The sequence below is a fragment of the Carcharhinus amblyrhynchos genome, chromosome 17 (assembly GCF_965287045.1).
Source record: "Carcharhinus amblyrhynchos chromosome 17, sCarAmb.v2.hapA, whole genome shotgun sequence".
Lineage (NCBI taxonomy): Eukaryota > Metazoa > Chordata > Chondrichthyes > Carcharhiniformes > Carcharhinidae > Carcharhinus > Carcharhinus amblyrhynchos.
In genome coordinates this window covers 55,733,932-56,021,161 of record NC_137340.1, presented here as the reverse complement: position 1 = coordinate 56,021,161, position 287,230 = coordinate 55,733,932, and the positions used below count along the sequence as shown (strand labels likewise).

The 287,230-nt window shown below is 48.4% G+C and overlaps 8 protein-coding genes across 10 annotated transcripts; 5 read left to right on the top strand and 3 right to left on the bottom strand.

Annotated features, from left to right (window-relative positions):
• Positions 1-9,856: 9,856 nt before the first annotated feature.
• Positions 9,857-38,629, top strand: LOC145354259 (gamma-glutamyl hydrolase-like). The gene is made up of 10 exons (XM_080205348.1): positions 9,857-9,968; positions 10,858-10,889; positions 16,197-16,308; positions 19,459-19,509; positions 21,730-21,814; positions 25,395-25,533; positions 27,388-27,494; positions 28,720-28,813; positions 32,190-32,327; positions 38,324-38,629. Exons 1-10 carry the CDS (start codon positions 9,952-9,954, stop codon positions 38,443-38,445), a joined length of 897 nt encoding a protein of 298 aa, XP_080061474.1. The 5' UTR covers positions 9,857-9,951; the 3' UTR covers positions 38,446-38,629.
• Positions 38,630-42,328: 3,699 nt separating this feature from the next.
• LOC145354268 (calcium homeostasis modulator protein 3-like) lies at positions 42,329-46,702 on the top strand. The gene is made up of 2 exons (XM_080205357.1): positions 42,329-42,877; positions 46,097-46,702. Exons 1-2 carry the CDS (start codon positions 42,329-42,331, stop codon positions 46,700-46,702), a joined length of 1,155 nt encoding a protein of 384 aa, XP_080061483.1.
• Positions 46,703-68,842: 22,140 nt separating this feature from the next.
• calhm1b (calcium homeostasis modulator 1b) lies at positions 68,843-71,533 on the top strand. Its single transcript, XM_080205996.1, has 2 exons — positions 68,843-69,385; positions 70,991-71,533. The coding sequence occupies exons 1-2, from the start codon at positions 68,843-68,845 to the stop codon at positions 71,450-71,452; spliced, it is 1,005 nt and encodes a 334-aa protein (XP_080062122.1). The 3' UTR covers positions 71,453-71,533.
• Positions 71,534-76,434: 4,901 nt separating this feature from the next.
• pdcd11 (programmed cell death 11) lies at positions 76,435-158,996 on the bottom strand. 3 transcript variants are annotated; one of them, XM_080205994.1, is made up of 36 exons: positions 158,837-158,996; positions 154,194-154,331; positions 153,536-153,700; positions 148,821-148,982; positions 145,875-145,998; positions 144,868-145,049; positions 141,431-141,538; positions 138,574-138,780; positions 137,224-137,348; positions 134,794-134,854; positions 133,920-134,066; positions 132,234-132,485; positions 130,636-130,776; positions 129,650-129,844; positions 128,950-129,024; positions 124,247-124,342; positions 119,750-119,969; positions 117,344-117,493; positions 114,914-115,029; positions 113,634-114,148; positions 110,508-110,570; positions 104,247-104,349; positions 103,049-103,138; positions 100,384-100,486; positions 99,092-99,269; positions 97,944-98,000; positions 96,562-96,684; positions 95,210-95,332; positions 94,132-94,309; positions 92,899-93,006; positions 91,387-91,536; positions 90,370-90,617; positions 87,153-87,321; positions 84,165-84,318; positions 80,620-80,785; positions 76,435-77,828 (listed from the first exon to the last, which is right to left on the bottom strand). In XM_080205994.1, the coding sequence occupies exons 1-36, from the start codon at positions 158,930-158,932 to the stop codon at positions 77,660-77,662; spliced, it is 5,457 nt and encodes a 1,818-aa protein (XP_080062120.1). In that variant the 5' UTR covers positions 158,933-158,996; the 3' UTR covers positions 76,435-77,659. The 3 variants fall into 3 exon arrangements, with proteins under 3 accessions (XP_080062120.1, XP_080062121.1, XP_080062119.1); XM_080205995.1 differs by having other exon boundaries at positions 91,387-91,533; XM_080205993.1 differs by having other exon boundaries at positions 91,387-91,539; positions 158,837-158,995.
• A 309-nt stretch (positions 158,997-159,305) lies between these two features.
• Positions 159,306-167,722, top strand: atp5md (ATP synthase membrane subunit k). The gene is made up of 4 exons (XM_080205347.1): positions 159,306-159,385; positions 162,225-162,327; positions 166,667-166,769; positions 167,566-167,722. The coding sequence occupies exons 2-3, from the start codon at positions 162,241-162,243 to the stop codon at positions 166,763-166,765; spliced, it is 186 nt and encodes a 61-aa protein (XP_080061473.1). The 5' UTR covers positions 159,306-159,385; positions 162,225-162,240; the 3' UTR covers positions 166,766-166,769; positions 167,566-167,722.
• An 882-nt stretch (positions 167,723-168,604) lies between these two features.
• Positions 168,605-188,462, bottom strand: taf5 (TAF5 RNA polymerase II, TATA box binding protein (TBP)-associated factor). The gene is made up of 10 exons (XM_080205992.1): positions 187,864-188,462; positions 184,730-185,045; positions 182,469-182,632; positions 181,094-181,229; positions 177,719-177,839; positions 174,929-175,058; positions 173,787-173,951; positions 170,203-170,380; positions 169,933-170,110; positions 168,605-169,137 (listed from the first exon to the last, which is right to left on the bottom strand). The coding sequence occupies exons 1-10, from the start codon at positions 188,451-188,453 to the stop codon at positions 168,920-168,922; spliced, it is 2,196 nt and encodes a 731-aa protein (XP_080062118.1). The 5' UTR covers positions 188,454-188,462; the 3' UTR covers positions 168,605-168,919.
• A 2,767-nt stretch (positions 188,463-191,229) lies between these two features.
• LOC145354267 (inactive pancreatic lipase-related protein 1-like) lies at positions 191,230-221,579 on the top strand. Its single transcript, XM_080205356.1, has 14 exons — positions 191,230-191,240; positions 192,356-192,436; positions 193,672-193,724; positions 195,948-196,102; positions 196,662-196,787; positions 199,543-199,677; positions 200,305-200,413; positions 200,983-201,102; positions 205,216-205,335; positions 206,357-206,475; positions 214,716-214,845; positions 218,628-218,739; positions 219,593-219,766; positions 221,283-221,579. Exons 1-14 carry the CDS (start codon positions 191,230-191,232, stop codon positions 221,362-221,364), a joined length of 1,527 nt encoding a protein of 508 aa, XP_080061482.1. The 3' UTR covers positions 221,365-221,579.
• Positions 221,580-233,178: 11,599 nt separating this feature from the next.
• Positions 233,179-247,886, bottom strand: tlx1 (T cell leukemia homeobox 1). Its single transcript, XM_080205346.1, has 3 exons — positions 247,439-247,886; positions 244,967-245,204; positions 233,179-233,401 (listed from the first exon to the last, which is right to left on the bottom strand). The coding sequence occupies exons 1-3, from the start codon at positions 247,884-247,886 to the stop codon at positions 233,179-233,181; spliced, it is 909 nt and encodes a 302-aa protein (XP_080061472.1).
• Positions 247,887-287,230: the final 39,344 nt, after the last annotated feature.

Below are 287,230 nucleotides of genomic sequence, written 5' to 3'. Positions count from 1 at the left end.
GTCAGTACTGAGGGAGTGCTGCACTGTCAGAGGGTCAGTACTGAGGGAGTGCCGCACTGTCAGAGGGTCAGTGCTGAGGGAGTGCCGCACTGTCAGAGGGTCAGTGCTGAGGGAGTGCTGCAATGTTAGATTATTAATGGAATGTGAGTGCAGTGTGTGGGAGAATATTTACCGTTGCTCTATGTTTGTTTAGTGCACTCTGATCTCTGACCTGTTAAATCCGCTATCAGGCCTTGTTCTATAAATGTTTTTTCAGTAACTGCTTTCCGTGACCGTTAACCCAAACATTCACAGCCCCTTCCGGTTTCAGTGCCGCTGCTTCTGCTCAGTTTTTGTTGAGGAATTTAGTTTTTCACAGTTAACTTCAGGTTTCCTTCCGTTGAGAGTTAGTGTGGTGATGGCAGTGGGAAGGTTGCCAAGCCGCAGCCTTGACCTTCTTCCCCATTACCCTGCTGTCAGAGTTCCCCATTTGTGTTCCGGCTCTCTGCCTCTTCAATAAACAACTCGAATGATAGTGTTCACCTTCATTCTTGGGATATTGGTATTTTTGGCATTTGATGCCCAGCCCTAGATTCCCAGAGAAGTAACTGACAGACCCTGATGGTAACCTCCTGATGCAAACCCTCGCTCGGCTGTTCCAGAGGGCAGTTAGGGGTCAACCAGATAGAGTCATAAAAACACAGAAAAACTGCAGCACAATACAGGCCCTTCGGCCCACAAAGTTGTGCTGAACACGTCCCTACCTTAGAGATTACTAGGCTTACCTATAACCCTCTATCTTACTAAGTTCTATGTACTTATCCAAAAGTCTCTTTAAAGACCCTATCGAATCCGCCACTGACGGCAGCTGATTCCATTCACTCACCACCCTCTGAGTGAAAAACTTACCCCTAACATCTCCGCTGTACTTGCTCCCCAGCACCTTAAACCTGTGTCCTCTCGTAGCGACCATTTCAGCCCTGGGAAAAAGCCTCCGAGAATCCACCCTATCTATACCTCTCAACATCTTATAAACCTCTATCAGGTCGCCTCTCAACCTTCGTCTCTCCAGGGAGAAAAGGCCGAGCTCCCTCAACCGATCCTCATAAGGCAGGTCATAGAGGTTTACAGCACAGAAACAGGCCCTTCGGCCCAACTTGTCCATGCCGCCATTTTTTTTTAAACCCCTAAGCTCCTCCCAATTGTCCATATTTGGCCCATATCCCTCTATACCGTCGTGCCCATGTAACTGTCGAAAAGCTTTTTAAAAGAAAAATTTGTACCCGCCTCTACTACTGCCTCTGGCAGCTTGTTCCAGACACTCACCACCCTCTGTGTGGAAAAATTGCCCCTCTGGACACTTTTGTATCTCTCCCCTCTCACCTTAAACCTCTGCCCTCTAGTTTTAGTCTCCCCTACCTTTGGGAAAAGATATTGACTATCTAGCTGATCTGTGCCCCTCATTATTTTATAGACCTCTATAAGATCACCCCTCAGCCTCCTACACTCCAGAGAAAAAAATCCCAATCTGTCCAGCCTCTCCTTATAACTCAATCCATCAAGTCCTGGTAGCATCCTAGTAAATCTTTTCTGCACTCTTTCATAACATAAGAACATAAGAAATAGGAGCAGGAGTAGGCCATCTAGCCCTTCGAGCCTGCCCTGCCATTCAGTAAGATCATGGCTGATCTGCAGTGGCTCAGTTCCACTTTCCCACTTTCTCCCCATAACCCTTAATCCCCTTGTCTATCAGAAACCTATCTACCCATGACTTAAATATATTTTAGTTTTATTTCTAGTTTAATAATATCCTTTCTATAACAGGGTGACCAGAACTGTACACAGTATTCCAAGTGTGGCCTTACCAATGTCTTGTACAACTTCAACAAGACGTCCCAACTCCTGTATTCAATGTTCTGACCGATGAAACCAAGCATGCCGAATGCCTTCTTCACCACTCTGTCCACCTGTGACTCCACTTTCAAGGAGCTATGAACCTGTACCCCTAGATCTCTTTGTTCTGTAACTCTCCCCAACCCCCCAGCATTAACTGAGTAAGTCCTGCCCTGGTTCAATCTACCAAAATGCATCACCTCGAATTTGTCTAAATTAAATTCCATCTGCCATTCATCAGCCCACTGGGCCAATTGATCAAGATCCCCTTGCAATTGGAGATACCTTTCTTCACTGTCCACTATGCCAGCGATCTTAGTGTCATCTGCAAACTTACTAACCATGCCTCCTATATTCTCATCCAAACCATTAATATAAATGACAAATAACAGTGGGCCCTGCACTGATCCTTGAGGGATACCGCTGGTCACAGGCCTCCAGTTTGAAAAACAACTCTCTACAACCACTCTCTGGCTCCTGTCACGAAGCCAATTTTGTATCCATTTAGATACTTCAATCTGGATCCTGTGAGATTTAACTTTATGCAACAACCTACCATTCGGTACCATGTCAAAGACCTTGCTAAAGTCCATGTAGACAACATCAACTGCACTGCCCTCATCTACCTTTTTGGTTACCCCTTCAAAAACTCAATTAAATTTGTGAGATGTGATTTTCCACTCACAAAGCCATGCTGACTGTCCCTAATCAGTCCTTGTGTCTCTAAATGCCTGTAAATCCTGTCTCTCAAAATACCTTCCAACAATTTACCCACCACAGATGTGAGGCTCACTGGCCTGTAGTTCCCAGGCTTTTCCCTGCAGCCCTTTTTAAACAAAGGCACAACATTTGTCACTCTCCAATCTTCAGGCGCCTCACCCGTGACTATCGATGATTCAAATATCTCGGTTAGGGGTCCCGCAATTTCCTCCCTAGCCTCCCACAATGTCCTGGGATAAACTTCATCAGGTCCCAGGGATATATCTACCTTGATGCGCTTTAAGATTTCCAACACCTCCTTCTCTGTAATATGTACACTCCTCAAGATATCACTAATTATTTCCCCACGTTCCCGAACATCCATGCTTTTCTCACATTGTTGTGGCTCTGGAGGTCACATGTAGGCCAGACCGGGTAAGAAGGGCAGGGTTCCTTCTCTAAAGGACATTAATGAACTAAAAACTTAAGAACACATGGACAGGAGCAGGAGGAGGCCACTCGGCCCCTTGGTATGATTCAGTAAGATCATGGCTGGTCTGATGTTGTTTTGAGTTATTGATGGGATATGGGTGTCGCTGGGCAGAGTTTATTCCCCATCCCCAGCTGTCCTTGTGAAGGTGGTGGTGAGCCGCCTTCTTGATTCGCTGCAGTTCCTGTGGGGTCGGTACAGCGCTGTTAGAGAAGGAATCCCAGGATTTTGACCCAGCGACAGTGAAGGAACAGCTATATATATTTCCGAGTCAGGATAGTGAGTGACTCGGAGGGGAACCTGCAGGTGGGGGTGTTCCCAGGTATCTGCTGCCCTTGTCCTTCTAGATGGTATCACAGAATCCCTACAGTGCAGAAGGAGGCCATTCGGCCCATTGAGGCTGCACTGACCACAATCCCACCCAGGCCCCACCCCCATAACCCCACATATTTACCCAACTAATCCCCCTGACACTAAGGGGCAATTTACTATCGCCAATCCACCTAACCGCACGTCTTAGGAGTGCTCCTGTATTTGGAAGGTGCTGCCTAAGGATCTTTGGTGAATTGCTGCCGTGTATCTTGTAGATAGTACAGACTGCTGCAACTGGGCGATGGTGCTGGAGGGAGTGGGTGTTTTGGGTGTGGTGCCAATCAAGCAGAGCTGCTTTGTCCTGGATGGTGTTGAGGTTTTTGAATGATGGCACAGTGGGTTAGCACTGCCGCCTCACAGCACCAGGGAACTGGCTTCGATTCCCGGCTTGGGTCACAGCCTGTGCAGAGGCTGCACATTCTCCCCATGTCTGTGTGGGTTTCCTCTGGGTGCTCCGGTTTCCTCCCACAGTCTGAAAGACGTGCTGGTTAGGGTGCATTGGCCGTGCTCAGTGGGGATGGGAAATGTGGCAAGCGTTAAGTTCAGCGGGAATGGGAATTTCTGTTGTTGGGTGGAGCTGTAAAACTCTGCCCGATGTACACACAGAGACACAGCCCAGAATTCCCAACCGGAATCTCCGGAATGAGATCAATCCGTGCAGTGAGTCATCCAGCCCAGCACAGCTCCTGCTCCTCAGACAGGCAGCTACAGGAGGAGGCCATTCAGCCCCTTGAGACTAGTACACAGGAACAGGAGGAGGCCATTCAGCCCCTTGAGACTAGTGCACAGGAACAGGAGGAGGCCATTCAGCCCCTTGAGACTAGTACACAGGAACAGGAGGAGGCCATTCAGCCCCTTGAGACTACCACATAGGGACAGGAGCCCTTTTCTCATCTTAAACGCCTCTGGTAACTCACCAGTTTATGCGGACGTGGATGGATTGGGGACGGCGGGATTTATCCCGTTTTCCACAGTTTTCTCTCACCACTTTCCCACCTTCCCAGAGCCCTGATCGGATTCTCCTCGTCCTCACTTCCCACCTCACCAACTGCCATACGCAACACATCATTTTCTGCCATTCTCTCCGTGATGTCACCTCCACCAAACATCCCCCACACGCCCACCCACCCCCCCCTCCCCGGTCAGTATCCCGTAGGGACCGTGACATCCTGGGCCCCTCTTCAGTCATCCCCCACACCCCTGCTCCTTCCCATGGCACCTTCCTGTGTAATGGCAGCAGATGGATCAGCTGTCCTTTTACCTCCCCCTGTCCCTCCTGCCTGCCCTCCTCGTGGTGTGACCATCCCTGTGCTCTGTCAGGATGCCCCCACAGGCCTTGAGCTTCCAGTTTCCAGTCATCTTAATTCTCCGCTCCTGTCCCACTCCACCTGCGAGCTCAGACACTGAACCCTGAGGATCAGCAGCTTACCCCTCCCCCCTCCTCATTCTGCTGAATCTGTACCCCGCACTACCCCCAATCCCACCACCAGCAACACCGTCCCCCCCCAACTCCTGCCAGTGGGACAGTGCCCAGAACTCACTCCTCAGCACCCTCCCTCTCTGTCACTGCCTCTCTGGGTGCTGCCTGGGCTCCCACAGGGGAAACAGCAGCCTTGTCCGTGCCTATCTGCTCCCTGGTGTTTCCCTGCTGTGTGCAGTGACCCTGAACCCAGCACAACAACCAAATGGATTGTGAAACTTGCTCAGCTCTCTGCACATTGGCAAGCTGCTTTGCCAGAGTCCTGTGGTTTTACACAGAGCTGCTGTCAGGGAAACACATTCTGGGGCGAATTTCGACACGTTGAGTCACAGCAAAGTGTAAAACCCACAGTGAACATTGACGTCGCTCTCGCTCTGATAGAGCTCGCTGATTGAGTCAGATTATTCAGCTCAGAGGCAGCAGGAAACTGCTTCCAGCTGACACCATCAGCTTGCTGACTCGGGCTTTACCCTGCTCCCGGCTAATCCCCACATCACAAGCTAAAAAAAACAAAGAATTACATTTGTGTAGCACCTTCCATAACCACCAGACATTTCAAAGCTCGTTACAGCCAATGAAATACTGCTAACATGTAGTCACTGCTTTAATGTAAGAAATACTGTAACCACTGCATGCACAGAAAGATCCCAAAAACAGTAATGGGACAAATAGACAATTTATACACAGTGGCATGGTGGGTTAGCACTGCTGCCTCACAGTGCCAGGGACCCGGGTTCAATTCCAGCCTCGGGTAATTGTCTGTGTGAAGGCTGCACATTCTCCCCGTGTCTGCTTGGGTTTTCTCCGGGTGCTCCGGTTTCCTCCCACAGTCCAAAGATGTGTGGGTTAGGTGGATTGGCTGTGCTTAATTGCCCCTTAATGCCAGAGGACTAGGGAGGGTAAATATGTGGGGATCCGGGGATAGAACCTGGGTGGGACTGTGGTCGGTGCAGGCTCGATGGGCTGAATGGTCTCCTTCTGCACTATAGGGATTCAGTGATTCCCACAAGACGTTTAATAAGATTCCACATCATAGATCATTAGTAATAATGAAAATAATCCTGTGACAGGGATTGGTGACGGGGGTGGCGGTGGTGGTGGGGGGGGCAGTAAGAGGGTTGGGGACTGGGAGTGAGGGGGGAGGAACCGGGGGGGAGGGGGTGTGGGTGTGGGTGGATGGGGGGAGCGCTGGTGATGGGGGCAGTGGGGGGGGGTGGGTACTGGGAGTGGGGGGGGAGGGGGTGGATGGGGGGCATTGGTAATGGTGGTGGTAGTGGGGGAGGGGGGGGAGTGGGGGGTGTGGTAGGGTAGTGAGGGGGGTTGGGGACTGGGAGTGAGGGGGGAGGAACCGGGAGGGGTGTGGGCGGCGGGGGGGGAGGGGGGGGTCGCTGGTGATGGTGATGGTGGACAGTGGACAGAGTACCCTTCGTCGTCCAGTACTTCCCCGGAGCGGAGAAGCTACGACATCTTCTCCGGAGTCTTCAACATATCATTGATGAAGACGAACATCTCACCAGGGCTATCCCCACACCCCCACTTCTTGCTTTCAGACAACCACACAACCTCAAACAGACCATTGTTCACAGCAAACTACCCAGCCTTCAGGAGAACAGTGACCACAATACCACACAACCCTGTCACAGCAACCTCTGCAAGACATGCCGGATCATCGACATGGATACCATCATCACACGTGAGAATACCGTCCACCAGGTACATGGTAAATACTCTTGCAACTCGGCCAACATTGTCTACCTGATACGTTGCAAGAAAGGATGTCCCGAAGCATGGTACATTGGGGAGACCATGCAGACGCTACGACAACGGATGAATGAACATCGCTCGACAGTCACCAGGCAAGACTGTTCCCTTCCTGTTGGCGAACACTTCAGTGGTCACGGGCATTCAGCCTCTGACCTTCGGGTAAGCATTCTCCAAGGCGGCCTTCACGACACACGACAGCGCAGAGTCGCTGAGCAGAGACTGATAGCCAAGTTCCGCACACATGAGGACGGTCTCAACAGGGATCTTGGGTTCATGTCGCACTATCTGTAACCCCCGTAACTTGCCTGGGTTTGCAAAACCTCACTTACTGTACTGTCTGGAGACAATACACATCTCTTTAAACTGTGATCAGTGCTCCTTCCACTCACATTATCAGCCACTTCAGGCCTTGAACAGCAGGTTAGGTGTAAGGATTCGCATTCTAATCAGTAATCTCTAAACTGTCTGTGCTTTATATGCTCTGTCTGAGGCCAGAACTCTCCATTCACCTGACGAAGAGGGAAACCTCGAAAGCTTGTGCGTTTACTATCAAATAAATGGGTTGGACTAAAACCTGGTGTTGTCAGACTTTTTACTGTGTTTACGCCAGTCCAACGCCGGCATACCCACATCATGACTACTATCGATGGTGATGGGGGCAGTGGGGGGGTGTGTGGGTGGATGGGGGGCTGGTGATGGTGATGGGGGCAGTGGGGGGGTTGCTGTCGCTGTTGGAAGGAGACAGACGGTGAGGGTAAAGGGTATGGAATCTGATTAGTGCTTCAACAATGTATGTTCCCCAGGGAACCGTTCTGGGCTTTTCACTATTTATTGATTGGATTAAGTGTCTGAGGGACTGTGAACATTATAAAGTTACACAGAGCGACTCAATCAATCAACTGAACTACGGCAAATAGAGGCGAATGGATAAATCCGAGCTCATTCATAAAATTCCACAAAGGACAAATTGGAATGTTATCCGATTCCGATCAATGGGAAAGCAGTTACACAAATCACACTGATACACAGCAGGGTCAAGCACAGCCTTGGTCAGTCCTGTCTCAGGGAGGATGTATCGGTCACCATCGATTCACCAGGATACACAGCCTAGTGCTGATAATATCCACAATCCCAATCCCAGCTCTCCCCGTCATCCCAGCATGGAATTCTTGAGAAAAGGGAGGCCTGGCGTGAATCTCTGTTGTCTCACGTGAGTGAGTGAGAAATGTGTCGTAATCATTTCCATTTCAGTTGATGGTAAATGCCATCGGGATGAGTTATTTTCTTGTTGAGAAGACAGGCCAAGAATAGAACAGTGTTATTTCCAGAAACGTGAACAAACTGAATCAGTGAGTGATTCTCACAGACATCTGACCCAGAAAGCAGAAACTGTCAGCAGAGTGAAAGAACATCTCAGTTTCCACCTCAGAAGCTGCTGTCTGCCCAGCTGTGTTCCCAGCTGTGTGTTCCCCACTGTGTGTTCCCAGCTCTGTGTGTTCCCAGCTCTCTGTGTGTTCCCCACTGTGTGTTCCCAGCTCTGTGTGTTCCCAGCTCTCTGTGTGTTCCCCACTGTGTGTTCCCAGCTCTGTGTGTTCCCCGTTGTGTGTTCCCCACTCTGTGTTCCCAGTTCTGTGTGTTCCCTGCTGTGTGTTCCCTGTTGTGTGTTCCCAGCTGTGTGTTCCCTGTTGTGTGTTCCCAGCTGTGTGTTCCCTCTTGTGTGTTCCCAGCTGTGTGTGTTCCCCGCTCTGTGTTCCCAGCTCTGTGTGTTCCCCGCTGTGTGTTCCCCGCTCTGTGTACCAGTACCATGTGGGGAGGGTCTTCAGGTAGAGGATATCCAAGGGGCTGACTGAAGGGGAGGCACAGAGGGAGGGAGGCCTCTGATATGGCGGCTTCCCCTGAGGGCTGACACTAGGGGACTGGGGGTAGAGAAGAGATGGGCATCTCAGCAGCTGTGATACCACAGTAATAACTGTTGGCACCATCACAAGTTGTACAAGAGCAGCATGGTGGCACAGTGGTTAGCGCTGCTGCCTCACAGCGCCAGAGACCCAGGTTCGATTCCCAGCTCGGGTCACTGTCTGTATGGAGTTTGCACGTTCTCCTCGTGTCTGTGTGGGTTTCCTCCGGGTGCTCCAGTTTCTTCCCACAGTCCAAAGATGTGCGGGTTAGGTGGATTGGTCATGCTAAATTGCCCCTTAGTGTCCCAAGATGGATAGGTTAGAGGGATTAGCCATGATAAATGCATGGAGTTGTGGAAATGGGGGGTGAGGAGGGAGTCGGGGGGGTATTGAACCAGGATAAGATGCTGAGTTGGTGCAGGTTTGATGGACAGAATGGCTGCCTCCTCCAGTGTAGGGGTTCTACAATTCTATGGTTCCATTCCACAATAACATCTGTCTCCAGTAAACATTTAGAAATGTGATCTCTGCAGATCAGATTGTTCAGAGTTTGCAAAATAACAGTCCGGTGGATGTGAGATCTTATCCTGAATGCAGCAAGAATTAGCTTAGGGAAATCTAGAACCAGGGGGTGTAGATGGGGTAAATCTAGAACTGGGGGATTTAGAACTGGGAGAATCTAGAACCAGGAGAGCCCAGACAGGGAAAATCTAGAACTTCACAGAATCTAGAACGCCGGTGAAGCTGGATGGGCAAATCTAAATAGGGGGTCTAGAACCATGACGATCTAGCCGAGTGGATTCTAGAACTGATGGATCTAGAACCAAGAGAATCAAGATAGGAGGAATCTAGAACAGAGGGCACAGCTTATAAATGGTCTCCCATCGGACAGAGTGGAGGAATTTCTGTTGTCAGGGGGTGGTTAGTGTGTGAATTCTCCATGGAAAGCAGTGAGGGTTGAGTCATTGAATGTATTCCAGGCTGTTAGCCAGAGTTTTGATTGACAAGGCAGTCAGAGTTTCTGGGGGCAGGTAGAAGAATGGAGTTAAAGTGACAATCAGACCCTCCATGATCCTAGTCAATGTCTGGAAGGGCCAAATGGCCTCTTGCTCCTATTCCTTGTCACCATGAGCTGTCACTTTGTCCTTGTCTGCTGAGCACTGAACAAATGCTGTTGTTAAACTCGGTAATACCCACCGGCTGATGGAATGTGTTCCAAAATTCCCAGGTGAAGAAAGAGTTAAAAGAATCTCTGTGATTTCCCAGTCTGTGACACAACACGGAACTCCCGGCAATGCTGCTTATATAAAATGTACTTCCCACTTCGACAGGCATTCAACTCCTGAAGAAACAATTCTCAACACCAATCACACAGCATGGACAAAGTGACAACGTGAGAGATTTCCTTCAACGTTACATTATATCTGCGGGAGGAGGGGGGAGGAGGTGGTGGGGGAGGAGAGTAGGGAGGAGGGGATGTGGAGAGGGTGGGGGGGAGGGGAGAGTGGGGAGAAGGGGAGAGTGGGGAGGAGGAGAGGAGGGGAGGAGGGGAGAGGAGAGAGTGGGCTATTTTACCTGGATTGTGGGGGGTTGACTTTGTTAGCTGCAATGATTTAGTTTTGATGGCAGTGCAGGGAGCTGGGAGAGAGTTTAGGCTGGATTGAAAAACTGTAAATAAACTGCTAAACATTCTGAACTTAAAGCTGGAACCTCAACAGGCTGGGAATGGGGATTGAGGGAGCTCAGAATGAGGGAGCTTGGAGTGAGGGGGCTCGGACTGAGGGAGCTCAGAGTGAGGGAACTCGGACTGAGGGAACTCGGAGCGAGGGAACTCAGAGTGAGGGGGCTCAGACTGAGGGGGCTCAGATTGAGGATAGTCAGAATGTCAGGGAGTGAGTTGGGGTCTGAAGTTGGTCACGGGGTTGGGGCTGGCGTTGTGATGTGTATCTGGATGTGGATGCTCTCTGTCTGGGGGATGTGCAGTGTGTGGTGATGTGTCAATAATGTTCTCATTAGTGACTGTGCTTTACTGGGGGGAAGTTGTGTGGATCTGTGACTTGTATCAAAAGTGGATCATTCAGAATGTTCTGAAATAAGATTGAGGTTTATGGAGTTCTGACACCAGGCTGATGGGAGCTAATGATATCAGACAGGGAAGGATTCCTCCTATTTCTACAAGGCGAAGCCAGCAGCTCTTATTCCCGGTAACTGCCGGAAGCTCGGAAAATGATTGATTCAGATTGGACGATGTGAAACTCACTCTTTTCTCTTCAATTTCCCAGGACTGAGGTTCTGAATAACAGACCAGTGATTGGTGAGTGATCGAACATTGGGAAACCCTCCTGAAAGAGCTGAGCACTGAGATAAATTCAAGCAATTCAGGCAAAGTCAGCTTGGTTTTGTGAATGGGAAATAACATTCACCAAATTATTGAGTTGGTTGAGGAAGTAACAGGTTGTGTGGATAAAGGGGAACTGGTGAACCTCCACAGAGCCTGTCCACCATCCACAAGGTACAAGTCAGGAGTGTGATGGAATACTCCCCATTTGCCTGGATGGGAGCAGCTCCAACACTCAAGAAGCTCAACACCATCCAGGACAAAGCAGCCCTGCTTTATTGGCCCCCCATCCACAAACACCCACTCCCCCCAGCACTGACATTCAGGAGCAGCAGTGTGTACCATCTACAAGATTCACTGCAGCAATTCACCAATGTTCCTTAGACAGCACCTTCCAAACCCACCAGCACTTCCATCCAGAAGGACAAGGGCAGCTGATACATGGGAACAGCCTCACCTGGAGGTTCCTCTCCACTCACCATCCTGAATTGGAAATGTCTCGCTGTTCCTTCACTGTCGCTGGATCAAAATCCCAGGATTGCCTCCCTAACAGCACTATGGGTGTACCTACAGCTCAGGGACTGCAGTGGTTTAAGAAGGCAGCTCATCACCACCTTCTCAAGGGAAATCAGGGATGGGCAATAAATGCTGTCCTAATCAGTGATACGCAAATCACATCAATGAATCAAAATATTTTTGGAAGAGTAAGAGAGGATTTGATTGAAACCTTTAAGATCCTGAAGGAATTTGACAGAATGGATGTGGAGAGGATGGTTCCTCTTGTGGGAGAATCCCAAACCATTTTATATATACACAAGGAGCAAGAGGGTAGTTAGGAAAAGGGTGTGTGTCCACTCGAGCTCAAAGGACTGAGTTTATGTGGGAGTTGGAGGAAGTGGGTGAGGTCCTTAATGAATTCACAAAGGAGAAGGGCACACATTGTGGTGGTGAGTGTAGGGAGGGGGGGGCCAATATTCTAGGGCATGTCGATATAAAAAAGGTGAGGGTGTTGTGAGTTTTGAAAAACATTAAGGGCGACATGTCCCCAGGACCTGATGGGATCTATCCCAGAATACTGAGGGAGCCGGGGAAGGAAATTGCTGGGGCCTCGTACGAAATCTTTCTATCCTCTTTAGTCACAGGAGATGTCCCAGAGGGCTGGAGAATAGCCAATGTTGTTCCTTTGTTTAAGAATGGCTACAGGGATAATCTGGGAAATTACAGACCGGTGAGCCTTGTCAGTGGTAGGGAAATTATTGGAGAAGATTCTTAGGGACAGGACTTAATTGTATTTGAGAAACTATGAACATACGAGCAATAGGCAGCATGGATTTGTGAAGGGGAGGATGTGTCTCACTAACTGGATCGTGTTTTTGAGGAAGTGATGAAGATGATTGATGAGGGTAGGGCAGTGGATGTTGTCTGCATGGACTTCAGTAAAGCCTTTGATAAGGTCCCTCATGGCAGACAGGTACAGAAGGTGAAGTCACATGGGATCTAGGGTATCTGTCTGGATGGATGCAGAATTGGCTTGGTTATAGAGGACAGAGGGTAGTGGTGGAAGGGTGTTTTTCAGAATGGGGATCTGTAGCTAGTGGTGTTCCACAAGGATCAGTGCTGGGACCTCTGTTGTTTGTTGTATATATAAATGATCTGGAGAAAATATAGGTGGTCCAATTAGTACGTTTGTGGATAACACAAAGATTAGGGAGTTGCAGATAGTGAGGAGGATTTCCAGAGGGCACTGCAGGATATAAATAGATTGGAGAGCTGGGCGGAAGGATGGCAGATGGAATTTAATCTGGGCAAATATGAGATGCTGCATTTTGGAAGGTGTAGGGAGGACACAGAGGGTGCTGAGTGTGCTGTCAGAGGAGGGGGTAGAAGCAGATACAATAGCAATGTTTAAGAGGTATCTTGACAGATACATGAATAGGCAGTGAATAGAGGGATAAGGGCTGTGTAAAGACAAAAGGGCTTTAGTTTAGAAAGATGTTATGTGTTTGTACAGGCTTGGAGAGCTGAAAGGTCTATTCCTGTGCTGTACTGTTCTGTGTTCCTTCAATAGAAACAATGTGCAGGGGGCAGGCAAAAGGCAGGAGAATGACAATAAGTCATGATGCTTGGTTGGAGAGCCAGTGCACTGTCAGAGTTCTATGAGGAGGCCATTTGGCCCATTAAGTCTGCACTGACTCTCCGACACAGAGCATCCTACCCAGGTCCAACCCCACGCATTTACCCCACTAACCGCACACCCCACCCCACCCCCCTGCCCCCCAACCTACACATCTTTGGACACTAAGGGAGAATTTAGCATGGCCAATCCACTGAACCTGCACATTTTTAGACTGTTGGAGGAAACCGGATCACCCAGAGGAAACCCATGCAGACACGGGGGGAATGTGCAAACAGCACACAGACAGTGACCCAAGGAATCGAACCCGGATCCCTGGCACTGTGAGGCAGCAGTGCTAACCACCGTGCCCCCGGGAATCGAACCCGGATCCCCGGCACTGTGAGGCAGCAGTGCTAACCACTGTGTCACCTCGGTGATATAACAATTCTGTGATTCTGGGAGGCCATTTAAGCTTTTTATTGGCTGGGAACCCATGTGGGTCGGAGAGCACGGGCGGGGGGGTGGGTGAGAGGAAAGTGGGAGTGAGGATGTGGGCAGCAGAGATTGGAAGAGCTCAGGGTGATGGAAGGTGGAACATGGGAGAGCAGCTGGAAGTGTGGTGGAACTGTTGAGTCTGGGGGTGACAAAGGTGTGGATGTGGGTTCCAGCAGAAAATGAGCTGAGACGGGGGAATGTTACAGAGCTGGAAATAGGCAGGGACAGTCTGAAAATACACTCAGTCACTTATCTCAGGGTTAAATGTGACACCAACATTTGGGAGTGACTGGTTCGATCTCAGAACATTAGCAGGGGGCAGGGACGGTGTCAGACACGGAGGATCAGAGTTTATATCAGCGGCAGAAAAGGATGGTTTCATTCTCGATATTTAAGTGGAAGAACTTTCTGTTCATCCAGTAATGGACGCTGGAGAAACTTTCTGATCAACTGGAATAGAGAGTGATGGGGGGATGGAGAGGGATGGAGGGAAGGGGGACGGAGAGCGATGGGGGGATGGGGGGCGATGGAGAGCAATGGGGGGTGGGGGGGATGGGGGGGTGTGTTGGAGAGCAGTGGGGGGTGGGGGGGATGGGGGGGTGTTGGAGAGCAGTGGGGGGTGGGGGGGATGGGGGGGTGTGTTGGAGAGCAGTGGGGGGTGGGGAGGATGGGGGGGGTGTTGGACAGCGAGATATCAGCGTACACATGAAAAGTGACACTGCGCTTTTGGATGATTTCATCACGGAGGCAGCAAAGAAGATGAGAATTCGATCGGATGTCAGAGTGGGGGGGGGTCTTTGGCGGGGAGATTCCAGAGGTAGGAGTGTGGGAGCAGGGAGAGGGGGGAGAGGGGGGACAGGGAGAGGGGGGAGAGGGAGAGGGGGGAGAGGGAGAGGGGGGAGAGGGGGGACAGGGAGAGGAGGGAATGCCGACCCATAGAAAGCAATGAGAGGGACAACACCCGGAGTGAACTGTTTCCAATCGGGGCTAAAGTGAGGGCTCACAGAGGGAGCTGGATCGGGAGGCCAGCGGGAATGGGGCTGAGGAAACAGGAGGGGGATGTGAGGGAGACAGGAGGGAAACTGGAGGAAGGTGGAGGGTGAGAGGAGGGAGGAGATTTGGTCAGGAGGTGAGTGGAAGAGTGGGACAGGGCAGAGACTATTGATTGGATTGGTTAGGAGCTGATTGTAACTGTTGGGATTGACTCTGGCTTTCCGGATGGTTCTGGAATAGTGACTGTTCAGCGCTGGGCCTGGTAATGATTGAAATGTTGCTGAGAGAGTTTAAAGCTGCTATCCAGCACATTGTGAACAGAACATTCCAGTCCTCTCCCAGTCTCTCTCTCTCTCTCCCCCTCTCTCTGTCATAGAATCATACAGTCAGAGAGGTTTACAGCAGGGAAACAGGCCCTTCAGCCCAACCTGTCCATGCTGCCCTTTTGTTTAAACCCCTAAGCTAATCCCAGTTACCTGCATTTGCCCCATATCCTCTACACCCATCGTACCCGTGTAACTGTCTAAATGGTTTTTAAAGACAATTTGTATCCGCCGCTACTGCTACCTCTGGCAGCTTGTTCCAGACACTCACCACCCTCTGGGTGAAGAACTCGCCCCCCTGGACACTTTTGTATCTCTCCCCCTCACCTTAAACCTCTGCCCTCTAGTTTTAGACTCCCCTACAGTTGGGAAAAGATATCGACCATCTCGCTGATCTGTGCCCCTCATTATTTTCTCTGGAACCTCCTCCAGCCCCCTACATCCCCTCCCTATCTCTGTAACCTCCTCCAGCCCCCTACACCCCCTCCCTATCTCTGTAACCTCCTCCAGCCCCCTACACCCCCTCCCTATCTCTGTAACCTCCTCCAGCTCCCTACACCCCCTCCCTATCTCTGTAACCCCCTCCAGCCCCCTACACCCCCTCCCTATCTCTGTAACTGCCTCCAGCCCCCTACACCCCCTCCCTATCTCTGTAACCTCCTCCAGCCCCCTACACCCCCTCCCTATCTCTGTAACCTCCTCCAGCCCCCTACACCCCCTCCCTATCTCTGTAACCTCCTCCAGCCCCTACACCCCCTCCCTATCTCTGTAACCTCCTCCAGCCCCCTACACCCCCTCCCTATCTCTGTAACCTCCTCCAGCCCCGACACCCCCTCCCTATCTCTGTAACCTCCTCCAGTCCCCTACACCCCCTCCCTATCTCTGTAACCTCCTCCAGCCCCGACACCCCCTCCCTATCTCTGTAACCTCCTCCAGTCCCCTACACCCCCTCCCTATCTCTGTAACCTCCTCCAGCCCCGACACCCCCTCCCTATCTCTGTAACCTCCTCCAGCCCCTACACCCCCTCCCTATCTCTGTAACCTCCTCCAGCCCCCTACACACCCTCCCTATCTCTGGAACCTCCATAACCTTCCGGGATATCTGTACTCCTTCTGTCCTGGTCTCCTGAGCATCCCAGTTTGACTGTCTCCAGCGTTAGCTCGATCCTGAGCTCTGGAATTCCTTCCTACCACATTTGCCGATCTCACTTTCCCCTCCTATCTACCCACACCTTTCCCGATCTGTCCCAATGCCTCTTTCTGTAACCCAGTGTCAGCTGCTCCTGTGAATCCCTTTGGAATTTTTTACTATGTTAAAGGCACTAAATAAATGCCAGGTGTTGTTGTTGCCCTCAGGGATCCTGGCCCAGCACACGGTGGAGGAACTGACCGAGGTGGCAAAGACGTATGTGGGCGCCCCCTACGTGAAGTACCTGGAATCGGCTGGCAGCAGGGTGGCAGTGATCAGGTGACACGGGGTCATCGCTCTGTCCACTCACAGCGTGGCCTTAATTCTAATCAAAAACCAGGGTCAGAGGTCAAAGGTTGAAAAACCTGCTGACAATTTGAGATGAACGAGAAAGATTTGCTCAGGAGACACCAACCCCCAGATTTACACGTCTGGGGGTGGGGGGGAGCGGGGGGAGGGTAAAGGGTGGAGGTGGTGGAGTGTGGGGGGGGGGGATGGAGAGGAGGTGGAGGGGTGAGGAGGGATGGGGGGTTGAGTGGGGTGGGGGGTGAGGGGGTGAGGAGGGGTGGGGGGGTGAGTGGGGTGGGGGGTGAGGGGGTGAGGAGGGGTGGGGGGGTGAGTGGGGTGGGGGGTGAGGAGGGGTAGGGGTGAGTGGGGTGGGGGGTGAGGAGGGGTGGGGGTGAGTGGGGTGGGAGGTGAGGGGGTGAGGAGGGGTGGGGGTGAGTGGGGTGGGAGGTGAGGGGGTGAGGAGGGGTGGGGGTGAGTGGGGTGGGGGGTGAGGAGGGGTGGGGGTGAGTGGGGTGGGAGGTGAGGGGGTGAGGAGGGGTGGGGGTGAGTGGGGTGGGGGGTGAGGGGGTGAGGAGGGGTGGGGGGGTGAGTGGGGGTAAGGGGATAAGAGGGTAAGGAGGAGATGGGGCAGTCGGAGGGGTGAGTTATCCCACGGTAATAAAACCCTGAGAAAGAAGGTGATAATTGCATTTCTCTAGAGCCTTTCCCATCCAGCAGACGCCTCCAGTGAAGTCAGTTTGAGTGGAGCCGGTGTGTGATGTGAGGGGTGGAGAAAGGAGGGAACTCGGGGTGAAATAATGGGGCAAAGCACTTAATCCAGTGAAGAGGCAGAACAATGATGAGGGTGACAGGCTGGATAACACCAGGGTCAGGGTCGGGGTCGGGGTCGGTGTGGGGTCAGGGCCAGTGTAAGGGTCAGGGTCGGGGTCAGGGTCAGGGTCGGGGTCGGGGTCAGGGTCAGGGTCAGGGTTGGGGTTGGGGTCAGGGCCAGTGTAAGGGTCAGGGTCAGGGTCAGGGCCAGTGTAAGGGTCAGGGTCAGGGTCAGGGCCAGTGTAAGGGTCAGGGTTGGGGTCGGGGTCAGGGTCGGGGTCGGGGTCAGGGCCAGTGTAAGGGTCAGGGTTGGGGTCGGGGTCAGGGTCGGGGTCGGGGTCAGGGTCGGGGTCGGGGTCAGGGCCAGTGTAAGGGTCAGGGTCGGGGTCGGGGTCAGGGCCAGTGTAAGGGTCAGGGTCGGGGTCAGGGTCAGGGTCGGGGTCAGGGTCAGGGTCGGGGTCGGGGTCAGGGTCAGGGTCGGGGTCAGGGTCGGGGTCGGGGTCGGGGTCGGGGTCAGGGTCGGGGTCGGGGTCGGGGTCAGGGTCGGGGTTGGGGTCAGGGCCAGTGTAAGGGTCAGGGTTGGGGTCGGGGTCAGGGTCGGGGTCAGGGTCAGGGCCAGTGTAAGGGTCAGGGTCAGGGTCGGGGTCAGGGTCGGGGTCGGGGTCAGGGTCGGGGTCGGGGTCAGGGCCAGTGTAAGGGTCAGGGTCGGGGTCGGGGTCAGGGCCAGTGTAAGGGTCAGGGTCGGGGTCAGGGTCAGGGTCGGGGTCAGGGTCAGGGTTGGGGTCGGGGTCAGGGTCAGGGTCGGGGTCAGGGTTGGGGTCGGGGTCGGGGTCGGGGTCGGGGTCAGGGTCAGGGTCGGGGTCGGGGTCGGGGTCAGGGTCGGGGTTGGGGTCAGGGCCAGTGTAAGGGTCAGGGTCGGGGTCAGGGTCAGGGCCAGTGTAAGGGTCAGGGTTGGGGTCGGGGTCAGGGTCGGGGTCAGGGTCGGGGTTGGGGTCAGGGCCAGTGTAAGGGTCAGGGTCGGGGTCAGGGTCGGGGTCGGGGTTGGGGTCAGTGTAAGGGTCAGGGTCGGGGTTGGGGTCAGGGCCAGTGTAAGGGTCAGGGTCGGGGTCGGGGTCAGGGCCAGTGTAAGGGTCAGGGTCGGGGTCAGGGTCGGGGTTGGGGTCAGGGCCAGTGTAAGGGTCAGGGTCGGGGTTGGGGTCAGGGCCAGTGTAAGGGTCAGGGTCGGGGTCAGGGTCAGGGTCGGGGTCAGGGTCAGGGCCAGTTTAAGGGTCGGGGTTGGGGTCAGGGTCGGGGTTGGGTTCAGGGCCAGTGTAAGGGTCAGGGTCAGGGTCGGGGTCGGGGTCGGAGTCAGGGTCAGGGTCGGGGTCGGGGTCGGAGTCAGGGTCAGGGTCGGGGTCGGGGTCGGGGTCGGAGTCAGGGTCAGGGTCGGGGTCGGAGTCAGGGTCAGGGTCGGGGTCGGGGTCGGAGTCAGGGTCAGGGTCGGGGTCGGAGTCAGGGTCAGGGTCAGGGTCAGGGTCGGGGTCGGGGTCGGAGTCAGGGTCGGGGTCAGGGCCAGTGTAAGAGTCAGGGTCAGGGTTGGGGTCAGGGTCGGGGTCGGGGTCAGGGTCAGGGCCAGTGTAAGGGTCAGGGTCAGGGTCAGGGTTGGGGTCGGGGTCGGAGTCAGGGTCGGGGTCAGGGCCAGTGTAAGGGTCAGGGTCAGGGTTGGGGTCAGGGTCAGGGTCGGGGTCAGGGTCAGGGTCGGGGTCGGGGTCAGGGCCAGTGTAAGGGTCAGGGTCAGGGCCAGTGTAAGGGTCAGGGTCGGGGTTGGGGTCGGGGCCAGTGTAAGGGTCAGGGTCGGGGTCGGGGCCAGTGTAAGGGTCAGGGTCAGGAGCAGCTCTATGATGAGGATGGCTAGGTTGGGATTAGGGGTCAAGGTTAACGATTAGGTTTTTGGGGTCAGACAGAGAGAGGACATTGCCCCCATTTCTTCCTGCTTTGCCACTTTGGGTTAGAGTTAGGGTTAAAGGTTAGAGTTAGGGTAAAGGTTGGGATTAGGTTTACGGTTAGGGTTAGGGTTTGGGGATCAGATTAAGGTTAGGGTGAGGGGTTAGGGTTAGGGTCAGGATTAGGGTTAATGTTAGGGTTAGTGTTAGGGTTAGGGTCAGGATTAGGGTTAATGTTAGGGTTAGTGTTAGGGTTAGGGTTAGGATTAGGTTAGGGTTACATTAGGGTTAGGATTAGGGTTAAGGTTTGGGACAAGGTCAGGGTTAGGGTCAAGGTCAGGATTCGGGTTAGGGTTAAGTTTTGGGTTTGTGATTATCAAACTGTGACCTAAGGGTCTTTTATTTGCAGGTTATATCTGAGTGAGAGCGAGTATGTCAAGATTTTTCATTCAATTAATGGGTAAGTGATTAATTCCCTCCTCCTGATTCGACCATTTCATTGAATCTCCAAAAACATCAAGAATTGGAACAAGTCTTTGAGAATTTCTGGTGGCAATGAAACCCCCACCTCCTGATCTTGGGAGGAAAGGCCACTCGCCCATGGGGCACTGATACAGACACCTTCTTCACCAGTTTGAGGACCCGGGGAGACAGCTTCCTACCCGCCAAGAGCTGCCAGCCAATCAGTGCGTGACAGCTAATGTACTCAGCAATGCCATGGCGCTGGTTATTGCCAGAACTGTGCCCCTTGACCCTCCCACCCTGACCCCACTGTAACCCCCACCCCTCACCCACCGCATCTGGGAAGAGTACAGTGGTGGTGGGACGGGGCCCTGTTTATTAATGGGAGGTGGGAATGCTTCAATAATTGGTGCAAACACCAACCCCTCACCTCCTCGGGATCGGCCATCTCTCCCCCTACCTCCTGTGAGGGCAGGAGATTCTAACCAGTGAGTCTACGAATTCTGCTCTTTCACCTTGAGAACAACCTCAGGCCCCCTGGAAAAGGCAATTATTTCACGAGGGCAGTTTGTGTAAAATGGGCCAATGTTCCCAGAGTCCCGGAAATCAAACTCACTGAAATATATCAAATGATGATGGGTTTATTGGGGTAGTTACAGAGAGATTGGTGCCACTGTCTGGGGGACCTCACACGGGTGGGCAGCGTCTCAGGGTCAGAGGGCCAATCATTTAACACGGAAATGAGGAGAAAAGTCTTTGCTAAAACAGTTGTGAATATTTGATATTTTCCTCCGAGGGTTGTGGATTCTCCGTTACTGAATATATTCAACTGGTTTGACAGTTATTGGAAAGTGAGAGGAATATCGGAATAATGAGAAGGGGAGTTCAGGCTGGAGCTCAGTCATGGTCTTAGTGAATTACAGAATGTACTCGAGGGGCAGAGTGTCCACATCTTAAAGGGATGATCCTTTAAAACAGATGAGGAGGAATTTCTTCAGCCAGAGAGTGGTGAATCTGTGGAAACTCTTTGCCACAGAAGGCTGTGGAGTCCAAGTCATTGAGTGTCTTTAAGACAGAGATAGATAGGTTCTTGTTTGATAAGGGAATCAGGGACTGTGGGGAAAAGACAGGAGAATGGGGATCAGAAAAAAATCAGCCATGATTGAATGGCAGAGCAGACTAGATGGGCAGAGTGGCCTCATTCTGCTCCTATGTCTTGTGGTCTTCTGGTTCCTGTCTCTGATGTTGTTATGTAAATGAAACTGATCCATTGACATGCCTATCAACTCTTTGCTTCAGGGGATTTGTTGAGCCAGATTGAGCTCCCTATCTGTCAATCTGTCCTTATCCTGGTCTACAAACAGAACTTCCTCACTGCCTGTCAGCTCCGCCTGCTGTGAGCTCCAACTTACAGCAAATTGTCATTCGATAGATAAGGTGTTGGATGTGAGTCTTGTGTGAGTCTGATTCACTGATCAATACTCAGTGTTTTGGAATTATTGATCTCTGTGTCCCAGGGAACTAAGCCAGCAGCCCATGGAGATGGGAATATTTAAGGTACAGAATGTTCCAAAGCTTGTTGCTGCTGAGTAATGAGGGCCCAGCAACCTGGGTGTATTTTGATAGGTCACCAGATCAGTTCAAAGTTCAGTGAAGAGCAGTTGACAGTAAGGAGGGGCTGCAGTGCAAACTGGGAGAACCCAGGGAGGGGGGATCACAGAAGGTGGAACTGAAACTCTGTGAGGTGAGCTCCTATCAAAAATAACGAGTGGGAGTGATGTTTGGAGAGAATTGTAAGGAGTGGTCTACAAAGATGGAGATTTGATAAATTAGAAAAAGAAAACTTCAGTGAGATTGGTTAACTCACAATGGAACCAAAGTTGGGAGATCTGTTGAGAAATCCATGGACTCTGTCTTGGTTGCATCTGTCATTTATTCCGCAGTGTGATGTGTCTGACCACACTGGTCTGTTAATTCACATGTACCTCACTCTTACCCTCTGTGTTCGAGTTTAAGATAGATATTGTGAACTGTTTTATCTTTCTGATCCTGTACACTGACATTTATTTCTCTTTGTTCAAAGCCAGTGGAACCTTGTGGTTTTATTCACTCAGACAGTGTCTTTAATCTCAAACTTCACCAAATCTCCCCCATGTCCCAATGATCTGATCAAACAGATAAAGTCAGTAAATGTGATCCCAAATTCTTTTGTTACCAGGATCTTGCTGCCGGGAGGAGCTGTGGATTTAGAGACGTCGGAATTTGCCCGAGTTGCTGGCATTTTCTATCGATTGGCATTGAAGGTCAGTAAGTGCCCAAAGCTTCCACACCAGCTCAGTGTGTTTGTGGCTGTGTCTCTGATAGGTGCACTGGGGTAAGGAGAGCACAGAGACACTGGGGCTTTAATCCATGGGAGGGGGTTGGATTCCCATCATCACTGATGAGCAAGTGGGGAACAGAAATCCCACGGCACTCCCTCAGTACTGACCCTCTGACAGTGCAGCACTCCCTCAGCTCTGACCCTCTGACAGTGCGGCACTCCCTCAGCACTGACCCTCTGACAGTGCGGCACTCCCTCAGCACTGACCCTCTGACAGTGCGGCACTCCCTCAGTACTGACCCTCTGACAGTGCGGCACTCCCTCAGTACTGACCCTCTGACAGTGCAACGCTCCCTCAGCACTGACCCTCTGACAGTGCGGCACTCCCTCAGTACTGACCCTCTGACAGTGCGGCACTCCCTCAGCACTGACCCTCTGACAGTGCGGCACTCCCTCAGTACTGACCCTCTGACAGTGCAGCACTCCCTCAGCTCTGACCCTCTGACAGTGCGGCACTCCCTCAGTACTGACCCTCTGACAGTGCAGCACTCCCTCAGCTCTGACCCTCTGACAGTGCGGCACTCCCTCAGCACTGACCCTCTGACAGTGCGGCACTCCCTCGGCACTGACCCTCTGACAGTGCGGCACTCCCTCAGCACTGACCCTCTGACAGTGCGGCACTCCCTCAGTACTGACCCTCTGACAGTGCAGCACTCCCTCAGCTCTGACCCTCTGACAGTGCGGCACTCCCTCAGCACTGACCCTCTGACAGTGCGGCACTCCCTCAGCACTGACCCTCTGACAGTGCGGCACTCCCTCAGCACTGACCCTCTGACAGTGCGGCACTCCCTCAGTACTGACCCTCTGACAGTGCGGCACTCCCTCAGCACTGACCCTCTGACAGTGCGGCACTCCCTCAGCACTGACCCTCTGACAGTGCGGCACTCCCTCAGTACTGACCCTCTGACAGTGCGGCACTCCCTCAGCTCTGCCCCTCTGACAGTGCGGCGCTCCCTCAGCACTGACCCTCTGTCAGTGCAGCACTCCCTCAGCACTGACCCTCTGACAGTGCGGCACTCCCTCAGCACTGCCCCTCTGACAGTGTGGCACTCCCTCAGCACTGACCCTCTGACAGTGCGGCACTCCCTCAGCACTGACCCTCTGACAGTGCGGCACTCCCTCAGCACTGACCCTCTGACAGTGCAGCACTCCCTCAGCACTGACCCTCTGACAGTGCGGCACTCCCTCAGCACTGACCCTCTGACAGTGCGGCAATCCCTCAGCACTGACCCTCTGACAGTGCGGCACTCCCTCAGCACTGACCCTCTGACAGTGCAGCACTCCCTCAGCACTGACCCTCTGACAGTGCAGCACTCCCTCAGCACTGACCCTCTGACAGTGCGGCACTCCCTCGGCACTGACCCTCTGACAGTGCGGCACTCCCTCAGCACTGACCCTCTGACAGTGCGGCACTCCCTCAGCACTGACCCTCTGACAGTGCAGCACTCCCTCGGCACTGACCCTCTGACAGTGCAGCACTCCCTCAGCACTGACCCTCTGACAGTGCGGCACTCCCTCGGCACTGACCCTCTGACAGTGCGGCACTCCCTCAGCACTGACCCTCTGACAGTGCGGCACTCCCTCAGCACTGACCCTCTGACAGTGCGGCGCTCCCTCAGTGCCGACCCCCTGACAGTGCGGCACTCCCTCAGCACTGACCCTCTGACAGTGCGGCACTCCCTCAGCACTGACCCTCTGACAGTGCGGCACTCCCTCAGCACTGACCCTCTGACAGTGCAGCACTCCCTCAGCACTGACCCTCTGACAGTGCAGCACTCCCTCAGCACTGACCCTCTGACAGTGCGGCACTCCCTCGGCACTGACCCTCTGACAGTGCGGCACTCCCTCAGCACTGACCCTCTGACAGTGCGGCACTCCCTCAGCACTGACCCTCTGACAGTGCAGCACTCCCTCAGCACTGACCCTCTGACAGTGCAGCACTCCCTCAGCACTGACCCTCTGACAGTGCGGCACTCCCTCGGCACTGACCCTCTGACAGTGCGGCACTCCCTCAGCACTGACCCTCTGACAGTGCGGCACTCCCTCAGCACTGACCCTCTGACAGTGCGGCGCTCCCTCAGTGCCGACCCCCTGACAGTGCGGCACTCCCTCAGCACTGACCCTCTGACAGTGCGGCACTCCCTCAGCACTGACCCTCTGACAGTGCGGCACTCCCTCAGCACTGACCCTCTGACAGTGCGGCACTCCCTCGGCACTGACCCTCTGACAGTGCGGCACTCCCTCAGCACTGACCCTCTGACAGTGCGGCGCTCCCTCAGCACTGACCCTCTGACAGTGCGGCACTCCCTCAGTACTGACCCTCTGACAGTGCGGCACTCCCTCAGCACTGACCCTCTGACAGTGCGGCGCTCCCTCAGCACTGACCCTCTGACAGTGCAGCACTCCCTCAGCACTGACCCTCTGACAGTGCAGCACTCCCTCAGCACTGACCCTCTGACAGTGCAGCGCTCCCTCAGCACTGACCCTCTGACAGTGCGGCACTCCCTCAGTACTGACCCTCTGACAGTGCGGCACTCCCTCAGTACTGACCCTCTGACAGTGCGGCGCTCCCTCAGCACTGACCCTCTGACAGTGCGGCACTCCCTCAGCACTGACCCTCTGACAGTGCGGCGCTCCCTCAGTGCCGACCCCCTGACAGTGCGGCACTCCCTCAGCACTGACCCTCTGACAGTGCGGCACTCCCTCAGCACTGACCCTCTGACAGTGCGGCACTCCCTCAGCACTGACCCTCTGACAGTGCGGCACTCCCTCAGCACTGACCCTCTGACAGTGCAGCACTCCCTCAGCACTGACCCTCTGACAGTGCAGCACTCCCTCAGCACTGACCCTCTGACAGTGCGGCACTCCCTCGGCACTGACCCTCTGACAGTGCGGCACTCCCTCAGCACTGACCCTCTGACAGTGCGGCACTCCCTCAGCACTGACCCTCTGACAGTGCAGCACTCCCTCAGCACTGACCCTCTGACAGTGCAGCACTCCCTCAGCACTGACCCTCTGACAGTGCGGCACTCCCTCGGCACTGACCCTCTGACAGTGCGGCACTCCCTCAGCACTGACCCTCTGACAGTGCGGCACTCCCTCAGCACTGACCCTCTGACAGTGCGGCGCTCCCTCAGTGCCGACCCCCTGACAGTGCGGCACTCCCTCAGCACTGACCCTCTGACAGTGCGGCACTCCCTCAGCACTGACCCTCTGACAGTGCGGCACTCCCTCAGCACTGACCCTCTGACAGTGCGGCACTCCCTCGGCACTGACCCTCTGACAGTGCGGCACTCCCTCAGCACTGACCCTCTGACAGTGCAGCACTCCCTCAGTACTGACCCTCTGACAGTGCAGCACTCTCTACTATCACAGCATTCACCACAATCTCCCCAAGCCCCCATTTCTCTGGGACACGGTGTTGGGTACAGTGTTGCTCTCTGTGCAGATGGGATTGTGTTTGTGTTGCTTTATATTTCTGTGATTATCTCTGGTTGACACAGGCTTGTGACCAGGGTGACTATTTTCCAATCTGGGGAACATGTCTCGGACATCAGCTACTGACCGCTTTGACAGCTGGAGAGGATCTACTGACACAGACCGATAGCTCTAATGTAGCACTGACACTGGAGCTTACCGAGGGTAAGGGAGAGTCACATCTTCAATCCGCCATCTTTCCTGGTGAGAACGGAGCTCGAATGGAATTATAGAACCTTAGTTCAGTCGCACTTGGAATATAGTGTTCAACTCTGGTTGCCACACTACCAGAAGGATGTGGAGGCTTTGGAGAGGGAACAGAAAAGATTTACCAGGATGTTGCCTGGTACGGAGGGCATTAGATATGAGGAGAGGTTGGAGAAACTTGGTTTGTTCTCACTGGAGTGACGGAGGTTGAGGGGAGACCTGATAGAAGTCTACAAGATTATGAGGGGCACGGACAGAGTGGATAGTCAGAAGCTTCTTCCCAGGGTGGAAGATTCAATTGCTTGGGGGCACAGGTTTAAGGTGCGAGGGGCAAGGTTTAAAGGAGATGTACGAGGCAGGTTTTTTACACAGGGAGTAGTGGGTGCCTGGAACTCGTTGCCAGGGGAAGAAGTGGAGGCGGATACGGTAGTGACTTTTAAGGGGAGTCTTGACAAGTACATGAATAGGATGGGAATAGAGGGATATGGTCCCTGGAAGGGTAGGGGGTTTTAGTTGAGTTGGACAGCATGGTCAGTGCAGGCTTGGTGGGCCGAAGGGCCTGTTCCTGTGCTGGAATTTTCTTTGTTCTTTTTATTGATTTGTGGGAGATGGCTGTCACTGGCTGGGTCAGGATTTATTGCCCATCCCGAGTTACCCTTGAGAAGGTGGGGGTGAGCTGCCTTCTTGAATCGCTGCAGTCCACGTGCTGTGGATTGACCCACAATGCCGTTAGGGAGGGAATTCCAGGATTTTGACGCAGTGACAGTGAAGGAACGGTGATATATTTCCAAGTCAGAACCTGAGTGGCTCGGAGGGGAACTTGCAGGTTGGGGTGTTCCCATGTATCTGCTGCCCTCGTCCTTCTAGATGGAAGTGCTGGTGGGTTTGGAAGGTGCTGTCTCAGGATCTTTGGTGAATTGCTGCAGTGCATCTTGTAGATGGTACACACTGAGCATCGGGGGTGGAGGGAGTGGGTGTTTGTGGATGGGGGGCCAATAAAGCGGGCCTGCTTTGTCCTGGATGGTGTTGAGCTTCTTGAGTGTTGGAGCTGCTCCCATCCAGGCAAATGGGGAGTATTCCATCACACTCCTGACTTGTACCTTGTGGATGGTGGACAGGCTTTGGGGAGTCAGGAGGTGGGTTACTTCCCACAGGATTCCCACCTCTGAGCTGCTCTTGTAGCCGCTGTGTTTATGTAGTGAGTCCAGTTGAGTTTCTGGTCAATGGTAACCTCAAGGATGTTGACAGTATGGGACATTCAGTGATGGTGGCACCATTGAATGTCAAGGGGCGGTGGTTAGAGTGTCTCTTATTGGAGATGATCATTACTGCCACTTGTCAGCCCAGTGAGAATGGGGTGAGAATGGGGTGAGAATGGAGTGAGAATGGGGTGAGAATGGAGTGAGAATGGGGTGAGAATGGGGTGAGAATGGAGTGAGAATGGGGTGAGAATGGAGTGAGAATGGGGTGAGAATGGGGTAAGACTGGAGATCCCTTCCCTCAGTCCTCCTGCTTCTCTGAACCATGAGGAATTTGTATGTCTGCCTCCGGATTGGAAAACTTCTGCCTGCAAGATCTCTTCCTATCCAATCAGGTCCTGCCATGGGGCTGGGTGGGTTGATCAGTAATCTACTTTCTCACTGGATTAACTCAGGTGGAGAAGGCCATTTGGCCCATTTATCTCAACCCTTCTCCTTCACCATCACACTATCAGCCTCATGAGGCTTACCTCACTCTCCCCTCCCCCTCTGCACAGTCTGATCCCATACGCAGAGGATCCACACAGCTGACACACACATGTCTCTCTTTCAGAAGCAAAATCAAGTCAAATGTTTAAAGATTTCCCCCCGGATTTGATGAGAATTTTATCTGAAAAACCACTTACTGGAAATTTCCACAAATTCAGCATCACAGAGCGAGTGAGTGAAGGGACACGGCGTCGAGGGACCAGAGAGGACGATTGAGGGAGATGGAAGAGAATAGGGGAGGATGGGGAGGGGGAGGAGGATGGGGAGGGGGAGGAGGATGGGGGAGGGGGAGAGGGGAGGAGGATGGGGAGGGGGAGGAGGATGGGGGAGGGGGAGGAGGATGGGGAGGGGGAGGAGGATGGGGGAGGGGGGAGGAGGATGAGGGAGGGGGAGGAGGATGAGGAAGGGAGGAGGATGGGGAAGGGGGAGGATGGGGGAGGTGGAGGAGGATGGGGGAGGGGGAGGAGGATGAGGGAGGGGGGAGGAGGATGGGGAGGGGGAGGAGGATGGGGGAGGGGGGAGGAGGATGGGGAGGGGGGAGGAGGATGAGGAAGGGAGGAGGATGGGGAGGGGGGAGGAGGATGGGGGAGGGGGAGGAGGATGGGGAGGGGGGAGGAGGATGGGGGGGAAGGAGGATGGGGAGGGGGTAGGATTGGGAGGGGAGGAGGATGGGGGAGGGGAGAGGGGATGGAGATCAAGGGAGGGAGATGGGATGAAGGAGATAGGGAGAATGATGGAGGAGGGGGAGGGAGAATGTGGGGGATGGGAAGAAGAATGTACAGTAGGGGAATGTGGGGATAGGGAGGTGGATGGAATGAGGGGAGGGTAAACAAGGAGGAGGAACAAGCAGAGATGGAGTGAAGTTAAGGATAAGGGTTCAGTGTGAGAGTCAAGGATGACGGTTCTGAGTGAGGGTTCAGAGTGAGGGTCAAGGGTGATGGTTCAGGACGAGGGTGAGGGTTCAGGGTGAGGGTCGAGGGTGATGGTTCAGGACGAGGGTCGAGGGTGAGGGTTGAGGGTGAGGGTTGAGGGTGAGGGTTGAGGGTGAGGGTTGAGGGTGAGGGTTGAGGGTGAGGGTTGAGGGTGAGGGTGGAGGGTGAGGGTTGAGGGTGAGGGTTGAGGGTGAGGGTTGAGGGTGAGGGTTGAGGGTGAGGGTGAGGGTCGAGGTTGAGGGTGGAGGGTGAGGGTTGAGGGTGAGGGTCGAGGTTGAGGGTGGAGGGTGAGGGTCGAGGGTGAGGGTGGAGGGTGAGGGTTTGTGAAGGAGGGAGGGAATGTGAGAGAGATTGGGTGGGGGGAGTGGGGAAAGGGAGGAATTAGGGAGTTTCTGGAGGGGGTTTGGGGTGGGATTGGATCGGATGTTACTCTGCAAATCTTCACATTCCTGTTTCATTCCCAGACGTTTGTAAACAATCCAACATTGCGATCCTTCTACAGACTGATCTCCACCAGCACCGACCGACAGGGGGTTCGCTTCGTCTCCACGATGGAAGGTCAGGGGGGTGAGGGGACAGTCTGACTCACGGGGAACTCAGCGAGGGACATTCTCCCCCTGCCCACTCCCCCAGTGACTACTGCAGCCTGACAGCTGGACTGAGCTCCGACACGCAGCCTCCCCTAGTCAAATATCTGGGCAGTACTGATCGGGGTACTGGGCAGCGCGGGGAGGGGGGAGCAGTCAGAGCTCATCGACACACAAATAAGGGCAGGAACTCAGGGAGACACGGCCGGAGGGCCCCCCCTCCCTGTCTCTACAGCTGTGACTGTCTACAGGTGCACACTCCCCCACTGACACACCCACTGACACACTCACCCACTGACACACACACCCACTGACACACACACCCACTGACACACTCCCCCACTGACACACCCACTGACACACTCACCCACTGACACACACACCCACTGACACACACACCCACTGACACACTCACCCACTGACACACTCACCCACTGACACACTCACCCACTGACACACACACTCACTGACACACACACCCACTGACACACTCACCCACTGACACACTCACCCACTGACACACACACCCACTGACACACACACCCACTGACACACTCACCCACTGACACACTCACCCACTGACACACACACCCACTGACACACACACCCACTGACACACTCACCCACTGACACACACCACTGACACACTCACCCACTGACACACTCACCCACTGACACACTCACTCACTGACACACTCACTCACTGACACACACACCCACTGACACACTCACTCACTGACACACACACTCACTGACACACACACCCACTGACACACTCACTCACTGACACACACACCCACTGACACACTCACTCACAGACACACTCACCCACTGACACACTCACCCACTGACACACTCCCCCACTGACACACTCCCCCACTGACACACACACCCACTGACACACTCACCCACTGACACACTCACCCACTGACACACTCACTCACTGACACACACACCCACTGACACACACACCCACTGACACACTCCCCCACTGACACACTCACCCACTGACACACTCACCCACTGACACACTCACTCACTGACACACACACCCACTGACACACTCACCCACTGACACACTCACCCACTGACACACTCCCCCACTGACACACTCACCCACTGACACACACACCCACTGACACACACACCCACTGACACACTCACTCACTGACACACACACCCACTGACACACTCCCCCACTGACACACTCCCCCACTGACACACTCACCCACTGACACACTCACCCACTGACACACTCCCCCACTGACACACTCACCCACTGACACACTCACCCACTGACACACTCACTCACTGACACACACACCCACTGACACACTCCCCCACTGACACACTCCCCCACTGACACACTCACCCACTGACACACTCACTCACTGACACACACACCCACTGACACACTCACCCACTGACACACTCCCCCACTGACACACTCACCCACTGACACACTCACCCACTGACACACTCCCCCACTGACACACTCACCCACTGACACACACACCCACTGACACACACACCCACTGACACACTCACCCACTGACACACTCACCCACTGACACACTCACCCACTGACACACTCCCCCACTGACACACTCACTCACTGACATACTCACCCATTGACACACTCACTCACTGACACACTCCCCCACTGACACACTCCCCCACTGACACACTCACTCACTGACATACTCACCCATTGACACACTCCCCCACTGACACACTCCCCCACTGACACACTCCCCCACTGACATACTCACCCATTGACACACTCACCCACTGACACACTCACCCATTGACACACTCACCCACTGACACACGCACCCACTGACACACGCACCCACTGACACACGCACCCACTGATACACTCACCCAGTGACACACTCGCCCAGTGACACACTCGCCCAGTGACACACGCACCCACTGACACACTCACCCACTGACACACGCACCCACTGACACACGCACCCACTGACACACTCCCCCACTGACACACGCACCCACTGACACACTCCCCCACTGACACACTCCCCCACTGACACACTCACCCACTGACACACTCACCCACTGACACACTCACCCACTGACACACACACTCACTGACACACACACTCACTGACACACTCACCCACTGACACACTCATAAGAACATAAGAAATAGGAGCAGGAGTAGGCCATCCAGCCCCTCGAGCCTGCCCCGCCATTCAATAAGATCATGGCTGATCTGTCGTGGCTCAGTTCCACATTCCCGCCCTCTCCCCATAACCCTTAATCCCCTCTCTTATCAAAAACCCATCAACCCGCTTCTTAAAAATATTTAGCGAGGCAGCCTCCACCACTTCAACAGGCAGAGAATTCCAGAGATTCACCACCCTTTGAGTGAAGAAGTTCCTCACTCACTCACTGACACACTCACCCACTGACACACTCACCCACTGTCACACTCACCCAGTGACACACTCACCCAGTGACACACTCACCCAGTGACACACTCACCCAGTGACACACTCACCCACTGACATACTCACCCACTGACACACTCACCCACTGACACACTCACCCACTGACACACTCACCCACTGACACACTGACACACTCACCCACTGACACACTCACCCACTGTCACACTCACCCACTGACACACTCACTCACTGACACACTCACCCACTGACACACTGACACACTCACCCACTGACACACTCACCCACTGACACACTCACCCACTGTCACACTCACCCACTGACACACTCACCCACTGACACACTCACCCACTGTCACACTCACCCACTGTCACACTCACCCACTGACACACTCACCCACTGTCACACTCACCCACTGACACACTCACCCACTGACACACTCACCTAGTGACACACTCCCCCACTGACACACTCACCCACTGACACACTCACCCACTGACACACTCACCCACTGTCACACTCACTCACTGTCACACTCACCCACTGTCACACTCACCCAGTGACACACTCACCCAGTGACACACACTCACTGTCACACTCCCCCGCTGACAACTCACCCACTGACACACTCACCCACTGTCACACTCACTCACTGTCACACTCACCCACTGACACACTCCCCCACTGACACACTCACCCACTGACACACTCACCCACTGACACACTCACCCACTGACACACTCACCCACTGTCACACTCACTCACTGTCACACTCACCCACTGACACACTCACCCAGTGACACACTCACCCAGTGACACACTCACTCACTGTCACACTTACCCATGGTCACAGTCACCCAGTAGTTGAGGTGCTGAGGTTGTTTTTGTGCTGAGGCCTGTTCCTTTCTCCTGTAGCGTTCCGATATCCGTTCTATGGAACTCAGTGGCACCCTGAAGCGAACCGGTTTATCTGGAAGGAGAGTTTAAACGTTCCTCATTGTGCGCTCGGAGTCCGGATATCCGCCCTATTGGCTGAGTTCTTCGTAAATGAAGGTTAGACATACAGATGTTTTAGTTTGTGTGCTTTCATAAGAAGCTAAAAAAAAAAGTGGCCATTCAGCCCCTCGAGCTGCTGCACCATTCTGTACTATCACGGCAGATCACATCTCAGCTTCACCTCCACTTTCCTGCCTGTTCACCTTCACCCTTCATCCCATTACTAATTATAAACCTGTCCACCTCGTCCTTAAATTTACTCCGTGTCCCGGTATCCACCATACTCTGGGGCGGTAAATTCCACAGATTCACCACTCTTTGAGAGGAATAATTTCTCCCCACCGCTGTTTTAAATCTGCTACCCTTTATCCTAAAACTATAACCTCTTTTCTAGATTGCCCTACAAGAGTAAACGTCCTCTTCATGTCCATCCTGTCAATCCCATTTATCATGTCATATCCCTCAATTAGATCTGCTCTCATTCTTCTAAACTCCAGGGAGTATTGGCCTAAACTGTTCAATCTCTCTTCATAAAACAAACCCCCACTCTCTGGGATCAATCTAGTGAACCTTCTCTGAACCGTCCTCCAATGCCACTGCATCCCTCCTCAAGCTGGGGGAGAAAACCTGAGCCCAATACTCCGGGTGCTTTGTCCAGTAGCAGCGACACTTCCCTGCTTTTATATTCTATTCCACTTGCCTTCGTTATTCCCTGCACATGAGCTTTCTGTGATTCATGCACAAGGACACCCAGATCCCTCTGCAACAATGCATCCTGAAGTTTCTCCCCAGTTTGATAATAATTTGCCTTTGTATTTTTCCTACCAAAATGGATAACCTCCCACTGATCCACATTAAACTGAAAGATTTTGCTCCAATCATTTAATCTATCCATATTTGTTTTTATTCATTAATGGCACACGGGCATTGCTGGTTGGCAGAATTTATTATCCATTCCTAGTTGCCCTGGAGAAGGTGGCGGTGAGCTGCCTTCTTGAATCGCTGCAGTCCCTGTGCAGCGTGTAAATCTCTTATTTCATTATCGCAACTTACTGTCCCACCTATTTCACTCTTATTTGTAAATTAGGCTATGGTACCTTCCATCCCCCTGCATCCATGTCATTAACATAAATTATAAATAGTTGGGGCCTGAGGACTGAACCCTGTGGCTTGCCAACAGAAACAGACCCTTTTACCCCAACTCTCTGCTTTCAATTTGTCCTCAATCCTCCACCTGCGCTAATTAATAACCCATCATCCCACGTGATCTAACTTGTGAATTAACCTTTTGTGCGGCACCTTATTAAACACCTTCCATAAGTCCTGGTAAACTACATCGACAGGGTCCCCATTATCCAATACATCTTTGAAGAACGCAAGCAAATCAGTCAAGCACGATTGGCCCTTTATAAAACCATGCTGACTCTGATGGATTGTGTTTTGACTTTCCAAAGGTCCTGTTAAGAATGGATTCCAACAATTTCCCAATGACTGATGTTAAACTAATTGGCTAATAGTTTCCTACATTTTGCCCTCCCCTCCCCACTTTTTGAATAAGTGCATTAAATTAGCAGGTTTCCAATCCAATAAAACCTCTCCTGTGTCCAGGGGAATGTTTGTGAGATTCAGTTTATGTTTTGTTTTCACTAAATCGTGGAAATCGGAAATAGGGAAATAGGGAAGCACTTTGGGTGGGGTTTTCCGATTGTGATTGTGCCAAGGCTGGATGTTCCCGCCTGAGGATAATGGACATTCGTATGGTCCACTCCACCCGCTGCGAGTCCCATTGGGGGCCGGAGAGGAAAATTCCCCTTTTGGTAGCAAATTACCTAACGATGAGGGATGGTGATGATGGGGTCACTTCAGTGACCCTAATATTGGACTGAAAGTGACATTGAAAAGGACCATGAGGTGTGATCATACAGTATCAGAGCACCTCCTAGCTCAGTGAGGAATGAAACTGAGCTGGTCCTCGCCCTGGGGATTGAAATGGGACAGGTTTCAATGGGAGTGCAGTTAGGAAACAGTGATCATAATATCATCAAGCTTAGAAATAAGGAAAAGGATATGAAAAAATTAACAGTGAAAATCCTCAGCAGGAGGAGAGCTTTCTTTAGAAGATGGACCTGCACCAAGTAGATTGGAATCAAAGATTGTCAGTTAATGAGTAGGTTCAGGTACAGAGCAGATTCTGAGCTAAAACTTCCTGGATAAGTGAAATATTCCGATTAAAGTGAAACAGTAAAAGGAGGTTTCTCAGAAATGTTGGATCCTTGACTGAGAAGGAAACCAGATTGAACCTAGAACTTACAGCAGGGTAATAGGAAATAGAACAAAGAAAGTGGGTAAGTGGCTGAGATTCAAGGGAGCACAAAACATTTTAATAAAAACCAGCAACAGGATGGTTAAAGGAAACTTGAAGAAAATCAGAGAGCAGAAAGGTAATTTCTCCTGAAGATAGAAGCTGTGACTGAGATATCAAATTCACACTTTGTATTTCACTGGGAAAGAGAATTCTCCAATACAGCAGCGAGAAAGAGAACTCCAACCGTGTTAAACACAAATCCATTAATGACAGATTGGCAGAGCTGAAATTAGAGCAGGCACCCAGTCTGAGAGTGATCTATCCTGAGGGAATTAACAAGGTGCTGCCTAGAATCATCCAATGAAGCAATGCCCAGTGGACTGGGGATCAAACTCCTGCTCAGAAATAGAGATTAGTGATAACTCTTTGTGTTTGAAATTAGCAGAGCTGTTTATCAGTAATATGATCACTGCTCTTTTGGTATACATTAATGAACAGACTGAACTTTAGTAAACTGGTAACTCAGAAATGTGGCCTGGCACATTCTGTCCTGCCACCGCAATGTAGGATAATCCCAAGCAAAGCAACAATGAGGAGAATAGCAACAGACTATAAACTTCAAACAGAAAGAGTTGGAACAGGGTCAAGGAATGGAAATTCTGAAATCTAAAGGGAAAGGTTCAGTCAATGCAGCTGTAGAGTATCGTGGGTAAAGGCAAGCAGAGTGGGACAGGGAGGAACAGAGAGTTCCACAGTAACAAATAATAATGTGCATGCAAAGAACAGGAGTAAATAAAAAATAAAGTGAAAGGGATTTGTCATTTATATTAATGATTCAGATGAGAATATAGGGGGCATGGTTAGTAAGTTTGCAGATGACACCAAGACTGGTGGCATAGTGGACAGTGAAGAAAGGTATCGCCAATTGCAATGGGATTTTGATCAATTGGGCCAGTGGGCTGACGAATGACAGATGGAGTTTAATTTAGACAAATGCGAGGTGATGCATTTTGGTAGATTGAACCAGGGCAGGACTTACTCAGTTAATGGTGGGGCGTTGGGGAAAGTTACAGAACAACAAGATCTAGGGGCACAGGTTATAGCTCCCTGAAAGTGGAGTCACAGGTGGACAGAGTGGTGAAGAAGGCATTCGGCATGCTTGGTTTCATTGGTCAGAACATTGAATACAGGAGTTGGGACGTCTTGTTGAAGTTGTACAAGACATTGGGAAGGCCACACTTGGAATACTGTGTACAGTTCTGGTCACCCTATTATAGAAAGGATATTATTAAACTAGAAAGAGTGCAGAAAAGATTTACTAGGATGCTACCGAGACTTGATGGATTGAGTTATAAGGAGAGGCTGGATAGACTGGGACTTTTCTCTCTGGAGTGTAGGAGGCTGAGGGGTGAACTTATAGAGGTCTATAAAATAATGAGGGGACAGATCAGCTAGATAGTCAATATCTTTTCCCAAAGGTAGGGGAGTCTAAAACTAGAAGGCATAGGTTTAAGGTGAGAGGGGAGAGATTCAATAGTGTCCAGAGGGGCAATTTTTTCACACAGAGGGTGGTGAGTGTCTGGAACAAGCTGCCAGAGGTAGTAGTAGAGGCGGGTACAATTTTACCTTTTAAATAGGATTTAGATGGTTACATGGATACGATGGATATAGAGGGATATGGGCCAAATGTGGGCAATAGGGATTAGCTTAGAGGTTTCAAAAAAAAGGCAGCAGGGACAAGTTGGGCCAAAGGGTCTGTTTCCATGCTGTAAACCTCTATGACTCAATGACTATGACCTTAACTGAATGTGCAAAACCTTAGTAGAAAGATAAATGAACTAATGACACAAATGGAGATAAATAGTTTAGATCTAATCGCTATTAGGGAGAAATGGTTATAAGGTGACCAAAGCCACGGAATAATTATTCCTGAATATACAAGAATTCAAAAAGACAGAAAGAATGGAAAAGGAGAAGGGGTAGTTCTGAGAGTGGGGGGGAGGTGGGGGGGAACATAAGGACATTTGTGAGAAAGGATCTTGTCTTGGAAAATCTGAACTTTGAAGCATTATGGGAAGCGATTGGGAACGACAAAGGAGCATACTGCCCCAACAGAAGTTATACTGCTGGATTTAACAATAAACAGGAAATGATTGGAGTTTGTAACAAAAGCAATGGCTGTGTGAGGGGACTTTAATCCTCATCCTGACTGGGAAAATCAGATTGGCAGCGGTAGGCTAGAAGAGGAATTTGGGGATCACTTTCGCATTGGCCGTGTAGGTGCGGAAACTGGGGAAGTGATCAGTGGAATATAGAAATGACAAAGACATGAAACATTTTCTAACAGTCTCTAGAGAACAAGACAAAAATTACAGAGCAGACATGGAATATAATCAGGAGGTTAATAGAACTGAGGATATTAAGGGTTTCATTATTCTTTTTTGGGATGTGACCGTCAGTGGCTGGGTCAACATTTATTGCCCATCCCCCTTTGCCCTTGAGAAGGTGGTGGTGAGCTGTCTTCTTGAACCCGCTGCAGTTCATGTGGTGTAGGTACACAACCAGTAACCAGGGAGAGATCCCATCTGGTACCGGGGACTTGTCCACCTTAATGTAATTTAGGATACTCAACACTTCCTTCTTTGATATCGTGACATTCTCTAGAGCATTCACACACCTATCCCCGATCTCAACATCCATCATGTCCTTCTCCTTGGTGAATACTGATACAAAAGGATCTCACCCACTTCTTGTGGCTCCCTCATAACTTCCCTCCACTGTCCTTGAGTGAGCTTAACCCTTTCTTTTGCTACCTTCCTAGTGTACACATAAAAAGCCTTGGGATTCTCTTTGGACCTATTTGCTAAAGATATTTCATGGCCCTTTTTTGCCCTCCTAATTCCATGTTTAAGTTCCTGCTTTGTCCTGAATAGTTTTGAGTTTCACCCATCCAGACAAGTGGGGAATATTCCATCACACTCCTGACTTGTGCCTTGTGGACAGTGGATAGACTGTAAGGAGTCAGGAGGTTAGTTATTCGCCACAGGATTCCCAGCCTCTGAGCTGCTCTTGTAACCACAGTGTTTATATTGCTGGGCTCAGTTCAATTTCTGGTCAATAGGACCCCCCAGGATGTTGATGGTGGGGGATTCAGCAATGGTAATGCCATTGAGTGTGGGTGATGGTTAGAGTTTCTCTTGTTGTGAAAGTGGATAATTATTATCAACTGAGAGAAAGTGTTGGAGAAACCTGAGGGACGAAAATGTAACAAATCCCCAGCACCTGATGACCTCTGTCCTTGGAGTGGCAGAGATAATGGTACACAAATTATAATTCCTGCAATTCTGGAATGGCCCCCGTGGATTGGAAATGAACAAATATAACACTACTTCTCATGAAGAAAGAAGGAGAGAGTAAACAGGGAACTACAGAGCAGTTAGTCTAATATCAGGACCCAGAGAAAGAGCTGAAATCTGAATGAAGGAAATTTTAAGAATGCATTTAGAAAAATTAGTGTATGGTAAATAATGAAAAGAAAATCACATTTTTCAATTGTATTTGGAGTTTTTTGTGGATGTAACTGGCAGGGTAGATAAAGGGGAAGCAGTGGATGTCGTGTACCTGGATACAGAGTGGTTAATTTGATGGACAGCAAGGTAGCAGGTGGGGAACAATGTGGGGCAGTGTGGGATTATTCAAATGTAATGTTTGCTGTCAATGATCTTACCGTTCCGTTCATTCTCGACAGTGCGAAAGAATCTTCATCATTTTCAGACAAAGGAAGAGGAAGAATCTGCCTTGATTAACATTCACACTCCGGTATTCCTGGGTGACAAAAGTTCCTTTCAAACCCTCTACTTCTTTAATTAACCGCATTGACCTTCGCCACAAGTAAAGATAGGAATTCCCATCTCCATCAATCTCCTGGAGTCCTCACTGTGGAGGCGAAGTGGGTACAGCCTGAGGGCACTGAGGGTGATGTGCCCTGTCCAGGGATATTTGTTGCTTCCACATGTCCCTGTGCTTGACCTACTCCAATCCCCCGCTCCCACCCCTGACTTGTTTCCCCCCTCCCACCCCACCTGTCCCTCCCCTTGACCCTTCCCTCGCTCCTACCCACCCATCCCTCTCCCGACCCCCGCCCCCATTCCCACCCCACCTGTTTCTCTCCCTGACCGCTCCCCCATTCCTAGGTGACCATCAGTGGGAGATGTGGATCTGCAGAGATGGAGACTGAGGTTTGCGGTGGCTGTGATTAACCCTGAACTCGGTATGTTTGGTACCAGGGCCTCGGAGTATGAACTCCTGACTAGAGGCTGGTTTGTGTGATACGGAAAAGATGTTAATTCTCATTGTCGGAGGATCCAGACACTGGAGGAATGACTCACTCAGGGAATATTTTCAAATACTCTGCAATTAGCGCCAGATCAATTTGCTTTTTGTGTCAATAAAAGCTGATATAGAGACACGTGTTGTTTCTGGAATGTTTCTCCACATCATTCAGAATGTTCTTCCTGGTGATGATTATGTGGTTCCCCATAAACAGGAACCAGACATCATGGCCTCGCCAGTAGAATGACAGGCCCCCCTGGGAGGTCAGGAGCAGAGGAGGGCCCCTTGGGCAGTGCCAGCCTGGCACCCTGCCACTGCCTACCAGGCACACTGGCACTGCCAGCCTGGCACCTTGCCAATTCCAATAGGGCATCCTGGCACTACTAGCCTGGTCCCTGGGAACAGGGCCTGAAGGGGGCAGGAATAGATGGGGTGGGCTGTTTGGTGGGGGGTGGGGGGGGTGAAATTGCTGCACACTCTGCAACAGTGACTGGGGGGGGGGGGGTGTCATAATCATTCCAGGTGAGGGGGGGTGGTGATCGATCTTGGTGAGGTGGGGGATGTGGCGATTGGCCGGTGGGTGGGAGGTTGGAATAGATCACAAAGACCAGCCTGCCTGTAACTAGCAGAAGCAGTGACAGTGATCTGTGCTTGTGCAATTACACACTTTGCTACAATGCACAGTTCTGGTCGCCTCACTACAGGAAGGATGTGGAAGCTACTGAGAGGGTGCAGAGGAGATTTACAAGGATGTTGCCTGGATTGGGAGGCATGCCTTATGAGGATAGGTTGAGGGAGCTGGGACTCTTCTCCCTGGAGAGACGAAGATTGAGAGGTGACCTGATAGAGGTTTATAAAATGTTGAGAGGAATAGATAGGGTGGATTCTCGGAGGCTATTTCCCAGGGCTGAAATGGTCGCTACGAGAGGACACAGGTTTAAGGTGCTGGGGAGCAGGTACAGAGGAGATGTTAGGGGTAAGTTTTTCACTCAGAGGGTGGTGAGTGAGTGGAATCAGCTGCTGTCGGTGGTGGTGGAGGCGAACTCACTGGGGGCTTTTAAAAGACTTCTGGATGAGTATATGGGATTTAATGGGATTGAGGGTTATAGATAGGCCTGGTAGGTATGGATATGATCGGCACAACTTGTGGGTCGAAGGGCCTGTTTGTGCTGTAGTGTTCTATGTTCTATTTCCATTTGTAATCTCCTAACTTGGTTTTATTAGTCAGAACATTGAATACAGGAGTTGGGACGTCTTGTTGAAGTTGTACAAGACATTGGTAAGGCCACACTTGGAATACTGTGTACAGTTCTGGTCACCCTATTATAGAAAGGATATTATTAAACTAGAAAGAGTGCAGAAAAGATTTACTAGGATGCTACCGGGACTTGATGGTTTGAGTAATAAGGAGAGGCTGGATAGACTGGGACTTTTTTCTCTGGAGCGTAGAAGGCTGAGGGGTGATTTTATAGAGGTCTATAAAATAATGAGGGGCACAGATCAGCTAGATAGTCAATATCTTTTCCCAAGAGGGCAGAGGTTTAAGGTGAGAGGGGAGAGATACAAAAGAGTCCAGGGGTGCAATTTTTTCATACAGAGGGTGGTGAGTGTCTGGAACAAGCTGTTTTTTAAAAAGCATTTAGACAGTTATAGGGTAAGATGGGTATAGAGGGACATGGGCCAAATGCGGGCAATTAGGATTAGCTTAGGGGTTTTTGAAAAAAGGGCAGCATGGACATGTTGGGCGGAATGGCCTGTTTCCCTGCTGTAAACCTCTATGACTCTGTGACTCTAACTATGTGAGGGATTGTGGGTGTTAAACTACAAGAAAAGATGTGATTTGTACACGGAGATTCAGGATAACAATAATGGAATTATTGGAGGAGATGTTGATTGTACAGAATAGAAATGAAACCAGAGCAGCAGCAAATGAAACACCCAAATAACATCAGCATCAAACAGTGTAAGCGGTTCGTAAGCAATTATTCAACTACATAAATTTGTAACATAAGAACGGCAAGCTTCCTTCCCTAGAGTACATCAGTGAACCAGGGGTTTTCACCAACGGCTCATCATTAGACTTTAATTCCAGAGTTTTCTTGAATTCAAGTGTTATCTGCTGCGGTGGGATTTGAACCCAGGTGCTCTGAGTATGACCCTGGCTCTCTGGATGACCAGTCCCGAGCTGATATCACTGCACCAGCACCTTCCAACTCATTGAGGTGTTAAAGAATTTGATTGGGTCATTTCCTGTGGTGGGGGAGGGGTCCAGGAGAATGGGGCAGAACCTGGAGGCAGTCAGTTCAGGACGATGAATCACTCCCCCACACAGGGGCAAGTGGAAATTGGGAATCTTCTCCCCGCAGATAGCTGTGGATAAGGCAGGCCGTGGAGGAGTGGGGTAGGGGCAACTGGTGATAGATCGCTGATGGGATCAAGGATAGAGGCAGATGTTGGCAAACTAGCCAATATATGACTGAATGATAGAACCGGCTGAAGGGCTGAATTGCTACTGCTTGTAGTATGGACAAAGAGGCCAGGTTTGGGTCACAGGACAGGTGTGAGAGGCTAATCCTGTCTGAATCACAGAGACAGGAAATTAAACAGGGCAACTGTCAGAGGGCCAGAGACTGACCAGGAACAGTATTCCAGAGAATGGCCTCACAGAGTTTATCTACTGATTGGATTAAATCTGGAATTAAAAGTCTAATGATGACCATGAAGCCATTGTTGATTGTTAGAAAAACCTATCTGATTTATTAATGTCCTTTAGGGAAGGAAATCTGCCATCCTTAACTATAAGGTTCATGGTGGGAGATATAGGAGGGATGTCCGAGGTAGATTCTTCACTCAGAGAGTGGTTGGGGTGTGGAATGCACTGCCTGCTGTGATAGTGGAGTCGGACACTTTAGGAACTTTCAAGCGGTTATTGGATAGGCACATGGAGCACACCAGAATGATAGGGAGTGGGATAGCCTGATCTTGGGTTTGGACAAAGCTCAGCACAACATTGAGGGGCCGAAGGGCCTGTGCTGTGCTGTACTGTTCTTTGTTCTATATTCCTGATTGCTGCTTCTATTTAGCAGCCTATGTGAAGGGTACTATATACAGGCAGTTTTAGCCGGGTCTCAGTGACAATGTGCTGTGTGTGTTTGTTCTGGGAAATCAAAGCCGGATTTCAAGCGGAAATGACAGGTTTCCTTGACTACAAATAGCCCCACCTGCTGGACAGGTGTGTGCTCGCTCTGTGTCACCCACACCTGCCCATCGGGCAGTCTCACTCCCAATAGGATCACAGATTGAAACCTGAGACTTCAGCAAGGCGAGCGCTGAAGGAAAGAGTTTTCCACAAACCGGGCTCAGCCCAGGGAACGGACAAAGTCTCACTTCTCTCCAACCGACATTCCCAACACCCAGCGCCATGGATCGCTTTGTCAATATCTTCCGCTATTTCCAATCCAACTCGGAGTCAATGATGAATGGGATTTGTGGAATCCTAGCCTTGGCGAGTATCCGGATTTACACCACCTTCCAGTTTATCTGTCCGTGTTTGCCCGTCTACAACACTGTCTATGGGATTGGTGTCATGTTCCTGCCTCCCATAATCCTCTTCCTCTGTGGGATCATTGTGAACAAGCACTCGCTGCTAATGATGGAGGAATGGCAGCGACCAGAGAGTGGGAGACCCAAGGATGCTGCTGTGCTTCGCTACATGTTCCTGGCTGTGGCCCAGAGGGCAGCGCTCGCTCCCACTGTCTGGCTCATTGTTGCTCTGCTGGATGGCAAGTGCGTTGTCTGTGCCTTCAGCACCTCGGTGGATCCCAGTCGCTTTATCAACATGAGCACCTTTCCAGGCGAAGATTTACTGCTCCTTTTGTCCAAGGTGCCCTGTAAGGACCTGACAGCTGAGCACCTGCAGTACCACTTTCCCAGGAAAGCAGTGTACAGGTATCTCCGCTCCGTCTCCCAGGTAAATCACACTGCAGTGTACAGGTATCTCCGCTCCGTCTCCCAGGTAAATCACACTGCAGTGTACAGGTATCTCCGCTCCGTCTCCCAGGTAAATCACACTGCAGTGTACAGGTATCTCCGCTCCGTCTCCCAGGTAAATCACACTGCAGTGTACAGGTATCCCCGTTCCGTCTCCCAGGTAAATCACACTGCAGTGTACAGGTATCCCCGCTCCGTCTCCCAGGTAAATCACACTGCAGTGTACAGGTATCTCCGCTCTGTCTCCCAGGTAAATCACACTGCAGTGTACAGGTATCTCCGCTCCGTCTCCCAGGTAAATCACACTGCAGTGTACAGGTATCTCCGCTCCGTCTCCCAGGTAAATCACACTGCAGTGTACAGGTATCCCCGCTCCGTCTCCCAGGTAAATCACACTGCAGTGTACAGGTATCTCCGCTCTGTCTCCCAGGTAAATCACACTGCAGTGTACAGGTATCTCCGCTCCGTCTCCCAGGTAAATCACACTGCAGTGTACAGGTATCCCCGCTCCGTCTCCCAGGTAAATCACACTGCAGTGTACAGGTATCTCCGCTCTGTCTCCCAGGTAAATCACACTGCAGTGTACAGGTATCTCCGCTCCGTCTCCCAGGTAAATCACACTGCAGTGTACAGGTATCCCCGCTCCGTCTCCCAGGTAAATCACACTGCAGTGTACAGGTATCTCCGCTCTGTCTCCCAGGTAAATCACACTGCAGTGTACAGGTATCTCCGCTCCGTCTCCCAGGTAAATCACACTGCAGTGTACAGGTATCCCCGCTCTGTCTCCCAGGTAAATCACACTGCAGTGTACAGGTATCCCCGCTCCATCTCCCAGGTAAATCACACTGCAGTGTACAGGTATCCCCGCTCCGTCTCCCAGGTAAATCACACTGCAGTGTACAGGTATCTCCGCTCCGTCTCCCAGGTAAATCACACTGCAGTGTACAGGTATCCCCGCTCCATCTCCCAGGTAAATCACACTGCAGTGTACAGGTATCCCCGCTCCGTCTCCCAGGTAAATCACACTGCAGTGTACAGGTATCTCCGCTCCGTCTCCCAGGTAAATCACACTGCAGTGTACAGGTATCCCCGCTCCATCTCCCAGGTAAATCACACTGCAGTGTACAGGTATCTCCGCTCCGTCTCCCAGGTAAATCACACTGCAGTGTACAGGTATCCCCGCTCCATCTCCCAGGTAAATCACACTGCAGTGTACAGGTATCCCCGCTCCATCTCCCAGGTAAATCACACTGCAGTGTACAGGTATCCCCGCTCCGTCTCCCAGGTAAATCACACTGCAGTGTACAGGTATCCCCGCTCCATCTCCCAGGTAAATCACACTGCAGTGTACAGGTATCCCCGCTCCGTCTCCCAGGTAAATCACACTGCAGTGTACAGGTATCTCCGCTCCGTCTCCCAGGTAAATCACACTGCAGTGTACAGGTATCCCCGCTCCGTCTCCCAGGTAAATCACACTGCAGTGTACAGGTATCTCCGCTCCGTCTCCCAGGTAAATCACACTGCAGTGTACAGGTATCCCCGCTCCATCTCCCAGGTAAATCACACTGCAGTGTACAGGTATCTCCGCTCCGTCTCCCAGGTAAATCACACTGCAGTGTACAGGTATCCCCGCTCCATCTCCCAGGTAAATCACACTGCAGTGTACAGGTATCCCCGCTCCGTCTCCCAGGTAAATCACACTGCAGTGTACAGGTATCTCCGCTCTGTCTCCCAGGTAAATCACACTGCAGTGTACAGGTATCCCCGCTCCGTCTCCCAGGTAAATCACACTGCAGTGTACAGGTATCCCCGCTCCATCTCCCAGGTAAATCACACTGCAGTGTACAGGTATCCCCGCTCCGTCTCCCAGGTAAATCACACTGCAGTGTACAGGTATCCCCGCTCCATCTCCCAGGTAAATCACACTGCAGTGTACAGGTATCCCCGCTCCGTCTCCCAGGTAAATCACACTGCAGTGTACAGGTATCTCCGCTCCGTCTCCCAGGTAAATCACACTGCAGTGTACAGGTATCCCCGCTCCGTCTCCCAGGTAAATCACACTGCAGTGTACAGGTATCTCCGCTCCGTCTCCCAGGTAAATCACACTGCAGTGTACAGGTATCCCCGCTCCATCTCCCAGGTAAATCACACTGCAGTGTACAGGTATCTCCGCTCCGTCTCCCAGGTAAATCACACTGCAGTGTACAGGTATCCCCGCTCCATCTCCCAGGTAAATCACACTGCAGTGTACAGGTATCCCCGCTCCGTCTCCCAGGTAAATCACACTGCAGTGTACAGGTATCTCCGCTCTGTCTCCCAGGTAAATCACACTGCAGTGTACAGGTATCCCCGCTCCGTCTCCCAGGTAAATCACACTGCAGTGTACAGGTATCTCCGCTCCGTCTCCCAGGTAAATCACACTGCAGTGTACAGGTATCTCCGCTCCGTCTCCCAGGTAAATCACACTGCAGTGTACAGGTATCTCCGCTCCGTCTCCCAGGTAAATCACACTGCAGTGTACAGGTATCCCCGCTCCGTCTCCCAGGTAAATCACACTGCAGTGTACAGGTATCTCCGCTCCGTCTCCCAGGTAAATCACACTGCAGTGTACAGGTATCTCCGCTCCGTCTCCCAGGTAAATCACACTGCAGTGTACAGGTATCTCCGCTCCGTCTCCCAGGTAAATCACACTGCAGTGTACAGGTATCTCCGCTCCGTCTCCCAGGTAAATCACACTGCAGTGTACAGCGCTATGGAGCTTAGTGTGGTCATTGTATAGAGATAGAGATTAGTCATTATCTAATTAACTTTTGGGATAGGCTGGAGGGACTGAATGGTCTCCTGTTTCTATGACAATACATTTTATTGATTAATGGTAAAAATGACTGGGCAACAATTAAAGCAGGCAGCAAAGAGTCAAGGTTCAAAGGCTAACAATGTGGCAGGGGTCAGGGGTCAGGCAGCAGTGTGAGGTCCCGGGGACAAGGGTCAGAGGGCAGAGGTCAGGGGGCAGGGGGCAGAGGTTGGGGCATCTGGCAGGTGGCAGAGGCCAGGTGCCAGGATCGGTGATGGAAAGATGGAACCGATTCCCAGGAAGTGTTCGGGACACTGGGATCATTGAGTTGATTTGATGTTGAGGGTGGGAGGGTTTCAGTGTCCAGTCAGGTTGGTTTTTCCAGTGGCTGTTCTTTGTCCTCAGGCTCTGGGATGGAGTCTCCTCTTCTTGCTGGTCTTGGTAGGATTCCTGGCTCGCTGCTTCAAGCCGTGTTCCCAACACGTCACCTTCCTACAGAGTAAATACTGGAGCAACTACATTGATACTGAGCAGAGTGCCTTTGAGCAGGCGTGCTGTGACCACGCACGAGACTTTGCTCGCTATTGTGTCATCCAGTTCTTCCAGAACATGCAGATGGAGCGAAAAACACATTGCCCAGAAATGACTGCTCTCTTTAGCAATGAGACGGACCATCTGCACGGCATCAGGAACAAGGAACAGCTCAATAACCTCCTGATGAGATGGTTCATTGCAAAACCACCTCTGGATATCAGTCCCATCAGCCAACAGCGAGGGAATTCCTACCCTCAGACAACCTGGGAGAGCTCCCAGCGACAGCCCACAGCCCGGGATAAACCCCAGCAACACCCCATAGACTTGGAGAGTCCCCAGCAGCAGCCCACTGCCCGGGAGAGGAGCCATGGACAGCCCACAGCCCGGGAGAGGAGCCATGGACAGCCCACCGCCCGGGAGAGGAGCCATGGACAGCCCACATTGCCGCGGGTCACTGTCAAACACACGGTGCTGTAGGAGCTCCTGCATCTCCATCAGGCCCCAACTCCCCCAACAAACTCCAGACACAGAAACAACTATCAGGCAAACAAACATCAATCACCCCCACCCCCCACACTGACCACTAACTGCCCCTCACCCCCCACACTGACCACTAACTGCCCCCCACCCCCCCACACTGACCACTAACTGCCCCCCACCCCCCCACACTGACCACTAACTGCCCCCCACCCCCCCACACTGACCACTAACTGCCCCCCACCCCCCACACTGACCACTAACTGCCCCCCACCCCCCCACACTGACCACTAACTGCCCCTCACCCCCCCACACTGACCACTAACTGCCCCCCACCCCCCACACTGACCACTAACTGCCCCTCACCCCCCACACTGACCACTAACTGCCCCTCAACCCCCCCACACTGACCACTAACTGCCCCTCACCCCCCACACTGACCACTAACTGCCCCTCACCCCCCACACTGACCACTAACTGCCCCCCACCCCCCCACACTGACCACTAACTGCCCCCCACCCCCCCACACTGACCACTAACTGCCCCCCACCCCCCCACACTGACCACTAACTGCCCCCCACCCCCCACACTGACCACTAACTGCCCCCCACCCCCCCACACTGACCACTAACTGCCCCTCACCCCCCCACACTGACCACTAACTGCCCCCCACCCCCCACACTGACCACTAACTGCCCCTCACCCCCCACACTGACCACTAACTGCCCCTCAACCCCCCCACACTGACCACTAACTGCCCCTCACCCCCCACACTGACCACTAACTGCCCCTCACCCCCCACACTGACCACTAACTGCCCCTCACCCCCCACACTGACCACTAACTGCCCCTCACCCCCCCACACTGACCACTAACTGCCCCTCACCCCCCACACTGACCACTAACTGCCCCTCACCCCCCCACACTGACCACTAACTGCCCCTCACCCCCCCACACTGACCACTAACTGCCCCTCACCCCCCACACTGACCACTAACTGCCCCTCACCCCCCCCACACTGACCACTAACTGCCCCTCACCCCCCACACTGACCACTAACTGCCCCTCACCCCCCCACACTGACCACTAACTGCCCCTCACCCCCCCACACTGACCACTAACTGCCCCCCACCCCCCCACACTGACCACTAACTGCCCCCCACCCCCCCACACTGACCACTAACTGCCCCCCACCCCCCCACACTGACCACTAACTGCCCCCCACCCCCCCACACTGACCACTAACTGCCCCTCACCCCCCCACACTGACCACTAACTGCCCCTCACCCCCCACACTGACCACTAACTGCCCCTCACCCCCCACACTGACCACTAACTGCCCCTCATCTCTCCTTGCCAAGAGTTTAGACCACTCTCTCTATAAGTCACTGCCCCCTCCGGGGGGAGACCCGGGGTAATAAATGCTGATGAATTTACACAGAAAGGGGCAAAAAATGAAGTCCAGAGACAGAGTGAGGGCACAAGTGAGGAGGCCGAGGGAGGAGGCCGAGGGAGGAGGCTGAGGGATGGGAGCAGAAACATCTTCTGTCGCTCGCTCTCGATCACTTTCCCAGCACAGCCCAAACCCGCAACCCCGAACCATTCAATACTCAGGAGTTCACAGCACCGAGGGAGTGCCGCACTGTCAGAGGGTCAGTACTGAGGGAGTGCCGCACTGTCAGAGGGTCAGTGCTGAGGGAGTGCCGCACTGTCAGAGGGTCAGTACTGAGGGAGTGCCGCACTGTCAGAGGGTCAGTGCTGAGGGAGTGCCGCACTGTCAGAGGGTCAGTGCTGAGGGAGTGCCGCACTGTCAGAGGGGCAGTGCTGAGGGAGTGCCGCACTGTCAGAGGGTCAGTACTGAGGGAGCGCCGCACTGTCAGAGGGTCAGTACTGAGGGAGTGCCGCACTGTCAGAGGGGCAGTGCTGAGGGAGTGCCGCACTGTCAGAGGGTCAGTACTGAGGGAGCGCCGCACTGTCAGAGGGTCAGTGCTGAGGGAGTGCCGCACTGTCAGAGGGTCAGTACTGAGGGAGTGCCGCACTGTCAGAGGGTCAGTGCTGAGGGAGTGCCGCACTGTCAGAGGGTCAGTGCTGAGGGAGTGCCGCACTGTCAGAGGGTCAGTGCTGAGGGAGTGCCGCACTGTCGGAGGGTCAGTGCTGCAATCCCTCAGTTCTGAGGACGGTCACCTCAGCACCTCACTGTACTGCAAGCCCACAGATAACCTCACAATGCTCCACTTCTCCAGTTTCCACCCTAAACACGTTAAAGAAGCCATCCCCTACAGACAATCTCTCCGTATACACAGGATTTGCTCAGATGAGGAGGATCGTGACAGACACCTCCAGACGCTGAAAGATGCCCTCATAAGAACAGGATATGGTGCTCGACTCATAGATCGACAGTTCCGACGCACCACAGTGAAGATCCTCCTCAGAAGATAAACACGGGACACAGTGGACAGAGTGCCCTTCGTCGTCCAGTACTTCCCCGGAGCGGAGAAGTTACGACATCTTCTCCGGAGTCTTCAACATATCATTGATGAAGACGAACATCTCGCCAGGGCCATCCCCACACCCCCACTTCTTGCTTTCAGACAACCACACAACCTCAAACAGACCATTGTTCACAGCAAACTACCCAGCCTTCAGGAGAACAGTGACCACAATACCACACAACCCTGCCACAGCAACCTCTGCAAGACATGCCGGATCATCGACATGGATACCATCATCTCACGTGAGAATACCATCCACCAGGTACACGGTAAATACTCTTGCAACTCGGCCAACATTGTCTACCTGATACGTTGCAAGAAAGGATGTCCCGAAGCATGGTACATTGGGGAGACCATGCAGACGCTACGACAACAGATGAATGAACATCGCTCGACAGTCACCAGGCAAGACTGTTCCCTTCCTGTTGGCGAACACTTCAGTGGTCACGGGCATTCAGCCTCTGACCTTCGGGTAAGCATTCTCCAAGGCGGCCTTCACGACACACGACAGCGCAGAGTCGCTGAGCAGAGACTGATAGCCAAGTTCCGCACACATGAGGACGGTCTCAACAGGGATCTTGGGTTCATGTCGCACTATCTGTAACCCCCGTGACTTGCCTGGGTTTGCAAAACCTCACTTACTGTACTGTCTGGAGACAATGCACATCTCTTTAAACTGTGCTTAACCCTCTCTCCACTCACATTGTCTGTACCTTTAATACTTGATTAACTGTAAAGATTCACATTCTAATCATTATTCTGTAAATTGAGTTTGTGTCTTTATATGTCCTGTTTGTGAACAGAACTCCCACTCACCGGATGAAGGGGCAGTGCTCCGAAAGCTAGTGGCTTTTGCTACCAAATAAACCTGTTGGACTTTAACCTGGTGTTGTGAGATTTCTTACTGTGTTTACCCCAGTCCAACACCGGCATCTCCACATCATGAATGCCGCACTGTCAGAGGGTCAGTGCTGAGGGAGTGCCGCACTGTCAGAGGGTCAGTACTGAGGGAGTGCCGCACGGTCAGAGGGTCAGTGCTGAGGGAGTGCCGCACTGTCAGAGGGTCAGTACTGAGGGAGTGCCGCACTGTCAGAGGGTCAGCGCTGAGGGAGTGCCGCACTGTCAGAGGGTCAGTACTGAGGGAGTGCCGCACTGTCAGAGGGTCAGTGCTGAGGGAGTGCCGCACTGTCAGAGGGTCAGCGCTGAGGGAGTGCCGCACTGTCAGAGGGTCAGTACTGAGGGAGTGCCGCACTGTCAGAGGGTCAGTACTGAGGGGGCGCCGCACTGTCAGAGGGTCAGTGCTGAGGGAGTGCCGCACTGTCAGAGGGTCAGTGCTGAGGGAGTGCCGCACTGTCAGAGGGTCAGTACTGAGGGAGTGCCGCACTGTCAGAGGGTCAGTGCTGAGGGAGTGCCGCACTGTCAGAGGGTCAGTACTGAGGGAGTGCCGCACTGTCAGAGGGTCAGTACTGAGGGAGTGCCGCACTGTCAGAGGGTCAGTACTGAGGGAGTGCCGCACTGTCAGAGGGTCAGTGCTGAGGGAGTGCCGCACTGTCAGAGGGTCAGTACTGAGGGAGTGCCGCACTGTCAGAGGGTCAGTGCTGAGGGAGTGCCGCACTGTTAGAGGGTCAGTACTGAGGGAGCGCCGCGCTGTCAGAGGGTCAGTGCTGAGGGAGTGCCGCACTGTCAGAGGGTCAGTGCTGAGGGAGTGCTGCACTGTCAGAGGGTCAGTACTGAGGGAGTGCCGCACTGTCAGAGGGTCAGTGCTGAGGGAGTGCCGCACTGTCAGAGGGTCAGCGCTGAGGGAGTGCCGCACTGTCAGAGGGTCAGTACTGAGGGAGTGCCGCACTGTCAGAGGGTCAGTGCTGAGGGAGTGCCGCACTGTCAGAGGGTCAGTGCTGAGGGAGTGCTGCACTGTCAGAGGGTCAGTACCGAGGGAGTGCCACACTGTCAGAGGGTCAGTACTGAGGGAGTGCCACACTGTCAGAGGGTCAGTACTGAGGGAGTGCCGCACTGTCAGAGGGTCAGTGCTGAGGGAGTGCCGCACTGTCAGAGGGTCAGTGCTGAGGGAGTGCCGCACTGTCAGAGGGTCAGTGCTGAGGGAGTGCCGCACTGTCAGAGGGTCAGTGCTGAGGGAGTGCCGCACTGTCAGAGGGTCAGTGCTGAGGGAGTGCCGCACTGTCAGAGGGTCAGTGCTGAGGGAGTGCCGCACTGTCAGAGGGTCAGTACTGAGGGAGTGCCGCACTGTCAGAGGGTCAGTACTGAGGGAGTGCCGCACTGTCAGAGGGTCAGTGCTGAGGGAGTGCCGCACTGTCAGAGGGTCAGTACTGAGGGAGTGCCGCACTGTCAGAGGGTCAGTGCTGAGGGAGTGCCGCACTGTTAGAGGGTCAGTACTGAGGGAGCGCCGCGCTGTCAGAGGGTCAGTGCTGAGGGAGTGCCGCACTGTCAGAGGGTCAGTGCTGAGGGAGTGCTGCACTGTCAGAGGGTCAGTACTGAGGGAGTGCCGCACTGTCAGAGGGTCAGTGCTGAGGGAGTGCCGCACTGTCAGAGGGTCAGCGCTGAGGGAGTGCCGCACTGTCAGAGGGTCAGTACTGAGGGAGTGCCGCACTGTCAGAGGGTCAGTGCTGAGGGAGTGCCGCACTGTCAGAGGGTCAGTGCTGAGGGAGTGCTGCACTGTCAGAGGGTCAGTACCGAGGGAGTGCCACACTGTCAGAGGGTCAGTACTGAGGGAGTGCCACACTGTCAGAGGGTCAGTACTGAGGGAGTGCCGCACTGTCAGAGGGTCAGTGCTGAGGGAGTGCCGCACTGTCAGAGGGTCAGTGCTGAGGGAGTGCCGCACTGTCAGAGGGTCAGTGCTGAGGGAGTGCCGCACTGTCAGAGGGTCAGTGCTGAGGGAGTGCCGCACTGTCAGAGGGTCAGTGCTGAGGGAGTGCCGCACTGTCAGAGGGTCAGTGCTGAGGGAGTGCCGCACTGTCAGAGGGTCAGTACTGAGGGAGTGCCGCACTGTCAGAGGGTCAGTACTGAGGGAGTGCCGCACTGTCAGAGGGTCAGTGCTGAGGGAGTGCCGCACTGTCAGAGGGTCAGTACTGAGGGAGTGCCGCACTGTCAGAGGGTCAGTGCTGAGGGAGTGCCGCACTGTCAGAGGGTCAGTGCTGAGGGAGTGCCGCACTGTCAGAGGGTCAGTGCTGAGGGAGTGCCGCACTGTCAGAGGGTCAGTGCTGAGGGAGTGCCGCACTGTCAGAGGGTCAGTGCTGAGGGAGTGCCGCACTGTCAGAGGGTCAGTGCTGAGGGAGTGCCGCACTGTCAGAGGGTCAGTACTGAGGGAGTGCCGCACTGTCAGAGGGTCAGTACTGAGGGAGTGCCGCACTGTCAGAGGGTCAGTGCTGAGGGAGTGCCGCACTGTCAGAGGGTCAGTGCTGAGGGAGTGCCGCACTGTCAGAGGGTCAGTACTGAGAGAATGTTTTCTATTGAATTGATATTCTTTAATATCCATTCGAGGGTGGGGGCTGATTATTCTCAGCTTTCTCCTCCCCAGAGGTAACATTTGACAGCAGCAGGGAAGAAGTTGTTTCTGAGTGTGTCAGTACGTGATCTCAGGCTTCTGTATCTTTGTCCCGATGGAAGAAGGTGGAAGAGAGAATGTCCGGGGTGGGTGAGCCTCAGTGGAGTCCAGATATTTAATTGGGAAAGGGGGTGAATGGGTTTGAAATGTGTTAGCCATGATCTGACTGAATGCCGGGACGTGCCGGAAGGCCAGAGCGCTGAGTGTGTTGGAGCCTGGGCCTCGCGGCTTCAGCAAGTACAGGTGGCCCTGCTTTGTTTAGCTGTTTTTTGCATATTGTGACTAAACACACTAATTATTGAAGTGGATCAGGATCAACAATTTGTAAACAGCTGAAGGTCAGAACAACTTGTTCCCTGATACATTTGTCTGGTTTCACCCAGACACCAGGCATTTAGACACACAAGGACTGACTAGAGACAGTCAGCATGGCTTTGTGAGTGGAAAATCATGTCTCACAAATTTAATTGAGTTTTTTTGAAAGGGTAACCAAGAAGGTAGATGAGGGCAGTGCAATTGATGTTGTCTACATGGACTTTAGCAAGGCCTTTGACACAATGAATGTATTCAAGAGGAGGCTGGATATAGCAGTTGGGGTGAATGGGATCAAAGATTATGGGGAGAAAAAGCAGGATTAGGCTATTGAGTTGGGTGATCAGCCATGATCGTAATGAATGGCGGAGCAGGCTCGAAGGGCCAGATGGCCTCCTCCTCTTCTTATCTTCTATGTTTCGCATGGTAGGCTGTTGAATGAGGTTAAATCTCACTGGATCCAGGGTGAGGTATCTAAATGGATACAAAATTGGCTTCTTGACAGAAGCCAGAGGGTGGTTGTAGAGAGTTGTTTTTCAAACTGGGGGTCTGTGACCAGCGGTGTGCCTCAGGGATCAGTGCTGGGCCCACTGTTATTTGTCATTTATATTAATGATTTGGATGAGAATACAGGGGGCAAGTTTGCAGATGACACTAAGATTGGTGGCATGGTGGACAGTCAGGAAGGTTATCTCCAATTGCAATGGGATCTTGATCAATTGGGCCAGTGAGCTGACGAGTGGCAGATGGAGTTTAGTTTACAAATGCATTTTGGTAGATTGAACCAGGGCAGGGCTTACTCAGTTAATGGTAAGGCATTGGGGAGAGTCACAGAACAAAGAGATCTAGGGGTACAGGTTCATAGCTCCTTGAAAGTGGAGTCACAGGTGGACAGAGTGGTGAAGAAGGCATTCAGCATGCTTGGTTTCATCATTCAGAACATTGAATACAGGAGTTGGGACGTCTTGTTGAAGTTGTACAAGACATTGGTAAGGCCACACTTGGAATACTGTGTACAGTTCTGGTCACCCTATTATATAAAGGATATTATTAAACTAGAAAGAGTGCCAAAAAGATTTACTAGGATGCTCCCGGGACTGGATGGTTTGAGTTCTAAGGAGAGGCTGAACAGACTGGGACATTTTTCTCTGGAGTGTAGGAGGCTGAGGGGTGATCTTATCCCTCAGCCTTACATTCTTATGTTCTTATCTTATAGAGGTCTATAAAATAATGAGGGGCACAGATCAGCTAGATAGTCAATATCTTTTCCCAAAGGTAGGGGAGTCTAAAACTAGAGGGCACAGGTTTAAGGTGAGAGGGGAGAGTTACAAAAGTATTCAGAGAGGCAATTTTTACACACAGATGGTGGTGAGTGTCTGGAACAAGCTGCCAGAGGCAGTATTAGAGGCGGGTACAATTTTGTCTTTTAAAAAGCATTTAGACAGTTACATGGGTACGATGGGCATAGAGGGATATGGGACAAACGTGGGCAATTGGGGCTAGCTTAGGGTGAGAGATAAAGTGCAGCATGGACAGATTGGGCTGAAGAGCCTGTTTCCATGTTGTAAACCTGTGTGACTCTATAACTCCATTACCAGCGTGTTGTAGCTCATTGATAGCTTCAGCTGACAATGCTGCCTGGATGTAGAGGGTCAGTGCTGAGGGAGTGCCGCACTGTCAGAGGGTCAGTGCTGAGGGAGTGCCGCACTGTCAGAGGGTCAGTACTGAGGGAGTGCCGCACTGTCAGAGGGTCAGTACTGAGGGAGTGCCGCACTGTCAGAGGGTCAGTGCTGAGGGAGCGCCGCACTGTCAGAGGGTCAGTACTGAGGGAGTGCCGCACTGTCAGAGGGTCAGTACTGAGGGAGTGCCGCACTGTCAGAGGGTCAGTACTGAGGGAGTGCCGCACTGTCAGAGGGTCAGTACTGAGGGAGTGCCGCACTGTCAGAGGGTCAGTACTGAGGGAGTGCGTAATGGGGAGCGCTCAGCACAAACATGTAAACTGTGTGATTCACTGTGCATTGTTACTGTGATGTTACCCCAGAGTGGGCGGTGTGATCAGTGTGTGGAGTTCAATTATCCAACCACAAAATACAAGTAATATTCCGATACTGAGCAAAAACAGCAAAGGAAGGAAATAAACACCTAGCTTTTTGAGTTTAACTTTATACACAATTTATCCCTAATTACAGTTGGATTTGGTACAGTGTGTGTATATCACTGTGTATTGAACAAAGAACAAAGAACAAAGAACAACACAGCACGGGAAACAGGCCCTTCGGCCCAACGAGCCCGCGCCGCCGTCCTACTATCTCAGTGACCTATTCATGATTTTAGTCTACGCCTAACGTGCGAGGATCAGGGAGGTCCAATTTAGGGACAATTTTAGTACCCAATCAATCAGCCTAAAAGCACATCTTTGGGGGATGTGGGAGGAAACCGGAGCACCCGGAGGAAACCCACGCAACCACGGGGAGAACGTGCAAACTCCCACAGACACAGGCCCAAATCCATGTGTCCGCACAGCAACAGAGATAGTCTCTGAGCTGTCATGTTGCCCTCGAGATGGTCCAGTTTAAGCACACTAACGACATGAAGCAATAGGCAACTCCCGAAGCAACGTCCAAGAGCAGCCCACTACAACCTGCCGCATGCATGCCCCTTGCTGGACTTAAATGCCTGTGGAGACAAAAAAATTCATTATTAAACAGGCAAAGACTAACATTCCTGAGGCAAAACGTATTCCCAAGCCTACAATGTTCAGTAAGGCCTACTATATCCCCCTATATGTAGCCCGCTCATATGGCTGTCTAAGTGACTCTTAAACAACCCTAGCGTGCCTGCTTCCACCACCTTACTCGGCAGTGCATTCCACACCCCCACTACCCTTTGCGTGAAAAACTGCCCTCTAATATTTGTCTTATACCTAGCCCCCCTCACCCTAAGCCCGTGACCCCTCGTTCTATCCATTTCTTGTAGCGGAAAAAGCTTACCACCATTTACTCTATCTATCCCCTTCATAATCTTATAAACCTCTATTAGATCCCCCCTCAGCCGACGTCTCTCAAGGGAAAACAGCCCAAGTTCATCCAATCTTTCCTCGTAAGACAGCCCTTCCATACCAGGCAACATCCTGGTAAATCTCCTCTGCACTCTCTCCAGGATCTCTACATCCTTCCGGTAGTACGGCGACCAGAACTGGACACAGTACTCCAAGTGAGGCCTAACCAACGTTCTATACAACTGCAACATCAGACTCCTACTCTTATATTCTATACCTCTTCCTATGAAGGCTAACATACCATACGCTTTCCTCATCACATTCTGCACCTGTACCGACACCTTCAGGGACTTATGCACTTGCACCCCCAGGTCTCTCTGCGTATCTATACTCCGGATAGTTCTACCTTTTATCGTATAACTCCCCTCCACATTATTCCGGCCAAAGTGCATCACCTCGCATTTCTCCGGATTAAATTCCATTTGCCATCTATCTGCCCAATCTACCAGCCTGTCTATGTCCTGTTGCATTGCCAGGCACTGCTCCTCAGTACCCGCCAATCCAATCATCTTGGTGTCATCAGCAAATTTGCTGATCACACCACCTACCCCCTCTTCCAAGTCATTAATATATACCACAAATAGAAGAGGTCCAAGTACCGAGCCCTGCGGCACACCACTGGTGACAGGCCTCCAATTGGAAAAGGAGCCTTCCACTACTACTCGCTGTCTCCTCCTCCCAAGCCAGTTCTCCACCCATCTACATACCTGGCCTTGTATCCCATGAGCCTTCACCTTTTCTATCAGCCTACCATGAGGGACCTTGTCAAACGCCTTACTGAAATCCATATAGACAACATCAACGGCTTGTCCTTCGTCAACCGTTTTTGTCACCTCTTCAAAAAATTCCACTAGATTCGTAAGGCACGACCTCCCTGTAACGAAGCCATGCTGCGTATCCCTGATCAGATTGCAGCGCTCCAGATGTTCATACATCCTATCCTTGAGGATCCTCTCCATTAGCTTGCCTATAACTGAAGTCAAGCTCACCGGCCTATAATTCCCTGGGTTATCCCTCTGACCCTTCTTAAACAACGGTACTACATTTGCAATGCGCCAATCCTCTGGGACCTCACCTGTGTCCAAAGAAGAGACAAAGATTTGCGTCAGAGGCCCAGCAATTTCATCCCTCACCTCCCTTAACAGCCTGGGATAGATGCCATCAGGCCCTGGAGATTTATCCGTCTTTATACTGTCTAAGAGTCCCAACACTTCTTCCCTCGTGATGACTATATCCCTCAACGGATCCTCAAACTCCTCAAGCACAGCACCAGACATCCGGCCCCTCTCCTGTGTGAATACTGACGCAAAGTATTCATTCAGGATCCCCCCCATTCCCCCAGGCTCCAAGCATAGTTCCCCTCCTCTGTCCCTGAGAGGGCCAATCTTCCCTCTAACCATCCTTTTATTTCTAACATAGGAGTAAAATGCCTTAGGATTTTCTTTAATCCTACCCGCCAAAGCCATTTCATGGCCCCTTTTTGCCTTTCTGATGCCCCTTTTAAGTTCTCTCCTACATTCTCTGTATTCTTCTAACGCTATCTCTGTCCTCAAATGCCTAGATCTAATGTACGCCTCCCTCTTCCTCCTGACCAGGTCCTCAATATCCCTAGTTACCCACGGCTCTCTAATCCTACCCTTCCCATCCTTCCTCTTGACCGGCACGTGCCTTTCCTGCAAAGATTTTAGTTTTCCCTTGAGAGACTCCCACATACCCAGCGTCGACCTGCCATCAAGCAGCTTACCCCAGTCCGTATCTTTAAGATCCTGCCTAATCCGGTTGTATCTAGCCCTCCCCCAGTTTAACACCCTCCCCTTAGGACAGGCTTCATCTTTATCCATTAATATCTTAAACCAGACAGAGTATTGGTACGGTGTGTGTGCGTAGCACTGTGTATTGGTACTGTGTGTGTGTGTGTGTGTGTGTATCACTGCGTATTGGTACGGTGTGTGTGCGTAGCACTGTGTATTGGTACGGTGTGTGTGTGTGTGTGTGTGTATCACTGCGTATTGGTACGGTGTGTGTGCGTAGCACTGTGTATTGGTACTGTGTGTGTGTGTGTGTGTGTGTGTGTATCACTGCGTATTGGTACGGTGTGTGTGCGTAGCACTGTGTATTGGTACTGTGTGTGTGTGTGTGTGTGTATCACTGCGTATTGGTACGGTGTGTGTGCGTAGCACTGTGTATTGGTACTGTGTGTGTGTGTGTGTGTGTGTATCACTGCGTATTGGTACGGTGTGTGTGCGTAGTACCGTGTATTGGTACGGTGTGTGTGTATGTGTGTGTGTGTCACTGTGTATTTGTATGTGTGTTTATGTGAATCACTACATATTGGTACGGTGTGTGTGTGTCACTATGTATTGGAATGGTGTGTGTGTGTGTGTGTGTGTGTGTGTGTGTGTGTGTGTGTGTGTGTGTGTGTGTGTGTGTGTGTGTGTGTGTGTGTGTGTGTGTGTGTGTGTGTGTGTGTGTGTATCATTGAGTATTCGAAACATAGAAAATAGATGCAACATTGCCACCCAGCTTAGTGTTGTCTGCAAATTTGGAGATATTGCATTCAAATCCTTCCTCCAAATCATTAATGTATACTGTGAGCAGCTGGGGTCCCAGCACTGAACGCTGCCGTACCCCACCAGTCACTGCCTGCCACTCTGAAAAGGACCCGTTTATTCCCACTCTCTGCTTCCTGTCTGCCAGCCAGTTCTCTGTCCACGTCAATACATTACCCCCAATACCACGAGCTTTAATCTTGCTCTCTAATGTATGGGACCTTATCCTTTGGCCTTTTGAAAGTCCAGATACACAACATCCACTGGTTCACCCTTTGTCTACTCCATTAATCACATCCTCAAAACATTCTAGAAAATCTGTCAAACACAATTTCCCTTTAGTGAATCCATGCCGACTCGGACCGATCCTGTCACCGCTTTCCAAATGCTCAGTTATTCCATCCTTAATAATTGACTCCAGTATTTTCCCCATCACCAATGTCAGGCTAACCAGTCTATCATTCCCTGCTTTTTTCTCTCCCTCTTTTTAAATATTGGGGTTACATTCGCTACCCTCCAATCCACTGGAACACTCCCAGAGTCTACAGAATGCTGGAAAATGATCACCAACACATCCATTATTTCCAGAACCACTTCCTTGAGTACCCTGGGATACAGAGCACCAGGCCCTGGGGACTTAGCGGGTTTTAATCCCAGCAATTTCCCCAATACAATTTCCGGACTAAAAAGGATTTCCTTCAGTTCATGCTCGACCCTCTGTCCCCTGGAATTTCTGGAAGGTTATTCGTGTCCTCCTCAGTGAAGACAGATCCAAAGTTCAGCTGGCCTGCCATCTCTTCACTGCCTATTATGAATTCACCTGATTCTAACTGTAAGGGACCCACATTTGTCTTCACCAGTCTTTTTCTCTTCACATATTTATTGAAGCTTTTGTAGTCAGTTTTTATGCTTTCTGCAAGCCTGCTCTCACATTCTATTTTCCCCTTCCGAATTAAACCCTCTGTCCTCATCTGCCAGTTTTGCATTTCTCCCAGTCCTCAGGTTTGCTGTTTTTTTCTGGCCAATTTATAAGCCTCCTCTTTGACTTTAACACTATCCCTGATTTCCCTTGTTAACCACGGATGAGCCACCTTCCCCATTTCACTCTTATGCCAGACAGGGATGTACAGTTGTTGAAGTTCATCAATGTGTTCTTCAATGTGCAATCCACTGTCAATCCCTTAACTATCCTTTGTCAACATAGCCTAGCCAATGCATATCTCATACCATCAAAGCTAGTGTTTAAGTTCAGGACCCTAGCCTCAGGCTTAACTGTGTCATTCTCCATTTTAATGAAGAATTCTACCATATTGTAGTCACTCTTTCCCAAAGGATCTCACACTACACAGTTGCTAATTAATCCTCTCTCTTTACACAATACCCAGTCTAGGATGGCCTACTCTCGAGTTGGTTCCTCGACATATTGGTTGAGAAAACCATCCTTTATACAATCCAGCAAATCCTCCTCCATCGCATTGCTACCAGTTTGGTGAACCAATCAATATGCAGATTGAAGTTACTCGTAACTGCTGTACCGTTACTGCACTCTAATATCCCGCTTGATGCCATTCCCAACCTCATTCCTGTTGTTTGGTGGTCTGTACACAACTCCCATGAATAATATTTTTTTTGTCCTTTGGTGTTTTACAGCTCCGCCCTCACAGATTCCACATTGTTCGGGCTAATGTCCTTTCTTACTATCGCATTAATCTCCTCTTTACCCAGCAATGCTACCCCACTCACCTCTCCTTTCCGTCTATCTTTCGGGAATATTGAATACCCCTGGATGTTGAGTTCCCATCCCTGATCACCCTGGAGCCAGATCTCCGTGATCCCAATCATATCCGTTACTGACTGTCTGCACAGTTAATTCATCCACATTATTCCACGTGCTCCTCACATTGAGACAGAGTCTTCAGCCGTGTTATTTTGGTATTTATTGCCCTCTTAGAATGATGATGTAATGTGGGTTAGGGTTTAGATTTTTGTCCTTGAATTTCTGCCTTTCACATTTACTTTCACTGCCTTTAGTTCCTGCTCCTATTTCACTTCCCTCTGGCTTCCTGCGTCGGTTCCTACCCCCCAGTGTGAGTGTGTGTGAGTGTGTGAGTGGGTGTGTGTGTGTGTGAGTGTGTGTGTGAGAGTGGGTGTGTGTGTGAGTGTGTGTGTGAGAGTGGGTGTGTGTGTGAGAGTGTGTGAGTGGGTGTGTGTGAGAATGGGTGCGTGTGTGAGTGGGTGTGTGTGAGCATGGGTGTGTGTGTGAGTGGGTGTGTGTGAGCATGGGTGTGTGTGTGAGTGGGTGTGTGTGTGAGTGGGTGTGTGTGAGAATGGGTGTGTGTGTGAGTGGGTGTGTGTGTGAGTGGGTGTGTGTGAGCATGGGTGTGTGTGTGAGAATGGGTGTGTGTGTGAGTGGGTGTGTGTGAGCATGGGTGTGTGTGTGAGAATGGGTGTGTGTGTGAGTGGGTGTGTGTGTGAGTAGGTGTGTGTGAGCATGGGTGTGTGTGTGAGTGGGTGTGTGTGTGAGTGGGTGTGTGTGTGAGTGGGTGTGTGTGAGAATGGGTGTGTGTGTGAGTGGGTGTGTGTGAGCATGGGTGTGTGTGTGAGAATGGGTGTGTGTGTGAGTGGGTGTGTGTGAGCATGGGTGTGTGTGTGAGAATGGGTGTGTGTGTGAGTGGGTGTGTGTGAGCATGGGTGTGTGTGTGAGAATGGGTGTGTGTGTGAGTAGGTGTGTGTGAGCATGGGTGTGTGTGTGAGTGGGTGTGTGTGTGAGTGGGTGTGTGTGAGCATGGGTGTGTGTGTGAGTGGGTGTGTGTGTGAGTGGGTGTGTGTGTGAGAGTGTGTATGTGAGAGTGGGTGTGTGTGAGTGGGCGTGTGTGTGAGAATGGGTGTGTGTGTGAGTGGGTGTGTGTATGGTTGGGTGTGTGTGAGAGTGTGTGTGTGTGAGTGTGTGTGTGTGTGAGTGGGTGTGTGTGTTGGTGGGTGTGAGAGTGGGTATGAGAGTGGGTGTGTGTGTGTGCGAGTGGGTGTGTGTGCGAGTGTGTGTGCGAGTGGGTGTGTGTGAATGGGTGTGTGTGTGAGTGGGTGTGTGTGAGAGTGTGTGTGTGAGTTGGTGTGTGTGTGAGTGTGTGTGCGAGTGGGTGTGTGTGAGTGTGTGTGCGAGTGGGTGTGTGTGCGAGTGGGTGTGTGTGTGAGTGTGTGTGCGAGTGGGTGTGTGTGTGAGTGTGTGTGCGAGTGGGTGTGTGTGTGAGTGTGTGTGCGAGTGGGTGTGTGTGTGAGTGTGTGTGCGAGTGGGTGTGTGTGAGTGTGTGTGCGAGTGGGTGTGTGTGTGAGTGTGTGTGCGAGTGGGTGTGTGTGTGAGTGTGTGTGCGAGTGGGTGTGTGTGTGAGTGTGTGTGCGAGTGGGTGTGTGTGTGAGTGTGTGTGCGAGTGGGTGTGTGTGTGTGTGTGCGAGTGGGTGTGTGTGTGAGTGTGTGTGCGAGTGGGTGTGTGTGTGAGTGTGTGTGCGAGTGGGTGTGTGTGTGAGTGTGTGTGCGAGTGGGTGTGTGTGTGAGTGTGTGTGAGTGTGTGTGCGAGTGCGTGTGTGTGTGAGTGTGTGTGCGAGTGGGTGTGTGTGTGAGTGTGTGTGCGAGTGGGTGTGTGTGTGAGAGTGGGTGTGTGTGTGAGTGTGTGTGCGAGTGGGTGTGTGTGTGAGTGTGTGTGCGAGTGGGTGTGTGTGTGAGTGTGTGTGCGAGTGGGTGTGTGTGTGTGTGTGTGCGAGTGGGTGTGTGTGTGAGTGTGTGTGCGAGTGGGTGTGTGTGTGAGTGTGTGTGCGAGTGGGTGTGTGTGTGAGTGTGTGTGAGTGTGTGTGCGAGTGGGTGTGTGTGTGAGTGTGTGTGCGAGTGGGTGTGTGTGTGAGTGTGTGTGAGTGTGTGTGCGAGTGGGTGTGTGTGTGAGTGTGTGTGCGAGTGGGTGTGTGTGTGTGTGTGTGCGAGTGGGTGTGTGTGTGAGTGTGTGTGCGAGTGGGTGTGTGTGTGAGTGTGTGTGCGAGTGGGTGTGTGTGTGAGTGTGTGTGAGTGTGTGTGCGAGTGGGTGTGTGTGTGAGTGTGTGTGCGAGTGGGTGTGTGTGTGAGAGTGGGTGTGTGTGTGAGTGTGTGTGCGAGTGGGTGTGTGTGTGAGTGTGTGTGCGAGTGGGTGTGTGTGTGTGTGTGTGCGAGTGGGTGTGTGTGTGAGTGTGTGTGCGAGTGGGTGTGTGTGTGAGTGTGTGTGCGAGTGGGTGTGTGTGTGAGTGTGTGTGAGTGTGTGTGCGAGTGGGTGTGTGTGTGAGTGTGTGTGAGTGTGTGTGCGAGTGGGTGTGTGTGTGAGTGTGTGTGCGAGTGTGAGTGTGTGTGAGTGTGTGTGCGAGTGGGTGTGTGTGTGAGTGTGTGTGCGAGTGGGTGTGTGTGTGAGTGTGTGTGAGTGTGTGTGAGTGTGCGTGCGAGTGTGAGTGTGTGTGAGTGTGTGTGCGAGTGGGTGTGTGTGTGAGTGTGTGTGCGAGTGGGTGTGTGTGAGTGTGTGTGTGCGAGTGGGTGTGTGTGTGAGTGTGTGTGCGAGTGAGTGTGTGTGCGAGTGGGTATATCACAGAAATTAATCAGAGGCTTTGGGAAAGATAATTTTAAATCATTTGGAAATTTGGAGAAGGAAATTGCTTTCATTATTCAAATACTTTAGTCATGATTCAAACATATTCAAATTTAAACAGGATCCTGTCAACAAGTGAAATAACATCTCATTTCTCTATCACCTTTCCAGGGTCCAATGTGTCTCAAATCACCAGCTTTCTCACTAAGCTTTTTACAGGTAATAATGGGAGCTCTGACAAAGCGTCACCCAATCTCGAAACGCTGTCTCTATTCTCTTCGCACGGATGCTGTTAGAGTTGCTGAGATTTTCCAACATTTTCTGTTTTGGTTGAGGTGGGAATTTGTTCTGGGCAAAGAGCAGAAAACAGGAAAGAGCTGCTGGTAATATAGGGCTAATCATAGAACCTACAGTGCCCTTTGGCCCATCGAGCCAGCACCAACAACAATCCCACCCAGGCCCTATCCCGGTAACTCCACATATTCACCCTCCTAATACCCCTGGCACTAAGGGACAATTTAGCACGGCCAATCCACCTAACCTGCACATCTTTGGACTGTGAGAGGAAACCGGAGCACCCGGAGGAAACCCACACAGACACGGGGAGAATGTGCAGACTCCACACAGACAGTGACCCAAGGCCGGAATTGAACCCGGGTCCCTGGTGCTGTGAGGCAGCAGCGCTAACCACTGTGCCACTGTGCACATGTAATGTAAGAGAACAGGTGACCCACACCTAGGGTCAGAGGAGCGTTGGACAGAGCTGTGTGTTGTGGCCAGCGTGATGTAAATAGTTCTGAGTGTTAACCGATGTACAAAGAATTCCTGAGATATTACAAACTGTAACCAACACCCTACAAAAGTCAAATAGCAAAATACTGCGGATGCTGGAATCTGAAACAAAACCAGATCACAGCAGGTCTGGCAGCATCTGTCGGGGGAGAAAACACGAAACATTCTCAGTCTGTACAACTTTCCTACAGAATGAAAGAGTTCTGGATTCTATACTGTGTCCGAGGGATAGAGAAGCTGGACAGTGATTCAGAGCTCGGAGAGATTACAACAAAGATCACAAGGATGTAACAAAACTTTAGAACAAGGGACAGATGACCCAGAGGGGTGGGGTGTGGGGAGGGAGGGGGGTGGGGAGAGATGGGGAGTGCGGGAGGGAGGGAGGGGGGGCGCAGGAGAAGGAGGCGTGGAGAAGGGGGTTGCAGGGGGGTGGGTGTGAGCTTGGGTGGAGATGGGTGCAGGGAAGGGGAGGGTGCTGGTTTGCACAGGAAGAAAAACTGTTTGGGATACTTTAACAAATGGTGAAGGTGGTGGAAAAATGTGTCGGTGTAACGTAGGTGAACTCAGTGCTGAGTCCTGACAGTTGTAAAGAGCCCAGTCAGAGGATGGAATGCTGCTGTTGGGTTTCACTGGGGCAGGAGAAGGACGGATGTGTGGACATTGGAGCAGAATCGTGTGATAAAACGGCAGCAACAGGAAGATTGATTTAAACCTGGAGAACGAGACAGGAAATAAGTGGAGAACATTCCAAAAAACTCCCTGTCACTCAGTAACCCCTCTCCCCCCAGCACCCTGTGTTACTGACTGTATCTGTACTGATGTTAATCCAGCTCCCTCACACTGTCACTCAGTAACCCCTCTCCCCCCCCCAGTACCCTGTGTTACTGACTGTATCTGTACTGATGTTAATCCAGCTCCCTCACACTGTCACTCAGTAACCCCTCTCTCCCCCCAGCACCCTGTGTTACTGACTGTATCTGTACTGATGTTAATCCAGCTCCCTCACACTGTCACTCAGTAACCCCTCTCCCCCAGCACACTGTGTTACTGACTGTATCTGTACTGATGTTAATCCAGCTCCCTCACACTGTCACTCAGTAACCTCTCTCCCCCCAGCACCCTGTGTTACTGACTGTATCTCTACTGATGTTAGTCCAGCTCCCTCACACTGTCACTCAGTAACCCCTCTCCCCAGCACCCTGTGTTACTGACTGTATCTGTACTGATGTTAATCCAGCTCCCTCACACTGTCACTCAGTAACTCCTCTCCCCCAGCACCCTGTGTTACTGACTGTATCTGTACTGATGTTAATCCAGCTCCCTCACACTGTCACTCAGTAACCCCTCTCCCCCAGCACCCTGTGTTACTGACTGTATCTGTACTGATGTTAATCCAGCTCCCTCACACTGTCACTCAGTAACCCCTCTCTCCCCCCCCAGCACCCTGTGTTACTGACTGTATCTGTACTGATGTTAATCCAGCTCCCTCACACTGTCACTCAGTAACCCCTCTCCCCCAGCACCCTGTGTTACTGACTGTATCTGTACTGATGTTAATCCAGCTCCCTCACACTGTCACTCAGTAACCCCTCTCCCCCCAGCACCCTGTGTCACTGACTGTATCTGTACTGATGTTAGTCCAGCTCCCTCAGACTGTCACTCAGTAACCCCTCTCCCCCCAGCACCCTGTGTTACTGACTGTATCTGTACTGATGTTAGTCCAGCTCCCTCACACTGTCACTCAGTAACCCCTCTCCCCCAGCACCCTGTGTTACTGACTGTATCTGTACTGATGTTAATCCAGCTCCCTCACACTGTCACTCAGTAACCCCTCTCTCCCCCCAGCACCCTGTGTTACTGACTGTATCTGTACTGATGTTAGTCCAGCTCCCTCACACTGTCACTCAGTAACCCCTCTCCCCCCAGCACCCTGTGTTACTGACTGTATCTCTACTGATGTTAATCCAGTTCCCTCACACTGTCACTCAGTAACCCCTCTCCCCCCAGCACCCTGTGTTACTGACTATATCTCTACTGATGTTAATCCAGTTCCCTCACACTGTCACTCAGTAACTCCTCTCCCCCAGCACCCTGTGTTACTGACTGTATCTCTACTGATGTTAATCCAGCTCCCTCACATTGTCACTCAGTAACTCCTCTCCCCCAGCACCCTGTGTTACTGACTGTATCTCTACTGATGTTAGTCCAGCTCCCTCAGACTGTCACTCAGTAACCCCTCTCCCCCCAGCACCCTGTGTTACTGACTGTATCTGTACTGATGTTAATCCAGCTCCCTCACACTGTCACTCAGTAACCCCTCTCTCCCCCAGCACCCTGTGTTACTGACTGTATCTGTACTGATGTTAATCCAGCTCCCTCACACTGTCACTCAGTAACCATTCTCTCCGCAGTGCCCTGGAAGGTGGTGTTTAAGAAGCCTTGGTGAGTTGCTGCAGTGCATCTTATTGATTAGACACACGGCTGCTACTGACCATCCACCTGGGAGGGAGTGAATGTTTAAATTGGTGGATGAAATGCCATTCATTTGGGTTGCTTTGTCCTGGATGGTGTTGAGCTTCTTGTGTTGTTGGAGCCGCACCCATCCTGGCAAATGGGGAGTATTCCATCACACTCCTGACTTGTACCTTGTAGATGGTGGACAGGCTCTGGGAAATCAGGAGGTGAGTTTCTCACCGCAAGATTCCTAGCCTCTGACCTGCTCTGGTAGCCACGGTATTCATTTGGCTAGTCCAATTCAGTTTCTGGTCAACGATAACCCCAGGATATTGACAGTGGGCAATTCAGTGATGGTAATGCCATTGAATGTCAAGGCACAATGGTTAGATCCTCTCTTGTTGGAGGTGGTCACTGCCTGATACTTGTGTGGTGCAAATGTCAGCCCAATGCTGGTCTTGCTGCATTTGGACATGAACTACTTCGATATCTGCATCTGACCTGCTCTCTGTGGTTTATGTAGTGAGTCAGTTGAGTTTCTGGTCAATGGTAACCTCAAGGATGTTGACAGTATGGGACATTCAGTGATGGTGGCACCATTGAATGTCAAGGGCCGGTGGTTAGAGTGTCTCTTATTGGAAATGATCATTGCCTGCCAGCTGTGTGACACAAATGTTACTTGCCAGTTATCAGCTCAAACCTGGATATTGTCCAGATCTTGTTGCATTTGAACATGGACTGCTTCAGTATCTGAGGAGTTGCGAATGGTGCTGAACATTGTGCAATCATTGGGGAACATCCCCACTTCTGACCTTATGATGGAGGGAAGGTCACTGATGAAGCAGCTGAAGATGGTTGGGCCTCAGACACTCCCCTGAGGGACTCCTGCAGAGATGTCCTTGATAGGGTCACCAATCCTCTCAGAATGGCTGATAGGGTTGGGGGGGCCGGGGGGGGAGGAGGTGGGTGGGGAGGGGAGGTTTGGACGCAGGGGGAAAAGGGTTAGTGGAGGGACAGGGGGGGATTGCAGTGCAGTGGTATTGTCAGTGGACAAATAATCCAGAGACTCAGGGCAATGCTCTGGGGACCAGGGTTCGAATCCTGTCACGGCAGCTGGTGACATTAGAATTTAATATAAATCTGGAATTAAAATCTGTTTGGGGAGTGAATGTTGTCCCAGCCAATGAGGCAGCATCTCATGAATAAATAAATAGCTGAATGGAGTTTTGGTGGAGATAGAATTTATCGAGGGACAGAGTGTGAGCAGCGAGTGTCAGTGCAGATGGTTCATTTCATGGTAGACACAGAGAATAAACAGCTCACCTCAGTATCAGCAGCTTTTAATATTCCAGTTTGAAACCAGCTGTTACAGAGTTCAGAAAGCTTTTTTCTCAGGGTTTCAATCTCTATTCACCCTGGCTGCAAATCTGGCTATTTATTGAATTAAAGTCTGTTTGTTTTCTCTCCTGTGCTCTCTGAGAATGATTCCCTCAGCATGCCAACCTTTCCATAATCTCTGCCGCTCTCTCTCAGTTTGTGTCCAGTCAGAGTCCCTGGATTGAGGTTCATCCACTCACTGCCACAATCATCTTCCTTTGTACCGGGAATAACTCCCACCAGCGGAGAGTTTTCCTGATTCCCACTGACTCCAATCTTCCTGGGGCTCCTTGATGCCAGACTCGGCCAAACTCTGCCTTTTGTATTCAGCCATCAGTCGCCCCACACCACCCTAACAGCAGGGGACAGAAACACTCATGTGGTTGGGGTGTGGTTATGGGAGGAGATTGTACGATATTGCAAAGGTAGAGAGAGAGAGAGAGACATACAGACAGAGATAGAGAAAGGGACAGAGAGAGGGACAGGGACAGAGAGAGGCAGAGAGAGAGGGAGAGATAGAGAGACAGAGAGAGAGAGGCAGAGAGAGAGAGGAAGAGATAGAGACGGAGAGAGAGAGACAGAGAGGGAGAGACAGAGAGAGCGGCAGAGAGATAGAGAGAAGGAGAGATAGAGAGACAGACAGACAGAGAGAGAAAGGGAGAGATAGCGAGACGGAGAAATAGAGACACAGAAACAGAGATAGATGGAGAGATAGTGAGACAGAGAGAGATGGAGAAATAGACAGAGAGAAAGACAGAGAGAGAGAGATGGAGAGATAGTGAGACAGAGAGAGAGATGGAGAAATAGACAGAGAAGAGAGAGACAGAGAGAGATAGAGAATTGTAGAGAAATGGTGTGAATTACATAGAGAAAGAGGTGAAGAGAGGAGGGGGTGAGGGAGGGGGTATTCTCAATATTCTGAAGCAGTGGGAATATCAGAAGAATCGGATAAATGGATAAATTCCGGCTGATTTTCCAGTTCCTGCAATCTAACCAGGAATCCTTTCTGAATGGCATGTGTGGGATTCTGGCACTGGCCAGTGCACAGATATATTCAGCTTTTGATTTTAACTGTCCCTGTCTAGTTGGCTATAACCTGCTTTATGGGCTGGGGGTGATGTCAGTGCCCCCTGTGGTTTTATTCCTCCTGGGTTTTGTGATGAATAACAATGTCTCTGTGCTGGCTGAGGAGTGGGAGCGGCCGCAGGGGCTCCGGGGGAAGGATCCCGGGGTCCTCAGATACATGTTCTGTTCCATGGCTCAGAGAGCTCTGATCGCCCCGGTTACCTGGATCAGTGTCACTCTCCTGGATGGGAAATGCTTCATCTGTGCATTCAGTGAGGGTCTGGACCCCCGATTCCTGGGCAGCAACATCTCAGCAACACCCAACCAGCTCCGCAAAATCCTCGCCACCCTGCCCTGTCCCGACATCTTCCAGCAGGAGGCAGCAATGTCTCGGGAGGCAGCAACACGCTACCTGCGCTGTGTGTCCCAGGTAAGTGAATGACAGTTTTACTCTGTATCTAACCCCGTGCTGTACCTGTCCTGGGAGTGTTTGATGGGGACAGTGTAGAGGGAGCTTTACTCTGTATCTAACCCCGTGCTGTACCTGTCCTTGGAGTGTTTGATGGGGACAGTGTAGAGGGAGCTTTACTCTGTATCTAACCCCGTGCTGTACCTGTCCTGGGAGTGTTTGATGGGGACAGTGTAGAGGGAGCTTTACTCTGTATCTAACCCCGTGCTGTACCTGTCCTGGGAGTGTTTGATGGGGACAGTGTAGAGGGAGCTTTACTCTGTATCTAACCCCGTGCTGTACCTGCCCTGGGAGTGTTTGATGGGGACAGTGTAGAGGGAGCTTTACTCTGTATCTAACCCTGTGCTGTACCTGTCCTGGGAGTGTTTGATGGGGGACAGTGTAGAGAGAGCTTTACTCTGTATCTAACCCCATGCTGTACCTGTCCTGGGAGTGTTTGATGGGGGACAGTGTAGAGGGAGCTTTACTCTGTATCTAACCCCGTGCTGTACCTGTCCTGGGAGTGTTTGATGGGGACAGTGTAGAGGGAGCTTTACTCTGTATCTAACCCCGTGCTGTACCTGTCCTGGGAGTGTTTGATGGGGGACAGTGTAGAGGGAGCTTTACTCTGTATCTAACCCCATGCTGTACCTGTCCTGGGAGTGTTTGATGGGGGGACAGTGTAGAGGGAGCTTTACTCTGTATCTAACCCCGTGCTGTACCTGTCCTGGGAGTGTTTGATGGGGGACAGTGTAGAGGGAGCTTTACTCTGTATCTAACCCCGTGCTGTACCTGTCCTGGGAGTGTTTGATGGGGGACAGTGTAGAGGGAGCTTTACTCTGTATCTAACCCCGTGCTGTACCTGTCCTGGGAGTGTTTGATGGGGGGACAGTGTAGAGGGAGCTTTACTCTGTATCTAACCCCATGCTGTACCTGTCCTGGGAGTGTTTGATGGGGGGACAGTGTAGAGGGAGCTTTACTCTGTATCTAACCCCGTGCTGTACCTGTCCTGGGAGTGTTTGATGGGGACAATGTAGAGGGAGCTTTACTCTGTATCTAACCCCGTGCTGTCCCTGTCCTGGGAGTGTTTGATGGGGACAGTGTAGAGGGAGCTTTACTCTGTATCTAACCCCGTGCTGTACCTGTCCTGGGAGTGTTTGATGGGGGACAGTGTAGAGGGAGCTTTACTCTGTATCTAACCCTGTGCTGTACCTGTCCTGGGAGTGTTTGATGGGGGACAGTGTAGAGGGAGCTTTACTCTGTATCTAACCCTGTGCTGTACCTGTCCTGGGAGTGTTTGATGGGGCAGTGTAGAGGGAGCTTTACTCTGTATCTAACTCTGTGCTGTACCTGTCCTGGGAGTGTTTGATGGGGGACAGTGTAGAGGGAGCTTTACTCTGTATCTAACCCCGTGCTGTACCTGTCCTGGGAGTGTTTGATGGGGGGACAGTGTAGAGGGAGCTTTACTCTGTATCTAACCCCGTGCTGTCCCTGTCCTGGGAGTGTTTGATGGGGGACAGTGTAGAGGGATCTTTACTCTGTATCTGATTCGATTGTGTTGAGATTGTTGTTGCTTTCCCCTCACAGGCTCTGGGTTGGAGTTTCATTTTGACAATGACCTTCTTGGCTTTCCTGGTGAGAGCTTTGCGACCTTGCTTTACCCAAGTTGCCTTCCTCAAAACCAAATATTGGTCTCATTACATCGATATAGAACGCAAGCTGTTTGAGGAGACCTGCACCGAACACGCCAAGAGCTTCGCCAAGATCTGTATCCAGCAGTTTTTTGAGGGAATGCAGAATGAGATGGTGATTGGTTACAGTCAGTGCCAGTCACCATTGCTCCCTGATACAGAGATAGAGAAAGAGCAGGACAAGCTCCTGGGTATCACAGACAGCAAGAACATGAATAAACTGCTGAGGAATTGGCACACATGTAAACCTCCACTGAATGTAAACTCTGGTGTGAAGGAGAATGTTCCAAATGGAACATCTTCCAATAAAAGTACTCAGACCCACAGGGAGAATATCGCCTTCTATAGTAAGGTCTGAGTGTCAGAGATGGCGGGGTCTGTGTGCACTGTGATTGAACAATGGTGCCACAGTCTCCTTGACAGGATTTCACAGACAGGACACAGGTTCCCGGTTCAGATCCTTTAGCTGAATGCTCCAATGAGAAATGTTCCCGGAATGTTAAATAAAACACCATAAAGGCACTCTCACTCTGCTGGACTGTTGTTGCTTTAACACTGAGCAGGAGGAACTGACATTGAATGGGAGGCTGCACAGTGGGGGTGGAGGCGGCATGGTGGGGGGGTAGTGCAGTGGGGGGGGTAGCATGGTGGGGGGTGGCACGATCGGGGAGGCAACATGGTGGCACAGTGGTTAACACTGCAGAGTCGCAATTAGAAATCTCACAACAGGTTTATCTGGCAGCACAATCTTTCAGAGAGCTGCCCCTTCACAGCTCCAGGGTCCTCCTGCTTTGGGTCACTGTCTGAGTGGAGTTTGCACATTCTCCCCATGTCTGCGTGGGTTTCCTTCGGGTGCTTCAGTTTCCTCCCACAGTCTGAAAGACATGCTGGTTAGGGTGCATTGGCCATGCTAAATTCTCCCTCAGTGTACACGAACACGCGGCAGAGTGTGGTGACTAGGGGATTTTCACAGTAACTTCATTGCAGTGTTAATATAAGCCTATTCGTGACACAAATAACCTGTACTTTAGGGACTGACATTGAGTGGGACGGGCTGACACTGAGTGGGAGGGGCTTGAGGTACACAGCAGACATGTTATCTCCTTTCCAAACTATCCCATACTCAGTGCTCCAATGGTTCAGATCGAGGTGGCACTGGGAAGCTTCCAGTCTTGTATTGGGCTTACTTTCCTGAGACATTGACCTCACCAATTAGGAGTTAGGCAGTGAGGAATGCCAATGGGAATCATGGGGAATAATCTCTGCTGGTTGGAGTCATACCTGGTACATAGGAAGATGGTTGTGGTTGTGGAAGGTCAGTCATCTTAGCTCCAGGACATCTCTGCAGGAGTCCCTCAGGGGAGTGCCTGAGGCCCAACCATCTTCAGCTGCTTCATCAATGACCTTCTCTCCATCATAAGGTCAGAAGTGGGAGTGTTCGCTGATGATTTTGCAACGTTGAGCACCATTCACAACTCCTCAGATACTGAAGCAGTCCATGTTCAAATGCAGCAAGAAATGGACAAATTTCAACCTTCAGTTGGCAAGTAACATTTGTGCCACACAAGTGCCAGGCAACAACCATCCCCAACAAGAGAGGATCTAACCACCATCTCTTGACATTCAGTGGCATTACCATCACTGAATCCCTCACCAGCACCTTGGGGTTACCATTGACCAGAAACTGAATTGATTAGCCATATAAATACGGTAGCTAGCAGAACAGGATAAAGACTAGAAATCCTGCGGTGAATAACTCACCTCCTGACTCCCCAAAATCTGTCAGTATTATGTATATCATTGAATTTATATATGTATCAGTGTCAGTATTTATCACTGTACTGTAACACTGGTGATATACATTAAAACACATACATCACTGATATACATACATTGAGGTCAGTATATGTCCCATGATATACTTTACAATGAATTTCACATTTGCTTTTCAAATGCAGCCACAGTTATTGGATTTTTGCTACTGTAACTTAGGCCACAATCATTTCCAAACCCAAACCCTGAATATGTCTAACGATGAGAGAGGCACTTCACACATGCCCTGCCAGCCTGCACTGTTTCCTGCAGCCACACCAGAGCGGGGAGGGGGTGCAGTGGGGAACTCAGCCAGGGTCAAGATCGTTCCCAACAGTGTCACCCACAAGCTTCCATTCTCCAGGTCTGAACTTCCAGTTACCTACTGGACCACAGGAGACATCACAGTTGACCTCAGTTCTGTTCTCATGCCGTGTTTACACTGTGCATCTGGAGATAATGGACTGTGATCCACTGTGCTCTTGCCTGATGTCTCGTTAACCCAGACACCATGAGGCCATCTGGAAAGTCTTGCAGACTATCATTTTTGGTATACTTTTTCAATATCAGCATTGATACAGAGCACTGTCTTTATACCTTACGATGACTGCTATTAAGGCCTTTGGGCCTTACGAGCCTAGTTGAGTTCTTTGAAAATATGACTGAACACATTGACGAAGGAAGAGCAGTGGACGTGGTTTACATGAACTTCAGCAAGGCATTTGATAAGGTCCCCCATGCAAGACTTCTTGAAAAGGTGAGGGCATGGGATCCAAGGGGCTGTTGCCTTGTGGATCCAGAACTGGCTTGCCTGCAGAAGGCAGAGAGTGGTTGTGGATGGGTCTTTTTCTGCATGGAGGTCGGTCACCAGTGGAGTGCCCCAGGGATCTGTTCTAGGACCCTTGCTGTTTGTCATTTTCATAAATGACCTGGATGAAGAAGTGGCGGGATGGGTTAGTAAGTTTGCCAATGACACGAAGGTTGGTGGTGTTGTGGATAGTCTGGAGGGACTATCCACAACGCCACCAGAAGTTGCAGCGAGACCTAGATAGGATGCAAGACTGGGCGGAGAAGTGGCAGATGGACTTCAACGTAGGTAAATGCGTAGTGGTCCATTTTGGCAGGTCCAATGGGATGAAGGAGTACAATATCAAGGGTAGGACTCTTAAATCGGCCTCGCAGGTGGAGGATGTGGTCAAGAAGGCATATAGTGTGCTAGCCTTCATTAATCGAGGGATTGAGTTTAGGAGTCAGGAGGCAATGCTGCAACTTTATAAGACCCTGGTCAGACCCCACTTGGAGTACTGTGTGCAGTTCTGGTCGCCTCACTACAAGAAGGATGTGGAAGCTATTGAGAGGGCGCAGAGGAGATTTACAAGGATGTTGCCTGGACTGGGAGGCATGCCTTACGAAGATAGGTTGAGGGAGCTAGATCTCTTCTCCCTGGAGAGACGAAGGTTGAGAGGCAACCTGATAGAGGTTTATAAAATGTTGAGAGGTATAGATAGGGTGGATTCTCGGAGGCTATTTCCCAGGGCTGAAATGGTTGCTACGAGGGGACACAGGTTTAAGGTGCTGGGGAGTAGGTACAGAGGAGATGTCAGGGGTAAGTTTTTCACTCAGAGGGTGGTGAGTGAGTGGAATCGGCTGCTGTTGGTTGTGGTAGAGGCAAACTTGCTGGGGTCTTTTAAGAGACTTCTGGACAAGTACATGGGATTTAGTGGGATTGAGAGTTATAGATAGGCCTGGTAGGTATGGATACGATTGGCACAACTTGTGGGCCGAAGGGCCTGTTTGTGCTGAGTGTTCTATTATTGGCAAAGTCACTTAGAGACAAGGAGTGGAATTAACTTGCTGTGTTCATTAAATTTGGCAAGTGCCAGGGACCTGGGTTCAATTCAGTGACTTGTGGAGTTTGCACATTCTCCCCATGTCTGCATGGGTTTCCCCAGGTGCTCCAGTTTCCTCCCATAGTCCAAAAATGTGCAGCCTGGGTGATTGCCAAATATATGTGCAGGGTTATGGAGATGGGATGGGATGTGGGCCTGGGTAAGATGTTCTGTCAGAGAGTTGATGCAGATATGATGGGGTGAATGGCCTCTTTCTGCATGGCAGGGATTCTATGAATTAAGGGTGCTAATTCCCAGTGCCTGGAACACGTGTGAGATGGTATTAGTTTCAGCGCTGGGGGATTATTCCTAGTGACTGACCCTTTATTGGCACATTCGAGGATCCTGATGCCCATTTTAGGAACTAAACCTGCGAGGATTCCCTGAACCCACTCTGCACCAGCACTGAATTCACTGAGAATCAGAGCTCCACAAAGCAGCCATACTGACCATCAGCAGGAGATTGTGCGAGTCTGGGTTGTGATGGGTGGGGGAGAGGGTGGGGTGCAGTAAGATGGGGGATTGTGGGGCTCAGGAGAAATGTCAGCAATATGATAGAGGGCACAGAGAGAGAGAGAGAGAGACGGGGGGAATTCCACCTAAATCCTGATCAGTGTCAGCACCGATTTCCATAGAATCCCTACGCTGAAGGAGGTTATTCAGCCCATCGAGTCTGCACTGACAGCAATCCCAGGCCATATCTCCACCTATTTACCCTCATTAGTCTCCTACCATCAAGGGGCTACTTAACAAGGCCAATCCACCTCACCCTGGACTGTGGGAGAAAACTGAAGACAACATTCACTCAAAGGGTGGTGAATCTCTGGAATTCTCTGCCCGTTGAAGTGGTGGAGGCTGCCTCGCTAAATATTTTTAAGATGCGGGTTGATGGGTTTTTGATAAGAGAGGGGATTAAGGGTTATGGGGAGAGGGCGGGAAAGTGGAACTGAGCAGCGACAGATCAGCCATGATCTTACTGAATGGCGGGGCAGGCTCGAAGGGCTAGATGGCCTACTCCTACTTCTTATGTTCTTATAAATTCCACACAGACCTGTTCAAATCCACTTTCCCGGTCTGCAGGTCAGATGTCACAGCCCAATCTCAGCCTTAGACATGTTTCCCAAGAATCTCGATACTCTCCACCATCGACAAGTGTGGGAGTTGCTTCATGGTGTTATGAGGCAGCAGTGACAGCCACCAGGGACCCGGGTTCAATTCCAGTCTCAGGTCACCGTGTGGAGTTTGCACGTTGTCCCCGTGTCTGCCTGAGTTTCCTCCGGATGCTCCAGTTTCCTCCCACAATCCAAGGATGTGCAGGTTAGGATTCATTGGCCGTGCTAAATTGACACTACTATAGGGGGATCAGCAGGGTAAATATGTTGGGTTGTGGGGATAGGGTCTGGGTGGGATGGAAATGGGCCAGTTGGGGTTTGAGGATAATCAGGTATCTCCATGGCCACTTTCACTGAAATCAAGTTGTTTTTTAGAAGTTAGCTTTGTAAGATATTATTGTTGGGTTATTAATCCCACACAATCCACTCACTGACATGTAATGATTGACTGTCACTGACTGGTTCCTTACTGTGTAACATCTCACATCTACACAGCACCCTCAGCGTAGTAAAGGGCCCAAGTTGCTTCAACACAGATAATGGGGGAGGAAGGAGAGTGAGAGGGGCTATCACTCAGCTAAACTGATAGATGGACTGATACAAACCTGAGCAACAACTCTGGGATTGCGATAGGCCCTAGATCCAGATCGGAATTCTGGCAGCTTTTGTGAAGTGATGAAAATTTTAGTCACTTATTAAAGTTCAGCTAAGAGTAATTGACACTGTCCTCAAGGGAGATCTGACAGAGCTTTTCAAAATCAGGAGAGGTTTGATGGAGTGAATGAGGAGAAACTGTTCTCAGAGACCAGAGTGTTAATAATCAGAGGATTACAGATTGAAGATGATTGGACCAGAATGGGAGACTTACACCAGAGATGGCACAAGGTCTAGTCAGAGTATCTGTAATCAGACAGCACTCTGGCACCAACAGGACAGGTCAGTCCTGAACAGAAGTGAATACATCAGCACACCCTCCAAACAAGACCTTTATTATACTTCTGAAATATCACAGCTCCATTCCCAGCACCAATCAGCCCAGCCCTCCAGCTGCTCCTCAGACCCCCGTCAACTGGAGCCTCCTTTCAATTGTAACGCTGCACCTGATTGGACTGGGACACGTTCAGACTCTGCTCAGTTCATCCAATGGTCTGCAGTCAAACGCTACAACTTCCCAGACTAGAGACAGAGCTCGTTAGCAATCAAGGGGAGAGGAGGTGGGAGAGGGGAGTGAGAGGGCCAAGGGGGTGGGGAGCTGGGGAGCAGCACAGGGGGGGGGATGGGGCACAGGTGGTAGCAATACTTCACAGCGTTGGTTACTGCATTAGCAAAACAAGCGTTGGTTTTGGAAGAACGGGCATTAATCTGAGTGAACAATGTTCATTACCAGTTGAGCAGACAGAAGCAGAAGTGATCTTGTCTTACCATCAGTCTGAACTAGGTGCCATTCTGTTGTAAGGTCAAGCTGGTATTTGATTGTGAGAAAACCAAAGTACTCTGGGGGTCTGTGCTCATTACATGAGCAAAGTTGGGTGTAGGTACTTAAGTCTGAGATGGGAACAGATAGCAGACTCCATGTCCAGCTGTACACGGATTTGAAAAATAAACTGCTGCTGAAGTTTGGGGGAATTTGGGCATTAATTTATCAGCGGACTGCTGAGAGTTTTTCTCCTTGCACATCGCCAGACACGGGAAGTTCACAGCCCAATGCAGCAACACTGAGCTCCAATGTATAAAGCTCAACCACTGATGTGATTAGCTGCCCAGCGAACTCTTGGACTCGACGTATTTCAGTGCCTTCTCCTTCACAGCCTGGACACTCTCCTCGTTCCCATATCTCTTCTCATACTCCAGGTACCGCTTGAAGAAGAACTTCATCTTCTTTGGGGCTAGTTTCAGGTGGATGACTCTTTCAAAGAGGTGTCTATAGAGGAGAGAGGTTTTTAAACTGTTGTGAACCACGCAATCTACAAATCCACTTTCTGCATCATAGAACATAGAACACTACAGCACAAACAGGCCCTTCAGCCCACAGGTTGCACCGATCATATCCATACCTACCAGGCCTATCTATAACTCTCAATCCCATTAGATCCCATATACTCATCCAGAAGTCTTTTAAAAGACCCCAACGAGTTCGCCTCCACCACCACTGACGGCAGCCGATTCCACTCACTCACCACCCTCTGAGTGAAAAACTTACCCCTGACATCTCCTCTGTACCTACTCCCCAGCACCTTAAACCTGTGTCCTCTCGTAGCGACCATTTCAGCCCTGGGAAATAGCCTCTGAGAATCCACCCTATCTATTCCTCTCAACATTTTATAAACCTCTATCGTTTACTCATTTTCGGTCCTGTTACTCGAGTGACTTGGACACGAGACAAAGAACAAAGAAAAGTACAGCACAGGAACGTTCCAAGCTTGTGCTGATCACAGAACAGTACAGCACAGTACAGGCCCTTCGGCCCTCCATGTTGTGCTGAGCTTTGTCCAAACCCAAGATCAGGCTATCCTATTCCCTATCATTCTGGTGTGCTCCATGTGCCTATCCAATAACTGCTTGAAAGTTCCTAAAGTGTCCGAGTCCACTATCACAGCAGGCAGTGCATTCCACACCCCCAACCACTCTGAGTGAAGAATCAACTTGAACCTTATAGTTATGCCCCCGAGTAACAGCTACATCCACCCAAGGAAATAGTCTCTGCATGTCCACTCTATCTATCCCCCTCATCATCTTATAAACCTCTATTAAGTCACTTCTCATTTTCCTCCGCTCTAAAGAGAAAAGCCCCAGTTCCCTCAACCTTTCCTCCAAACCAGGCAGCATCCTGGTAAATCTCCTCTGCACTCTCTCCAATGCTTCCACATCCTCCTTATAGTGAGGTGACCAGAACTGAACACAATATTCCAAATGTGGTCTCACCAAGGTCCTGTATAGTTGCAGCATAACCCCACGGCTCTTAAACTCTAACACCCTGTTAATAAACGCTAACACACTATAAGCCTTCTTCACGGTTCTATCCACTTGAGTGGCAACCTTCAGAGATCTGTGAATATCAACCCCAAGATCTCTCTGTTCCTCCACATTACTCAGAATCCTGCTGTTCACCCTGTAATCCGCATTCAAGTTTGTCCTACCAAAATGAATCACCTCGCACTTATCAGGGTTAAACTCCATCTGCCACTTTTCGGCCCAGCTCTGCATCCTATCAATGTCTCTTTGCAGCCTGCAAGAGCCCACCACCTCATCCACTACTCCACCAATCTTAGTGTCATCAGCAAATTTACTAACCCACCCTTCAGCCCCCTCTTCCAAGTCTTCCAAATAGCAGAGGACCCAGCACTGATCCCTGTGGTATGCCGCTGGTAACTGGCCTCCAGTCTGAAAGTTTTAGGACCGAGGCAAGGAGGAATTTCTTCACTCAGAGGGTGGTGAATCTTTGGAACTCTGTCCCAGAGGGCTGTGGAAGCTCAGTCATTGAGTTGAGGTTGACAGATTTCTAGATGTCAATGACATTCAGGCATACAGGGAGAGTGCAGGAAGATGGTGTTCAGATAGATTAGCTATAATCAGGTTAAATGGCAGAACCAACTTGAGGGGCTGTATGTTCCTGTAAGAAATGAACCCATAAAGTATCAATGGATTGTGGCCATTCTCAGCTATGTTAGGTTGTAAGGAGGGGACCAGATGTTATTTCTGAACTGCCTTTTGCACAATGTGCATTGAAGAATAGCAGGACATCTCTGCCCTCTAACACGCTCAGGGCTGGAGCCACATTCTCACAGCTCCTACAGGTGACATATCGACAGGTGAACCGAAAAGTTTCCATCGCAGGGACTGATGAAGGAGGAATTCTCCCAGTGTCCAATATTTGGCCTGTCTCTCTCATCCTGCGCTCAGTGACAGCCATTCCTGACTTGGAGCCACGCAGTTCAGGCAGATTCCTGCTCGGAATGCTGGAGAGACACCGAGGGAGGGATTTGTGACCTTCCCCCCTCCCATCCTGTGTGGGAGGTCCTACATTCCAGCCCCTCCCACTTTCCTAACATCCTCACTGCCCTGGCTAAAGACAGTTATGGTTATGAAGCAGAGTGAGTATTGTGACTGTCAGGCTGCGAGCCAGCTTTGAGATCTCTCTCAGAATGAGACACAACACAATAAAAATAAATCAATCACCAGTGATCCTGTGTCAGCCATGTACAGAGCGATAGCTATTTGTACTCCAGAAAGTGGAATACAGACTGCAGGACCGAGGCAGCTCTGCACACTCCAACTTTCAGATTAAATATTAAACGGATCCCACTCTGCACTCTCAGGGTGTGGAAGATCCCAAACGAGTGCAGGAAAGATCGCCCTAGTGTCCTGAGGCCAATGATTACCCTACAATCAGTGCCTCGAAAACCCGAATATCTGGTCATCATCTTTGTATGGGATCTTGCTGTGCACAGGTTGGCCGGTGCTTTTCCGACGTAATAACAAGTGACTACACTTCAGAACCACAACATTTGGTGTGAAGCACTTTGGGAAGTCCTGGACTGTAAGAGGGGGCTATAGAAATGCAGTGATGTTGTTTTACTAAACTGCAAGAGGGGGCTATAGAAATGCAGTGATGTTGTTTTACTAAACTGCAAGAGGGGGCTATAGAAATGCAGTGATGTTGTTTTACTAAACTGCAAGAGGGGGCTATAGAAATGCAGTGATGTTTCACTCACCGGATTTGCTCCTGGCTGCCATGTTTCAGCATCATATCGATATAGATGGACCACAGGTCTATGCGCTTGGGGTAACTGCTCAGCGTGTTCTCAAACATGGCCTTCGCCCGCTCGCTATCCCCAAAGCGGAACTCCAGCTGTGCAAATCTGCCAATGACATCAACATCTGGGAAGAAAACAGTGAATAAAACATGGAGCAAATCGTCATTCCATTAACTTGGAGCAGGGCAACTTCCTCCCTGAGGAGGTGGGGCCCTGAGTGACTTTACCCCTGGGGAGGTGGGGCCCTGAGTTGTTCCATCCCTGGGAAGGCAGGGCTCTGGGCAGCGCCACCCCCAGCGAGGCAGAGCCTTGAGTGGCCCCATCCATGGTGAAGCAGGGCCCTGAGAAACGCCACTTCTGGGGAGGTGGGGCTCTGAGAAGCCCCACCCTCAGGGAGGCACGGCCCTGAGCAGCTCCATCCCTGGGGAGGCAGGCCACACACTGCATTCGAACAGTGACAGGCAGGTCAGTAAAGCAGAGCTAACTAAGTGGCTTTGGAAATGCAGTGGTATGGGGGTGTGGGGGGGGGAGAAATCTTGTATTAATCACTTAAATTAAAGGGACTTCTGCAGTGAACGCATGATCTGGTTCTCTCCATATTTCGGGAGCCTGGGATGAGTTTCTGCTGTCTGATGTTCAATTGAACTCGGTTCCAATCTGGGAGTGCTTGGGTTTGAATCTCACTGGCCAGGTGGACAGATGATGTTTACCCCCAGTTGTCCAGAGAGCACACGAGTGAGCTTTTTGCTTCAGGTCCTGGTTGGATTAAATTGAGGGTCAGTCCAGGGGCAATCTGAATCCAGCTACAGTGCTGTGGGAACGGGCTCATATATAGAGCCAGCCTGGCAGGTTTCCTTCTTCAATGAACCAGCTCTGACGAAGGGCCAACCCGACTCGAAGCACTGCTTCTATTCCCTCTCCACAGATACTGTCAGACTTGCTGAGATTTTCCAGCATTTTCTGTTTTGGCATCAATGAACCAGTTGGCTTTTTAACTACAATCCCCACAGCTTCACAGCAACGTCTATCAAGAACACCTTTTTATTTCCAAATTCTCAAACTGTCCTGGTGGATTTAACCTCACATTCCTGAGATTACTAATCCAGATCTTGAGATTCCTGGTCCAGTAATGACCACAGGACTGTCAGTGTGGGAGGAGAAAAAGAGTCTCTCGAGTTAATGGGGTTTTGAAATCTAATCTGATGAATTTACAACAAAGTTTTAAGTTTATTTATTGGTATCATAATTGAAGTTACTGTGAAAATGCCCTAGTTGCCACATTCCAGTGCCTGTTTGGTTACACTGAGGGGAATTTAGCAAGGCCAATGCACTCTAACCAGTGTGTCTTTCAGACTGTGGGAGGAAACAGGAGCACCTGGAGGAAACCCACACAGGCACAGGGAGAACGTGCAGACTCCACACTGACAGTGACCCAAGTCGAGATCAAACCCGGGTCCCTGGTGCTGTGAAATAGCAGTGCGAACCACTGTGCCACCCAAAAAAAATTGATACGTTTTACACCAGAGGAGAAAGGAGAGACTGTTTCTAATGAAGATTCTGTCTTGATCAGCTTGGTAACAGCACCTAGACTACTGACTACCACCAGCATCATCATCTGGGAGATGGGAAGAACAGAACAAGGCTGATGCTGGGCAAATTCATCTCAGTAAGAAGTCTCGCAACACTAGGTTAAAGTCCAACCAGTTTTTGATAGTAAACCCACAAGCTTTCGGAAACGGTGTTCCTTCGTCAGGTGACTATCAAATAAACTGGTTGCCACATTCCGGTGCCTGTTTGGTTACACTGAGGGAGAATTTAGCACGGCCAATGCACCCTAACCAGCGTGTCCTTCAGACTGTGGGAGGAAACCAGAGCACCCGGAGGAAACCCACGCAGACCCTCATAGCGAGGGGGATTGAATATAAAAAGTAGGGAGGTCTTGCTGCAACTGTACAGGGCACTGGTGAGGCCGCAGCTGGAGTACTGTGTGCAGTTTTGGTCACAGCACTTGCGCAAGGATATTTTGGCCTTGGAGGGAGTGCAGAGGAGGTTCACTAGGCTGATACCGGAGTTGAGGGGGTTGAGCTATGAGAGGCTGAATAGACTGGGCTTGTACTCGTTAAGAGTTCAGGAGGATGAGGGGGGAATCTTATTGAGACGTATAAGATGATGAAAGGGATGGATAGGGTAGAGGTGGAGAGGTTCTTCCCACTCAGAAAGGACAGCAGGACTAGAGGGCACAGCCTCAAGATAAGGGGGGGGGGGGCAGTTTAGAACAGAGTTGAGGAGGAACTTCTTCACTCAAAGGGTGGTGAATCTCTGGAATTCTCTGCCCGCTGAAGTGGTGGAGGCTACCTCGCTAAATATATTTAAGACGTGAGTAGATAGGTTTTTGGTACGCAAGGGGATTAAGGGTTATGGGGAGAAAGTGGGAAAGTGGAACTGAGCCACTTCAGATCAGCCATGATCTTATTGAATGGCGGGGCAGGCTCGAGGGGCTAGATGGCCTATTCCTGCTCCTATTTCTTATGTTCTTAGACACGGAGAGAATATGCAGACTCCGCACAGACAGTGACCCCAAGCCAGGAATCAAACCCAGATCCCTGGCACTGTGAGGCAGCATTGCTAACGAACATCACTAATCCTTTTTCTCTCATGTATTTATCCAGCTTCCCCTTAAATGCATCAACATCAACTGTTTATGGTGGTGAGTTCCACTTTCTAACTCTGGATAAAGGTAGTTCTCTGGACTTTCTATTTCTCCGCAGAATACCTTAAAGGGGAAAATGTCAGCTTGGTTTTAAATTCGCTGCAACACAGAGGTACACAAGACCTTGAACTCAGAAACAGCACCGAGGGTAAGGATATTGCGGGATATAGAACAAGGGCTGGTAAAGAGTCGAGGCACACATGTGGCATGGTCTGATGGAATGGGATAGAATTGTGTCGAAGAGTTGAATAGCTTCCTCCTGTTCCTAATTAGATCATGAAGGGCCTGACTGATGTGCAGTAGAAACAACAATGGACACACACTCCCAGCATCGTCTAACCCTGCAGTTATAACATACACAAAGCAAGGTTGACACAAAGGCAGCTTTTTATCAACCAGATCCAGGATGAATTGAAAGCGATAACTGGGCCCTGATTAAATGGGAACCAATCTCAGTTACACAGAATCATAGAACCCTACAATGCAGAAAGAGGCCCTTCGGCCCATCATGTCTGCACCGACCACAATCCCACCCAGGCCCTACCCCCATTTCCCTACATATTTTACCTGCTAATCCCTCTAACTTACGCATCCCGGGACACTAACGGGCAATTTTAGTATGGCAAATCAACCTAACCTGCACATCTTTGGACTGTGGGAGGAAACTGGAGCACCTGGAGGAAACCCACGCAGACACGAGGAGAATGTGCAAACTCCACACAGACTCTTACACGCCCACTTCTCCCCCTGCCCACGCCCCAGAGGGTGGACTCACAACCCACTTTCTACTTACGCTGTCTCTGAGGCAGGCTCTTGAGGGCTCTCTGCAGTAAGGTGCTGGTAGAGTCGGTTTTCCCCTGTTTCAGGAGGAATGTGGCGTAACTGAGCCAGACAGAGCTGTCGTGGCGAAACCGTCTCAGCATGGTGCCGTACAGACTCTCTGCTTGCTGCAAAGATACACAGAATCCAGCATCACATCACACACTCTATCCAAAACAACTCACATTACATTTACACTTCACCTATATCTGACAGTAACATGTACTCCAAACGTAAACTCTCTTTCTCTGTCCACACACGCTGCCACTACCTGCTGAGTTTACCCAGCATTTTCTGTTTTTGTCTCAGGTATCCAGCATCTGCTGTATTTTGCTTTTATTTACAATATCATCGTTCTGCCTGCAAAATTGGGCAGAGAAATGGCAGATGGAATTTAATCCAGGTGAATGCAAGGTGATGCACGTTGGAAGAAATAATGTAGGGGGGAAAGACGTACAATAAATGGCAGGGCCATCAAGAGTATAGAAACACAGAGGGACCTGGGTGTGCAAGTCCACAGATCCTTGAAGGTGGCAGCACAGGTGGAGGTGGTGAAGAAGGCATATGGTATGCTTGCCTTTATAGGACGGGGTATAGAGTATAAAAGCTGGAGTCTGATGTTATAACTGTATAGAACGCTGGTTTGGCCACATTTGGAGTACTGTGTCCAGTTCTGGTTGCTGCACTACCAGAAGGACATGGAGGCTTTGGAGAGAGTGCAGAGAAGGTTTACCAGGATGTTGCCTGGTATGGAGGGTCTTAGCTACGAGGAGAGATTGGGTAAACTGGGGTTGTTCTCCCTGGAAAGGCAGAGAATGAGGGGAGACCTAATAGAGGTATACAAAATAATGAAGGGTATAGATAGAATGAACAGTGGGAAGCTTTTTCCCCAGGTCGGAGGTGACGATCACAAGGGGTCACAGGCTCAAGGTGAGAAGGGCGAGGTATAACTCCGATATCAGAGGGACGTTTTTTATGCAGAGGGTGGTGGGGGCCTGGAATGCACTGCCAAGTAAGATGGTGGAGGCGGACATGCTGGCACCGTTTAAGAATTACCTGGATAGTTACATGAGCGGCCTGGGAATGGAGGGATACAAACAAATGGTCTAATTGGACCAATGCACTGCACAGGCTTGGAGGGCCTGTGCTGTACTGTTCTTTGTTCTCTTTGTTCTCCAGCCAGAAACTTCCAGAGCCCAGATCTGATGAACAGTCATTGACAGCATTTTCTGTTCTTAACGCCCAGAACTAATACTTCCATATACCCAGATTCAATTCCAGTCTTGTGTCACTGCCTATGTGGAGTTTGCATGTTCTCCCTGTGGGTTTCCTTCCACAGTCCAGGTGTGCAAGTGAGGTGGATTAGCCATACTAAATTGCCCCTTTGCCCAAAGATGTGTTGGTTAGAGGGATTGGCCATGCTAAATGTTCAGAGTTACGAGAGTAGGGGAAGATACCGGCGTTGAGGGGATTGAGCTATGAGGAGAGGCTGAATAAACTAGGCTTGTACTCGTTAGAGTTTAGAAGAATGAGGGGAGATCTCATTGAGACGTATAAGATGATGAATGGGATGGATAGGATAGAGGTGGAGAGACTCTTCCCGCTCAAAAAAGACAGTAGGACTAGGGGGCACAGCCTCAAGATAAAGGGGAGGCGGTTTAGAACCGAGTTGAGGAGGAACTTCTTCACTCAAAGGGTGGTGAATCTCTGGAATTCTCTGCCCGTTGAAGTGGTGGAGGCTGCCTCGCTAAATATTTTTAAGAAGCGGGTTGATGGGTTCTTGATAAGAGAGGGGATTAAGGGTTATGGGGAGAGGGCGGGAAAGTGGAACTGAGCCACGACAGATCAGCCATGATCTTATTGAATGGCGGGGCAGGCTCGAGGGGCTGGATGGCCTACTCCTGCTCCTATTTCTTATGTTCTTAAGATGTTGGGGGAGGAGAAGGATTGGGCCTGGGTTAGACGTTTGATTGGAAACAGCACAGGCTCAATGGGCTGAATGGCCTCTTTCTTAAATATAAAGATCGTATGATCCTAGAACTCTAAATTGTACAAAGTCAAACAGGGTCACAGATGGGACTGAGGGTGACCTCAATGAGACTGTCATACTGACTGCCAGCTTGACTCCAACCTCAGCAATGCTGAAGGTTCAAGTCCCAATTCTAGAGCTTTGGGTCAGCTTTGAAACCAATGTCCCTCTTTCCCCAGCGCTTCATGGAATCCCTTCAGTGCATTAGGAGGCCATTCGGCCCATCAAGCCTGCTGCAGGTCTTACCCCTGTAAGCCCATATTTTTACCCTGCTGGTCCCCCTGACACTAAGACACAATTTAGCATGAATCAACCTAACCTGTACATGTTTAGACTGAGGAAGGAAACCCACGCACACATATGGAGAACATGCAGACCCCACACAGACAGTGACTCAAACTAGGAATCAAACCTGGATCCCCAGCACTGTGAGGCAGCAGTGCTAACCATTGTGCCACCATGCCACCCTCTGCATGAGGGGGATGTGAGAGACGATCTATGGAAACAAGAGCCAAAACCTTTCTGACTGTCCTCAATTGCACCATTGGCAGCTAAAACCCCTGAATGGCTCCTGCCTTCCAGGCACATTGCCTGGGCTCACACACAAAGGTAACTCCGTTAGGACGTGGGTCTAACAGTCAGTATTCTGTGAGGGGCAGAGGGCAAATAATCAAAGCCACATGAGAATGTTAGATCATCTTCCTTGGCAGAAGGTAGAGAGGGGTTACACAAGCTGCTGTACAACTAGCAGCCGAGGCATTGATCTCAATCCAATTTGTGTTGCGATAGGTATCTCGCCCTGACCTGTAGATCACCTGTGATCAGGAATGCAGATTATGTACAGGATCTGAGTGACCTGCGGGACGTCCCACCACAGCCTGGGTTTTGCACTAATGCAGCTGGAATTGGATAGGATGAGGACTGTTTGTTTACCTTGTATTTCTTAGACGTGGCGTAGATATTGGCCAGTTTCTGGAAGACTTTCACTGGCTCGCTGTACTGAACAGCCCGTTCAAACACTTTCATCAGTGACTCTTCCGTCCCATAGAGATTCTCCAAGTTCAGGAACGCAACCCAGATATTCAACTTCTCCTGTTCTTCCCTGCAAACGCAAGATCAATAAAACAAAGATGAGAGAGAGAATGGGTAAGTAGAGGGATGGTGTGACAGGATCAGCAGAAGGAGATAACAGGTGAGGATGAGAGATGGAAAGAACCCACTAAGTTCAGGTACGATGACTGATGACAGACCATAGGTGGGGGAGGTGGGAGGGATTCTCCGATCTCAGCCATTCCCACTCCGCTGCACGCGACTCCAGAGAACTTGGTGTTCCAGCATAAATTCCATTCACTGCAGCAGAGAATCTCAACCGCACAGAACAGGGAATCTGCACTCACTTGTCAGCAAGCTCCTAATGATGATAAAATCAGATTAACTAGTCATTTGTCCTGCTGCTGTTGTGTGAGATTATGCTATGTCACATGGCTGCTGTATTTTCAGGCGGAGATGTGTTAAACATAATGCTGGATCAGTATAAGAACATAAGAAATAGGAGCAGGAGTAGGCCATCTAGCCCTTTGAGCCTGCCATGGCTGATCTGAAGTGGATCAGTTCCACTTTTCCGCTTTCTCCCCATAACCCTTAATTCCCTTGTCTATCAGAAACCTATCTACCCGTGACTTAAATATATTCAGCAAGGTAGCCTCCACCACTTCAACGGGCAGACAATTCCAGGGATTCACCACCCTTTGAGTGAAGGGGTTCCTCCTCAACTCCGATCTGAACTGCTCCCCCCCCTTATTTTGAGGCTGTGCCCTCTAGTCCTGCTGTCCTTTCTAAGCAGAAAGAATCTCTCTACCTCCACCCTATCCATCCCCTTCATCATCTTATACGTCTCTATAAGATCCCCCCTCATCCTTCTAAATTCCAATGAGTACAGACCCACTCTATTCAATCTCTCTTCATAGTCCAACCCCCTCACCTCCGGTATCAGCCTAGTGAACCTTCTCTGCACTCTCTCCAAGGCCAATATATCCTTCCGCAAGTGCAGCGACCAAAACTGCACACAGTACTCTAGCTGCAGCCTCACCAGTGCCCTGTACAGTTGCAGCAAGACCTTCCTGCTTTTATATTCTATCCCCCTCGCTATAAAGGCCAGCATCCCATTCGCCTTCTTGATCACCTGCTGCACCTGCAGACTGGGTTTTTGTGATTCACCCCTCCTTTCTATCTGATAGCCCAGTGGTAGACGCAGGTTGGAAGTTCAAAGTGCAGTGTCTGGGAGGCAGGATGCAGGGCCAGTCCATCTCACTGGACACAGAGTTCAGTGTTCCCCAGCACTGCCATATAGCACCCACATTTCCAACAGGTGACTGAATGGTGCGTAGCATCAGGGCTGAGGTGAGACTCAGTCACTAATTCCAGTGAGGTGGGCTGGGTAACCAATAAAATGTATAAATATTTCAGAACAACACAAACTTTGGGAAGCCCATGGTTATAATGTTCTTGGTTTTAAATTTTAAACCGGTGAACAACTGCATTGGAGAGGGATTAAATCCAACTCCAAAACAGAAAAAATTTACTAGGATGCTACTGGGACTTGATGGATTGAGTTAAAGGAGAGGCTGAATAGACTGGGACTTCTTTCTCTGGAACGTAGGAGGCTGAGGGGTGACCTTATAGAGGTCATAAAATAATGAGGGGGACGGATCAGCGAGATAGTCAATATCATTTCCCAAAGGTAGGGGAGTCTAAAACTAGAGGGCACAGGTTTAAGGTGAGAGGGGAGAGATACAAAAGTGTCCAGACGGGCAATATTTTCACACAGAGGGTGGTGAGTTTCTGGAACGAGCTGTCAGACGTAGTGGTAGAGATGGGTACAATTTTATCTTTTAAAAAGCATTTAGACAGTTACATGGGCATGATGGATAGAGGGATATGGGCCAAATGCAGGCAATTGGGATTAGCTTAATGATTAAAAAGTGGGCTACATGGACAAGTTGGACTGAAGGGCCTGTTTCCATGCTGTAAACCTTGTGACTCTATAACAGAGGAAACTGCAGATCCAGAAGTGTTGTGTTTATTTTACAGACACAGTAATTGGCCCAGAGGCTGAGGATAATAATTCAGGATATGGAAATGCCATCCCCACTGTTTACAAACGTAGATTAACCAGTTTTAAATTGACACGGTTGGTACAAGTAAAAAGTGACCAGGTTGGGATTGTGCAATAACCCACCGATGAGCTTCAGGGAAGGGAGCTTGCTGTCCTCACTCCAGCTGCCTGTGTGACTCCAGTTGCCTTTTATCTGCCCCCCTGCAGTAATCCAGCAAACTGCTTAGTTTGTATTAACCCTCTCTTAACAATAATCACCAGAGCCACCCTCACTCCACAATGAGTGACACGCTCCAGCAACCTGCATGTTCCAATCTTTCCCTGGGAGTGGGGAACAGGACTCTGAGAGAGATACCACAGCCTGTCCCCTGGGAATAATCAAAAACCACCAACAGGACCAAATCCAGGAACGCTGCACACAACTCATAACCGAGAGAGTTCTTCCAGGAGAAAAGTACGGGCTGGGGTGCAGGTATGATGTACACCTTCAGAAAACACTTAATAACACAGGAGAATAATGGAGAAGGTGAAAATTACAGATAGAAGATTAAAGGGGGGGGGGGGAGGGAGAGAGAGGGAGATATTTTAAAAACAGGTGGTAATACGGTGAAATCGCAGAGTTTGCTATTGAACAAAGAACAAAGAAAATTACAGCACAGGAACCGGCCCAACCATGCTGCCTGACTTAAATAAAACCCCCTACCCTTCTGGAGATCATATCCCTCTATTCCCATCCTATTCATGTATTTGTCCAGACACCCTTTAAAAGTCACTACCATATCTGCTTCCACTACCTCCCTGGCAGTGAGTTCCAGGCACCCACTACTTCCTGTGTAAAAAAATTTGCCTCGTACATCTCCTTTAAACCTTGCCCCTCGCACCTTAAACCTGTGCTCTCCTCTTCCACCCTGAGAAAAAGCTTCTGATTATTAGCACAGAGAACACGTTGATATTGAAAGGAGATCAGAGCGATTGGGAAGGGAGAAGGGCTGTCCGACCAGATACTCTCTCTCTCTGGTCCAGTCTCACTCTTACCTGAAGGAGATGGTTTTCAGTGCTCTCTCAGCCACAGCGCGTGCCTTCTCGATCTCAGTGGTATGCAGATGGAATGCCATGTACTGCATCCAGACGATGGAGCTGTTGGGGGAGCTCAGGATCAGACGGTCAAAGTCGTCTGCGGTCTGGGGCTGTCGACTGGGGTCCATCAGCTGCTGCTCTGTCTTCGCCAGCTCCTTCTCCACCTGCTGCTTTACCGCTTCTTTCTCTCTGCGGTTCATCTTGGGCTGAAGGAACAAACACACTGAGATCAAGACAACATGCTTTTTGTTCCCCATTCCCCACCCACTCCCACAACTCTCTGGCTGGGGAGAAAGGCAAGACCACCTCTTGGGTGCCCAGTGGTCATGGTGGGGGGCAGTGGGACGTTGTCCTTGCCTGACTGACTGGCTGGGCAAAATGTATGTTTGTGGTTAAACTTTATTTAATAGTCACAAGTAAGGCTTATATTAACACTGCCATGAAGTTACTGTGAAACTCCCCTGGTCGCCACTGTCCAGCGCCTGTTCGGGTCAATGCACCCTAACCAGGTTACCTGGTGCTACAGTTTACTCCTCCTCAAACAGACAGAACTGGAAAATGCTAAAACATCTTTAACAGCTGAGGGAAGATTGTACGACTCACTCCCCCAAACCATTCGGCTCACCCACTTCTTCCTGACACAGCCTGCTAACGTTGCCCCAACATTTACCGCATTACTGCAAGGCAACGGTTTATTTCCCCACCATCACTCCCCCCCCCCCACCCCCCATACCCTACATCCCCCACTGACCCACCCCCTTCCCTGGTGAGCAAAACAACCCATGCTACCCACCCTCCCCCACTCCTCAGGCACTGATGGTGCAATGTCGAGTACACTTCCTGTTGCTCTCTCGCAGGGTTTCAGTGTGTGTGTGTGTGTGTGTGTGTGTGTGTGTGCGCGCGCGCGCGTGCGTGTGAATCTGTGGTGGCTCAAAGAAATTAATCACTGAAGCACACTAGGCAGAACTCTCCTACCTTGGAGTCTCCAATCTCGTCTTCCTCACTATCTGAGCTCATATCCTCCTGCCTTCCTGTCACAGGAGCGATGGTGTTTAAACTCACGTCCCAGGCAAAGCTGCTGGATATCTGCAGTCTGGGAACATCTGGTTTGGTTGGTCTCTGCTGTTGCTGCGAAAGAAAGAACTGTGAGCTGTCAGCCAGTGGGTAGTTAAGGTTCAAAAGCTTCTCTAAGAAAAACGGCCAAATATATTACAAAGCACGGCTGTCTGATGAGGAAAGGTTGAGGTGGAGCCTGTATTCACTGGGGTTTAGAAGAGCGAGAGGTAATTGTATTGAAATGGGCACGATGCTGAGGGGATTTCACAGGGCAGACGCTGAGAGGGTCTTCCCCCTCAGTGGGGTGGGGGTGGGATTTCGAATGGGGGGCACGGTTTAAAAATAAAGTCTCCGAACACTTCAAATGACGTTGCGGAGGAACTTCCTTTGTCAATAGCATTTTGAATTCTCTTCTGCAAAGAGCCGTGGAGGCTGTGTCACTGTCTAAGATCGAGCTGGACAGATAGACAGATGTGTGATCGACAGTGAAGTCAATGGCTAATAGGGGGATGGGGCTGATGGTGGTGTCAAGGAGACAGGGGGTACAATCAGGCCAGCTACCATCTTACTGAATGACAGAGAAGCCCTGAATGGCCTACTCCTGCTCTTATTTCTTTATTAACATTATTAACAGATTCAGTATCTGATTGGCTGTAATAGATTCAGGCACATTCCACATCCTGTCTGACACACAGCTTCTCCCAGGAATGGATGGAGGGGGTGCTGACGGAGTGCTGCACTGTCACAGGAGCCAGTTTCCAGATGAGGCAATCATTGAGCCGTGTCTGCAGCCTGACTTACACAGAAAAGATCCCACAGCAGCTAAAACAAAGAGCAAGAGGGGTTCTCCTCACCGTCGGACCAACATTTATCTCTCACTCAACATCATTAGAACAAGTTTCCTTCCACAGTCCAAAGATGTGCGACTATGGTGAACTGGCCATGCTAAATTACCCCTTAGTGTCAGGGGGACTAGCTGGAGTAAATGCATGGGATTATGGGGATAGGGTCTGGGTGGGATTGTGGTCAATGATGATTTGATGGGCCAAATGGCCTTTTTCTGCACTGTAGAGATTCTATGAGGTGACCTAGACATGAACTCACCACTGAGTTCATGGGATCTTGCTGTGTGAAAATTAGCTGCCAAAGTTACAACAGTGACTACACTTCAGTAGTATTTAATTGGACAAGGGCACCTAAGGCATTATAATAAATGTCCTTGACTGAAGGATTAGGACTCCCACTGGGACAACGGATCTCAGTGAAAGGAAGCACTGACATGCCTGTGGATGCTGTGGCGATGGAGGAATCAGACCCAGGGCATCGCATGACCAAGAACTAATGGGATAGAATGCTCCGGAACTGAGACTGGGTTCCCGTGAAGTCACACCCCATCAGCCTAGGATGAGGCTTATAAACCCAGTTACTCACCTCAACATTAGTATCACTCTCTACCTCGCGACAGTATACCTCCACTCCACTGTCATTCTCCTCAGAACGTTTCTGTTTCTTCTTTATTTTCAGTTTTTTGGAGGAAAGCTAATGGGAGATAAATCAAATATTGAAAAAATAATTCACCGGGCAGCGTGACTCTCCCCTGCCGGCACAGCAAAAGCATCAAGCGACAGGAAAACAGCAAAACTCCTGGTTAATTCAGGGTTCCTTACTTATTCACTCAGCCTCACTTGTCCCCACCCTCTCCCCCTCCTCGCATGTTAACAGGCGATTTAGACAAGTTGAATGAGAGGGTAGATACATGGTAGATGCAGCATAATCTGGGTAAATGTGGAATTACTGCTTCAGACGGAGAAACAGAATGGCAGGATATTATTGAAATGGTGATGGATTGGGAAATGTTGATATAGAAGGGGTTCTGGATGTCTTTGTACACCTACCATTGAAAGCAAGCATGCTGGTACAGCAAGCAGCTAGGAAGGCAGGTGGAATGTTAGCCTTCATTGCCAGAGGATCTGAATACAGGAGCAAGGATGTCTCACTGCAGCTGTACGGGACCTTGGTGGGACCACATCTGGAGTATTGAGTGCAGTTTCAGTCCCCTCATCCAAGGAAGGATATACTAGCCAGACTGATTCCTGGGATGACTGGATTATTATACGAGGAGAGGTTGGGTCAACTGGACCTGTATTTACCGGAAGTTAGAAGACTGAGAGGGGATCTAATTAGAACGTATAAAATTCTGACTGGGCTGGGCATTCCTGGATGCAGGGATACTGTTTCCTCTGATTGGCAGGGGGGCAGCAAGGTCTAGAAGAAGGTTCATAGTCTCAGAATGTGATGTAGGCTGTGTAGAATGGAGATGAGGAGAGAGTTCTTTACTCAGGGTGGTGAATGTAAGAATTCTTGACCACAGATACATACGCATGCACATCAAGTGACTGGATAGTGGTCAGAAGCAAGGTCTCAGCGTCATTCCCATTGCTTCTTTCAGCTCACTGATGTTGAGACTAACTGTGGACCATCCTCTACAACTATCATCCAGCTCACTCAGCACAGGCTGAGGGAGGTCTCAGCCCCTCCTGGCTGTGTGATGGGGCCACCCTCTCAATTAAAGCATTGTGTATGAGGAGGGTAAAAGGGGAGTCAACATTTCAACTGGGAAAAAAATAAGTAACTCGCCAATGTTCAGCATCAAGCTTTACCTACCTGCTCGCTCTCTGAATCTCTTCGCTTGCGCTTTCTGTTTGCTGTGACCTTTTTCTCTGCATTATTCGCTCTCTTGGGCTGCTTGAGGAGCAAGCCACATGACTGAGTGAACAGATCCGGTTTGCCTGTGTCTTCAGGAAGGAGAGAGAGTTCCACGTGGCCTTCTTCCTTATTCACACTGCAAAGGAATATTGAAAACGTGGAGAACTGGCCACTGTGCAATCAATTAACAATTGAGATCAGCAAACCCTGACTAAACACAGCAAACCTGCTTCATCTAGAAACTCCTTTAGCCTCTGAATGACCCTGGGAAAGGGTGCAGGAAGGATTCACTCGAATATTGCAGGAGTTCAATTATGTGTAGATACCAAAGAGTTTGGGAATGATCTCAGATTGGAGAGGTGAAAGGGAGGTTTGAGGTGTTCAGAATTTTATTTTTCATTATTGTACCAAGAAGGCTTACATTAACACTGCAATGAAGTTTCTGTGAAATTCCCCTAGTCTGAAGGGGCTTGACAGTTTCTCTATGTAATTGGTTTCACTGGCAGGACAGCCAGTTACCAAAGGACATGGGTTGAAGATTACCGGTATGTTGCTGAAAAAGGGAATGCTGTCAAAGTTTTTCACCTTGCACTCATCAGGACAGCTTCCAAGACTACCAATCATAAAGGGAAAAACAATGTACACTGCACAGGAAGACAGTGCAGATTGGTTAGCAAGTGGACTCTGATTGGTAGTGGCATTGCTGTGGGGAATGAACCAGGGAACAGCTGCCCTGGATTTTGTTCGGTTGAAAACAGATGCAATGTGTGGGCATGCTCCTTCTGTCAGTAAAGGACAGAGTCCTGTGTGAGAGTAGATGTGACTTCTAGCACACTAAATGGCCAACAACGCGAGCCCAACTAATAGCCTTAAACGAGTTGTCAGTGTAATTTTAGCACAATCAGAATGACGTTGGCCAATTGTGGAATCATATCTAATGTTGGACACTGTTTTGAGTTTTAGAAATTGATTCATCATCACTCCCGATCCCAGTTAACTTACTGGATCTGCCACTTCCATCCCAATAAATCCCTACCTCAGTACTTTCACTGTCACCAGTTTTCCGTTTGGAATGTTTTTCCAGAAGGTCTTACGATTCTCGACGAAGTAATTTGTGACGTTGTGATAGAGGACACGGCCGGACACTGAGCTGGAGAGGCTGAAGGACAAAGATCACACATTGACAAACTCCCATAACACAGCTCTGGATCAGCACAGCAAGGCAGTGACTGGATCATCACGCTTTTTGAATAAACCCCCAAAACCCTTCCCCTTCGCACAGCAAAGGAATCTTCAACATACGAGCTACCAGAACTAACTGTGATTCCCCTTCCTCACTGAATGGCCCTGTAATAGCTAACACCCCTCAGTCGAGGTCACCGTCTGGTGGTACATTGTGATAGGAATAATGAGGTCACCACGTATTTCTCACAAAGTGTCATAATGGGTTTGGGGTAAATAAAGAGATCTGGAGGTACAGCTACAAAATCAGTGATAGTAATGTTTAGAGTTAATTAAGTCAGAGAATAAAAGCAAATAAAGCACAGGGATTTAGTTCCACTGCGACAGAATTGAAAATTCTAGAGAAAGTACGGAAAGCTTTAAAAGCAAAATATTGCGGACGTTGGAAATCTAAAACAGAAAATGCTGGAAAAACTCAGCAGGTCTGGCAGCATCCAGTGAGAGAAAAACAGGGTTAAAATTTTCATGACTTTTCAGTGGAATGGATAGATAACATTTGGCATACTGTGAACAGGTAGATGGAAGATTTATGGGAAGTGAGGGGGGTGAGACCCATCAGGAACAACCGGGGCCATTTGTGTGGGTGAGGTCTTTAAAATGCAGTGAAATTCCAAGGGAAGGTCAAGAGAAGGCGTTTCCACTTGTGGATAGACCAGAATTAGAGACCAGAAATACAAGATAGTGACTAGTCATCTTACTGCGTGACTGACAGAGAAGAACAGTCTCTCTCCCCCACTCCTGTAGATTCCTTACATTGTTTTATCAGCTCCTCAGACCATCACACTTTGTAGCCTGCTCACCATCCTGTCAGCAAACACTGGGATAGCTGGTAAAACAACTCAACACTGTCCTCCCATCTTCAACTCAATGGGATAAGGAACACAGCTCTTTGCACCATAGTAACTCAACAGGGCGTGTGTCTGTGTGTGTGTGTACGCGCGTGTCTGTGCGCAGAGTGTCCCTGTCTGCATCACGCTGATAGTGATTTGGAACAGACTTATGCTAGGAAACATTCATTCAATTGAGAACCTGGGAAACTTAATCCCCTCACCCACGTGCTCCTTCAGGCACCCGCGTGCTCCCTCAGACACTCGTGTATCTACTAGCATCATGACTAATGTCTCTCGTGAGCAGTGGAAAACTTACCTGACAAAGATTCCAGGCTCTCCAAAGCTCTTTATGTAACCCCTCAGGAGTTGCCCTTTCCGAAGGTCTGTGACAGATGTGATCTCTGGGTCACGCACTTGAGATGTCCTTTCACTGTGCACTCTGGAGAGGAATTGCACAAAGTCATTAAACAGCAGCAGGATGGTGAGTCACAGACAGGTTCCCAACTAAACGCAAGCAAGAAAGTCGTAAAATCACATTAAACCAGGGTGCATCGGGGCTCGTCCCCGTGGGGAGTGGGGGAGAACGCGGGGCTCGTCCCCACGGGGAGTGGGGGAGAATACGAGAGTTATTTCCATGGGGAGTGGGGGATAATGCAGGACTTGTCTTCACGGGGAGTGGGACAGAATGCAAAAGTCACTCCCAAGGAGAGTGGGGAGAATGAGGGACTCGCTCCCATGGACAGTGGGAAGAAAGTGGAAGTTAATCCCACACGAGTGCATTTCTGTAGCCCTTAGAATGAAATAAAAATGTTACATGACATCTCAAGACCATGCAAGTAAATTTGGCAGCAAGTCACATGAGCAATATTTGTAAAGATGGGACGTAAGTTTTCAGGGCAATCTTTAAGGACAGGTGGTGGGGGCTTAGGGAGGAAATCCCAGAGCTCGGGCCCAGGTAACTGAAACCATGGCCACCAGTGGTAGAATGGGTAAAACTGAAGATGTTCAAGGGGCCAGAATGAAGGAACTGCAGAGATGTCGGGAGGATTGGAGGAGCTAACAGGGAAATGGGAGGCTGAACAATGGAGAGATTTGAAAATAAGGATAAAATCAGAATACTGATTCACTGAAAGAATGCCACAGGTTTACCTTCTCTATCGCTCCATGCACATTGGACATCTGTGTTGTCCCACTCATCTCCGAGTCACCTTCCCGAAGATGAATTAAATCAAACTTATTGAACTAATTCTTCGGCGTAGCTCTTCCCAGTAACACTAGGGTCAAAGCTTATGCTCCCCTCTGCAATGCACTAGAATAAGGGGTAAACCATTCAGGACTGAGATGAGGAAGAACTTCTTCACTCAGAGTTGTGAACCTGTGGAATTCTCTACCACAGAAAGCTGATGGGGCCAGTTCATTAGATATGTTCAAGAGGGAGCTGGATGTGGTCCTTGTGGCTAAAGGGATCAAGGGGAATGGAGAGAAAGCGGGAATGGGATACTGAAAGTGCACGGTCATATTGAATGATGGTGCAGGCTCAAAGGATTAAATGACCTCCTCCTCCACCTATTTTCTACATTTCTAGACTGGGCCCCTTGAGTCCTGGGGGAGACATTTGTCTTCGGTATCCTATTGCTGCTGTACAACTTCAGGCTACTCACAAGGTGCAGAGAGAGACAGAGATTGAGAAATACTCACCTTGAGTCCCTGAGGGAAACTGCCAAATGGTCCTCACCCTTGGAAATAATACAGCACCTGTAACAGCAGCAATCTGAGTCAGACAGAGAGGCTGGCTACAGCAGACAAAACACAACCGGCTCTGTGACAAATGACAGAAACACAAACTGAACAGCGAGGGGGGGAGGGGAGTGACGGATCAGAGGGAGCATTCCAAACATTTGTCTTTCATTTTGTCAGAGGCTGGTCTGCCAGCTGTACTTGTACAAGCGTTTCAGTGTCTTTATCTAGATCAGTACGACTGGCTGCTGCCTTACCCAGTCAGAGGTTTCAAACCAATCAGCAAACAGAATGGAGCAGTGACATCAGCTGACCTCACAACATTACAGCAGAATTCATCCCAGTTTGCAGAGAAAATGAACCTGCATTTATATAGTGCCTATCACATCCACCTGGGGCAGCACGGTGTCACAGCAGTTAACACTGCTGCTTCACAGCCCCAGGGACCCGGGTTTGATCCCCAGCTTGGATCACTGTCTGTGCGGAGTCTGCATGTTCTCCCCGTGTCTGTGTGGGTTTCCTCCAGGTGCTCTAGTTTCATCCCAGTCTGGAAGATGTGCGGTTAGGGTGCATTGGCTGTGCTAAATTCTCCTTCAGTGTACCCAAACAGGCACCAGAGTGTGGCGACTAGGGGATTTTCACAGTAACTTCATTGCAGTGTTAATGTAAGCCTACTTGTAACACTAAGAAGTAAACTTTAAACTTAAAAATGGGTGTTCCAAAGTTTTTCAGTCGATGAATTACCCTTGAAGTGAACGTGAACAGCAAACTCCCACAGATAACAGTGAGATTTTGCTTCTAATGAGAATTGAAGGTGAAAACTGCTCAGTGTTTTGGAGATCTGCTCTGCTCCTTTTGGAATATTAGCTGTGGGATTAACAGGGCAGTTACAATGTCTCATGTGCAGCAGTGCAGACTGTGCTCAGGTTTCATGGTGGGACTTTGGCCTCTCAGTCTGAATGTTTTGAGTTAGAGTCTTACCCCTGGAGGCACAGCTGATAAGCTGCACAAGTTTCACACTTCGCTGCGTGCTGTCACAGAAACAGTTAAGAATGAGTAATGCAGGGGCAGCCTTGCAGGAAGGTGTGGTCCACAGCTCTGAAACTAACCTGAGTATACGGCCCAGGGTCAGCTCCTTCAGCGGTGCTTCACGATAGGAATCCGCCACATCACACAGCCCCAGTTGACCAGTCTTTCCCAGAGGGAGCCTAATGGTGACCCCAACATGCGGGGTGATCTTTTCGATAATACCCAGTGTTACTGAGCCTTCATCCAGTGAGCATACACCTAGACAGAGTATTGAGGGAGTAAGTGACACAGCTTAATACAAATATTGTGACAGACTGTAACACAGTTTGGCAAATTAATAGTGAGAGTTTTCAATCTTAGCTGAGAATTACCAGCTCACAGCCGCAGAGACGAAGTCTCGACCACCCAGTGAATCAGAATTCCATCCAAAGCTCAAACTTCATTGCAATGTCTGGTCTCTGCAAACTGATTTAACCATGATCTACCCAAATGAAACTATCTTTACTGCCTTCTATTACCCATTCAAACCACTCCCACGTCCCCTGCGACCCATCTCCAATACCTCTCCCCATCCTACTCACTGTCAGAGATTATTTCCTCGGGTGGATGTAGCTGTTATTAGGGGGCATAACTATAAGGTTCATGGTGGGAGATATAGGAGGGATGTCCGAGGTAGGTTCTTTACTCAGAGAGTGGTTGGGGTGCGGAATGCACTGCCTGCTGTGATAGTGAATTTGGACATTTTAGGAACTTTCAAACGGTTATTAGATAGAAACATGTAGCACATCAGAATGATAGGGAGCGGGATAGCTTGATCTTGGTTTTGGACAAAGCTCGGTACAACATCAAGGGCCGAATGGCCTGTACTGTGCTGTACTGTTCTATGTTTCTACATTCTGTCCCCTGTAACCCATCTCCAACACCCACCCCCCCATCCTACTCACTATTCTGTCCCCTGTAACCCATTGTAGCCCCTCATCCCCCAGTCCTCTGGATATGAATTGGACATTGGTGACTCCTGGTCACACATACAGGCTTCAGAAAACCTCACTTTCTGCCTGGAACCAGCTGTGCCCCGGCCTCTCACCAGAGTCCCAGTTCCAATGCTCTGTCCCCAACCCGTGTATGTTCTGCTCCCTTTGCTCAGAGCCTGTCTGCACACTCTGCTCTCAGCTACTCTCATTCCCCAAACCTCTCCACTCTACCCCCTACCACCCCCTGCCAAACCCCCTACTCCACCTCCCCCTGCAAAATCTCCTCCTGAATCCATTCCTGCTTGACCTCTCATCCCACCCAAATATCCATTCCACCACTGGGACAAGACGTTACTCGCTCCCTGCTCTGCCTCAATGCCCTGTGACCTTGGGCATACCTGTGAGGGAGAGGCTGATGCGGCCGTATGTGCTGCTGAGATCAGTCACTGTCGCTCTCAGGGACTCACCGGGCCGAAACGCTTTCTCAGGATTCTTCAATATCTGAAATGAGTGCAGGAAAGAGGCACTTATCATTAGCACAACACCAACACTGTCAGTCTGTTGAAAGCAGAATGAAAGGTGATAGGTTTGAGTGGCGATCACTGAGAGTGAGATTCACCTGCAGCTAATGGTGAAAGGACTCCGTCACTGGAGAAAGATAAGGGAGGATAAGTATGGCAAGGTTTGAGAACCTTGGATAACGAGAGATATTATGAACTTAGTCAAAGAGAAAAAGGAAGCATTTGTCAAAGCTAGGAGGCTGGGAACACACGAAGCAAGTGTTGAATACAAGGAAAGTGGAAAGAAACTTAAGCAAGGAATAAAGAGGGGTAAAAGGGGTCATGAAAAAGCATTGGCCAGCAGAATTAAGGAAAATCCCAAGATTTTTTATACATATATAAAGAGCATGAGGGTAGGCCAGGGGGAGGTTTGGCGCGCTCAAGGGCAAGGGAGGGAATCTATGTGTGGCACCAGAGGAAATGGGTGAGGTATTAAATGAAAACTTTCCATCAGTATTCACCAAAGAGAAGGACTTGATGGATGATGAGTCTGGGAAAGGAAGTGTAGATAGTTTGGGTCATGTTGAGATCAAAAAGGAGGAAGTATTGGGGTTCTTGAGAAACATTAAGGTAGACAAGTCCCCAGGGTCAGATGGGATATACCCCAGAGTAGTGAGAGGCAAGGGAGCAAAGTGCTGGGGCCTTGAGAGAAATCTTTATATCCGCACTGGCACAGGGGAGGTCCCAGAAGATTGGAAAATAGCCTATTTGTTCCCTTGTTTAAGAAAGGTAGCAAGAATAATTCAGCCAATTACAGGCCGGTGAGACTTACATCAGTGGTAGGGAAATTACTGGAGAGGATTCTTCGAGACAGGATGTATTCCCATTTGGAAATAAGTAGATGTATTAGTGAGAGGCAACATGGCCTTGTGAAGGGGTGGTCGTATCTCACAAACTTGATTGAGTTTTTCGAGGAAGTGATGAAGATGAGGGTAGGGCAGTGGATGTTGTCTACATGGACTTCAGTAAAGCCTTTGACAAGGTCCCTCATGGCACACTGGTGCAGAAGGTGAAGTTGCACGGGATCAGAGGTGAGCTGACAAGGTGGATACAAAATTGGCTCGGTCAAAGAAGACAGAGGGTAGCAGTGTAAGTGAGCATTTCTGAATGGAGGGCTCTGACAAGTGGTGTTCCTTGGGGATCAGTGCTGGAACCTTTGCTGTTCATGACATATATAAATGATTTGGAGGAAAATGAAACTGGATTGATTAGTAAGTTTGCAGACAAACAAAGGTTGTGGATTTGCGGATATCGATGAGAGCCATCAGAGGATACGGCAGGATATAGATCAGTTGGAGACTTGCGCAGAGATATGGCAGATGGAGTTTAATACGGACAAATGTAAGGTGATGTATTTTGGAAGATCTAACACCGATAGGAAATACGCAGTAAAATGGCAGAACCCTTAGGAGTATTTATAAGCAGAGGGATCTGGGTATACAGGTACACAGGTCACTGAAAGTGGCAATGCAAGTGGAAAAGGTAGTCAAGAAGGCATACGGCATGCTTGCCTTCATCGGCTGGGGTATTGAGTTTAAAATTGACAAGTCATGTTGCAGCTTTATAGAACCTCAGTTAGGCTGCACTTCGGTTATAGTTCAATTCTGGTTGCCACACTGCCAGAAGGATGTGGAGGCTTTGGAAAGGGTACAGAAAAGATTTACCAGGAATGTTGCCTGGTATGGAGGCTATTGGTTTGTTCTCACTGGAGCAACAGAGGTTGAGGGGCGACCTGATAGAAGTTACAAGAATATGAGAGGCATGGACAGAGTGGATAGTCAGAAGCTTTTTTCCAGGGTGGAAGGGTCAATTACAAGGAGACACAGGTTTAAGGGGCGAGGGGCGAGGTTTAAAAGAGACGTACGAGGCAGATTTTTTTTACACAGAGTGGTGGGTGCCTGGAATCATTGCCAGAGGAGGTAATGGAAACGGATACGATAGTGACAAGTACATGAATGAGATGCGAATAGAGGGATATGGTCCCTGGAAGGGTAGGGGGTTTTAGTTTAGTCGGGCAACATGGTCGGTGCAGGCTTGAGGGCCAAATGGCCTGTTCCTGTGCTATAATTTTTCTTTGTTCTTTGATTTAATTGATGTATTCAAAATTATGAGGTAGTTTCTCTTGATTTCCTCTGCTACTACTGGCAGGCGCATGAAGAATCAGACAACAGATCAGATTCATTTAATTTGTTAAAAAACTGTTGCCATCCAGAATATGCTAGGAATCACACGGGCCGGATAATTCCGAAGGCTAAAACTTGAGTGTGCAATCTTGATCTCCTGTTTGATCCTGGAAAGAGCTTCAAATTCTGTTCTGGGCCCTTGTCATATACAGTCTGTTGCATTATACTCTAATGTACTCCCTGAGTGTTGACCAGGAGTGTCTGCCTCAGTTATGGGATGTCAAACAGGACCTGTAGCCATGACCCTCTGACTCAGAGACGAGAGTGGGTACCCTGTGAACCAGGCTGAAGATTACAACTTGTGATAGCAGGAAACTCACCCTGATATCGTCAGACAGCAGCAACAGCTCGATCTTCCCACGAATGTCAAAAGTCACGTCTACCTCCAGGTATTTCCTCACGTAGTCGTACTGCAGGCAGAAGAGACAGGAGTTAAAAAATGAGAACAGATTGTAGATAACGATGGGGAAATAGAGTGGGAGGCAGATCCTGAGGGAGAATAGAGAATGCAGTGACTGGAGTTCACAGGGAGGGCTGGTCATACAGAAGGGAGCATTTCACTTGGGAAAGTTCTTGTGTTGAAGTCAAACAGCTCGTTACTAAACCAGAAGATTATTTTAGCACAAGTCTAGGCTCCATCTCTCTACCTGTACTTTTACTGAACAAAATCCAAATGACCCACACTCCACTCTGACCAGATTCATGCCATATCTGCCACTGCCCATATCTCCAGTGACAGAACAGCACACGCAACACACGCTCCTCACCCATCATCCCGGTGCCACCCAGCTCAATGTACTCAGTGTTGGGATGCAACGGGTGGCACAGTGGTTAGCATTGCTGCCTCACAGCACCAGGGACCCAGGTTCAATTCCCAGCTTGGGTCACTGTCTGTGTGGAGTATGCATGTTCTCCCCGTGTCTGCATGGGTTTTCTCTGGGTGCTCTGGTTTCCTCAGTCTGAAAGGCATGCTGGTTAGGGTGCACTGGCTCAAACAGGTGCCAGAGTGTGGTGGCTCAGGGAACTACACAGAAACTTCATTGCAGTGTTAATGTAAGTCATACTTGTGACTAATAAACTTTCAAATCATGCCTGGATTTGAGATTTATATCAAAATGAAATATTAAATAGAACACTAACGGCATCAAGGGGAATGGGGAGAAGGCGGTAGCGTGGGAAAGGGCCGAAGCTCGGGGCCGGCAGCGTGGCGCCGGGAGGGACTGGCAGCATGGTGCAGGGATGGGGGAGGGGCCGGCAGCGCCAGGAGCGGAGAGGGGCTGGCAGTGTGGCGCAGGGAGGGGTGGGCGGGAACACAGCATTGAGACTGATGATCAGTTACAGTCACAATGAATAAGCGAGCTGGCTCGATAGGCCAAATGTTTCTCTGTGAACTTTAAACACCTATCATTTAAATGTCACCCAAAGCACTGTATTAACATGAAAAGGTTCAGAATCATTCCCCAGGCTCTGCCCCCCGTTCCCTCTCCCATCTCCCACACACAGAAACAGCTGCTGTACCTTAAACACAAAGCACGTCAGCTCTTGGCCAAGCTTGAAGGATTTGAGCTTGTCACGCAGCTGCTGGTCCTCGATCAGGGGTGCACATTTCCCCGACAGCCTGCTGTGGAAAGGAAAGGACAAGCACAGGTCTAAGTTTAGATGCAATAGTCATTCCAACAACCAGGTGAATTCAAGTGTTTAAAATTAATAAGGAGGAGGGATTTAACATGGAGTCTGTCGTGAAGCTGCTAAAACACCACGGCTAGATGTGATGCATCCAAACAGAGTGTGGAAACTGGCCACAATTTTCCAATCTCCCTTCATCTCAGGGCTGGTACCCAGGACTGGAAACGAACAAAGAACAAAGAAAATTAAGCACAGGAACAGGCCCTTTGGCCCTCCAAACCGGCACCGACCATGCTGCCCGACTTAACCCCCTACACTTCCAGGGACCGTATCCCTCTATTCCCGTCCTATTCGTGTACTTGTCGAGACGACCCTTGGAAGTCACAATCGTATCCGCTTCCACTACCTCCCCTGGCAACGAGTTCCAGGCTCTTGCTGCGGCTATATAGGGCATTGGTGAGGCCGCAGCTGGAGTACTGTGTGCAGTTTTGGGCGCCGTACTTACGCAAGGATATTTTGGTCTTGGAGGGAGTGCAGAGGAGGTTTACTAGGCTGATGCTGGAGTTGAGGGGGTTGAGCTATGAGGAGAGGCTGAATAAACTAGGCTTGTACTCGTTAGAGTTTAGAAGAATGAGGGGAGATCTCATTGAGACGTATAAGATGATGAATGGGATGGATAGGATAGAGGTGGAGAGACTCTTCCCGCTCAGAAAGGACAGTAGGGCTAGGGGGCACAGCCTCAAGATAAAGGGGGGGCGGTTTAGAACGGAGTTGAGGAGGAACTTCTTCACTCAAAGGGTGGTGAATCTCTGGAATTCTCTGCCCGTTGAAGTGGTGGAGGCTGCCTCGCTAAATATTTTTAAGACGCGGGTTGATGGGTTTTTGATAAGAGAGGGGATTAAGGGTTATGGGGAGAGGGCGGGAAAGTGGAACTGAGACGCGACAGATCAGCCATGATCTTATTGAATGGCGGGGCAAGCTCGAAGGGCTAGATGGCCTACTCCTGCTCCTATTTCTTATGTTCTTATGTTCACCCACCACATTCTGTGTAAAAAAATCTGCCTTGTACATCTCCTTTGAACCTTCCCCCGACACCTTAAACCTGTGCCCCTAGTAATTGACTCTTACACCCTGGGAAAAAGCTTCTGACTATCCACTCTGTCCATGCCTCTCATAATCTTGTAGACTTCTATCAGGTCTCCCCTCAACCTCGTCGCTCTAGTGAGAGCAAACCACATTTCTCCAACCTCTCCTCATATCTAATGCCCTCCATACCAGACAACATCCTGGTAAATCTTTTCTGTACCCTCTCCAAAGCCTCCACATCCTTCTGGCAGTGTGGTGACCAGGATTGAATATACCCAGTGTGGCCTAACTAAGGTTCTATAAAGCTGCAACATGACTTGCCAATTTTTAAACTTAATGCCCCGACTGATGAAGGCAAGCATGCCATATGCCTTCTTGACTACCTTCTCCACCTGCATTGCCACTTCAGTAACCTGTGTACCTATACACCCAGATCCCTTTGCCTATCAATACTCTTCGGGGTTCTGTCATTTACTGTATATTTCCCATCTGTATTAGACCTTCCAAAATGCATTACCTCACACTTGGCAGATAGAGTTTAATCCAGACATCTCTCCAGCCAAGTCTCCAACTGATCTACATCCTGCTGTATCCTTTGATGGTCCTCATCACTATCCGCAAATGCACCAACCTTTGTGTCATCCGCAAACTTACTAATCAATCCAGTTACATTTTCCCCAAATCATTTATATATATTACAAACAGCAAAGGTCCCAGCACTGATCCCTGAGGAACACCACTTGTCACAGCTCTCCATTCAGAAACGCACCCTTCCACTGCTACCCTCTGCCTTCTTTGACCAAGTAAGAAGTCTGACAACATCAGGTTTAAGTCCAACCGATTTATTTGATAGTAAACTCCCTAGCTTTCGGGGTTTGCCCCTTCGTCAGGTGAATGGAGAGTTTTGGCCTCAGACAGAGCATATAACAGCACAGACAGTTTACAGATTACTGATTAGAATGCGAATCTTTACACCTAACCTGCTATTCAAGTCTTAAAGAGGCCGACAATGTGAGCAGAGAGAGCATTAAGCCCAGGTTAAAGAGATGTATACTGTCTCCAGACAGGACAGTAAGTGAGGTTTAGCAAACCCAGGCAAGTCATGGGGGTTACAGATAGTGCGACATGAACACAAGATCCCAGTTGAGGACGTCCTCATGTGTGCAGAACTTGGCTGTCAGTCTCTGTTCAGCGACTCTGCGCTGTCATGTGTCGCGAAGGCCGCCTTGGAGAATGCTTACCGAAAGGTAATGAAACGAGGCGAAAAACTGCAGCAGGCGACGGTGCAGAGGGACCTCGGGGTCCTTGTGCATGAGTCGCAAAAACCCAGCTTGCAGGTGCAGCAGGTGGTCAGGAAGGCGAATGGGATGCTGGCCTTCATAGCGAAGGGGATTGAATATAAAAGTAGGGAGGTCTTGCTGCAGCTGTATAGGGCATTGGTGAGGCCGCAACTGGAGTACTGTGTGCATTTTTGGGCGCCGCACCTGCGCAAAGATATTTTGGCCTTGGAGGGAGTGCAGAGGAGGTTTACTAGGCTGATACCGGAGTTGAAGGGGTTGAGCTATGAGGAGAGGCTGAATAAACTGGGCTTGTACTCGTTAGAGTTTAGAAGAATGAGAGGAGATCTCATTGAGACGTATAAGATGATGAATGGGATGGATACGATAGAGGTGGAGAGACTCTTCCCGCTCAAAAAAGACAGTAGGACTAGGGGGCACAGCCTCAAGATAAAAGGGGGGCGGTTTAGAACGGAGTTGAGGAGGAACTTCTTCACTCAAAGGGTGGTGAATCTCTGGAATTCTCTGCCCGTTGAAGTGGTGGAGGCTGCCTCGCTAAATATTTTTAAGACGCGGGTTGATGGGTTTTTGATAGGAGAGGGGATTAAGGGTTATGGGGAGAGGGCGGGAAAGTGGAACTGAGCAGCGACAGATCAGCCATGATCTTATTGAATGGCGGGGCAGGCTCGAAGGGCTGGATGGCCTACTCCTGCTCCTATTTCTTATGTTCTTATGTTTGCTAAACCTCACTTACTGTACTGTCTGGAGACAGTCCACATCTCTTTAACCTGGGCTTAATGCTCCTTCCACTCACACTGTCGGCCTCTTTAAGACTTGAATAGCAGGTTAGGTGTAAAGATTCGCATTCTAATCAGTAATCTGTAAACTGTCTGTGGTGTTGTATGCTCTGTCTGAGGCCAGAACTCTCCATTCACCTGACGAAGGGGCAAAACCCGAAAGCTAGGGAGTTTACTATCAAATAAAGGACTTAAACCTGGTGTTGTCAGACTTCTTACTGTGTTTACCCCAGTCCAACGCCGGCATCTCCACATCATTCTTTGACCGAGCCAGTTTTGTATCCACCTTGCCAGCAATCCTCTGATCCCATGTGACTTCACCTTCTGCATCAGTCTGCCATGAGGGACCTTGTCAAAGGCTTTACTGAAGTCCATGTAGACAACATCCACTGCCCTACCCTCATCAATCATCTTCATCACTTCCTCGAAAGACTCGATCAAGTTTGTGAGACATGACCTCCCCTTCACAAAACCACACTGCCTCTCATTAATACATCCACTTACTTCCAAGTGGGAATAAATCCTGTCTCGAAGAACCCTCTCCAATAATTTCCCTACCACTGATGTAAGGCTCACCAGCCTGTAATTACCTGGATTATTCTTGCTGGAAAAAAGGAACAACACTGGCTATTCTACAATCCTCTGGGACCTCCCCTGTAGCCAGTTAGGAGACAAAGATTTCTCTCAAGACTCCAGCAATTTTGTTCCTCGTCTCTCTCACTATTCTGGGGTATATCCCATCTGGCCCTGGGGACTTATCTAACGTAATGTTTCTCAAGAACCCCAAAACCTCCTCCTTTTTGATCTCAACATGACTCAAACTATCTACACATCCTTTCCCAGACTCATCATCCACCAAGTCCTTCTCTTTGGTGAATACTGATGCAAAGTTCTCGTTTAATACCTCACCCATTTCCTCTGGCTCCATGCAAAGAGTCGCTCCCTTATCCTTGTGCGGGCCACCCCTCCCCCTGGCCTACCTTCTTGATCTTGAAATATGTATAAAAAGTCGTGGGATTTTCCTTAATCCTGCTGGCCAATGATTTTTCTTGACCCCTTTTAGCTCTCTTTATTCCTTACTTAAGTTTCTTTCTACTTTCCTTGTATTCCACACTTCCTTTATTTGTTCTGCAAAAAATACACAAGTGTACAAAGATAGTCCGGCAGCTGTGGGCAGTCAGTTTAATTTCAATGATGGGGAAGCAGGAGTATGGGTCACACAGTGGTGGCAGCATTGCTTCACAGCACCAGGGACCCGGGTTCAATTCCAGTCTCGGGTCACTGTCTGTATGGAGTTTGCACATTCTTCCCTTTTCTGCGTGGGTTTCCTCCGGGTGCTCCGGTTTCCTCCCAAAGATGTGCGGGTTAGTTGGACTGGCCATGCTAAATTGACCCTTACTGTTGGGAGTATCAGGGTAAGCACGCACGGTTACATGAATAGGTCAGAATGGGATGTCGTTGGTACAGACTCGATGGGCCAAGTGGCCTCCTCTACTGTAGGAATTCTGTGAAGCTTCTGATTATGATAATAAAATTAAATTTCACTTGGGGAAAATGTAGGTTAATTGAGGAAAGCCAGCATTGATTTCAAGGGAAAATCTCTAAGTTGCTGGAGTTATTTGTCGTGGTAACAGACAGGATTGATGAGGGTAATGCTGTGGATGTGGTAAACAAACTTTTAAATGACATTTGATTAAGTACCACACAACAGACTTGTGGGCAAAGTTAGAGCTCAGAGGATGGAAGCGCAGTAACATGGATACAAAACTGGCAGACTGACAGGGCATGGAGAATAGTGATAAATGCATTTTTTTTGGACTGGAGGAAGGTTTATCGTGGAGCTCCCCAGTGATCAGTGTTTGGGCCCCTGCTCCTTAGGGAAAAATTGTTCCCGCTGGTGGAACAGAATGAGAGGACATTTAAGGTGATGGCAAAAGGAGTGAAGGCGGCACGATGAAAAACCTTTCCACACAGCGGGTGGTTAGGAGCTGAACTGCGGTGGAATGAAGTTTAAACAAGCATTTCAAAAGGGAATTGGAATACTTTAAGAGGAAGAATGTGGTGGGCTCAGGGCTGAAGGCAGGGGAATGACTCAAAGTGAATTGCTCATTCACAGAGCCATCACAGATACAACGGGCTGAACAGTCTTCTGAGAATCTGAGTGAACTGGAGCGAGGGATTTCCTCCCAGAGTTTAGGATGAGTCCCTCAGTTCACTCCTTACTGTCTGGCAGAAAACCTGTTGACTAGATGCCCAGGCCTGTCCTGCATCTTGGCTTGCTATCAATTCAAAGGGTAAGTCTCGACAGTGAGTATTGAAAAGCTATTCAACCCGAAGAATCCCCACTCCAGACACACACAGCAATCAGGATTAGGACAGTTTATCTCCTCCCAGAGATCTTCTGTGCTTCATTTCACTGCTGGGACCTCACTGAGCCAATCAGCAGCCCAGTAATTTAAACCGTCACATTGGATTTACAGAAACAGACAAATCTGTCCAGCCAGCCTGTCCTGCTTCATTCAAACCTCCTCTTACCCTGCCCATCACACCTTCATCTCAATGCTTTCTGCCTCAACAACATTGTCTGGTAGTGAGTCCTGCTCTCTGGCTGAAGAGCATTCTCCTGAATTTGAGAGTGAATCGCTATATTAAATTAATAGCATCCAGTTTGCATTTCACCCCGGAGAAAGAACCCTTCTCTACATCCTCACCAGTGAAGCCTTTTCTGATCTTAAAGACGTCCATCAGGTCACTCTGCTCATCGTAAATACTGCCCCAATCTGATCAAGCTGCTGGATAGGTGTAACCTTTCAGTACTTGCTTCACCCTTGTCACTCCTTCTTGAACCTTCTCCAGTGCCTCAATGTAATTTTAAGAGGTTGGAATATTTATGAAGTACATAAACCACCCAAAGCAAAACTGTACACAGCATGTGGCATTTCCTGTGACCTGAGCCACAATATCCCACCACCCTTCACAGAATCTTGTCTCACCTTGGCTGCAGCGATAACTGTGGGATGGTCGTTGCGAAGTTCGGGTGTGTGACTGGCAAAAAGCTGGTAAGAGAAGAATTAAACAACACATTACTCATTGGCAGAGAATGCACAGGCGCGAACGCACAGACGCAGCCTGGAAGGTCTAGTGCAGGACTGAATCTGAAAAAGACTCTGTCTCTGCACTTGGTACTATATTGTGATAATCTTTTATGTTCGGAATGGAATCCTGAGGTTGCTTGTTGAAACTACAGCAGAGCAAGTTACAAATCCAAAATCACTCAATCTGGCCTTTTATGGACACAAGAAAAAAGCTGATTGAGAAACTTGACAAGCTCACTCTCAATGCAGTGCTGAGAGCGTGCCGGTCTGCCGGGGTGGAGGATCAGTGCTGAGGGAGTGCTGGACTGCAGGAGGGGAGGGTCAGTGATGAAGAACGCTGGACCGCTGGAGGGGATGGTCAGTACTGGGGGAGCACTGCAGTCTCAGAGGGGAGGGTCAGTGCTGAGGCAGCGCCAGACTGCCGGAGGGGAGGGTCAGTGCTGAGGCAGCGCCAGACTGCCGGAGGGGAGGGTCAGTGCTGAGGCAGCGCCAGACTGCCGGAGGGGAGGGTCAGTGCTGAGGCAGCGCCAGACTGCCGGAGGGGAGGGTCAGTGCTGAGGCAGCGCCAGACTGCCGGAGGGGAGGGTCAGTGCTGAGGCAGCGCCAGACTGCCGGAGGGGAGGGTCAGTGCTGAGGCAGCGCCAGACTGCCGGAGGGGAGGGTCAGTGCTGAGGCAGCGCCAGACTGCCGGAGGGGAGGGTCAGTGCTGAGGCAGCGCCAGACTGCCGGAGGGGAGGGTCAGTGCTGAGGCAGCGCCAGACTGCCGGAGGGGAGGGTCAGTGCTGAGGCAGCGCCAGACTGCCGGAGGGGAGGGTCAGTGCTGAGGCAGCGCCAGACTGCCGGAGGGGAGGGTCAGTGCTGAGGCAGCGCCAGACTGCCGGAGGGGAGGGTCAGTGCTGAGGCAGCGCCAGACTGCCGGAGGGGAGGGTCAGTGCTGAGGCAGCGCCAGACTGCCGGAGGGGAGGGTCAGTGCTGAGGCAGCGCCAGACTGCCGGAGGGGAGGGTCAGTGCTGAGGCAGCGCCAGACTGCCGGAGGGGAGGGTCAGTGCTGAGGCAGCGCCAGACTGCCGGAGGGGAGGGTCAGTGCTGAGGCAGCGCCAGACTGCCGGAGGGGAGGGTCAGTGCTGAGGCAGCGCCAGACTGCCGGAGGGGAGGGTCAGTGCTGAGGCAGCGCCAGACTGCCGGAGGGGAGGGTCAGTGCTGAGGCAGCGCCAGACTGCCGGAGGGGAGGGTCAGTGCTGAGGCAGCGCCAGACTGCCGGAGGGGAGGGTCAGTGCTGAGGCAGCGCCAGACTGCCGGAGGGGAGGGTCAGTGCTGAGGCAGCGCCAGACTGCCGGAGGGGAGGGTCAGTGCTGAGGCAGCGCCAGACTGCCGGAGGGGAGGGTCAGTGCTGAGGCAGCGCCAGACTGCCGGAGGGGAGGGTCAGTGCTGAGGCAGCGCCAGACTGCCGGAGGGGAGGGTCAGTGCTGAGGCAGCGCCAGACTGCCGGAGGGGAGGGTCAGTGCTGAGGCAGCGCCAGACTGCCGGAGGGGAGGGTCAGTGCTGAGGCAGCGCCAGACTGCCGGAGGGGAGGGTCAGTGCTGAGGCAGCGCCAGACTGCCGGAGGGGAGGGTCAGTGCTGAGGCAGCGCCAGACTGCCGGAGGAGAGGGTCAGTGCTGAGGCAGCGCCAGACTGCCGGAGGGGAGGGTCAGTGCTGAGGCAGCGCCAGACTGCCGGAGGGGAGGGTCAGTGCTGAGGCAGCGCCAGACTGCCGGAGGGGAGGGTCAGTGCTGAGGCAGCGCCAGACTGCCGGAGGGGAGGGTCAGTGCTGAGGCAGCGCCAGACTGCCGGAGGGGAGGGTCAGTGCTGAGGCAGCGCCAGACTGCCGGAGGGGAGGGTCAGTGCTGAGGAACGCTGGACCGCTGGAGGGGACAGTCAATGCTGAGAAGGCACCGCTTTGCCGGCAGGGAGGGTCACTGCTGATGGAACACCAGATTGCCCAGAGGGGCAGCAGCTGAAATCCTGCTACCTCCTCAGATGGTTATAAAAGAATCCATGGCAAATGCTTTGAAGATATCAGTGGAGTTAATGTCTGGCCACTTTGACACCTCAAACATCAGGAAAACTATCTGGAGTTTACATTTTTATTTGTTCATAGGGTGAAGCAGTCGTGGCAAGGTCAGTAATTTACTGTGCATCCTGATACAACTGAGAGTCTCGCTCGGCCATTTCAGAGAGCGGCTGACAGTCAGCCACATTGCAGTGGCCCTGGAGTCACAGGTAGGCCAGACCAGGCAAGGACGGCAGATTTCCTTCTCTAAAGGACATTGGTGGACAAAGGAGAGAAACCCGGACAATGAATAAAGATCTGTGGGAGAAAATAGAAGTCTTTGAAATGTGGATGTTAAGATATTGGTAAAAAATTAACATATGGACAATAAGACAAGTGAAGAGGTGTCTGAAATTGCAACAGCAAAAAGAACTCTGAAAATTGACACCCAAAAAATGTGGTTATTTCAGCACTTTGATCAGAGCAGGGAAGCGAGAGATTCCAAAGGGACAGAGTGGAAGGAGCAGAAAGAGGAGTTAACTAAGATGTGGCTGGATGATGGAAATCACAGCGTGATTGCAGACAGGGTTACAGGGGATGTGTGAGGAAGGAGCTAGACAGATGAGTCTAACTATGACAGCAGGTCCCCAGGTGAGTAGCTATAGGCAGAAGGGATAATATCCCTTCATAATCTGTCTTGCCCACGCCATTGCAGGGACCCACTATGCACTGTGTCTTAACGGCACCAGAGAATGAGGCCTGGGTAAGATATGCTGCTTCACCTGTGCACACATTGGAGTTTAAAACCTGAAGGAACAGCTGACCTGTTCTCAAACCGCTGAGGGAGACAGTGAACCTGTCCCAGAACAGCGAGTGCAGATTCTTCAATATGCCACAGGTCTCGCTGCATTCTGATCAAGCCTCAAACGCAGTGCAGCTCACTGTGTGGTAAAGTCAAACCCAGAAACATTCAGATAACCAGCAGAACACTTACATGTGAGTCCCTGCTTTTTTGCCTCCGATGACTTTTGCTCTCACCACATTGCCGATTTTCTGTTTGGATGTTAGGATGATGCCCTTGGGGACCTTGTCCAAGATGTCAGAAACATGAATGTGCCCAGTCACACCACCTTCCAATGCCACCAGCAGGCAGTTTGGCCGCACTGATATGATAGTCCCATTCACCATATCCCCAACACAAAGTGTATGCCGAGTCCCAACAAACTCTTCCTCCTTTTCTTCCGGCAGCTGCCATTGACGCTTTACCCTACGGACTTTCTTGGGACCCCCACTGGCCACTGGGATTCCATGGCTTTCCATTGTAGTGGTCCGCAGATGAACAGAGATGGTCTGTCCGACACACAGCTTCTCAGAGTCAAAGAGGAAGGTGTCATTTAGATGGAAGATGACTGGAATGAGAAGAAGCTGCGAGGAGCCGGCCAGTGAAACCACACAGATATCCGGGTTAACAAACTGCACCACCACAGAACACCAAGAAACTCCTTCCAACTGTAACACAGACAATTATCAATTCAGCTCCATTCACTGACTCAATTATCCCAACTTGTTAGCATTTTGCAACCCCACAGAGTAACATTAAAACACCTCGATTCTGGATTCCCATCAAACACTCCCAGGACAGGTACAGCACAGGGTTAGATACAGAGTAAAGCTCCCTCTACGCTGTCCCCCATCAAACACTCCCAGGGCAGGTACAGTACACTGAGCCCAGCAGGGTGGCTGGGCCAAGTACACTGAGTATTACTTCTTCTGTGCTAGCAACATTGAAGGAGACAAAAATCAACGACTCCCCGATAGAAAAAAAATTTCTCAGAATCTTTGTTTAAAAGGGAGACGTCCATCTGAAGGGCCTGTACTGTGCTGTACTGTTTGATGTTCTACGAATCAGAACTTTAGAAAATGCTACAAATTCATTGTGTCTTATCAAGAGCCAATGTTGCCCATGGTAAATCTTTAGGCAGGTGGGAGTCAGGGGAAATCCACTGTTTCATGCATCTGGAATTCCAGCCCAGATGTGAAAGCTCCCAATGCAGCACCCTGTATTACATGGTGGACAGTGTAAACTCTGCACATTACTCATTATCCAAGTGTTGGTCTCCTATTCTTCCCCCACAACCTGAGCCACTTTCATTTTAAAAGGTGATACTCGCTCAGTTTAATTAAACAAAATGCCCTATGTGCAGCAGACGTATTCCCCTCTGCCTCAGCTCAAGCCCAAAACGGAACACCTCAGAGATCCTGGTAAACCCATACCTGAATTACTTTGCCAGTTAGCAGTTCTTGACGGAGTGAGACATGAACAATGGATAAAAGGAGATCTACAAACAGCACCACTGCTGTACACTGCATTCCTGGATTCAGTGTCTTCTCTACAAGGAAGGAACAAAGGCACAATGAGCAAATCCTGCACCAGAAATTGATGCTACACGTGAGATCCGGAGCCCGGCACTCCACGCAGCAGATCTCAACTGAGGCTACAAAAGCTTCATGTTGAGGTGTTTCTGTGGTAAATTATTGTTGCACTCAGTTATCCGCATTTCTCTCTCTAGCCAGATCCTGCACGATGCTGAACTGTCACAAAACCATAATCTTTGTACTGAATCTCAATACTTTAAAAATCATCTTTCACTGGTTCTCCATATCCACTTGCTGCTGGGTGGTGTGATCAGAATCAGTGATCCAGACACTCTTAGATCCAGTCAGATTATAGTCAATTACTCTGGGGATGGGAGGAGGCTTGTGTGATAGTGTGAAGGAACTGGATTAACATCAGTACAGATACAGTCAGTGACACAGGGTGCTGGGGAAGAGGGGTTACTGAGTGACAGTGTGAGGGAGCTGGATTAACATCAGTACAGATACAGTCAGTAACACAGGGTGCTGGGGAAGAGGGGTTACTGAGTGACAGTGTGAGGGAGCTGGATTAACAGTAAAGAGCCAACACAACAAATTGTATCTACTGGAGTGCCACAACTATCGGAACAGGGACCTCAACTATTTACAATCCATATGAATGATTCGAATATGGGACAGAGTGTATTGTAGTCACATTCACTGATGCTACAAAGATAGGTGGAAAGTAAATTGCGAGGAGGATGCCAAAGATTATAGCAAGACAAAAAGTTAACAGATGTGCAACGATGGGAAAATCTGAGGTTGTCCACTTTGTCAGGAAGAACAGAGAAACTGCAGAATGATGCAGTACACAGGCATCTGGGCATCCTTATCCATGAATCATAAAAACATTAACAGACAGGAACAGCAAGTGATCAGGAAAGCAGATAGAATGTTGGCCTTTATTGCAAGCTGGATAATATAAAAGTAGGCAAGGCTTGCTACAATTGCACAGGGCATTGGCCAGACCATACCCAGAATGCTCTTTAATTTTTTGATAACCTTCATTAAGGAAGGATATATTTGCATGGGAAGTAGTTCAGAAAAGGTTGACTAGGCTGATACCGAGGATGAAGAGTTTAAGATTGAGTAGGCTGGACCTATACTCATTGGAGTTTAGAACAAGACATGATCTTTATTGTACACTGAAAAGGTTGCATGGTTGCTTCAAGATCTGATCACATGATTCGATGGTGATGTCATTAGGGTGTTGCCACAGGCTGCTGTTTTACTTTCAGTCTGCACTCTGTGCAATGCAGGAGAAATCTCTTTCAATATTGTTATTGTTAGTTTGAATCTCCGTGCGCAGACCACATCTTTTCTTCTTTTAAAGCCCAAAGCCCCTAACATAGTTAGAACATTACAATCTTATTGAAACATATACGACGGGGTTTGACAGGATGTTTCCTCCTGTGGGAGAATCGATAACTAGAGGCACAATTTAAAAATAAGGGATTTCCTATTTAAGTTGGAGATGAGGAGGAACTTCTTCTCACAGGCTTGTTGGTGCTGGAATTCTCTACCTCAGATAATAATGGGGCTCAAACAGTGAATACATTTAGACTGAGTTAGACAGATTTCTGATCGACAAGAAACTTTAGGGTTACAGGGGACAAGCAGAAAGTGGAGTTAAGGCTACAATCAGATGAAGCATGATCTTACTGAAAGGTGGAGTAGGCTTGATGGGCCGAATTACCACCTCCTGCTCCTAATTCTTATCATAGAACATTACAGCACAGTACGGGCCCTTCTGCCCTCGATGTTGCGCCGACCAGTGGAACCAATCTAATGACCCTCTAACCTAAACTATTCCAATGTTATCCATATGCCTATCCACTGACCATTTGAATGCCCTTAAAGTTGGCGAGTCCACAACTGCTGCAGGCAGGGCATTCCACGACCTTACTACCCTCTGAGTAAAGAACCTACCTCTGACATCCGTCCTATAATTACCACCTCTTAATTTAAAGCTATGTCATCTTATTCACAATAAGCCACGTTACCTAGAAGCAGTGAGGGATTGGCAGCTAACTAGTTTTGAGGAATTATGACTATGGAAGGGATATCAGTGAGGACACAACTGCAGTTTGCAACACCATAGGATCCATTAACCCAACAGGCACAGTTTAACATCTTATGTGAAATACAGCACAATGACAGTGCAGCAATCCGCTGAAGGGTCACCTTAGACCATGGACTCAAATCTTACAGCCCAGGACTTTGTGTCAGTGAGAGGGGCAGTCCTGATCAGCCACCCACTAAATGCCAACTGCCCAGATAAGCACTTACCACCTTGGTGATAGCGACTGGCTGAAACAGTCAGCCTGGTAAACTGTGCACCAGTGAAGTACATCGTTCCATCATCCTTCACTCGATTCACAACCAGCTGGAGTCTCTGCCCTATGGTTAGCTGGCTCAGACTGACAACCACAGCAGATTCTGAAACAGCAAACGTTAGTCAAGTTGAAGTTTTCACTCTGTTATTCTGTATACATAGAACATAACAGCGCAGAACAGGCCCTTCGGCCCACGATGTTGCGCCGACCAATTAAAAAAGCAATGACCCTCTAACCTAAACCAATCCCTTTCCATCCATAAACCTATCCACGGATCTCTTAAACGCCCCCAAACTAGGCGCATCTACAACTGCAGCAGGCAGGGCATTCCAATCCCTCACCACCCTCTGGGTAAAGAACCTAACTCTGACATCTGTCCTATAACTACCACCCCTTAATTTAAAGCTATGCCCCCTCGTGCTAGCTTTCTCCATCCGAGGAAAAAGGCTATCACTGTCCACCCTATCTAAACCTCTAATCATCTTATATGTTTCAATAAGGTCCCCTCATAGCTGTCTTCTTTCTAACGAAAACAACCTCAAATCCCTCAGTCTCTCCTCATAGGACCTTCTCTCCATACCAGGAAACATCCTGGTAAACCTCCTCTGCACCCTCTCCAATGCCTCCACATCCTTCCTATAATGTGGGGACCAGAACTGCACACAATACTCCAAGTGCGGCCGCACCAGAGTTTTGTACAGTTGCAACATGACGTTGCGGCTCCTAAATTCAATCCCCCTACCAATAAACGCCAAGACACCGTATGCCTTCCTAACTACCTTATCTACTTGATTCCCAACTTTCAGAAATCTATGTACACATACACCTAGATCCCTCTGTTCATCAACACTATTCAGAGTCCTACCGTTAGCCCTATACTCTACACATCTGTTATTCCCGCCAAAGTGAATTACCTCACACTTTTCCGCATTAAACTCCATCCGCCACCTCTTGGCCCAGCTCTGCAACTTGTCCAAGTCAACCCCGAACCCCCTCGATTAGATTCCAGTATGTAACTCACTCCCGGGTATCTGTTATTCTATATATAAATCACTCCGAACCCCTCGATTAGATTCCAGTCTAACTCACTCCCAGGTATCTATTGTTCTGTATATAAACCACCCCGAACCCCTCGATTTGATTCCAGTCTGTAACTCACTCCCGGGTATCTGTTATTCTATATATAAACCACCCTGAACGCCTTGATTACATTCCAGTCTGTAACTCACTTCGGGTATCTGTTATTCTAGGAACATAGAAACTCCATGGTACAGAAAAAGGCCATTCGGCCCATTAAGTCTGCACTGACTACAATCCCACCCAGGCCCTACCCCCGTATCCCCACATATTTACCACAAATCCCTCTAACCTACACATCTCAGGACACAAAGGGCAATTTTTAGCATGGCTAATCAACCGATCCCACACATCTTTGGACTGCAGGAAGAAACCGGAGCACCCGGAAGAAATCCATGCAGATATGAGGAGAATGTGCGAACTCCACACAGACAGTGACCCAAGCCGGGAATCGAACCCAGGTCCCTGGAGCTGTGAAGCAGCAGCGCTAACTACTGTGCTACCCTGCCACCCAGCATTCTTTATTTGAACCACCCCAAACCCCTCGATTAGATTCCAGTCTGGAACTTACTTCTGGGTATCTGTTATTCTATAGATAAACCAACCCGAACGCCACGATTAGATTCCTGTCTGTAACTCACTCCTGGGTACCTGTTATTCTATATATAAACCACTCCAAGCCCTTCCATAACAGAAGTTTAAAAAGGCAGTTGTCCAATTCTCATGTTGCTGGACTCCCAACATCAGACCACATCTGAAGCCTGGAGGTTTCTGAAATTCCACACATTACCAATTGAGAGGAAGAAAGGGGTGGACTCGGAGCTGGCAGCTCGAGTGTGGGAGGGTGTGATGAGGAGAGGAGAAATCTGTAACTGTGATTTGAGTTGGGTTCGGCTGCGAAAAGTTACAGAATGGAGGCTGGGCACTGGAATTAAGAGACAGATCTTCAAAGATCGAAATGAACCAGGGGACACTGTATCCAGGAGCTTAATGTCCTCCTCCTCCTGTCCCTAAAATCATGATGAAATCTCAACTACGTCTCCTATTGGAAGGCCCGCTCTGTGCGCTAGAGAGTGTAGTAAAGATTCACGAGAATGGATCCAGGGATGAGGAACTTCAGTTATGGAGGCAGATTGGAGAATTTGGGATTGTTTCATTGGAGATGGCAGAAAGGAGATTAGATAGAGGAATTCAAAATCATCAGGGGATTGGACGGAGTAGATAGGGAGAAACCACTCCCTCTCGTTAAAGGATTGAGTACGCAGACAGTTTCAGACATTACCTCTGCTGCTCATTAAGCTCCTGACAAAGTCCAGCTCCCTCAGGTACTGGCTCAGCAGACTGAAGCCTTCAGAATCAGACTCTGCAAATCCACATTCAGACACTTTCAGAGTCAGCAGCATCCGCTTCTTCTCCTCATCCAGGCTGGTAACCTTGGCAATCACCGTCTGGCCCACCACAAAATGATCCTCAGTGTTTGTGACAAACTTATCGGACATAGCCTGGGGAGGAGTAAACATTAACCAGAAGAGTTAGTATAGCGTTTTCCTTTTGCTCTGTTCATGTGGGCGTTACTGGCTAGATCAGCATTTATTTCCCATCCCTAACTGCCGATTGGGTCATCACCACGTTCTCATCGCCCTAAATCGCTGCAGTCCACATGGTGTAGGTACACCCACAGTGCTGTTAGGGAGGGAGTTCCAGGACTTTGACCCAGTGACAATAAAGGAATGGCCAGTACATTTCCAAGTCAGGATGATGAGTGAGTTGGAAGGGAACCAGATGATGGGGTCCCCAAGCATTGACAGCTCTTATCCTTCTCGATGGAAGTGGTCATGGGTTTGGAAGATGATGTCTAAGGAACCTTGGTGAGTTCCTACAGTGATTTTGTAGATAGTACACAGGGCTGCCACTGTGTCAGTCTGCGGCGGAGGGAGTGGATGTTTGTGAATGGGACAGCAATTAAGAGAGCTGCTTTGTCCTCGAGTGTTGCTGGAGCTGTAAATATGAGGTTATCCACTTTGGTAGAAATAATAGTAAGAGGGGTTATTATTTAAAAGGGGAAAGCTGCAGCATGCTACTGTGCAAAGGAACCTGGGTGTCCTTGTGCACAAATCGCAAAAACCCAGTCTGCAGGTGCAGCAGGTGATCAAGAAGGCGAATGGAATGCTGGCCTTTATAGCGAGGGGGATAGAATATAAACACAGTAAAAAGTCTGACAACACCAGGTTTTAGTCCAACCTATTTATTTGATAATATACTCACAAGCTTTCGGGGTTAGCCCCTTCATCAGGTGAATGGAGAGTTCTGGCCTCAGACAGAGCATATAAAGCACAGACAGTTTAGAGATTACTGATTAGAATGCGAATCCTTACACCTAACCTGCTGTTCAAGACCTGAAGTGGCTGATAATGCGAGTGGAAGGAGCACTGATCACAGGTTAAAGAGATGTGTATTGTCTCCAGACAGTACAGTAAGTGAGGTTTTGCAAACCCAGGCAAGTCACGGGGGTTACAGATAGTGCGACATGAACCCAAGATCCCTGTTGAGACCGTCCTCATGTGTGTGGAACTTGGCTATCAGTCTCTGTTCAGCGACTCTGCGCTGTCGTGTGTCATGAAGGCCGCCTTGGAGAATGCTTACCCGAAGGTCAGAGGCTGAATGCCCGTGACCACTGAAGTGTTCGCCAACAGGAAGGGAACAGTCTTGCCTGGTGACTGTCGAGCGATGTTCATTCATCCGTTGTCGTAGCGTCTGCATGGTCTATCCCCACACCCCCACTTCTTGCTTTCAGACAACCACACAACCTCAAACAGACCATTGTTCGCAGTAAACTACCCAGCCTTCAGGAGAACAGTGACCACAATACCACACAACCCTGCCACAGCAACCTCTGCAAGACATGCCGGATCATCGACATGGATACCATCATCACACGTGAGAATACCGTCCACCAGGTACATGGTAAATACTCTTGCAACTCAGCCAACATTGTCTACCTGATACGTTGCAAGAAAGGATGTCCCGAAGCATGGTACACTGGGGAGACCATGCAGACGCTACGACAACGGATGAATGAACATCACTCGACAGTCACCAGGCAAGACTGTTCCCTTCCTGTTGGCGAACACTTCAGTGGTCACGGGCATTCAGCCTCTGACCTTCGGGTAAGCATTCTCCAAGGCGGCCTTCACGACACACGACAGAGACTGATAGCCAAGTTCCGCACACGAGGACAGTCTCAACAGGGATCTTGGGTTCATGTCGCACTATCTGTAACCCCCGTGACTTGCCTGGGTTTGCAAAACCTCACTTACTGTACTGTCTGGAGACAATACACACCTCTTTAACTTGTGATCAGTGCTCCTTCCACTCACATTGTCAGCCACTTCGGGTCTTGAACAGCAGGTTAGGTGTAAGGATTCGCATTCTAATCAGTAATCTCTAAACTGTCTGTGCTTTATATGCTCTGTCTGAGGCCAGAACTCTCCATTCACCTGACGAAGGGGCTAACCCCGAAAGCTTGTGAGTATATTATCAAATAAATGGGTTGGACTAAAACCTGGTGTTGTCAGACTTTTTACTGTGTTTACGCCAGTCCAACGCGAGCGTACCCACATCATGCTAGAATATAAAAGCAGGGAGGTCTTGCTGCAACTGTACAGGGCACTGGTGAGGCTGCAGCTGGAGTACTGAGTGCAGTTTTGGTCCCTGCATTTGAGAAAGGATATATTGCCCTAGAGGGAGTACAGAGAAGGTTCACCAGGCTGATACCAGAGATGAGGGGGTTAGCTTATGAAGAGAGATTGAATAGGCTGGGTCTGTACTCGTTGGAGTTTAGAAGGCTGAGGGGGGGATCTTATAGAAACTTACAAGATAATGAAGGGGCTAGATAGGGTGGAGGTAGAGAGATTCTTCCCGCTTAGAAAGGATAGCAGAACTAGAGGACACAGCCTCAAAATAAGGTGGGGGGGGGGGGGGGGGGGGGGGGGAGGAGTTCAGAACTTCTTCACTCAAAGGCCGGTGAATCTCTGGAATTCTCTGCCCATTGAAGTGGTGGAGGCTACCTTGCTGAATATACTTAAGTCACGGGTAGATAGATTTCTGATAGACAAGGGAATTAAGGGTTATGGGGAGAAAGCGGGAAAGTGGAACTGATCCATTTCAGATCAGCCATGATCTTATTGAATGGTGGGGCAGTCTCAAAGGGCTAGTTGGCCTACTCCTGCTCCTATTTCACATGTTCTTATCCAGGCAAGTATTCCATCATACTCCTGACTTGTGCCTTGTAGATGGTGGACAGGCTTTGGGGAGTTAGGAGGTGAGTTACTCACCGCAGGATTCCTTGCTTCTGACCTGCTCTAGTAGCAATGGGGAATTCAGCAATGGTAATGTCATTCGAAAGTCAAGGGATGGTTAATTTTCTCTTATCTTCATGGGTCTTTGTCTGATTGGTAGGTTGTGATGATTGGAGTCCCGCAGGAGTCTGTGTTGGGACCTCAATCTTTTACAATTTACAACAATGATTTTGATGAGAGGAGTGAAGGCTTGGTTGCTAAATTTGCAGACAAAACAAACAAAGGTAGAAAAGTACATTTTGAAGAGGACATTTAGAGTTTGGTGATGGATATGGAGAGGTTGACTGAGAGGGCTAAAACTTGGCAGATGGAATACGATGTGGGAAAATGTGAAGGACGACAGCAGAATGCTGATATGCAGAGGGATCTGGGTATCCTAGTGCATGACTCACAAAACATTGACATACAGATGTAGTAGGTAATTAAGAAGGCGAAAAGAAAATCATCCTTTATCATGAGAGAAATTGAAAACAAAAATTATGATATGCTTCAGTTATACAGGGCATTGGCGAGGCCACATCTCAAATAGTGTGTGCAGTTTTGTCTCCTTATTGAAGGAAAGATGTAAATACTCTAGAAGCAGTTCAGAGGATGTTTACTAGATTGACATCTGGAAAGTGGACTGTGTTACGAGGACAGATTGAGCTCGTTTCCACTACAACTTAGAAAACACAGGGGTGACTTATTGAGTTATTGGGGGGTAGATGGGAATGTAGAACTCTGCATAAACAGATCAGCCATGATCTTATTGAATGGTGGAGCAGGCTCGAGGGCCAGATGGCCTATTTCTGCTCCTAATTTGTATGTTCTGTTAGAGATAGTCATTACCTGGAACTTGTTTGGTAAGATTGTTATTTGTTAGTTGACAGCCCAAGCCTGGATATTGTTCAGGTCTTGCTGCATTTCGACACTGACTGTATCCATCATTCTACATAGAAATATCCCACCACTCAACCCCTTAATGGGATCCCAGTCTTTAACTCCACTTGATTCCAAGGAGCGAGTTTTTTAAAAAGTCGTTGTTTAGACGTGGGCATCACTGACAAGACTGGAATTTATCGCCTATCCCTAGCTGCCCTGAGTTTGATACAACAGATTGGCTTGCTAGGTCAGTTCAGGGTCAACAGCCACGTGGTAGACGTAGGGTCACAGATAGGGCCAGATGGCACAGCAGCATTCCTTCATTAAAGGACATTAATGAAACAGTTGGGTTTGATGACAACCTGACAGTTCCATGGCAACTTTTACTGAGATTAATATTTAGAATTCAGACACTCAATCTCCCATTCACTGAACTGAGTCCAGGAATCCAAGGACTGCTCCACCATACTGAGCTACAGGATTATGTGAGCAGGGGCTGTGCAAGCGACTGTTATGCTCATTAAAATGAACCTCAAAGCGTAACCAGGTATTGAACTTACAGCTTTGGGAGCCAGGCCAACCAGCCCATGTGGAAATTCGACAAACACTCCGAAATTCACCACACTCTTTACCAATCCTGGCATTTGCATGCCCACCTAGGGAAAGCAGAAACACACAGTGAAGGCACAGCAAGGTGTCCAGAAGCCAAGTCAACAAAGATTCACCAGATTGATTGCTGGGGTGAGAGGACTGTCCTAAAAGAAGACATCAAGTAGAATGAGCCTATATTCTTTCACTTTAAGAAGATTGAGGTGATCTCACAATTCTTCTCTCTTCCAACCTTCCAGCTTCTTTGTCTCAATCACATTGGGTTAGATGATTGGTCCATACTAGCTTCTGATGTGTCTATTTTTCTCATCAGGCGAGTCCGCCCTCACATGGGTGAGGAGGACCTTTCCCGTATCCTTTCCATTTCCAGCAGTTTTGTTGGTCACCTTGCTCACCTCCCTCCCAGAATCACAATCGGGTTTCCCTTGGCCCTCGCCTTGTATCCTATCAGTCCTCCTACTGAATGGATCATCCTCCGATGTCCCTCAGGGTGGCACCACCACCAGTCGCATCATCTCCTGCTCCCCCATTCAGCATTCTGAAAGGACCGTTCCTTCATGACATTCTGGTCCACTCTGTGCTCTCTCTCAACATCCCCTGCCTTTCCAACCGTATCTTTCCACGCAAGGATGTCCCAACGATAAATGGAATAGGGGACACGGGAGAGGTGAGTAGCGTTCCTTCAAATAAGGTCCAGATAAAGGCTGGTATAAAGACACTTTACCTGAATGCACGAAGCATTCGGAACAAAGTGAATGAGCTGATGGCACAAATCAGTACAAATGGATATGATCTAGTGGCCATTACGGAAACGTGGTTGCAGGGTGACAGGGACTGGGAGCTGAATGTCCAGGGGTATCAAGTCTTTAGGAAGGATAGGCGGGAGGGAAAAGAGGGTGGGGTAGCTCTGTTAATTAAGGATAATATCAGGGCGGTAGTAAGGGAAGATATAGGCGAGGAAGACGCTGGTGGGTGTGGTCTATAGGCCCCCAAGTAATAACTTAGAAGTGGAGCAGGCTATAAACAAGCAAATAAATGAAGTGTGCAGAAACGGAACGGCAATAATTATGGGGGATTTCAATCTGCATATTGATTGGATGACCCAAATCGGACGCGGTGGGCTTGAGGAAGAGTTCTTGGAATGCTGTTGGGATAGTTTCCTTGAACAGTAAGTGACAGAACCTACAAGGGAGCGAGCTTAGATCTGGTGTTGCGTAACAAGGCAGGGATGAGTGATCATAGTATGGTTGAATTTTTGATGCAGATGGAGGACGAGAAAGTAGGGTCCCGAACCTGTGTCCTCTGTTTGAACAGAAGGGAGTACGATAGGATGACAGCTGGAATTGGCACATGTAGATTGGGGGCGCAGATTCGTTGGTAGGATGGCTGAGGAACAGTGGAGGATTTTTGAGATCTTTTTCGGTACTCAGCAGAAATATATTCCGATGGTAAAGAAGGAATGAAGGAGAAGGGATAACCAGCCGTGGTTATCAAAGAAAATAAAGGAGAGTATTAAATTAAAAGGTGATGCGTTCAGAGTGGCTGAAAATGGTGGGCGATTAGAAGATTGGGAAAAATTTAAGAATCAACAAAGAATGACTAAGGTGATAAAGGAAGGAAAGATAGACTATGAAGCTAAACTAGCACTAAATATAAAAAAGGACAGTAAAAGTTTTTACAACTATATAAAGAGGAGTTTGGCTAGAGTGAATGTTGGACCCTTAGAGGACGAGAGGGGGGATTTAGCGGTGGGAGATGAGGAAATGGCTGAGGCTTTAAATAAGTTTTTTGCCTTGGTCTTCATGGAGGACACAAATAGCTTGCCGGATATTAAAGATAGAAGGATGGTAGGAGTTGAGGGCCTGAATGCGATTACTGTCACTAGAGGTAGTGCTTGATAGACTAATGGGACTGAAGGTGGACAAGTCCCCTGGACCAGATGGAATGCAGCCCAGGGTTCTGAAAGAAATGGCAGAGGTGATAGTGGGTGCCTTAGTAATTATTTACCAAAATTTGCTGGATTCTGGGGAAGTGCCGGAAGATTGGAAAACGGCTAATGTTACGCCGCTGTTTAAAAAAGATAGCGCACAAAAAGCAGGGAATTATAGACCGGTTAGTTTAACATCTTTAGTTGGAAAAATGTTAGAATCCGTCATCAAAGAAGAAATAGCGAGGCACCTAGAAAAGAATGGTTTGATAGAGCAGACGCAGCACGGATTCATTAAGGGGAAGTCATGCTTGACGAATTTATTGGATTTCTATGAGGATGTGACTAGTGCGGTAGACAGAGGGGAACCGGTGGATGTGGTGTTTTTAGATTTCCAAAAGGCGTTTGATAAGGTGCCTCATACAAGGTTGCTGCAGAAGGTTAGGGTGCATGGAGTTGGGGGTAAAGTGTTAACATGGATAGAGAATTGGCTGTCTAATAGAAAGCAGAGAGTTGGTATCAATGGGTGCTATTCTGATTGGCGGTTGGTGACTAGTGGAGTGCCCCAGGGATCGGTGCTGGGGCCTCAGCTATCTACCATTTATATAGATGATCTGGAGGAGAGGGTGACGAAATTTGCAGATGACATGAAGATGATTGGAAAAGCAAATTGCGTGGAGGGTGTGGAAAGTCTGCAGAGGGATCTGGATAGGCTAAGTGAGTGGGCAAGGACCTGGCAGATAGAGTACAATGTTAGCAAGTGTGAGGTTATCCACTTTGGCAGAAATAACAGTAAGAGCGATTATTATTTAAAAGGTGAAAAGTTGCAGCATGCTACAGTGCAGAGGGACCTGGGGGTCCTTGTGCACGAGTTGCAAAAACCCAGTCTGCAGGTGCAGCAGGTGATCAAGAAGGCAAATGGAATGTTAGCCTTTATAGCGAGGGGGATAGAATACAGAAGTAGGGAGGCGCTGCTGCAACTGTACAGGGTACTGGTGAGGCCGCAGCTGGAGTACTGTGCGCAGTTTTGGTCGCCGCACTTGCGGAAGGATATACTGGCCTTGGAGGGAGTGCAGAGAAGGTTCACTAGGCTGATACCAGAGATGAAGGGGTGGACTATGAAGAGAGACTAAATAGACTGGGTCTGTACTCATTGGAATTTAGAGGGATGAGGGGAGATCTTATAGAGACGTATAAGATAATGAAAGGGATGGATAGGGTAGAGGTAGAGAGATTCTTCCTGCTCAGAAAGGGCAGCAGGACTTGAGGGCACAGCCTCAAGATTGGGGGGGGGGGGGGGGGGGGGGGAAGAGGAGGCTGCAGTTTAGATTGGAGTTGAGGAGGAACTTCTTCACTCAAAGGGTGGTGAATCTCTGGAATTCTCTGCCCGTTGAAGTGGTGGAGGCTACCTCGCTAAATATATTTAAGACACGGGTAGATAGATTTTTGACAGACAAGGGAATTAAGGGTTATGGGGAGAGGGTGGGAAAGTGGAACTGATCCACTTCAGATCAGCCATGATCTTATTGAATGGCGGGGCAGCCTTGAAGGGCTAGATGGCCTACTCCTGCTCCTATTTCTTAATTTCTTATGTTCATGCAACGCCTGTGGGATTGCTCTTTCAGAGAGTTGGTGCAGACTCGATGGGCTGAATGGCCCTCCTTCTGCACTGCAGGCACTCTATTTCAACTCTGCCTCCATTTTGTTTCTCTTTGCTAGTTTTGTTTCTTTGTTAGTACGTGTTCCATTACCATTCTCTCCCGTCATTTAACCTTTTGTCATTTCACCTCCTCTTATCTCCAACTCATCACAAACCAGCCCTTTCATTCTTCTTCCCATCCTCCCCTCTCTCACTTACTCAATACCCACTAATTTTTAAAAATTCATTTATGGGACATGTGCGTCGCTGGCCATTGTTCAGAGGGCAGTTGAAAGCCAGCCACATTGCTGTGGATCTGGGGTCACATGTAGGCCAGGCCAGGTAAGGACTGCAGATTTCCTTCCCTAAAAGGACATTAGTGAACCAGATGGGTTTTTCTGACAATCGACAATGGTTTCATGGTCATCAGTAAATTCTTAATTCCAGATATTTTTTACTGATTTAAATTGCACCAGCTGTCGTGGCAGGATTCGAACCCGGGTCCCCAGAACATTGCTGAGTATCTGAACTTTTCTCAATTGGGTGAAAGGTCACAGACTTGAAATACAACTCCATTTCTCTCTACAGATGTTGCCTGACTTGTCTTTTTCTAGCATTCACAGCGTTGCAATTTTACTTTAAAACCGGATAGGATCGATGCTAAGATGTTTCCCCTAAAAGAAGAACCCAGAACTGGACATCTATCTCAGGGATGGGGAGAAATTCCCCAATTCAGGACGGAGTGAATCTTTGCATTTTGCTGCCAGAGGGTTGTGTTGTCGAAACCACTCGAAATAGACCAATGATTGGACGCAGAGAATCAGGGGATGAGGATTGGGCAGAAAAGTGTGGATGAGCTCAAAGACTGGCCATGAATTTGGCAAACGGCAGAGCAGGTGAAGGGGCCGGATGGCCTTCTCCTGCTCCTATTTCTTACATTGCTCAATTGAATTTTGTCAGGGAGAGAAATCAGTCTGGAACCCAGAAGACTTGAACTCTGCTGCTTGTCTTTGTAGATGTGTCACTTTAAACTCAGCAAACTCTTTAGAATATGACAAAGGGAGTTAAAGAAGCAAATGAAGGCTCACCTGAAGATCCAAAATGTCCTTTGGCAATGGTCCTTGTTCAGCAAAAGCTACCATTGTAGCTTTCCTACAAAGAATCTGAGCAGGGCGGTGTTAAGGACAGGAACAATCTGAGCAAACTGGCAAAGCCACCTGGGTTACGCGGCTTGGGGGGTGGCACAGCACACTCGATATTGCCTCGGACACCATCAGTGTAATAACGTTACAATTCCTCCCAAAACTGCCTGAGCATTCATAGAATTAAAGAATGGTTACAGCACAGGAGGCCATTTAGCCCATTTTGTCAATGCTATCACTCTGCAAGACAGACTCACCTCAGCGCAATCCCCAGCCTTTCCCCATTGTCCTGCTTCATCAGAACCATGTATTCACTGAGCGTGATAACTCGATTCATTGAATAATCCCAAAGCACCGATGGGAAGGTTAAAAGTAAAGGCATTGAAAACGAACTTGTTTCAGTTGAAGAATCTGGGAGCTGGACGCCAGCACGCTGCTGCCACGGGAAGCGTGGGTGTTACAACCCTCCCAAAAAGATCTTTCAATATTAATATAAATAACCCACAAATCCCAGCATTTTATATCACTCTGGAGATGATGGGCCAGTCTCTCCATCTCCGTGACACATTGTGAAATCCTTTCCGTTTTGAACATACTGGAAAAACAAACCCTGGTTTCGGTGAAGGTTTCAATGAGTAAAGGATACGATCTGGCCCTGGGTTTGGCTCAAGCACATGACCTTGGAGAGGATATCGCCTTTCATCAGCCTCTCAGCAAGAAGCTGGCAAATCGACAGGTGGTCCGAAAGATGGGTTTCTGGGAGAAATGCAGGTACATATTTCGGGAGGATGGAGACCTCCAACCCATTGGGCACCTTTGCCAACACTTCCACATCCACTATCTGAAACACAAAGAGAAAACACATCAGCAGCAAGCAGGAGGAGTGAGGAGATGCATTCAAATGGAGGACAATCATTCCACTCCCCCACTGTTCAACTGGATTGTGGATGATCCATACGTATCTCAACTCAACTTTCAACTTTTAACCCCTTTATCCAGCAACATCTATCAGTCTCAGCTCTGAAACTTTCAGTTGGGCTCCAGGCTTTTTTGGGAGGCTGTTCCCCATTCCCACTGGCCTTTGTGTGTGGAAGTGCTTCCTGGCATTGCCTCTGAATGGTCTGGCTCCAAATTTAATGTTCTCTACTCTCCCTCCCCCCTTCCCCTCTCTCCACTCTGGATTGACACTATCAACTTCTTTAATCATAAACACTTTAATTTGATCATCCCTCAACGTGCTCAATACACAGAAATGTGAGCCGTCCTCACATGAACCCTGTTAGCCCTGGTACCATCTGGTGAATCAGTGTCCTGTATCTTCACAAAGCTGTTATATCCTGAAGGCTAATGCCTGAACCTGTGTGTAGTTATTCAGGCTATAGTACAGCTTTATCCAACTGAATCAGCACTTTCTTCCCTCTGTATCACAGTCTCCACCTTGAACATTGCATTAGTCTCTTTGTACTGTGTGCGTCCAGCTCAAGTTCAAGGTCAAGACAGCGCTTTCAAAATCAAACCATTGGTGAACAGCATAACCACTTTTACCCACCTGACCTACACACTGATATTTTCCTCTGGCTTTCTTCCTCAATATTAACCATGTGAAACTTGTTACAGGATAACTACCAATACCTTTCCAGTTGAATACATTGAAGACTCTTTATTTATCTTGATGGCGCCGTCAGCCCTAGTTCCCGCTTCCTCCGTGGCTCTCAGAGACAAGAGCAGCTTCTCCTGGGCTGGGTCACACTTTATCACAGTGGCCTTGACAACCTGGCAAGGGAAGAGGTCTAATGGTGAGCAGAGCAGCACCAGGCAAACTAAAACAGCGCAATACAACACGTCAGGGTGAAGAAGCACTCCTGTTCCACTCTGAACCCAGCCTTTCTTCACCAAGAACCCCCCCCTCTCCCGCGTTGCCACTGAGGGGCCCCAGCTCCCCATCCCACTGAGGGGCCCTGGCTCCCGCCTTTGATGTTGTCTACATGGACTTTAGCAAGGCCTTTGACAAGGTACCGCATGGTAGGTTGTTGCATAAGGTTAAATCTCACCAGATCCAGGGTGAGGTAGCGAAATGGATACAAAATTGGCTGGATGACAGAAGACAGAGGGCGGTTGTAGAAGGTTGTTTTTCAAACTGGAGGCTTGTGACCAGTGACATGCCTCAGGGATTGGTGCTGGGTCCACTGTTATTTGTCATTTATACTAATGATTTGGATGAGAATATAGGAGGCATGCAGACGACACCAAGATTGATGGCATAGGGGTTAGTGAAGAAAATTATCTAGGATTGCAGCAAGGTCTTGATCAATTGGGCCAGTGGGCTGACGAATGGCAGATGGAATCTAATTTAGATAAATGTGAAGTGAGGCATTTTGATAAATTGAACCAGTGCAGGACTTACTCAGTTAATGGTAGGGTGTTGGGCTGAGTTACAGAACAAAGAAATCTGAGGGTACACGTTCATAGCTCCTTGAAAGTGGAGTCACAGGTGGACAGAGTGGTGAAGAAGGTATTCGGCATGCTTGGTTTCATCGGTCAGGACACTGAATACAGGAGTTGGGACATCTTGTTGAAGTTGTACAAGACATTGGTAAGGCCACAATTGGAATCCTGTGTACAGTTCTGGTCACCCTATTATAGAAAGGATATTATTAAACTAGAAAGAGTGCAGAAAAGATTTACTAGGATGCTACCAGGACTTGATGGTTCGAGTTCTAAGGAGGGGCTGGATAGACAGGGATTTTTTTCTCTGGAGCGTAGAAGGCTGAAGGGTGATCTTATAGAGGTCTATAAAATAATGAGGGGTACAGATCAGCTAGATAGTCAACATTTTTTCCCAAAGATAGGGAAGAATAAAACTAGAGGGCATAGGTTTAAGGTGAGAGGGGAGAAATACAAAAATGTCCACAGGAGCAATTTTTTCAGAGGGTGATGAGTGTCTGGAACAAGCTGCCGGAGGTGGGTACAATTTTGTCTTTTAAAAAGCATTTAGACAGTTACATGGGTCAGATGGGTATAGAAGGATATGGACCAAATGCGGGCAACTGGGACTAGCTTAGGGGTTTAAAAAAAAAAAGACGGCATGGACAGGTTGGGCCTTCATAACACTCCACCAAGGCTCCCCCACTCCCGCCTCCCCAGCAAAGGGGTCCCCCACTCCTGCCTCCCCAGCCAGGGGGGTCCCCCGCTCCCAGCCTAGCCTGTCTCCCCACATGCTGATTCCTTACCTGCCCAATGTAGAAGACCTTCTCGGGAAAATGAATTGGCTGGGTGCTCAGCTCCTGAAGTGGGACCAGGCCTCGTACTTCATTGTAGAAGCGAACAATGCAGCCAAAGGGCTTCACACTGACAATGTAACCATGAGCCGAACGCCCGGGCTCAGCATCCTTGTACTGGGTAATAAGTGGAAGCTTTGAAGCAACCAGTGTCTTCTTCCGAGTTAAGAGAAGCTTCTTGCCTTCACTGTTTACTGTCAACACCTGAGAAAGGAGCAAAGTTTAATCCGCGAAGCAACGATACAGCTCAGATATTTAAATTAAAGATAATATTTACTGCTGATTATGAGGACGTTACGAGGCAACCTCAGTGTGGGACTGGAGTCACGTCGAGGCCGGACTGTGGCAGGGAGCAGTCTCTCCAAGATGAACAAGCTGGGCTTTATAACAATCCAACAATTTTTACCAAACTTTCCAATCTCAATTCCATTGAAAGCACTGGATTTTCCAAATCCATTCCTCGATCAGGCATGATGGGATTTGAGCTCTCAATCTCTGAGCCAGTCACAGAAGCAACAAGCTACTGTAACCAGCAACACCTAATCGTAAAATCGCCACAGTGTAGAAGGAGGCTAGCCACCCATCAAGTCTGCACCCACTCTCCAAGGGCATCTTACCCAGGTCATATCCTGTAACATGTGTATTTACCCGGTTAATCCCCCTAACCTTGGGACGCTAAGGGGCAATTCAGCATGGCCAATCCACCTAACCTACACATCTTTGGAGTATGGGAGGAAACTGGAGCACCCGGAGGAAACCCATGCAGACATAGGGAGAAGGTGCAGTGTCCACACAGACAGTGACCCAAGCCAGGAATTGAACTGTGGGGTCTGGCGCTGTGAGGCAGCAGTGTTAATCACTGTGCCACCGTGCTCTGTTTGGACCCCCACACAGTGCGGGTAGAGATGAGTATCTCCCAGTGGAAACATCAGTACAAACAAGCCACAGAGAACATTCACCCAGCATCACACTGAGTCGCAGTCAGATTCACAGAGGTTCCTTATCAACTTCTTCACATTCCTGATTCCTGAAACTTCTCTTTGTGTTTATTCCCAACACAAAGATAGGGATGGAAATGGGAAAATGTGTCAGTTCTGGGACAGCGCGTAGCATTATTATCTTGGAGTTAGAAGGCAGCAGGGTTCAATGTTAACATTAAAGACATATGAAGGGGGAAATTTTCCCAGCGCAGGGCAGGGGGAGTGCTGCACTGTCACAGGCTCCTTTCTCGGATAAGTCTTTAAATCAAGATCTCGTCTGGTATCTCAGGTCAATATTCATCCCTCAATTAATATCACTAAAAATCAGAATGTTTGGTGATTGTAGTGGGATCTTGCTGTGCACATACTATCTGCTAGATTCTTGACATTCTAGCTTAAAAACTCAGCACTGTAAACTATTGAGAAGCGCCCGGAACAGGTTAAAGAAGCATTGGCAGACACATGAGGAGGAACAGCCGACAAATGGCTGCTGCATCGAGTGTTTTCTCTGAGACTCTCACAGCAGACTAGATTAACACGCGACCCTGTATATAAACCGCATTGGCAGCAAACGCACACTGCACCCTCGCCCAGCACGGCACTGCGCGCACACCGCAAACTTACCTAGCACTAGTTAGTGCTCACACTGCACACTCACCCTGCACTTCACATAGTGTCCCACGCTGTAGATTTTTTTGGGGTTCTTTAGTGGAATGTCTGCCAGATGTGTTCGAGGCACCAGCCCCCGAATGTGCTCTGAAAGTTTCACATGCATCCCATACTTCTCCAGAGAGATGATTTTACACTGAAAAGCAGAATATTGGCAAATTTGCTGTGAAGGACTGCAGCTAGATTCCACCTGAGGCCATGGCAGTGACCCATCCCCAAGGACACGCTGATGGGGTGAGTCCTCGCAAATGTCAATTCAACATCCATCCACCTTTAATTGAGGGGCAACAGGAGTCACTGAATCCTCAGCTGGGGTCAGTGGGTATCACTGAGGATGAAGCAGAGGTAGCTGTGGATCAAGGGATGGGTGTATAATATGGACTGGGGTGGGGGTAGGAGAGAAGGTAGGGGTGTGGAACTGACTAAAGCTCACTGGGTAATGATGCAGTAACAAAATCCAGGTTAACTGAATGTTTTGGCCAGATCTGATGGCACAAGCCCCAACTCACACCCAGTTACAGACTCAGTAACTCAGCATAGGCTGAGAAAGCAGCCTGGGGAATCAGAGGTAGCTGGCAGAGTGGAGGCGCAGTCACACTGACCTGGTCTCCATCTTCTGTCTGGATCAGAAATCAGAATGGAGGCACTTGACCAGCGAGTGGCAAGAAGCTGCCTGCAAACTCAGTAATAGAGTGCTGCTTAAAGGCAGGAGAGTTTCTTTAGAGTGGCTGGGCCAGGGGTGGGGGGCAGGCTGGGACAGGCCAGAGGGCAGTCAGACCAGGCCAGGCCTCAACACACTGATTATGCTCTCAGTCTCGTGGGGGATCAGTATTTCATAATATACAGAGGATGTAAAGGCTCACCTCGATCAGCTGTCCCGCCGTGATGTCTTGGTAATTCAGAAATGGGGCATCAATAACGCTCCTGGAAATGAGACACTGACAATGAAGAGCAACTTGTGTGTTTCCCAGAGACAAACATTGTGATCTCAATCTCAGCTAGCTGCATGAATTCACTTCGCGTTGCTGTCTATGAGTGTTTGACGGGGGGACAGTGTAGAGGGAGCTTTACTCTGTATCTAACCCCGTGCTGTACCTGTCCTGGGAGTGTTTGATGGGGGGACAGTGTAGAGGGAGCTTTACTCTGTATCTAACCCCGTGCTGTACCTGTCCTGGGAGTGTTTGATGGGGGACAGTGTAGAGGGAGCTTTACTCTGTATCTAACCCCGTGCTGTACCTGTCCTGGGAGTGTTTGATGGGGGACAGCGTAGAGGGAGCTTTACTCTGTATCTAACCCTGTGCTGTACCTGTCCTGGGAGTGTTTGATGGGGGGACAGTGTAGAGGGAGCTTTACTCTGTATCTAACCCCGTGCTGTACCTGTCCTGGGAGTGTTTGATGGGGGACAGTGTAGAGGGAGCTTTACTCTGTATCTAACCCTGTGCTGTAGCTGTCCTGGGAGTGTTTGATGGGGGACAGTATAGAGGAAGCTTTACTCTGTATCTAACCCCATGCTGTACCTGTCCTGGGAGTGTTTGATGGGGAACACCGTAGAGGGAGCTTTACTCTGTATCTAACCCTGTGCTGTACCTGTCCTGGGAGTGTTTGATGGGGGACAGTGTAAAGTGAGTTTTACAGTCCTGTCTCTAACACACGGTTTTGTAGAATTTGTAGTACTGATTGGTTTCTATGCCACCTGTTATACAATTAACAGATTTAGTATCATAGAGGTTTACAACAGGGAAACAGGCCCTTTGGCCCAACTTGTCCATGCTGCCCCCCTTTTCTTAAAACTCCTAAGCTAATCCCAATTGCTCACATTTGGCCCATATCCCTCTAAGAACAGAAGAAATAGGCCATCTAGCCCTTCGAGCCTGCGCCGCCATTCAATAAGATCATGGCTGATCTGAAGCGGATCAGTTCCACTTTCCCACTTTCTCCCCATAACCCTTAATTCCCTTGTCTGTAAAAAACCTATCTACCTGTGGCTTAAATATATTTAGCGAGGTAGCCTCCACCCACTTCAACGGGCAGAGAATTCCAGAGATTCACCACCCTTTGAGTGAAGAAGTTCCTCCTCAACTCCGATCTAAACTGCGCCCCCCCCCCTTATCTTGAGGCTGTGCCCTCTAGTCCTTCTATCCTTTCTAAGTGGGAAGAATCTCTCTACCTCTACTCTATCTATCCCTTTCATTATCTTATACGTCTCAATGAGATCTCCCCTCATCCTTCGAAACTCTAACGAGTACAAGCCCAGTCTACTCAGCCTCTCCTCATAGCTCAACCCCCTCATCTCCGGTATCAGCCTAGTGAACCTCCTCTACACTCCAAGGCCAAAATATCCTTGCGCAAGTGCGGCGACCAAAACTGCACATTGTACTCCAGCTGCGGCCTCACCAGTACCCCGTACAGTTGCAGCAAGACCTCCCTGCTTTTATATTCTATCCCCCTCGCTATAAAGGCCAGCATAGTAAATCTTTTCTGCACTCTTTCTAGTTTAATAATATCCTTTCTATAATAGGGTGACCAGAACTGTACACAGTATTCCAAGTGTGGCCTTACCAATGTCTTGTACAACTTCAACAAGATGTCCCAACTCCTGTATTCAATGTTCTGACCGATGAAACCAAGAATGCCGAATGCCTTCTTCACCACTCTGTCCACCTGTGGCTCCACTTTCAAGGAGCTATGAACATGTACCCCTAGATCTCTTTGTTCTGTAACTCTCTCCAACGCCCTACCATTAATTAAGTCCATCCTGCCTTGGTTCAATCTACTAAAATGCATCATCTCACATTTATCTAAATTAAACTCCATCTGCCATTCGTCAGCCCACTGGCCCAATTGATCAAGGTTTCATTGCAATCGAGGATTAACTTTCTTCACTGTCCACCATGCCACCAATCTTGGTGTCACCTGCAACCTTACTAACTACGCCCCCTATATTCTCATCCAAATCATTAAATGACAAATAACAGTGGACCCAGCACTGATCCTTGAGGGATACCGCTGGTCACAGGCCTCCAGTTCGAAAAACAACTCTCTACAACCACTCTCTGGCTTCTGTCATGAAGCCAATTTTGTATCCATTTAGATACTTCAATCTGGATCCTGTGAGATTTAACTTTATGCAACAAACTACCATTCGGTACCTTGTCAAAGGCCTTGCTAAAGTCCATGTAGACAACATCACTGCACTCCCTCATCTACCTTCTTGGTTACCCCTTCAAAAAACTCAATTGAATTAAATTTCCTCAGTATTAAACACCAATCAGAGACAAATCGAGCTCACTTACGTTTTCAGTGACAGTAAAGACATCTGTTCCATGGCGCTTTGATCAATGACCCTACCCCTGTGTTTGGTACCTTCCATAAACATGGCAGGGTTAAACAGCAGCTTGGTGTCGGACAGGTGAAATTTCTAAAATGACAGGAGCAAGAGTTACCAATCAATACTTGCGCTCATGTGTTAGTGCGTGTGCGAACCCGTGCATTTGTGCCCATGTGTCAGTGCATGAGCGAACCCGTGCATTTGTGCCCATGTGTCAGTGCATGCGCGAACTGTGCAGCTGGAGTACTGTGTGCAGTTTTGGGCGCCGCACCTGCGCAAGGATATTTGGGCCCTGGAGGGAGTGCAGAGGAGGTTTACTAGGCTGATACCGGAGTTGAGGGGATTGAGCTATGAGGAGAGGCTGAATAAACTAGGCTTGTACTCGTTAGAGTTTAGAAGAATGAGGGGAGATCTCATTGAGACGTATAAGATGATGAATGGGATGGATAGGATAGAGGTGGAGAGACTCTTCCCGCTCAAAAAAGACAGTAGGACTAGGGGGCACAGCCTCAAGATAAAGGGGAGGCGGTTTAGAACAGAGTTGAGGAGGAACTTCTTCACTCAAAGGGTGGTGAATCTCTGGAATTCTCTGCCCGTTGAAGTGGTGGAGGCTGCCTCGCTAAATATTTTTAAGAAGCGGGTTGATGGGTTCTTGATAAGAGAGGGGATTAAGGGTTATGGGGAGAGGGCGGGAAAGTGGAACTGAGCCACAACAGATCAGCCATGATCTTATTGAATGGCGGGGCAGGCTCGAAGGGCTAGATGGCCTACTCCTGCTCCTATTTCTTATGTTCTTATGAACCCGTGCATTTGTGCCCATGTGTCAGTGCATGCGCGAACCCGTGCATTTGTGCCCATGTGTCAGTGCATGCGCGAACCCGTGCATTTGTGCCCATGTGTCAGTGCATGCGCAAACCCGTGCATTTGTGCCCATGTGTCAGTGCATGCGCGAACCCGTGCATTTGTGCCCATGTGTCAGTGCGCGCGCGAACCAGTGTATTTTTGCCCATGTGTCAGTGCGCACATGAACCCGTGTATTTGTGCCCATGCGTCAGTGCGCGTGCGAACCCGTGCATTTGTGCCCTTGTGTCAGTGTGCGTGCAAACCCGTGTGTTTGCACACGCGCAAACCCATGCGTGTTATTGTTTCTTGCGTGCTATACAGGCAAAGCATACTATTTGTAGAGCACGTAGGAGAGAAGGAACAGAGAGGGTGCAGAATGTAGTGTTACAGAGTACAGACAGGGCGAAGCATGCACAGGTACGCGTGCGCACACAGACACGCGAGGGCACATCAGCAGAAGTGAATCACTCACACGTGAGTAGGCAAAGCTCCCATCCTGCAGTTGAAAAGTAACCCCAGCTCCTTTGTGGCGATACAGCACCGTGCAATCCTCCACAACCTCACCGACCACATGTACATTTGGCTGCCGCAGCACAGACCCAGGCTGCAAGAGAAGGGGCTGCAGCGTCAGGTGCGCAGACTTTGTATCCAGCTGCACGTACAGAATGCAGGCTTTCAGCTGGAAGAGAAATATAATGCTGAGTGATTGGGCAGAACAACATCACACACTGAGACAGAGGGAAAGCAGCAAATCACAAATCAAATACACAACGGCTTTTCACGTCTAGGCTCTGTGTGGGGGCTTCTCCCTCTGTGACCTGTCTGTTTACAACAGAATGCGTACCTTCCAGCCCTGCCCACCCACCTGGGGTCATTAGAGAAGTGGGTGATGTGGGGGTGCCCTGGGAGGCCTGCCCCTATGCATAACTGAATGAGACCCATCTTGGTTAGAGATGCTGTGAGGGTGTTCTCTGCGTATAATCCAAACACAACACTGCTGCATGGTCCACTCTCTGGAATGCTACGCTGCAGTGGGTGTGAAAGTAAAGGTCTGTACTTAAGGATAAAACAAAGAACAAAGAACAAAATCAGCCCGGGAAACAGCCCTTCGGCCCAACGAGCCCGCGCCGCCACCTCAACACCACCAGTCCCCCTCTCCACCCACGACCCCTGTCTAATGTTTTATGGCCATCTAGATTGAGGGAATCTGATTTAGGGACAATTTATTCCTGCCAATCAGCCTAACAGCACATCTTTGGGGTGTGGGAGGAAACCGGAGCACCCGGAGAAAACCCACGCAAGCACGGGGAGAATGCGCAAACTCCCACAGACACCGGCCCAAATCCATGTGTCTGCACAGCAATCAGTGATAGTCACTGAGCTGTCGTCTTGCCCAGAGTCTGGTCCAGTTTAGGCACACACTAACGACATGAAGCACTAGGCCAATCTCGAACAACCAAGAGCAGCCCCAGTACGACCCATCGCGTGTATGCCCCTCGTTGGACACGAAGTGGACCGACTTAAAACCTGTGAATGAAAAGAGAAAAAACATTATTATCATACCATATCCATTTACATTACCAGGGACGCCCCAATGCTAATGACCCTTATTTAAAACAATCTCCTATATCCACCCATCTCCAACCCAGTTTTTTTTCATGATGCTTAGTTCTTTTGCCATGTCTCACACATCACAGCCATAAAAATCAAAGGCACAATGTCTCAGTTAAGGGAAATAACTTCCCTGATCTGACCAACACAGGAAGCTTCAGATCACAGCCCCCAGCCCAGAGCCTCTTTACCACGTGCATCTGGTTTTAATCTATAAATTGGCCAAAATTCCCAGCATGCTCAGCTCTCAGACAGAATAGCCATTTGGTAAGAGTTATTGAACAAAGAGATCTAGGGGTACATGTTCATAGCTCCTTGAAAGTGGAGTCACAGGTGGACAGAGCGGTAAAGAAGGCATTCAGCATGCTTGGTTTCATCGGTCAGAACATTGAATACAGGAGTTGGGACGTCTTGTTGAAGTTGTACAAGACATTGGGAAGGCCACAATTGGAATACTGTGTACAGTTCTGGTCACCCTATTATAGAAAGGATATTACTAAACTAGAAAGAGTGCAGAAAAGATTTACTAGGCTGCTACCGGGAACTTGATGGATTGAGTTATAAGGAGAGGCTGGATAGACTGGGACTTGTTTCTCTGGAGCGTAGGAGGCTGAGGGGTGATCTTATAGAGGTCTATAAAATAATGAGGGGCACAGATCAGCTAGATAGTCAATATCTTTTCCCAAAGATAGGGGAGTCTAAAACTAGAACCACTGCTAGGAAAAAAAATCATCCTACCAGTAACTGGGACACCAGCTTTGTCACAACTTTCACATCGTGTGATCTGTGCATGCTGTTTACTGCAACTATCACATCTTCAATAACTTCTGCAAGTGAAGAATCTGTGTCCAGATATTAATTCCCCAGAGTCCCACTGAGAGACAAAGTCAACATAAACTGCTGTGCGATCACCATTATTCCCTGGATTGTCCTGGGGAGACGAATTTGTGATGTGGAGATGCCGTTGTTGGACTGGGGTAAACACACTAAGAAGCCTCACAACACCAGGTTAAAGTTCAACCAGTTTATTTGATAGTTACCTGACGAAGGAACACCGTTTCCGAAAGCTTGTGGGTTTACTATCAAATAAACTGGTTGGACTTTAACCTAGTGTTGCAAGACTTCTTACTGAGATGAATTTGCCCAGCATCAGCCTTGTTCTGTTCTTCCCATCTCCCAGATGATGATGCTGGTGGTAGTCAGTAGTCTAGGTGCTGTTACCAAGTTGATCAAGACAGAATCTTCATTAGAATCAGTCTCTCCTTTCTCCTCTGGTGTAAAATGTATCAAATTTTTTTTGGGCGGCACAGTGGTTCGCACTGCTACTTCACAGCACCAGGGGCCCAGGTTTGATCTCGACTTGGGTCACTGCCTGTGTGGAGTCTGCACGTTCTCCCCGTGCCTGCGTGAGTTTCCTCCAGGTGCTCTGGTTTCCTCCCACAGTCCAAAAGACACGCTGGTTAGGGTGCATTGGCCATGCTAAATTCTCCCTCAGTGTACCCAAACAGGCGCTGGAGTGTGGCAACTAGGGAATTTTCACTGTAACTTCATTGCAGTGTTAATGTAAGCATACTTGTGATAGTAATAAATAAACTTTACAAATATTTCCTGAGGGCGTGATGAGTTTCTTGCCAGCTCCTTGCACCTATTCGTCAGGAACGCTGGGTGGCTTGCTACATTAAAAGGAGGTTTTTTCAAGTTGTTTTTATCAGACTCACCTTTTGACCCTTACGGTAGGTCCCTACTTTCTGTGGGTCCAGATGCATGAAATCGACAGAACCAGACAAGCCAGACAGGAACTGCAGAACAAGGCCATCTACACTCACCTGTAACCAAATCAACACAACAGGCTAGTCACAGATCAATCATCTCAATAGGATATCAAATCAAAGCATTGCAGCCAGTGAGTGAATAGGATACAAACAGACAGACAGTGAGAGTCAGGGAGTTGGAGAGAGAGAGAGAGAGAGAGACACACACAGTAAGACAGAGATAGAGAGTCAGAGAGACACACACACACACACACACACACACACACACACACACACACAGAGAGGGAGAGTCAGAGAGTAAGACAGGGTTAGAGAGCGCGTCAGAGATGCACACACACTCACTCTATGGGTGAAAAGGTTCACTTTAATCACCTGTCAGTGATTGTTTGCATGTAGCCTCTCCACCCCCCCCCCACCCAAGATTTGAGTTGCAAAGGTTTTTGAGAACTCAAAACATTAACTCTGTCTCCCTCTCCACAATGTTGAATGTATGCAATATTTTCTGTTGTTTGAGGAGGTGTGTGAGGCTGCCTGTGGCCACAACCATTATGAAAGGATGGCAGCCATTTCACTGAATCAGACAAATGGCAGTGAAGGACTTTCTGGCCCGCCAGGCTTGACCTATGGGTCGCACTGCTCTGCAGCCTTCACTCCTCCCATTTTAACCCTCCAGCACCAACAGGGAGATACTGCCCTCATTAACTCACTCACCAATAAAAACCCTTCCCCTTTATCTTCAAACCCTCGTTTCATATAGAGTCATAGAGATTTACAGCATGGAAACAGGCCCTTCGGCCCAACTTGTCCATGCTGCCCTTTATATAGATCATCTTTAACCTTCATTGCAGCATTAAACACTAGGCAAGCTGAAGTATTTAATCACGATTCTAAGCTATAATTTCAGTATATTCAGATGCAGTATAATTTGGATAAATGTGAGGTTATACACTTTGGAAGCAAAAACAAGGCGGCAGATTACTACCTGAATGGGTGTAAATTGGGAGAGGGGAGTGTGCAGTGGGACCTGGGTGTCCTTGTGCACCAGTCACTGAAGGTAAGCAGGCAGGTACAGCAGGCGGTAAAGAAGGCAAATGGCATGTTGGCCTTCATTACGAGAGGTTTCGAGTACAGGAGCAGGGATGTGTTGTTGTTATTATAACACAAACATAAGAACATAAGAAATAGGAGCAGGAGTAGGCCATCTAGCCCTTCGAGCCTGCCCCGCCATTCAATAAGATCATGGCTGATCTGTCGTGGCTCAGTTCCACATTCCCGCCCTCTCCCCATAACCCTTAATCCCCTTGCTTATCAAAAACCCATCAACCCGCGTCTTAAAAATATTTAGCGAGGCAGCCTCCACCACTTCAACGGGCAGAGAATTCCAGAGATTCACCACCCTTTGAGTGAAGAAGTTCCTCCTCAACTCCGTTCTAAACCGCCCTCCCTCTATCTTGAGGCTGTGCCCCCTAGTCCTACTGTCCTTTCTGAACAGGAACAGTCTCTCCACCTCTATCCTATCCATCCCATTCATCATCTTATACGTCTCAATGAAATCTCCCCTCATTCTTCTAAACTCTAACGAGTACAAGCCTAGTTTATTCAGCCTCTCCTCATATCTCAACCCCCTCAACTCCGGCATCAGCCTAGTAAACCTCCTCTGCACTCCCTCCAAGGCCAAAATATCCTTGCGTAAGTGCGGCGACCGAAACTGCACACAGTACTCCAGCTGCGGCCTCACCAATGCCCTATACAGCTGCAGCAAGACCTCCCTACTTTTATATTCAATCCCCCTCGCTATGAAGGCCAGCATCCCATTAGCCTTCCTGACCACCTGCTGCACCTGCAGGCTGGGCTTTTGCGACTCATGCACAAGGACCCCGAGGTCCCTCTGCACCGTCGCCTGCTGCAGTTTTTTGCCACGTAAGTAATAGTCCTTCCTACCATTATTCCTACCAAAGTGGACCACCTTGCACTTGCCAACATTAAATTCCATTTGCCAGTTCCTGGCCCATTCGCCCAGCCTATCTAGATCCTTCTGCAGGGTCTTGGTGAGGCCACACCTGGAGTATTGTGTACTGTTTCAGTCTCCTTTTCTGAAGAAGGATGTTTTTGCTCTTGAGGGAGTGCAGAGAAGGTTTACCAGGCTGATTCCGGGGATGGTGGGACTGATGTACGAGGAGAGATTGGCCAGGTTAGGATTGTTTTCACTGGAATTCAGGCGAATGAGGGGGGGGATCTCAGACACTTATAAAATTCTAACAGGACTAGACAGGGTAGATGCAGGGAGGGTGTTCCTGATGGTGGGGGACTCCAGAACCAGGAATCACAGTCTGAGGATTCAGGGTAGACCATTTAGGACGGTGGTGAGGAAACATTTCTTCACCCAGAGAGTGGTGAGCCTGTGGAATTCATTACCACAGGAAGTAGTTGATGCCAAAACATTGAACGTATTCAAGAGGTGGCTGGATATAGCACTTGGGGCTAACGGGATCAAAGGTTATGGGGAGAAAGCAGAACTAGGCTACTGAGTTGGATGATCAGCTTTGATGGTGATGGATAGCCTCCTCCTGCTCCTATCTTCTACGCTTCTATAATACGCCTGATGTTGTCCCACTGGAACAGTGGGTAAGCTTATCCAAGGCTGCAATATCCTGATCAGAATGGCATTTCCAAAGATGCAGCGGTGCCTCAGCTGTGATGGGATAATTATTCCCATTTATCTTTAATGGTCCCTTTATCAAACACAAACTAGAAATCTCACACAATCAAAAAGAGAATGGGTAAATATGAAACCAAAAGCAAAAATTGCTGGGAGAAGAGGTCAGAACCCAGTGTTTACTCTCTGATCAAAGATCACAGGGCTTATCAACTGGATGTGACCTAGAGGAAAGATGAGTTACTATCTGGCCTGAAGAGCTGATGTGAAACTAGAACCCCTTTTTACGATGTTGCTGGAACACCCTCTGGATATATAGAAGTTACAACATACAAAGGGAAGAGGTATTCATCTCAATTCAACAGGCTGATAATCTGCTCAGAAGTGCTTCTGCTAACTCCCCCACTATTCCACAAAGGCTAAAAAAAGCATGGCTGTGAAGATATACTAACAACAACCACTCCGTGTTAGAAAATCCCACATTCTCCCCACTCTCCGGGTAATAAACATCCTCCTGTATTCCCACTGGATTTATTAGTGACTATCTAATATTTGGCTCCATCTGTAAGTGGAAATATCTGCTCTGCATCTATCTTTGTCAAACCTCTACAGAATTTTACAGATCTCCTTTCACTCAGTCCTCAACTTTCTCTTTCCCAGAGAAAGGAGCCCCAGCCAGTTCAGTCCTTGGGGAATGGAAGACAATACAAGATCCCAAACTCTGCACCTTCTGAACCTCTGCCCTTATCACCAGCCCAGGGAGCAGGTTGCACAGGTTCCATTTCTGATCTTCAGTTGCCAAAGCTGATGCAACATCAGCCGGGTGGGCGGACAGCTGGACAATCCGGCCATCATTCTTCACTGACTCCAGGAGGAAGGTTAGATACTGACCAACACGGAGAGGCAATCCTAGATGGAAGCAAACACAACGGGGCTTTGGTTACAAGATTAATATCGAAAATGTCGTAGCAAGACATTCAGCAAGGAAAGAACACTTGGATCTCACCTGCTGCAATACAACCACAGAGAGAAAGGGAAAACTGATGAGGGGCAAGAAAGAGAGGACAGGGAAAGAATGAGAAAGAGAGAGAGACACTCTCACTTATAACCTAAACCCTCAGCATTCCTTAGACAACCCAGCGAGTTGGAAAGCTTCTGGTCAGCATCACAGGAATCAGTAAGTTATGGACAGGTTCTGAGAACACACAAGTTGGCAGTCAGCTGCTCCCAACATCGCAGTCAGCTGGTGACTTAACTAAAGTACAAGATCCTGAATGATAGGATGGACATGGAAAGGATGTTTCCTCTTCTGGGCAAGTCTAGAACTAGGGGAGTTGGGTGGGGGGGGGCACTTTTCAGATAGAGATGAGGAGAAATGATTTCTCTCAGAGAGCTGAGAGGATTTGGAACTGTCTGCCTCAGAATATGGTGCAGGCAGAATCTGAATATTTTTAAGTTGGAGACAGTTACATTCTTATTAGGCAAGGGAATGAAAGGTTATGGGGGGGTAGTGGGAATGTGGAATTTGAAACAGATGAGCCATATCTTAGCAAATGATGGAACAGACTCAAGGGGCTGAATGGCCAACATCAGCTCCTACTGGACATTGTTCACAGTTCAGATATAATTCACCGTTGTGATCAAGGTTCCAATCTCCTCCGTGGCACACTGGCTGGCTGAGTGAGAGGAATGGGCATAACAGTGGGGATGACAGCATTCTCATCTGGGACTTACCTCGATTCCTCTTCTTTATGTATTCCTGGGCTTTCTCCTGTGAGAGGAAAGCTTTGGTAGCTTTGACTCCAATGTCGACCAGATAGCCATGATCCTCAACACTGGACACACAGCCGGACAGCAACTACAGATACAGGGAGAGAGAGAGAGAGAGAGAGAGAGAGAGCAGCAATCAATATGCAATCCCAGCGCCAACCGCGCTCAGTACGCAATCCCAGCACCAAGATTCAGAGAATTAATAATTGGAACAAACCATTAGACAAGCCCAGACAAATTATCAACATCTGTCTCTCTTCCCTTTATCCCCAGTACTGAATGCCATTGGAGTGACAACCAGGTTAACAGGTCATCCCTACACCACCCGCCACGCCCTAACTTCTATAGGGAAAGGAATATTAAATGAGTGAAAGGTTAATTAAAGAGGTTCCTTGTATGAGGAATGGTGGAGGGATTTGGGTCTGTATTTGTTGAAGTTTAGAAGGATGAAGGGGATCTTAATGAAACTTACAGGATACTGCGGGGCCTAGATAGAGTGGACATGGAGAAGATGTTTCCATTAGTAGGAAAAACTTGAACTAGAGGACACAACCTCAGGCTAAAGGGATGATCCTTTAAAACAGAGATGAGGAGGAATTTCTTCAACCAGAGAGTGGTGAATCTGTGGAACTCTTTGCCGCAGAAGGCTGTGGAGGCTGGGTCATTGAGTGTTTTTAAGACATAAATAGATAGGCTCTTGATTAATAGGGGGATCAGTGGTTATGGGGAAAAGGCAGGAGAATGGGGATGAGAAAAATATCAGCGACGATTGAATGACGGAGCCGACTCGATGGGCCGAGTGGCCTAATTCTGCTCCTATATCTTACGGTCTTACATTGACATTTTGACAATTCCTGCGAAATCACGTTCAGAGTCACAGCTGTGAGAAAGAGGTGAATTCCGTACATTTCTTTAAACAAACATCAGCAGGATGTTTGAAGTTTAAATCAATAAATGATTTGCAATTAACATGCACCCACTCCAACCTTATTGTAACTTCACAAATACACCAGTATTTCATTGGAGAAAAAAAAAACTCCCACCTTGATTCCCCACATAACCACTGAACTCACCAGGCCACGTAACACAGCACCATTCAATGAGATTCTGCTGTACACTACTCTCATATACCACTCATCAACCAGCAGTAGCAGGCATTCATAAACCAACTATTACAGTCTATATACATAACAACTCGAGCTTCTTACAACTGCGAGGAGGGTAGTGATATCCTTCAAGTGGAGACAGGTAGGTTGGTAGAACGGACAGGCGCGAAGCAGATAAAATAAGTGTTAATTGATTCGTTTTGGACAAAAAAGTGTAAAGACAACAGGGAGCTGTGAGTATACGTGCAGAAATCACTGCAGGTGGCAGGACAGGTTGAGCAAGCAAATAAAGCATGAGGCTATCTCAACTTTATAAATATGGAATACAAAAGAAAGCAACTTATAGCAAGCCAGTATAGAACACTGATTCAGCAACAACTGGAGGATTGTGCCCAGTTCTGGGCACCACTTCAGGAAGGATGTGAAGGTATTAGAGAGAGTGCAAAAATGAGAATAGCCTGAGGGGTGAAAAACTTCAGTTTTGTGGATAGATTGGAGAAGTTGGGGTGGTTCTTTTTAGGGAAGAGATGGTTGTGAGATTTGATAAAGGTCTCCAAGACTATGACTGACCTGGACAACATAGACAGAGAAAATTGTTCCCACTGGCAAAAAGATCAAGAACCTGGGGACGCAGGTTTAAGGCAATTGAAAGACATGTTGAGAAAAAGACTTCTGCACAGCGAGTGGATAGGATCTGGAATGTACTGGGTGAGTGTGGTGGAGACAGATTCACACAGCGAGTGGTTAGGATCTGGAATGTACTGGGTGAGTGTGGTGGAGACAGATTCACACAGTGAATGGCTAGGATCTGGAATGTACTGTCTGAGAATGGGGTGGAGACAGATTCACACAGCAAGTGGTTAGGATCTGGGATGTACTGTGTGTGTGTGGTGGAGACAGATTCACACAGTGACTGGTTAGGATCTGGAATGTACTGGGTGAGTGTGGTGGGGACAGATTCACACAGTGACTGGTTAGGATCTGGAATGTACTATCTGAGGGTGTAGTGAAGACAGATTTGAATGTGACTTTCTGAAGGAAATTGATCATTATCTGAGTTGAGTAAAGTTGTAGAGCTGTGGGGAATTCAATCAGATGAGCAGCTTTTTCAAAGGTCAGAACAGACACAATGGGTCAAATGGGCCTCTTTCAGAGCTATTTCACTCACTTTGTTGATGGTTATTGGACAGGCAAGTAGTGAGAGAGGCAGCTCATCCATTTCCAGTGGGTCAGAAAAATAACTGGGTGGAGAAAATTCAAAAAACTACAGGAGCACTGACTGTGACAGACTAGCCCGGTAATGCAGGCGCAGAGGGGTTTGAAGTGACGTGCGCAAGTTTTGATTGCAATTATTATATTGGCATACTGCCTATAAACAGTGCAATAACTCACATTTAACTTCATCTAAAACGATGTCAACGCATAGGCACACGTGAAGGATGTAACACTCAGTTCAGATACAAGTCCTGGCAATGTTAAACTAGAGGATGTATTTAACTAGTCAACTGGATCTTAATATTCTACACATTTTCAATACACTCACCCCTACCACAGCGTAGTGCCCTGGGAGACAGAGTCCTATTCACCAGGCCAGTGTGCAGTGCACCAGGATCGATAAGGCAAGGACAGATACATTTTTGAACAGTAAAGGAATTAAGGGTTATGGGGAGCGGGCAGGAAAGTGGAGCTGAGTCCACAAAATGATCAGCCATGATCTTATTGAATGATGGGGCAGGTTCGAGGGGCCAGTTGGCCGACTCCTGCTCCTAGTTCTCATGTACTTATGAGGCAGAGTCCTACTCACCATGCCAGTGCACAGTGCCCCGGGAGACAGTGCCTTGTTAACATCCTTCGGATTAATGGAGAGTTTCAAGCTGCGATGATTGGCTTTTGTCTTTCCGAGATGAGAGACAACGCATCGTACAACCATCCCACTGCTGTACAGGTCCGAGAGAAACGTCAGGTCCTGCAGTTAGTTTGGGATGAAACACAACAAGCCAATGAGCAGAAAGCGGAACAAACACACAAGTCAGAACTTTGGTAACGTTTACAAAATTCAGGCAGAAACCCCCCTTCCTCTCCACAAATCCAGAACTACCTCCACTGACTTGCCGGAGACCTCTCTCTGAGACAGCCGAGGGATACACAGCCCCTACCTTACTCTGTGTCTGTTTATCCTTAATAGCTGCTTGTATCCAGCAGTGGAACTGCAGTTTACAATAGACTGCTGCTTAAACCCTGGTGGTTCATACGGCTAACTGTGTCACAGTTCGCATCACAAGGGACACACCTGCTTCCAACCATCACTTATGTTTTACATCCTTCATTCATTCATTTTCCTAACGCAAACAAGATAATTTCTTCACGTTTAACAAGAATTAACACAAAACGTAGAAAATAGGGGTAGAAGTAGGTCATTTGTCCCTTCAAAGAAGATGACAATACTACTCACTCTCCCGGCGATCACTATAACTTTCCTTTTCAGAAGGGGAAGCGGTTACGAGCGGTGTGCCTCAGGGATCTGTTTTGGGGCCACTGCTGTTTGTAATTTTTATTAATGATCTGGATGAGGGTATAGTTGGGTGGATTAGTAAGTTTGCTGATGACACCAAAGTCGGTGGTGTGGTAGATTGTGAGGAAGGGTGTCATAGTTTGCAGGGTGACTTAGACAGGTTGCAGAGCTGGGCCGCGAGGTGGCAGATGGAGTTTAATGTGGAGAAGTGTGAGGTAATTCATTTCGGTAGGAGTAACAGATGTGTTCAGTATAGGGCTAACGGGAGGACTTTGAATAGTGTGGAGGAGCAGAGGGATCTAGGTGTATGTGTACATAGATCCCTGAAGGTTGGGAATCAAGTAGATAAGGTAGTTAAGAAGGCATACGGTGTCTTGGCGTTTATTGGTAGGGGGATTGAATTTAGGAGTCGCAGCGTCATGTTGCAACTGTACACAACTCTGGTGCGGCCGCACTTGGAGTACTGTGTGCAGTTCTGGTCCCCACATTACAGGAAGGACGTTGAGGCTTTGGAGAGGGTGCAGAGGAGGTTTACCAGGATGTTGCCTGGTATGGAGGGGAGGTCATATGAGGAGAGACTGAGGGATTTGGGGTTGTTTTCGCTGGAAAGAAGGCGGCTAAGAGGGGATCTTATTGAAACATATAAGATGATTAGAGGTTTAGATAGGGTGGATAGTGATAGCCTTTTTCCTCGGATGGAGAATGCTAGCACGAGGGGGCATGGCTTTAAATTAAGGGGTGTAGTTATAGGACGGATGTCAGGGGTAGGTTCTTTACCCAGAGGGTGGTGAGGGATTGGAATGCCCTGCCTGCTGCAGTTGTAAATGCGCCTAGTTTGGGGCGTTTAAGAGATCCGTGGATAGGTTTATGGACGAAAAGGGATTGGTTTAGATTAGTGGGTCAGTGTTTTTTTTAAAAAAACTGGTCGGCGCAACATCGTGGGCCGAAGGGCCTGTTCTGCGCTGTAATGTTCTATGTTCTTTAAATCTATCCTATCAAACCCTTTCAGAATTTTAACTATCTCCAGCAGGTTACCACTCCGCTCTCTGTAACCGAGGAAAGCTAGCCAGTTTATTTCATCTTCCCTGACAGTCTTGGTGGTGGAGCCTACCACAGGCTGTATTCATAAATCACATCAGAACCAATGTCCTCCTCAGTACCCCACAGACAAAGACCCTTCCGACCGTGACACCTTGCTGCTTTCAAGTACCCCTCATCCCAATACCCAGGGCCTGGTACTCAAGCAGCAGCAGGACGGGGACATAAGGAAATGTACAGGTAAAGTAAGAGAAGGATAATAGAACTATAAAAGGTCAGGGTGCAGAAAGAGGCTGTTCAGCCCATCATGTTTGCGCCAGCCAGAAACAAAAAAAAAGTAGCCATTCATTTTAAAGTTTATTTATTAGTGTCACAAGTAGGCTTACATTAACACTATAATGAAGTTACTGTGAAATTCCACTAGTTATCACACTCTGGACCTGTTCGGATACACTGAGGGAGAACTTAACATGATCATTGCACCTAAACAGCAAATCTCTCAAACTGAGGGGGAAAACTGGAGCACCTGGAGGAAACCCACGCATCCACAGGGAGAACATGCAAACTCTGTACAGGGACCCAAGCCGGGAATTGAACCCAGGTCCCTGGCACTGAGGCAGCAGTGCTAACTACCGTGCTGCCCCACTTTAATCCCACTTTCCTGCATCTGTAGTCTTTTGGGTTGCAGCTGTTCAGACAGAGACTCCTGGTGAAATGAGTTCAGCATTTCAGTCTCAACCACCAACTCAGCAGTGAATTCGAGAAACCCTCTCCGCCCCATACAGCTGCAATTTTCAAACCCAACATCTTTACAAATCTCCACAGCAATTATGTGGGGACGAGAACTGCAGACAGAATTCCCATTGTGGCCTAACCAGTGTTTTATGCAGTTCTATCGTTACATCCCTGCTTTCTCCTTTATGCTTCCATCTGGAAGCGTAAAGGAGAACATGCCCCTGTCTACATCAAGGGGGACGAAGTAGAAAGAACATAAGAACATAAGAAATAGGAGCAGGAGTAGGCCATCTAGCCCTTCGAGCCTGCCCCGCCATTCAATAAGATCATGGCTGATCTGTCGTGTCTCAGTTCCACATTCCCGCCCTCTCCCCATAACCCTTAATCCCCTCGCTTATCAAAAACCCATCAACCCGCGCCTTAAAAATATTTAGCGAGGCAGACTCCACCACTTCAATGGGCAGAGAATTCCAGAGATTCACCACCCTTTGAGTGAAGAAGTTCCTCCTCAACTCCGTTCTAAACCGCTCCCCCCTTTATCTTGAGGCTGTGCCCCCTAGTCCTACTGTCCTTTCTGAGCGGGAAGAGTCTCTCCACCTTTATCCTATCCATCCCATTCATCATCTTATATGTCTCAATGAGATCTCCCCTCATTCTTCTAAACTCTAACGAGTACAAGCCTAGTTTATTCAGCCTCTCCTCATATCTCAACCCCCTCAACTCCGGCATCAGCCTAGTAAACCTCCTCTGCACTCCCTCCAAGGTCAAAATATCCTTGCGTAAGTGTGGCGACCAAAACTGCACACAGTACTCCAGCTGCGGCCTCACCAGTGCCCTACACAGCTGCAGCAAGACCTCCCTACTTTTATATTCAATCCCCCTCGCTATGAAGGCCAGCATCCCATTAGCCTTCCTGACCACCTGCTGCACCTGCAAGCTGGGTTTTTGCGACTCATGCACAAGGACCCCGAGGTCCCTCTGCACCGTCGCCTGCTGCAGTTTTTTGCCACGTAAGTAATAGTCCTTCCTACCATTATTCCTACCAAAGTGGACCACTTCGCACTTGCCAACATTAAATTCCATTTGCCAGCTCCTGGCCCATTCACCCAGCCTATCTAGATCCTTCTGCAGACTCTCCACACCCTCCGCGCAATTTGCCGTTCCACCAATCAAGGTAAGAAAAGGTTGAGAGCTTCAAATTTTTAAGTGTCCAGATCACCAACAGCTTGACCTGGGCTGCCCATGCCAACACTATAGTTAAGAAAGTCCACCAACGCCTCTATTTTCTCAGAAGACTAAGGAAATTTGACACGTCAGCCACGACTCTCACCAACTTTTACAGATGCACCTTAGAAAGCATTCTTTCTGATTGTATCACAGCTTGGTATGGGCTCCTGCTCTGCGAAGACCGCGAGGAATTACAAAAGGTCGTGAACGAAGCCCAATCCATCACGCAAACCAGCCTCCCATCCATTGACTCTGTCCACACTTCCTGCTGCCTCGGGAAAAGCAGCCAGCATAATTAAGGACCCCACGCACCCCACACATTCTCTCTTCCACCTTCTTCCGTTGGGAAAGAGATACAAAAGTCTGAGGTCACGTACCGACCGACTCAAGAACAGCTTCTTCCCTGCTGCTGTCAGACTTTGAATGGACTTACCTTGCATTAAGCTGATCTTTCTCTTCCCTCCACAGCTGTGACTGTAACACTACATTCTGCACTTTCATTTCCTTTTCTATGAACAGTATGCTTTTCGGTATAGCACGCAGGAAACAATACTTTTCACTGTATGTTAATACATGTGACAATAATAAATCAAATCAAAATTACATTCAATACCTTGTCCAATAAAGGGAAGCATTCTGTATGTTTTCTTCATCACCTTATCCACCTGTCCTGACACCTTCAGGTACCTGTGAACATACACTTCGGTATCTCATTTCCCTAGCCTGTTTACTGAGCATTCCCTTGCTATGTTTGCATCACTTCATCAGATTGAATTCCATGAGTCACCTTCCCTCCCACTGAACCAAATGGTTGATATCATTCTGGAGTCAACAGCTATCCTCTTCACCGTCACCTCCATGGCCCATTCCTGTGTCATCTAGAAATTTCCCGGACATGCCTTTCGCACATAAGTCTAAATCAACGTGTGCAGCAAACAGCAAAGGGCTCAACACTGAGCCCTGTGGGACACTGTTAGAACTATTTTCCACAATGGGTTCAGACTCACCTCCGACAGCTCCTTGTCAAGTTGTTCCTTCAGGGATTTGGTATACGCATCACAGATGTTGGTGACACTCACGTAACCAGTGAACCCGTGGGGTAACCCAATGACGAGCTCAAAATCAGTCACTTCCTTCACACAGCCAAGAAGCAGTGTCCCAACTCTCAGTTTCTGGTGGAGCAAGCAGGACCGAAACAGTGAATAAAACACAGAACAGATACTGCAGCTCATGACTGTTTACAGGTACAAGAGATTACTATGTCCCACTATCTCCAAGTGACACAGCATTAAATATTGTTTGATAACAGCCCTGTGAAGCACTTTCCAACATCCCACTATGTTGAAGGTGCTACATAAATACAAACTGTAGTTGGGAATGTGTGGCTGGGCGAGATTCAGTTTTCAGGTTTGTGAGGCAGGATGTGATAAGGACTAGCTAAATCCACTGCCTGGTCGGAACCAGCTCTTTGTCACAGATTCCAATCTCCCACAGCCAACAGTGGATAGACTGGGGGTGGTGGGTGCGAGTCTCTCACTGAATTCTGAGCTACAACTCTACTCTCCATTGACTCTTTCAAGCATATTTCACAAGTCAGAGAGGTGGGATAGTTTTATTCCTTTGAATGATGCTCACATACTCCAGGATCCAGCTGCATGCCCTTACCTTGAAAGAGAGGATTTCAGGTGCAGTTGGTCGCTTTAGAAATAGTGCTGTGCTTTTCTCCTTCTTCTGTGTCTTTGTCTTTTCAGGGTTCAATTTCTTCTTTCGTTTTCGTTTTTTACTTTCATCATCATGATGCACCTAGAGGCAGGACAAGTACAGCACGGGGTTAGATACAGAGTAAAGCTCCCTCTACACTGTCCCCATCAAACACTCCCAGGACAGGTACAGCACGGGGTTAGATACAGAGTAAAGCTCCCTCTACACTGTCCCCCATCAAACACTCCCAGGACAGGTACAGCACGGGGTTAGATACAGAGTAAAGCTCCCTCTACACTGTCCCCATCAAACACTCTATACTTCCTGTGGTTAAAATGGGATGATTCGCTCATCTCTGCCGTCTTCTAGCGCATCTGGTCGCTCAGCACAGGCTGCTGTATGTGTACAGCGGGTAAATGTGGAGTAATGATGTCGCCTGTAGTAATGCTGATCTCATTAATTCAGTTCAGTGGGGAGTTCAGGGTCCATTGCGAGTGGGATCGTTTTGATTTAGGATTGCAGTCAGTGACTGCTATGGAAGAGTTTCTGTTTTCCCCTGGTTGTTTAATGGCTTTCTCAGATGTGTGAGTAAAGCAAACATATCCATTGTTTGTGCAGCAACTTCACTTCTCTTCGAGGAAATCCTTCTCCTATACCTGTACACACACTCTCTCTCTATGTAACCACCCTGTCTCTGCATTTTATCAATCCTCAACCTTCTCCTCAATGTTCTCACTTGGCCCTCTTCACCTGCTGAAATCTCAGCCATCATACTCTCCCTGTGCCCCCACTATCAGCGCACATTAACTTCCCTCCTGGAACCCGCACTCGCCTGGTCCATTTTATTGAATGCAAGCCCAACCTACTCAACCTCTCCTCATAAGAAAATCCCTCCATTCCTGTAATCAGCCCAGTGAACTTTCTCTGGACTGCCTCTATTATGCCAGTTATCCTTCCAAAGGTAAAGCAACCAAAACTGTTCACAGTATTCCAGGTGTGGTTTAATTAATGCCTTGTACGGTTTTAGTGAGCCTTCCCTATTTTTATACTCCATTTCCGTTGAAATAAAGGCCAACATTTCACAAGCCTTCCCTATTATCTGCTAAATTCACATGCTAGATTTTTGTGATTTATGCATGAAGATCTCCAATCCCCCTGTGCTACAGCTTTCTGCAGCCTTTCTCCATTTAAATAATATTCAGCTCCTTTATTATTCCTACAAATGTACATTTTCCTACATTTATATTCCATCTGCCAAGTCTTTGCTCACTCACCTAAATGTCTATATCCCTGTGTGTGGAGTTTGCACATTCTCCTCGTGTCTGCGTGGGTTTCCTCCCAGTGCTTCAGTTTCCTCCCACAGTCCAAAGATGCACGGGTTAGGTTGATTGGCTATGCTAAAAATTGCCCTTAGTGTCCTGGGATGCATAGATTAGAGGGATTAGTGGATAAATATGTAGGGATATGGGGGTGGGGGCTGGGTGGGATGGTGGCCTGTGCAAACTCGATGGACTGAATGGCCTGTTTCTATACTGTGGGGTTTCTACGATTTCTATGACTCTTCTTCACCATTTGCCTTCCCATCTATTTTCATTTCATCTGCAAATTTGACAATAGTACATTCACTTCCCTCATCCAATTTTTTTAATTACAAATAATTGTGGCCCCAGCACTGATCCCTGCGGCACTCCACTAGTTACAGGTTACAATTTCAATTCTCTGTCCTCTATCAGTTAGACAATACTCTATCCATGCTAATAGACAGTAAAACTACAGTGTTCGGAAGCATTCTGATTAAGATTGTAATAGAAGAGCATTTAAAAATTCATAATATAATCTAGCAGATTCAGCATAGTTTCATGAAGGGAAATCATGCCTGACAAATTTATTAGAATTCTTTGAGATGGTAACGGGCAGGATAGATAAAGGGGAACTGATAAATACTTGGATTGCAAAAGAAATGTTCAGTAAAGTTCCACACAAAAGACTACTTAATAAGCTTTAAGTGACCTTTTGTATATTACCTTATGCATTTAGGAAATCCAAATATATTACATCCACTGATCCTCTTTTTTCTATCTTACTCATAATCACCTCAAAAGAATTCTAATAAATGTCAAGCATGATTTCCTCTTTCATGAAGTGTAAGAATCTTGCCAAAGCCAGTCTTCCAGCAGCGCCACCCTTTACATACACAGTAGCTACAGTGCACAAGTCGAAGTCCCAAGATCCTCACTACCCGGTCTGGTGCAGACAGCTCATGTTAAACTCCCACTGTTCCTTTCCTACAGGGCGAGTCTCTGCTTGATCAACAGGGGAATTCATGCTCCACAAGGTCCACAGGAAGATTTATTGACAATCCCTTGTAACCTCACGGCCATCAGTTTAAATTGATTTATGTGTGTCACAAATAGACTTACACTAACACTGCAATGAAGTTACTCTGAAAATCCCCAAGGACAGTGCATGAAGCTAGGCTGACTCTGCTTAATTATATGCATTTTTAAATGTTCAGTTATTATAATGCTAGTCAGAATGCTTGCTTAAATTTTTCAGTTTCATTGTTGATTCCCAGACACATATCCAGCAGAAAATCTCTCACTGAATACAAAACGAGGGAGATTATCATTGACTTCAGGAAGCATAAAAGGAGAACATGCCCCTGTTTACATCAACAGGGATGAAGCAGAAATGGTCGAGAGCTTTAAGCTTTTGGGTGTCCAGATTACCAACAACCTGTCCTGGTCCCCCCATGCCGACACTATAATTAAGAAAACCCACCAGTGCCTCTACTTTCTGAGAAGACTAAGGAAATTTAGCATATCAGCTCTGACTCTCACCAACTTTTACAGATGCACTATAGACAGCATTCTTTCTGGTTGTATCACAGCTTGGTCTGGGCTCCTGCTCTGCCCAAGACCGCAAGGAACTACAAAAGGTCCTATGAGGAGAGACTGAGGGATTTAGGGTTGTTTTCGTTGGAAAGAAGGCGGCTAAGAGGGGATCTTATTGAAACATATAAGATGATTAGAGGTTTAGATAGGGTGGATAGTGATAGCCTTTTTCCTCGGATGGAGAAAGCTAGCACGAGGGGGCATGGCTTTAAATTAAGGGGGGGTAGCTACAGGACGGATGTCAGGGGTAGGTTCTTTACCCAGCGGGTGGTGAAGGATTGGAATGCCCTGCCTGCTGCAGTTGTAAATGCGTCTAGTTTGGGGGCGTTTAAGAGATCTCTGGATAGGTTTATGGACGAAAAGGGATTGGTATAGGCTAGTGGGTCATTGTTTTTGTAACTGGTCGGCGCAACATCGTGGGCCGAAGGGCCTGTTCTGCGCTGTAATGTTCTATGTTCTATGTTCTATGAACGTAGCCCAATCCCATCACACAAACCAGCCTCCCATCCATTGACTCCGTCTACACTTCCCGGTGCCTCGGAAAAGCAGCCGGCATAATTAAGGACCCCACACACCCCGGACATTCTCTCTTCCATCTTCTTCCTTCGGGAAAAAGATACAAAAGTCTGAGGTCACGTACGTGGCGAAAAACTGCAGCAGGCGACGGTGCAGAGGGACCTCGGGGTCCTTGTGCATGAGTCGCAAAAACCCAACCTGCAGGTGCAGCAGGTAGTCAGGAAGGCTAATGGGATGCTGGCCTTCATAGCGAGGGGGATTGAATGTAAAAGTAGGGAGGTCTTGCTGCAGCTGTGTAGGGCATTGGTGAGGCCGCAGCTGGAGTACTGTGCGCAGTTTTGGTCGCCGCACTTACGCAAGGATATTTTGGCCTTGGAGGGAGTGCAGAGGAGGTTTACTAGGCTGATACCGGAGTTGAAGGGGTTGAGCTATGAGGAGAGGCTGAATAAACTAGGCTTGTACTCGTTAGAGTTTAGAAGAATGAGGGGAGATCTCATTGAGACATACAAGATGATGAATGGGATGGATAGGAAAGAGGTGGAAAGACTCATACCGCTCAGAAAAGACAGTAGGACTAGAGGGTACAGCCTCAAGATAAAGGGGGGGATGGTTTAGAACGGAGTTGAGGAGGAACTTCTTCACTCAAAGGGTGGTGAATCTCTGGAATTCTCTGCCTGTTGAAGTGGTGGAGGCTACCTCGCTAAATATTTTTAAGATGTGGGTTGATGGGTTTTTGATAAGAGAGGGGATTAAGGGTTATGGGGAGAGGGCGGGGATGTGGAACTGAGCCACGACAGATCAGCCATGATCTTATTGAATGGCGGGGCAGGCTCGAAGGGCTAGATGGCCTACTCCTGCTCCTATTTCTTATGTACCAACTGATTCAAGAACAGCTTTTTCCTGGCTGCCATCAGACTTTTGAATGGACCTTCCTCACATTAAGTTGTTCTCTACACCCTCGCTATGACTGTAACACTACATCCTGCAGTCTCTCATTTCCTTCTCTGTGAACAGTATGCTTTCTCTGCGTAGCACGCAAGAAACAATACTTTTCACTAGATTCCAATAATATGACAATAATAAATCAAATCTAAGTACTCTATGAATGGTATTCTTTGTCTGTATAGCGCAAGAAACAGTACTTTTCACTGTTATACTAATACACGTGACTATAATAAGTCGGGTTTCGGTATTTACTCCAAACAGGGTGTCCTCCTGCGGGCCTCTCCTCTCCGTCCCCGCGCTCAGCTTTTTGTGATTCCCTCCTCGGGGGAAAGCCTTCTCCGCCGCCATCCTCAGAGAGCTGCTGCTGCTGCTACTAGAATTCCCTCAGCCTCTCACATGGACACCATCATGCCACCGACCGCCGGAAAGACTCGCCGCTGCTGGGGCTGTACTTCCGGTGGCCAATCTGCACCAATCAGCATCAGGCTCACAATGATTGACGGCGCTGATGTCCAATCGAAACACAGAATGCTGAGGGATTGGCCAATCGATGACAGGTTGGTGCGCTAATCGGCCAATGGTTGTTGAGAGGCGTCTGCGGCGGGTGTGAGTGACAGGGCGACTGTCCAATGGGATTGGACTATTCGCATCTGATTGACATGCAGCCCGTCCAATGGAGGACGTGAAATTATCGTCACATCCGATAATCCTTTGTTCTGCTGGCCAATAGGAGCGGGCGGTGGGTGGTATTTCCGGTGGAGCTCTGGGCCTGTGAAGGACGCGGAGAGTGGCCGGGTGAAGGTGAGTGGAACTCGGGGCTGCAGTCAGGGCTTTACCCGTGTCTCGGCGGGGCTGCGGCTTGGGCCTTACCCGTGTCTCGGCGGGGCTGCGGCTTGGGCCTTACCCGCGTCTCGGCGGGGCTGCGGCTTGGGCCTTACCCGTTTCTTGGCGTCTTGTTCTTTGCGCCGCGCTTGGCTGGAGCTCCCCGGGCTGGCAGGGGCTCCGGGTGATTGTCCTGGTGGGAATGGGGCGCTGGTTCCGCTAGTCACACCCCGCACCTTGTTCTTGTGATGGGGGAGGGGGGCAGACGCAGGGTCAGCGTGGCTGCGGAAATGTTAATGTAAACCGTCACGTTGCAGTTGTAGCCTCCCGCCTTTGGTGGCGCTATGTTAGGAGGTATCGGTAGCTATTGCCATTAGGAATGCCCTTGGTTGGTTGGTGGTGGGGACGATGTGGATGTTAGCGGAGTTGTGTGAGGATGGTCTACTGATGGCTGTGCTCTTTGTGTTACTCCTGTATGGTGGTACAGTGGTTAGCACTGCTGCCTCACAGTGCTAGGGACCTGGGTTCCACCCTGGCCTCAGATGACTGCCTGTGTGGAATTTGTGTGTTCTCCCTGTGTCTGTATAGGTTTCCTCTGGGTGCTCTGATTTCCACCCGCAGTCCAAAGATGTGTGGGTTAGGTGGATTTGCTATGCTAGCGCTTTTATAAATACATAAAAAGGAAGAGGATGTCTGCGGTGAATGTTGGACCCTTAAAGGATGAGGGGGACTTAGTGGTAGGGGATGGGGAAATGGCTGAGGCCCTGAATAACTTTTTTGTTTCGGTCTTCAGGGAGGAGGATGTGAATAATTTGCCGGGTGTTAGCGATGGAAAGATGGTAGGAGTGGAGGGTCTGAATGACATTATTGTTACTAGAGAGGTGGTGCTCGACAGACTGGAGGGACTGATTGTGGACAAGTCCCCAGGACCGGATGGAATGCATCCAAGGGTTCTGAAAGAAATGGCGGAGGTGATAGTGGATGCCTTGGTGATTATTTTCCAAATGTCGCTGGATTCCGGGGAAGTGCCAGAGGATTGGAAAACGGCTAATGTTACGCCGTTGTTTAAGAAGGGTGGTAGGCAAAAGGCGGGGAATTATAGGCCGGTTAGTTTAACGTCTGTTGTAGGAAAAATGTTAGAATCCGTGATCAAGGAGAAAATTGCGCGGCATCTTGAGAATTGTTTGGTAGAGCAGACGCAGCACGGTTTCGTTAAGGGGAAGTCGTGTCTGACAAATTTATTGGAGTTCTATGAGGACGTGTCTAGGGCCGTGGATAGAAGAGAGCCGGTGGATGTGGTGTTTCTTGATTTTCAGAAGGTGTTTGACAAGGTGCCTCACAAGAGGTTATTACAGAAGGTCAGGGGGCATGGAGTTGGGGGTAGGGTGTTAGGGTGGATAGAGGATTGGCTGTCAAATAGGAGGCAGAGAGTGGGGGTCAATGGGTGCTATTCGGATTGGCGGTTGGTGACTAGTGGAGTGCCCCAGGGGTCGGTGCTGGGGCCTCAGCTATTTACCATTTATATAGATGATCTGGAGGAGGGAACCGAGTGCAGGGTGTCGAAATTTGCTGATGACGCCAAGATTGGTGGAACGGCAAATTGTGCGGATGGTGTGGAGAGTCTGCAGAAGGATCTAGATAGGCTGGGCGAATGGGCCAGGAACTGGCAAATGGAATTTAATGTTGGCAAGTGTGAGGTTGTCCACTTTGGTAGGAATAATGGTAGGAAGGACTATTACTTACGTGGCGAAAAACTGCAGCGTGCGACGGGGCAGAGGGACCTCGGGGTCCTTGTGCGTGAGTCGCAAAAACCCAGCCTGCAGGTACAGCAGGTGGTCAGGAAGGCAAATGGGATGCTGGCCTTCATAGCGAGGGGGATTGAATATAAAAGTAGAGGTCTTGCTGCAGCTGTATAAGGCACTGGTGAGGCCGCAGCTGGAGTACTGTGTGCAGTTTTGGTCGCCGCACTTACGCAAGGATATTTTGGCCTTGGAGGGAGTGCAGAGGAGGTTTACTAGGCTGATTCCGGAGTTGAGGGGACTGAACTATGAGGAGAGGCTGAGTAAACTAGGCTTGTACTCGTTAGAGTTTAGAAGAATGAGGGGAGATCTCATTGAGACATATAAGATGTCGAATGGGATGGATAGGATAGAGGTGGAGAGGCTCTTCCTGCTCAGAAAGGACAGTAGGACTAGAGGGCACAGCCTCAAGATAAAGGGGGGGTGGTTTAGAACGGAGTTGAGGAGGAACTTCTACACTCAAAGGGTGGTGAATCTCTGGAATTCTCTGCCTGTTGAAGTGGTGGAGGCTGCCTTGCTCAATATTTTTAAGACGCGGGTTGATAGGTTTTTGATAGGCAAGGGGATTAAGGGTTATGGGGAGAGGGCGGGAATGTGGAACGGAGCCACGACAGATCAGCCATGATCTTATTGAATGCGGGGGCAGGCTCGAGGGGCTAGATGGCCTACTCCTATTTCTTATGTTCTTATGCTAATTGTCCCCTGAATGTCAAGGGGACTAGCTAGGATAAATGCATAGGGTTATAGGGATAGGACCTTTGAGGGCTTGTGGTCAGTGGAACCTCATTGGGCTGAATGGGCTCCTTCTGTACTGTAAGTAGTCTGGGCATTGACTTTAGCTGCTTTCTGATTCTGGGCATTTTTTTGTCAACTTGCACATAAAATTTGGGGGGGGTGGTTTGAGTCCTTTCTGATTTGCCAGGAAGCCAACTTCTCTGTACATGTTTGTATTGTCTGATTGTGACACCTGATTCTCTCTGTTTCAGGACTTGTTGTAAATTGTTCTTTTCCCTCTGCAGTTTGTGTGAGGTGAGAATGGCGGGGCATGATGCTAGCAGTCAGCACCAGTTCACTGGCTTCCAGAAGTACTTCAATGCCTATACCATCACAGGGAGGAGGAATGTATGTATACCTAACGGAGAAATTGATGCTAAAACTGTGGAATCGATAACAAGAAATATAGAAGCAAAAGGCATAGAATTTTTGGATAGTGTTGAGGAATCTTGATGGGAGTTGTTCAGACCCCCTAGTAGTCAGGATGTGGGGCAGAAAATATTTCAGGAGATAGAAAAGGCAATATTACAGTAATCATGGGGGATTTCAATATGCAGGCAGACTGGGAAAATCAGGTAGGTAGTGGATCCCAACAAAAGGAATTTGTGGAATGTCTAAGAGGTGACTTTTTTTGGAGCAGCTTGTGACAGCCTATTAGGGAACAGATAATTTGGATTTGGTAATGTATAATGAGGCAGACTTGATTGGGGAACTTAAGTTGAAGGAAGCCTTAGGGAGCAGTGATCACAATGTAATAGAATTTACCCTGCAGTTTGAGAAGAAGCTGGAATCAGACTTAACGATATTACAATTAAATAAAAGTAACTAAAAGACATGAGGGAGGAGCTGGCCAGAGTTGACTGGAAAGGAAGCCAAGCAGGAAAAACAGCAGAACAGCAATAGCAGGAGTTCTTGGCAGTTGTTCGGGAGGCACAACAGAAATTCATCCCTAGGAGGACAAAGCATCCATGGCTAATGAGGCAAATCAAGGACAGCATAAAAGAAAAAGCAGACAAAGTCTGAGGATTAGTGGGAAGCCTTTAAAAGTGAGCAGAGAATAACCAAAAAAGCAATAAGGGGGAGATAAAAATAAGTGTAAGCTAGTAATATAAAAGATTGGAGTTTTCAATATAAAAAAGATAAGGCAAAAATAGACATTAGACCACTGGAAAATGAGGCTGGAGAAGTAATAGGGAACAAAGGAATGGCAAAGGAACTGAGTTACTTTCAGTCTTCACAGTGGAAGACACCAGTGAGATGCCAGAGCTCCAAGAGAGTCAGGGGGCACAGGTGAGTGTAGTGGCCATCCCTAAGGAGAAGATTCTGGGGGAACTGAAATGTCTGAAGGTGGATAAATCATCTAGACTAGATGGACTACACCCCAGAGTTCTAAAAGACATAGCTGAGGAAATTGTGGAGGCATTGGTGGTGATCTTTCAGGGATTATTGGAGGCAGGGAGAGTCCCAGAGAACTGGAAAGTAGCTAATGTAACACTCCTGTTTAAGAAGGGAGGGAGGCAGCCAACAGGAAATTATAGGCCGGTTAGCCTGACTTTGGTCATTGGTAAGATTTTAGAGTCCATTATTAAAGATGAGATTGCGGAGTACTGGAAGTGCATGATAAAGTATGGCTGAGTCAGCACGGCTTTGTCAAGGGGAGGTCACGTCTGACAAATCTGTTTGCGTTTATTGAGGTAACAAGGAAGCTAGGAAGGTTCAGTCGCTAGCTATACATGGAGAGGTAGTGAATTGGATTGGACATTGGCTCAATGGAAGAATGATGTGGATGTGCCGGTGTTGGACTGGGGTAAACACAGTAAAAAGTCTGACAACACCAGGTTTTAGTCCAACCCATTTATTTGATAGTAAACGCACAAGCTTTCGAGGTTTCCCTCTTCGTCAGGTGAATGGAGAGTTCTGGCCTCAGACAGAGCGTGTAAAGCACAGACAGTTTAGAGATTACTGATTAGAATGCGAATCTTTACACCTAACCTGCTGTTCGAGCCCTAAAGTGGCTGACAATGGTGAGTGGAAGGAGCACTGATCACAGGTTAAAGAACATAAGAAATAGGAGCAGGAGTAGGCCATCCAGCCCTTCGAGCCTGCCCTGCCATTCAATAAGATCATGGCTGATCTGTCACTGCTCAGTTCCAGGCAAGTCACGGGGGTTACAGATACGACAACGGATGAATGAACATCGCTTGACAATCACCAGGCAAGACTGTTCCCTTCCTGTTGGCGAACACTTCAGTGGTCACGGGCATTCAGCCTCTGACCTTCGGGTAAGCGTTCTCCAAGGCGGCCTTCATGACACACGACAGCGCAGAGTCGCTGAGCAGAGACTGATAGCCAAGTTCCATACACGAGGACGGTCTCAACAGGGATCTTGGGTTCATGTCAGACTATCTGTAACCCCTGTGACTTGCCTGGGTTTGCAAAACCTCACTCACTGTGCTGTCTGGAGACAATACACATCTCTTTAACCTGTGATCAGTGCTCCTTCCACTCACATTGTTGGCCACTTTAGGACTTGAACAGCAAGTTAGGTGTAAAGATTCACATTCTAATCAGTAATCTCTAAACTGTCTGTGCTTTATATGCTCTGTCTGAGGCCAGAACTCTCCATTCACCTGACGAAGAGGGAAACCTCGAAAGCTTGTGCGTTTACTATCAAATAAATGGGTTGGACTAAAACCTGGTGTTGTCAGACTTTTTCAATGGAAGAAGCCAGCGAGTGGTGGTGGAGGATTGCTTGAGTGGAGACCTGTGACTAATTATGTGCCAAAGGGATCAGTGCTGGGTCCATTGTTATTTGTCATTTATATCAATGATCTGGATGATAATGTGGTAGATTGGAAGAGTAGTGGATAGTGAGGAAGGTTTTCAAAGCTTGCAGAGGGATTTGGACTAGCTAGAAAAATGTCAAATGGAATTTAACGCAGACAAGTGTGAGGTATTGCACTTTAGAAGGACAAACCAAAGTAGAACATACAAGGTAAATGGTAGGACACTGAAGAGTGTAGTAGAACAGAGGGATCTGGGAATACAGGTATATAATTCACTAAAAGTGACGTCACAGTTAGGGTCATAAAAAGTGCTTTTGGAACATTGGCCTTTATAAATCAAAGTACTGAGTGTAAGTGTTGGAATGTTATGGTGAGATCATGAGACATTGAGGCTGAATTTAGAGTATTGTGTGCAGTTTTGGTTACCTAATTACAGGAAGGATATTAAGGTTGAAGAAGTGCAGAGAAGGTTTACAAGGACGTTGCCGGGACTTGAGAAACTGAATTACAGAGAAAGGTTGAATAGGTTAGGACTTTATTCCCTGGAGTGTAGATGAGGGGAGATTTGATAGAGGTGTATAAAATTATGATGGGTATAGATAGAGTGAATGCAAGCAGGCTTTTTCCACTGAGGCTAGGGGACAAAAAAAAATTAGAGGACATGGGTTAAGGGTGAAGGGGGAAAAGTTAAAAGGGAATATTGGAGGGGGCTTCTTCAGAGTGGTGGGAGTGTGGAATGAGCTGCCAGATGAAGTGGTGAATGCGGGCTCACGTTTTACATTTAAGAAAAACTTGGAGAGGTACAGGGATGAAAGGGGTGTGGAGGGATATGGTCCAGGTGCAGGTCAGTGGGACTAGGCAGAAAAATGGTTTGGTACAGACAAGGGCCAAAAGGCCTGTTTCTGAGCTGTAGTGTTCTATGGTCTGAAGAGCCCATGGTTTTAAAGGTAATATCCTGGCATAGAGGATTAGCTGACTGGCAGAAGGCAAAGATTGGGGATAATGGGGTGTTTTTCAGGATGGCAGCCCATGACTAGTGGTGTGCCTTGGGTTGGTGCTGGGTCCACAACTTTTCACAATATACATTAACAACTAGAATACAAGAGCAGGAATGTACTTCTGAGCCTGTATAAGGCTTTGGTCAGACCCCATTTGGAGTATTGTGAGCAGTTATTTAGCCCCAAATCTAAGGATGGCTTTGGAAAAAGTCCAGAGGACGTTCACAAGAATGATCCCTGGAATGAAGGGCTTGTATGAGGAACAGCTAAGGAATCTGAGTCTGTACTCATTGGAGTTTAGAAGGATGAGAGGGGGGAATCTTACTGATACATCATTAGGAAAAACTAGAACCAGAGGGCACAACCTCAGACTAAAGTGACAATCCTTTTAGAACAGATGAGGAATTTCTTCAGCCAGAGAGTGATGAATCTGTGGAACTCTTTGCTGCAGAAGACTGTGACCAGGTCACAGAATCTTTAAGACTTGGGTTCTTGATTGATAAGGGGATCAGAGGTTGTGTGGAAAAAGCAGGAGAATGGGGATGAAAAATATCAGCCATGACTAGTGGAGCAGACTTGATGGGCCAGGTGACCTAATTCTGCTCCTATGTCTTATGTAATTCTCTCAAATGTTAATTTAAAATCAGGGATAGGTTTATGTTATTTAGGAATATTAAAGGATTTGAAGTATCAGATTCAAAGTGTTATATGGCCAACTTATGCTCTAATTATTTAAAAAGGTTCTTGGCCTGTACCTGAGGAATCGATTCATCTCAGAATTTCACTTTCCAAAGTGATCACCTGTTTTGCTATTTGATGTGTTCTCTCTGTTCTATCTTTGACTGGTTTGAGTTCTTGCTCTTGAAGCTGCTGATAGTTAACATATACTTTCCTTGTTCACAGTATGTGATAGCTACTTATACGTCCATTGCAGCAATTTGTTTGTTCTTCAAACTGAGATCCAAGAAGAAAGCACCAGCAGCAGTCACAGAAAAGAAATGATGTGGTGAGGAATTCATCGTTTACCCTGTGCTGTATCTGTCCTAGGAGTGTTTGATGGGGCACAGGGTAGAGGGAGCTTTACTCTGTATCTAACCCTGTGCTGTACCTGTCCTGGGAGTGTTTGATGGGGACAGTGTAGAGGGAGCTTTACTCTGTATCTAACCCTGTGCTGTATCTGTCCTGTGAGTGTTTGATGGGGATAGTATAGAGGCCATTTTCTGTATCTGTAACTCTGTTTTTCATAATGACTGTAGGAGGTCCTATGAGGAGAGACTGAGGGATTTGGGGTTGTTTTCGCTGGAAAGAAGGTGGCTAAGAGGGGATCTTATTGAAACATATAAGATGATTAGAGGTTTAGATAGGGTGGACAGTGATAGCCTTTTTCCTCGGATGGAGAAAGCTAGCACGAGGGGGCATGGCTTTAAATTAAGGGGGGGTAGTTATAGGATGGATGTCAGGGGTAGGTTCTTTACCCAGAGGGTGGTGAGGGATTGGAATGCCCTGCCTGCTGCGGTTGTAAATGCGCCTAGTTTGGGGGTGTTTGAGATCCATGGATAGGTTTATGGACGAAAAGGGATTGGTTTAGGTTAGAGGGTCATTGTTTTTTAACTGGTCGGTGCAACATCGTGGGCCGAAGGGCCTGTTCTGTGCTGTAATGTTCTATGTATGAACATTAGGGCATTTTTATTTCCAAAATATGTCCTTTGGTTTTGCAGTTAGGAGTGGGTTGATGCTGGTTTGATTTGCAGTTCCTGAACTATGCTATGAAACATGATTATATTTCTTTGATTTTTTTTCAGGTTCTCCTCCAGTGCAGGGCAAGTGGAATTTAAGGACCAGCACATGGAATCTGTGTGAATGTTTGATACCTCTGCAATCGTGTCACTATAGTGGTATATTATAAGTTATCAGTCTTCACAATAAAACTCATGGGACTCCATGTGCTGTTTGAGTAGAGATGGTTTTGTGTTGGTGTGGCTGTCTAATCAGTGCTCTCATTCAGGATTGGACTGTCGAAGTAGTTCCACTGGCCTGTCAGCATTACTGTGTCTGCACACACCAGCATTCTTTCCACTCACTACCACACATTCTTTAATATCATTAAATCATAGCTATAGTTGTTGAAGTTCATGTTGTGTTGCACTGCCTTTGACTAAATAGAATAATTGAGTCTGAAGATCATAAAGCTGCTTCCAGCCCCTCTAGCTCATTATACTATGCAGTATTTCCAGGCAGACTTGATGTCAATTTTCTGACATCTTGTGACATGGTCATTGCTCCATTTGTGTATTTAGGGGAGCAGGTGAACCCCTGCAGGGTTTCTGATAGGTTACCAATTTAAACCCAGAGCCAATACAGTTCAAGAGCAATGGATGCAGGTAGCAGAATTTTAGATGAGCTGAAGTTGAGTGAACAAGGCATAAGGATAATAAGGAGGGCACTGGAATATATCCCTGCATGTAATCTTTGCCAGCAAGATAGATATCTAACATTAAACCAGCTATAACTTGGTGCCCCTGCTCTATGGCAGCACTCAGCCTGGCTACTGCTTCCTGACAGTAGAAAAGTTAATGCCTGATCATCACTCCAGAGACCAACCTGGTAATGTAACTAAATAACTAGTATCAACAGTTAAGAGTAGACCAGGTCAACTGTAATCAGTCCTATTTCTGAGTGAAAAGATCTTACTACCAAGTTTTTAGCAGCAGTGATTTTTCAATTCCAAGCAGCTGCAGACTGGTGTCTCAGTCTCAGCTGAGTGTGTCTGGTGGAGTAGTGTAAACAAATGGATGCAAAAGAAGTTGTACTGGGCACCTGCAATTTGTGAAGGGAATTTTATTTCCTGCTCCTGCAGAAATTATAGATCACTAACTCATTTCAGGGTTTTATTGTAAACTTAAAACTAACACCATTCACATCAATGTATAATGTCCCCAAGCGACAATATGTCACAAATATGGCTGCAGCTGAGTTACCTCGAGCGACTGGGGCAGGGTCTCAGCTGAGTCACTGACGGAGGGGGTGGGGGTTAAATGAGACTGTCACGGATGCCGTGAGAATATCTGCATCCTCTCCATTTTGCCATCGATAGGGACCGGGGGAATGAGGATGGCAAACAGTTGAATTCATGATCCCAGAGAATGGGGGTGCCTGTCACTGTGGGTTATATGCACCCGCAGCCAGCAGCAGGTTGCGGCGAGTGAAGTGCAAGCCGATGACTGGCGTTGATTTAGTCATGTAGGAGCCTAGTAACAGCTCCTGAGAGTTGTCAGGGAGGTTGATGTGGCCAGTGGCAGTGCTGAAATCATCTGTCTCCAGGTCCTCAAAGGCTTTGACCGTGTCCCACATTTTCACTGTGTGATCCATCGAACCTGAAACACAGCCATTCCGAGCATCAGCAACGTGAGAATGGTTTGACAGACAGTTGGCAATATCCTCGGTTCCCTGGTGTTACTCCACAGCACCTGCAGTGGAACCCTAATACCAGCTTCTAAGGGATTTCCTGACTGACATTGTCTTAACACTATAATGGGGCAGGGCCCAGAGGCTAGAAACAGTGCGTCGATTCCTGCACAGGAAACAACTGAGTTGGGGAAGAGGGAGTCAAACTGCTTTTAGAACTGGATAGCTAAAAGCAGGATAGAGCAGCTGCATTCGTGACCTAGAGTTGCCAGTGTTGGACTGGAGCAAACTCAGTAAATAGTCTCACAACACCGGGTTAAAGTCCAACAGGTTTATTTGGTAGCACAAGCTTTCGGAGTGCCTCAGGCACTCACTTAAAGGAGCAGTGCTCGGAAAGCTCGTGTTACCAGATAATCCTGTTGGACTTTAACCTAGTGTTAAGAGACTACTTACTGTGTATTCATGATCCACATTCTAACCCCATTTTTATTGTAAAAAGCAGGTCTCTGCCCATGAAGCTGTCGGATTGTCTGATTCACCAGGAAAACATGTACTCACATTGGCCCAGACAATGTGTGACTCCAGTCCTACATCAACATGATTAAATCTTAACTGTCCTCTGAAAAAGGCACGTTTGCATCAAAGCGCCGCTAATAGGTAATGAAAGATTCTCAGCAGCTTCTCAAAGTGCTTGAGGGAATGGCCAATCAGAAGCGCTGTCAGCAATGAGCAAGATAAAAACATTTTGCCTTTCACTCACTCACCTGAGGCTAAAATCTCCCCATCTCGGCTGAACTTCAGTGCATAGACTGTGTCAGTGTGACCTTTCAATTCACCTACAAGTAACCCGTGGCCGATATCCCAGAGCAGGATCCGGCCGTCTGTCGCCCCGGAGGCCAGGTACCTGCCGTTCGGAGAGAACACCAGCGAATGAATCGGCCCCTGGGAGGAACACAACAGAGACTTAACAAGATTCCATGGGGATGTGGGACAGTGTTTCTGGGTTCACCAACAGTACCCACAGAGCTGCATACCTTGTGACCAGTAAGGATTCGAACACAGTTGCCATTAAGAACATCCCAGAGTCGAATGGTCCTGTCTGCAGACCCTGTCACCACGTAATTGGAGTTGGGGTGAAATCTTGTGCAGGTGACGTCAGAGAGGTGACCTGAGAATATTCGCAGGGGCTGGTAGTGGTCAGTCACCCAGAGCCTGAGGAAGGAAATGTCCCAAAGGGTTACACAAATACATCTCACTAACAATAACAGAGGAGCAGTTGATGTTGTACACATGGATCTTAGTAAGGCGTTTGATTGGGTTCCCCATGGTAGGCTCATGAAGAAAGTAAGGAGTGGGATAGAAGGAAATTTGGCCGATTGGATAAGTAACTGGCTGTCTCATAGAAGACAGAGGGTGGTGGTGGAGGAGGGAAAATTTTCAGACTGGAGGCCAGTTACCAGCGGTGTACCACCGGGGTCAGTGCTGGGTCCTCTGCTTTTTGTGATATTTATCAATGACTTGGAAGAGGGAGCTAAAGGGTGGGTTAGTAAGTTTGCTGATGACACCAAGATTGGTGGAGTAGTGGATGAGGTAGAGGGCTCTTGTAGGCTGCAAAGAGACATTGATAGGATGCAGAGCTGGGCTGAAAAATGGCAGATGGAGTTTAATCCTGATAAATGCGAAGTGATTCATTTTGGTAAGACAAACTTGAATGCAAATTACAGGGTCAACGGCAGGGTTCTGAGGAATGTGGAGGAACAGAGAGATCTTGAGGTTCATATCCACAGACCTCTGAAGGTTGCCACTCATGTGGATAGAGTCGTGAAGGCGGCTTACAGTGTGTTAGTGTTTATTAACAGGAGATTTAAGTTTAAGAGTCTTGGGGTTATGCTGCAACTATACAGGATCTTGGTGAGACCACATTTGGAATATTGTGTGCAGCTCTGGTCACCTCACTATAAGGAGGATGTGGAAGCATTGGAGAGAGTGCAGAGGACATTTACCAGGATGCTGCCTAGTTTGGAGGGTAGGTCTTATGAGGAAAGGTTGAAGGAACTGGGGCTTTTCTCTTTAGAGCAGAGGAGGATGAGAGGCGACTTAATAGAAGTTTATAAGATGATGAAGAGGATCGATAGAGTGGACATTCAGAGACTATTTCCTCGGGTGGATGTAGCTGTTACTAGGGGACATAACTATAAGGTTCATGGCAGGAGATATAGGAGGGATGTCTGAGGTAGGTTCTTCACTCTCAGTGGTTGGGGGTGTGGAATGCACTGTCTGCTGTGATAGTGGAGTCGGACACTTTAGGAATTTTCAAACGGTTATTGGATAGGCATATGGAGCACTCCAAATTGATAGGGAGTGGGATAGCTTGATCTTGGGTTCAGACATAGCTCGGCACAACATCGAGGGCTGAAGGGCCTGTACTGTGCTGTACTGTTCTATGTTCTAATCCCTGGTTGATGTCACTTCCACTATTGCTGGCCCCAGAGGGTCAGGGCCTCTTCATTTGAGTCTGTTTCACATCCATCACTGACTGCAGACAGTTAACAAAAGCTCAAACATGGCCAGGCAGGCTCAGCTATACAGACAGACTCAAGCACATGGGCCAGTTTTTGCTGCAGAAAAAGCCAAGGGAATACGAGGTCTGTAAATACTGGAAGGTATCTGGAGGATGAAAGGGAAGAAGCTTTTCACTGAGATATGGAGTTCAGGATTTACAGAATATTCACATATCAGGCAGAAATACTAATGAATGAGGAGTATGGAACGACCAGAGACTTGACTCAGGGCCACCTGGCATCTTTAAAAGAAGCTGCATTAATATTTGCTCAGGTAGGGATTGGAGATGAGATACATATAACTTGAGATTTCAGAGGTAGTATGGATACAATGAGATCAATGGTTTCGGATGGGGTAATCACACACAAACTCTATGACTGATGTAAAATAAAAACAAAATACTGCAGATGAACATAAGAACGTAAGAAATAGGAGCAGGAGTAGGCCATCTAGCCCTTCGAGCCTGCCCCGCCATTCAATAAGATCATGGCTGATCTGAAATGGCTCAGTTCCACTTTCCCACTTTCTCCCCATAACCCTTAATCCCCTTGCCTACCAAAAACCTATCTACCCGCGTCTTAAATATATTTAGCGAGGTAGCCTCCACTACTTCAACGGGCAGAGAACTCCAGAGATTCACCACCCTTTGAGTGAAGAAGTTCCTCCTCAACTCCGATCTAAACTTCAACCCCCCTTATCTTGTGCTGTGCCCTCTAGTCCTGCTGTCCTTTCTGAGCGGGAAGAACCCCTCAACCTCTACCCTATCCATCCCATTCATCATCTTACACGTCTCAATAAGATCCCCCCTCATCCTTCTAAACTCCGAGTACAAGCCCAGTCTATTCAGCCTCTCTTCATAGTTCAACCCCCTCAACTCCGGTATCAGCCTAGTGAACCTCTTCTGCATTCCCTCCAATGACAAAAATCTTTGCGCAAGTGCGGCGACCAAAACTGCACACAGTACTCCAGCTGCAGCCTCACCAGTGCCCTGTACAGTTGCAGCAAGACCTCCCTACTTTTATATTCAATCCCCCTCGCTATGAAAGCCAGCATCCCATTTGCCTTCCTGATCACCTGCTGCACCTGTAGGCTGGGTTTTTGCGACTCATGCACAAGGACCCCAGGTCCCTCTGCACCGTAGCATGCTGCAGCTTTTCGCCCTTTAAATAGTAGTCCCTCCTGCTAATATTTCTGCCAAAGTGGATAACTTCACACTTGCCAACGTCGTATTCCATCTGCCAGGTCCTCGCCCACTTGCTTAGCCGATCTAGATCCCTCTGCAGACTTTCTACACCCTCCGCACAATTTGCTTTTCCACTTATCTTTGTGTCATCAGCAAATTTCGACACCCTACACTCAGCTCCCTCCTCCAGATCATCTATATAAATGGTAAATAGCTGAGGCCCCAGCACCGACCCCTGGGGCACTCCACTAGTCACCAACCGCCAATCCGAATAGCACCCATTGACACCTACTCTCTGCCTCCTATTTGACAGCTAATCCCCTATCCACGCTAACACCTTAATGCTGGAATCTGAAACTAAAATAAAATGCTGGAAAATCTCAGCAGCTCTAACAGCATCTGTGGGGAGAGAGTAGAGCCAATATTTTGAGTCAGGATGACTCTGAACTGCAAGGTCATCTAGACTCGAAACATTGACTCTCTCCCAGAGATACTGTCAGACCTGCTGGGATTTTCCAGCATTTTCTGCCTGATTAATGGGTTAATTGAGATTGTCTCATCCCAGACTTTGATCTTATGCTGATCAATAGTGGGCACTGAATGGGTTCATCATTATAAATTTCAGGAAAACTAAGTACATGTGCAGTTCGGAGCTCTGCGCACCGCCCCCAGTTTGCAATGTATTCATTCCCTAGCAGCAAAGTCACATCAATTTAATCACTGAAATCTATTACAAAAAGAATGAATTGCTGAGTCACAATGCCACACTCAGCCTGCCCGCAATCGTGGTCCCACTCACCTTTCCACTGGGTTGTGGCCCTGCGTTTGCACTCATTGTGCTACACAGTTGTGATCCTATGTTTGCACACTCACCGTGCCACACGGTCGTGACCTCCTGAGATGAAGTAGTAACCGTAGGGAGAAAATTGCGTATCCCACACTGGGTAGTTGTGTCCTTTGTAGCCCACGAGACAGGTGAATGTTTGCAGACTCCAGAGTCTGACTGTGCCATCTTCTGAGCTGGACAGCAGATAATTCCTGAGCAGGACAGAGTGCAGAAACATTAATCTCAGATTTCCAAGGTGCAAAGTCAACTCTCTCAGTTACAACCTCTCTTTGGTCTACAATTTGACTGCTGCTGGTGCACAATGCTCACTGTTGCTCTTTTTGGAATACTGTGTACAGTTCTGGTCACTCTATTATAAAAAGGCTATTATTAACTAGAAAGAGCGCAGAAAAAATTTACTACCAGGACTTGATGGTTTGAATTATAAAGGAGGCGCTGGATAGACTGGGACTTTTTCCTCTGGAGCATAGAAGGCTAAAGGGTGACCTTATAAAGGTCAATAAAGTAATGAGGGGCATAGATCAGATAGTCAATATCTTTTTCCAAAGGTAGGAATCTAAAACTAGAGGGCATAGGTTTAAGGTGAGAGGGGAAAGATGTAGAAATGTCCAGAAGGGCAATTTTTCCACACTGAGGGTGGCAAGTGTCTGGAACAATCTGCCAGAGGTAGTAGTAGAGGCGGGTACAATTTTATCTTTTAAAAATGTTTAAACAATTACATGGGTGAGATGGGTATAGAGAGATATGAGTCAAATGCAGGCAATTGGGACTAGCTTTGGGGTTTAAAAAAAGGTGACACGGACAAGTTGGGCCAAAGAGCCTGTTTCCAACCTTTATAACTCTATAACTTCAGTGCAGTGTTAACGTAAGCTTACTTACGACAAATAAATAAATTTAACAGCTCAGCATTCCCAAGTGGATCATACTGCCTGGGCTGCACGCCCATTTCCTTGTATGGTGGTGTGAAAAATCCTAAGGCAGGATTCTGAAAAAGTTCTTCTCTGCTGCACAGACAATATTTATCCCCCAACCAACACTAAATAAAGATTATGCTTTGCGATGTCCTGAGGTATGAAAGGTGCTATGGAAATGCAAGTTCTTTCTTTCTGAGTGGTGCTTGGGTCTGTTCATTTTGTTCTTAAAAAAACGTCTACTGCTTTCCAAGTACCTGTCAGGGCTGAAGCTTGTCCCATATACCGGGCCACCGTGTCCCAGTAACATTTTAAACTCACACGCTGTCTTCTCATCCATTATCCGCTCCAACACATCTTCCGATTCCTTGTCGATTAAACTGAGATCTAAAGGGGAAAGACCATGCAATTAGTGAGACTGCTGCCTTAAATCACGCTGTGACTGACAGCCAACAAATCTCCCGTAACATAAGAAATAGGAGCAGGAGTAGGCCATCTAGCCCTTCGAGCCTGCCCCGCCATTCAATAAGATCATGGCTGATCTGAAGTGGATCAGTTCCACTTTCCCACTTTCTCCCCATAACCCTTAATTCCTTTGTCTATCAGAAACCTATCTACCCGTGACTTAAATATATTCAGTGAGGTAGCCTCCACCACTTCAACGGGCAGAGAATTCCAGAGATTCACCACCCTTTGAGTGAAGAAGTTCCCCCTCAACTCCGATCTAAACTGTCTCCACCCCCCCCCCCCCCCGCCCTTATCTTGAGGCTGTGCCCTCTAGTCATGTTATCCTTTCTAAGCGGGAAGAATCTCTCTACCCTATCCATCCCCTTCATTTACTTATACGTCTCTATAAGATCCCCCCTCATCCTTCTAAACTCCAATGAGTACAGACCCAGTCCATTTAGTCTCTCTTCATAAGCTAACCCCCTCATCTCTGGTATCAGCTTAGTGAACCTTCTCTGCACTCCCCCCAAGGCCAATATATCCTTCCGCAAGTGCGGCGACCAAAACTGCACATAGTGCAGCCACTCTCAGACAAGACCAGAAACTTTATTATGATTATCTAGATGTATAAAAATCAAATCGCAGCATGTCCTGAGAGATGGAAATCTCCTGAGCTGCAGCAGACCGGTCTTTCCTGGAGGTGAGATATACAGGGCTGTACAGACAACCAGCACACAGTTTGTATGAAGCAAAGTGAGTTTGTACTCAGCTGCTCACTCAGGTATGCCCAAGATTCACATTCCCAAAAATGCAGGGGGCTCCCAGGCCCAATGCAGGCTGACAGGAGATGGGATAGTACCTGTGATTTCAAACACGGAACTCCTGATCTCTGTGCTACACTGAGGCCTATAGCATACAAACATATGAATGAGGAGTAGGCCACTCGGCCCCTCCAGCCCTGCTCCCACATTCGATAAGATCACGGCTGATCTGATTGTAATCTCAACTCCGTATACTCCCCTCGACCCCGATAGTCTTTCACCCCCCCCGTTAATCAAGTATCTATCTCACTGTGCCTCAAAAATATTTAAAGACTTTGCTGCCACTGCTTTTGAGGAAGAGTGTCCAGAAACTCAGCACCCTTGGAGAAATGGTTCTCCTCATCTCTGCTTTAAATAAGTAACTCTTATTTTTAAACAGTGACCACTAGTTCTGGATTCAAGAAGAAACTTCTCCACATTCACCCTATCAATAAAACCTTTAAGATCCTGGGGAGTAATCAAATCCTTTCTTCCTCTTCGAAACTCCAGTGAATACAAATCTAACCTCTCCAACTTTTCCTCTTGGATAACGTGTCCATTCCTGGAATTAGTTCATAAATCTTCCCTGAACTCCTTACATCTTTCCTTTAACAAGGGGACCAAGACTCTACACAATAGTCTGCATGTGCTCTCACCAGTGCCCCGTACAACCTCCTTCCTTTTGTAATAAATCCCCTCACAATCAATGAGAGCTTTCTATTAGCTTTCCTAATTCACAGGATCCCTACAGTGCATAAAGGAACTATTTGGCTCATCAAGTCTACACTGATCACAATCCCACCCAGCCCCTAGCCCTATAACCCCCTTTTTATCCTGCTAACCCCCGACACAATTTAACACGATCAATCCACCTAACCTGCACATCTTAGGATACTGAGGGTCAATTTAGCATGGCCAACCCACCTAATCTGCATGTCTTTGGACTGTGGGAGGAAGCCAGAGCATTCAGGAAGAAACCCACGCAGACACGGAGAAAGCATGCAGACTCAGCACAGTTAGTGACCCAAACCGAGAATCAAACTCAGGTCCTGACACTGTCAGGCTGCAGTGCTAACCACTGTGCTGCCCATTATTTGCTGAATAACATTTCAGAACAAGGGGAATAAAACATGACAGGCCCATTAATGGATCCTTTCACTTGCTCCAAGGAAGTGGGATAACTCTCATTTCTAATAACATTCTTTAACCTTTTCTACTCAGAGAGCAGCCCAGAATCCTACAGTGAATCACTACAAGTATGAATTATTCTGAAGGGGGTGGTTCTGATGATCTGGGATGCAGTTCCTGGAAGGAGACTGGAATCAAAACCCACAGGAGTGTACAAAAGATAATTCGACATGCACCAAAACCTAACCTGCAGAGTTCAGGGAATACAGTAGGGTGTGCAAAAGCTCTTTCAGAGGGTCGACACAGCTATGATGGGCTGAATGGCTTCCTTCTTAGCTATAAGGTTCTGTTCTAATGTTGCTGATAGTTCAGATGTTGATTCAGCAATGCCTGCTGAAGGACAAGCGAGGTGTAAAAGTTCCCTTGTGTAAGTGCACTATTCTGCAAGGGGGAAACTGGTTTAACAAAGTGCCCGACTCCTTAACCCTCAGATACTGCCACAACCCCATCACATTTCCACCACTGACATGCGGCGTGGGGGGACCAATTCTGCGGGGAGGTGACAGGGCCAATCCTGGCACGACCAATCCCGGCGAGATGCAGGGGACCAATCTCGGCAGGAACATGTCGGTAAGCAGCTGAGGCTAATGCCCGGTCACTGGCTGGTTTTACCTGTAGCCCCTTTGACGGTGCGCAGCTTCTTTGGTGTGACACTCCACACTCTGACAGTGGAATCAGCAAATCCTCCCGCTATCAGACTAGAATCATCTGTGAAGTCAACTGCAGTGAGACCCTGCACCGGTACAAACAGGAGTAATTACAGATTAGAAAGCAGACATAACAAGACAGTCAGAATTAGTCATCAAAACATTAACTTTGCATACAATATTGCTACAATCATAAAACAATCAGAGCCCATTCTGCCTGAGAGACACTCTGCTACAGCTGCTTGTCCTGCGACACTCCCATTTTGCCTGAGACACTCTGCTAGAGCTGCTTGTCCAGCGACACTCCACTCTTACTGTCACCAAAACAAGGTCTTTTACAGATTCAACAGCTCTATTTACAGATCTAAATCCCATTTCACTCCATCACCACCTTATCTAGCTGTACTCTCGCCTTTTATTTGATTTTGATTTATTATTGTCACATGTATTAGCATGCAGTGAAAAGTATTGTTTCTTGTGTGCTACACAAAGCATACCGTTCATTGGGAAGGAAGTCAGAGAGTGCAGAATGTAGTGTTACAGTCATAGCTGGGGTGTAGAGAAAGATCAACTTAATGCAAGGTAAGTCCATTCAAAAGTCTGACAGCAGCAGGGAAGAAGCTGTTCTTGAATCGGTTGGTACAAGACCTCGGATTCTGTATCTTTTTCCCAAAGGAAGAAGGCAGAAGACAGAATGTCCAGGGTATGTGGGGTCCTTTTGATGAAAGGGATGGATAGGATAGAGGTGGAAAGGCTCTTCCCGCTCAGAAAGGACAGTAGGAGTAGGGGGCACAGCCTCAAGATAAAGGGGGGGAGGCGGTTTAGAACGGAGTTGAGGAGGAACTTCTTCACTCAAAGGGTGGAGAATCTCTGGAATTGTCTGCCCGTTGAGGTGGTGGAGGCTGCCTCGCTAAATATATTTAAGACGAGGGTTGATAGGTTTTTGATAGGCAAGGGGATTAAGGGTTATGGGGAGAGGGCGGGAATGTGGAACTGAGACACGACAGATCAGCCATGATCTTATTGAATGGCAGGGCAGGCTCGAAGGGCTGGATGGCCTATTCCTGTTCCTATTTCTTATGTTCTTAATTATGCTGGCTACTTTGCCAATCTGTAACAATTTGTATACCTGCAGCCTCAGCATCTCCCTGTTCCTTCACAACTATCTCATTTCACTGTTCATCTTTCTACACATTAGCACACATTTCATTTACCATCGATTTACCCCATCTACAAACCTTAGTGTCTCTCCTCTATTTAATTTAATAAGATATGTTCCCCATTTCCTGAATGAAGATAAAAGAACAGAATATTGATTCCTCACCATGACCTTCTCACATCGAGCTGTGTGAGTGGTGCAGTAAAAATCACTGGCTAGCCACAGATGTGGCTACAGTGATAATATTTTAGCCCCATGGACCGACTTTAATAGAAAACTTCTTGCTCTCACACAGATGAAAATCCTGATGAGCACTTGGAGAACAGGGCCTGGTGAGAAAGAGGACTCAGCCACCAGCTCACAGCGTTCAGTCTACTGGGATTGATTTTGGCAAAGTTTCACCAGAATGCTTGTGGATTCTGGTGAATCCACAAGGGACACAGGTGACAGACTGAACCCGAAGATGTGGCAAAGGCATTACTAATGGAACAGGAGGATACTGAGAGGTGTAGAGGAAGTGCAAGATTATGGAGTGAATGGATGCAGATTCTGAAGGCAGTAGAACAGGTCAATAAGCTGGTTAAGAGGGCAAATAGAATCCTTTCATTTATTTCCCCAGACAGAGAATATAAGAGCAGAAAGATTATGCTGGGACTATATAAATATTAACTAGGCTGTAATTTGAGTACTGTGCACGCAGTTCTGGTCACCTCTTTACAGAGAGGATTAAGAGGATAGAGAGGAGATTAACAAGGATGTTGCCAGGACTGGAAGCTATGAGGGAAGATTGGAGAGGCTGGGGTTGATCTCCAGGGGATAGAGGGGGCTGAGGGGAGGTTTGACAGAAATGTACAAAATTGAGAAGGGCCTGGATTGAGTGGATAGAAAAGGCCTGGATACTTTAGCAGAGAGGTCAGTAACTAGGGGGTAGATTTAGAATGATTGGCGGAAAGATCAGAGGAGAGATGAGGAATATCGTTTTCACCCGGAGGGTTATGGAGCTCCTGACGGCTGGCTGTTTTTACCTGTAGCCCCTTTGATGATGCAGTTTCTTTGGCGTGACACTCCACACTGACAGCGGATAAAAACCATCAACTCATTTTTAAATCTGTTTGAACCTGTACCTCAAGTGCTGTAACCTGTGGGCCACAGACCAAATGTGACAAAATGCAATTAGGCTAGGTGACTCATTTTTCAGCCAGCACAGATATGATGGGCCAAATGGTCTCTTCCTGTGCTGTAAACGTCCTCTGATTTTATATGTTGCTGACACACAGTCCAGATCTCACTGCAGTGTAGAGTGCGGTGACAACTGCTCTGTATATTAGCACTCTGGCTGGGAACTCTCCTCAACATTCAGTAACACTGATACAGAGAGGAGAGCTTGCTGCCAATTGTTCAGAATAGGGACAACTTGTCCATCGAGCTGCATCTCATTTTGAATCCCAATGTCTTGATGATGAGGCAGAGCGATGGCGCAGAAGCAGCACATCCTGTTCTCCAGATCCCACTACATTTGGGACATCTTGCCCTTATGTGCTCAAAGCTCTCGTGTTTGAGAGTCAGCCTGTTCAGTCACATGAAGACACATGGCAGAAACTCATGGCTGAGTTATCACCATGCTGGAACTGAGGGGCAGACGGTGATTCCACATGTGCATACTTACTGAAGAAGCATCTCATACCGTTCACTAACCAAGACAGTAAAAGAGCCAGAATAATACAAAACACACCCTCAATCAGCTTACCTATTTAACAAAGTTCTCAGTGTGAATGGGTATCCAGATCACATGTCCAATAAGGGTGCTAATGCTTTATTGTCCATTTACTAAGTAGAAAAACAATTCATCACATCTGGATTTCCAATTAACCACATGCACCTAGGAACAAACGTACTGGACAATAATGACCATAAAAACTTCCACTCTGTCTCCAATCAATCCCATCACCCCAAGCATCCGTCTCTCCCTCACCTAACCTTGAACCAACACACTGATTAGCAATGCATGTCTCCAGAGTTTGCAACATTTCCTAGCACCGCCGGAGTGGCATAACCAACAACTTTCCAATGATAGATGGGTAAACACAGGGGGAGCTGCTTCTATGGAGGGAAAATGGTTCCTCACAGCAAGAGGAAGAACTCTGCAGGCTGCAGAACATTTTGATGCAGTAAACCACTCACCTGGTAGGCATTGAGGAAGGTATAAAAGCAGATAGAGGGCAGGCAGTCAGGCCCAAGCTTCACTCGCTTTGTGGCTTCTTTCATTATCATTATCTTGTCCAGTTTGTCGGAATCTTTCAGCTCAGGAAGTGGAATTCTGAAAGTAGGAAAAAGATATTAAGGAATGATCCTGAATCAGGGAGTCACATTGACAAGGTGGCCATTTGCGCAACCAGATTCACACAGGCTGTGTATGCAGCTATCCACACAGCCCCATTCTCCTGCTCTATCCAGCAGCTGCAAGGTTTACTTCCCAACTTTGGTGGAAAGAGTGCACAGTGGCACCTAACCTGGCAATCTCTGAAGGGACACAAAGAGTCCAGCATCCTTAGCCCATGCTATACCTGTCCAGGGAGTGTTTAATGGGGACAGTGTAGAGGGAACTTTACTCTAAATCTCTGCCTGGGCTACCTGTGGATGTTATAAAAATATGCTCACAACTTGGTTTGCAAATTCAAGCATTACAAACTTTTATTACAAAATACACCCTGATTAAATAAAGGGAAATTTAGAATAAATAATTTGGAAATAGTAAAATTCAAATAGTAAAATACGGAGAATTAGTGCACACATGATGGTCAAATGGCCTCCTTCTGAAAGTTCAAAGATGTGTGGGTTAGGTTGATTGGCCATGCTAAATTGCCCCTTAGTGTCAGGGGACTAGTTGGGTAAATGCAAGGGGTTGTGGGGACAGGGCCTAGGTGGGATTGTTATTAGTGCAGATCCGATGGGCCAAATGGCCTCTTTCTGCACTGTAGGATTCTATGATTCCGTACTTTAGCAGAACTGTGACATGAGGACACACTGTTTAAAACTGGCTAATATTCCTTCAGGTACACGGGGGCAGGGTGATTTGATTGAGGTGCTTAAAATGGTGAATATAGAGAAACCAATTCTTCTGGTAGGGGAATTCAGAACAAAGGAACAACTTCTTAAAATTAGAGGGAGGTTGTTGAGGAATAAAATCAGCAAGTATTTTTTCACATAGTGGCGATCTGGAACTCTCTCCTCACTAAAGGACTGTGGATGCTGCGGCTTAACTAACATTTTCAAAACAGTGCTTGTTAGTAAGGTTATCGAGGGATTTGCAGCAAAGAGGGTAAATACAGTTGGGATACAAATCAACCACAGTCTAAGCGAATGGTCAAACAGATGAAAGGGCTGAATGGTCTGATTCCACACTGTTCCTGAAAAACATTTGATAATTGTCTCTGTAATGAGGGCAGCAAATATAGAGCCAAGTTGTTCAGTGTGGGTGTGATCCAATGATGCAGCATAGCCAGGATTACTGGGGGAAGCTACAGGGAGGCCTGTGAGGTAATGCTGACCCACTCACCTGTTTTGTGGAGGAGCATTGGGGTCCTGCTTCTTGCTTTTTGCACCCAGACTGTCCTTCTTTGGCTTCTTCTTCTTTGGCTTTCCCTCCTCGTTCTCTCCTTCCTCATCCTCATCATCAAGGGGCAGCTCGATCTCCGGCTCCTTCAGCAGCCCAAAGAACACCTGCCAAGATTTCACCAAGTTAACCAGGCCCAGCTTTAGACTTGACCCACCCAGAAAACACAGACAAATACAACCCCTGACAGAGGATGTTCCATTCAGAAGCAACATGTCACAGCAGGACCTGATACATTTCGCCTCCTTCCTCACTGCTTTCCTCTGCAAACTGTCAGCTCCATTCTGGGCTATAGATCTTCCACTGCTTCAGTTGCGAGTGAGAGAGAGATGGCAGGATGAACAATAGAAAGCCCCATGACCCTATGCCCACTAAGTTTGTCTCTCTCTCTCAGGAACGCACACTTTCCAACAGGATTCACAGCTTGTGATCAGGAAAGTCTAGTTCTTCAACCACACCACTGAAACCCCAGAAACAGCCTGACTGAGATCTCCACAGACTGGGAATCAAGCTGGAACCTTTTCCAATCGGCATGGTTTGTTTGTTATTTGTCTGACAAAGAGTCAAATGACTCGAAACGTTAACTCTATTATCTATCCTAGTGGATCCTGTGGGATCTGCTGAGTTATTCCAGCATTCCCTGTTCCTATTATTATTCATGATGTGGATGTGCCGGCGTTGGACTGGGGTAAACACAGTAAGAAGTCTGACAACACCAGGTTCAAATCCAACTGATTTATTTGATAGTAAACTCACAAGCTTTCGGGGTTAAACTCTTCGTCAGGTGAATGGAGAGTTCTGTCCCTATTACTATTCACTGAGAGATACACAGGGAGCAGTGTGGGGTTATTATTCACTGATTCTGTAGAGAATGGGGTCCGGGGGGTGGTCACTGATTCTGTAGAGAATGGGGTCATGGGGGAGGTCACTGATTCTGTAGAGAATGGGGTCCGGGGGGAGGTCACTGATTCTGTAGAGAATGGGGTCATGGGGGAGGTCACTGATTCTGTAGAGAATGGGGTCCGGGGGGTCACTGAATCTGTAGAGAATGGGGTCCGGGGGGAGGTCACTGATTCTGTAGAGAATGGGGTCCGGGGGGAGGTCACTGATTCTGTAGAGAATGGGGTCCGGGGGGAGGTCACTGATTCTGTAGAGAATGGGGTCCGGGGGGAGGTCACTGATTCTGTAGAGAATGGGGTCTGGGGGGAGGTCACTGATTCTGTAGAGAATGGGGTCCGGGGGGAGGTCACTGATTCTGTAGAGAATGGGGTCCGGGGGGAGGTCACTGATTCTGTAGAGAATGGGGTCCGGGGGGAGGTCACTGATTCTGTAGAGAATGGGGTCCGGGGGGAGGTCACTGATTCTGTAGAGAATGGGGTCCGGGGGGAGGTCACTGATTCTGTAGAGAATGGGGTCCGGGGGGAGGTCACTGATTCTGTAGAGAATGGGGTCCGGGGGGAGGTCACTGATTCTGTAGAGAATGGGGTCCGGGGGGAGGTCACTGATTCTGTAGAGAATGGGGTCCGGGGGGAGGTCACTGATTCTGTAGAGAATGGGGTCCGGGGGGAGGTCACTGATTCTGTAGAGAATGGGGTCCGGGGGGAGGTCACTGATTCTGTACAGAATGGGGTCCACGGGAGGTCACTGATTCTGTAGAGAATGGGGTCCACGGGAGGTCACTGATTCTGCAAAGAATGGGGTCCGGGGGGAGGTCACTGATTCTGTAGAGAATGGGGTCCGGGGGGAGGTCACTGATTCTGTAGAGAATGGGGTCCGGGGGGAGGTCACTGATTCTGTAGAGAATGGGGTCCGGGGGGAGGTCACTGATTCTGCAAAGAATGGGGTCATGGGGGTGGTCACAGATTCTGTAGAGAATGGGGTCATGGGGGGTGGTCACTGATTCTGCAGAGAATGGGGTCATGGGGGTGGTCACAGATTCTGTAGAGAATGGGGTCATGGGGGGTGGTCACTGATTCTGTAGAGAATGGGGTCCGGGGGGGTGGTCACTGATTCTATAGAGAATGGGGTCATGGGGGTGGTCACAGATTCTGTAGAGAATGGGGTCATGGGGTGTGGTCACTGATTCTGTAGAGAATGGGGTCATGGGGGGTGGTCACTGATTCTGCAGAGAATGGGGTCTGGCATGGGGTCGGGGCGGGGGGGGGGGGGTTGTCACGGATTTTGTAGAGAATGACTGTCCATACCTTTGTTTTATTTGCTTCTCTCTTAGCTTCTCCAGCCATTCCCCCGGACGTCACCTCAATCTGCTGCTTGCTCCTGGGCATTCCATCAAACACATCAATGAATAAGTGCTCCTGTACAATGTTCCAGATCTGGTTGTTGTGTCTCTCCTGTAGGTGACGCTTCAGGCACTGATATGAGTCCCGCGAGATACGGAGCACAAACTTACTTGTCCGAAAATCCAGCACTGTCTCGTTACCCTGCATGTGTTCCTTTTTAGATAGACCAGCTAGTATGCGCAGGTCATCATGGTAATAACCTTCCTGATCACCGTGATACCTGCAACCAACCAGGAAATGGATTCAGATTGTGATAGGGGACAATGTTACCCTCTCCACTCGGCCAGCTGATTCCCCAACATAGACAGAATTACTGTGCAAGAACTGGACTTCAACTTTGATGTAAAAGACATAAATTTGCAGGAGGCATCATTTACAAAAAGCAATAAGCCCTCAGTCCCAACTGTAGCCCCAAAATGTGTGCATCCAATCAAAACTGCTAATGCTATAAGAGTGAGGTGGTGGAGTGGAGGCACATCCCTTTGAGATTCTGGCCAAGAAGGAAGGGACCTGATTTCACGAGAAGAAATTCCTGTCTGTTTAATAGAGGAGAGTGAAAGAGAGAGAGAGAGAGAGAGAGAGAGAGTGAGTAGCAGGATGCAGGCAGGAACTGTAAACAAAGGGGGAATGTACCTGATCTCGAGGGGGGGTGGAGCGCAAGCCTGTTCCACCATCAAGATTGATCTGCTACCAAGCTCCATGTACCTGCCTTGGCCCTAACACCTTACTACTGTGTGATAACAAAGATCTATTAATCTCAGATTGAAAATGAATTGCTCTAAACTAGCATCAATCTGGTTGTGGAATTGTGATCAATTCCACCCTGTGTGTTTAAAACTGCTTCTTAATTTCACTCCTAAAATGTCTGGTTCTATTTTTTTGGACTTTGCCACTAAGTCCTAAACTGTCCAATTGAGGGAAAAACTTTCTCTCCACCCAAACGACTTTCCATATTCTGTCGAAAACTTCTAAATTCCAGCAAATTTTGTTTGTATAACCTCTCCTTGTAATTTAACCTTGGGAGCCCAGGATATCACCACGGTGAATGTTTCTCTCTCTGGGGACACAGTGGGAACTGTGTACAATGTTCTGTGCTCTAGCCAGGGTTTCACACTGCTCTTTTTCTCTCGTTGTCTGTGTAGCAGACACAGTCTGTCTCTCTGCAGGGAAAAAGTCTGACAACACCAGGTTTTAGTCCAACTGATTTATTCAATAATAGATTCACAAGCTTCCAGGGTTAGTCCCTTCGTCAGGTGAATGGAGAGTTCTGGCCTCAGACGGAGCATATAAAGCACAGACAGTTTAGAGATTACTGATTAGAATGCGAATCCTTACACCTAACCTCCTGTTCAAGAATTGAAGTGGCTGACAATGTGAGTGGAAGGAGCACTGATCACAGGTTAAAGAGATGTGTATTGTCTCCAGACAGTACAGTAAGTGAGGTTTTGCAAACCCAGGCAAGTCACGGGGGTTACAGATAGTGCGACATGAACCCAAGATCCCAAGGTTTGCAAAACCTCACTTACTGTACTGTCTGGAGACAATACACATCTCTTAAACCTGTGATCAGTGCTCCTTCCACTCACATTGTCAGCCACTTCAGTTCTTGAACAGCAGGTTAGGTGTAAGGATTCGCATTCTAATCAGTAATCTCTAAACTGTCTGCGCTTTATATGCTCCGTCTGAGGCCAGAACTCTCCATTCACCTGATGAAGGGACTAACCCCGAAAGCTTGTGAATCTATTATCAAATAAATCGGTTGGACTAAAACCTGGTGTTGTCAGACTTTTTACTGTGTTTACACCATTCCAACGCCGGCATACCCACATCATCTCTGCAGGGATGCAGTTTTACACAGGGATCTCTCTTTTGGAGATGCAGAATACACACGACTGTGTGTCTGAGGAGTAAACACAATAAGAAGTCTGACAACACCAGGTTTGACAACATCAGATTTCTTACTGTGTCTACCCCAGTCCAACATCGGCATCTCCACATCATGTCTGAGGGGTTGCAGTGTGAACTGTGTTGTAGCTGTGCTCTAGCCAGAGTTTTACATAGCTCTCTCTCTGTGTGGGTGCAGTTTCACACAGCTCTCCCTTTATGATATTGGAACATTAGGGGCTCTCATTTTGTGGGGTTACAGCGTGAACTATGTGCAGTGCTCAAGCCCGGGTTTCACAAAGCTCGCTCTCTCTGTGACATTGGGGACATGAGGGGTTCTCGCTCCCTCTCGGTGACATGGGGGTGGGGGGGCCTCTCTCTGTGATATTGGGGCTCCCTCCCCCTCTCTCTGTGATATTGGGGCTCCCTCCCCCTCTCTCTGTGATATTGGGGCTCCCTCCCCCTCTCTCTGTGATATTGGGGCTCCCTCCCCCTCTCTCTGTGATATTGGGGCTCCCTCCCCCTCTCTCTGTGATATTGGGGCTCCCTCCCCCTCTCTCTGTGATATTGGGGCTCCCTCCCCCTCTCTCTGTGATATTGGGGCTCCCTCCCCCTCTCTCTGTGATATTGGGGCTCCCTCCCCCTCTCTCTGTGATATTGGGGCTCCCTCCCCCTCTCTCTGTGATATTGGGGCTCCCTCCCCCTCTCTCTGTGATATTGGGGCTCCCTCCCCCTCTCTCTGTGATATTGGGGCTCCCTCCCCCTCTCTCTGTGATATTGGGGCTCCCTCCCCCTCTCTCTGTGATATTGGGGCTCCCTCCCCCTCTCTCTGTGATATTGGGGCTCCCTCCCCCTCTCTCTGTGATATTGGGGCTCCCTCCCCCTCTCTCTGTGATATTGGGGCTCCCTCCCCCTCTCTCTGTGATATTGGGGCTCCCTCCCCCTCTCTCTGTGATATTGGGGCTCTCTCCCCCTCTCTCTGTGATATTGGGGCTCCCTCCCACTCTCTCTGTGATATTGGGGCTCCCTCCCCCTCTCTCTGTGATATTGGGGCTCTCTCCCCCTCTCTCTGTGATATTGGGGCTCTCTCCCCCTCTCTCTGTGATATTGGGGCTCTCTCCCTCTCTGATATTGGGGACATTAGGGGTTCTCACTTGTGGAAGAAATGCCGGGCTTCCCTCTCATGTTCATTATAAACCAGCTCCAGGTAGAGGTGCACGAAGACGGGGTACAGCAGGGTGGACAGCTCGGCTTTGAAGGCGTCCAGCGCCGACTCGATGAAGCCCTTGAGGCCGGTGTAATATTCCTCGTACAGACTCGGGTCCCCCTCGTTGCTGTAGGCCGAAAGCACCGAGCTGACGTCGGGCTGGTGCACCGAGTCCGAGCCCCTGTGGCCGGCCGCCCGCAGCAGTGACTCATCCAGGCTCTCCTGCAGGTTGGCCTCCTTGCGGAGGATCTCCTCGGCCTCCTTGAAGCGGTTTTTCTTGAGGAACTGCAGCACCGCCAGCAGCGTCTGTTTATCGGGCAGCTCAGGGCCCGGGCCCGGCGCCGCAGCCTTCTCGGCCGGGCCCTCAGCCGGCTCCGCCTTGGGCAGCAGCGTGGGAGAGGGGGTGGGAGAGGGCGAAGGAGCGGGGGAAGGGGCTGGGGCTGCGGCCGGAGCCGGGGCTGGAGCTGAAGCCGGGCCCGCGGCCGGGGCTGGGCCTGGAGCCGGGGCCTCGCTCTGCGCCTCCGGCACCGCCGCCATTTTGACAGCGTCTGGGATTCTTCGCGACAGCGGCTGCCCTTTTTAAAGACAGACGTGTCGGTTTACGGCAGTTTGGGAAAAGGCCTCCCCTGGCTCTTCACGAAACTTTGGGCAAAGTGGAAATGTGCTTTACGGCTTCAGACTCTCTTAAAGAGACAGGCCAGGGATGAGTCGGCACTACTTAAAGGCACAGGCCAGGGCTGAGACAGCACCTCTTAAAGGGACAGGCCAGAGCTGAGACAGCACCTCTTAAAGAGACAGGCCAGAGCTGAGACAGTACCTCTTAAAGGGACAGTCGGGGCTGAGACAGCACCTCTTAAAGGGACAGGCCAGGGCTGAGTCATTGTCATCACAACAAAGGCCAATTCTTAAATTTAATCAATAACTCAACATCTTCAGAACCACAATGCAGCTACACAAATGCAAACAATGATGAAAAGCAAGACAGAGACAAGTATTGTAGATTCTATGATTCTTTGATGTTTCAACAGAATTTTGAGGGCTTTTTACGGAATAGTTGTTCGTTAGCGTTACTTTCTCACAAGTACAAAATTAGTAAAGCTTTTAAAAACTAAGCAAGCCATGTAATGATTATCAAAATGGATTGAAGTTGAGAGCCACACATGAGCTTCATGTGGCCCAGGAGGTACAGACTACAGACTCCTGGGAAGAGTCCTTTTGTTCAGGGTAGGCCAATGATTTGATTTGATTTATTATTCATAGAATCATAGAATCCATACAGTACAGAAGGAGGCCATTCAGCTCATCGAGTCTGTACCAGCAACAACCCCACCCAAGCCCTATCACTGTAATCCCCCCGATACTAAGGGACAATTTTGCATGGCCAATCAACCTAACCAGCACAACTTTGTTACATGGATTCGCATACATCGAACATAAAACATAGAACATTACAGCGCAGAACAGGCCCTATGGCCCTCGATGTTGTGCTGACCTGTGAAAACCAATCTAAAGCCCATCAACCTACACTATTCCAATATCATCCATATGTTTATCCAATGACCATTTAAATGCCCTTAATGTTGGCGAGTCCACTACTGTCGCAGGCAGGGCATTCTTACTATTCTCCGAGAAAAGAACCTACCTCTGACATCTGCCCTATATCTATCACCCCTCAATTTAAAGCTATGTCCCCTCATGCTAACCATCTCCATCCGAGGAAAAAGGCTCTCACTGTCCACCCCATCTAATCCTCTGATCATCTTGTATGCCTCTATTAAGTCATCTCTTAACCTTCTTCTCTCTAACAAAAACAGCTCAAATCCCTCAGCCTTTCCTCATTAGACCTTCCCACCATACCAGACAACATCCTGGTAAACCTCCTCTACACCCTTTCCAATGCTTCTACATCCTTTCTATAATGTGGTGACCAGAACTGTACTCAATACTCCAAGTGCGGCCACACCAGAGCTTTGTACAGCTGCAACATGACCTCATGGCTCCAAAACTCAATCCCTCTACCAATAAAAGCTAACACACCGTACACCTTCTTAACAACCTTATCAACCTGGGTGCCAATTTTCAGGGATCTATGCACATGGAGACTGAGATCCCTCTGTTCATCCACACTACCAAGTAACTCACCATTAGCCCAGTACTCTGTATTCCTGTTACTCCTTCCAAAGTGAATCACCTCACACTTTTCCGCATTAAACTCCATTTGCCACCTCTCAGCCCAGCTCTGCAGCTTATCTATGTCCCTCTGTAACCTGCAACATCCTCCCACACTGTCCACACTCCACCGACTTTAGTGTCATCCGCAAATTTACTAACCCATCCTTCTACACCCTCATCCAGGTCATTTATAAAAATGACAAACAGCAGTGACCCCAAAACAGATCCTTGTGGTACACCACTAGTAACTGAACTCCAGGTTGAACATTTCCCATAACCGCCACCCTCTGTCTTCTTACAGCTAGCCAACTTCTGATCCAAACTGCTAAATCACCCTCAATCCCATGCCTCCAGATCTTCTGAAATAGCCTACCGTGGGGAACCTTATCAAACACTTTACTGAAATACAGTGTTAACTGTCCCAGGGAACTCACAGCGACATAATTCCAGGGATTCAGTCAATCTTTCTCATACAAAACAGCCCTAAGTTATTCATGCTGTGCCATGGAGTTGAGGAGGAACTTCTTCACTCAAAGGGTGGTGAATCTCTGGAATTCTCTGCCCGTTGAAGTGGTGGAGGCTGCCTCGCTAAATATTTTTAAGAAGCGGGTTGATGGGTTTTTGATAAGAGAGGGGATTAAGGGTTATGGGGAGAGGGCGGGAAAGTGGATATGTTCTTATGTTCTTATTAGTTGAGTCTGAGTATGTGTTTGGAGAGCCCAAAATATCACACAGGGACAGAGTTCACACTGTTTAACACTGATTCCAGGTCACGGTCCACTGTAACCCTTATCCCAATCGTGCTAATGCAATGTTGGACTTGTGCTTCATTAAGCTGTTAGCATTGTTGCTCTTCTCCCGATTAGATTAACTTCCCTGGAGACTGTGAGCATCTTCTGACGCCGTTCACTGTCACCCTGGATTTGGTGCAGTTTATAATATGTTAGAGCAGAGCTGGTGTCTTCTGTCAGATTCTTTATTTCTTCCCTCCCTCCCTCCCTCGTTTGATTTTGTAGTTTCTTCAGGAATTGCAGTTTTACAGGAATCACAATGTGTAACCTCCTAGATCTGCACATTCCTGTTTGCCTCATCTGCACTACTGATATTTTTCCCACTGTAGAAGAATAATTAATCAGCTAAGATGTCACTGAGGTTTGTGTTGGAGAAAATAGAAAGTAAATTATAGAAAGTCTGTTTTTTTTCATTTTCGTTATCTCCCAAGGTTACCGGTGGTGCTTTACAGGATAACTAAACAAAAACACATCATGTAGGAAAGAAAAATGTGTTCATTATTGATAGCTGGAAAATATTAATCAATATAATTAACTGGAATTATTAATTAACTCATTCACACATTATGACATCAAATTTCCCCATTAACCATTAACTCAAACCCACTTTCCGACCACTGGCACCACTGCATCAGAAACTTATTTTGCTTGTTTTTGGGATGTAGGCAATGGGCCAAAGGGCCTTTAGCTGTTGACCTCTCTGACTCTCTGGTGAAGCAGCTCCGAGGACAGAGTAGCCGCCCCTGCTCCTTGTTCATACTTCAAGTTCTTATTTTCTGATTTAAGTTCTTCCTCAGCCTTGCTGCAATCCTCCAACCAGACACGGTGCCATCCCAAAGCTCTGATTCCAGCCCTTTGTGCCACTGCCCTGCCTTTGCCTCGCTGCTGGCACCAGGTTTTCAGGCAGTTAGGTAGATTGGATGAGTGCCACGTTGCTGTTATTTAAAGCATCACCCCCCCTGGTGACCTCTGTTCACCCAGCTCTTTCTGGGTGACGGGGCCAGGGGTTAAAATTGGGGCATTGATTAGACTAGACCCCTGACCTTGTGGGAATGAGAGTGAAGGGTCAGAATTATGTGTTTGGCATTCTGCAGAGTTCAGCTGTACAGTTCCCACACTTTAAGGTGATGTTTGTAAGGATTGGGAAATCAAGGGGAGTGTATATATATCCACAGGGAGAGATCAGCAGTGAACACACTGAGCACATCTGTGTCAGTGTCTAGGAGATGGTAAGTGGCTGCATTTAACATTCCAGCTATTACCTGTAATATGTGTCTTTCGACAGTCAGTAGTTTGGAATAGGCAAAAAGTGTGAGGTTGATAGAATAGCAGCAGACGGAGGGTAAGGAAGCAGGAATAGCAGCAGACGGAGGGCCGGGAAGCAGGAATAGCAGTAGATGGAGGGCCAGGAAGCAGGAATAGCAGTAGATGGAGGGCCAGGAAGCAGGGTAGCAGATTTCTGGTCAATAACTAAAGAACCAGAGAGGGAGCAAGGGAAAATGAGAGAGCGAGAGTGATTTGGAACGCACTGTCTGAACGGACGGTGGAAGCAGATTCACCATAGAATTAGATCAAAACTTCAAAGGAAAAGAAACCATTTGTGGGGTTATGAGGGAGGAGCAGGAAATGGGACTGAAGGGGTAGAATGGACATGATGGGCCAAACGATCCCCTAAGCTGCATTATTCTATGATTCTATAACTTGGAAAGAGCATGAGAGACGACAAAACAAACAGAAATAAAGAGCAGAGTGAACAGTGTGAGGTTTCTTGGATTCTATTTGCAACAAAAATAATTTCCAAAGATGTTTCTGAGGTGACAACGTGAAAAATACTGCAAAAGGGAGGTCAGGACCGAGGGAGGGGAGGATTGAGGGAGGTGAGGATTGCGTGAGTTGAGGACTGAGGGAAGTGAGGATTGAGGGGTGTGAGGACCGAGGGAGGCGAGAACTGAGGGAGGTGAGGACCGAGGGAGGTGAGGATTGAGGGAGGTGAGGATTGAGGGAGGTGAGGAGTGAGGGGAGGTGAGGATTGAGGGAGGTGAGGATTGAGGGAGGTGAGGACCGAGGGAGGTGAGGATTGAGGGAGGTGAGGAGTGAGGGGAGGTGAGGACCGAGGGAGGTGAGGACCGAGGGAGGTGAGGATTGAGGGAGGTGAGGACTGAGGGGTGTGAAGACCGAGGGAGGTGAGGATGGGGGTGGTGAGGACTGAGGGAGGTAACACATTAAACAGTTTTGACATGATGGTGATACTCTGTAAACCTGGATTCCAAGACAGCCAGAAATTCGGGGAGACAGGATTGAGGGAGATAGGATTGAGGGTGACAGGATTGAGGGTGACGGGATTGAGGGTGACGGGATTGAGGGAGACGGGATTGAGGGAGACGGGATTGAGGGTGACGGGATTGAGGGAGATAGGATTGAGGGAGACGGGATTGAGGGAGACGGGATTGAGGGAGATAGGATTGAGGGAGACGGGATTGAGGGAGACGGGATTGAGGGAGACGGGATTGAGGGAGACGGGATTGAGGGTGACGGGATTGAGGGAGACAGGATTCTCGCAGCAGGAGGCAGCGTGGTGATAGTCAGAGCGACTCCAGGGGTGTGAGTTAATGAGCAGAGAGGGAGCTTGTCACAGATTTGAAGCTGTTACAGTGAGTGTAATAAATCAGTTACTGTCTGCACATTAACATTGCAAAGTTCAAAACTGATCTGTTTGTAAATGAGGAATATTCCAGGGATGAGAGCTTGTCTCTGATTGGTGTTGTGATGATCCTCGCTCTCACATTCTGCTTTCAGATGGTGAGTCTCTGGCTCCTCGTGGTGACGCTACTCAGCCCAGTCGATGGTGAGTGATCAGGATAGTGTCTGTCTGATGGCAATGCTCAAAGTGCAGCTTATCAGAGGCTGCGAGACTCTCAGCCAAAGACTGGCCACAGGATTGTGATGCTTCTGTTACCGAGTAGCTCATTCTGAGGTGGAAACATCAAATCCCAGTGAGACAAGTTGGGGAAGTGAAGTCAGGAAAGTGATAGTGAAAATTGCCAATCATTATCTAAATTAACAAGTATCCCCCAGCAAGGAATACCCAACCATTCGAATTCTCAATGACTCCAAACTCGCTGCCTCAGGACAGATTTCACACAATCATCCACACTCCAAGAACAAATAGTTTCAATTTAAAATTACCAGGACAGGTACAGCACGGGGTTAGATACAGAGTAAAGCTCCCTCTACACTGTCCCCATCAAACACTCCCAGGACAGGTACAGCACGGGGTTAGATACAGAGTAAAGCTCCCTCTACACTGTCCCCATCAAACACTCCCAGGACAGGTACAGCACAGGGTTAGATACAGAGTAAAGCTCCCTCTACACTGTCCCCATCGAACACTCCCAGGACAGGTACAGCACGGGGTTAGATACAGAGTAAAGCTCCCTCTACACTGTCCCCATCAAACACTCCCAGGACAGGTATAGCACGGGGTTAGATACAGAGTAAAGCTCCCTCTACACTGTCCCCATCAAACACTCCCAGGACAGGTACAGCACGGGGTTAGATACAGAGTAAAGCTCCCTCTACACTGTCCCCATCAAACACTCCCAGGACAGGTACAGCATGGGGTTAGATACAGAGTAAAGCTCCCTCTACACTGTCCCCATCAAACACTCCCAGGACAGGTACAGCATGGGGTTAGATACAGAGTAAAGCTCCCTCTACACTGTCCCCCCATCAAACATTCCCAGGACAGGTACAGCACAGGGTTAGATACAGAGTAAAGCTCCCTTTACACTGTCCCCATCAAACACTCCCAGGACAGGTACAGCACAGGGTTAGATACAGAGTAAAGCTCCCTCTACACTGTCCCCATCAAACGCTCCCAGGACAGGTAAAGCACGGGGTTAGATACAGAGTAAAGCTCCCTCTACACTGTCCCCGTCAAACACTCCCAGGACAGGTACAGCACGGGGTTAGATACAGAGTAAAGCTCCCTCTACACTGTCCCCATCAAACACTTTCTTCGAATGTCGTTAGCAAAAATGCCTAGCACCTTTGTAAAAGTGTGACAGCACACTGGGTGGTATAGGATAACTCAGATTGAGAGTTTCTGATGGGCCACTTCATCCAGAGTTCTTTGATTTTTTGATTTGATTTGATTTATTGTTGTCACATGTATTAACATACAATGAAAAGTATTGTTTCTTGCATGCTATACAGACAAAACATACCGTTCATAGAGAAGGAAAAGAGAGAGTGCGGATTAAAGTGTTACATTCATAGTTAGGGTGTGGAGAAAGATCAACTTAATGCGAGGCAGGTCTGACGGCAGTAGGGAAGAAACCGTTCTTGAGTTGGTTGGTACGCGACCTCAGACTTTTGTATCTTTTTCCAAAGGAAGAAGGTGGAAGAGAGAATGTCCGGGGTGTGTGGGGTCCTAGATTATACTGGCTGCCTTACTGAGGCAGCGGGAAGTGTAGACAGAGTCAGTGGATGGGAGGCTGGTTTGTGTGATGGATTGGGCTACATTCACAACCTTTTGTAGTTCCTTGCGGTCTTGGGCAGAGCAGGAGCCCAGACCAAGCTGTGATACAATCAGAAAGACTGCTTTCTATGGTGCATCTGTAAAAGCTGGAGAGAGTCGGAGCTGACATGCCAAATTTCCTTAGTCTTCGGAGAAATCTATCTCCTTGTGGCCTGGTGTCAAAGTGTTGTTCCGTAACACTCTCGTGAAGAGTTTTGGGATATTTGACTATTTTAAAGCACACATTGTCCTGGTATAACAGTCTGATATATTAACACGACCTGTAATAGTAAACCAGCCAGCAATGGCAGCTGTGTAACGTGGTACTGTACACCGACAGTGATGCTATCCGCTGTGACACTGACTGTAGCTATACTACACCCATTGCCACATAGCTCCCCCCCTCCCCACCCCTCCAGCATGCACCAACTCATCTTGCAGGGGTTTTATTTGGCAGTTGTGAGAGCTACATTTCAGCCTGTGTATTGTGTTGACATTCTCACTGATCCAGAATTTTCCATCTTCTGTCAAATTCCTGTTTTGCTGAAGCGGAGGGAATTTGCTTTGACAGACTCGGCTGCTTCCCAGGGGGATATCCATGGACAGGGACAAAGGAAAGGCCTTCAAGCAATCTGCCCTGGAGCCCGGAAAAGATCAACACTCGCTTCCTCCTGTACACCCGGCAGAACGGAGACAATTACCAGGTAGAGTCACCTTCACCCAGAGTTAGCTCAGAAAGGCAGTCACCAGCCCCAGAGAAATAATTAGCAGCAACTGGACAGTGGAATGCACATCTGTCATGTGACTTAATACTCCCTCAGCACTGACCCTCTGACAGTGCGGCACTCCCTCAGCACTGACCCTCTGACAGTGCGGCACTCCCTCAGTACTGACCCTCTGACAGTGCGGCGCTCCCTCAGCACTGACCCTCTGACAGTGCCGCACTCCCTCAGTACTGACCCTCTGACAGTGCGGCACTCCCTCAATACTGACCCTCTGACAGTGCCGCACTCCCTCAGTACTGACCCTCTGACAGTGCTGCACTCCCTCAGTACTGACCGTCTGACAGTGCGGCACTCCCTCAGCACTGACCCTCTGACATGGGCAGTGTTGTTGGATGAGGGTGTCACCTCTGTTCTGCTGACCAGAGAAATCAGCTGGCTGTAAACTGTTTGCTTGTGAATGTTTCACTCGGGTTCAGGTGTTTCTGTTGGGGAATCATTTCGAATCTGATTCTGAAGGAGTTTCTTGTCTTTTTTTCAGGAAATTAGTGGAATGGCTCCTGAGACGGTGAACGTTTCAAACTTCAACACTCAACACAAATCTGTCTTTATCATCCATGGGTTCCTGGAAAATGGTGATGTTAGCTGGGTTGTCAATCTGTGCAAGGTGTGATTGGGGGATCTGTGTGAGGGGTGATCTGGGATCTGTGCGAGGGGTGATCTGGGATCTGTGCGAGGGGTGATCTGGGATCTGTGCGAGGGGTGATCGGGGATCTGTGTGAGGGGTGATCGGGGATCTGTGTGAGGGGTGATGTGGGATCTGTGTGAGGGGTGATCTGGGATCTGTGCGAGGGGTGATGTGGGATCTGTGTGAGGGGTGATGTGGGATCTGTGCGAGGGGTGACCTGGGATCTGTGCGAGGGGTGATCTGGGATCTGTGCGAGGGGTGATCGGGGATCTGTGCGAGGGGTGATGTGGGATCTGTGTGAGGGGTGATCTGGGATCTGTGCGAGGGGTGATCTGGGATCTGTGCGAGGGGTGATCTGGGGTCTGTGCGAGGGGTGATCTGGGATCTGTGTGAGGGGTGATCTGGGATCTGTGCGAGGGGTGATCTGGGATCTGTGTGAGGGGTGATCTGGGGTCTGTGCGAGGGGTGATCTGGGATCTGTGTGAGGGGTGATCTGGGATCTGTGCGAGGGGTGATCTGGGATCTGTGCGAGGGGTGATCGGGGATCTGTGCGAGGGGTGATCTGGGATCTGTGCGAGGGGTGATCTGGGATCTGTGCGAGGGGTGATCTGGGATCTGTGCGAGGGGTGATCGGGGATCTGTGCGAGGGGTGATCTGGGATCTGTGCGAGGGGTGATCTGGGATCTGTGTGAGGGGTGATGTGGGATCTGTGCGAGGGGTGACCTGGGATCTGTGCGAGGGGTGATCGGGGATCTGTGCGAGGGGTGATCTGGGATCTGTGCGAGGGGTGATCTGATGCAGCAGAAACCAGGAAATATTAGGAGCTTTTAAGAAATATACAGCAGTAATTATGGGTGATTTTAATATGCAAGTAGGCCGGATTAATCAAATTGGTAAGGGTAGCCCCGAGGGGGAGTTCATAAAGTGTATTCAAAATTGGAGAAATATATTGTGGAACCAACCAGGGAGAAGGTTGTTTTGGATTTATATTATGTGATGAGATGGTTTTGCAGTAAAGTACCCTCTAGAGAAGAGTGATCATAGCATGCTTGAAATTCAAATTCAGATGAGGGTAATAAACCTGAGTCCTTGCGAAGGAGGTCGATGCATTACAGCCAATCCCAAGAAGGTTCACTATATTGATTCCAGGGATGAAGGATGTGTTTTATGAAGAGAGACGGAGCAGTTTGGCCATAACTTGCTGGAGTTTAGAAGAAAGCATATCTAATTGAGGTTTATAAAGTGTTAAAAGAAAGTGACAGGATAAACATAGAGCAGATATTTCTCCTTGTTGGACATTCTAGAACGAGAGGCCAAAGTTTTGGGCTAAGGGCTGATAGATTTACAACAGAAATGAGGAGGAATTGTTTCACGTAAAGGGATATGAATCTGTGGCGTTCTCCACCCGAGTGCAGTGGACACTGCAACACAAGGAAATTTGAGGAAGAGATTGATAGGTTTTTAATTAGTGACGGGCTGAAGGGTTATGGGGAGCTGGCAGGAAAGTGGAGATGAGGTGAAAATGAGATCAGTCATGATATTGAACGGTAAAGCTGGTTTAAGGGCTGAATTACCCAGTCCTGCTCCTTAGTTCTTATTCTCATATCTGCATAAAGTGGGATCAGGGGGCAAACTCTCTGCTGGTTGGAGTCAGACCTGGCACAAAGAAAGAAGGTTGTGGTTGTGGGGGGGGTCAGTCATCTCAGCTCCACGACATCTCTGCAGGACCTCATACATGAGGACATCCGGATCCCTCTGTACCAAAGTATTTTGAAGTTTCTCTCCATCTAGATGAAAGTTGCCTTTTTATTCCTCCAACCAAAATGGAAAACTTCACCCTTACTCATGCTAAATTGCATCTGCCGCATTTTGGCCCACTGGGCTAACCTATCAGATCTATTTCTAACTTTCTTATTCATTATCACAGCTTACGATCCTATCTACTTCGGTTCATTTGCAAATTTGGCTACAGAGCCTTCTATCCCTTGTGTCCAAGTCATTAATGTAAATTGTAAACAGTTGGGGTCCGAGTACTGAATCCTGTGTCACTAGTTACATCTTGCCAAACAGAAAAGTATCCATTTACACTGAGTCTGCTTTCAGTTGTTTAGCTAATCCTCTATCCAAGATACTAAAATGCCCCTAATCCCATGTGAACTGACCTTGTGTATGAACCTTTTGTGCGGCACCTTTTAACTGCCTTCTGGACCTCATTATGACCTCAGTTCAAACATGGACAAAAGAGCTGAATCCAGGGGTGAGGAGAGAGTGACAGTCCTGGACATCAAGGCAGCATTCGACCAAGTGTGGCATCAAGGAGCCCCAGTGAAACTGGAATCAATGGGTATCTGTGTGAAGAGTGATCTTGGGATCTATTTATGGTGTGATCTGGGGATCTGTGCGAGGAGTGATCTTGGGATCTGTGTGAGGAGTGATCTTGGGATCTGTGTGAGGAGTGATCTGGGGATCTGTGTGAGGAGTGATCTGGGGATCTGTGTAAGGTATGATCTGAGGGATCTGTTTAAAGAGTGATTGGGTAGATCTGGTTATGGTATGATTTGGTAGATCTGTTTAAGATGTGATCTGAGGATCTGTGTGAGATGTGATCTGGGGGGATCTGTGTAAGATGTGATCTGGGGATCTGGTCATGGTGTGATCTGGGGATCTGCTTAAGGTGTGATCTGGGAGATCTGAGTCACCAAATTAACTTTGGTCTTTGTTTTGTCTCTTTGAGGCGATTCTGCGAGTGGATGATGTGAACTGTATCTGTGTTGATTGGAGAAAGGGTTCCCAATGTTCGTTCAGCCAGGCTGCTCAGAACATCCGTGTGGTGGGAGCAGAAATTTCATCCTTTCTAGATACCTTGAGGGTGAGTACTAAACTGCAACCTTAACCCTACAGAATAGGAGCAGACGCCCTATAGAATGGTGCAAGTTAACTAATCAGACAGAGCAGGAATAACAATCCCATAGACTCAGGGATTATCACCTTATAGAACAGACAGTAGCCATCCTATAGGACAGGAGTAATCAATGTTACAGAAGCAATGATCTGGGACAACAGGGCCAACTGCTTGATAGAGCTGGGGAATGATCCCTATAGAATGTAGGATAAAAGTAATCACCCTCTGGATCACAATGAGAACCTTAGCAAACCAGCTGATTATCTTACTGGATACTAACCCTTGTTGAATCGATTAAATTGAAAACCCATTGAACAGAGCGAATAAAGCTCATGGATTTTAGATGAGAGCTCCTTCGGTTATAACCTGGAATTAGATGGTAAGTGGTTGGATGAGGAGGTGAAGGGACAAGTGGTCAGACGCAATGAGTCATCTGCTCCCTGAATCCAATTCCTTCTTCCACAATATTGTCATGCGCTGGGTGGGGAAACAGAAGGAGAGTTCACACATAGGAATAGGAACCCTCCCCTTAAAACTCGCGAATTCTCTTTGACTATCTGTGGATTAACCTTCCTGCTGCTTTCTCTGCCTCAGAGTCACTACAATTACACCTTGTCTGATGTGTACTTGGTGGGACACAGTTTGGGTGCTCACACTGCAGGCGAAGCTGGAAGACGGAGCCCAGGCATCGCTCGTATTACTGGTAATCCATTCCATCATCGTGTTCTAAACTAGCACAATCTAGCATTCAGCGGCAGCCAAAGAGAAGGAGTTAGACCAATGGAATCCCATATAGTGGGAATCAAAGACAAAGACATTGGTCCATTTACATTTGATATGATGGGAGTGAATTGGATTGGGTTTATTTATTTTGATATCATTCACTGTAAATTAGTTTATTTATGTACTCACGAGGTGTGGGTGTCACTGGCTGGGCCAGCATTTACTGCCCACCCCTTATTGCCCTTCAGAAGTTGGTGGTGAGCTGCCTTTCTGAATCGCTGCAGTCAGTGTGGTGTAGGCACACCCACAGTGCTGTTAGGGAGGGAATTCCAGGACTTTGACCCCAGTGACAGTGAAGGAACGGCCGATATATTTCCAGGCCAGGATGGTGAGTGACTCGGAGGGGAGCGTGTGAGTGAATGGGGATGGAATTCTACTGGGTGGGAGTGAATGAGGTGAAACTGAGTTAGTCACCTGGTATTTGTTGATAACTTTAAATGTTCTAATGATCTTGAAAAACAATTCATGGATCCCAGAATTATTCCATAGGGCTTGATCCCGTGGAGCCGTATTTCCAGAATACTCCACCCGAAGTCCGGCTGGATGCTACTGATGCATTGTTTGTTGATGTGATTCACACGGATGGCTCAAGCAAATTCCCCAGTATTGGTAAGTCCCAAAACCTGGGAGATACGGAATATCAACTCTGGGCTGAAATCAGAGACAGGATAGGCTTTTGTGGAACCACTGGCTCAGGGAAGGAATCACTCTGAGATGTCCTGAAGAGACTGGAGAAAGTCTGGGTCTGGGGAATTAGAGCTCCCGGCAACAGGAGATGAAAAAAGAGTCTTGAGAATAAAAGACAGGGAGACAGAAAGTTGGAGAGAGTGAGCTAGAAAGAGTAAGTGAATGCAAGGGTCAAAGAGTAAAACAGAGAAACAGGGGAATAGGGCAAAGGGTAGAATAAAGTGAGGCCATCAGATCCAGAGAGAGAGAGAGAGAGTAGAATTGGTGGTTGGTGGTGACTGAGAGACCTGTAGATTGAGCTTGTATAAAGACACAAGGCATAGGAGCAGGAATAGGCCACTCAGCCCATCAAACCTGCTACACCATCTAATATGATTATGTCTGATCTCGAGGTTTAATTCCATTTCCCCGTCCCCTCCCACATCCCTTAAATCCCCGAGAAACTAAAACTCAGTCTATCTCAGCCTTGTATGTATTCATCGACAGAGCAGCAACAATTCCAAACATTCTCCCCACCTCAGCCCTAATTTATTGCCCCCTACTCGGAGATTGTGCCCCTGTGTTTTAGATTCCCCACGGGGAGAAACTAACTCTGAGCATCGAGCCTATCAGCTCCTTCGGATTTTGTTGCTTTCAATGAGATCACCTCTGATTTTCCAAATTCCGGAGAATATAGACTTAATGTACTCAGTCCCACATCGTACGGCAAGCCCCTCACCCCAGGCACCAACCTACTGAATCATTGCAATACCACCCCCAGTGCAAAAATATAAACTCCCAAATGTGGAGACCAAAACTGTACACAGTATTCCAGCTGTGGTCTCAACAAAACTCTCTATAACTGGAATAAGATCTTTATTCTTGTGCTCCAACTGCCTCGCAGTAAAGACCGACATGCCATTTGCCATTCAATTCCTTGTTACAGCTGTGTGCCAACTTCCTGCGTTCCTTGTCTGAGCGCAGCTAAATCCCTCTGAATACCAACACTTACAAACTTCACACCCTATAAAAAATATCCAGAGAGAAAGGGGCAATGTGGAGTGAGGGCTGTGCAAGGCGGGGGAGTGGAGAGGGTGAGGGCTCACAATAGCAGGCAAAGAGGCAGGGTGGATGAGGACGGTGAACAATGAATGGAAGGTAGACGAGAGACCGAGAGAAGGAGAACTGGACCCTGACCAGGCTGGACAGAAAGCTCACAAACACAGAGTTTTTTATTTATTCATTCGTGGGACATGGGCGTTGCTGGCAGGTCAGAATTTATTGCCCATCCCTAATTGCCCCTGAGAAGGAGGTGATGAGCTGCCTTCTTGAATCACAGTAAGAAGTCTCACAACACCAGGTTAAAGTCCAACAGGTTTATTTGGTAGCGAAAGCCACAAGCTTTCGGAGCACTGCCCCTTCATCAGGTGAGTGGGAGTTCTGTTCACAAACAGGGCATATACAGACACACACTCAATTTACAAAATAATGATTGGAATGCAAGTCTTCACAGGTAATCAAGTTGTAAAGGTACAATCAATGTGAGTGGAGAGAGGGTTAAGCACAGGTTAAAGAGATGTGATTACAGTGACTCTAAAACTGGAGCACATGGGGACTCGGTCGTGGTGGGAATGTCTGATGAAATTCCTTAGGATCTACTCCAATCGAAAGAAGATCTGACTTTGGACAAAGCCATCCAAATCGTCAGCCAATCAGAAGTCTGCCGGGAAAACTGTTGCATTTTGTATGGTGAAGACGGTGTGTGATACAGAGCAACACCAACATGCCAGCTCCTAAAGAACAAGGACTCTCCAGGGCAAGGAGAGCAATGCCCAAGGGTGACGCTAGATGGTGGTAGAGTGTGTCAGTGCAGTGGTGTCCAAGGAACCCATAGGGCATGAGCAGTTTCCACCAATCGCTGTGCAGTGCTTTCACTGAGACCAGCTGGGACATTTTAGAACAATGGCTAAGTCCAAAACCTCGAAACACGCAGAGGATCCCAGACAAGTCCATGAGAATGTTAAGCTACATTAAAAAACTGCCCAGCAACAATAAAGGAATCCTAGAAGATGGATTTGCAATACTGACACATCTGTAAAGGGTCACCTTGCGAATTTCAGATTAACCACAGGAGTCAGTGTGGCTGTCGGTGCAGGAATCAGAACCAAAAGACCTCTGGTTATAAACACACCACTGTATAGTCCCAGAAGACTCCAATATAGGTGGCATGGTGGCACAGTGGTTAGCGCTGCTGTCTCACAGCACCAGGGACCCGGCTTTGATTCCCGGCTTGGGTCACTGTCTGTGTGGAGTTTGCACATTCTCCCCGTGTCTGTGTGGGTTTCCTCCGGGTGCTCCGGTTTCCTCCCACAATCCAAAAGATGCACTGGTTAGGGTGCATTGACCCAAACAGGTGCCAAAGTGTGGCGACTAGAGGAATTTCACAGTAACTTCATCGCAGTGTTAATGTAAGCCTTACTTGTGACTAAAATAAACAGACCAAAAAAAAACTCCCAGACAAAAACATGACTCGAAAACCACTCCCGGGATCATCCACAATAAACCCTTTTACCTCCTGTGCGTCCTTCAGCATTCCCAAAACGGCAAAAGAATGATGAAATAGCCACTGTCACCAACTACACTGAGTCAGTGACCCCCACGAGATCCAGCTCTGCTGATAGTCCTGACTGGGACTTCAGTTCATTCTTGCTCAATCTCCTTCACAGACAGCAGAAAATATTTGAATTTGATTTGATTTGATTTATTATTGTCACATACATTAGTATACAGTGAAAAGTATTGTTTCTTGCGCGCTTTACAGACAAAACATACTGTTCATAGAGAAGGAAAGGAGAGAGTATAGAATGTGGTGTTACAGTCATAGCTAGCGTTTAGAGAGAGATCAACTTAATCCGAGTTAAGTCCATTCAAAAGTCTGACAGCAGCAGGGAAGAAGCTGTTCTTGAGTCGGTTGGTACGTGACCTCAGATTTCTCATCATTTTCTCGAAGGAAGAAGGTGGAAGAGAGAATGTCTGGGGTACGTGGGGGTGGGGTTTGGGGCGGTCCTTGGTTATGCTGGCTGCTTTTCTGAGGCAGCAGGAAGTGTAGACAGAACCAATGGACTGGCCAAAGCTCCAGATGAGCATCAACAAACTTGAAACAGAAGATGCAGAGGAGACGGAGGAACAACAGAACTTTAGAGTCAAGCAGTTGCTGTGACAGAACTCGGAAAAACTACAGTAACAAAACCGGAATGTTAAACTCACACACGCAACGGGAAATCGATCCTGGACCAGGAAAGAAGTGATCATCAACTCACTAAGAAAAAGCCCAGTGCCCATTAACAAACTGAGAACTGCATTAGCAGCCAAACTGCAGGCTGAGCTCAAGGCAGGGGGAACATACAAATACAGTAAACTTTCAACTTCCAGGAAGATTGTGGTGGACCCCATTGAAATCAAACACCTGAGACCAGTCAACGAATGAACACAGCCAGTGTTCACTCTGCAATGAGAGCGATAAGCCCATGGGATCTGACCGAGGAAGACAGATTATCAACAAAGAAAAATGCACCACTGAGGAGCACCAGAAAGTGAATGAGATATTGAGAGGCGAGTATTTGAAACACCAATTACCGCATCTTAAACTCCAGACTAACATCAGCCCAAGGAAACTGAAACTAACATTCCACCAATCTTCAAAAGAATGAGATCTGGAAGATTGGTAAATCCCCCACACTATCTGCATCTGGGGGTGAGGGGACAGCACACAAAGATCATTGCCAATAATAGGGAGGTGTAGTATTGGGCTGTTTGGGATTGTAAGGGTTAATGAGGGACTGGGGAAATAGAATCGCCCGCATTACGATGTCGAGAGTCCCATGGGATTGGCCGAGTTTAGTAGAGTTTGGTAGAAGTTGGTGTGAGAACTGTATCCTGTATATCTGCTCAGTGTGTCATTCATAAACAGTTATTGGTCAACCAAACCAGCCTCTGAACTGTGTGTGTGATAACCAAACAGCATTGACCAGTCTGGTTACCTGTTTCCTGTTCCAGGTTTCGGGATGATTCAGCCTTGTGGACATGTGGATTTTTACCCAAACGGGGGTGAGAATATGCCAGGCTGCAGCAAGAACATCCTGTCATCCATCCTGGACATTGATGGGATCTGGCAAGGTGAGTTCCATATGGAGTGAGTGTCACTGCTGTGGGAATTCTCCACATTGCCAAGGAAATGGGCACTCAGAAGCAGCCAATCCTGTCAATAAAAATGAAGTGTCATTGCAGAGAGCGAGACATTCCCAGAGTCAGGAATTCACGGCAGCTCCGGCAGAGTCCATTCAGCCCATTGAATTCATGCTGAAATGTGCAATGGGGAATGGTTAAAGTGTTTGTGTCACAATGAGGGATCTCCCCTTCCCTGTCCCCTCGATTCCCAACACTCATCCCAATCTGGAGCAATCCGGTGACTGAAGGAGGAGGTGGTCCTAACTCAGACTCACAGGGTCTGGGTTCAAATCTGACTCCAGCCAGTGATGGAGAGCAGGAATCTGGGTCAATGTGCAGCAAGCTCCTTCTTCCTGCTGGGTGGGTGGTCCTGTCCTCACTGTGTGTGTCCCTGATGGGGGGCTCTGTCCTCACTGTGTGTGTCCCTGCTGGGTGGGGGGCTCTGTCCTCACTGTGTGTGTCCCTGCTGGGTGGGGGGCTCTGTCCTCACTGTGTGTGTCCCTGGTGGTTGGGAGGCTCTGTCCTCACTGTGGGAAATTCAGGTCTGATTCTCTGGGAGGGTGATTTGTTATCCAAGCCTGGTCAGCTTCTCAGATGTGAGTCCAGGTGAACAGTAAGCTGAGGGATCTTCACTGGTTCACTGAAAGGAGTGAGAAAACTACCCCGTTTATCACTGGTCAGTAATCCCCCATCCAGCCAGAGACAGCTACATCCTATCAATGACTATCCATTAACCAGGGACTGTAAAGCTGTGTGTAACCATCCTTCCTCAGAGCGCAGTCTCATCATCTCCAGCAATCAATATAGAACTTTCTGGAAAGTGGGAGCTTCCTTCCTAGTTTATTATTGATTTTAAGCTGGGGAAGGTCCCAGAGCCATACCTTGTTGAGACTGAGCTGGCAGCACCCAGAGCAGGAACCTCTCAGCTACTTGAGTTTAACGATGAGTTGGAGATATTTTCCTTCCTCAGGAACAAAGAACTTTCTCTCCTGCAACCATTTCCGGGCAGTTCGATATTACTCGGAGAGTGTTTCGTCGCCGGGTGGTTTCCTGGCCTTTCCCTGTGGCAATGAGAATGAATTTCGGGCAGTAAGTACTTCACTCTGCAACATCGACTCATCAAATCAAACTCCAGAAATCAAATTGAAATCTTCACCCCAATTCACAGGATCAACATAACGGATTGAAAATCATTCCAACATGGATTTAGAAAGATTTCCTTGTCTGATTGGGTGCAGATGCAATGGGCCGAATGGCCTCCTTCTGCATTCTATCTGTGCGGAGTCTGTATGTGTCTGCGTGGGTTTCCTCTGGATACACTGGTTTCCTCCCACATTCCAGAGATGTGCGGGTTAAGTTGATTGGCCGTGCTAAATTGATCTTACTGTCAACAGGGTAAATATGTGGGGTTAGGGGAAAAGGGCCTGGGTGGGATTATGATCGGTGCAGATTCAATGGGCTGAATGGCCTCCTTCTGCATCGTAGGAATTCTATGATTCTATCTGTGTTGAGCTTGCACATTCTCCCTGTGTCTGTGTGTGTTTCCACCAGATACTCCCAGGACAGGTACAGCACAGGGTTAGATACAGAGTAAAGCTCCCTCTACACTGTCCCCATCAAACACTCCCAGGACAGGTACAGCACGGGGTTAGATACAGGGTAAAGCTCCCTCTACACTGTCCCCATCAAACACTCCCAGGACAGGTACAGCACAGGGTTAGATACAGAGCAAAGCTCCCTCTACACTGTCCCCCATCAAACACTCCCAGGACAGGTACAGCACGGGGTTAGATACAGAGTAAAGCTCCCTCTACACTGTCCCCCATCAAACACTCCCAGGACAGGTACAGCACGGGGTTAGATACAGAGTAAAGCTCCCTCTACACTGTCCCCATCAAACACTCCCAGGACAGGTACAGCACGGGGTTAGATACAGAGTAAAGCTCCCTCTACACTGTCCCCCCATCAAACACTCCCAGGACAGGTACAGCACGGGGTTAGATACAGAGTAAAGCTCCCTCTACACTGTCCCCCCCATCAAACACTCCCAGGACAGGTACAGCACGGGGTTAGATACAGAGTAAAGCTCCCTCTACACTGTCCCCCATCAAACACTCCCAGGACAGGTACAGCACGGGGTTAGATACAGAGTAAAGCTCCGTCTACACTGTCCCCCCATCAAACACTCCCAGGACAGGTACAGCACGGGGTTAGATACAGAGTAAAGCTCCCTCTACACTGTCCCCCCATCAAATACTCCCAGGACAGTTACAGCGGTTAGATACAGAGTAAAGCTCCCTCTACACTGTCCCCCATCAAACACTCCCAGGACAGGTACAGCACGGGGTTAGATACAGAGTAAAGCTCCCTCTACACTGTCCCCATCAAACACTCCCAGGACAGGTACAGCACAGGGTTAGATACAGAGTAAAGCTCCCTCTACACTGTCCCCCCATCAAACACTCCCAGGACAGGTACAGCACGGGGTTAGATACAGAGTAAAGCTCCCTCTACACTGTCCCCATCAAACACTCCCAGGACAGGTACAGCACGGGGTTAGATATAGATTTATATTTTCCTGTTTTTAATGGTTTGTATATTACATGGCTGCAGTGTGACCAGGGATGGGAATTGAACGTCCAGGGGTATTCAGCATTTAGGAAGGACAGGCAAAATGGAAAAGGCAGTGGAGTTACATTACTGGTTAAAGAGGAAGTTAACACAATAGTGAGGAATAACATTAGCTCCGACCATCTGTATGGGTAGAGCTGAGAAACACAAAGGGGCAAAAATAATTACTGGGGATTGTATACAGACCCCCAAACTGTAGTGGTGATGTTGGGGATGGCATTAAAAGGAAATTAGAGATGCATGTAATAAAGGAACTTCTGTAATTATGGGTGACTTTAATCTGCATATAGATTGGGCAAATCAAATTCGTCACAATATCGTAAAGGAGGAATTTCTGGAGTGTGTATGGAAAGGTTTTCTGGATTAATATGTTGAGGAACCAACAAGGCTGCAGTTATATCTTGGTGAGACCACACCTGGAGTATTGTGTGCAGTCTTGGTGTCCTTATAAGAACATAAGAACATAAGAAATAGGAGCAGGAGTAGGCCATCTAGCCCTTCGAGCCTGCCCCGCCATTCAATAAGATCATGGCTGATCTGTCGTGGCTCAGTTCCACCTTCCCGCCCTCTCCCCATAACCCTTAATTCCTTTGTCTGAGGAAGGATGTCCTTGCTATAGAGGGAGTACAGTGAAGGTTTACCAGGCTGATTCCTGGGGTGGCAGGTCTGTCATATGAGGAGAGACTGAGTGGGTTAGGATTATATTCACTGGAGTTTAGAGTGAGAGGGGATCTGATAGAAACTTATAAAATTCTAACAGGGTTAGACAGGGTAGATTCAGAAAGAATGTTCCCGATGGTGGGGGGGTCCAGAACCAGGGTTATAGTTTGAGGATAAGGGGGAAACCTTTTAGAACTGAGGTGAGGAGAAATTTCTTCTCCCAGAGGGTGGTGAATGTGTGGAATTCACTCCCACAGAAAGTAGCTGAGGCCAAAATATTGAATGTTTTCAAGAAGAAATTAGATGTAACTCTTGAGGTTAAAGGGATAAAGGGATGGGGGGGTAGGGGGGAGGGGATCAGGATATTGAATTTGATCCTCAGCCATGATCAAAATGAATGGTGGAGCAGGCTGGGAGGGCCGAATGGCCTCCTCCTGCTCCAAGTTTCCAAGTTTTTATGTAAAATATTTACAAAGACTCTTTTCTGTGTCAAGGTGCACTGTGGGGAAATGGTGTCTCCTACAGTGGATCTTACTGAGCTGCTTGATGCTGTCTGCCATTTTTGGGGGTGACTGTCATTATGGGATATTCCTCACTTTCCACCTGTGGATCCAATGGTGACATTGTACTCATCCTGTCCCGAGAACTGACCACTATCTCCCGGGGAAATCCTGAGCACTGACCACTGTCTCCCGGGGAATCCCAAGCACTGACCACTGTCATAAGAACATAAGAAATAGGAGCAGGAGTAGGCCATCTAGCTCATCGAGCCTGCCCCGCCATTCAATAAGATCATGGCTGATCTGTTGTGGCTCAGTTCCACCTTCCCGCCCTCTCCCCATAACCCTTAATCCCCTCTCTTATCAAAAACCCATCAACCCGCGACTTAAAAATATGTAGCGAGGCAGCCTCCACCACTTCAACGGGCAGAGAATTCCAGAGATTTGTCTCCCGGGGAATCCCGAGAACCGACCACTGTCTCGCAGGGGAATCCTGAACTCTGGCCACTATCTCCCAGGAAAATTCTGAACTCTGGCCACTGTCTCCCAAGGAATCTGAGCACTGACCACTGTCTCCCGGGGAATCCCGAGAACCGACCACTGTCTCCCAGGGGAATCCCGAACTCTGACCACTGTCTCCCAGGGGAATCCCGAACTCTGACCACTGTCTCCCAGGGGAATCCCGAACTCTGACCACTGTCTCCCGGGGAATCCCGAGAACCGACCACTGTCTCCCAGGGGAATCCCGAACTCTGACCACTGTCTCCCAGGGGAATCCCGAACTCTGACCACTGTCTCCCAGGGTTATCCCGAACTCTGACCACTGTCTCCCAGGGGAATCCCGAGAACCGACCACTGTCTCCCGGGGGAATCCCGAACTCTGACCACTGTCTCCCAGGGTTATCCCGAACTCTGACCACTGTCTCCCAGGGGAATCCCGAACGTTGATTTACCAAATACTCAAGCTTGGTGTCCCACTGTGTGAAGCATAAAGACAAGGGCAATAATTGTATATTTCAGGATCGATCAATGAGGATAATCGTTCTTCATATTTAATAACTCAGTGTTGGAGGTTTATTTACTTAGGGAGGCTCAGATCTTCTGAATGATTCTGAAAGGTTTCTTGTTGCCACCAGGTGGTGCCAGTGAGCTGTCGGATACTCCCCTCGAAACTCCAATAGGTTTTCCCGAGGTTTGAGATGTTCTCAATGCCTCTCACACATTCCAGCTACCCTCCGCACTGAGACCACCCTCCAGCTCCTCGTTATCTGGCTTTAGATATTTACTGACTCTACTGGAAGGGGACAGTGACTAACCCAGCCTGGATTTGTCAGGAAACTCACAAAACTGATCCAGAAATGTTGTCTTGCTCAAATTAAAGTTTTAAAGTTCATTTATTATTGTCACATTAACACTGCAATGAAATTACTGTGAAAATTCCCTAGTCACCACACTCCGGTGCCTATTCGGGTAAACTGAGGGAGAATTTAGCATGGCCAGTGCACCCTAACCAGCTCGTCTTTCGCACTGTGGGTGGAAACCAGAGGAAACCCATGCAGACATGGGGAGAATGTGCAGACTCCACACAGACAGTGACCCAAACCAAGAATCGAACCTGGGTCTCTGGTGCTGTGGGCAGCAGTGCTAACCACTGTGCCACCGTGCCAGCTGTAACTGAGGTAACTGCCGGAGAGTTTCTATCTCTGCCTCCACCTGCCAACTATCCCCAGGAATTCCCTGTGTCTATTGGCTGGGCTACTGCACTCTGAGCTCCAGGGCAGGGCTGTATGGAGCCAGGCTGATGGACACATTGCTAGCCTCCGGAGATCCTATTGTGTTTGGTTCCTGGGATTGTTCACAATGCTCAAGGAAAGCGAATGGGGATGTGTGCTGGTGTATGGGACTGTGTGCTGGTGTATGGGACTGTGTGCTGGTGTATGGGACTGTGTGCTGGTGTATGGGACTGTGTGCTGGTGTATGGGACTGTGTGCTGGTGTATGGGGCTGTGTGCTGGTGTATGGGGCTGTGTGCTGGTGTATGGGGCTGTGTGCTGGTGTATGGGGCTGTGTGCTGGTGTATGGGGCTGTGTGCTGGTGCATGGGGCTGTGTGCTGGTGTATGGGACTGTGTGCTGGTGTATGGGTCTGTGTGCTGGTGTATGGGACTGTGTGCTGGTGTATGGGACTCTGCTGGTGTGTGGGGCTGTGTGCTGGTGTATGGGGCTGTGTGCTGGTGCATGGGGCTGTGTGCTGGTGTATGGGACTGTGTGCTGGTGTATGGGACTGTGTGCTGGTGTATGGGGATGTGTGCTGGTGTATGGGGATGTGTGCTGGTGTATGGGACTGTGTGCTGGTGTATGGGACTGTGTGCTGGTGTGTGGGGCTGTGTGCTGGTGTATGGGACTGTGTGCTGGTGTATGGGACTGTGAGCTGGTGTATGGGACTCTGTGCTGGTGTGTGGGGCTGTGTGCTGGTGTATGGGACTGTGTGCTGGTGTATGGGACTGTGTGCTGGTGTATGGGGCTGTGTGCTGGTGTATGGGACTGTGTGCTGGTGTATGGGACTCTGTGCTGGTGTGTGGGGCTGTGTGCTGGTGTATGGGGCTGTGTGCTGGTGCATGGGGCTGTGTGCTGGTGCATGGGACTGTGTGCGGGTGTATGGGACTGTGTGCTGGTGTATGGGGATGTGTGCTGGTGTATGGGACTGTGTGCTGGTGTATGGGACTGTGTGCTGGTGTATGGGGATGTGTGCTGGTGTATGGGACTGTGTGCTGGTGTATGGGACTGTGTGCTGGTGTATGGGGATGTGTGCTGGTGTGTGGGGCTGTGTGCTGGTGTATGGGGCTGTGTGCTGGTGTATGGGGATGTGTGCTGGAGTATGGGACTGTGTGCTGGTGTATGGGACTGTGTGCTGGTGTATGGGGCTGTGTGCTGGTGTGTGGGGCTGTGTGCTGGTGTGTGGGGCTGTGTGCTGGTGCATGGGGCTGTGTGCTGGTGTATGGGACTGTGTGCGGGTGTATGGGACTGTGTGCTGGTGTATGGGGATGTGTGCTGGTGTATGGGGATGTGTGCTGGTGTATGGGACTGTGTGCTGGTGTATGGGACTGTGTGCTGGTGTATGGGGCTGTGTGCTGGTGTATGGGGATGTGTGCTGGTGTGTGGGGCTGTGTGCTGGTGTGTGGGGCTGTGTGCTGGTGCATGGGGCTGTGTGCTGGTGTATGGGGATGTGTGCTGGTGTATGGGACTGTGTGCTGGTGTATGGGGATGTGTGCTGGTGTATGGGACTGTGTGCTGGTGTATGGGGATGTGTGCTGGTGTATGGGACTGTGTGCTGGTGTATGGGGCTGTGTGCTGGTGTATGGGACTGTGTGCTGGTGTATGGGACTGTGTGCTGGTGTATGGGGATGTGTGCTGGTGTATGGGACTGTGTGCTGGTGTATGGGACTGTGTGCTGGTGTATGGGGATGTGTGCTGGTGTATGGGACTGTGTGCTGGTGTATGGGGACTGTGTGCTGTTGTATGGGGCTGTGTGCTGGTGTATGGGGATGTGTGCTGGGGTATGGGGATGTGTGCTGGTGTATGGGGATGTGTGCTGGTGTATGGGACTGTGTGCTGGTGTATGGGGATGTGTGCTGGTGTATGGGGATGTGTGCTGGTGTATGGGACTGTGTGCTGGTGTATGGGGCTGTGTGCTGGTGTATGGGACTGTGTGCTGGTGTATGGGGATGTGTGCTGGTGTATGGAGATGTTTGCTGGTGTATGGGACTGTGTGCTGGTGTATGGGACTGTGTGCTGGTGTATGGGACTGTGTGCTGGTGTGTGGGGCTGTGTGCTGGTGTATGGGGCTGTGTGCTGGTGTATGGGGCTGTGTGCTGGTGTATGGGGATGTGTGCTGGTGTATGGGACTGTGTGCTGGTGTATGGGAGTGTGTGCTGGTGTGTGGGACTGTGTGCTGGTGTATGGGGATGTGTGCTGGTGTATGGGACTGTGTGCTGGTGTATGGGACTGTGTGCTGGTGTATGGGGATGTGTGCTGGTGTATGGGACTGTGTGCTGGTGTATGGGGACTGTGTGCTGTTGTATGGGGCTGTGTGCTGGTGTATGGGGATGTGTGCTGGGGTATGGGGATGTGTGCTGGGGTATGGGGATGTGTGCTGGTGTATGGGGATGTGTGCTGGTGTATGGGACTGTGTGCTGGTGTATGGGGATGTGTGCTGGTGTATGGTGATGTGTGCTGGTGTATGGGGATGTGTGCTGGTGTATGGGACTGTGTGCTGGTGTATGGGGATGTGTGCTGGTGTATGGGGATGTGTGCTGGTGTATGGGACTGTGTGCTGGGGTATGGGGATGTGTGCGGGTGTATGGGGATGTGTGCTGGTGTATGGGACTGTGTGCTGGTGTATGGGGATGTGTGCTGGTGTATGGGGCTGTGTGCTGGTGTATGGGGCTGTGTGCTGGTGTATGGGGATGTGTGCTGGTGTATGGGGATGTGTGCTGGTGTATGGGGCTGTGTGCTGGTGTATGGGGATGTGTGCTGGTGTATGGGACTGTGTGCTGGTGTATGGGACTGTGTGCTGGTGTATGGGGATGTGTGCTGGTGTATGGGACTGTGTGCTGGTGTATGGGGCTGTGTGCTGGTGTATGGGACTGTGTGCTGGTGTATGGGGATGTGTGCTGGTGTATGGGACTGTGTGCTGGTGTATGGGGATGTGTGCTGGTGTATGGGGCTGTGTGTTGGTGTATGGGGCTGTGTGCTGGTGTATGGGGCTGTGTGCTGGTGTGTGGGGCTGTGTGCTGGTGTATGGGGATGTGTGCTGGTGTATGGGACTGTGTGCTGGTGTATGGGGATGTGTGCTGGTGTATGGGGATGTGTGCTGGTGTATGGGACTGTGTGCTGGTGTATGGGGATGTGTGCTGGTGTATGGGACTGTGTGCTGGTGTATGGGACTGTGTGCTGGTGTATGGGGATGTGTGCTGGTGTATGGGACTGTGTGCTGGTGTATGGGGACTGTGTGCTGGTGTATGGGGACTGTGTGCTGGTGTATGGGGCTGTGTGCTGGTGTATGGGGCTGTGTGCTGGTGTATGGGACTGTGTGCTGGTGTATGGGGCTGTGTGCTGGTGTATGGGGCTGTGTGCTGGTGTATGGGGATGTGTGCTGGTGTATGGGACTGTGTGCTGGTGTATGGGGATGTGTGCTGGTGTATGGGACTGTGTGCTGGTGTATGGGACTGTGTGCTGGTGTATGGGGCTGTGTGCTGGTGTATGGGACTGTGTGCTGGTGTATGGGACTGTGTGATGGTGTATGGGACTGTGTGCTGGTGTATGGGGATGTGTGCTGGTGTATGGGGCTGTGTGCTGGTGTATGGGGCTGTGTGCTGGTGTATGGGACTGTGTGCTGGTGTATGGGGCTGTGTGCTGGTGTATGGGACTGTGTGCTGGTGTATGGGGATGTGTGCTGGTGTATTGGGATGTGTGCTGGTGTATGGGACTGTGTTGTGGTGTATGGGGATGTGTAGTAATTACAACTTGTGATCACTTCAGGATAAATGCTTTTCCTGCCCAGCGGAAGGTTGCCCCACCATGGGATACAAAATTGGGGCTTATCGACCTGCCCCTGGCCTCCTGCACCAGAAATTCTACCTTCAGACTGGGGACGCCAGCCCCTTTGGACGTGAGTATGGAACTGTATCGTCACACACTGTCCTACTGCATGTTTGAGTTGGTTTTCACTGCGGAGGATCATAAGGCCATTCAGCCCATCGAGTCTGCACTGAAAACAATCTCACCAAGTCCTTATCCCCATACATTTACCCTGTTAATCCCTCTAACCTACACATCCCAGGACAGTAAGGGACAATTTAGCACGGCCAATGTACCCTAACCAGCATGTCTTTCGGACTGTGGGAGGAAACCGGAGCACCCGGAGGAAACCCACGCAGAGACGGGGAGAACGTGCAGACTCCACACAGACAGTAACTCAAGCTGGGAATTGAACCCAGGTCCCTGGCGCTGTGAGGCAGCAGTGCTGACCCATTGTGCCACCGTGCCAGCTTGATACAAGCAGTATCCCAGAAATAACTGTAAACCAGGAACAGGAAGGGAGAGAGGAACTCAGGAAAATTCCAGTCACTGGGAAGTGATACTGAGCTAGTTGGTGGGTCAGCGGGCTGACAAATCCCCAGGTCCAGATGGACTTTACCCTCGGTGAAAGAAGTGGCGAGTGAGATAGTTGATGTGAGACAAACAGCGAAAATGCTGGATAATCTCAGCAGGTCGATGGAGAGAGAATAGAGGGCCGAAGGGCCTGTTTCCTGTGCTGTGTTGTTCTTTGTTCTTTGTTTCAACTCTAAATGACCCTTTGTCAGAGTGTCTGATGAAGGGCCATCCACAATTGAAACGTTGGCTCTATTCTCTCCCCACAGGTGTTGTCAGACCTGCTGGGATTTTCCAGCATTTTCAGTTTTTGTTTCAGATTCCAGCATCCACAGTATTTTGCTTTTGTTGGGATATGTTGATATAATCCCTGGATTCGGGGAAGGTTACAGTAGAATAGAAGATAGAAAATGTAACTCCTTTATTCAAAGACGGAGGGAGACAGAAAGCTGGAAACTACAGGCCAGTTGGTCTAACATCTGTTGAGGGAAAATGTTAGAAGCTATTATTAAAGATGTCGCAGGGAGCTTGGAAAAATTCAAGGCAATCGGGCAACATGGTTTTGTGAAAGAGAAATCACGTTTCACCAATTTATTGGCGTTCTCTGAAGGCGTCCGTGTGCTGCGGATAAAGGGGAACCAGTGGACGTACTTAAATTTCTAGACAGCATTTGATAAGGTGCCACATCAAAGGTTATTGTGGAAAATAGAAGCTCAGAGTGTAGGGGTAACAAATTGGCATGATTATCAGATTGGCTAACTAACAACAAACCAAAGATAATCATGGATAGGTTATTTTCTGGGTGACAGGGTGTGACAATTGGAGTGCCACAGGGATCAGTGCTGGGGCCGTAACATTTCTATAAATGACTTGGATGATGGAACTGAAGATATGGTTGCTAAATTTGCTGATAACACAGAGATAGGTCAGAAAGTAAATTGTGAAGAGGTCATAAGAGGTTATAAAAAGACAGAGACAGATTAAATGAGAGCAAAAATCCATCAAATGTAGTATAATGTAGATATATGTGAAATTATCCAGAAGAATAAAAAGCTAATTATCTCAATGGTGAGAGATTGAGTAGCTCTAAGATGCAGAGGGATCTGGGTGTCCCAATGCATGAATCACAAAAGGCAAGTGTACCGGGTGCAGCAAGTAATTGGGAAAACTAGCAGAATGTTATCACTTATTGTGAGGGGAATTGAATACAAAGGTAGTGAGGTTATGCTGCAGTTGTACAGGGCATTATTGAGAATCTGGGTGGGAATTTATGGCCTCACTCATCCTGAAACTGTAAAATCCCACCCGTGGTCAGCAGATCTTGTTATGGTTCACCCCTTCCCATTCCGATTCCCGTGGTGGACAGGAATGTAAAATTCTAGCCCATATCTGGAGGATTGTGTACAGTTTTGGTCTCCTTGTTTAAGGAGAGTTGTAAATGTGTTAGAAACAGTTCAGAGAGGGTTTACCAGGTGAATACAGGAATGGGTGGGTTGCCTTTGAGAAAAGGTTGGGTAGGTTAGATTTATATCCACTGGCGTTCAGAAGAGTAAGAGTCAGTGCCCCCTCTCTCTCAGTGCCCTCTCTCTCTCAGCGCCCTCTCTCTCAGTGCCCCCTCTCTCAGTGCCCTCTCTCTCAGTGCCCCCCTCTCTCAGTGCCCCCCTCTCTCAGTGCCCCCCCTCTCTCAGTGCCCCCTCTCTCTCAGTGCCCCCTCTCTCTCAGTGCCCTCTCTCTCAGTGCCCTCTCTCTCAGTGCCCTCTCTCTCAGTGCCCTCTCTCAGTGCCCCCTCTCTCTCAGTGCCCTCTCTCTCTCAGTGCCCTCTCTCTCAGTGCCCCCTCTCTCAGTGCCCTCTCTCTCAGTGCCCCCTCTCTCTCAGTGCCCCCTCTCTCTCAGTGCCCTCTCTCTCAGTGCCCTCTCTCAGTGCCCTCTCTCAGTGCCCCCTCTCTCTCAGTGCCCTCTCTCTCAGTGCCCTCTCTCTCAGTGCCCTCTCTCTCAGTGCCCCCTCTCTCAGTGCCCCCTCTCTCTCAGTGCCCCCTCTCTCTCAGTGCCCCCTCTCTCTCAGTGCCCTCTCTCTCAGTGCCCCCCTCTCTCAGTGCCCTCTCTCTCAGTGCCCCCTCTCTCAGTGCCCTCTCTCTCAGTGCCCTCTCTCTCAGTGCCCCCCTCTCTCAGTGCCCTCTCTCTCAGTGCCCTCTCTCTCAGTGCCCCCTCTCAGTGCCCCCTCTCTCTCAGTGCCCCCCTCTCTCAGTGCCCTCTCTCTCAGTGCCCCCTCTCTCTCAGTGCCCCTCTCTCTCAGTGCCCCCTCTCAGTGCCCCTCTCTCTCAGTGCCCCCTCTCAGTGCCCCCCTCTCTCAATGCCCCCTCTCTCTCAGTGCCCCCCTCTCTCAGTGCCCCCTCTCAGTGCCCCTCTCTCTCAGTGCCCTCTCTCTCAGTGCCCCCCCTCAGTGCCCCCCTCTCTCTCAGTGCCCTCTCTCTCAGTGCCCTCTCTCTCAGTGCCCCCTCTCAGTGCCCCCTCTCTCTCAGTGCCCTCTCTCTCAGTGCCCCCTCTCTCTCAGTGCCCCCTCTCAGTGCCCCCCTCTCTCAGTGCCCCCTCTCTCTCAGTGCCCCCTCTCTCTCAGTGCCCCTCTCTCTCAGTGCCCCCTCTCAGTGCCCCCCTCTCTCAGTGCCCCCTCTCTCTCAGTGCCCCCTCTCTCTCAGTGCCCCCTCTCTCTCAGTGCCCTCTCTCTCAGTGCCCCCTCTCTCTCAGTGCCCCCTCTCTCTCAGTGCCCCCTCTCAGTGCCCCCCTCTCTCAGTGCCCCCTCTCTCTCAGTGCCCCTCTCTCTCAGTGCCCCCTCTCAGTGCCCCCCTCTCTCAGTGCCCCCTCTCTCTCAGTGCCCCTCTCTCTCAGTGCCCCCTCTCAGTGCCCCCCTCTCTCAGTGCCCCCCTCTCTCTCAGTGCCCCTCTCTCTCAGTGCCCTCTCTCTCTCAGTGCCCCCTCTCTCTCAGTGCCCCCTCTCTCTCAGTGCCCTCTCTCTCAGTGCCCCCTCTCTCTCAGTGCCCCCTCTCTCTCAGTGCCCCCTCTCTCTCAGTGCCCCCTCTCTCTCAGTGCCCCCTCTCTCTCAGTGCCCCTCTCTCTCAGTGCCCCCTCTCAGTGCCCCCTCTCTCTCAGCTCTCAGTGCCCCCCTCTCTCAGTGCCCCCTCTCTCTCAGTGCCCCCTCTCTCTCAGTGCCCCCCTCTCTCAGTGCCCCCTCTCTCTCAGTGCCCCCTCTCAGTGCCCCCTCTCTCTCAATGTGACTGAATGCTTTCTCTCCTGTCCTCTCTGCCAGGTTGGCGTTACAATGTGTCTGTGACTCTCTCCGGCAAACACCCAGTGTCCGGAGTTGTGTCTGTCGCTCTGTACGGGACCAAGGGAAACAGCCGCCAACATCCTGTCGTCAAGTAAGTGTTGGTCTGAGCAAGAATCTTTAGTCGACATCATCTCCTTATTACAACCGTTGTGACATCAGCACCGGTCTCCTGTTAATAATTCATTGTCTGGTTATTAAACACTGGAGTAATTCATTTTCATTCTTAATAACTTCATTCAAATATTCCACCCATTCATGGAATGTCTCACCAATATCGGATCTACGATTATTCACCGCCTCGGCTCAGACTGGGATTTCCCACCCATTCTGCTGGGGGCAGTTATCACATTCCATCTCTGAGCTGGAGGCCTCAACTGTCCACTGGATCACTGGATTAGACAGAACTGTTCAACTGATCACTGGATCACCCAGAGAACTGTCTAACTAGATCACACAGTGAGCTGTTCAGTGGATCACACTGTGAGCAGTTTCATCAGTCACTGGATCACTTGATCACACAGTGAACGGTTTCCCTGGTCACTGGATCACTTGATCACACAATGAGCTGTCTAGCTTATCACTTGATCACACAGTGAGCTAATCACTGGATCAGTGAACCACACGGCCAGCCTCCACAGGATCACTGGATCACAAGTGAGCTGTTTAACTTATCACATGGTCACTGGATCACACAATGGGTTGTTTCACTTGTCACTTGATCACTAGATCACACAGTGAACTGTTTAGCTGTTCACTGGATCATACAGTGAGTGGATCACTGGATCACACTGTGGGCTGTCCAGTGGATCACTACATCATAATTGAACCGACAACATGATCATTGGATCATACAGTGAGCTGATGACTGGATCACTGGATCACTCATTGATCTTTCAGCTCCAGTTCTAAGTTTGAATCTTATGTGGGGATTTGACTTTCTCCAGAACGAAACTTCACCCAAAGAGAACGTACTGGGCACTGGTTGATATCGAACTGGACGTGGGTGAAGTTACCAAAGTGAAGTTCCTGTGGAACAATAACCTGATTAGCATATTCCACCCAAAACTGGGAGCAACCAGTATCACATTGGAACGGCCAGGAACCAGGAACCGGGCCAGGTTAGTGACTGCAAATCAGAGACTCGGAGCTTGTGGAAGGGAATGGGTGACACCGGGAGAAGCCACACTCACCAGGGGTTACAGCACCAAGGATCACAACATTAACTCAGATCACCAACCTCCACTCAGAGGATCCTGCACCAAACAACAACCCAGAATCTTCACTGACGCTACACAGTCAGTGATGAGGGAATGCCGCACTGTCAGAGGGGCAGTGCTGAGGGAGTGCCGCACTGTCAGAGGGTCAGTGCTGAGGGAGTGCCGCACTGTCAGAGGGGCAGTGCTGAGGGAGTGCCGCACTGTCAGAGGGTCAGTGCTGAGGGAGTGCCGCACTGTCAGAGGGTCAGTGCTGAGGGAGTGCCGCACTGTCAGAGGGTCAGTACTGAGGGAGTGCCGCACTGTCAAAGGGTCAGTGCTGAGGGAGTGCCGCACTGTCAGAGGGTCAGTACTGAGGGAGTGCCGCACTGTCAGAGGGTCAGTGCTGAGGGAGTGCCGCACTGTCAGAGGGTCAGTGCTGAGGGAGTGCCGCACTGTCAGAGGGTCAGTGCTGAGGGAGTGCCGCACTGTCAGAGGGTCAGTCCTGAGGGAGTGCCGCACTGTCAGAGGGTCAGTGCTGAGGGAGTGCCTCACTGTCAGAGGGTCAGTACCGAGGGAGTGCCACACTGTCAGAGGGTCAGTGCCGAGGGAGTGCCGCACTGTCAGAGGGTCAGTGCCGAGGGAGTGCCGCACTGTCAGCGGGTCAGTGCTGAGGGAGTGCCGCACTGTCAGAGGGTCAGTACCGAGGGAGTGCCACACTGTCAGAGGGTCAGTGCTGAGGGAGTGCCGCACTGTCAGAGGGTCAGTGCTGAGGGAGTGCCGCACTGTCAGAGGGTTAGTGCTGAGGGAGTGCCGCACTGTCAGAGAGTCAGTACTGGGGGAGTGCCGCACTGTCAGAGGGTCAGTACTGAGGGAGTGCCGCACTGTCAGAGGGTCGGTACTGAGGGAGTGCCGCACTGTCAGAGGGTCAGTGCTGAGGGAGTGCCGCACTGTCAGAGGGTCAGTGCTGAGGGAGTGCCGCACTGTCAGAGGGTCAGTGCTGAGGGAGTGCCGCACTGTCAGAGGGTCAGTACTGAGGGAGTGCCGCACTGTCAGAGGGTCAGTGCTGAGGGAGTGCTGCACTGTCAGAGGGTCAGTGCTGAGGGAGTGCCGCACTGTCAGAGGGTCAGCGCTGAGGGAGTGCCACACTGTCAGAGGGTCAGTGCTGAGGGAGTGCCGCACTGTCAGAGGGTCAGTGCTGAGGGAGTGCTGCACTGTCAGAGGGTCAGTGCTGAGGGAGTGCCGCACTGTCAGAGGGTCAGCGCTGAGGGAGTGCCGCACTGTCAGAGGGTCAGCGCTGAGGGAGTGCCGCACTGTCAGAGGGTCAGTGCTGAGGGAGTGCCGCACTGTCAGAGGGTCAATAGGTTTGATGTTGTCTAAGGCTGGAAGTAACAGTTTTGGATGAATTCTGTAATTCTTCTTCCTTTTTTTCTCCTGGTAGTTTCCGTTTTTGTGGGAATGACGTGGTTGCGGAGGAGACCTTACAAACCCTGACACCCTGTGCCGACTCGGAGCTGCTGTGAGCTGTGCCGATCCATCCGGACCCAAATCTCTTAGACAACGAAGCAAAACTCAGGCTCCACCTCTCACCATGACAACCGGAATGTTTCTGCAAATTGTCCTGGGAAATTTGGAATGTAAGGATGGGGGCACAAAAAGCATCAACTTCACGGAGTTTGATCCAATATTTTTGATCCGGGATATGCCAATGTCAGGAAATATGTCCAGCATCACTGTGTAAAAACATCACTGTGTCCGAACCAATGTCCCTCCTTTAGAACCAAGGAGATACCTGGTTACAAATGCAGTCAGCAAGCCTCACTGGCAGATTCACTTTGATCTAAAATTCTGAATTAATCAAATAAAAAAGCTACTCCTTCATTGGCTAATCTCATTATTCAATAGAATTGCAACAGTCAATTTACAGATTACACTGAACAACATGGAATAACGTGGAACAGTCAGGAGGTGACCAATTAATGGGTCATTGGGATGGTGTACAGTAGGAGTGAACGGGAAGGGGTTTAGATACATTGGGATTGTGTACAGTGGGAGTGAATGGGAAGAGGTTTGATCCATTGGGATTGTGGACAGTGGGAGTGAATGGGAATGGGTTTGATCCATTGGGACTGGGGACAGTGGGAGTGAATGGGAAGAGATTTGGTTATATTGGGATTTTGAATAGTGGGAGTGAATGAGAAGGGGTTTGATTCATTGGGGTCGTGTACAGTGGGAGTGAACGGGAAGGGGCTTAGATCCATTGGGATTGTGTACAGTGGGAGTGAACGGGAAGGGGTTTAGATCCATTGGGATTGTGTACAGTGGGAGTGAACGGGAAGGGGTTTAGATCCATTGGGATTGTGTACAGTGGAAGTGAACGGGAAGGGGTTTAGATCCATTGGGATTGTGTACAGTGGGAGTGAACGGGAAGGGGTTTAGATCCATTGGGATTGTGTACAGTGGGAGTGAACGGGAAGGGGTTTAGATCCATTGGGATTGTGCACAGTGGGAGTGAACGGGAAGGGGTTTAGATCCATTGGGATTGTGCACAGTGGAAGTGAACGGGAAGGGGTTTAGATCCATTGGGATTGTGTACAGTGGGAGTGAACAGGAAGGGGTTTAGATCCATTGGGATTGTGTACAGTGGAAGTGAACGGGAAGGCGTTTAGATCCATTGGGATTGTGTACAGTGGGAGTGAACAGGAAGGGGTTTAGATACATTAGGATTTCGGACAGTGGGAGTGAACGGGAACAGGTTTGATCCATTGGGATTGTGGACAGTGGGAGTGAACGGGAACGGGTTTGATCCATTGGGATTGTGGACAGTGGGAATGAACGGGAAGGGGTTTAGATCCATTGGGATTGTGGACAGTGGGAGTGAACGGGAAGGGGTTTAGATCCATTGGGATTGTGTACAGTGGGAGTGAACGGGAAGGGGTTTAGATCCATTGGGATTGTGCACAGTGGGAGTGAACAGGAAGGAGTTTAGATCCATTGGGATTGTGTACAGTGGGAGTGAACAGGAAGGGGTTTAGATACATTAGGATTTTGGACAGTGGGAGTGAACGGGAACAGGTTTGATCCATTGGGATTGTGGACAGTGGGAGTGAACGGGAACGGGTTTGATCCATTGGGATTGTGGACAGTGGGAGTGAACGGGAAGGGGTTTGATCCATTGGGATTGGGGACAGTGGGAGTGAACGGGAACGGGTTTGATCCATTGGGATTGTGGACAGTGGGAATGAACGGGAAGGGGTTTGATCCATTGGGATTGGGGACAGTGGGAGTGAACAGGAAGGGGTTTGATCCATTGGGATTGCGGACAGTGGAGTGAACGGGAATGGGTTTGATCCATTGGGACTGCGGACAGTGGAGTGAATGGGAAGGGGTTTGATCCATTGGGATTGGGGACAGTGGAGTGAATGGGAAGGGGTTTGATCCATTGGGATTGGGGACAGTGGCATGAATGGGAATGGGTTTGATCCATTGGGATTGTGGACAGTGGGAGTGAATGGGAATGGGTTTGATCCATTGGGATTGGGGACAGTGGCGTGAATGGGAATGGGTTTGATCCATTGGGATTGTGGATAGTGGGAGTGAATGGGAATGGGTTTGCATTATCTAGTTTTTATAGCTATGGAGTAGGTTGGAATATTCTATGAAATGGGAGTGAGTGATCCCACCAATGACTAACTGGATTGAAATTCAATTCTGCTTCAATTTAATTTGGGCTTTTCACAGGAATATTAAAGTTTGACGGAAGATCGACAAAGCTTCTGAAAGCTTTCCATGCATTGTAGTGTTCTTACTTTGTACTAAACATTTACTCGACATTATTTGTGAAGCAGACAGCTGCAAATGTGTCAGACTGTGGGATTATATGACTTTTCAGAGAGAGCCACATTGTCCTCAGGTGACTGGCAATGCATCAACTAATATTCATCATGCATAATCTGAGAATAACACATTGGATGGACATGGCTAAGGACTAAAGAAAAATCTCTGCTTGAGTTTTTGACCTGTCAAATAGAGGCAGATTTGTGTTTAAACAGACTTCTCAAACAACATAGGGTTAGATACAGAGTAAAGCTCCCTCTACACTGTCCCCATCAAACACTCCCAGGACAGGGACAGCACAGGGCTAGATACAGAGTAAAGCTCCCTCTACACTGTCCCCCATCAAACACTCCCAGGACAGGTACAGCACGGGGTTAGATACAGAGTAAAGCTCCCCCTACACTCTCCCCATCAAACACTCCCAGGACAGGTACAGCACGGGGTTAGATACAGAGTAAAGCTCCCTCTACACTGTCCCCATCAAACACTCCCAGGACAGGTACAGCACGGGGTTAGATACAGAGTAAAGCTCCCTCTACACTGTCCCCCCATCAAACTCTCCCAGCACAGGGTTAGATACAGAGTAAAGCTCCCTCTACACTGTCCCCCATCAAACACTCCCAGGACAGGTACAGCACGGGGTTAGATACAGAGTAAAGCTCCCTCTACACTGTCCCCCCCATCAAACTCTCCCAGCACAGGTACAGCACGGGGTTAGATACAGAGTAAAGCTCCCTCTACACTGTCCCCCATCAAACACTCCCAGGACAGGTACAGCACGGGGTTAGATACAGAGTAAAGCTCCCTCTACACTGTCCCCCCATCAAACACTCCCAGGACAGGTACAGCACGGGGTTAGATACAGAGTAAAGCTCCCTCTACACTGTCCCCCATCAAACACTCCCAGGACAGGTACGGCACGGGGTTAGATACAGAGTAAAGCTCCCTCTACACTGTCCCCATCAAACACTCCCAGGACAGGTACAGCACGGGGTTAGATACAGAGTAAAGCTCCCTCTACACTGTCCCCCATCAAACACTCCCAGGACAGATACAGCACGGGGCTAGATACAGAGTAAAGCTCACTCTACACTGTCCCCATCAAACACTCCCAGGACAGGTACAGCATGGGGTTAGATACAGAGTAAAGCTCCCTCTACACTGTCCCCATCAAACACTCCCAGGACAGGTACAGCACGGGGTTAGATACAGAGTAAAGCTCCCTCTACACTGTCCCCATCAAACACTCCCAGGACAGGTACAGCACGGGGTTAGATACAGAGTAAAGCTCCCTCTACACTGTCCCCATCAAACACTCCCAGGACAGGTACAGCACGGGGTTAGATACAGAGTAAAGCTCCCTCTACACTGTCCCCATCAAACACTCCCAGGACAGGTACAGCACGGGGTTAGATACCGAGTAAAGCTCCCTCTACACTGTCCCCATCAAACACTCCCAGGACAGGTACAGCACGGGGTTAGATACAGAGTAAAGCTCCCTCTACACTGTCCCCCCTATCAAACACTCCCAGGACAGGTACAGCTTAATCATGTGTAACAGATTGACAGTGAATGGAAATTCGCTGTGTGCGAGACGGAGAAAGTTGAAGTATCAGACTGATTATGCTGTGAGCTTTCTGGCTGTCAGCACGGAGACGGGTTTGAAATGCAGATAAGCTGTTTTTTATTGATTAGTGCATTTTTCAAAGTGACTGATATAAAACTTATTAAATTTCTAACTGATAGTGAGTCACTGACAATCTGTTGTGAGTGGCAGTCATCAGCCTGAGGCAGACAGATCCACAAAAGGGACAGAGAGGGAGCAATATAGAGGGAAAGAGAAATAGAGTGACTGAGGGGGAAGAGAGAAAACAGAGATGTAGACAGAAGAAAGAAACAGTGGGGAAGGTAGAGGGAGATAGAAGGAGAGAAAGACAGATGGAGTGAGAGAGAGGAAATGGTTGAATTCTTCTATTGCAGTTTAAGTCCTGCCAGTGGGTACTGACCACAGTATCTGACACTGCTCTAGCGACATGGGCACCAGTGTGGCAGGAGACCAGCTGGACCCAACTCTCTACCACCCAGACTGTCCTCTCAGTTCAGGAGGGCAGCTGTCCAAAGCCACCTGGCAGCTGAGTAGCAGCAATTGTTAGAGTGGGCACCCCAGAGCTTGGTGTTGTGGTGTTGGGCAGGCCGCTGGGGTCTGCCAGGCAGGTGCTGGTGGGGCGGGGGCAGTCAGGGAGTGCAGGCAGTGTCGTTGCTGTGGGAGTGACAGGCGTGCCCTCCCTGTGTCCCCTCAGAGAGTGCCAGGCAATTGGCAGGTTTCACTGGATGAGCAAGTGGCAGTGAGTCCTAGCATCGATGATAACATAAATGGAGGCAGCAAGCTGGTCTTTTTGGCATCTTACACTGCCCAATGGGACTCCCAGCAGGTGGATGATCTCGAGTCTCCCAGTCACTGACAAACCGATGGCACGGAGGATTCCGGCATCCTCCCAATTCCCAGCCAGGTGGTTCTGTCAACCTTCCAACTTCCAAGCCCATCAACAAGGAGATTATAATTCTGTCCATCGAGGGAAAGAGAGAGAATGCAGCATAGAGAGGAGAGAGAAGCAGATTGACAAAAGGAATGAAACAAAGACAGAACGAGAGAAATGTGGGCAACGTGGGTCATGCATAAATGAGGGCATTGTTTTGCTGCCCATGGGGAGAATGGCAATGTCCGTGTGGAGGTGCTGAATGGGCCTCAGGATCATTGACCATTGCAGCCAGGGTTGGAGCTGGGACTGCGAGCTTGCTGAGTGAGTGGCTGTGCTCTGTGAATGGGGTTACCTGATACAGGGCTTTCTATAAATAACTGGGCCTCAGACTGACTGGCTCCCAGTACAAACTGACCTTTTAAAAGCTTTTGAAGTTACAGATCAGCTCTGAGTAGTATCCTTGAGCAGCTATTTGAAGGTGTGTCGTGAGGAAGGTGAGGACTTAATCTAATCACTTTGCCATTTGAACAAGAATCAATATTTAATAAATGGCCAATTGGCCTCTGAGAGAAAGTGAGAGGTGTGTTACTCTCTGCAGGATTCCCAGCCTCTGAGCTGCTCTTGTAGCCACTGTGTTTATGTGGTGGGTTCAGTTGAGCTTCTGGTCAATGGTAACCCCAAGGATGTTGACAGTAAGGGACATTCAGTGATGGTAACACCACTGAATGTCAAGGGGCAGTGGTTAGAGTGTCTCTTATTGGAGATGATCATTGCCTGGCATTTGTCTGGTGCAAATGTTACTGCCACTTGTCAGCCCAAACCTGGTTATTGTCCAGATCTTGGCGCATTTGAACATGGGCTGCTTCAGTATCTGAGGAGTTGCGAATGTTGTTGAACATCATGCAATCATTGGGGAACATCCCTGCTTCTGACCTTATGATGGAGGGAAAGTCACTGATGAAGCAGCTGAAGATGGTTGGGCCTCAGACACTCCCCTGAGGGACTCCTGCAGAGATGTCCTGGAGCTGAGATGACTGACCCCCCACAACCACAACCATTTCCTATGTACCAGGTCTGACTCCAACCAGCAGAGAGTTTGCCCCCTGATACCCATTGATTCCAGTTTCACTGGGGGTCCTTGATGCCACACTTGGTTAAATGTGGCCTTGATGTCCAGGGCTATCACTCTCACTTCACCCCTGGATTCAGCTCTTTTGTCCATGTGGTGGTGAGATTATGGCAGTGTCTCTAATTAGTCTCCCCTCAATCTGGTTTCCAATGTGGAGTGCCAGAAGTGCAGACAAGGTTCGTGGGTGGAGAAGGGACTCACAATGTTGAAATGGCGGCGTGGGCTCGTTGGGCCGAAGGGCCTGTTTCCCGTGCTGTGTTGTTCTTTGTTTGTTCTTTGAGATTATTCCAGTGGGATTATGGTGGTGAGATTATCTAAAGGTTGTTATTCTGGTGAGATAATTCTGCTGAGATAATGGTGGTGTGATCATTCCAATGAGATTATGATGGTGAGGTTATGATAGTTTGTTTATGGCAATGATCTTAATTTGGTGAGATTGTAATGTTGAGATTATGGTGTGATCTTATTCTGGTGAGATTACGGCAGTGTGATTATAATAGCGATATTATCTATCCTGCTGAGATTACAATGGTAAAATTATGGTGTTGATAATATGGCAGTGAGATTATCAACATAACATTTTGATTATGAGTTTGAGATAATTTTGGTGATAGTGTTTTCTTTATGGCAGTGAGATTATGGTGATGAGATAATTCCTGTGAGATTTAAATGTTGATATTATAGCACTGAGATTATTCTGGTGCAATAACTGTGGTGAGACTATGATGTTAAGATTACGATGGTGACTTTACGATTGATGAGACTATGGCAGTCAAATTTCTCCGGTGAGATTATACTGGTGGTGTGATGATGCTGAGATTATCTATTGAATCATAGAATCCCTCCAATGCAGAAGGAGGCTATTTGGCCCATTGAGTTTGCACCGATGATAAACCCACACAGACCCTGTAATCCCACATAATTACCCCACTAATCCCTCTGACACTGAGGGAGAATTTATCATTTTAAAGTTTATTTATTAGTCACAAGTAGCGCTTTACATTAATACTGCAATGAAGTTACTGTGAAATTCCCCTAGTTTCCACAGTCCAGCACCTGTTTGGGTCAATGCACCCTAACCAGCATGTCTTTCAGACTGTGGGAGGAAACTGGAGCACCCGGAGGAAACCCACACAGATACGGGGAGAACATACAAACTCCACACTATCAGTGACCCAAGCTGGGAATCGAACCCGGGTCCCTGGCACTGTGAAGCAATAATGCTAACCACTGTGCTGTCCAACTGTTGTGATTTTGTTCCCTTTAATTAATACACTTAGTTCCCTTTTTGAAATCATTAATATATAATGTGAACAGCTGCGGTCCCAGCACAGTTCCCTGTTGAACCTCAACAGTCACTATTAAAGACCCATTTATGCCAACTCTTTGCTTCCTGTCTGCTAACCAGCTTTCTATCCATCTCAAGACACTACCTTAGATTATGGTGAGATGATGTTGGTGAGATTATTGCCGTGAAATTTTTCTGAGATTATTGCAGTGAGTTTATTCCAGTGAGATTATGGTAGGGAGTTTATGGGCAGTGAGATTATGGCATGAGTTTCTAGTGGTGAGATTATGAAAGTGAGATTTTGGCAATGAAATTACAGTGATTAAATTATCAAAATAATATTTGTTCAGTGAGATTATGAGATTGAGATTATTCTGGTGACATTATGGTGAAAGGTTGTGGCAGCAAGATTATGGTGTTGATTACTTTGGTCATATTCTGGTGGTGATTTTATGACAGCCAGAAAATGGTGTAAAGATAGTGATGGCGAGTTTATCTCGGTGAGATTTTGGTGGTGGGATTTTGTGGTCGTCTGACAATATGAAAATATGGCAGTGGGATTATTCAGTGATATTGTAGTTGTGGGATTATGGCGATGAGATTATTCCGGTGAGATAATTCTGGTGAGATTATGGCAATGAGACAATGGTGGTGAAACTATGGGAGTGTGATTATTCCGTTGAGATTATGGTGTTGAGATTATCAGTGAGATTATGGCAATGATATAATGACAGTCAGATTATTGCGGTGAGATTATGGTGGTGAGATTAACCTGGTGAGATTATTGCAGTAAGATTTTGCGGTGAGAATTTGGCAGTTGAGATATGGTAGTGAGACTATTATGGTGATATTATGGCAGAGGGATTATGACAGTGAGACAATTACAATGAGATGAAGGTGGTTCAATTATGAAGTTGAGATTATGCATTGAGATTATTCTGGTGATATTATTCCACTGAGATTATGGTGGTGAGGTTTTGTAATGAGTTTATTGCAGCGGTATTATGGTAATGACATTATTCCAGAGTGATTATGATGGTGAGACTATGGCAATGAGATTATTTTGGGGAGATTATGATGGGGAGATTATCCCAGTGAGATGATCCGGTGAGATGATCTGGTGAGATGATCCCGGTGAGATGATCCGGTGAGATTATCCCGGTGAGAGGATCTGGGTGAGATTGTCCCGATGAGACTGTCCTGGTGAGATTGTCCTGGAGAGATTATCCTGGAGAGATTATCCTGATGAGATTATCCCAGTGAAATTATCCCAGTGAGATGATCCCAGTGAGATTATCCTGTTGAAATTATCGTGGTGATATTATCCTGGTGAGATTGTCCCGGTGAGATTATCGTGGTGAGATTATCCTGGTGAGATTGTCCCGGTGAGATTATCGCGGTGAGATTATCCTGGTGAGATTGTCCCGGTGAGATGATCCCAGTGAGATTGTCCCGGTGAGATTGTCCTGGTGAGATTATCCTGGTGAGATTATCCTGGGGAGATTATCCTGGGGAGATTATCCTGGGGAGATTGTCCCGGTGAGATTGTCCTGGTGAGATTGTCCCGGTGAGATTGTCCCGGTGAGATTATCCTGGGGAGATTATCCTGGGGAGATTATGGTGATTCAAAGAATCATCACAAGTTTGATACCAGTTGGAACTCAGTAAGAAAAGACACAAATAAAAACAATTCATTTTTTATTTACATTGTGTAAACACTGATTGATGGAGAAACAGGCTGGAAACTCCAGGGTTTGATAAAAAAATAACAACTCTACAAAACTCAAAGGGCTCTGTAATGAGGAGGATGTTGGCAGTAACTGTGGGGAGGAATATCCGACAAACTAACAGGCAGATTGAAAGATTGTATATGAGGAGTGTCTGAAGCATTTCCACTCAGTGACTGATTGTAAACTGTATCAAGTTTCAATCCATGTCCGTGTGAATTCCCAGACATCCCAAGTTGCTGATATGAACAAATACCAGCGTTCCAATTGAACAGCAATTATCAATGAGACACCGAGAAGAAGCTCTTCCCAAACTCCCAATCCCAACAACCCATCAAGTAGGAGCAACATTGGCCAATAGGATTGAGCTGCTTGATTGTCTGGGTGCTGATTGGTTGGGTGGAGTAAATTGGACATCCCAAATACTGCAAATCAAAGCTGTTCAAGTAACAAAAATCTCATTCCCTGGCGAAGGAGGAAAGTGATTGTGGATAAAATAAACATTTTGGAAAAGCTTGGTGGAAATAATGCCTTGGCTTGTTTCGCCGTGCCAAAGGTTCTATGTAAATGCAAGCTTTAGCTGGTGAAATACAGAGAAGGCCCATCAGCATCTGAGAGACAGAAAGAGAGACCAAGTTTGTACCTCAGCTAAGGTAGCACCAACTGCATCAGTGCATTCGCACTCAAAGCCTTGACATGGAGTCCTCCCCAGTATCAATATTTATTACTCACTGAAAATCAATAAAAACAATTTACCCAGTCACTATCACACTGCTGTCTGTGGGATCTTACTGTGTACAATTTATTGCCTACATTTGACGGCAATTAAAAAAGTATCACATTGATTGTGTAGGACATCCCGAGGCTGTGAAATTGGGTTTGAAAATGTGAGATCTTTATTCCTTTCAGATGCTGACTGAACGCCTGTGCATTTTCACTGCTTTTTACCTTCATTTCTGATTCCCAGCATTGGCAGTTGACATCATTGGGAGTAGTTTCACCGTGACATCTCTTCTCCCAGAGCATTTTTCTCATATAAAAATAAATCAGAGACTCTTCAGTTACAGGGTGTAGTGCTGGCAGAACTAACTTCTGTTTTTTTTTTCATTTTCGTCATAATTTACACAAGAATTGTAGAAAGTTGATTACAGAAAATAGTGATCGTAAGTGCATAACTTATTTTGAAAGCTGGGTCCATTTTTAGAAAGGGGTCTGCATGCTGGAATCATCAGGAATTTCAGCAAGATTCTGAGCAGACACGTTTAATATTAACACTGACCTTCAGAAAACAAAATACTTTCATCACTAATTTTTAACCATTATTTTATATATTTATATATTTATATATATCTATATAGAGGACAGAAAGCTGTCTTTCACATCTCTTTTAAAGTGTACTCACTATTTGTCTTGTAGGATAATGAGTCCCACTGAAGACTAAACATTAGTTTGAATAACAAAAAACATCTTACTGATGAATTGAAGCAATGTTTGTGCACAAACTCACCAATAATTGAGAATGGACATATTTTCCCATTTTAAAAAAGGGGTTGTGTAAACTGTGCAATTCTGTTTTCCCTCTGTACTGATCTGTTCTGTGGACTTGCAAGCTGGTGAAACTGAGAGCCACTATTACTAACATATTGTGAAGAAATTGGGCAACAGAGTGGATTGATTAGATCCACGCACAAAATGCAGCAACTTAATAATCCCATTCCATTTACCATCCTCTTACTGAGGGCTCTCTGTTCTTATATACAGTGCTCTCATGCTCACATTTTGGGCTGGTAATTCGTACAACAGGTACTCCAATCCAACCATAGAAATTTGAGAACTTGAATTCAGCTTTTTTGTAAGAAATTCTACCTGGAATGTGAAACTGCTCTCAGTAAAAGTGAAGCTGTCAGATTCTCCGAGAAACCCAACTTATTCCCTCTTTGTCTGAATGCGCTCAGTCGCATGTCCAATGGGGTTACTGACTGATTAATATTTCACCATTGCCTTTTGGTTCAGAAACGGAAGTTGATATTCCTCAATACTCACAGTAGCTTCTCTGTAACTGACTGCACAGGTCCCAGAACCCAGCCTTCAGGCTGCTGTGAGATTGGACAGAGAGTTAATGTGGGTGCATACACCTGGATACAGGGCCTGGTACTGCATGGACTTCTCACTGTTCTTGTGTCATTTCATTTTACAACAAGCATTGATCCTCCAGTCCACTGCGTGTGTCCAATGTGTCAGCATTTTCTGTAGGTATGTCTGTTTGTATTTGTCTCTAGGTATCTGTCAGTCTATGCCTGTCTCTAGATATCTGTCTGTCTGTGTCTGCCTCTAAGTATCTGTCAGTCTGTCTCTTGGTATCTGTCTGTCTGTGTCTGTCTCTAATATCTGTCTGTCTGTGTCTATTTATCTGTCTCTGTGACTATCTAACTGGAGACTGTTTGTGTCTGTCTGTCTCAGAGTCTGTGACTCTGTCTCCAGCTTTCTGGCTCTGTCTGTGTCTCTATCTGACTCTGTGTCTGTCGGACTCCTGGTGTTCCTGTCACTGAGTTCCTGTTACATTTGAAATCATTTCCTTTCTGTGCCGATTTCGCTGAAGAAGAGATTTAGATATTTCACGACCACCTTGTTTCCTTTCTAATCAATTCTGGGAGCTCAGGACTCCGGCAGTAACCGGATCCCAGTGGGAAAATCCCAGCAGTGTGTTTGAGAGGACCAGGAGGTGTGGAGATGGGAACTGGCCACTGCTGACACCCACAGGCATTCAGTTTGACTGGACACTTTCTGTCTGAGTCTCTCTCTTTGCCACAAGAACAACAAAAAACAGAGAAATCCAGGTGACCTTCTTCTCTAAAACTCCAAATAATCGCAGGATCTTATTCACAGGACGAGGCCACGGAGGTGACAGAGGCGATCTTGGTGCTGTCATCAGACCATGGCTGCAGATTCTGCAGGGCATACAGGGATGAGTTGTGCAGACAGATGGGGTCAGGCTGGATGGGTTGACTGAGGGATTTCTGGAAAGCTTCTTGCTGTAGTTGCATCAGGATGCGGTTCGCTTGTTGCCGTTCTGCCTCTCGCTCCTCCGCTGTCTGCCTCCTTGTTTCAAACAGTCCAGCAGCAAGCAGAAGGATAAAGCAGAGAGAGTCTGTCAGTCACACCATCCCTCTAATCACACCATACCCCAGTCTATCTCACAGAGACCCCTGTGTGGAACTAGCCCCTCTAAAAGGCCAACTCCTTCAGAGGACTTAATCTCTAAATCCAGAATTACTGCCCCCTCTGGAATTCTCTCCTTAACCCTCCCCATTCCTCCATTCAGACACAGCAAAAAATCCACTGTCCGAGCAGTGATTCTGCATCAAACCTTTGATAACATTACTTTGGGCTATTCTGCATGTTAAAGGTGCTATATTAATGCAAATTGTTTTAAAACTTGGCTTTAAAAAACGCTTCATTTGAACTTGTTCCTTGGACATTCTGGGAACACCCAACCCACGGAGTGTCAGTAGGTACAGTGAGGAGTCTCACAACACCAGGTTAAAGTCCAGCAGGTTTATTTGGAATCACGAGCTTTCGGAGTGCTGCTGAAGGACCTGATGAAGGGGCAGTGCTCCGAAAGCTCGTGATTCCAAATAAACCTGTTGGACTTTAACCTGGTGTTGTGAGACTTCTTACTGTGCTTACCCCAGTCCAACGCCGGCATCTCCACATCATATCAGTTGGCCAAGTAACTCTAGCTGCACTTTGGGATTTACCATGGAGCTGGTGACACCTGTTTACTCGCTGTGGATAAAAAAAATCATTTCGCAGATGTTGAAAAAGTGAAATTAAATGATTAAAATACAGTCATTCGAGCCATTGCACCTGTGCTGCCTCTTTGCAAAAGCTGTCCAATTAATCTCATCCCCCACAGCCCTGCAAATGGGTCCTTTTTGAGGATTCCCCCAATTCCCTCTTTGGGAAGTTCTTGTTGAATCTGCTTCCACCGCCCTTTCAGGCAGCGCCTTCTAGATCACAACAACCCACTGTGTTAAAAACTTTATCCCCCCCTCTGGGTTGCTTGTCAATTACCCTAAACCTCCGGCCCTCTGAAAGAGTGCAGAAAAGATTTACTAGGATACTACTGGGACTTGATGGATTGAGTTATAAGGAGAGGCTGAATAGACTGGGACTTTTTTCTTTGGAGCGTAGAAGGCTGAGGGGTGATCTTATAGAGGTCTATAAAATAATGAGGGGCACAGATCAGCGAGATAGTCAATATCTTTTCCCAAAGGTAGGGGAGTCTAAAACTAGAAGGTGAGAGGGGAGAGATACAAAAGTGTCCAGAGGGGCAATTTTTTCACACAGAGGGTGATGAGTGTCTGGAACAAGCTGCCAGAGGCAGTAGTAGAGGCGGGTACAAATTTATCTTTTAAGAAGTGTTTAGACAGTTACATGGATAAGATAAGTATAGAAGGGTTATGGGTGAAATGTAAGCAATTGGGACTAGCTTAGTGGTTAAAAAAAGGGTGACAAGGATAAGTTGGGCCGAAGGGCCTGTTCCCATGCTGTAAACCTCGATGACTATGAATCTAAATATCCAGAATGAACTACTTAGCTGGAGGACAGGAAATAATTAAATAACTGTTGTTCTCCTCGCAGAAAACACAAAACGCCAACAACTTGGATTTATATTGCACCTTTTAAACAGCAAAACATCCCAAAGTGCTTCAAGGAATGTTGTCAAACAAACTACATTCAGCCCTGTAATAGGATATTAGGTCAGGTGACCAAAAACTTGGTCAAAGAGACAACTTTTAAGGAATGTCTGAAAAAGAGAAGTGAGTTGGCCAGATAGTGAAGCGATGGAGTAGTGAGGTAATTAGTGAGGACAGAGAGAGAGAGAGAAAGAGAGACAGGGAGAGGCAGGGAGAGAGGGGGGAGAGAGAGAGAGAGACAGGGAAAGGCAGAGAGAGAGGGGGGAGAGAGACAGGGAAAGGCAGAGAGAGAGGGGGGAGAGAGACAGGGAAAGGCAGAGAGAGAGGGGGAGAGAGAGAGAGACAGGGAAAGGCAGAGGGAGAGAGGGGGGAGAGAGAGAGAGAGAGACAGGGAAAGACAGAGAGAGAGGGGGGGAGAGAGAGAGAGACAGGGAAAGGCAGAGAGAGAGAGGGGGGAGAGAGAGAGAGACAGGGAAAGGCAGAGGGAGAGAGGGGGGAGAGAGAGAGAGACAGGGAAAGGCAGAGAGAGAGGGGGGAGAGAGACAGGGAAAGACAGAGAGAGAGGGGGGGAGAGAGAGAGAGACAGGGAAAGGCAGAGAGAGAGAGGGGGGAGAGAGAGAGAGAGACAGGGAAAGGCAGAGAGAGAGGGGGGGAGAGAGAGAGAGACAGGGAAAGGCAGAGAGAGAGAGGGGGGAGAGAGAGAGAGACAGGGAAAGGCAGAGGGAGAGAGGGGGGAGAGAGAGAGAGAGAGACAGGGAAAGACAGAGAGAGAGAGGGGGGAGAGAGAGAGAGAGACAGGGAAAGGCAGAGAGAGAGACAGGTCAGGTCTGAAGTTAAGAATATAGGTCAACAGAATCACAGAATGAGAACGCACAGAAAGAGCCATTTGGCCCATTTTTAATCCCACTCTTTTCCCAGAGCTCTACAAATTGTTTCCCTTTGTATATTCATCAATTTCCCTCCTGAAAGTAACTACTAAATTCTCTGCCCTTCTCTGTGTAAAAATGTTTCCGTGTGACTCCCTATTTCTGAGACTGGGAGATTGTGAAGTAGACGGTGAGGTTTGACTTAGTGTTTAGGTTCATTGGAATAGTGCAGATGCTCACAGGCGAGGGTTGGGTGGGGGTGGGGGGGTCTGGAATAAGAACAGGTAACAAAATAGAGTTTTCCACCAAATCAATTTTCAACCTCTCATTGGACAGAGCAAGTGCAACAGTCCCCAGGAACTGCCCAATTATACAACCATAGAAACATAGAAAAACTACAGCACAATACAGGCCCTTCGGCCCACAAAGTTGTGCCGAACATGTCCTGAACATGAACCATTTCTCATCTTCATTATCACCTCCTTTATTCAATAATGTTTATCAGGAATGTAATCCCCCGTCCCAGAAACAAACCATTACATTATTAATGTGTTTGATACACTGTCTCACAGAGTTGCTGGACCCAGTGAAAATACACTCAAAAATCATTCAGAAGAACCAAGCACAAAACACTCCACATAAAAGACAGCGATCCTCACATAAGAGGAACAGTGAGTCTCAAAACAAAGAGACAGAGAAATTATAGACTGACAGAGACAGACAGACAGACAGACACACACACACACACACACACACACACACACACACACACACACACACACACACACACACACACACACACACATGACTGAGATCTTCACACATGCAGAGAATCGCACATACCCACTCACCCACACACATGGACCTGCTCACGCGCACACACACAAACACACTCTCACACACACATGGGTAGAAGCACAAGGACAAGTGTCTTTATCTACCTGTTCATTATTTGCGTGGTTTGTTTTTAAGGACATTGATTTGTTGCTTCACACTTCCTAGTTTCTCACCATTGATAAGATAACCTGACCCACTTTTCCCCATTCCAAAGTGGATGACATTCCTTCACACTGAACTTTATTGGTTACAGATTTGCTCAATTATTTAATCTGTCTCTGTCACTTTCAACTCGCTAGTCCCATCGAGGTAACTCACTGACACTTCCCACTGAGTGTGTTCTGCATCTTTGGATTCCAACATAATCTCCATCCAATTCATTAGCAAATACAGTGAGAAGCTGAGACCCCAGGAACAGTTCCCTGGGAAACATCAGCTGTCACAACAGCAATCAGAGTACATACCCTTTACCCTCTCTCTCTGGCTCTACCCCTCATCCCCCTCCCCATTAGCAATCCAGATCATTAGGTTATCTACCATTCATGTTTTTTCACTTTGGTGAATAACCTCTGGTGTGGATTATTATCAAATATCAAAAGCCCTGTTTTGATATTGAGGAATGAGTGGAGGCACTGGATACTGCAAAGGTGACTGACCCTAACAATATTCCAGCAATAGTACTGAAGACTTGTGCTCCAGAACTTGTCGCTCCCACAACCAAGCTCTTCCAGTACAGTCACAATACTGGAATCTACCCGACAATGTGGGAAATTGCCCAGGTATGTCCTTAATACAAAAAGCAGGACAAATCCAGTCCGGCCAAAGTTATTAAGTTGTACTTACTCAGTAATAACCTGCTCAGCGATGCCCAGTTTGGGTTCTGCCAGGGGGTCACTCAGCTCCTGATCTCATTACAGCCTTGGTTCAAACATGGCAAATGAGCTGAATTCCAGAGGTGAGGTGAGAGTGAAGCCCTGGACATCAAGGCCACATTCAACTGAGTGTGGTATCAAGGAGCCCTGGCAATACTGGAGTCAATGGCTATCGGGGGGAGCAAACTCTCCACTGGTTGGATCCATAACTGGTACAAAGGAAGATGGTTGTGGTGGTTGGAGCTCAATTGTCTCAGCTCCAGGACATCTCTGCAGGAGTCCCTCAGGGAGTGTCTGAGGCCCAACCATCTTCAGCTGCTTCATCAGTGACCTTCCCTACTTCATAAGGTCAGAAGTGGGGCTGTTCGCTGATGATTGCACAATGTTCAGCACCACTCACGACTCCTCAGATACTGAAGCAGTCCATGTTCAGGATCTGGACAGAATGCAAGCTTAGGCTGACAAGTGGCAAATAACATTCGTGCCACCCAAGTGCCAGACAATGATTGTCTCCAACAAGAGAGAATCTAACCATTGTCTTCTTGACAAGAACAGCATCATTGCTGAATCCACCACTAACAACTTCCTGGGGTTACCACTGACCAGAAACTGAACTGGACTTGCCATAGAAATACTATGGTTATAAGAGCAGGTCAGAGGTTGGGAATCCCACAGTGAGTAACTCACCTCCTGATTCCCAAAGCCTATCCACCATCTACAAGGCACAGGTCAAGCATGTGATGGAATACTCTCCACTTGCCTGGATGAGTGCAGCTCCAACAACACTCAAGAAGTTCAATACTATCTGGGACAAAGCAGCCCACCCAACATCTTCAACAGTCACTCCCTCCACCATTGATGAACAGTGGCAGTCAAGTGTATCATTTACTAGCTGCACTGCAGCAACTCACCAAGGTTCTTCAGGCAGTGCCTTCCAAACCCATGACCACGACCATCTAGAAGGACAAGAGCAGCACATACCTGGGAACACCCCCACCTGGAGGTTCCCCTCCAAATCACTCACCATTCTGACTTAGAAATATATCACCGTTCCGTCACTCACACAATTGCACCATAGAAAGCATTCTTTCTGGTTGTATCACAGCTTGGTAATGGGCTCCTGCTCTGCCCAAGACCGCAAGAAACTACATAGAATCATAGAACCCTACAGCGCAGAAAGAGGCCCTTCGGCCCACTGAGTCTGCACCGACCACAATCCCACCCCAGGCCCTATCCCCATACCCCTACTCATCCCAGGACACTAAGGGGCAATTTTAGCATGGCCAATCAACCTAACCCACACATCTTTGGACTGTGGGAGGAAACCCGAGCACCCGGAGGAAACCCATGCAGACATGAGGAGAATGTGCAAACGCCACACAGACAGCGACCTGAGCCAAGAATCGAACCCAGGACCCTGGAGCTGTGAAGCAGCAGTGCTAACCACTGTGCTACCGTGCCGTCATGAATGTAGCCCAATCCCATCACACAAACCAGCCTCCCATCCATTGACTCTGTCTCCACTTCTCGCCGCCTCAGAAAAGCAGCCAGCACAATCAAGGACCCCACGCATCCTGGACATACTTTCTTCCATCTTCTTCCAACGGCGAAAAGATACAAAAGTCTGAGGTCCCGTACCGACCGACTCAAGAACAGCTTCTTTCCTGCTGTCATCAGACTTTTGAATGGACCCACCTCGCGTTAAGTTGATCTTTCTCTACACCCTCGCTGTGACTGTAACACTACATTCTGCACTCTCTCGTTTCCTCCTCTAGGAACAGTATGCTTTGTCTGTATAGTGCGTAAGAAACAATACTTTTCACTGTATACTAATACACGTGACAATAATAAATCAAATCATTGAATAATAGAATACTATCATTACAGCACAAAGACCATTCGGCCTCTGATTCTGTACTGTTCATAATAAGATCATAAAACCTAGGAGCAAAAGTGGACCATTCGGCCCATTGAGTCTGCTCTGCCATTCAATGAGATTGTGGCTGACCTGATGTGATAATCTTCAAATCCACTTTCCTGCTTTATCCCCATAACCCTGGATTTCCTTTACTGAATAAATATGTCTATCTCTGCTATGGACGGAGATAATGACCCAGCCACAAAGAGGAACCTATTCCTCGGCTTTATCCATGCAAATGTTTATTTAATTCTTTTCTGAATTGCAGAATTCACTCTTTCTCGCCGAGTGTGGACTGTGATTTAATCCTGATCATTTATAGAACTCACAGATTTGTATCCATGGGGGCTCCGGATCCTGATCCCAGTTAATTTGAACCGGGGCACTTTGGTTCCAGACAGTTCCAGAAATCCCTGTCCGCAATCTGATGAAGGAATGTTTAAAAGCAATCCTTTTGGGATTTCCCAAGGCTGGCTCCTTATCCAGGATACACACAGACAGCGATCCTGGGCACACCGAGATAATCCAGGACAATATTCCTGCTTTCCCAGCACTGTTCCCCTGAGAATGTCCATCCCAGAAAACTCACAATCCACCCCGTGTTTTCCAGGATGGGCTTTGCAGTTTTGCACTGAACAGTGCATCCCAATTCCCAACCTCATCCCAATTCCCGGCTTCTTCCCAATTCTCGGTGTCATATCAGTGGAATTCTCTCCCTTCCATTCCATCTGCTCCCTTCTCAACTTCCCAGCATTTTCCCGGTTTCCATGTTTTCCTCTCCCGGGTCCTGGGAGCAGGAATTTGGGAATTCCAGGCTCCAGAGGCTGGTGGATTTTGCACCTCCTGCCCTCTCGCTGAGTGAGGGAGCCCCGATGCGGAACAACTCAATCTTACCGAGCCCGGCCAAGCAACCCTCCACAGACCGGCGGCAAAAGCAGACCCAGAGCTACTGGATAATAAACTGGCCCCGGGATTCAGAGAGGGGGGAAGTGAGAGAGAGAGAGAGAAATAAAGAGACTGAGAGACAATCCAGAGAGAGAATGAAACAATGAGAGAGAGAGAAGGAATGAAACAGTGAGAGAGAGAAAAAAATGAAACAGAGAGAAAGAGAGAATGAAAGAGGAAAACAGAACAGAGAATGAAAATCAGAGAGACGGTGAGAATGAAAAATACGCACAAAGTAAATGGAACAGAGAGAATGAAATACACACAATGAAAGACAGACAGAGAGAGGGAGGGAGGGAGAAGGAAGCAGACAGAATTAACGGGGGGGGGGGGGGGGGTATTTTTGCTCCGATTTGATCAAATTTCGATTTCTCACAAACAAAAACTTCCCGAGTGAAGTTTAACAGAAAATGACACCAGGACCGCCCCCCCCCCCAACACCCGGTTCCGCTACTCATCCAGTCCCCTCACCCCCACCTCCCCCCCCCCCCCCCACACACACACCCACTGCCCAGTTGCCCAGTCACAAAACACCCACCTCCACCCCAACCCACCCACCCATCCAGTCCCCTCACCCCCACCATCCAACACATACACCCACCGCCCAGTCCCAAAACACCCACCCTCACCCCATATATACCTACCTACCTCCCTCCCCCTCACACACCTACCCACCTCCTCCCCCCCAACACACATCTACCCTCCTTCCCCCACCCCCCCCCCCACACACCTACCCACCTCCCCACCCTCCCCCGGGTGACCCTATCCCAAATCCCGGCTCTTCAGTCACAACCGCTTCCACTCAATATCCCCCTAGATGTTTTTGGAAAATTGCGGGGAATTTGTAGGTTCTGGAGTATCGGAGAGAAACAGCGATGCAGACAGACAAGGAGCGAGACAGGCTCACACCGAGAGCAATCCCAGATCTCTCTGATTTGGAGAATATTCTGGATTGAGGTCAATCAGCGACAATCGATGGGCGAGTGGGAGAACATCCCAGGGAGCGGCTACAGGCGGGAGAATAACTGCTGTTAAAATAATATCCCATTCTCAACCCAGATAAGGAAGTAAATCGAAGAGGAACTTGTTGCCTGGAGAAAATGATTTCCTCTTGTTTCCTGGGACATGATGTGGAGATGCCGGCGATGGGCTGCGGTGGGGTGAGATTTCTTACTCTCCTGGGACATCTCGCCAACGGGAGAGAATGGAATCTAATCACCCAGTAATCATTACGGAAAATCACTCATAACTGGCAGAATGGATGCGTAATTAGCAAATTAAATTTATTTCAGATAATTGCGAAGTAGTATATTTTAGTAGGAAGAATAAGAAACCACATACTGTTTGGAAAATAAGTGTCTAAATGGGATAGAGGAACACAGAGGTGCGAGGATTTAGATGCACAATTCACTAAACATAGTGACACAGATTAATCATGCCGCACAAAAGAAACAAAGCACCTGGCTTCACTTTTACAGGGCGAATTGTAAAGCAGGAATTTTATAGTAAAGTTGTATCAAACTTAATTTAGACAACAGCCAAAGTACTGTGAACAGTTCCAGAATCCACATTACAAAAAGGATATAGAGGCATTGGAGAAGATACAAAAAAGGTTTATTAGAATAATCCAGAATCAAGAGCTTTTTAATCATCAGGAAAGGTTGAGCAGACTGCGGCTCTTTCCACAACAGAAGGGAAAGTTGAGGTGAACTGATTGAGGTCTTGAAGATTTGAAAGGGTTTGACAGAGTTGACGTGGAAAAAGTACCGTTTCTTGTAGGCAAACTGAACTAGCGACCATAATTATAAGATTACAAATATATCCAAAAGAGAAACCATTGGAAAATCTCAGCAGGTCTGGCAGCATCTGTAAGGAGAGAAAAGAGCTGACGTTTCGACTCCAGATGACCTTTAACAAAGCTAATGTATCCAATTGGGAATTTAGGAAAAACTGAAAGTGGTGACAATGTGGAACTCACTACGAGGAGTAGTGGAGACAAATAACGGACAATAGCATTTAAGAACAAACTGACACAGCATGAAGCAGGGGGAGAGGCGGTGGTGTCATTTTTATACATCTGAGAGATCCGGATTTTATTCCATTCGATTTTTCCAGAAGGAGATGGTGACTGTTGCTACCGTGGCCCAGTGGGTTAGCACTGCTCCCTTACAGCGCCAGGGACCCGGGTTCGGTTCCCGGCTCGGGTCACTGTCTGTGTGGAGTTTGCATGTTCTCCCCGTATCTGCGTGGGTTTCCTCTGGGTGCTCCGGTTTCCCCCCACAGTCCAAAAGCCAGGTAGATTGGCGATGTTAAATTGCCCCGTAGTGTCAGGGGGACTAGCAGGGTAAATATAGGGATAGGGTGGGATTGTGGATAGTGCAGACTCGCAGGGCCGAATGGCCTCCTTCAGCACTGGAGGATTCGATTCTATTCTCATTTGGCTTTTAAATTATTTCCTAGAGTTTAAACACTTCACAAAGGTTTCCAAATCTAATCGATTCTGTCCCAGAATTCTGAAACTATTTAACCATCTCTTTCTCTCTCTCTCCCTCTGGGCCGGGATTGCTCAGCTTTCTCCGGGGTTTTTTCTCGGATGAAGGAAGGTTCCCTCCGGTGGGATGGTGGCTGGAATTCCCGGTTTGAAGGCGGTGATACCGGCAGCTTCCCTGGGTCTGGGAGTGGGAATGGAGCCGCGGCGAGCCGGGATAATGTGGCCGAGGACAGTATCCTGCGGAATTCCTGACACACAAACTGTGCGGAGTCGGGAATAAGGTCTCCATTCGGATTGAGTGGAGTTTGGGGATGGGGGTGGCGATTGAGGGAACAGTGTGGATATTGGGGAATAACGGGGAGGGCGAGTTCTGGAGAATTTACTCGACAGGATTTACAATAAACACCAACACTTCCTAAATTTGGTTTCGATTGGAGTGTGAAACGGCGGGAATGGTTTGGAACGAATCTGTTTCAGGGAATAATCAGGAATTATTGAGTAAACAGTTTGCGGTTTAAAGGGGATTTTGTATAGGGGATTGCAGTATGTGCGGCTGGAGGGAGAATGCGGTAAAGATTGGTGTTTATTGAGTTCAGACATGGTGTAAGGAGACTCCTCTCTCCTCCAGTCCACCCCACCAGCCCTCTCCTCCTCCCGCATGGGCTTATCCGGCCTCTCCTGGGGTGTCTCTGTCCCAGTCACTCCCTGTGACAGGGGGCTTGTAGTCACTAGCTGATTTGGAAATATCTTTCCCACTGCTTTCTCTATAGAATTCACGGCTCTCAGCTGGTTCCGTTCCTGCGGTCACTGAAATCCTTTCACCTTCTCTCCGGATCACCTTTTCTAACATGTTCCCGCTCTGTGTGTGCTGTGATTAAGGTATGAAACGAATCTCCCAAAGCTTGCCGACTTTTCAATGGTTTTTCGCCAGGAATTGATGTCAGATTTGGGAGTTTTACTAACCTGCCCCAGTGTTTCTAATCAGCTCCACGCATCTCCCCCTCCGTCCCTTTCACACTCTCTCCTTCCTCAGTTGTATACGGAACTGGTTACTTACCTGTAATTTCCAATCACATATCCCCACTCTGTTATATAAAACATCGAGAAACTCCCAAAGTGCTGGGGTTGGGCGGGGGGGGGGGGGGGGGGGGTGGGGGGAGGGGTGGAGACAGGGGGGAAAGAGAGAGGGGAGAGAGAAGGAGATGGGGACAAAAACCAGAACTCGCTGAGAATGATGAGAGTGATGTGGGTAAATGAATATAGTTCGGAGGGGACTGAGTGAGGAATGAGTACGGGACGCCTGGTGTTCATGTTCCAGTCCAGTTGATATTATGCTATGAATATTGTCTTATTTTCCCTGGAGTGAGTTTTGGTGCTGTGTTTGAGTTGAGTGGGGCTGTCAGGGTAGTGTGAGTTTAATTGTGAATTGTCCCCTCTCCCTGATCAATATTGGGACTGAGGATAGAGAGAATTTTGATTTGATTTTTATTGTCACATATATTAGTATACAGTGAAAAGTATTGTTTCTTGCGCGGTACGTACCGTTCATAGAGAAGGAAAACAGAGAGTGTAGAATGTAGTGTTACAGTCATAGCTAGGGTGTCATTGTTAGAGAGTTAAAAAAGAACTAGAATGAAGCTTTAGAAGCATAGAACGAGAGTAAAAGATAGAATTCTAAGGTGTGCTGGGCACAGCTTGCAGGAAGTCGCCTAGAAAAAAAACAGGTAGGGGGGACTGGGAACAGAGAGGGAGAGAGAAACATGGGGGATTGAAGGCAGAGAGAGGGAGAGAGAGAAAGGAAAAAGAAGATAGAGAGAGGGAGATGGAGAGAGAGAGAGAGAGAGATGGGGATTGGGGACAGAGAGAGGGGGAGAAAAGAGAGGGAAATGGGGGAGAAAGAGAGAGAGAGAGATGGGGATTGGGGACAGAGAGAGGGCGTGAGGTGAGTATTGGGGAAAAAGAGAGGGAGAGGGGAAAGTGGGGCAGGCTTTCAGTCCCCTGGCCAGCCTCGCATCCTGGCTGTTCTCTCTCCTACCTCCACTTTGTCCGCCGGTTCTGGAACCAGGTTTTGACTTGGGCGTCAGTCATTTTCAGAGCTTTGGCCAGTGCCGCTCTCTCGGCGGAAGCCAGGTATTTCTGACGGTGGAAGCGTTTCTCCAATTCGCAGATCTGTAAGCGAGTGAAGGAAGTCCGAGGCTTTTTCTTTTTGGGGGGAGTTCTGTTTTGGTAAGGGTGTCCTATCCGGCGGCTCACGGTGAAGGGAGACAGAGCCACTACAACACAAGCAGCAAAAGGAGAGAGAGGTGTTAGTGTTGATCAGGGAGAGGGGACAATTCACAATGAAACTCACACCATCCTCAGAGCACCTTAAACACAGCACCAAAACACACTCCAGGAAAAATGAGACAATATCCTCGTTTCTCTTGATCATAGCATAATATCAACTGGACTGGAACATGAACACCAGGCATCCCGTACTCATTCCTCACTCAGTCCCCTCCTAATTATATTCATTTACCCACATCACTGATCATTCTCAGCGAGTTCTGCGGCCGAGCACTGATTCCTGGCCCAGTGGGCTGGAGATTAACTCAATTCCTGATTTTAATTGGTGTTTTCACGGCCGGAGGTGCCGGATTCTGGGCGGTGATATTGTAGGGTTTCATTCAAGAACTGTTAGAATAGTGAGTGTGTGAGGGTAGGGGAGTGAGGGAAGGGGAGTGAGGGAAGGGGAGTGAGGGGGTGAGGACAGGGGAGTGAGGGGGTGAGGACAGGGGAGTGAGGAGGTGAGGACAGGGGAGTGAGGAGGTGAGGACAGGGGAGTGAAGGGGTGAGGACAGGGAGTGAGAGAAACAGTGTGAGGGGGTGAGGCGGTGTGAAAGACAGACAGAGAGACATAGAGACAAATTTACCAAGACACGGAATAGAGTGAGTGAGGGAGAGAGACAGAGTGTAAAAAAATAGAGAAAATGGAGAGGGGAATGAGACAGAGAAATAATAGAAAAATGAGCTGGAGAATTGGATAAAATATAGAAGGCGGGATAGAAAATAGGATTAGATAGAGAGAATTCGATAGAAGAGAGAGAATGAGAGAAAAACGGAGCAGCTGATAAAATGCCAGAGAATTTGATAGAGAACAGAATGGTTAGAGTTTCTGTAATAAACCCAGTGAAAACTAATGCTGGGGCAGACTGTCTGGGGGTGTCTGGGGGGTGCCAGGATGGTGGGTGCGGGGGATCAGTGTATTTTAAATCAAGGCGGTGTTTGGAAATCATTTCCAGCCGCTTCCCGCATTTGGGCCCTTGGAGATGTGGGCGAGCCTGTCCGAAGCCGCCAGCGCAATGCTGTTCCCGCGGAACATTTCATTAACTAGGAAGGTTTTCAGAATAAAATGAGGCGGAGGGACAGTGTCTGAGTTTCCAATCCCAAATCAGGAGTTGTCCCAGAATCGAAATCATTCGAAAAAAAATTGTAAAAGAGAAGTTATTGTAAAAATACTTGCAGTAAAAAAATGTGGATTTAAACCGCAATTAGAATGTCCAAAATCTCCAATTTAAAACTACATTTTTACAAACAGGATTTGTCTCAATTAATTAATTCTTCACAAACCCAGTGATTTAATTTGATACATGATAAATTAATATATGGGTGAATTTGAGGATATTTGTAATTATATTTAAATATACACCAATGTTATATTAAAATGGTATAAAACGTATTAATGCACTTGAGATTAAAATTGTACCCGTTAAATCGCCAAATTAATTTCATTTAATTTGTAAATAAATGCAAGTTATTTTTAACTAAAAATACAATTATTAATTTAGCCTCTGCCCGGTTTAAATATTTTTGATAGGGAATAGTTTCCCGGAAAGATTAGTAAGCCCCTGGCATCAACAGTTTTCAGACGCAGAATGAAAATGACGGGAAAAGGGAGACTGGATTCGAATTTAAATTCTGGAAAGGGATTTAGAGATTATCCTGGGATCGGAACAGGATTATTTAACATTGAGAGGTGGGGTGTTTAATTTAGCAAGCGGGCTCTGGATGATGTTTGTGAGGCTATTGAAAATTAAGGAATATTTTCCATAGGTTAAAGATCCGGGAATACATTTCCACACTCAATTCGGAATGTTTTAACAAGCTATTTTTAATAATCAGAATTTTAACCGTTCCTTCATAAACTGATAACGAAATAAAACATTAAAGCCTGTGTTTAAACATTAGAAAAAATATTTTTTAAAGGATAGACTGTCTTATAATCACAACATTCTGAAATATTTTAAAAATGGGATACATTGAGATGAGATAGACACACACACACGTCTGGTTTACACAGGAATAACTGGATAAATTATTCCAGGGATCTGAAATGTATTTTCAACCCCAAACAGTGAAATGAAAGGGAAAGTTAAATGTTAGTTTGAGTGGCGAGTCAAGGCGGCGAGACCCATCCATCCACCCCCCATCTCTCTCTCCCTTTCTCCCTCTCACTTTCTGCTCTTACCTGTGAATCTATCCTTGGTGTATCTCCTGTTACTCTCCATCCAGGGGAATGTCAGATTGCTCAGGTTGCTGTTGGAGTTGGGGACAGTTGACACTGCGCTGCTGATGGGCTGGTGCACCCCAGTGGTGACGGGCCGATGGGCCGGTACTCGGATCACACCGGCCGGGTTCAAGTTGTTGCCCATAGCCAGGTTAACCCCGTAGGGGCCGGCCAGCGGGGCCAGGCTGCAGGAGTTGCTGTAGGAGCCCCCGCCGCCGTTGTTAGTGTAGTTGATGGCCATGTTACTGTAACTGGCGCCCACCATACATCCCAGTCCATAGTCCACATCTTGGAGTCTGGAATTCGGGATCATGCAGCCCCCTTGTTCCGGATTGTTCAATATCTGATCTATTCCAAAGCTAATGGGTTCGTGCTGGGAGTGAGTGTGGTGAGGGTGTAAATGATCCATTCTGGCCCACAGGAATGTGATGCTTTTCGAGGTCACCAGCCGAGATCCGCCAGTCTCTTTAATCAGAAGCCTGGTTGGTGTCGCTCCTTCCCTCCCGCAAGCTGGCCAGGCCGCGGCTTGCACAGGATTTCAGAACAACTCTTCAAACATCAATCATTGCCTTGTAACAACTCCGGGACAGAATGCATGGCAGAATGGTGGGCTGGCTTCATCATCATTGGCTGAGAACTGAGTGACAGAGAGAGGGGAGGGGGAGAGTTTACAAACAGCCGGGACAGTCAGGACACTAACCTTATAAATCCCCCTCCAAATTCAGACAGAAAAGGCGCTTCCAGCTCCCCAATTATTTACTGCAACAGCTCACAGCAAGATCATTCTCCATGGTCAGGGACAAGCCGGTCAGATTATTATCATCGAATATTCACAGTGGAAAGCTCTGCTACACAAACACATCTCTACATAATATCAGAATTTATAACTCACCCCCTCCAGTCCCTAATCCCTGATCCTAATTCCTGCTTCCAGATCACACTCTCTCTCCAACTCACAAACTGATCACCAGAAACATTCGTTCGAAAATCCCAGACTCGGCAAAGAAACAAGTACTTATTCCATTTAAAATGCGATAAACCGATTGGAAGCGGTTGTAAAAACGATGGTATATTCGGTGACTATAAAGAATTTGAATTTAAACTCCTGCGTGCAGCGACAAAGTGGGTTTGGAGGTAAATATATAGATTTCATTGCAGTGGGATTGCACAGGCAGTGGGATTGGTTTCAGAAAGCCTTTGAGAAAGTGACTCTGTCAACACACAGAAAACAAGGACAAAAACCTCCCCCCAAAACCCCCGACAATAGTTAAATCAGCGGGAAAATACATTCCTCAGAAGATTGAACACAAATTCCTAAACTATAATCCATTTATTCTACAAATAACCTCAGTATCATTCCGATTTATTCCATTGAAACTTTGAGCAGAAACTACGGATAGGTGGAAAATGATTTGAAAACAGCGGAATAAATGAACCAAATCTGAAAGTGAATTATTTCAAATGAAAACAAACGAAAATTCCAACCAATCTCCGCATTGAGAGCGGAATTGGAAAATCTGATATTCCTGTTCAGATTATCGGCGGGAAGAGGAGATTGGATTCGATTGTAAATTGTAACGAAAGACAAGGTTTAATTGATTCATATAAAGGGCCGCATGTTTGGTCATCTCAGTTTCAATTGTCAATGACCCAGAGGAAGGTTTGTGTGAGCCGCACTCCCCCTCTCTCTGCCTTTCACACAGTGAGCAGCGGGTTAGGGGACACCTGTCCTCATCTGTACCTCAGCACAAAGAAACCAGACACCCCCACACACCCCCAGATACCCAGACACCCCCCCAGACACCCACACACACACACACCAGACACCCCCTCACACACCCTGGATACCCCCACACACCCCCAGACACCCACACACACCCCCAGATACCCACACACACACACACGACACCCACACACACCCCAGATACCCACTCACACACACCCCAGACACACACACCCCAGACACACACACACACCCCAGATACCCCCGCACACCCCCAGACACCCACACACACCCCAGATACCCACACCCCCCCCAGATACCCACACACACCCCCAGACACCCACACACATCCCCAGACACCCACACACACCCCCAGATACCCACACACACCCCCAGATACCCACACACACCCCAGATACCCACACACACCCCCAGATACCCACACACACACCCCAGATACCCACCCCCCAGACACCCACACACCCCCAGATACCCACACACCCCCCCAGACACCCACACACATCCCCCAGATACCCACACACCCCCAGATACCCACACACATCCCAGACACCCACACACACCCCAGACACCCACACACCCCCAGATACCTACACACACCCCCAGACACCCACATACCCCCCAGATACCCACAACCCGCCCCCCCCAGATACCCACACACTAACTCATTCCTCAAGAACAAAACTGGATTTGACATTTCTGATTCCGCCTGATAAATTCACAATTCATCTTCATTGGTACATTTAGCGGAACATCCCGTCACCCGCCTCTCCCTTACACTCCCCCTCTCTCTCACTCTCTCTGTCACACACTTCTCTATTGCACTCCATCTCTCCCACTCATTCTCTCACACTCCTCCTCTCTCTCACACTCCTCTCTCACACACACTCCTCCTCTCTCTCACACTCCTCCTCTCTCTCACGTTCCCCCTCTATCTGTCACACACTCCCTCCCTTGCACTCCATCTCACTCACTCTCTCACGCTCCCTCTCTCTCTCTCTCACACACACACACACTAGTGGACACTGCAGAGTTTCTATTCATTGCAAAGAGTGACGGCAATATCCAGCGAGCCGAATCCCTTCCCAGGCTAACAATCAGGAAGTGAGTGATGGTTGCCTGGCCATTCACAGCACAATACTAGCCCTGGGTGTCTGTCAGGCCCGACTCCAGCAGCCTCGGTGAGATGAATGGTGCGGATCTGAATGTTTTGTGCTGAGAGAAATAAGAATCGGCGCCATTTGAGTAAAGGCAGGGCCCAATACTGATAACCCACAGGCTTTCCCCAACAAGGTAAGAAATCTCCCAACACCAGGTCAAAGTCTAACAGGTTTATAAACCTTTAACCTGGGGTTGTGAGACTTCTTACTGTGTTTACCCCAGTCCAATGCCGGCATCTCCACATCATTTCCCCAGCAACAGCAGTGAATAATCCAGGTTGTATGTGAGTTGAGGGAGAGGTTGTCACTGAGTTAGGTGTGAGGCTGAGAATCCGGGACTCCGGGAGTACCGCCTGTTACCGCAGTCCGGCAGCTCCACACACTTTAACCAACTGTTCAACACAACTTAGGATCAAAAGAGAAGGACCGATTTCACCTTGAACTCAGCTCGCAGTCACTAACAGGACTTTTAGCTCACAAGAGCTGTCTCACACTTACAGCACACAACAGGAGCTGTGTCCAAAAGCGGCACATCTCTGCAGGGGTCCCTCAGGGGAGTGTCTGAGGCCCAACCATCTTCAGCTGCTTCATCAGTGACCTTCCCTCCATCATAAGGTCAGAAGTGGGGATGTTCGCCGATGACTGCACAATGTTCAGCACCATTCGTGACTCCGCAGATACTGAAGCAGTCCATGTTCAAATGCAACAAGATCTGGACAATATCTAGGTTTGGGCTGATAACTGGCAAGTAACATTCGTGCTGTACAAGTGCCAGGTAATGACCATCACCAACAAGAGAGGATCTAACCACCACTCCTTGATTGTCAATGGCATCACCATCGCTGAATCCCCCATTATCTGGCCTACATGTGACTTCAGAGCCACAGCAATGTGGCTGATTCTCAACTGCCCTCTGAAATAGCCTAGCCAAGGGCAACAAGGGATGGGCAATAAATACTGGCCAGCCAGCGATGCCCATGTCACACAAATGAATAAAAACAATTACTACCAAAATCCTGGGGGCTACCATTGACCAGAAACTGAACTGGACTAGCCACATAAATACTGTGGCCACCAGATCTGATCAGACACTGGGAATACTGCAGCACCTAACTCATCTCCTAACTCCCCAGAGCCTGTCCACCATCCACAAGGCACAAGTCAAGAGTGGGATAGTAAACTCCTCACTTGCCGAGATGGGTGCAGCTCCAACAACACTCAAAAAGCTCAACACCATCTAGGACAAAGCATCACATTCAAAAACATTCACTTCCTCCACCACTGATAGTACACACTGCTGCTACTATCTACAAGATGCACTGTAGCAACTCACCAAAGATCCTTAGACAGCACCTTCCAAATCCAGGATCACTTCCATCTAGAAGGATAAGGGCAGCAGATAAACACCACACCTGCAAGTTCCCCTCCAAGCCACTCACCATCCTGACTTGGAAATATATCACCGTTCCTTCACTGTCGCTGGGTCAAAATCCTGGAATTCCCTCCCTAACAGCACAGTGTTCCTACAGCTCAGAGACTGCAGCGGTTCAAGAAAGCAGTTCACTACCACCTTCTCAAGGGGCAATTAGGATGGAAAATAAGTTGTTGGTCTAGTCAGCAACACCCACATCCATTGAAAGATAAAACAAAATCATATAATACACTCCCTCACATGACAAGACATAAACAAGAGCTGGATATACACTTATAGAAATCTCTGCCATATACAGGATGCACACACTGCCCGCACATTCTCCTAACACACTTTCACATCTAAACAATCAGTCCGGTTACACACACACTGCTTTCACAAATACCCCCAATCACATCTACACACACAACCCCCCCCCCACACACAAACCCCCCCACACACAAACCCTCTCCTCTCCCCACACACAAACCAGACACAGAGACACAACACCCACAAGCACACACTGACAGACCACACGCACACACACACACACAGGGTCGGAGACAGAGCCTGTTCACTGTTTTTCTCGGTTTTCCGCGGGAGAATAATTCCCAGCGTGTGTATGTCAGTCGCTGTTAATACTTGGACTGTTTCACTATTTCAGTTTATTAACGGTGTCTCCCAGTCTGTAACTGACCGAATAAAACTGAACACCAGAATATTGGAACCGAAGCCGAATTGTAATCAAAGTGCAGGGGAAAAAACCTGCGACCAAACCCGTAAATCAACAAATCCTGTTACAACTAACTGTTAGAAACTTACGGCCGCGTGTGAGAGAGAGAGCAATAGAGCGACAGAGAAAAGAGAGAAACAGAGAGAGAGACAGAGAGACAGACAAAAAAGAGAGACAAAGAGAGAGACAGAGAGAGAGATAGAGAGAGAGAGGCAAAGAGACAGACAGAGAGAGAGAGACAAAGAGAGAAACAGAGAGAGAGAGAGAGAGGGTCAGAGAGAGAGTGACAGAGAAAAGACAGAGAGAGAAACGGAGAAAAACAGAGACAGAGGAAGAGGCGGATAGATAGAGTGACGGGGAGAAAAGCGAGAGAGAGTTATTGAATTGAGTCCTGGTGGGTGAGTATTGGAGACAAACTTCCTGCTGGTATAAAGGTTGTGCTCATGGTTCCTCCGGCTGCAGCGAGGGTTCAGTGCTGAGTTCCTGCCGGCAATGTTGCCGCCTCATTCCCTGTTATCCCTGGAAACTGGCCGTGACCGGGAGTCCGAGCTGTAACCAGCAAGGGGCAAACTTGTCCCAGATTACAGTCTGGGATTTATTCCCGGGGAAAATAAATCAGCCACAAACAGGAAAGGGGAAATATCACAAAGATCCGGAGAGAAGCAAAATGGGAAATGTGACAGAGGGAAAATAGGGGATAAATGGAAGGGAAACTCACTCAAATAAACTCGTACACACTCACTGACTGCACCCTCACCAACACACAAAGCTCACACATAAACTCACATACACTGACATTAACTCACGCATGCTACACTCTCACCTACACAAAAGTCACACACACACACACACACACACACACACATAAACTCACACACTGCATCCTCATCAACACACTCAAACTCACAGTTACACACACACGCACAATGACAAGCACTTACACAGTGACACAGACACATGTACTCACATACATGTATCCATACACATAGACACATAATCCAGACACATATGGAACTGTGATTCAATGTTTTAAACTATCTGGAGTCAAATCAAACCAGAACTGTGAATCTATAAGAACATGACTTTGGGACAGATGCAGAGATTTGATTTTGAGTGTAAATCTGCCAAATTGTTAGACACGGGAAAGGGAGAAGGAGCAAGAAGGAGAGTCGGAGGAGGAAGCAGCCCGAGCTGCCGAAAGCAGAGAAAATGAGACTAAGGCAAAATCCTGCACATGTTGGAAATCAGACAAAAAGCAGCAAATAGTGGGAGTATTCCGGAGGTGAGGCAGTAACTGTGCTGTCACCTCAATGACATTTCACCAGAAAACTGAGAGGCAGCTGGATAGAAACTGATGGTTACAGAGATAGGGGAAATGGAGAAAAAACAGGAAAGAAAGTAATAAAGATGGAGATAGAAACAGGAAAACAAGTACAGGAGGAAAGGAGATAGAGAGAGAGATAATTAAAGTAGGGGAGAGGGGTATGAGAAACAGAAGAGAGGAAAAGGATGTTTAAATTTTATTTATTAGTCACAAGTAAGGCTTACATAACACCTCAATGAAGTTAGTGTGAAAACGCCCTAGCCACCACATTCCGGTGCCTGTTCGGGTCAATGCACCTAATCAGCACATCTTACAGTCTGTGGAAGGAAACTGGAGTACCCGGAGGAAACCCATGCAGACACGGGGAGAACGTGTAGACTCCATACAAGCCAGGAATTGAACCCGGGTTCCTGGTGCTGTGAGGCAACAGTACTAACCAATAATGAGAGACGGAGAGTGAAAGAATGTGATGGGGGGAAAGTACATTTTCATGGACCTGATGAAGGAGCAGTGCTCTGAAAGCTTGTAGCTTGTGCTACTAAATAAACCTGTTGGACTTTAACCTGGTGTTGTGACACTTCTTAATATTCTATGCCCAAGTCAGTTTTGTATCCATCATACCAGTTCACCTCGGATCCCATGTGGCTTCACCTTCTTTATCAGCCTGCCATGAGGAACCTTATTGAAACTTTTACTAAAGTCCATGTATACAACATCCACTGCCCTCCCCTGGTCAATTTTCTTGTTACTCCCTTGGAGAAGTCAATTAAGTTTGTGAGACCCGACCTCCCCTTCACAAAATCATACTGCCTATCAGTAATAAGCCTATTCTCACTATCCACTACTCTCCCATCACGTACATATGTCCTATCCCTAAGAATCGTCTCCAATAATTTCCCCATCACTGATGTAAGGCTCACAGGTTTCTAATTTCCTGGATTGTCTCTTCTGCTGTTCTTAAACAGAGAAAGGAACAAGGACTATTAAAATCAATACCACATTTTTACAATTACATCTGGGGTCTGGAGCAATGGTGATCACTGGCTAATGATAATATTGTCGATAAAACTAAGAAATGGTATTTACAATGGCTGATTAATGACTTTGCATCAATATTTACAATAGAGGAAGAGCTCAACATATCAGAAATCCCCAAGAAACTAAAATAGAATCAAGGGCAGAAATTCAACAAAAGTAACACAGACTATCTGTAATGAGAACAATAAAGGGATAAAACAGGGACAAACTCTCAGGGTCAGATGGTTCCCATCCAAGGGTTTTCAACATTGCAGTTGAGATATTCTAACAATAACTAATAATACCATAACCATAACTAACTAGACCCTAACATAACTACCTTAACTATAACTATACCCCAGATATGGCTCTCCAAAGTTCTCCTGTATGGCATCTATTTCTTTTGAACGAAACGTACTGTGCTATTCAGGAAAGGTGTGAGAGAAAAATTAAGAAAGCAGTTTGACTAACATTGTTGTGGGGGAAATCATGTCTCATTAAGGACAGGGTAACTGAAAACCTTGAAAATATTCAACTGATCAGAGTGAGCCAGCATGGATTTATAAAGGGTAGGTCATTTCTGAGGAACCTTATTGAAATGTTTGAAGTATTGGACAGAAGATGCTATTTATATGGACTTTCAAAAGACATTTGATAAAGTTCCATGAGAAACTATTGGATAAAGTTGAAACTCGTGACACAGTTGGTAGGTGGTATTGTAACTAATGTAGATAAAGCATAAATTAAATTGAGATACTGAAAGGTTAAGTAAATGGACAATTATCAACTCTCCTGAAGCACTTGAGAAAATGGATCTTTTACTAAACCCCTGGAAAACCAAAGTCCTCTTCTAACCAGCCCCCACAGTGGGCACTTCCTCACATTGCTTAGCTCAATAGTGAGACCCTGGAGTCTCTATGGTCTCGATATAGAAATAGGTGCTGAAACTCACCATCTATTCTTCAGCCGAATGAGGACTCAAACCTAAGACTAAAATCTGGGTTTACCAGGTTGCAATGATCCCTGTGCTCCTTCTATCCTCAAAGAATTGGACAACTTACAGCAGGAACCCCACAGCACTGGAGAAATATCTCGGCCAGATACTCCAAACTCAGTGGTCAGAAAGGAGATCCGGCAGCTGTGTCCTCTCCCAAAACAACTTGCCCAGAAACGAGCGTTAATCACTTAAAACCAGCAGGTACATGCTGTTTGTACTCCTGACACCCGTCTCCTGAAGCAACTGCACTAGTTGGAAGTCAGTCACAACATGAGACCCCCGGGAGGACAACGGAAACACTTTCGGGATGCTCCCAAAGTATCACTGGGGAAGTCAAACCCCACCCCCACCCCGACTCTAGGAGAGTGGCTTGTGACTGACCAATTCAATCGGGAAGACATGGAACATGTGGAGGTGCTGGAGAAATGTACAAACCTTCAAACAGCCACCCAACCCCTTCATAGACCACCTGTCTCACACAGGGCAGCTCACAGACTGGACCCAGAACCCATCAAACTGGAGAGGGAACGAGTCATCCTCAACACCCAGGGAGCGCCGGGGAGGACACGGACAAAACTGTGGGAAATGGATTTCAATGTAGTCAAATATCAGGTCATCTATTTTGAACTTAAAGTAGAAAGGGCAGACTCCTTTCTCAATGATACAAAACTGGACATTATGGGGGTGGGGGAAGGTTGCTTGGAGGTTATTAAAAAGTCATGAACAGATCTTGAAACTAATGAAATAAAAAGGTTAATTCGATGCTGCTCTTTATACCGAGTGCACAAGAGCACACAGGGGGGTGAAATCAGTCCTCAGCTGCACCAAGTCCTGGGTGGATCACGCTCTGAGTTACTGGGAATGGTCCTGGGCACGACACACACTGGAGGGTTATCAGTAACCTGGTGGAAGGGGCAGCTCACCACAACCTTCTCAAGGGCAACTAGGGATGGGCAATAAATGCTGGCCAGCCAGCAACGCCCATGTCCCACAAATGAATAACATTTGAACGACGCCCCCTCCCAACCCCGTCACTTGCCAGCTTCTCCCATTCTGTACCTGGGGGTTCTCTGCACCAGTCTCTTTGTTGGGTTCTCTCTCACACACACACTTCCCCCATTAATGATCTGAATGGGTTTACCTGGGAGGAGGGATTAGGATTAATTTCATAGATTCCATTCGGGAAAGTCGGTGGAAAGGGGAATGAGGCGGGATAGGGAGTCGGGAATGAGTTCAGAAATAGCTGGCATAGCTCCAGAATGTCCATCACTGCTTCTCTCCTCCAGTCTCTCTCCCTCTCTCGTGTTTCCCTTTAATCTCTCTCTCTGTTTACAACAATCATTCTCAAATTGCCCATCCAATCCTCTCTCTCTCTCCTCCAGTTAATGTGTTCCTGCCCCTTTAATCTTTACCTCTTGTTTTCCCAACCGATTGACCCGGGATGAGTCTGTAAGTGGCCTGACCCAGACTGCTTACTGCATTATGTATAATGCTGCGAGTTTTAATTATGTATTAGTTGCTATGTTGCAGCGGCATTAGCTGGAGCGCAGCAGGGATGCCTGCCTATTAGAGTGGGGATGTACACTCAAGTGGTGTCCGCCCCTGTCTCGCTGCCTCTCTTCCGGGAACCTCTCTGCGGATTAATTTACCTGCCGAGCCCTTGACTTCTCAACCTTCGGGGAAAGACTTGGCGCCAGCTCTGTCAGGCTAACTACTTGTGGTTGAGAAAGAACCAGCGCTGGAGATTGTGTGCAGGATCCGGACACTGGTGGGAGGTGTCAAACTTCTCTGTAACTCGCCAGCCTATCCAGAGACACATCCCCCAGAAACACAGGGGAAGCTACATCTACATAGCGCCTCCAAAGCCGGGAAGGAGAGTCTCAAACAGACTGGGGCACCCACTCACATCCAGAGCTTTTAGAACAGGTGATTGTAGAAAGAGGCGGATTGAATGGAGGGTGTGAGAGGGGAGAGAAGCAGAGAGATTTAGCACTCCAGAGTTTAGAGAGAGCGGAATGTACAGACATTGGTGGGAATGAAATCAACAATGTTCAAGAGGTGTGAATTACAAAACTATCTGTGGGTTGTGAGTATCAGACTGTACTCAGTGTGAGGGTGTGAGTATCAGGCTGTATTCAGTGTGAGTGTCAGACTGTACTCAGTGTGAGTGTCAGACTGTACTCAGTGTGAGGACATGAGTATCAGACTGTACTCAGTGTGAGTATCAGACTGTACTCAGTGTGAGGATGTGAGTATCAGACTGTACTCAGTGTGAGTGTCAGACTGTACTCAGTGTGAGAGTGTGAGTATCAGACTGTACTCAATGTGAGGGTGTGAGTATCAGACTGTACTCAGTGTGAGGGTGTGAGTATCAGACTGTACTCAGTGTGAGGACATGAGTATCAGACTGTACTCAGTATGAGTATCAGACTGTACTCAGTGTGAGTATCAGACTGTACTCAGTGTGAGTGTGAGTATCAGACTGTACTCAGTGTGAGGATGTGAGTATCAGACTGTACTCAATGTGAGGGTGTGAGTATCAGACTGTACTCAGTGTGAGGGTGTGAGTATCAGACTGTACTCAGTGTGAGGGTGTGAGTATCAGACTGTACTCAGTGTGAGGGTGTGAGTATCAGACTGTACTCAGTGTGAGGGTGTGAGTATCAGACTGTACTCAGTGTGAGGGTGTGAGTATCTGACTGTACTCAGTGTGAGGGTGAAGTGGACAAATTCTGCCCTTTGAGCCTGCTCCGCCATTCAATCAGGTCATGGCTGATCTCTCTCTGGTCTCAAATCCACCTCCCATCTATTCCCCATATCCCTCTTTCCCCTTTTTTTAAATTCAAAATGTATTGATCTCCTTCTTGAAACTATTTAATGATTCAGATTCCACCGCGCTATGGGGCAGCGAGTTCCACAAATTCTCCCCCCTCTGTGAGAAGTAGCTCCTCTACACCCCAGTTTTAAATCTACCGCCTCTCAGCCGATCCCTGTGACCTTTTGGGGGGCGATTCTCCCAAAAGTGCTGAATTGGTGGGAGAACGATGCTGGATAGTGCCAGTTCTGACAATTAAACATCTCACCTGAACCTTGACACGCCTGTGCGATGCAGAGGTCCCAGTCGTGAATCTCATTAAAAACCCGGTGGGGGGAGGGGGAGCGAGGCCTGTTCGCGTTAAAGTTCGACAGTTCTGGGACCGGCGCATGTGCAGTTGCTCTGATCTGTCAGACGCGCCCCCTCCTCCCCCGTTTGCTGGCTAGCTCAATCACTGGCCAGCCCGGCATTCCCTCAATTCTGCCCCTCCAGCTCTCCCCCCCCCCCCCCCCCCACAGCCCAATCACTGGCCAGCGGGGGACCCCCGCAATGCTGTCCCTTCAGCACCCACCCCCCATGGCCCTCACTAGAATTCCTGGGCCAGCCCTGACCCGCACCCCCACCCCACCCTGGAATGCCCCGGTATCCAGCCCATCACCCCCCCCAAGCAGTTGCGATCCCTCCACCCCCCTCACCCCGGCAAATGCCCCTCCCCGCAGACGCCCCCCCCAGCAGACCATTCCTCCCAGCCTGCCCCAATCGCTGCCCTCCCTCCAGCCCAGACCAATCCCAATGCAGAGTGGCAGTGGGACACCCACCCCCACCAATTGCCCCTAGGCTCCACCCACAATAAGCCCTACCCCCTTGGCACTGCCCGTGGGCAGAACCATGATGCCCCCTGTGCATGGCCACTTTGCTGTTTGGGCAGTACCAGGGAGCACAGCTAGCACTGCCAGGGTGCTCTTTCCCAAGGGGCACCATCCCCCGCTGCCTGACCCCCTGAGGGGCTCCAATTGCCCCCCCTTCACTCCAGCGGGGTCTCCCGCTGGTTCCCCAAATGTGGGGAGCAGGTCTGAACCCCTCTGGGTGGGAGGTGCTATCGGGAGCGACATGTTCTGTGCCGTGCCCGATAATCACGTTTAAAATAGATGTAAATACATTAGAAACACTCAAATCACTTACCTCTCTTCCCGCTGGTTTCTAATGCGGTCCCGACTGTGCCTGTTCTCCGGCTCTGGGAGATGCACGTGTGTTGGGAACGCGGCCGTGAATCTGGCGAAATGGCCGACACACGATTGTCCTGTCCGGACCTGCCAGAAAATTTGCAAGTTGCAATGGGAGAATCGCCCCCCACCCACGACCTTCTTGTTCCAGATTGCCCAGTAAGAGGAAACATTTGGTCCACATTTACTTTATTAATCCCATTTAAAATTTCATATACCTCAATCAGATCCCCTCTCAACCTTCTAAACTCCAGTGAGTAATCTTTCCTTATACGTCAACTCCATCATCCCTGGAATCAATCCGGTGAACCTCCTCTGAACTGCCTCCAATGCCACCACATCCTTCCTCAAATAAAGACCAAACTGGACACAGTTCTCCAGCTGTGGTCTCATCAACACCCAATAATAGTAATAATAGTAGGAGGGATTATTATTTAAAGGGCGAAAAGCTGCAGCATGCGACGGTGCAGAGGGACCTGGGGGTCCTTGTGCACGAGACGCAAAAACCCAGTCTGCAGGTGCAGCAGGTGATCAAGAAGGCGAATGGGATGTTGGCCTTTATAGCGAGGGGGATAGAATATAAAAGCAGGGAGGTCTTGCTGCAACTGTACAGGGCACTGGTGAGGCTGCAGCTGGAGTACTGTGTGCAGTTTTGGTCACCGCACTTGCGCAAGGATATTTTGGCCTTGGAGAGAGTGCGGAGGAGGTTCACTAGGCTGATACTGGAGATGAGGGGGTTAGACTATGAAGAGAGGCTGAATAGACTGGATCTGTACTTGTTGGAGTTTAGAAGGATGAGGGGGGATCTTATAGAGACATATAAGTAAATGAAGGGGATGGATAGGGTAGAGAGATTCTTCCCACTTAGAAAGGACAGTAGGACTACAGGGCACAGCCTCAAGATAAGGGGGGGTCAGTTTAGATCGGAGCTGAGGAGGAACCTCTTCACTCAAAGGGTGGTGAATCTCTGGAATTCTCTGCCCGTTGAAGTGGTGGAGGCTACCTCGCTAAATATATTTAAGATGCGGGTAGATAGGTTTTTGATAGACAAGGGAATTAAGGGTTATGGGGAGAGGGTGGGAAAGTGGAACTGATCCACTTCAGATCGGCCATGATCTTATTGAATGGTGGGGCAGGCTCGAAGGGCTAGATGGCCTACTCCTGCTCCTATTTCTTATGTTCTTATGTTCAATACAATTACAACAACACTTTACTTTTATACTCCAGTCCTTTGCAATAAATGTCAACATCCCATTTGTGTTTTTCACTATGTGCTGCACCTGCATACCGACTTCCTGTGATTCATGAACACAGACACCCAGATCCCTCTGCCCAGAACAAGGACACCCAGATCCCTCTGCCCCGATGCATTTTGAATCTCTTTTCTACTTAGGTAATAATTTGCCTTTCTATTTTTTCTGCCAAAACGGATGACTTCACACTTAGCCGCATTCAACTCCACCTGCTAAATTTTGGTCCATTCTCCTAGCCAATCTACATCCAGCTGTAAAATCTTTATCTCCTCTTCACTGCCTGCTTTCCACCCATTTCAGTGCCATCTGTAAATTTTGTTGTTACACTCTGTCACTGCATGCAGATCATTGATATAGATTGTAAACAGTTGGGGTTCAAGGACTGACCCCAGCGGCACCCCATCAGTTACATTTCACCAGTCAGAAAAGGACCCATTTATCCTGACCGTCTGCCTTCTATCAGCCAATCCTCAATCCAGCCCAGTGCTCTACCCCCAATCCCGTGCGATCTTACCTTCTGGATCAGTCTTTTATGTGGCACCTTGTCAAATGCCTTCTGGAAGGCTAGATATACCACATTCACAGGTTCCCCAGAGTTTGCAAAGAGCCCGAGCAAGTTTGTCAAGCATATCTTTCCCTTTTTAAAACCGTGTTGACAATGGTGGGTTGAGCTTTGTCTTTCCAAGTGTTCAGTCACCTCCTCCTTAAGGATTGATTCCAGCAACTTCCCCACCACAGAGATCAAGCGAACCGGCCTATAGTTTCCTACTTTTTGCCTGTCTCCCTTTTTGACTAAGGGTGTCACATTAACGAGTTTCCAATCCACTGGGATCTTACCAGAATCCAAGGAATTTGGTGATATCACAACCAATCCATCCACTATCTCTGCTGCTACCTCCTTTAATATCTTTGAGTGCGGGCCATCAGCTCCAGGATATTTATCAGCTTTTAATCCCATTATTTTATTTAATACCCTCTCCCCGGTGATGGTTATTTCACCAAGTTGTTCTGCATTAATTACAGTTTTTGGGGAAAAATAACTTGGCAGCCAGCTTGTGCACAGCAAGATTCCACAAACAGCAATCTGATAACGATAATATTATCAGTTTATTGATATTGATTGGGAGAGACATATTGGCCAGGATGCCGGGAAGATACCTCCTATTCCTCTTCAAATCCACTTCAGAGTCCAGATAGAATCATAGCATTGTTACAGCATGAAGGGAGACCATTCAGCCCCATTATGCCTGTACTGGCCCTCTGAAGGACCAATTTTCCCAGTGCCACATTCCTGCCTTATTCCTGTTGCTCCTGCATTTTCTTTCCATTTAGAAAATGATCAAGTTCCCTTTTGAAAGCCTCACTCTCCCTCAAACACACTCTCCAAATGTATGTTTCAGATTCTAACTGCTCACTGTCTGAAGGAGTTTATTCCTGTGTTGTGACTTGTTTCTTTTACCAATTACTTTAAATCTGGGTCCTCTGATTCTCAATCCTTCCACCAATGGGAACAGCTTCTCCCTACCTACTCTGTCCAGCCCCCTTGTGATTTTAAACATCTCAATCAAATCTCCTCTCGACCTTGTCTGCTCCAAGGAGAACATTCCAATCTCTCCGATCTATCCACATCCCTGGAACCATTCTTGTGAATCTTTCCTGTGCTCTCTGCCTTCACATCCTTCCTAAAGTATTCTTCCCAGGACAGGACACAGTACTCAGCTCAGTCTGAACCAGTGAACATCGCAGGGTGGGAATGCCGCTGGATGGGAAAACCACTGGCTGGGAATGCTGCTGGATGGGAACACCACTAGATGGGAATGCCACTAGATGGGAATGCTGCTGGCTGGAAACACTGCTGGCTGGAAACACTGCTGGCTGGGAACACTGCTGGCTGGAAACACTGCTGGCTGGGAACATCGCTAGCTGGGAACGCTGCTGGATGGGAACGTCGCTAGCTGGGAACGCTGCTGGATGGGAATGCTGCTGGATGGGAACGCCGCTGGATGGGAACAGTGCTGGATGGGAACGCTGCTGGATGGGCCAGCATTTATCGTCTGTCCCTAACTGTCCCCTTTTCAGAGGGCAGTTGAGTTTCAACCACATTGCTGTGGGGTGACATGTAGGCCAGACCGGGTGAGGATGGCAGATTTCCTTCCCTAAAGGTTATTAATCCTTTATGAGAATATAAAATATTAATGAACCAGATAGTCATTTCATCCACTGACTTGTCTGTGTTCTGTTGAAGTGAACTGTCTCCCTCACAGTTCACAACGCTTCCCAGCTTTGTACCATATACTAATTGTGAAATTGTGCCTCCACACCAGGTGGCCTTACAATGGTATCAGTGCTGCTCTGTCTCTGAACCAAAAGCACCAGGCGACACAGTGATACAGTGGTTAGCATTGCTGTCTCACAGCGACAGGGACTTGGGTTCAATTCTGGCCTTGGGTCACTGTCTGTGCGGAGTTTACACATTCTTCCTGTGTCTGTATGGGTTTGTGGAACTGAGCCACGACAGATCAGCCATGATCTTATTGAATGGCAGGGCAGGCTCGAAGGGCTAGATGGCCTACTCCTGCTCCTATTTCTTATGTTCTTATGTCCGGGTGCTCCAGTTTCCTCCCACAGGCCAAAGATAGTAAAGTAAAGTTTATTTATTTGTCACAAGTAGGCTTACATTAACACTGCAATTAAGTTACTGTGAAAATCCCCTAGATGTGCAGGTTATGTTGATTGGCCATGCTAAATTGACCCTTAGTATTAGGGAGATTAACTGGGTAAATATGTGGGTTATGGTGAGGAACTGGGTGGGATTGTGGTTGGTGCAGACTCGATGGGCTGAATGGCCTCCTTCTGCACTGCAGGAATTCTATGATTCTATGATCCTATGGAATCTGGGATTCCCAGGATTTGATGGTCAAGGAAGGTGCGTTGATAATGCGGCCAAATGGGTTGAGTGTCAACCTGCAAAATCCTTCCAAACACTCCAACTGCTGACGATAAAAGTGGGAGAGACTCCTGGTTAGACATGCTTGATGTGGAGCGACGTCTCTCAGGATATAAGCCTCTGGCGACAGACTAGCGAGCTGTTCAAAAATCTATGGGAAGAGATGAAAGTCTGCCCAGTGCATCACTCAGTGTATGAAAACGAGCAAACAGCACAACCACCAAAGGCTGGGCCATTAATATATGTCAGGGTGATCAGGGTCTAATGCCCATCCCCAGGGTGTCCCACTGTAAACCTTCCTTCAACCCAAAAAATAACCCTTCACCATTACCCTGATTCCTGACACTCAACCAATCCCATATCCATGTTGCTACTGTCCCTTTTCCACCATTACCTCTTACTTTGCTCACAGGTCTGTTGTGTAGAACCTTCTCTAAAGCATTTTGGAAATCCATGTCAGCAGCATTGTCCTCATTCACTCACTGTCACCTCTTCAAAAACTCAAGTATGTTAATTAGCACAATTTGCCTGTAACAAATCAATGCTGGTTTTCCTGAATTAACCTGAACTTTCCCAACTGATTATTCATTTTGTCCCAAAGGGTCTCTTTTAGAAATTTCCTCATTATCAGAGTTGAACAGATTGGTCTGTAGTTGCAGGTTTATCCTTACACCCTGTGTAACATTTACAGGTCTCCAGCTCTCTGGCACCACCCCCCGAGTGTAAGCAAGATTGAAAAATTCTGCCCAGTGCAGTTTTGAAGAATCATATTGGACTCAGGACACTAACAGTGTTCCTCTCTCCACAGGTGCTGCCAGGCCATCAGAGCTTTTCCAGCACTCTCTATTTTTATTTCAGATTTGCAGTATCATAAGAACATAAGAACATAAGAAATAGGAGCAGGAGTAGGCCATCTGGCCCTTCGAGCCTGCCCCGCCATTCAATAAGATCATGGCTGATCTGTCGTGGCTCAGTTCCACTTTCCCGCCCTCTCCCCATAACCCTTAATCCCCTCTCTTATCAAAAACCCATCAACCCGCTTCTTAAAAATATTTAGCGAGGCAGCCTCCACCACTTCAACGGGCAGAGAATTCCAGAGATTCACCACCCTTTGAGTGAAGAAGTTCCTCCTCAACTCCGTTCTGAACCGCCCCCCCTTTATCTTGAGGCTGTGCCCCCTAGTCCTACTGTCTTTTTTGAGCGGGAAGAGTCTTTCCACCTCTATCCTATCCATCCCATTCATCATCTTATACGTCTCAATGAGATCTCCCCTCATTCTTCTAAACTCTAACGAGTACAAGCCTAGTTTTTTCAGCCTCTCCTCATAGCTCAACCCCCTCAACTCCGGTATCAGCCTAGTAAACCTCCTCTGCACTCCCTCCAAGGCCAAAATATCTTTGCGCAGGTGCGGCGCCCAAAACTGCACACAGTACTCCAGCTGCGGCCTCACCAATGCCCTATACAGCTGCAGCAAGACCTCCCTACTTTTATATTCAATCCCCCTCGCTATGAAGGCCAGCATCCCATTCGCCTTCCTGACCATCTGCAGTGTTTTGCTTTTATATGTTGTTTCGTTAGATTAAACACATATTACTGTAGATAATTCTCCTGAACACATTCTAGGAACTTTTGCCACTCTCTGCTCTTTACATTAGCTCTCATCTATTTTTGGATAATTGAAGTCCCTCATTTTAACTCCTTTGTAATCTCTCCATAATTTCCCTGCAGATTTATTCCTCTACATCCTGCCCATTAGTTGGTGGCCTATTGACTGTACCAAGGATTGAAACTAGTATGGCAGAGAGATGGGTATCTGAGCAGGAGTTAGAGGAAATGGAAACTGGGTTAGAAACAAAAGTGAAAGCAAAAGAGGAAGACACGGGAATAAAAGCAAAAATCAAACAGTGGCTCTATCGTCCTGAGACATGGGCTTTGTGCCAGGAAAAATACCATTTGCTTTCTTCACTGTCTGCTGTACCTGCAGGCAGTACTTTCAGCGACTGATGCACAAGGGCTCCAAGATCTTGTTGAATATCCCCCTCTCTCAATTTACACACATTCAAACAATAATCTGTCTTCCTATTATTGCTACCAAAATGGATAACCTCACATTTATCCACATTATACTGAATCTGCCATGCAGATCCCCACACACTCAGCCTGTCCAAATCACACTGAAGATCTCTGTATCCTCCTCACAGCTCACCCTCCCACCCAACTTTGTATCATCACTTCACACTGGGAGTGATAATGAGGGACTGATTTTCAGACACTGGGAGTGAAACTTTAATTCCCACTTTCCTCAGTTCCAAAGGAGCCGTTAAAGGTTTTGAGGTAGGAATTTATTAAGGGTTTGGGTCCAGCCTGCAGACAAAGTCTGAGTAATACAATCGGAATTTTTGAAACCATTGAGGGGAATTGTATTTCAGAATGGAGAGCACAGTCTGTCTGCTTTACATTCCATTAAATAGTCATTACTCAACAAGGTTAATCACCTTTCACTGCCAGTGACTCGATCCCAGTATTAGCTAATGATATATTGATATTTATTTTATGATACATGCAAAGTTAATTCCTTTTCCAGGGTTTAACACGGAGAATGAAGACAGTGTTGATGTAAACTAAACAATCTGACACATCCAGGCCATTGTGTGAACTCAGGAGAATGTCAGTAAGACATTGGTCTCTGAAATATTGGCAAACTTCACTGAAAATTTCACATTGATGTAGAATGGAATGAATGAATTATCCATCTGTGGGATTACACTGGATTGGCTGCAAATTCACCCAACCCCCATTTCCCTCTTTCTTCCCTCTTTCCCTTTAATTTTTCCCCATTCTCCCTGGTTCTATCTATTCATGTCAATACTATATTTTGCTCCTTATTTTCAGTTCTATTTTTGAGGATTTGTTTTACTCGGGCGGTGAATATAAATCTTGTGAAACCAATGTCATGGATACCTTCCTCAAAGCACAATTTTTCCACTCTGTCTCTGTCTCTGCTATCAGCGTGGATTCCCTGTTCCCTGAATTCCCCCTTTTCCCCAGCTCTGTATCACCCCCACCCCCCACCCCCCACCCCCCCCACCCCCACCCTGTCACTGCCCGGCCTGTCAGGAAACAGGGAAATGGGTGGTGTTTAGAGAGATCACTGATACTCTCTGCTGCTCTGTATTTACACATCAATATTCATCAATATGTTCATATTCAACAACTTAAAAGATCAAAAAGTGTGAATTGATGCTGCTGCAAAATAAGCTGAATTCAGAGTTGGCTCTGAGACAATCTGAAGACAGAAGAGGTTTGGAAAGTATTCCTTTGCCCAATATTCCATTACACAGACAAACTCATTGAATAAAAGGGGAATTTTCCTTTCATAAACAGACACCCTCTCCCACGCTCCTGGTTTTCTGAGTGAGCTGTGAAATCTGTTTCATTCAGAAAGGTCCCACTGACACAATATCGGCCAGCATCACTGAGACAGTGCCTGCTGTTTGTGGGATCTTGCTTTGTCTACATTGGCTGCTATACCGTAACAGTGACTACAGTGGGGGGAGTTGTTTAGCTCAGATGGCTGGTTAGTGATGCAGAGCAATGCCAATAGTGGAGGGTTCAATCCCCGGACTGACTGAAATTATCCATAAAACCTCCCCTTTCTCAACCTTGGCCCCTCACCTGAGCTGTGGTGACCCTTAGGTTAAACTTCCACCAATCAGATGGGAGCCTCTGGGACTACGGCAACTTTTTACCTTAAACTTAAAAAATCCCCATTGACAGGAAAGCACTCTGGAATTCTCTCTCTGTTGAGATGAAAGGCGCTATAGAAATGCACATTTTGTTTCTCTCTCCATCTCTCTTTACTTCCTAAATAAAAGCAAATTACCAAAAGGGAAAATGCTGGAAAATCTCAGCAGGTCTGGCAGCATCTGTAAAGAGAGAAAAGAGCTGATGTTTCGAATCCAGACGACCCTTTGTCAAAGCTGAGGGTGATCACCGCATTCAAATAGAATCGTAGAATCCTCCAGTGCAGACGGAGGCCATTTGGCCCATTGAGTCTGCACCTGCCACAAGCCCACTCAGTCCCTATCCCTGTAACCCCATACATTTACCCTGCTAATCCCCGACACTAGGGTTGACCTAGCCCACACATCTTCAGAGTGTGGGAGGAAACCGGAGAACCTGGAGAAAACCCACACAGACACGGGGAGAACATGCAAACTCCACACAGACAGTGACCCGATGCTGAGAATTGAACTCGGGTCCCTGGCACTGTGAGGCAGCTGTGCTAATCACTGTGCCACCGTGCCACGCTGGGTGGTAGTATTTTTTTGAAAGTGGCAGTATTCTGTATTGAGCAGTGAAACTTCCTGTGGTATCAGTGGGTGTTGGTGGAGAGATCTCAGGAGAACTCTGAGCTTTAGCTATTCAGAGAATCGGGCAGATTCTTGTCCAGATGTTACTGGCCAAAGCCATCCGTTGAGCTGGACCGATTAACTGGCTGAGTCTTTCATTAAGGTGGCAGACATCTGGAACCCATTCCTGTGGAAGAGTTGGGACAGCCCCGGGAGGTACTGGGATGGTGTTATTGCTGGCACATCAGGTCACTCTTACTGTCGTTGTTTAACCCTGTGACCTTTCAGCAGCAATAACATCTTATCTGTTTTTATTACATTTTAATTATTTATATTTCCTAAACACCGGCTTGGGGAGGAGCCTGGGTTACTGTGGAGAAATAAAGATTGAAATTACACTATCACCGCTGAATGTGGAGATGCTTTAGCCCATGGTGCCAGTGGTGGTGATTTGGTAAATTAGTTAATCTTCTATAATTGAATCAGCTTCCTCCACCCCTCCAGGCTGCACCTTCCAGATCACAACAACTCACTGCGAAAAACAGTTCCTCGCCTTCCCCTCTGATTGTTAATCACCTTCAATCTGTGTCGTTCTGGGTCCACACCCTCCAGTCACTGGAAACACTTTCTCCTTATTTACTCTGATGATTTGGGACACTGCATTCAATCTCCACTTCACCTTCAGATAAAAGCAGATTACCGTGGATGCTGGAATCTGAATCAAAAAGAGAAAATGCTGGAAAATCTCAGCAGGTCTGACAGTGTCTGTGGAGAGAGTTTGGAATCAGGATGACCCTTCATCAGAGTTGTTGAAACGTTGGCTCTATTCTCGCTCCACAAATGCTGTCAGACCCACTGAGACTTCCCTGCATTTTCTCTTCTTGTCCTTCTTTGCTCTACGGAGAATATTTAAAATTTATTTATTGGTGTTACAATAGGCTTACATTAACACTGCAATGAAGTTACTGTGAAAATCCCCTTGTCGTCACACTCCGTTGCCTGTTCGGGTACACTGAGGGAGAATTTACCACAGCCAATGCACCCTAACCAGCACGTCTTTCCCACTATGGGAGGAAACTGGAGCACCAGGAGGAAACCCACGCAGACATGGGGAGAATGTGCAAACTCCATATAGACAGTGACTCGAGGCTGGAATTGAACATTCTTTCGAAAGTATGGAGGCGACAATTGAACTCAAAGCTGCAGCTGGGCTTTGTAAAAGTTCAGTGTCACTCCCTCACTTTATTAATGAAGCCAAATTCTCATTTTTTAATAATCTTTTCCCATCTTCAAAGGTTCAGGTATTCAGGCCTCGCTGCTCCTGATTCTCCTCTTCCAGGATACTCCTCTTTCATTGATATTGCCTCTCATTTTTCCATCAAAGGTCGTCTCAAACTGCCCAATGAGATGACCCTTTACCCTCTCTACTTTGCTGTGGCCACCATCACATTCTTTTCCCTGAGCTCTACCCACAGGGTCCTAATGAGCGCTGGCAGTGAGTCAATCCTTGTTATGGATCATTGCTACCTCACCTGACACCCATGTGTTTGTTTAGGATCAGGAGCAGGAATTCTGGATGAATGAGCGCAGGGACACTCAGGCTAACTCACCTGTCCCATGCTGCCCCCAGGAAGTTAAAAATGACACCTAGTTTACAAGCAAAGTACGAAGCAGTGCAAGGGCAACGGGAACTGTTCCCTGGGGATGATGGCTAACACTGCGAGAGAAATTAAAAATCAGGTCAAAATCATCTGAAATATTATCGCGTGTGAGCGACGCTGTAGGAGATTATTTGAGCTACCCAACTGCATGGATTTTAGCCTGGGTTCCACAGACTGATAGTAGATCTAAAATGGTTCAATTATGAAGACAGATTTGATAGATTAGGATTGTACGGCCTATGTTTAGAAGATTGAGGGATGATCTAATTGAGGTGTTTAAGAGAGTAAGGTGATTTGTGGATGACAGGGAGATTGGTGGTGTGGTAACTAGTGAGGAAGAACGCCTTGGATTATAGATGATGGTGGAATGGACAGAGCAGTGGCAAATTGAATTTAACCTGGAAAAATGTGAGGTGATGCATTTTGGGAGAACTAACAAGGCAAGGGAATACACACAGTGACACAGTGGGTTAGCACTGCTACCTCACAGCGCCAGGGACCTGGGTTCAATTCCCGCTTCGGGTCACTGTCTGTGCAGAGTCTGCATGTTCTCCCCGTGTCTGCTCCGGTTCACTCCCACAGCCTGAAAGACATGCAGGTTAGGTGCATTGGCCGTGCGAAATTCTTCCTCACTGTATCTGAATAAACGCTGGAGTGTGGCGACTAGGGGATTTTCATACTAACTTCATTGCAGTGTTAATGTAAGGCTACCTGTGGATACTAATAAATAAACTTCAAACTTAAAACAATGAACAGTAGGGCAGTAGGAAGAACATAGGATCAGAGGGACTTTGGGATGCATGACTATAGATCATGTTGGGTGAATGCAGCTGAACAGGTAGATAAAGTGGCTAAGAAGTTATATGGAATACTTACCTTTATTAGCCGAGGTTTTAGATCTAAGAGCAGGGAGGTTATGGTGGATCTGGATAAAATGCTTGTTAGGCCACAGCTAGAGCATGGCTAGAGTATTGTGTGCCGTTCTGGTCCCCACACTATTGGAAGGATGTGATTGTTCTGGAGAAGGTGCAGAGGAGATTCACCAGGGTGTTGCCTGGGCTGGAGTGTTGCAGCTATGAAGGGTAGACTGGGGTTATTTTCCTTAGAGCAGAGGTAGCTGAAGGGGACCTGACTGAGGTGTATAAAGTTATGAAGGACACAGATAGTTGGATAGTAAAGAACTTCCATTGGGCAGAGGTTTAAGGTAAGGGTGGTGGATTCAGAGGGGATCTGAGGAAAAGCTTTATCACCCAGAGGGTGATGGGAATCTGGAACTCTCTGCCTGAAAGGATGGTAGAGGCAGGAACCCTCACAACATTGAAGAAATATTTAGATGAGCACTTGAAATGTCATAGCAGACAAGGCTCTGGACCAAATACTGGAAAATGGGATTAGGCTGGAGATGGGCAGCATAGACACCATAGAACCATAGAACATTACAGCACAGAAACAGGCCTTTTGGCCCTTCTTGTCTGTGCCAAACCATTTCTCTGCCTAGTCCCACTGACCTGCACCTGGACCATATCCCTCCACACCCCTCATCCATGAACCCATCCAAGTTTTTCTTAAATGTTAAAAGTGACCCCGCATTTACCACTTTATCCAGCAGCTCATTCCACACTCCCACCACTCTCTGCGTGAAGATCCCCCCCCCCTAATATTCCCTTTAAACTTTTCTCCTTTCACCCTTAACCCATGCCCTCTGGTTTTTTTCTCCCCTAGCCTTGCATTCACTCTGTCTATACCCATCAAAATCTTATACACCTCTATCAAATCTCCCCTCATTCTTCTACGCTCCAGGGAATAAAGTCCTAACCTATTTAACCTTTCTCTGTAACTCAGTTTCTCAAGTTCCGGCAACATCCTTGTAAATCTTCTCTGCACTCTTTCAACCTTATTAATATCCTTCCTGTAATTAGGTGACCAAAACTGCACGCAATGCTCTAAATTCGGCCTCACCAATGTCTTATACAACCTCACCATAGCATTCCAACTCTTATACTCAATACTTTGATTTATAAAGGCCAATGTAGCAAAAACACTCTTTATGACCCTATCTACCTGTGACACCACTTTTAGGGAATTATGTATCTGTATTCCCACATCCCTCTGTTCTACTGGACTCTTCAGTGTCCTACCATTTATCTTGATACGTTGGGCCAAAGAGCCTCTTTCTGTTCCGTCAAACTCTATGACTCTGTGTTTAAAGCTTGATAGAAGAATTTATTTTCTGGGAGCGACAGGACTTCAAAACAAGGGGGCAGAAATTTAAAATCAGAGCCAGCTGATTTAGGGGTGATATCAAGAAGATATCAAGGGGACAAAAGGGGAACAGGGGAAATCTGAAACTCTTTTCCCCAAAAAGCTGTTAAAATTGGAGATGAATTGGAAATTCCGGAATGCAGATTTCTGCTGGGTGAAGGGATCCATGATCACAGAGTCACGGTGAGTAAATGGAATTTAAATGTAGATCAGGCATGATCTGATTGAATAGGAGAACAGGCTGGAGGGGCTGAAGGGTCTCCTCCAGTTTGGATGTTTCCATTCAATTGCATCACTTGCTTGGTAATCTCTAAACAGCAGGAGTTGTCAGGTTTAAACAAATCATTAGACATTACCCAGCGGGGAACATCAATACAGATGAAAAATGTAAAACATCAAACAGGAGCAGGTGGTATTTAAGGTGATCCAATTCTCATTAATTTGGGCGTTGGGATGTTTACATGGAGAGACAGGACAGGAACACAATCTAGGTTTGCTCAGAGGTCTCCTGCCTGAGTTCTAGCTGCTCAGGCTGTTTCCAAACAGAATCTATCAGCTTGTGTAAACTCAAACACAGCAACAAATAACAGTTCCACACTCCCCAGGGAATATTTAGACTCTATCATTCAATCAATTGTAATCAGGACACATGAGGGATAGTTGTCAAAATGCTACAGACAGCTCTAATCTCCTCCACTTCCTGCCAGTCTCAGGAACCGAAGAAGGTTCTGGCTTTCTGAAGAGGGGTTATTTTCACATCTTCTTCAGCCTCTCCAATTGGAGAGAAGAGGGAAAAGGTTTCGGAGGCTGACTGACTGACCCTCCATAAACACACCCGCGACATAACAACTCACACTGAGATTAGTCCTGGAAACCCAGTTAGCCTGAGAGTAACAACTTGGGTTTATCTAACACCCTTAACATAGTCAAATAACCCGAGGCATTTCACAGCGACAAATTCAAATCGTGTTTGAGATTTCAGCCACATTTGGGATATGAAGAGTGTGGATGATTAAGTTTGGTCAGGGCAGAGGCTTTATCCAGGGAAGTGAGGATAGTGAGCTGGAGGGAATCCCAGGAACCCAGACAGCTGAAGGTGCAACCATCAACAGCAGGGTAACTGCGGATGCTTAAGAAGGCGGAATTGGAGGATTGCACATATCGTGGAGGGTAGTGGGGCTTGAGGAGATTACACGGATGGGCAGTAGGGAAATTGGAAACTAGGATGAGTTTCTCTCTCTCTCTCTCTGTTCTCTATCTGTCTCTGCTCTTTATCTGTCACTGCTCTCTCTCTGTCTCTCTCTCTATCTATCGCTGCTGTCCTAACATCTCTCTCTGCTCTCTCTCTCTATCTGTCTCAGTTTTCTCTCTCTATCTGTTTGTCTGTTTGTCTCTCTCTCTATCTGTCCCTGCTCTTCCTCTCTCTACCTGTCCCTGCTCTCTTTCTCTATGTGTCTCTCTCTCTCCCTATCTGTCTCTCCCTCTCTATCTCATTATCTCTATCTCATTATCTATCTCTGCTCTCTCTCTATCTGTTCCTGCTCTCTCTTTTCGTCTCTATCTGTCTCTGCTCTCTCACTGTATCTGAGTCTGTTCTCGCTATCTGTCCCTACTCTCTCTATCTATGTCTCTCTCTCTATCTCTCTCTGCTCTCTCTATCTGACCCTGTTCTCTCTATCTGTCCCTACTCCCTTTCTCTATCTCACTCTGCTCTCTCTATCTGTATCTGTTCTCCTTCTCTGTCTGTCCCTGCTCTCGTTCTCCACCTGTCTCCTCTCTCTCTCTATCACTCTCTGCTCTCTATCAGTATCTGCCCTGTTCTCGCTAGCTGAATCTGTTCTCTCTCTCTATCTCACCCTCTCTGTCTATTCCTGTTCTCTCTCTCTATCTGTCCCTGCTCCTCTCTCTCTCTATCTCTGTCTCTCTCTGTATCTGTCCCTGCTCTCTCTCTCTCTGTACTTGTCTCTGCTGTCTCTGTCTATCTTTGCTCTCTCTTTCTAACTGTCTCTGCTCTCTCTCTCTATCTGTTCCTTTACTCTCTATATATCTGTCTCTGTTTTCTCTGTCTGTCTCTGTTCTCTGTATCTGTCTCTGCCCTCTTTCTCTCACTATATGTCCCCTCTCTCTCTCTATGTCTCTCTAATCTCTTCCTCTCTCCAAATATCTCTACTGTCTCTCTCTCTCTCTCTGTCTGTCCTGTTCTCTCTATCTGTTTCTGTTCTCTCTCCCTATCTCTCTCTGACCTCTCTATCATCTCTGCTTTCTCTCCATCTCTGCTTTCTCTCTCTCTATCTGTCCCTGCTCTATGTCTCTAGCTATCTCTGCTGTCTATTAGTATCTGCTCTTGTTCTCTCTATCTGGCTCTGTTCTCTCTCTCAGGGACCTGATGAAGTGTATCCAGGACGTTGTGGGAGGCTAGGGAGGAAATTGCAGGTCCCCTGGCCGAGATATTTGAATCATCGATAATCATGGGTGAGGTGCCTGAAGATTGGAGAGTGGCAAATGTTGAGCCTTTGTTTAAAAAGCCTCATATCTGTGGTGAGTAAATTGTTGGAAGGTATTTTGAGAGACAGGATCCACAGGCATTTAGAGATGCAAGAACTGATTAGGGACAGTCAGCATGGCTTTGTGAGTGGAAAACCATGTCTCACAAATTTAATTGAGTTTTTTGAAGGGGTAACCAAGAAGGTAGATGAGGGCAGTGCAGTTAATGTTGTCTCTATGGACTTTAGCAAGGCCTTTGACAAGATACTGCATGGTAGGTTGTTGCATAAGGTTAAATCTCACAGGATCCAGAGTGAAGTATCTAAATGGATACAAAATTGGCTTCTTAACAGAAGCCAGAGGGTGGTTGTAGAGGGTTGTTTTTCAAACCTTGGATGACAAGAGATATTGTGAGACTAGTCAAAAAGAAAAAGGAAGCATTTGTCAAGGCTAGGAAGCTGGGATCACACGAAGCAAGTGTGGAATACAAGGAAAGTAGAAAGAAACCTCATCAAGGAGTGATGAGGGATTAAAAGGGGTCACAAAAAATTATTGGGATTAAGGAAAATCCCAAGGCTTTTTACACATACATGAAGAGCAAGAGGGTAGGCCATGGAGAGGGTTGGCCCACTCAAGGACAGGAGAGGAAATCTATGCAAGGTGCCAGAGGAAATGGGCGAGGTATTAAATGAGAACTTTGCATCAATATCCACCAAAGAGAAGGACTTGATGGATGATGAGTCTGGGAAAGGAAGTGTAGATAGTTTGGGTCATGTTGAGATCAAAATGGAGGAGGTATTGGTGTTCTTGAGAAACATTAAGGTAGACAAGTCCCCAGGGTCAGATGGGATATACCCCAGAGTAGTGAGAGAACAAAGAACAGTACAGCACAGGAACAGGCCCTTCGGCCCTCCAAGCCGGCACCGATCATGTAATCCTAACTAGACCATCTGTTTGTATCCCTCTATTCCCAGTCTGTTCATGTGGCTATCTAAATAAGTCTTAAATGATCCTAGTGTGTCTGCCTCAACCACCTTGCCTGGTAGTGCATTCCAGGCCCCCACCACCCTCTGTGTAAAAAACGTCCCTGCATATCTGTATTGAACCTTGCCCCCACCATTACCTTGAACTTGTGACCCCTTGTTTTTGTCATTTCTGACCTGGGAAAAAGCTTCCAACTGTTCACCCTATCTATGTTCTTCATAATTTTATAAATTCCTGTTAAGTTGCCCCTCAACCTCCGTCTTTCCAGGGAAAACAACCCCAGTTTACCCAATCTCATCTCATAGCTAATACCCTCCGTAACAGGCAACATCCTGGTAAACCTTTTCTGCACTCTCTCCAAAGCCTCCACATCCTTCTGGTAGTGTGGTGAGCAGAACAGAGCTGCAGTGTTCCAAATGTGGCCTACCCAATGTTCTATATAACTGCAACATCATACGTCAACATTTATACTCTAAGCTGGGCTAGCACTTAATATAAAAAAGGATAGCAAGAGTTTTTATAAATATATAAAAAGGAAGAGGCTGGCTAGGGTGAATGTTGGACCCTTAGAGGATGAGAAGGGGGACTTAGTGGTAGGGGATGGGGATATGGCTGAGGCCTTGAATAACTTTTTTGTTTCTGTCTTCATGGAGGAGGACGTGAATAATTTGCCGGGTGTTAGAGATGGAAAGGTGGTAGGACTGGAGGGTCTCAATGACATTACTGTTACTAGAGAGGAGGTGCTCGACAGACTGGAGGGGGCTGATTGTGGACAAGTCCCCAGGACCGGATGGAATGCACCCAAGGGTTCTGAAAGAAATGGCGGAGGTGATAGTGGATGCCTTGGTGGTTATTTTCCAGACGTCGCTGGATTCCGGGGAAGTGCCGGAAGATTGGAAAGTGGCTAATGTTACGCCGTTGTTTAAGAAGGGTGCCAGGCAAAAGGCAGGGAATTATAGGCCGGTTAGTTTAACGTCTGTTGTAGGTAAAATGTTAGAATCCGTCATCAGGGAGGAAATAGCGAGGCATCTTGAGAGGAATTGCTTGATAGAGCAGACGCAGCACGGTTTCATTAAGGGGAAGTCGTGTCTGACAAATTTACTGGAGTTCTATGAGGATGTGTCTAGGGCGGTGGATAGAGGAGAGCTGGTGGATGTGGTCTGTCTTGATTTTCAGAAGGCATTTGACAAGGTACCTCACAGGAGGTTATTGCAGAAGGTCAGGGGGCATGGAGTTGGGGGTAGGGTGTTAGCGTGGATAGAGGACTGGTTGTCAAATAGGAGGCAGAGAGTGGGGGTCAATGGGTGCTATTCGGATTGGCGGTTGGTGACTAGTGGGGTGCCCCAGGGGTCGGTGCTGGGGCCTCAGCTTTTTACCATTTATATAGATGATCTGGAGGAGGGAACCGAGTGCAGGGTGTCGAAATTTGCTGATGACACCAAGATTGGTGGAACGGCAAATTGTGCGGAGGGTGTGGAGAGTCTACAGAAGGATCTAGATAGGCTGGGCGAATGGGCCAGGAAATGGCAAATGGAATTTAATGTTGGCAAGTGCGAGGTGGTCCACTTTGGTAGGAATAATGGTAGGAAGGATTATTACTTACGTGGCGAAAAACTGCAGCAGGCGGCGGTGCAGAGGGACCTCGGGGTCCTTGTGCATGAGTCACAAAAACCCAGCTTGTAGGTGCAGCAGGTGGTCAGGAAGGCGAATGGGATGCTGGCCTTCATAGCGAGGGGGATTGAATATAAAAGTAGGGAGGTCTTGCTGCAGCTGTATAGGGCATTGGTGAGGCCGCAGCTGGAGTACTGTGTGCAGTTTTGGGCGCTGTACTTGCGCAAGGATATTTTGGTCTTGGAGGGAGTGCAGAGGAGGTTTACTAGGCTGATGCCGGAGTTGAGGGGGTTGAGCTATGAGGAGAGGCTGAATAAACTAGGCTTGTACTCGTTAGAGTTTAGAAGAATGAGGGGAGATCTCATTGAGACGTATAAGATGATGAATGGGATGGATAGGATAGAGGTGGAGAGGTTCTTCCCGCTCAGAAAGGACAGTAGGACTAGGGGGCACAGCCTCAAGATAAAGGGGAGGGCGGTTTAGAACGGAGTTGAGGAGGAACTTCTTCACTCAAAGGGTGGTGAATCTCTGGAATTCTCTGCCTGTTGAAGTGGTGGAGGCTGCCTCGCTAAATATTTTTAAGACGCAGGTTGATGGGTTTTTGATAAGAGAGGGGATTAAGGGTTATGGGGAGAGGGCGGGAATGTGGAACTGAGCCACGACAGATCAGCCATGATCTTATTGAATGGCGGGGCAGGCTCGAAGGGCTAGATGGCCTACTCCTGCTCCTATTTCTTATATTCTTATGTTCAATAAAGGTAAGCATGCCATATGCCTTCTTCACCACCTTTTCCACCTGTGTTGTCACCTTTAAGGATCTGTGGACTTGCACACCCAGGTCCCTCTGTGTGTCTATACTCCTGATGGTTCTGCCATTTATTGTATAGCTCGCCCCCCTCTCTGTTACTATACATCCCTCTCTATTCTCTCTCTCTATCTGTCACTGTTCTCTCTCTCAATGTCTCTGCTCTCTCTCTCTGTCTGTCTCTGCTTTTTCTCTCTATCTGTCTCTGTTCTCTCTTTCTATCTGTCTCTGCTCTCTCTCTCTTTTTGTCTCTGCTATCTCTCTCTATCTGTCCCCACTCTTTCTCTCTCTCTCTTTTTGTCTCTGCTATCTCTCTCTCTCTATCTGTCCCTGCTCTCTCTTGCTATCAGCCTCTGCCTTCTCTCTATCTGTCTCTGCTCCTTCGCTCTATCTCTCCATCTGCTTCTGCTTTCCTTCTCTATCTGTCCCTGCTTTCTCTCTGCAGCTGCCTCTGCTCTCTCTATCTGTCCCTGTTTTTTCTCTCTCTCTCTGTCCCTGCTCTCTCTCTCCATCTGTCTCTGCTCTTTCTCTTTATCTGCCTCTGCTCTCACTCTCTGCCTCTGTTCTCTACCTCAATCTCTCTCTGCTCTCTCTCTGTCTCCCCCCTCTCTCTATATCTGTCCCTGCTCTATCTCTCTCTGCTCTCTCTCTCTCTCTATCTGACCATGTTCTCTCTATCTCTCTTTATTCTCTCTCTCTATCTCTCTCCCCCTCTCTTCTGTCTATCTATCCCTGGTTTCTCAATCTGTCTCCGTTCTCTCTTTTATTCTCTCTCTTTGCTGTCTCTCTGTATTTGCCCCTGTGCTCTCTATCTGTCTCTGTTTTCTCTCTCTTTATCTCACTTTGGTCCTTCTCTATCTGTCTCTGCTTTCTCTCTCTATCTCTCTCTGTCTCTCTCGCTTGCTCTGTCTTTGTCTATCTGTATCTCTCTCTCTCTCTCTGTCTCTACCTGTCCCTGTTGTCTTTATCTCTCGCCACTCTCTCTCTCTTTATCTGCCCCTGGTCTCTCAATCTGTCTCTGTTCCCCATCCCTTTCTCTCTCTGTTTTCTATCTGTCCTTGCTGTCTCTATCTTTCTCTGTTCTCTCTCTGCATCTGTCTCGGTTCTCTCTATCTTCTCTTTTGTCTCTCTATCTGTCTCTCTCTGCTCTTTCTCCATTTGCCTATGCGCTATCTGTCTCTGTTCTCTTTCTCTCTCTCTCTAAGTGCTTCTGCTCTCTCTCTTTATCTGTCCCTGCTCTATCACTCTGCCTTTGTTCTCTCTCTCTATCTGTCCCTGTTCTCTCTATCTATCTATTTTCCATCTCTCTATCCCTCTCTGTTCTACCTGTCTCTGTTCCATCTCTCTATCTCTCTCTGCCCTCTTTCTCTCTCTCTCTCTCTATCTGTCTCTGTTCTCTCCCCCAGGTCCCTCCGCACTCTCCCTCTCTATCTCTCTCTGTGCTCCCTCTCTATCCGTCCCTGCTCTTTATCTCTCTATCTCTCTCTGTTCTCTCTCTTTATCTGTCGCTGTTCTCCCTATCTGACTCTGTTCTCTCTCTCTATCTGTTCCTGCTCCCTCTCTCTGTAAGTTTCTGGTATACCTCTGTCTGCCTCCATCTCTCTCTCTTTATCTGTCTCTCTCTCTTTCTCTATCTGTCGGACACTCATTCTTTCTCAGTCTCTGTTCTCTCTCTGTCTCTCTCTGGGTTTCCGGGCTGTGATGTAAATTCGATGAGGACAGTTCCCTGTGTCTGTTTTCCATTTTGCTCTGACTGGGAAGCTGTTGATGGATGTTAGCAATGGCTCTTTGCAATCTTGCTCACAAAGCTTCGCTCTCTGGATCCTGGAATATCCGAGCCGAGATTGCCAGCTACGTGTGTGTGAGTTCAGGGATACAGCCGGATTTAACCGCACAAAACCAACATTGCACAGAAAGTGAGACAGCTTCAGAACTGTGGCTGCTTTTGTATTGAACAAAATCACAGCACCCACTGGATCCAAACTCAGCAGGAAAAGTTTCTGATAGAAACTCCCCTTTAATTCAGGAAATAAAACTCAAACATCTGAATCATTCCACTGTGTGAGTGAAAACCAGCCAAAGGAAATCTCCATCCTGTACGGAGACTGGGTTTAAAATGGGTGAGATCGCTGGATGTAATGGGAACAAGTGTTCTAGAAAACAGAGGAATAACATGTGCAGTGTGATATTGAGAGGGAATACAATGCTGGACGGAGAGTGGGTGACATCCTGGACCAGGGGTTAGTTCTTGCTCTTTAACCCACCCGCTGCACTGTCTGTCCCTCTGGATTGAGAGATTGATAGTTTTACATAAATAACATTTCCAATTCAAATCCACAAAATACCAGAAACTTCAGCCTCCCCCCGGAAAGCGGGAATCTGATCAGATACAAACAAGTGGACACAAAGCGGTGAGAGCAGGCAGGGACTCCGGAAATCTCACACCCCTCACACACACTCACACCACAACCACCGCCCCCCCCCCCTCCCCGCCACACACACACACACACACATACACTCCACACACACTTCCCCCTACACCCTCCCATACTCCCCCCCCCACACACCCCCCCCCTACACACACACACCCACGCATCCCCCCCAACACACTGTTATTATTAAATGGAAAGGAATACTAAATTAATCACTAATTATTGATACTGAATATTACATTCAATGAATCCCATTATTCTGGGTGTTTCTAACTCCAGTGTTATTATTGCTGCTGTATTTTACACGGAATGTAACCAGGCCATTCAGCCCCTCTGCTCCATGCTGGGGTTTCTGCTCCTCATGAGTCTCCTCTCCTCTAATACCATCTTATCCCAACAGTCTGTCCTCCGATTCTTTCCTCCCTCTTGTCTTTATGCAGCTCCATGCATCTATATTATTCAGGGAGTGAGTTCCAAATTCTCCCTGCTCTCTGAGTAAAAGTGTTTCTCCCAAATTCCCAGCTGGATTTATCAGTGATTTTCTGGATCCTAGATTTGGCCACAGCCTCAAGTGGAAATATTCTTCCTCATTGACTCGTCCAAAGCCCGTTGTGATTGTGAGGACCTCTTACAGATCAGCCTCAGATTCTCATTTCTGGATGAAAGAGCTGCAGCCTCTCCAATCTCTCCAGCTAGTTTTATCCTCGCGGTGCTGGCATTGCTCTTCTGAATCTATTTTATACTTTCTCCAGTACCTCTAACTGCTTTTTAAAAATGGAGCGACCAGATATCTACACAGTGCATGTCTGTTACAGTGTTATACTGCATCATGTCTGTTACATACAATGTTACACTGCATCATGTCTGTTACACATAGAGTTACATTGCACCATGTGTGTTACACACCGTGTTATACTGCATCATGTTTATTACACACAGTGTTACACTGCATCATGTTTATTACACACACAGTGTTACACTGCATCATGTTTATTACACACACAGTGTTACACCACTTCATGTTGATTACACATAGTGTTACACCGCATCATGTTTATTACACACAGTGTTACACTGCATCATGTTTATTACACACAGTGTTACACTGTATCATGTTTATTACACACAGAGTTATACTGCATCATATAAGGATTACTATAATTTATTTAGAAAGTTTGTAAGTTGATGCTACTCCCCTCTCTGTGTCCCTCTGTCTCTCTGTGTCCCCTCTCTCTGTGTCCCCTTTCTGTGTGTCCTCTCTCTCTGTCTTCCCTCTCTCTCTGTGTCCCCTCTGTCTGTGTCCCCTCTCTGTGTGACCCCTCTCTCTGTGTCCTCTCTCTGTGTGTCCTCTCTCTCTCTGTGTCCCCTCTGTCTGTGTCCCCTCTCTCTGTGTCCTCTCTCTCTCTCTGTCCCCTCTCTCTGACCCCCTCTCTCTATTGCCTCTCTCCGTGTGTCCCCTCTCCCTGTGTGTCCACTCTCTCTGTGTCCTCTCTCTTTCTGTGTCCTCCCTCTCTCTCTCTCTGCATTCTCTCTCTCTCCATGTCCTCCCTCTGTCACTGTGTCCCCTCTCTCTCTGTGTCCTTTCTGTGTGTCCCCTCTCTCTGTCCCTCTCTGCCTTCCTGCCCCCTCTCTCTTTGGGTCCTCTGTCTCTGTGTCTCCTCCCTCTGTGTCCCTCTCTCCTTCTGTGTCCCCTCTCTCTCTCTGTTCCCTTTCTCTCTGTCCCTCTCTCTCTGTCCTCTTTCTCTGTGAACCCACTCTCTGTGTTCTCTTCCTCTGTGTCCTGTCTCTCTGTGTGTCTCTCTCTCTGCGTCTCTCACTCTCTCTCTCTCTGTTCCTCTTCCTCTGTGTCTTCTCTCTCTCTCTGTCCTCACTCTCTGCCCCTCTCTCTGTGTCCTCTTTCTCTGTGAACCCTCTCTCTGTGTCCTCCTTCTCTGTGTCCTGCCTCTCTGTGTGTCTCTCTCTCAGTGTCCCTCTCTCTCTCTCTGTGTCCCTCTCTCTCTGTGTCCGCTCTCTCTCTCACTCTGTCCTGAACTCAGAGGGGATCCGGAATTGTTCATTTTAATCATTGGGCCCTTCCCGGGTCAATGGAAAAATGCAAATAATATTAGAAAACATACACAATCATACAGAAACTAAATGCTGGTCTATACTGGGTGCTGGTCTATACTGGGCACTGGTCTATACTGGGTGCTGGTCTATACTGGGTGCTGGTCTATACTGGGTGCTGATCTATACTGGGTGCTGATCTATATTGGGTGCTGGTGTATACTGGGTGCTGGTCTATACTGGGTGCTGGTCTGTTATATAAGCAGCCGCACGTTTATCTATTCGATCTTTACAAGTTATATAAACATATTTAACACATGGGATATTCCTTAGAAACCTCTGATATATTCCACATTATATCACAAACAGACAGAAATCTTCCCCGGATATCTCGGTATAACGTCACTTTCAAGAGTCTAATACTATCCAGATTTCGGTAACAGGCAAATCCAATCATTTCCTTAGTCATTACACCAAATCTACTCTGTATTAGATGTAAATACTACATAAACCGTGAGGCTATTTTTAAGGCAGATCATTCAGCCTCACTAATACCAATATCTTAATAATTCCCAGTTACAAATCTTTTTATTATAGTTTGGGAAATGTGGAGGTTTAGATATAAATGGATTGAATGGGAATTGGTTAGTGGGCTGTGATCCTCTCTGGACCCTGGGACACAATCTCCTTCAGAAAGCTGTGCACCCAGACTGGAACAGGGGAAAATTCAAAGGTAAATTTAATATATTCTATTAATTTCTGTGCAATGTGCAGCCGCTGTTTGTGAATCGGCGCCGCTCCGGCTGTGAGTGTGTGTGTGAGAGAGAGAGCGGCTCCGCACCCGGAGCTGGGAACCGGTTCCAGTCCGCTGCTGCTTTGGTGATTTCCTGCTTGGAGCTGGATTGGAGTCTGTGTGAGTGAGTGTGTCAGTGTGTGTGTGTGTGTGAGTCTATGTATGTGTGTGTCTCTGTGTGTGTGTGTGTGTGGAGGAGGTGTCTGTATGTGTGCGTGTGCATGTATGTGTGTGTGTTTGGGGGGGTGTCTGTGTGTGTGTGTCTGTATATGTGCGTGTGCATGTATGTGTTGTATATGGGGGCGGGGGGAGGGGGGTTTTAACCGGGGTAGGAGCCTGTGTATGAACCGCTTTCAGGGAGAGGGAGAGAGAAAGACTCTTAACTAATGGAACTCACTGCCCCGAGAGCTCTGGTCCAAAGTGGGATTGGTTTGAAGCACAATCTCTGCTGGGGTAATCCTGAGATTGCTGATTTCCACAGGCCCCGAACAGCACACACAGCCAGCCCCGTTTCATTTCTTCCTGACACCAGGTTTGGATACAACTCGGAAAATTCAGGAGTTACATTCAGCTGGAATTAGCAAAGTGGTGAGAGCTGAAACTGTTCCGGGTTCTCTGAGTGAAATCCAGAAATTCCTCAGTCTGCGGCCAAACCAAACCAGGACGGTGGGGGTGGGGGTTAGTAACACTACATCCTGCACCCTCTCTTCTGTCCGAACCCCAGCCTTCAGACAGAAACCGAGAAATAACCCGGTGTCTTTCAAACTCACTCCCCTCACAGTTGGCCCATTGTTAAAACCCTCTCACACTTTCAATTACCCCCTCCCCAATCCCACTTTACAGCAGCAATCCTCTCCCTCTGATCCCCTAGTGTTTACACCCCAAATCCATCCAAATCCTCAAAATAATTCCTGATCTTTTCCATTCTTAATAATCCACTCCCCCGTGATCCATTCTGAACTCCACTCCGCACCTCAGTAATCTCCGTCCGTGATCCACTCTACACCAGATTAATCTCCCCCTGTGATCCAGCCTATTTTGTGATTATTATTGTCGCATGTATTAACATACAGTGAAAAGTATTGTTTCTTGCGCGCTGTACAAAGCATACCATTCATAGAGAAGGAAAGGAGAGAGTGCAGAATGTAGTGTTACAGTCATAGCTAGGGTGTAGAGAAAGATCAGCTTAATGCGAGGTAGTTCAAACACACACACATCTCAGTAATCTCTCCTTGTGATCTACTCCATACTCCCCCTACCATCCACTCTACGCCACAGTAATCTCTCTATGTGATCCAGTCTGCACTCAGTAATCTCTCTCTGATCCACTCCTCAAGAAATCTGACAACACCAGGTTTAAGTCCAACCGATTGAGTGAGTGGAAGGAGCATTGATCACAGATTAAAGAGATGTGTATTGTCTCCAGACAGTACAGTAAGTGAGGTTTTACAAACCCAGGCATCTGTAACCTGTGCTTAATGCTCCTTCCACTCACATTGTCGGCCACTTTAGGGCTTGAATAGCAGGTTAGGTGTAAAGATTCGCATTCTAATCAGTAATCTGTAAACTGTCTGTGCTGTTATATGCTCTGTCTGAGGCCAGAACTCTCCATTCACCTGACGAAAGGGCAAACCCCGAAAGCTAGGGAGTTTACTATCAAATAAATCGGTTGGACTGAAACCTGATGTTGTCAGACTTCTTGCTGTGTTTACCCCAGTCCAACGCCGGCATCTCCACATCATATCCACCCTGCACTCAGTAATCTCTCTCTCTGTGATCCACCCTGCACTCAGTAATCTCTCTCTCTGTGATCTACTCCCAGATCCTCCTGTTGTTTTCAATATTCTGAACTAAATGAAGTCAGTAACTCTGTGAAGCTAAACTTTAGGAAGTGAGTGTCTGCGGGACACGGTTTTTCCAGGAATGAATTCCTATGGAAGTGCTGTCCTGCCCCGGGAGAGCTGTGGATTGCGGGTTAACTTTGTCTCAATGGGAAAATCGGGGAGAGCGAGGACAATGTGTGAGCTACACACGGTGTGTCAATACTGCTGACAGAATCCATACAGCCCACAGTTTAACTGGAATCATTCTCCCCGTCTCTACCTCTCTGCATTCGCTTCAATCTCAGCCTGATTACAACTCCCTCTCACACATCACTGTCTCATCTCACCCTCTCTCTCTCACTGCCTCTCTCTCTCACTGTCTCCCTCTCACTGTCTCTCTCTCTGTCTCTCACTGTCTCTCTCACTATCTCTGTCTCTCACTCTCTCTCACTGTCTCTTTCTCGCTGGCTATCTCTCTGTCTCTCTCACTGTCTCCCTCTCTCACTGTCTCTCTCTCTCACTGTCTCTGTCTCTCTCTCTCTCCCACTGTCTCTCTCTCACTGTCTCTCTCTGTCTCTCTCTCACTGTCTCTCTCTCTCTCTCACTGTCTCTCTCTCTCTCACACTGTCTCTCTCACTGTCTCTCTCTCACTGTCTCTCTCTCTCTCTCACTGTCTCTCTCATTGTCTCTCCCCAGTTTCTCTCTCTCAGTCTCTTTTACCTTCCCGCTGATCTCTTTCTCTCAGTTTGTTTTATTAGTCTGTCTCACTGTTTCTCACTCAGTCGCTGAATCTCTCTGTCGCTATTTGGTTAAAATCGTCCCTGACGCAGCTATCGCGATGATTTTTTTGGGGTGAGCTGCTTTAGACTGTTTGTAAGTCAGAGGCAAGTTGAACTCGAAGTGAAGCAGTGACCCTCCCGGGTTAGTTATCAGCTCCAATATCCGGCTTTAACCTGCGGCCAGTCACAGTGTTCACTCCAGATTCCATTCAGAGTTACAGCTGCAGTGGCAATGTGACTCTGAATATACACAACAGTTCTTGCCAAACGTCTCCAATGTATGTCCTGTATATTTGGTGTATATTTCATTGTTAATATTTCATTAACTTTATCTCAAAGTAAGTTTGTTTCAATGATTATTTACTGTGCTGGTTCCCAAGCTGTTACTTCAGAAACTGAGCGCATACCAAGTGTGTCCAGTGTCTGAACTAACAGGGTGGGGATTTTTACACAAAGTTAACAGGCGCAAGACATTCTGTAAATCGGGCATGAACCATACTTATCTTTATCCTGTATTGACCAAATCCACCCAGAAATATGTGACAATCTACACGCTAAGGGACTCTACAAATATACCCTCCACACAGGGGGAGGATGGTTTTATACCAGATTGAACTGATTATTCCCAAACTTGGCGAGGAAAGTGGAATCCCAACAGGAAAACCAATAAAAATCCCTTTGATTCCATGAGGACTGAAAGGACATTTGCAATAGGTGATCTGGTTCATCTAAGGAACTTCAGGGATGGTTCCAGATGAGTCCGTGCAATCATTATGGAGAAAGTGGGACCAGAATTTTGCAAGGTCAGAGTTCAGGGTAAAACACACAGAAGCATTTGGACCACCTCAGCAGCTGAGAGTCCCTGCTCGAGCAGTCCCCACCACCAGCCATGGGTGACAGCTAGTGCCAGCCCTCAGCTTAAAGCTGACGCCATGATGACCCCTCTGGATAGTGAATCTATGGAGTCAGAGATGGAGTCTCCGGGCTGAAGTGGAACCTGAAGAGGAACCTGCATCAGTAATCCTGCGACCTTCCCTTAAGAAGAGAAGGTCCCCTGTTTGGTTTACACCACTTGACCCAGCCCAGCCTCCCACCAAGCA

What these genes read in the sequence shown, in the direction of transcription:
- pdcd11 (XM_080205993.1), bottom strand. Translation starts at nt 158,932, where the DNA reads ATGGCGGCGGAGAAGGCTTTCCCCCGAGGAGGGAATCACAAAAAGCTG. An exon ending in TCTTTACTGTCACTGAAAAC is followed by an intron (nt 134,855 to 137,223) that starts GTAAGTGAGCTC and finishes TCTCATTTCCAG; the next exon opens with GAGCGTTATTGATGCCCCAT. An exon ending in AGGACATTTTGGATCTTCAG is followed by an intron (nt 124,343 to 128,949) that starts GTGAGCCTTCAT and finishes TGCTTTCCCTAG; the next exon opens with GTGGGCATGCAAATGCCAGG.
- calhm1b (XM_080205996.1), top strand. Translation starts at nt 68,843, where the DNA reads ATGGATAAATTCCGGCTGATTTTCCAGTTCCTGCAATCTAACCAGGAA. An exon ending in ACCTGCGCTGTGTGTCCCAG is followed by an intron (nt 69,386 to 70,990) that starts GTAAGTGAATGA and finishes TTCCCCTCACAG; the next exon opens with GCTCTGGGTTGGAGTTTCAT.
- atp5md (XM_080205347.1), top strand. Translation starts at nt 162,241, where the DNA reads ATGGCGGGGCATGATGCTAGCAGTCAGCACCAGTTCACTGGCTTCCAG. An exon ending in CCATCACAGGGAGGAGGAAT is followed by an intron (nt 162,328 to 166,666) that starts GTATGTATACCT and finishes CCTTGTTCACAG; the next exon opens with TATGTGATAGCTACTTATAC.
- LOC145354267 (XM_080205356.1), top strand. An exon ending in GCTACTCAGCCCAGTCGATG is followed by an intron (nt 193,725 to 195,947) that starts GTGAGTGATCAG and finishes GTTTTGCTGAAG; the next exon opens with CGGAGGGAATTTGCTTTGAC. An exon ending in ATGAGAATGAATTTCGGGCA is followed by an intron (nt 206,476 to 214,715) that starts GTAAGTACTTCA and finishes TGATCACTTCAG; the next exon opens with GATAAATGCTTTTCCTGCCC.
- LOC145354259 (XM_080205348.1), top strand. An exon ending in AGCAGGGTGGCAGTGATCAG is followed by an intron (nt 16,309 to 19,458) that starts GTGACACGGGGT and finishes TTTTATTTGCAG; the next exon opens with GTTATATCTGAGTGAGAGCG. An exon ending in TGAGTTCTTCGTAAATGAAG is followed by an intron (nt 32,328 to 38,323) that starts GTTAGACATACA and finishes CATTCTCGACAG; the next exon opens with TGCGAAAGAATCTTCATCAT.
- tlx1 (XM_080205346.1), bottom strand. Translation starts at nt 247,886, where the DNA reads ATGGATCATTTACACCCTCACCACACTCACTCCCAGCACGAACCCATT. An exon ending in CACCAAGGATAGATTCACAG is followed by an intron (nt 245,205 to 247,438) that starts GTAAGAGCAGAA and finishes CTTGTGTTGTAG; the next exon opens with TGGCTCTGTCTCCCTTCACC. An exon ending in AACCGGCGGACAAAGTGGAG is followed by an intron (nt 233,402 to 244,966) that starts GTAGGAGAGAGA and finishes GTTTGAAACAAG; the next exon opens with GAGGCAGACAGCGGAGGAGC.
- LOC145354268 (XM_080205357.1), top strand. Translation starts at nt 42,329, where the DNA reads ATGGATCGCTTTGTCAATATCTTCCGCTATTTCCAATCCAACTCGGAG. An exon ending in ATCTCCGCTCCGTCTCCCAG is followed by an intron (nt 42,878 to 46,096) that starts GTAAATCACACT and finishes CTTTGTCCTCAG; the next exon opens with GCTCTGGGATGGAGTCTCCT.
- taf5 (XM_080205992.1), bottom strand. Translation starts at nt 188,453, where the DNA reads ATGGCGGCGGTGCCGGAGGCGCAGAGCGAGGCCCCGGCTCCAGGCCCA. An exon ending in ACAAGCTTCAGCCCTGACAG is followed by an intron (nt 173,952 to 174,928) that starts GTACTTGGAAAG and finishes TGTCCTGCTCAG; the next exon opens with GAATTATCTGCTGTCCAGCT. An exon ending in GGTCACGACCGTGTGGCACG is followed by an intron (nt 170,381 to 173,786) that starts GTGAGTGTGCAA and finishes TTCCTTCCTCAG; the next exon opens with GCTCTGGGTGACTGACCACT.